The sequence below is a fragment of the Acanthochromis polyacanthus genome, chromosome 4, assembly GCF_021347895.1.
Source record: "Acanthochromis polyacanthus isolate Apoly-LR-REF ecotype Palm Island chromosome 4, KAUST_Apoly_ChrSc, whole genome shotgun sequence".
Classification (NCBI taxonomy): domain Eukaryota; kingdom Metazoa; phylum Chordata; class Actinopteri; family Pomacentridae; genus Acanthochromis; species Acanthochromis polyacanthus.
This window is the reverse complement of record NC_067116.1, coordinates 38,743,101-39,031,458: the sequence shown is the minus strand read 5'-3', so window position 1 is coordinate 39,031,458 and position 288,358 is coordinate 38,743,101. Positions and strand designations below refer to the sequence as shown.

At 41.5% G+C, this 288,358-nt stretch overlaps 4 protein-coding genes and 1 long non-coding RNA gene across 15 annotated transcripts; 2 read left to right on the top strand and 3 right to left on the bottom strand.

The window, feature by feature from the left end:
* Positions 1–10,551: 10,551 nt before the first annotated feature.
* rxfp3.2b (relaxin family peptide receptor 3.2b) lies at positions 10,552–13,542 on the bottom strand. The gene has a single exon (XM_022191480.2). The coding sequence runs from the start codon at positions 13,421–13,423 to the stop codon at positions 12,194–12,196; it is 1,230 nt and encodes a 409-aa protein (XP_022047172.1). The 5' UTR covers positions 13,424–13,542; the 3' UTR covers positions 10,552–12,193.
* Positions 13,543–24,851: 11,309 nt separating this feature from the next.
* On the bottom strand, positions 24,852–32,523 carry creb3l3a (cAMP responsive element binding protein 3-like 3a). 2 transcript variants are annotated; one of them, XM_022191491.2, is made up of 10 exons: positions 32,369–32,523; positions 31,863–31,979; positions 31,443–31,689; positions 30,723–30,856; positions 28,562–28,675; positions 28,374–28,480; positions 27,610–27,678; positions 27,328–27,412; positions 26,222–26,315; positions 24,852–25,613 (listed from the first exon to the last, which is right to left on the bottom strand). In XM_022191491.2, exons 1-10 carry the CDS (start codon positions 32,387–32,389, stop codon positions 25,297–25,299), a joined length of 1,305 nt encoding a protein of 434 aa, XP_022047183.1. In that variant the 5' UTR covers positions 32,390–32,523; the 3' UTR covers positions 24,852–25,296. The 2 variants fall into 2 exon arrangements, with proteins under 2 accessions (XP_022047183.1, XP_022047190.1); XM_022191498.2 differs by having other exon boundaries at positions 31,443–31,686.
* Positions 32,524–56,313: 23,790 nt separating this feature from the next.
* On the top strand, positions 56,314–244,913 carry celf5a (cugbp, Elav-like family member 5a). Of its 10 annotated transcripts, none has more exons than XM_022191567.2 (12): positions 56,314–56,789; positions 72,710–72,792; positions 160,013–160,061; positions 205,713–205,838; positions 208,813–208,892; positions 218,452–218,598; positions 226,936–227,080; positions 235,485–235,697; positions 235,974–236,066; positions 237,064–237,207; positions 239,812–239,975; positions 240,443–244,913. In XM_022191567.2, exons 1-11 carry the CDS (start codon positions 56,432–56,434, stop codon positions 239,937–239,939), a joined length of 1,566 nt encoding a protein of 521 aa, XP_022047259.1. In that variant the 5' UTR covers positions 56,314–56,431; the 3' UTR covers positions 239,940–239,975; positions 240,443–244,913. The 10 variants fall into 10 exon arrangements, with proteins under 10 accessions (XP_022047259.1, XP_022047276.1, XP_022047221.1 ...); XM_022191584.2 differs by having other exon boundaries at positions 56,315–56,789; positions 235,974–236,060; XM_022191529.2 differs by having other exon boundaries at positions 56,315–56,789; positions 226,936–227,101; positions 235,482–235,697.
* Positions 244,914–249,429: 4,516 nt separating this feature from the next.
* On the bottom strand, positions 249,430–256,670 carry rgmd (RGM domain family, member D). The gene is made up of 3 exons (XM_022191597.2): positions 256,453–256,670; positions 253,070–253,581; positions 249,430–251,143 (listed from the first exon to the last, which is right to left on the bottom strand). Exons 1-3 carry the CDS (start codon positions 256,544–256,546, stop codon positions 250,445–250,447), a joined length of 1,305 nt encoding a protein of 434 aa, XP_022047289.1. The 5' UTR covers positions 256,547–256,670; the 3' UTR covers positions 249,430–250,444.
* Positions 256,671–260,664: 3,994 nt separating this feature from the next.
* Positions 260,665–280,172, top strand: LOC127533595 (uncharacterized). Its single transcript, XR_007941357.1, has 3 exons — positions 260,665–260,745; positions 276,273–276,453; positions 280,103–280,172. It is a non-coding gene; the product is annotated as an uncharacterized LOC127533595 (long non-coding RNA).
* The last annotated feature ends 8,186 nt before the right edge of the window (positions 280,173–288,358 follow it).

The window sequence follows — 288,358 nt, the reverse complement described above, 5'->3', positions numbered from 1 at the left end:
CCACCCAGTATGCATCCAAGTGGGACAAACTATTTTGTCAAAACATTGTGCCTTAACCTTTGGCCTTCACAATCTGTTGTGCAAAATAATTCATTATCTGTCTGAGCACTTTTGCCAGCTCAGACATGTTTATACTTGCATTGGACACCATGGCATACCTGTATAGGGGATTATAGGCAGAAAACTAACTGCAAAATCAATCCAGATGTAATAGAACATCCAGGTATTTTTTGTCATACTACATTTTATGCTCTATGTGTTGGGACATGTTAATCTTTTTCTTGCATACTATATAGGATGGAAAGAAAGATATTTGAACTCACCCGAGGTTACATCCACAATAGTATGTTTTCATTCAAAAAAGAAGAATGATGGTTTCTCTTTTCCTACCAACAGGCCTGAAAATGTATATCATTTGACCATAGATGTAGCCTAGCCGCGCTAGACAACCCACGGCAACGAATTTAATTCTCTGCCAGGGTGGGTCTAGTTACCCTCCATAAGGCTCGAGGCTGGATGCTCCTAAAACTGGCCGGACGAATCACCATGAAGTGTAGAGTCAGAAGGCGGGCGTAACTAAGTGACGACAGAGGCGCGACGATTCTGACAGAAACAACCGGCGCACAATAAACAGTTATCTTTCGACTTGGCTTTGGCCACAGCCCTTAAAGATTTGAAGCTAAAATTCAACTTGAAAGGTAAACAAAGGACGGCACTGAAGTGTTTCATTATGGCAAATCCTTAATATACCAGTTGGCTCTGCTGGTTGGGAAGCTAATGGGACTTGGCCACAATCTGGCGCTCTAGGAACTCCGTCAGCCTATTCGTTGCGCTGATTGGTTGTATACCTAACCAATTGCTGCAGAGTGATTTGAAAGACAACCTTTAAGCCCGCCTCCCTCCCTGTCGAGCGTTCCTAGACCATTGTGTCTTAAGAGCTGGGTCTAGCGCGGCTAGGCTACCATAGATGTACACTGGGTGTAAACAGTGCTGTGCTTGGTTGTAAAATCATCTGATTACCTGGTCAGACCAAATCAGAAAACAAAAATGGGCATCTCTTCCATCATTTTCCAAAAGTCTCTGTTTCTTACATGTCAACACTGCAAAGTTTCTGAAAATCTTCACTCTGGAAGAAGTTTTCTGAAAGGTCCATTTTCAGTGACCTAAAACTGTGTTCACAGGTGATCAAAAGGCCAAATACACCGAGGAAGCTGCGTTTAGAAAGATGCCTGTGTACATGTAGACAAAGCCCAACAAGGTCGGAAAATAACCTTCAAATGCTCAATCTTTCACTAAACAAGTTGTACGAGACAACTCCACAGCACGTACACAAGGTAAGTGTGTGTGTGTTTGTGTATATTTTACCAACAGTCTAATAAATCTTTCTCAGCTGTACGGTAAACACATTATATATGAGAGGCAGCTGTGCTAGTCCTGCTCTCTGACCTCTGAATGAATTATTCTATTTACTGTAGTTACAAAAGTCATACACATTTACAAACGCAATCCCTGCTGTGTCAAGCTGATTCTCTTTCAGGTCCCTTGAAACTAAATCAGAGTGCTGCGTTAAATCATAGGACACAGCATTGTTAGAGGACCTGCGGGTGGTAGCAGTGACCCACGGTGCATGATGGTGATTGTAACGATGATGATGCAACACGGTGATAAATGTGCAGCAGCAGCGGCTCAGTACACTGGAATTTTTCTTTTAACAGTTTTTAGCTGTACATTTTTGGACAAATTACTGTTGCTTTTACAGATTTTTTTCATTAAAAAAAATCACAGATAATATTCAGCCAAATCACATAATGTATTAATTTATATGTTGAGTTGAAAAAACAGGTCAAAACTGTAAATAATATTCACATAAAAAAATGTGGAATTTTACAGATAGTACAGTGTTTTTTTAACAACATGTGTTCCCAACAGTGCACTGTTTTTCTGTATTCAGATTGACAAAAAACATTTTAAAAAGATATTTGCTTCTACTTTCAACATATTTACAGATTTTAAACATTACAGTATTTCTCCATTTGACATGTTTTTTCCAGCAGTCTTGCAGCTAGATTTTCAAGTTTTTTTTCCGTTTGTTTGTTTTTTTTATACAGGATTAAAAAAAAAACAGCATAACTGAGGTCTTTTTGGAAAGGTTAACTCAAGACATTTGAACCATGCAATCATACTGACTGCAAAACAAAAATAATATATTCATTTTATATATTATACTATCATAAAGTTTCTGTTTTTTTCCAAATTATATATCAATAATTTATTCATAGGGACAAAAAAAATGAGCTTGGCATGTATGCAGAAAGTAAAGCATTTTTTCATGCACCCTTGCTGTTAGATTTTATTCTTTTTATGTTTTTTTTTTTCCTACAGTATAACGGGGATCCATTTTTAAAAGGCTAACTCAAGACATTGGAACCATGTGATGATACCAATTGCAATCAAAGTGTAAAATGAAATATTTTGAATGGGAAGAATTAATGTGATTGTTATGCCTCCAAAATAACTCCTCTCACTGTATGCTTGTCCAGACAAGTTGCTCAAATCCACAACTGTCAGCCTCATGATGGTTCAAGAGGAAAACCCAGATTCCATTAAAATCAGTGGAATTAACCCTCTGACAGCCATGGATTCCTGTACAAATTCCATGAACACCATCAAATAGTGCTGAAGCTATGCTGCTAATGTGAATGTAAATATATACAGTAACTAATTATCTTCTTTAACATAATCATGTTCAACATCTATTAGGTATTTTTTCAACAACAAGGTGACAAAATGACAAGATGTCAGAATGTGTTTTTCATGCCTGACAACCATCCCTGCTGCAGGATCAGACTGATGTGAAGTCACTCCTCCTCCCTCCACAGCTTCGCCTGGTGTGTGTGATAATAATGAACCCAGACATGGGTGACAGTATCTGTCCTGCTTTGGTTTGGTGCATCTAAACCTATTTTTTGTGCACTGACCTCTGTTTCATTACATGGCAGCAGAGAACAGATAAAGTCGGAGTCGCTGGCTGGTTATTTAGAGATTCTATTGTTTCTCGAAATCATCATCCGCAGGGAAAGGTCAGAAATTGCAGTAGCTAATGTGACCGAGTTCACCGAGCAAGCAGGCAGGCAAGTTTATTTATACAACACCTCATTATAGAAGTAGTTTACAGAGAAAGGCAAAGAAAGCCATGTAAGGGAAAAACATACAAATTCAATAGAATAAAACTCAAGTAATTAAATGAGATAAACCAAAAACTGTAGATGCAAGTTTGTATCATAGAGGTATCCTTAATGTTTAAACAGATTTAGCCACTAGACAGGGGACTAAAGGCTCTTCTCCACCTGTCATTTCCCTCTAATTAGACATTTTCATGACCAATTAGAGGGAAAGCCTGGATAGCTAAATTCCTACACTACAAAGCTACAAAGCATCAGAAGAAAAAGCAAAACCAGCAACTATATTTCATTCTTTTCCTTACTTGGATGTGACATTTTGTTGCTGTATTGTCTCACTTTGGAAAGCTTTTATTATGTTTAACTCTATTTCGACACTTTTGCCTCCCTGGTATTTCTCGTTCTTTTTTTTTTTTTAAATAAAGAAAGCTATTTAAACAAAGTTGTTGTTGTTGTTGTTGATGATGATGTTGATGATTATGATAATACGAATACTACTGCTACTACTACTACTACTACTACAACTACTAAAAATAATAATAATAGTAAAAATAGTAAGAATAATCGCATTATATTAAATCAAAATTAGAGGCAAACACAAAAATATCAAGGGTTACAGTTTGTTCACTCTACAGAATCCTTTCTGTGACAAATTCTATAAAGTGCACAGAAATAATATAGACTAATTAACTGATTGAATGAAACGGTGGGAAAAAAAGAAACAAAATAATATCGTAAAAGCAGAGAAAAAAATTAATATATTCTAATAATAACATAAAACAATATGTAGAAATATCCAAAAAAAAAAAAAAAAAAGGAATTTAAACTAAGTGAACAAAAATTATCTCAACTTTAAGAAAAGTACTGGCAGTTTTAGGCTTTATGATAAAACTTAAATGAACTGTCTTCAGCTGTGGGGAAAATTTAAGTCCCAAGAAGAGCTGGTTCCAGCTGTGGGCACAATAATGACCCAACGCCATTTCACCGTGTCTAGTCTGAACTCTGGCCACCACTAACTGAAATTGTGAAAAGTCCCTGTAGTTTTGAAAGACCGAACATATTTTCTGATATGTGTTGGTCCCAGAACATTCAGAGATTTCTCAACAAGAAGTTAGGCCTGTAAATCCAATTCTACTTTCCAACAGAAACCAGTGCAGGGATCCAGGAAAAGGACTAATGTGTTCTTTCTTCTTGGTGTTTGTCAGCATTGCGGTGACAGAGTTTTGAATGAGTCACTAGAGGTATTGCTGGTAATTTCTTTTGTGAAACCAATGCAGGTGTGTAGAATTTTGTGACTGAACATGTGTGCTAAATTCAAAAGGCTTCAGCCTATGTCTGCTGGGATGGAAACGTCGGTCTGTCAGTCATCCGGTCCGTCACTTTGATTGAGACTATCTCACAGTACAGACATTTCTGGATGCATGACATCCCCTGTGATCCTCTTTCACCCCAGCACCACCAGCGTGTTGACATTTATATTTATAGTGAAATGTCTTGACATCTATTAGATGGGAGTGCCATGGAATTTTGCACAGGCCTTCACGGTATCCTGAAGATGAATTCTAATGACCTTTTTCTTTCCCAGACTTCCCCGCCTCTTGGAGTCAACATGAACTTGACATTTGTGGTTATAATTGAAATGCAAAAAAGTGTCAAAACACTCAGTGCACACATTTATGTCCCCTACGGGATAAATTACAGTAACTTTGGATATTCTCTTTCAACTATCCCATCATCAAATAAAAACTACTGCAAAATTAATGACAATGGTTGCAGCTACATCTGTATTTTCTGTTTAATAAGCAAATTTTAGTTTGCAATGACGCTCTATGAGGGTGATGATCAAAGCAAAGTTTCCAGCTGCTAAAAAGCCCCACAAAGACACTTGCATGGTTTTAAACTCTTGATCTTTTTCGAAGGCATAACTCCATTCTAAAGTTTACTCTGCATTTTGCCCTAAATGAACCTTTGCACCATTATTTTACGTCTATGGCAAAAGACTTGACAAGAAAATAAAGACAGACTTCTTGTTTTCCACTTTAAACACATGCACATGTTATACCACTAAAAAAAAGCATCACTGAGAACATCTTTTCTACTTACATATTGAGGTTGAACCTAAGACTTTCCGATGAACGTAACCTCCGCCTTACCTGGAACATTTTGTGATCTATTTTCAGGATGCTCACTGAGTGACACTATGACTCAACCCTCCCTCGTTAATCTGCTGGGATTTCAGGTTCAAAGAGCAGTTGCTTGACACTGACTTGTTTCCCCTGGGGGGCAATGAAAGACATCAGGATTTTTTGAATCTTATCTCTCCATGATGCCTGCAGTATATGAGCATCATGTAGCGGTGAAAAGCTACCAAGACGTTTGAGTGACTCAAACAAGCAGAGAGTTAGACAAGTCAAGAGAAAAGAGCAAAATTTACGGAGAGATATCATTTTGGAATTCCACTGATAAGATACAGTCATGTGAAAAAGCAAGTGGAAGTTGTTGGCTTTTTTAAAATATATTTGGACAGGCAAGTCTCCTTTTTTGAAACCCCGTCTATTAATAAATATAATGTACTCAAAATATGACACGCTGAATTGAATTTTTATGCTGGTCAGTCTCATAAATGTACATATCACAGACGAGCTTTGAATTCCTGTAAGTCTAGGAAGACGTATCTATCTGAAATAAATGTCAACTTCCCCAAGAACAGTTTGTTTGATGCAAAAACAAAGTCTCCAAGATCCTCAAAGTTTCTTCGCAGGATCTCCAGGTAACTCTAGCACCTGTTGATGCTGAGGCACATGCATACAATCAGAAAGAGATTCCACAAATATGACCCGAGGCATGCCAGGAGGAAGCTTTTTCTGTCAAAAACAAAAGAAAACAAAACAATCTTATAGCAAAACTATATGCCAGGGAACATATAAGAGGCATCTTGGAATTATGTGCTTCAGACAAAGATGGAATTATTCCACCAATGAAAATAAACATGTTTTAAGGAGATCAAAGGCTGCTTTTTATGTTCTATTCTTCAAAGGTTCAATTACAAGCAAGAAAACCCTTAAACATCTTGCAGTTGAGGGTATTTTGTTGTATGAGTGGTCCAAAATTTCAGCAAGCTGATGTCAGACACTGGTTTGCAAGTTATTTCTGCCGAAGGGCAATACTAACTTCTGAGGCCCTTTTTTTCATTGAAGAAATCATATTTTTGTTAAATAAATCATTTCAAAAGTTAATTTTCCACACGGCTGTGTTCAAGTACACCTCTTTTATCTCTAGACACTGTTTCAAAGAAGATCAAACGTTTGTGTGTCCAAATATGTCAACAAGTCATCAATTTCCATTTACTTACTTTTATACATGACTGTTCAAACAGGAGTCTATTTGCACTCATTCTCCAAAGGATATTCTTCAATCCCAAACTCTCTGTGGGGGCAGCAGCAGCAAAATGAGTAATCAAAGTTTGCCAAATGAAAATGGTTTAATTGTCCTTGTTTGTTTAAATCCCAGCCAGGCAATGCACACACTGGGCAAAGAGCCCCTTTGGCAGAAAAGCTGGCAGACTGAGAATTGAGAAATGTATAAGTGGAGCTATTCTAGCATAGCAGCAAACTGGGAGGAGAGTCAAAAAAGAATATTAACTCTGTGTTATCGCTTAGCACTCATGAGACCTCTTAATAGCCAGAGAGGTAAGCACATTCTGTTGCTTTGGGGCAATAAATTGAATCCAGTGATGGACTTGATGGTATGGCTGTGACTGTGCAAGTGGATATGACCAGAAGAAATGGGGCCACTCATAGATTAGTCGACTGAATAGAGATGTGTCTGAAATCCCAAATGTGGGAAATATATATTTAGGAAATGAAAGCGGCTTCCACAAAGAATAAGTTGCAGCTTTGAGTGACTGATTAGTTATGACCTGCAGGAAATGATTTCCTGGCTGGCATGTGATAGGAAGGTGAGAACATGCATTTATTAGGGGTGCAATTCTCATTTTAGAGCTCTTTCAGAAATAAATTACCCTAAATGAGTGATTAACATACAAACGGGCTATCACTTTGAATTAGTAGATAAGAAAAGTTTATTAAAAATGAGAGACAAAGAAAAAGGAAAGGATCAAAGAAAGAGAAATAGGAAGGGGTGTAATAAAGGTTTGTCCACGCACACACTGACTTTGATTAATTCTCAGAACTTCAACCAGTTTCTGGGGCCATTTTATGTCTCTGTCCAATTTTTCCTCACTTTGGGCTCAATTTCTGCTGCAATATAAAGTCCTGCACCATTACGGAAACAGAACAGTCATGGCTAGGAGCAGGGGGAACTCAGATTGTCCTTTGTTGAACATAAAACAGACATAATACCATACATCATGAAAAAGAAACACTTAAAGCCAAAGTCGAAGTTCCTGGCTCATGCAGTTCATGAAAACTGAAAAAACTCTGAGTCCCACATGTACAACATTTTAACAAGTATCCACAGGCGTTACCAATTTTGAGAAAAAAGATTGTTTTTCGACACTTTTTTATACTAAATACTACCACTTATTACTAACACTACCTGCACTTCAGCTGAGTATTGGTAAATTTGGTCAATTTTGAGTTTTGCTATTTTTTTTCTTAATTGACTAAAGCTTCTCAGTTGCATCAAGGAGTGCAGTTTTTGTTTAGTTTTTTATTAAATCTGGTTAGAGCAAATGGTAAATTTGTAACAAAATTTTAAATGAGACATGTTGGATAAATAGATTTTGATGAAATGTAATGATTTTATGCCTTAATTTGCCTTAATTTGGTGTTTGTTCCTGATGGAACTGCATCTCATGACGACCATCAAAAAAATGAAAATCAAATGGATTCTTTCTGTTTTTGCAGTTTGTATCTGTGACAGATGATGCCATGCTGGTCAGTGTGAAAAGACAGCATGCCTTTCAAACTCCTCAGCAGGTTTTGGGATTCAGAGAGTTAAAGGTGGGTGTAATCCCCATTTGCTGTCAGGGTTTTTCAGCATCCTCCTTGTGCTCTACTTTCTTACTGTGAACAAATGAGGACTTTATCTCCTGCATAAGTGACACCGCGGCTCTCTTCAGGAGCAGCCCAGTTTGTTGCTTTACACGTATTGATGGTAGGTAATCGATTTAGCTGTATAGGGTTTCTTTCACCTCAGGAGCTTTTGATGTAGATTATGTGGCATTAACACACTATGCGTCTCACCTTTATCTAACATCTCCTATCCATGGTGGAAAAAGTCGCTCTGGCTCTGTCGACTGTGCTTGTTTACCGCTAATGAGGGACAATTAAATATTCTAAAGATGTAGGTGTTGTTCGGCGATCATTAGGCCTCAGCGAAAGGTCAGCAACCTTCTACTACTACTTCCGGTCCTGAGGGGGAACGTAGATGGGTATTGATCAAACAGCATGACATGAATGGCATGATGATAGGTTTATTAGCTTCCTGTTCAAACTCAATAAACCGCTGGTGTAGAACTTCACTTTATGTGTTCAAGGTAGTACTTCGCCTTGTAAGCGAGTGAGAAAGAGATGAAAGACGGCAGAAAAAAAATACTTTGGAATACTGTATGACCTTTTTAAATATGCTTTGAACTCAGATGTGAGTGATTTTTCAGCAAGAAAATCCCTCAGTTCTAAGCATTATGTAATATAAAAGATGACCTCAGCAGCGATAAAAAATAAGAGCTCAAAGTCTATGAGTCAGCTAGTCCTCTATGACCTGCTACACAGACATCTTTATCCTTTCATTCTTAGAAAGGGTTAGAAGTTGTTTCATTTCCTGTTTGGTGTTGATTTGAACATTTATTTACTCAGAATGCAATGCCATCTCTGAATTACCTCTGGCTTGTTACAGGTCCAGTGATACATCCATCATCTAAGTCTGTCTATATACAGAACATGCTACCCAGGTTTATTAAACTAATATAAATCCAGCAAACCTTTATTTTATTGCCAAGCTGAGTTGCTGAGTGAAAATTGTCTTTGTGTACGTGGCTGCCCACACAAAACAAAAATAATGAGGCCTGGCAAAATATAGGTCAGATGCACTCAAAAGCAGCCCAAACTTACTCCACTTTCTGCCTCCAGCTACTGTCTGGGGATTAAAGATCTTTTAAAAATAATACATAAATGCCAGAGTTTTTCATCTACATGCCACTCGTTCATTATCATTTCCTGAACGTTGCATATTTGGTTTTCATTATTGGTCATTTGGCTGCTGGCCAGAAGGATTGCTGGTTTTAATGAGGCTAACCCTCAAACCATTCTCCATGGACTGCCAGGCAGGCTTTACAGGATACACATGCTAATAGTACAAATCTCCGTCATGCTGGTGTGGGCAATTACAAAAGTGAATTTCCAGAAAACAGTGGACCAAATGTACAAAGATAAGCCCCTGGTTTTGATATGAGTAGCTTTTCAGGACAAATGTTGTGAAGCATACAGATTTTAAAATGTTCTCATGTCAGGACAGAGGAATGGGTCTGACACAACGTCGTCTGAATGTGCTCTTTTATGCTATACTATAGCTCAAACAACACTGTTCAAGAAAAGCTCTGTTATCAGAATTCCTAGTAAGCACAGATAATTTATCTTTTTTTCCAGCTTTCTAGCATCTTAACTTGGCTTCAGTGCTGCATGTATGACAGCCTGTAAGATTTAGGTTGAACTGCACTATTACATTAAACATTCAATAAAGTTGGACTTTTTCGAGGTCTTTCCTGACTGAATGTGCTGACTCAAGGTTCCACAAGCCACTGACTCTGTTTTTGCTGAAAATTATTCTGTTCCCATCGTGCCAAGGTTAACCTACTGAGAGCTATGGAGCAAAAAATGAACCGGGGCCTCTGTTGAGCCCCCTTCTATCCCTCTTGGTGCATTGTGTATTTGCCAGGTTGCTTTCAAACACAGCAGAATACAAATACTGATATTTTGCCCAGAGCCCCGGAAACCAACACAACACTGGTTGGAATATTATCTGACTCGAGGTTTGATGTGTGTCACCCAGTTGACAGTGACCTCAACAAAAATGAATTCAGGAAAATGTGCCATGTCAGAACAATGTAAATTGAAATAAGAACAAAAGGTTCTAATGTAGGTTTTAACGTGTAAGTTTGAACATGGAGATGAGGTCATAAAGCAGAACCACTAATGCCCTTATATTTTAATGAACTGGCAGTATGCCCACACAAAGTAGCATTAAATCACATTACCATAAATTAAGTGGGGCCTTCTGGGGCCCTGGCTGTCTGGGTCAGATCTCATCAATCAAGCTTTCGTTTCCAGGATTTTATCACACTCCAATATAACATTTAATACTAAACATAACCTTTATGATGCACAAAAACATGTGAAAGGCAAGAGAACAATTCAAATCCACAGCGTAATATTTTATTTAGTATTGATGTTAAAATATTTGGAGTCGGCTTTACTGTACATCTTGTCAGAAGAGCTTTGCTGAAGAGTGAAAATCGGATTTTATCCCAGCTCATCAGATCGGATTAGGAAAGGCTTCTCCTTTATCTGATAGCAATTCCAGTTAACAGCACTTCTGTCAGCACCTTTGTTTACTGATTATTTCTGCAGCATGGTGCCGATGTTGTTAGCGACTGAAGAGCTGCTGCGCAAACACTGAATGAAAACATTAAATCTCATTAATAAAAGAACAGAGAAGTGGGTCTCTGCTGACTGATGCCTTCCCGCCTGCATAGGATTGTTTTACATCAACATTAGCGCCATTTTATTTTTCAGATTCTCTGCGCCTTTACTGCCTAATTTATCTCCCCATGTATGTGATCTGAATTCTAAAATGGATTGGCCCAATTATCCCACATAGTTGAAGCTGAGATTTCTTTTATTCTCAAGTTCATTTCATTTACAGCGAGTCAGTCAATATAATTGTCCATTAATACATCAAATCTTTCGAGAAAATATCATGATTATGGTCACAGTCACAGACACAAGAGTGACAACATATTCACAGAGGATCACATCTTTACATGTTACGTAGTTATGCGCTCCTGCAGAGTGACTGACAGAGTGAGGGAGATGCTGGTGCTGCCATGGATGGTCCGTCCATTGAGAAATGCCTTATTTTTATGAATGAATGGCCTGGTTTGAATGTGGTGCAAATTATATGGGAACTCTAAATTATTCATCATGTTGTCCAGGCTGTCATATCTGCAGCTACGAGTGTGTGTGTGCAGCTGTATACGGCGAGTGAAAGCAATAAAAGGGAGAAATAGTGAGCATACAACAGTCTGAGCTCACGTCTGAGTAGTGTAGGATTTGTTGCATGAGGGTAAAAATCTAACATGAATCTCCCCCCAGATCAGTATCCTTAAAGGTTTCCACAATCATAGCACTTATTTTACACTCATTACACTGAAGCCTTTGATACACTGGTTTACCTTCTACTTGTCTTCTGTACTTTCACAATTCAGGGAGAAACTGTTCCCCCAAGACGATGCACCAAACAACGATTCTTTACAACCCAGAAAAACAAACAGCACAGACACCTTTTCTCCATTTTTTAAGGCTTTCCACTATGTGCCCACAGACTTTTCGGTTACTCTTCTGTTGTCTTTTAGTGGCCTATGTTTATAAATTTGAATTTAATTTTCCCCATTTATATCTTACAGTATGAAAGAATGTACACATTGCACCAAAACCCTCCTCATTAGACATACTGTGTCTGAGTGATGCAACTATTTAAGTCTGATCTGTGATTAAGATCTACACAAGTTCATGACCAATAACCACAGAGCAAAACAGACAACCACTGCAACAATGAACAGATCTGCGACAGAGCAAATCTTGAAGAACACAGCAGGGGCACATCCCACTGTGCCAACTGTTACTATTATGTTGTTTTCAAAAGCCAGAAAGAAATGGAACTTCCTGTGTTGACAGGGTTGAAATAAATGCACCCTCACAGTAAACAACTCAGATAAACAGTACCATAGAGTAGTCTGCTCTATGAGTTAGTCATTTACTCCTTTGTCATCCCACTCAGACGTCCATTTGGACCAAAACCAGAACAGGTGGTGCCTCGGCCACTTTGGCCTTGCGACGTAGCAGATGGGTCAAACTCCTGAAGGACGGAGTGGCGTAGAGGAGAAGTTCCTTGAGGCCTGCACGAAATTCCCGGCGAATCAGGCAGTAGAGCACAGGGTTGAGGCAGCTGTTGGTGTGTGCCAAGCACACTGTCAGGGGGAAGGCATAGGCCTGCACGTTGTAGAAAGCCTTGCTGAAGGGCACGAGGTCAAACTTTATGAGTACTCCCCACAGCGTCAGGGCCTGATTGGGAAGCCAGCACAGAAAGAAGGACAGAACAACAATTGCAATTGATTTGGTGACTTTAGAGCGTCGTTTCTGCCGGCCTTGCTTCACTTCTGGACCTGCTGGACCTGCTATACCTGCGATGCGTCGACTCAGGATAAGGCGAAGCAGCAGCAGGTAGCAGACAGTGATTATTATCAGAGGAATGAGGAAGCCCAGCAGGACCTTTTGCAGTTGGTAGAGACCAAGCAGAAGCTGGGGATCCCAGCTGCCCGAATCTGGGAACCTCACCAGACAGAGCTCCTCATCTGACACCTGGGCGCTGGTGGAGTAGATGGCATGAGGCAAAGTGGCCAGCAGAGACACTGCCCAGATGCACAGGCTCGTCCACTTGGCCCTGGCGGCTGCTGCCCGCCGGCTGTGCATCTTCATCGCAGAGGAGATAGAGTAGTAACGTGCCACACTCATAGCTGTGAGGAAGAATACACTGGCGTACATGTTCATGGTTGTGACAGAGCTGACGATTTTGCACATCACTCGGCCAAACGGCCAGCGGAAGTCCAGAGCCGTGTCCACTGCCCAGAAAGGTAAAGTCAACACAAACTGTAGATCAGTGATAGCCAGTCCCATCACAAAGCAGTTAATGGACGACTGCTTCTGCCTGTAGCGTGAGTGCAGCAGATACAGAGCCAATGAGTTTCCTACCAGCCCCAGTGCACAGACTATAGAGTACACACATGCTATCATGACACGCACCACCACACTGGAGCCATCTCCTTGAAATTCCATGATAGACTCCCTGGTGAGGAGCTGCAGCCAGCAGTGCAGCGACAGGTTGCCGGTGGAGTTTCCGCTGCAGTTTCCACTGGTATCCTCCTGTAGTATCTGCTGCTCACATGGCTCTGGAGCCAGTGTTTGAACTCCAGTTTCATTCATGACAGGACTCTCTTTCTCACACATCAGCTCAGATTGTAAAGTTGGGCAGAAGAGAGAAAGACAAAAAACATGCAGATGGTATTTTCAGCATCCCTGTCGTATCTGTGTCAGGTTATATCCCACAGTGCTGCAGATGCCATCCTCTACCGTGATTATCCTCCTGTCAGAGCTCTAAGACAACTCGCAGCTCCCTGCGCGCCACGTCCGTTTATAGGCTCCACGTGAACGCGCAAGGCTCAGTCGCGCGGTCGACGCAGGATGATTGGAGCAGAGCGAATCCGTTCCCTGATAAGCGCAGCCACTTCAAAGTCTCCAGAATGTCCGTCAGGGGTGAAGCTTAATGTATTTGACACGACACCGCGACCTGCTTGTGCTCAGCCGGTTTCGGGGGGAAGCTTTGGGAACCGCGGAGACAAAAGATATGCGTAAAATCTAAGAAAAAAGTGCGGAGGGGAAATCTGGCTGTCAGCAGTGCTGCGTGTTCACATCTGTTGAGAAGGTGAAGGACAAGGATCAAGGACACAGCATTTAAATATGTATATCTACAAATATATTAAAAAATAGTCACACAAAAAATAGACTGTTTTTGTTATTTCCCATTTACAGATTTTTTTCTTTAATTTAAAAACAACAACATTAAAACCTGTAACCCTGTATAAATATTTTTTTAAATGCAAAAAGACAGCTAAAACACATTTGCAGATGTATCACTAATTCACAAATATTTCATTAATTTTTATTTGATAGACAGAACTTCAAATTCCAGTGTAATTCTGCAAAAAAAAGATACAAAAAGGAAGCATTGGCTCCTTAAGTTTACACTGATTACTTTGATAGATGAGAAGGCTTTTATAATTACATACGTTTTCACAACAATCTTGTTGATAAAAGGTGTTTTCATCACCTGTTATTATACGAGTATTTTCATTGTTTTATACGTGTAAATAGCTTTTTTTAAAGATGAAAAAGCACCCAAAGTATTTATGGTCATTAAAATATATTTGAATTATGGAAAATTTTACATTATATTCTTTCTTTTTATTTATCCATCTACATCTGCTTTTATTTTGTGAAATAAACCTGATTCACATAACTATTCAACAAAATCTAAATTCCCTGAGAGATTATTTTCTCAACACATAATCAAGTTGTTATATGCAGAACCATGAATATTGTTTTGCAGAAAGTCTCAGCACAAATCATAACAGGAAATAATCTTAAAAATATGATCCCCAGAGTGTTACTTACAGATAGCGAAACATTTAACTTAACTCTTGTATTCCTGACAGACTCAGTAGAAAAGAATAGTTTGCTTTGCATAATCTCCCGAGACAGCTTTCTGTGTCCATCCAGACTGTCATAATGTGCTTTCACTATCTCTCACTGCTGCCAACCTGTTGTGATCAAAAGGAACTTTTCTTCAGTCCTTGCTGGCTGATAGTTGGCATCGAGAGGGGAAATGTGTTGCACCACCTGTTGTACCTGCTGTCATCTTTCCAACACTGAAGTCCAGGCGGGCCTAAGGAGAACTGACCGTTTGAAGTAAAACCTAGTTGCCCAAAAACTACTGAAACGACAAATACGACTTGTGCATTACCTTCTAACTTTGTCCTTAAGTTTTATTTTCCTGTAAGACACGACAGAATGAAAAAAAAGAGACTGCAGACTTTTAATCCGTTGCGACCCACTTCTTGTCATCTTAACAAGTCTGAAACCTCCAAATGCACAGACACTGACAGCATGCCTGGTTTAATGTTCTAAGTGTTTAGGTCTGTAAAAGCTCCATAATAAGCACCTGTCATTTCACAGGGTTGCACTAACCACTTCTCATCTCCTTGTGTAATTATGCAAGTATGGAGGACACTTCAAAATAACTCTGTATATAAAATCTGAATAAAGTCATCAGTGGCTGCTTGAGGTGATGTAAAGTACTCTGATCTGCATAAATATTTAATTTCCCCCTAATTCAAGGTTATGCAGTGCAACCTTTCTTCCATTACCTCACATGGAACCCTCGGCCAGGCTCTAAAGAAGTTACTTCTGCAGACTTTGCACTTTGAAATATGAATGGACTTGTTTGGCCAGTCAGAATGAACTTTTCATATTGCTCCTGGTGCTGTTTGTATCCTGTACACAACTGCAACCACAAAGTCAGGAACTTCACAGGAGCACCAGTTGTGCTGACGGGGCGTATGACGTTGCCTCTCAAAGCATTGCAGTGTTGCATGTGACACGGGGAACTTGCGGGGTGAATCGATGATGTTTTGGTGCATCGGGAAGTTTTATCAGGTATGACTGAAGGTACAAGATCCGTGATAAAATCAAAATCCAGGCAATTCTAGACACAAAACCACATAAATTCTCAAAGAGAGTCATAAATTTCCAATTGAACAATGTTTGCTAATGTGGATACACCCACGGTTAAGAGGTGAATGAGGTGTCGAGTTTATCTGCGTCATGAGGTCCTCTATTGGGGATAGCATAGCATAGCATAGCATAGCATAGCATAGCATAGCATAGCATAGCATAGCATAATTGATGAGTTGCACCAAAATGTGGACCATGTGTAGCACTTGCAATGGAAATATGGTACTATAAGGAGGTCTAAGGGCGAGGCTAAGGAAAAGTTCGACTCTGGGAGCCGTGTGAGATTAATTAACACAAGACACAAATGATGGTACCGGTAATACATTAAAAATAATCAACAGAAAACACTTGAATGTATCAAGGCAAAACAATGATCAAAATAATAATGAAAAAAAACAAAACAATAACAGAAAATCAAACCTTCACAAGCCCTTCATTCAGTTCAAATCACAAGAAGCAGCTTCACTTTCAACAATATAAAGTGACTGTGCTTTGCTCAGCTGGAGCCGTTTTCAAAAAATAGTTTGAGTGTTTGCCAGAAGAAATCATGCAACTGTTCTAATACCTATATCTGACAGTTTAGTAAAGACAGCTACTGATGCTGTATTATTCTTTTGTCTGAGCATCGAAAGAAAGAGCTTAAACATGCTCTGTGGTAATCAACTGACATTTGCAAATGGCAAACAGGATTTCTTATGAAGAGAGAGATGTCTGATTTGCTCATCATGATGATAAAGTAGACAGACGTCACTAATGAATGTCCAAGGTCAAAAACCTTGGTACAAAACCACCTAAATGCCTGAAGAGTCATAGACAGGTGTGTCTAAGACACAATTACACAGTGCTGGCTAATGGGGACACTTCCACAGTGAACTGCTGAATGAGGTGTTGCAGTGTTTGCTTACCTGCCAAAATACCAGCATGACATACAGGTATGGCATTGAATTGCACCAAAATGTGGACTCTGGCTCTACTGAACTTGTATCTAGCTCGAGTGATATTCAAAAACAATGTTAGAGTGCTTGCAAGAATAATTGATATCACTGTACTGCTATCTTCAGCTGACAGTTCATCAATGGTAAATGGTCTGTATTTACAGTATATAGCACTTTTACTATACCTGAAACATACCCAAAGCGCTTTACATGATACATCACATTCACACACACTGATGGCAGAAGCTGCCATGCAAGGCGCTAACCACAACCCATCAGGAGCAATTAGGGGTTTGGTGTCTTGCTTAGGGACCTCGACATGAGCACGATGGGCCAAGGATCAAACCGGTAACCCTCCGGTTGCAAGACAGCCACTCTACCCACTGATCCATGCCGCCCACAATTGCAGTTGTTGATGACATCTTATTCTGTTGCCTGAGAGTTCGTAAAAGAAAGTGATAACACATGGCTTGTGATAATCTATTCACGACATGTGCCCGTGGTGATGTCTGATTTGCACATCTTTCTTGTAGAACAGATAGACATCACTGATGAAGGTTCAAAATCAGCAACACTTTGCACAAAACCACCTAAATTCCTGGAGAGAGTCATAGATTTAGTATCTGCAATTCTTGTTAGAATGAAGTGTTGAATAAGGTGTCGCACAGTTAGTTTGTGTCCTGGGTTGTGACCGTGACACTGATAGAACAATCAGGAATGGCACTGACTCGCACCAAATGTGGGTCATGGTTTTATTTTTGTGTCCAGCATGAGCAGTTTTCAACAACAATGTGATGGTACTTGCAAATATACACAATGCCAATGTACTGATATCTTCACCCAACAGTACAGTAAAGACAGCTGCTGATGCCGTCTTAGTCATCTGTCTTGGTGTCAGTAAAAAACATGCCACGTGGTAATTGACCACTTGTGCAAATGCCAAACTGGAATTTTTTCTAAAGATCTGATTTGCAGATCATTCCTGTAAAATAGGGAGACGTTGTTGATGAAGGAAGTCATCATCATCATCAGCTAAACTTTGTGTTGTGCTTGGACTGCAGCAGCGTCACAGTTAACTGTCCTATTTGTTGTGTCCCTCTTTTATTTACTGAAAGGATGCGAGTGTGAGGTGACAGTCAGATCCAACTGTTCATACAAATCTGACCGCAGTGAGCAAGCAAACATAAATGCTGCCAGAATGACAAACTCTTCTTCTCTTTATTACTAATGACGCCGGGGTGACCGCCGTCTTACTGACCCATGACAATGTCTCTGACTCTTCATTCATCCTGCTTGACAGAATCATTAAAACATGAAAGCGTGATTAGATGGATGTGTTTTGATTTCACTGTGTGTGGAATTCAGAACATCTCCTTGAGTGAATGAACAGGTTACTGTGCCTTCCCAATGGGGCAAACGGTAATACTTACTGAATACTGATGGCATGAATGTCTCATGTTTGGGCATATGGAAACTAGTTCACAAAGAGTCATGATCACCTTGAGAATCATTAGTAGTCCAGAATGGAGAAGGAACAAATTCAGATCATCATCTGTTAGGCTAATATTTGATGCAATATGTACTCTCATGCAATTTGGATGTGAGACATTAATTTACAACCACACACCTCAACATCCATCCATCTATTTTCTTCTGCTGATCCGGGTCGGTTTGAAGTGACAGCAGGTGAAGCAGGTCATTCAGGACGTCCATCTTCTCAGCAATGTTTTCCAGCTCCTCCAGGAGGATCCTGAGGCATTCCCAGGCCAGATGAGATATTTAATTCTTTTGGCAAGGCCTAGGTGTACCCTGAGGTCTCCTCTTAGATGTGCTTGGAAAACTTCCAAAGGAAGCTGCCCAGAAGGCATCCTAATCAGATGGCCGAACCAACTCAGTCTGCTCCTTTCAGCAGCTATTCTACACCTCAAAATGATTGCTTAAATGCATGCCTTTGAAAAGTCTAGTCCCAATTTCTCCCTAAAGGTTGGTTCTGTCATTCATTCAGAACATGCAAATTTACGTCTTATTTTATTTATTCTTAAAAATGTGAGTAAATCTGTTCAATATTTTAAATGAAAGAATCAGTTCTTATTGAAAAGAGTCCATTTTAGAACTGGGGTTGCCGTTTTTTGTTTTTTTTTGTTTTTTTTAGGTATCAATGGTCAAAAATCTCATATTAACCTTTCAGTATATGGTAATTCAAGTGGTCTAAGAGGAAGCTTCTGGCATCAGGCTTTACAAAATTTAATTGGAGATTTAAACCAATCACAAATCTTGTCACCCAGAGCCAAAGTAAGATAATATAAATAAGTCCACAATGGAGGAAAGATGTGGTAGTAGAGTTGGTTAGGTTGGAGAATTTTACGTGGGAGAGGCTTGAATTTGGAGTTAAACAACAAATCACTGATGTCTTTTAGCCTAATTAACATGTTCTCAGCTGATGGGATGAGCTTAATATACAAAAACTTTATTAATCCCAAAGAAATTCTTGCAGAAAGGGGAGCTGCAGAAGAAGGATGATATATTTTCCATTTCTGCCATGTTTTTTTTCTTGTCTTTTCCAGATTTCTGCCTCCTGCAGCTTTAAGCAGACCTGCCTTGAAGTCTCACCTTAGCGCTCTGATAAAAATACGCTGCTGTTATTTCTCTCTGTAGAGATTACACTGATACGTGTACTTGCAGTAGTGTTTGTAAAGACTGGAGCTTTTCTTTGGTTCTATTTTCATTACAGTTTGAGTCACTGTCTCTGGGGTGACACAGTGCCCGGTTAATAAAACCTCTATTTGTTTGCTTTGCGATTGTTTATGTGTAAGACTGTGATGACTCACCTTCATCAGCTTCCCCACACCTCCATCCAAAGGCACTTTTATTAGATTAGATGTGTTCTGACGGAACTGAAGTGCAGCCTGTTATTTCTAATGATTCTAACTGGAAAACTAATGTCCTCTCCCTCAGAATCTCATTCAGTTTCACCAACCAGTCAACATAATTCTCTTCCTAACAGTGGGAGCTAATAATATTGCCTATGACTGATTATCTCTATAACGCAGATTAAGAACGTACCATTCATACATTATGTTAAATTGCCAAGCATCTTAGTAAGTTAGCTGGATCCAAGGCTGATTTTTAACGCTCCCTCTCACAGTGAAATTTGTAGCACGGAGCTCTGATACGGTGATCAGAGGTGCAGTAAGAAGTTATTACAATGACTTCTAGACACCATCAGACTGTCTGTGCTTTCATCACATTCCTAAAGCAAGTAAATATGATTTATTTTGGCTGCAATCCATGCTCACACCCATACTGTCATGGGTAATTTCATCTTTTTCAGATGAATATGGGTAGAAACAGCTGCACCAACAGTTTGTAGAGAAATTTCCTTCCAACGTTACTGATGCTATTTCCAGCTCAATCACAGCTGCAACAGTTGTTTTATTATGTATTTGTCAATCACTTGTGTTTGGTTCATCCTTGGATGTGTGTCCTTGTCAAAAGTTAGACTGTCAATCTGTCAATTTAAAACTGAGAGTCTCTCTGGCCAAACCCAGCTGTTTACAGAGTGAACCAAATTTTTCTACAGAGCCCAAAAAATGAGACAGTACCGGATGGATGAATCCACACAGGCTGTTTGTTTGCAGTTGTCTCCCTCAAACTGAGATATATAACAATTAAGGTGTACACATCTAGTGTTTGCAGCTTCTCTGCAGGGACTTTGTGTTGGAACAAAGTGAATCTTGGCAAGCTGCTATGATGTGTATGAACACAGCAAAAGATTGTAGCAAACAGTCTTTGGCTGTTTTTTCATACATTAGATTTCATTCCATTGTATAACATTACATTAATTTGTTTGATAAGTAAGAAAGATCTTGTTTAATTACAGGCGTTTTCACAGCAACAAAGTTGAATAACCATGTTTTAATCAGTGTGTAATATCTATAAGAATCTATCAACTTATTATTATATATTATACGTAATTTTATTGTTTTTAATCCATGAAAATATCCTTAAATTAACATTAAACAACCCAAAAATATACACATATTCACAGAAAATTGTCTTTTAGTGCAGACACACACACACACACACACACACACACACATATATATATATATATATATATATATATATATATATATAGCCAAATAGTATATATGACTGTTATAACACTATTGTATTATGGATGTGAAAGCATCCAAATGTAAATTTCCATGATTATAGAATGTAATTGAAGTAATCTGACTTAAAACAAATTTACACCATACGGCCCTGTTGGCTGATCTTCCTTTGAACTGCATTTACGCTTCATCTGGTTCCATCTGTAATTCCTAATTTAATTACATTTTCCAACTCACCCAATTCATTAATACCAATTCCATACATGCAATAGCGTATGACTCATTTCCTATTTTTTAATTTTCTATTGAGCTACACGAATGTCAGAAGTCTGCGTATCCTATTAAGTTGTGTACAAATTTACTCTGATTCCCAAATTAGTGGCTCAGATCGAGTAATGTGTCCCTACAAAAAACAATGAACAGTTTTCACCACATTATGCTAATTGTATGTATTTAACCATTTAGTTTTAACATATGCAAAGAGACCATGATTAAAGGAACATGTATGTCAGGCCAATGCCACCGATAATTTCCTGTGCTAATGTGAGCTTTGGGTTGAGACGTTGCACACAGCTGATATTTGGAGAACTTGCAGTAAATATGGAAACGACTGGCTTTAAGAAACTGCAAAAAAAAAAACAATGTGGAGAAGATAAAATTAGGTTTTTCGGTAAGCTCAGCTAAAAGCAAAATCTGCTACATTTTGCATCTTATCTTGCCAGCATAATGACTTTTCTTACACCTCATTTGGTGTTAGAGATTAAACTGAGTACTGTGTGATTAGAGTTTAAGAGTTTTGTTTCACTGCCTAACCACTTACAGTGCCTAGCTGTTTGTTTTAGATGTCATTAATTTAGTCATTATCTATCTAAATGTACCAAAACCAGCTGATAATTTTGGACGGCCTTTTCTTGTACTCCTTTTTAAAGATCCTCCTCAGTGAAAAGTGCTCTGAAAATGCAGGAAAGCACGTTGCATGCAGACTATAAAACCAAGAAACAAAACAAAGCAAAAGAAATTAAACTTTAATTGTCCTGACAATTTTGTTTAGATGTGAAATATCGATCAAACTGTGGCCTCTTTAGCTTTGTTTTAAATTTGATTCTTTTCTCCCTGACATTGGAAAAGCAATTTTGCTAATAAGAAAGTTTAGAGGAGCTCTAGGAATCCTACTCCAAACACAATAAGTTTGTCCAGATCAGCATCCCACCTTGAAAGAAAAAAACCCATTTGTAGATTAAAAAAAAGAGGATGATGATGAGCAGTGTCTTTGATAGTCTTTCTTACATTATGTCAAACCAAAACTCAGTGGGGGCAGACGTATACAGACAAACCCACCATAGGGATCTGGTTAATCAAAGCAATGGTTAAGGTGCTGATTAGAGACACTGATGTTCAAGAGACTTTCACCCTGATTAAAGACGAAGGCAGGCAGAGTCAAATAAAAGACAAAAGGGGAAATAACAGCTGGAGATCAGACATAAAGGGACGCCGAGTCAGCTAGCTCACCGCTTTATGCTGACAAGTAGCATATTGAGGGTTTATAGGTTATCACCCCTTATCACCGTGGTTAAAATTAAGGCCCTGTTTGCTTTAAATAGGGAGTTTAGAGAATACAGTCAATTTTTTTGCAGATGATAAATGTCCGACAAGCCCAGAGCTAAGTCTGGCATTAATAAATTGATAGGTGGCAATTTGATGTTGAGGAAATCTGGTTTTATCCTTTCTCTTAATGAAAAAAACACAAACTTCTGCTTAAGGTTTGGGATTGCTTGGAACCAGACCAGTTAATTTCATGTGGCATGTGTCCACATTTGAAGGTCACAGGACAGAAATGCCAGCTGTCATAGCTGGAGGTCCATCCATCCATCCATTCTCTATACACCGCTTTATCCTCACTAGGGTTGCGGGGATAGCTGGAGGTAAGATTCTACAGTCATTCAAATATGGAGATAACGGCGTACAATTTCATACAGTTGTTCACCAAAAGTATTCATACTATTGCACTGCACTGCTCTGGTCCAGACTGGAATATCTCAGAAACTTAAATTACCATTAAATTCATATTTCCAGACTACAGGCATCCACCAATCAGTCACAACACTAAAATCATCTACATATTGGGTTGTTCCCCTTGTGTCATAAAAAACAGCTGTGAATCTTTGGAGATCTTCTGTGGTTTCTGGCAGCATGACATTGACAGCTGAAACTTTGGGTCCTGAGGGTTTTACGTTGGTGCCTCCATGGATCAGGATTGTTCCAGTGCATCTCATGGATCACATTATGGTCATCGTGGAAGTCTGGAGGTCAAGTGTGGCTCTTGGTGTCGTCTCCTTCAGCTTTTGTTGTGGTATGGCAGGGTGCATTATCCTGCTGGAGGAAGCAATAACGTGTTGGTAGAAATTACTCTCCCTCTCAACCCGCTGGCTAGCAGGCAGATGGGTCCTCCCATATGAAAAGCAGGGATTTGGTCAAGGTTGTTGCTAGAGGTACGGACCCGTACCCGTAGCCTGTGGACTACGGATACGGCACTTGCCATTTGCCAATCAGATACGCGAGATCTGGTCACATGACTCATGGTAGACGCTAGCAGTACGGACCCGTAGCATCGGTACTACAGGTACAGACCCTAAACCTGACCCTAACACTAACCCTAACCTTAACCTTTGCTTACCTTTCAACAGTTTGCAGTGGTTAGCAGCTTCTTGACTCGCGAGACTCGCGTACGGGTCCGTATCTGTCTGGCAAATGGAAAGTGCCGTACCTGTAGCCCACAGGCTACGGATATGGGTCCGTATCTGTAGACACTACCTTTGGTCAAGGTTTCTTCCCGTTAAAAGGGAGTTTTTTCTTGCCACTGTCACCTAAGGGCTTGCTCTAGGACAGGGGTGTCAAGATCCGTTCCTGGAGGGCCACTATCCTGCATGTTTTAGATGTTTCCCTCTTCCAACACACCTGATTCAAATGATCAGGCTCGTTATCAGGCTTCTGCTGAGCTTGATGATAAGCTGATCATTTGAATCAGGTGCGTTGGAAGAGGGAAACATCTAAAACATGCAGGATAGTGGCCCTCCAGGAACTGAGTTTGACACCCCTGCTCTAGGAGTTCAGGCATATGGGTTCTGTAAAGCGTCTTGAGACAATTTGACCTGTAATTGGCACTATATAAATAGAATTGAATTGGGTTGAATTGATATTTCACGTCACTTGAGCAAATTGCAGGAACTCCAGTCAATGATCAACTGACAGCAGATTTGACCAGCCACAGACGTCAACAACATGCCAGGAGCTTGTAAGATGAGTTCCAACTGAGCAAAAGCAGCGTGGAGGCTGCAAAATTTAGCATTTTGATAAGTTAAGAAATACGGATCTATTTTTAAAAATTTTAGCAAGTGTTTAAGGTGAAGAATGTTCTGTTCTGACCAAGCAAAAGAAGTGTTGCCATATCATTCTGTTTTGGATTAAATATGTTTTAATGTGAACTATGGTGGTTTGTTTTTGTCTTATAGAATGCTGTTCAGTTGAAAAAAATACCAGATATTTTGTACAGTTGATCCAAATAATGCCATCCCTGAGTCTCGATACCCACCATGAAGCTGGGTCTGGACGATCTCAGATAATGTCAGGTCAAAATGTCGGATGGAATTCTGGCTCAAATGGCAGAACACAGACATCCCATGACTGTGTGTTTGGCAGTGACAAGTCCCAGAGTGAATGATCGGTGTGGACACAAACCACAGCCCGCCTTCATGAGAAAATACATCAACATGTCAATTATTGAGTAAGAAGTCTGACTCATGAGATAAGAGGACATCTGTCCCACCTTTGGCCCAGTTTTCAGCGTCCCTCTCTGTGAAACACGTCCACTGCCATCAAACTACTGTACGAGCCCTCTGAGACTCGGCTTGCCAAGTCATTGGATCTTTCCGGGCAGAACTGTCACACGAGACGGTACACTGTGTGCTCTGAGCCGCTATTTATTTATTAAAGCTTGAAAACATCTTACAGAGAATGAATCCACGGATCACAGTGGGATCTTGTGTTGACATCTTTTTATTTGGAGGCACTTTCATCCATGAACAAATTTACCCTCTTCAGAGAAAACATGCTTTCAAATTCCTTTAACATTTCAGAAATTATCCATTTAGATCAAAACTGTACATACCATCGCAGCTGCATTTAGCCAGTTTTCGACTGTCTCTAATACAAATTTACTCTGGCAATTTATCAAAGCCAGAAGGCAAAGCACATACAGTCCATGATAACAGGCAACTGTAAGATTCAAATGGATATATTGATATAAAATAGCATCACAAATAAGGAAAACACATACAGACTAAACATGCATTAAAGGTAAAACAGGAATGATTAAAACTTAATTTCCCTGTTTGTGTAAACAAAATTCCCTGATATTTCCCAGCTCTACCATTAGAAGGAAGACAATTTGGGAAGTTTATATAGGCTACTTTATTTATTTCCCTTACATGCCATCAGCATTTGGTTGTAGGTGGGCAGAGCGGTGGGGATTCAGGGTCACAGTATCTATGTGACCGGTAATTGGATCTACATGGAAATGATCCATTCTGTCTTCCTGACTGCTGTTTAGAGACATGGACTCCACGGTGGACTGTTCTTGGTTCACTCCCACCTTTCCCATCAGTGCGGTGATATCTTCCAATCCTCGGTCTCCTGAGAAATGCCGGTGCAGAGGCTCCGATTCATCCTCGGTGGAGAACGGGGAGTCAGCGACGTGCAGCACACGGGAAGCCTGAATGTTCTGCAGGGACCGTGACTGGACTGTGGGAGAATAAGACACAGAGGAGGAAATAATAAGGGTTGAGCCTCTGTGGGAAGCTCTGTTTATTCCTGTGTTCTGTGTCTAAGCTGGAGTTATGATAAGCAACTGTGTGTCACACTTTCGAGTATTTCAAATTCGAGCCGAAAACATTAAAAACTTGCAGACTTTAGCAGTCAGAGAAAGTGCAGGATTGTTTGCCATTTGGAGGCAATCAGACCACTTATTGCAACAAATTACACCTTACTGCTGTGGAAATCCTAATCTTGCTTCAAAATTGAACATTTTTTGGGGGGGTTTGTGGTGATAAATTTGGTAATAAGGTAAAAATGAATTGTAATTTACGAGAAACTGTTGACAGACTGATAGCTTAAAAACCTAAATGATAAGACACAGCCCCTGTCCTCTGTGCACTGCCTCTAATCTTTAATGTTTTAAGTCGACAGCAAATCCTCAGACGGGCGGAGCCAGCTGTGAGGCTCGGCAGATGAGAACCTTTGCAGCAGCGGGTGAGACTGCCGTTCTAACAAGCTCCGCGGCTGTGACAGAGAGGTGCTGGATTAGTTGGCGGGCGGCTGCACAAGGCTGTTTGGTGCTGAAGGTTACTCACTTCTGACTGGACTGAAGTCTCCTTGGCTGACCTTGGTGTCAGAGAATGGCTTGAGGCTGGGCAACAGGATTAGGGAGAAGGACAGCAGAAGCACCTGAGAATGCCACAAAAAAAGAGAGTTAGATAAAATAGGTTTTCTGCTTTGTTGAACTATTAAATGGCCAGTGACATGAATGATATATATGTGAACTTGCGTCCAGGTTCAGACAGAAACAGTGATGATTTACTTTAATGATGTGTCTTGTGAAGCAAAGTATTCTACAACTCATATTTGTAGATTCAAAGTAAAGTTTTTACAGTTTTGCCTCAGGTTTTGCACTTTATTCCAAAGTGGTGATCAAGGACAGTGAATGGCTTCAGTTCAGACTGTGTACTTGTAATTTTGGTTTCTTATTTCCTTGCTGTCCAGTCCATTGTGCACATATCTAGATTTCTCAATGGCTAACCCAGCTGTAATAGTTGCTCGGCTTGTTTCAAATACGACTTTTTAAAAGGAAAGTCATATGAGAGTGTTTCTATGTTGTATCTTGTGAAGCAAAGTATTCTGCGACTCACATTTATACATTCAAAAATAAGTTTTTAAAGTTCCTCTGCACTCATTTTGCCTCAGGTTTATTCAAATATAGAGATCAAAGACAGCAAATGGCTTCAGGTCAGACTGTTTGCTTCTATTTATGGGTTTCTTTGCCTCTTGTACTGTCCTGTCCATTGTGTATGTCTCTAGATTAGCCTCTCTCAATGGTTTATCCAACTGTAATGGTTGTTTGACTTGTTGTGAGTATTCTGAGTGAGTATCAAAAGTATTCTGCGACTCCTATTTATAGATTAAAGCTCCATTTTTTTACGTTTCGTCTCCACTCATGTTGCCTCAGGTTTATTCCAATGTGGCGATCAAAGAGAGTAAATAGCTTCCTTTCACTTCTATTTATGGAAATTTTTCATTGCTCTTTGTGCTGTTTTGTCCACTGTGCACATATCTAGATTTCTCGATGGCTAATCCAGCTGTAATAGTAAATTGGCTTGTGATAAATGTAATCTTTTGAAATTAAACTCTTATCTGGGCTGTCTGTAGATCTGGCTGACAACCACACAGATAACTCCCGTACCAGTACACATGTGCCAGTCTGGGCCGGCTTGTTGGATGAATTCATGACCAGAGCCTGCAGCCTGCGCAGTTGTTCCATTAGAGACCTGTGTAGAGCAATGTGGGGAAAAGGAGAAACATAAAAAGAAAAAAGAAAGACAGAAATAATTGGATTAACAAGGGGTTGAGGGAAGAGAAATGTAAGAAAAATGCCTTAAGGCAGTTTCTGAGTAGGAGAAATGTCATAACAAACATCACCCAGAGATTACAGAGGAAGGAAAGTGTTGCTTTAAAAATCACTCACATGTTGCATTTCTCCAGCTGCGACACTTTTCTCTGCAGTTCCTGGTTGTGTGCACTGCAAGCAGTCATCCTAGAGGGGATTATGCACAAATATATATATATATAAAAGTTAGAATTATACTTATATTGAGACTACAAACCTGTCACCAAAGTCTTGTTCTATGCTTTTTAAACCAAATGAATGTAATTTGTTCCAGACGTTCCAGAGGAGTTTCAAAACTGCATCTCTCATTCAGGACCATGCAGGTGATTTTGCCTGTTTTAGGTCATTTCAAATTTTCAAATCTACTGTTTGTCTTAAATTATGTTTTCATTATTCCAGAATCTTTTCCAAACATGTCTCTGTTCATTATTATATTTGCCTGTAGCAATAGAAGACTGAGACTTTGACAGAAAATCTATAACAAAATACATAATCAAGCAAGTCTCAAGACAGTTTTTTCTTTGCTTTTCAAAATGCTTTTATTGTGAAAAAACATTTGCTACCATTTGGCATTTAACAAGACAGAGTGCCGATTGACACGGAGGAGAGACGGGAATGATAGATGGCAAAGGCCAGAATCAAATCACGGTGAGACAAGGTGACATTCATGCTCTGCTGAAATGGAATGACCGAGGGCCGCCTTCAGGATGCAACAGGAAAATAATCAAGCAATTGCTTCATGTCTTGGAAAAAGATTATCATGTAATTGGATTTATTGTTAACATACTTCATGCAAAAACACAGAATTTCCCCTGTTGCTCTTGTTTTAATTAGAACCTCACCTGTTCTCCAGACCATCGATGTATTCCTTCTTCTTCTTCCTGCTCTCCTGGGCCGACTGCTTGTTGCGAATCTTTCTGCGTATTTTCTTCAGAATCCGTTCTTCATACTGATGAACAGAAGAATTACTATCGTGAATCTCTGTGGTATAAACTCTAGGAGCAGATGTTTTTATTGTTTAGCAGTTTACCTTTGTGAGAGGTAGCTGGCTGGGAAGAGTGACCCCCTCCTTCGCTAAAAGCTTCTTCTCGTCTTCATTGAGAACCAACTCTTGAATTGACTTCTGGGAAGGCTGTGGGGGTTGCTGGTGAGATATGAATACTAATATTTAACACTTCACCACAGATGCTTGATTAAACTTCCTCTCCGACTCCCCTCTCACTCCTCTCTGTCTCTCCCTGGAGCATCATAGGAAGCAGGTAAATGACTATCAGTCCACCTTCGTCACTCTCATTTCATGGTTACCTCAAAGCAATTATGGTGTGAGAACCTAAGCTGCATTCTGTCACTCTCTCCTTCATCTTAAAGTTGGCTGAGAAGATGGGATCAATACCCGGAATGAGCTCAAATCCACTCCCCCGCATACACTCAAGCTTCAGAAGCTCCGGTATGTTATTCTGCTTGTGGTGATCCCAGCCTGATGGTAGAAATATTTTTCCTTGGGAACTAAATGGTAGTGAGAATATTTAATATGTTGGAGGAATGAACTTTCTCACCACAAAATGCAAGTTAGCAAGCCTATATAACTGCAAATTCTCCACACTTTGATGAGGTTATAATGTCAAAAAAACAAATGCCAAATTTTGGTACATATCAACTACATCAAAATAGGATCATTCCACTTCAGCTCACCAAATTTAAAAAAAAGTTCATGCCATGTCATATTTGTCAGATTTTTGTGCATGTCTACATTATTAAGTAAAACACATGTAAAATCTTTCACAGGTGACTTTTTGAACAAAAAAATATATGTAGATGGATGGGGTCATATTGATTTTTGCATCATTTTCTTCGTGAAAACATCTGAGAAGTGTCATAACTTGAGAAATAATACAGTCCTAAAATTCTGCAAACTCCATAGGCGTCAGTTTAGGGGGGGCCGGTGGGGACGTGTCCCCCCCACTTTTCGTCAGGGGTCATTTTGTCTCCAACACACTCAAATTCTTTCCATGTAAGCCATTGTAAACCCAGTTATTTTCAGCAGTATAGAAAATTCCGACGCTCCTGAACGCACCATCCGCACTCGGCTGATAGTTGCACGGACATGCAGCACACCTTCGTGAGGTTAAAAAAAAAAAAACGTGCAGATGCTAAATTTGTGCCCGTGCCAAGTGGAAGCTCCGACCAGAGGCGTGCAGGGGCAAAAATTTCGGCCCGAGAGAATTAGTACTATACCGGCCCACAGACCCCTCTACCCACATGTACCGATAGCTCAACAGGTTGAGCCTCTGCCTATGGTACGGTGATTGTGAGTTTGAGCCTGGCTTGTGGCATTTTGCCGCTGTTCTTCGACATTTTCTCAAAGTGCTGTGGTCTCCATCCCCCCCACTTTTAAAAATAAACTGACGCCCTTGGCAAACTCATTGACATGTACATGTGGCATGGTAATGGTACAACCCTGCTGTGATAGAACAAAACAAATCAATTATATGATGGTGTAAATTTTCCACCACGCTAAAAGTTTTAATTTTTACTGTAAGAGGCAGATTTTTTTTTTTCCTGTGATGGGCGGCAATGGGAGCTTTGAAAACATAGACCATGGTCCCAGTTAGAGGCATATTTTATGAGTAAAAATATAATTTTTTTTTTTTACAATTATGGCCAGTATTGGAGCATGCATTGAGCTGGTCTAATCGGTGGAAACACTCCAAAAGTGGTCCCAAATGGAGGGGTTATACAGTATTTTTCTTGGCTAAAAGAAAAGTAATGGTTTTCCAAATCATAATGCCTCAAATAATTTTATAAAAAGTGGTAATATTTAAAAAAGCAAACCTTGAAACTGTAAGACGGTCAGACACGGGGAATTTGGTGAAAAGTGACTTAAATCATTTATGTTTTCATCTCAAAAACAGCCCCAATTTGCTGCATGTTCAGCAAATCTTCTCCCACACAAAAGTTTTAAAAATAGAAATTTCATTTGCAATTCCAAAAGGCCTTGCCCCTTGGTGAATTTATGATTTCAGGGAGTGAAGTCATTCGCTTGTTTTCAGCAAAGTACACAGGCACAACTCCCTCATGCACACGAAAAGGCAAACAGCAGGAAACAAGCAGGCAGAGAGATACAAAAAAAAAACACCCATCAGACACCGCGGCAGCACCTTCCCTATCAAACACAACCAGGACACACTTACTGGCTCCGGTGTGCCAGATAGCAGCAGATCTTTGACAGTTAGCGGGAAGCCGGAGGACAGCTGTGGTCTGTGTACATCAGAAGGATATTGTGTAATCCTCGTCTTTCCTGTTGCGAAGCCGAGGTCCCAGCCGTCTGCACCCGCACAGACACAATGAAACACATTGAGCACATGCAAACAAGATCAATAACGCATGTGAGCGTCACTATTTGGATTCTGTGATAAAACCAACAACAAAAAAGACATTTGGAGCCTCAAAACTGTGCAAATACTAATCATTCCGATTGATCCTCAACATGTGTATTTTACCTTTTTTTTTTTAGCAGCAATAACACTAGCATCTTCCATATTTTGGATTCTTCTGTACACAGGCAAAAATAATGTAATCTCCTGTTTTATCCTCTGTTATGTTGGAATTCGTGAGCAGTATTTCAAATTCAAACCTTTTCCTTTGATCATTCCTTGAACAACCATGAATGGATACACTACTTATTATGATTTTATCTGAATGAAATGATGATTTTCAGACAAATGTGAATAGCTTCCTGTTTTGTAGCAGAATTCTTTAGGGTTTTGGACTCTTGGTGAAAAGAAATAGAACGTTTAATGATTCTATTTGGACTTTGGGGGGCTTGTGACCAGATGTTTTTTCACAATTTCATTGACCAAATAATCATAGATCAACAGCAAAACAAACAAACAAAAGAACCTGTGACTTACTGAGGTCAAGGGAGACATTGGCTTCCAGAGCTGCCTTGGTTGGGGGTTTGATGCCAAAGGACTGATTGTACCCAGGCGGGCTTTCAGGACGCCCAGGACTGTCCATCTGGTCTGAAGGAGGGTCCTCACTGATCCCACTGTCACTAGGAGACGGGGACCAGAGTGGCGAGGCTGACACAGACTCACTTCCACTCAGGAGGGCATTTAGAAAGTAATCATCTCCCTGTTGGTCCGCCTGCAGTATCTGCTGGGTGAAAAGCCCCACAAGCGCTATCATTATTCTGTCTTTAAGTGTCAGCTGATAACAAGGCAGCAGTCTTTGGAAAACATAGACCTACAGAGTACGTCAAGGAAGGAAAGAGTAGATGGGAAGCTTTTGCAGCACATGAAAGAGACATTATTAGAGACAATCTCACACACATTGGGGTCCTGGATTGGCCAAGAGTGATGGTTGCTATGGTGTCCGGTTTCCACATGACGGAGGATTCCTTCATTTTGATCAAACAGCCAGTCGAGCAGCTCAGTGCCATCACAGCCCTGAAATGGGATCATAGCATATAATGACAACAATCCGATACTTTACCGTACTTTGTCATATTTTCGAGAAGTACAAACAACATTACAACGAAGGTTTGGTACACTGCCACAGCTGGGGACTGGTGTTTTATTGCCACCATGATCCTCCCTGAACACAATGTACTGGACAATATGTTCAGATATTAATTTCAACTTTTCAACAAATAAATGATACTTTTTATTGCCATTCTAAAATAAGCACTTCATACTAATTTGGATTAAAGACCTACATGTAGGTTTCTAGTTTGTTCTAAAGCTTGAACTTTGCTCTGTGGGACTTTCCAGTTTTCTCTGTCACAATAACCTACATTTGACAAACTGCAATGCACTGACAATATTTAAACTTGTACCTGATCGTGGTAGTGCTCCATAACTTCCCTGCTTTGGTGTAAAATCAAAGAAGAGCCCAAAACGACAGAGAGCCAGCCAAAATCCAATTAACTTAGTCTCCCGTCCTGAAGAGTCTCCACTGTATCTCTCAGCTCTTCTTCTGGAGTCCAAAGTTTAAACTCCAACACAACACACCCAGCCGACCAGCTCTCTTTGCCCTCATTGGCTATGAGAAGAGTAACTTGATTGGTAGTCCAGAATATACAACTACCTAACTACACAACTCAGTCTAAATGGAGCCAGAGGACATGAAGTCATCGGTAAGATGCAAAACACCAGAAAGGTCAAAGTTTCCTTTCCTCTTATTTTTTTTGATAGCGAATTGACATAAGGATAGCTCTGACCTTTAGCATACATTCATTACACACTGAAAGTAAATAGCCCTTTTAAAAACAAGTCAACAGCACTAACCTTAAAGATATGACAAAATCAGAGTGTTTCTAACAATCTGCACTGTAATAAAAAGTGAATACTTTTAACAGTCTTCAGCCATAAATTGAATATATTTACATGTGAAATCATCACAGAACTAAAGTATTTATTCCCATGTATCTCCACATGATGTCAACATCAAATATCTTTTTTTATTACAAATTGTGAAATTTATTCTTTTACATTGTTTGACCATAAAATTACACTTTTAAAGTGTAGTTCAAGTAGCAACAGATATAATTATTTTAACAGATATATTCCATTACAAAAATTAATAAAGACCAATTAAATATATTAAGGACTGAAAAATGGTATATCAATTTTTAAATGTTAGTTTCCAGATTTTCTCAGTTTTAAAAAGAAAAAATAACGGAACAAACTATTAATTTGCAGGATAACTGTAAAAACTAACAACAAAACACTGGCAAAACTGTGCATAGTCTCTGTTAAAAATAATAATTAGTTCTTTCACAAGTTTTGACCATAAATTACACCATTTAACTGTATTTAAATTAGCTAAAAAAAGAGCAAATTTTACAGACATTTGCTGTTTTTTCACAGTTTACACATTACAGGAATCAATCATTTTTAACATGCTTTTTTCCACTGTTGCTTTACAGATTTTTTTTTTACAGTGTTACAATTTTGTTTAGTTATTGTGTGTTATATTTGTGTCTCAAATCAAATTGATGAATTAAAGCAAACTATTTGTGGATTGAAGGATTATTTCTTAAAGGAACTGGATTTGCATAGGTCTTTTATTTGTAGACTAATTGACAATAACAAACTGATTGAACACATTTTTTTATTCATAATTTAAAAAAAATAAGTTATCAGTCAGAAAATCAAAAATAAATGATTTCCCTGTGATAACAGACCAATGTATTCCACGTTTAAAACCATCTAGTTTTACACAAACCCTCTATAACAGACTGACATCCACCAAACCCAAATGATCAGCACAGTAATCATTGATCACAGTCACTTGTTTGTGGTTATAGCTCAAACGCACACAGTTTTGCAGTTGAAAGGTGATGGGCAGATGTTTAATCTACAGCATTTTTTGGCAAATTTCTTAGCTAATGTGTTGAGATTCTGCACAAATGAACAACTTCTAAAGTTTTCAGCTTTTTCAAGCCCTTTTCTCCAGCATTGACCACAACAGATGAAGAAAAGGTTGTTTCCCCAAAAGAGTGCACACTTATTGGATCTTGACACTGGGAATTTGACCAGGAGAACTTCTTGCATGTTGATGGCAGCAATGTTGAGGCAGTACGTAATGGTAGCGATAACTGTATAAGGGCTTCTATTTGGATGATATCTTGAGCATCGTGCCATTCAGAGTAGAGTAGATATTTGCTACCGCTTGTCGAGTCAGTAAATTATGCTTTTGCTTGTTTTTTGCTTTTAAATCCTCTGATTTAGAAATGGCACACAAACCAGTCCTTGTCAGCCATAGCCCCAAGTACATCTTCATTTTCAGAGCTGTTGCCGTCAAAACTCTGTTGTCTGATGAACGCTGCCAGGCTTTTTCATCATTTTCTCTTTGCTCATTCATTGGAACAGTAAGACGAGGATTGTTGTGTTGTCAGACTGGAAATAATAACACTGTCAACTTTTCTTTTCAGAGAGAAACATGAGAAACACTGGGCTTTTTATAATTTGTTTTTACATTTTTATACCACAACATTATTTAAAACAAATACCTGATTGCTTAAATGAATGGAATGGAACAATCAGAGTGGATACCATACAGCCCCGGGTCTCAAAGGAGGCTTAAAACCATGATTGCACTGCAAAGAAGTGGGTGAAAACATAATTACATGGAAGCAATTTGCATCTTCTATTATCTATGCGATTTGTTTAAGGGGTCTAATTATTTTTTCACCAAAATTCGGAGTGAACAACAACTACTTGAGTTAACAAAAAAGCCTGCACAAGAAATATCAAGATGACATAGATGGAGACCTCTATGAATTTTCATTGAGAGAACAGAATAACAATATCAGGAGCACAGAGAGACCTATGTTGGGCAACTTTGTGCTTGTTGATTTGTGTTAATGGGTTAATTCAGAGTTTGTTTGATGTGCAGTATTTATAATTTAGATCTTGAGGAGATGGTAGGCAGCCTTTGTTTAAACTTAGACAGATTTAAGTTTGTTGTTTCCTCCTTGATCCAATCCTTGTGCTAATAGCTAAGCTAAGTGGCTGCTGGCTTTTGCTATATATTTACTGCACAGACATAAAAGTGTCCCTGATCTTATCAACCAAAGCATGTTTGCCAAAAGGTCATACTATTCGATCAAATCCTAAAGCTTCCCACCAGTATGAAAACCTGCATCCGACCACAACAAGCAAGTTCTCTCGGGAAAGGCTTTGTTCCCTTCATCAAAATGTCATCCGTGTATCTTCTCCAAGTCACTGCCATGAAAAACGGTGGAGTGAGGTCGCTGCCAGTGACCATCATTTTATCACCTACAGACATCATGTATTGCAGTTGGAGATGCCATTAGGTTTGTAGGACTGGATAAGTGGTGGTGGAAGCACGAACAGATTCTTCAGCTGGTGTATAGTTTATTTACAGTAATCACCAGACAAGGCAGTTCAGGCTGGTTTTTGGTAATCCTGAGAGAAAAAAATATGCGGTGATGTTTGCTTTTATGTCTTTGTCCGCTTTGATAAAGACACAGTAGTGGTGCAATGCTATCAGATCTATTCAAATGTGCATATATAGCACGTTTAAAACATCCCGAGTTGACCAAATTGTTGTCCGTGTTATCAGACAGGCAGCAAAAAAAATATGTACGAAACATGAACACAGCATAAAATGAGCAAAATCAAATTTTAAGATAGAATACAATACCGAAATGGATAAAGCAGGAGAGATCAGCAGCTAAAATATTGAATATCAAATATTAGGACTGTTAGGAGCAGGCAAAGGACATTAAAACTTGTACATCTTGAGATTTTTCTTGAACATATCAGAGCAGGAGGAGGATTTGATTAAAAGAGGAAGGCTGTTCCAAGGCTGTGGAACCAACATCACCAACATGCCTCGATTGTAGGTCCTTTAACAGCAGCTGTTCTGAAGAGGCCTTGGGGTCGTGGAGGGAGCCAACCTGAGTGTAGCTTTATAATCAAATAGAAGAACTTCTGTATTTAATTGGTAGCCAGTATAGAGATGCAAGCACTAGAGTATCTTTTTTCTATTTTCCATTCACTCAGTTAGGATGTATTACATATTAACCATTTCTTTAAACAAAAATGATGTACTGCACTCTATAGTCTGTGTGAGACACCGAGGTGGAAGAAAATTTTAGAACCAGAGAAATCTACTGCAGAGAATCAGCCACAGATGACAATGTTTGCCCATCCAGATCTGATGCACTGATATGTGTTTAGGGCGAAATCTTTGCAACTTTAAAGCACGACATGATGACTCTAGTAGACCACCTGACTTAACTTTTACTCTACATATGTTGTTTGTAATTCTTATGATTTTATGTATTCATCCGTACGAAGTTTAAATGTGGGAAAATCCATATGATTGATGGACTTTGTGTATACATTCCCATATATTCAGTTCTGCAGCATTAGTATGGAATAGAAGACAACACAAGATGAATAAAACGGAGGGAGCATAGCAAACAGTTCTGTCGTACCTACTATAATTTAACAAAGCAACAAAAGACAGCTGAGGCTGACTTGGTGGAAGATGCAGCCAAAAAGGCTTTCATGGCATTTTAGGCAAGAGTGAGTATGCACATGAAGGCCTTTACGTAGAACACCATATCAGTGTCTTGAGATCTGATGGTATCATAAACTAGGAGTCACATGACAAGACACATGGTTAGGCAACTTCCCAGGACAAGTCTGTTACGTTTTCATAAATAAAGCATCACGTAATCATTATTGCTCCGCTATCTAATGGAAGGCAGTTCCAAAGGGCAAAAATTCCCCGGACTCTACAAGCTGCTTACGAAAACTTCAGCTCTGCGAAAACAGGTTCTCTAAAGAGAAACGTTCAACATGAAGAAAGTGTACAGTAGGAAACTCCTAAGGTCAAGGTCTGGTCGCAGTTTTATGTTAGTTTGAGCATCCTCAGAGTTTCATAGTGTTTCCTGTGCCACCAGGTTGTCTGGTTCTCCCCACTTATCTTTTTCTATGATCGTCTTCGACTCCCAGCTTTAGTGATTACTCCAGGTATTTATTACCTCAATCTGTGATAGACATGTCACCTTTGCAAATTGTAATGTGGAAATGTGACTGCTATTCTTGAAGTAAGACATTATACAATCCTCTACTGATGGCAAAATTATACAGATATATACTATACAGATAATCATGCTTCCCATTACGCTGCTGATCTCCAGATTTTTTCTTTAATGGCATGAAATCAGTATTTGTGGTTTCAATGCAGCATTTAACCCAAACTCAACAGAACACAAGAACAGCCTTGCAGAAGCACTTACACAGTGGTGGGCTCTTTGTCTTGATCAATGTTACATTAGATCAAAGCCATGCTATTATTGATGCATCTTACAATATGTGTAGTTTACAAGATGCACATTGCAGACAAGAAAACCAGATTTGCAAGGTCATTGTAAATAAAGAGTCATTGGATTTGTTCAAGGACAATATTCTCAATGCTTCTGCACAGATAAACTCAAGAACCACACAAATGACATGTGAAAACACAAAATAAAATGAAGTCTTTCAGCTAAATTCTGGTTAAATCTCTCCTCTTTGACTCAGTCCAGCATGGAAACAGCTGCTATCAAAAGCAATAAAATTTCATTTAACCTCCACCATATATTATTATGCCAATTCACAAAATAACCTTGCTTTTTTTCCCGTGTGCATCCCTCTTGTGTGGGTGAGAAGTGGTTGTTCGGGTGGGATTCAGAAATGTTCAGAGCACACTGTACCGCTGCGCAAATGTCTTCACCTGTGCCTCGAGAGACGTCGTCTTCAAACTAGAAGGTCAGCTGCCTGACAAGACTTTGAAATATTAATTTGAAGGTGTCTGGAGGGATGCAGTCAGGTATTTGACTTACTGATACAACAAGATCTACTTTTTTATTAATATACTGTATGTCAGACAATTTCATTCCTGCGGGATGTTTTTTAAAATCCAGGGATAGTTGCTGTCCTTGTGCAGTGCAGAGACCCTGCAGGGTGAATCAAAGCTTAACCTGCATAATGAATGAACTGCACAGTGCCTGTTGTTGATGAGCCAATATGACATTTGACAGAGCACTATTAATTTGCCATTTCAATGCTCTACTCTCTTGTGCTTTATACTCCAGAAATCTGAAATGAGGGTCAAAAGACAATGTATTCCTAATTGAAAGTTGGAGGAAAAAATATGCTAATGAGCCTCTGACAACAGCACCACACTGAGATTTACAGATGCTGAAGACCAAATGCCAGTCATTACAGTAAATGCCAGTCTGACAAGACCTGTCACTCAGCAAGACCTCCCAGGTGACACATGCAAATCAAACAAACAAAAAAAATCTCAGGAAACACTAAATTCCCATGGAAAAAACTAACTATCCAAAGACACTGTACTGTAATGACATGGAATATAATCCAGAAATGATATAACAGCTCAGTTGACAGATGTGACATTTGGTGGAGGTGTTAATACAATATCTTGTGCATACATGAATATTGTATTTAGTCTAGTACTCTTCTCAACATGGGCCTTTTTTTTTAAAGACATGATTTGCATAACATTGCTGGCTTCATCAGTCTAGCAAATTGGAGGAATTCTATCAGACATGGATCATTTTTGCATTAATGTTCGCCATGGGTTCATTAAGACATAACCACTTCGGGGACGAAGGAGAGTGAGCATACACGGGCAGTATTAGCATATCGACATTTTGTAAGGTGTATAATGCACAAGGCACAAGCTTTCTTGCTACAACAAGTATGAACGGGAATATGATCTGGGAGCATAAGTTTTCTCGAGATGATGCACAAAACATATTCTGCAAAATCTTGCACAGGGCTGTTGGTGGAACTGCCTGTAGTTGAGACTTGTGCTGTGTTGAAAGTGACACAAATGTTTCCAGGTCTGACCAAACAAGCTTGCATGTCTGAGAGGGGCTACTGGTACATGTTTAGCCTTGATTAGCCAGCCCATTCTGCAGATCACATTGGTGTGATTGCACCACACTATCTTTCTTCCACTATCATTGCTCTATGATGTTTGTATTTTGTTTTACTGAGCAGCCTTGATTACTAACTTTCATTTAGTTAGACCCTATTCATGCTCATGAGCACTCTAACATTGTTACGCTATGGTGCTTCCATATGTGTCCATTCCAACTACGAGTACCTGCAAGGCACAGAAGCCTCAGACATCACAATGCATCACATACAGTATTTCTTTCAACCATTAACAGTGATTGCGGCAAAACTAAGTCCCCTCAAAATTGTAAATAGTGTTGGGTGGGATTACTTTGGTGAGACATTAACACTAAAATGGACAATCCATCAAAAACTGCAGCATCCAAATCCTCTGTAACACTTGAGTGAAGTTATCAGTAGATGTTGCTTGGTTGAACCAAGTCAGATTGCCGTGGTGACTTTCACGGAAAAGTTTACGTGTTCAGTTGGCGTCACATTGATGGTAAGAAGTGCATGTCTGAAAGGGACTGCTGGTACAGGATGAATGTCTTCTGATGTTTTTATCTCCATTCACAGCCATTCAATTTAATTATCAGTGACTCACTTGTATATTCAGAGTTTTTTTTTTTAGGTCAGTGATGGTGGAAAATTTTGCTAAACAAGAGACGACAGAGGTGCTATTATACCATCAACTAAGCCTACAATGTACCACTCAAGATCTGACAGACACTTTTAGCATTTTAGACCAGCTGTGTGACAATATCCACATTTGCATTGTCTCCTGATGTCCACTTTGATTTAAACTGGAATTCAGGTCACTGCATGCATCCGCTCATTTTATGTTTACTCCTGCTTGCAATCTGCTTCAGACGAAAAAGCCCAAGGTCAGCTATCAAGTTGTTGCTAGCTAAAATAGTTACATTATTTTTATTTTCCACTGGTGACAATGGATACCTTGCTGGTTTTCATTTAAATCAACATGGCTACTCTATTATGTTATGTGTGCTGCACAGTGCAGGCAATTAAGGAAAAGGAGGAAGTCATACAACGGAATAAATTTTCGCCCATGCTTGAGGATTGGAGTGACAGCCCTGTTAACTTACTGTTGTGGATACTGTGTTTGGCAGTAGGAAGGGCGCATGATGTGAACTTTCACATTAACCTGTTCTCCTTCAGCCAATTAAATGCAAGCATGCCTAAATTGGTTGTCTTGGAGATGAAGACTTTGAGAGGACACATCAGAGTTGTCCAATATGACCTCACTTCCAAGATAATATGAAATATAGCTGCAAGCACAGATGAGTGGGGCAAGCATGTTCGCAGGGCAAGGACACTATTACAACTGATGTAAGCACTGATAGCAGTTTAAGTTCAACTGATAAAAGACTGGGTGATATGAGATCATGTCCGGTTTTGGTTGTTGCCTACTTTGGATGTGATGATATATCACACTGAGTTTATCTGCAAGCTGAGGGGGTTGCAGAGGAACAGGTATCTACAGGCGCATCTCGAAAAAATTTGACTATTGTGAAAAAGTTTGTTTTTAAAAAAATATAATTTAACCTAGAAAGGTAAACTTTCATATACTAGTATATCTCAAAAAATTAGAACATCGCGAGCAAGTTTTATATTTTCAATCAGTCATTTAAGAAAATAAAAGATATTCTAGACTAACTGCATGTGAAGGGAAATATTTCAAGCCTTTTTTGTTTTCACTTTGATGAAAATGGATTACACCTGATGAAAATCAGAAACCCACAATCTCAAACAATTAGAATATTTAATTTCCCATTGTAAATTATTATTCGAACAGTGTAAGTACCTCTTGGCCATATTCAGTAAATGCAACCACAATTGTGGGGATAACTGACTTGAAAATTGTTCAGAATACAATCATGGACACCCCCCACAAGAGACACAGAAGGTCACTGATGAAAAATTCTGACTGTTGACAGATCGATTGCATTGAAACATTAACTGGAAGTTGACTGGAAGGGAAAAGGTACACAAGCAGCAGGGATGATCGTAGCCTAAAGAAGATTGTCAAGAAAAGTCGATTGACCTGGGAAAGCTTCACAAGGACTGAGGCTGGTGTCATCAAGAGCCATCAAACACAGACTACAACTGTGGCATTCTTAATATCAAGCACTCCTGAGAAACACAAAGAACACTGAAAAATATAGATGAGCTGAAAAAGGCCAAACTAAGAATTAAGAGCATAATTGAACTGCTTTCAGAAATTGGACATTTCTGTATTGTAGTTCTCCGACTGACTATGTGACTGATCGCTGGAAATATTCTAATAATTTGAGAGTCTGACATCCATGAGCTATAAGCTATAAGTGGTTGCTGACAGTTTTGGGACTATTATCCAACTCAGCTTATGATATTTTTTTCTTCTACTTGTGTAATTTTTTTAATCACTTAAAGTTGTTCTATTTGATTCTGGATTAAAATGTATATCTTGACCGTTGCATATTTTTCCTTCATAAAGTTCTGGTTTTAACATTTTGTTTATTTGAACTGATTTATTACTGGCTCTTTTTTGGTTTTAATGGCTTGAGGCACAAATGGGAAGTCTGCTATCTTTCATTGTACTTGGCTTGAGGGCTTGAAATATTTCACTTTGCATGTAATGCATATAAAATATAATCTCTTTGAATTAAGGTACAACATTAATTAGAACTTTTCATGATGATCACATTTTTTGAGATGCACCTGTATGCTCTGTATTACTCTTAATGTTTTGCAATATTTACAGCCACTACAGGCTTTACAGAGTTTTTAATTAAAGGCAGTAAAGCAGCCATAAAAATCTGGTTGATATGAGAGGTTGCCAGGCCCCAATTTTGAAATCTCCTGTGATGTCACCTGATTAAAAAACATTTTTAGAAGGCCAACACACTGAATAGCACCAGGCGCAATGCATTTGTACTTACTGCAGCTCCCCCTAGTGGCCAAGTGTTCACTGAATGCTTCAAGTTAGCTGTTAATACACGAGGCTTGATCTGCAGATCATTTGAACCAGTTGTGAATTGTGAACATTTTTCAGTAAAATCCCATGTTGCATAAACATCAATCAGGTTGATCTAACAAGTTGACATGTCTCAGTCTTGGGATCTCCCACAGTATTAGCAGATATAAGAATTATTTATAAGAGGGTGGAAGAACTACAAAAACAATACATGAAAATCCAGCTTGAGGTCAAAGATAGGTTTGAAAAGTAAATACATTTATATCAGTGTGCTAGAGATGGTTAAAAAAAACACTATTGCATGCTGGCCTTCACCCTCTTCAGGGTGTGGAGACTAGAGAATCAGGCAGAGAAGCTATAGCTGCAATCATCACAGATGCACGGCACTGAATGCCTGCATCATTTGAGTCTCTGGCCTCTGAGGACATTACACAAACAATATAACAGTTCTAGGGGCTGTTGTATACCCAAATGGCGGAAGAAGAAAATGAAGCCACATAGTAAAAGGTACAAAGACAAAAGGTTGCTTTTATGCTGCTTTACTTCCTGACTTCCAATAGCCAAAAGATGAAATCGTTACAGAAGAATAAATAGGACACGTGACTTTCAGCACAGTTAGAGTATTGTTGAGCAGGTTCTACCTTTGTCTGCATTTCCTCTGGGTGCGTCGGTTTCCTCTCGCATGCAGAAGAGACGCAGGTCAAGCGAATCTGAAACACAAAATTACCCATGGGTGCGAATGCGAGTGTGAATGGCATTGTTATGTTCGCCTTGTGTGGTCAAAGTGTCCTGCTGTGTGCTAACGTGTGCTGCCATGTTCGCCATCCCCACCCCCGACCCCCATGACCCTGAGCAGGAAAACTGGGGAAAAAACACGACTGGATGGAGATAAGATCACTGACATCATTTCAAGCTTTATGTAAAGTTTCCAGAACATTACTAAAAGTGTGAATGTTGAAGGTTAACCCTGCTCAAAGGCATTCGTTTCTAGACACACTATGTAATATTAAATAGTAGAGTTTAGCATGTTTTTTAATCAGGATTTTTCAGAGAGACCAGAAATAATGGCTTGAGGATGCATTAAACTAACCCTAACCATATTTTGCATGATCCTTACTAAAGACTAATGCTACTCTAAATCTAATCCATTTTGCAGGCGGTGCAACCCCTGAACATCATAACTTGTAATATCAATTTCATGTAACACTTGTGCATGAAATGTCATCATTGATCTCATTCGCTGAGTGAAATACACGGCACTGCTAATCCATGAGTAATCCTTAATGTGCATCAATATAGCAAGCCCCTCTCTGGAAATACTGAATGTACTTTGAGTGAGTTTAGAAGTTAAAAATCCAGCTCAGTAGTGGCTGAGTGCGAGATCTGCTAACCTACTGTGAGAGCACAGTCAGTCCTTGTTTTGACCCATAGCAAACCAAACTAAATATCAAACTTTCATGAGCTTCTGTCAGAGTGGAGAACACTGCTTACTTATTCACAAGTGTTAAACCTAATTTTATTTACTCTGCAATTTTTCTTTTCATAATTCCAATTTGTGATTAAAAACACATTTTTTTCTGTGGGGGTTACAAGCTCAGAACTTCTCACATGCATTTACGCTCGGTTCAGCCTGTCGCTCAAAATAAAGGCATCAAAAATTCAGTGTCTTTTTATTTCATAGAGGTCATTTTTATTCATTATGTAGCATTCTTGATATCCCTTGCATATAAAGGAATGTCCATCTGTTTCTTGTGCCTCCTTTGAGGAAGCACAGGTAATTTCTTTCAATTATTTTCTTATTTTTTGCTACTTGGGATGCTTTGAAGAGTGCTTTAGTTGTACCTGTGCTTCAGAAAATGTTTGATGTTTGACCATAGATCAAGTTTTGTATAACTTCAAACATTTCATTTCTTTCCGAGGAGTCTCTGCTCTGATTCCTGTTCTTCCTTGGGTCTAGCCAGCAACATGAGGCAGAAATTTTGGTCTCTTGTCTTGCCTTCCATTTGATCATTCAATGTTTTTTTTTTCCCCTCATTTTTGCAATATGCATACTACCACACACATAAATCTTTTGGTTTGAGTTTTTGCTAGAGGTGACCTTTTATTACTTTTTATGTGACAGTGACTTGATATTCTTTCATGAGCACAATAATCCTTGCAAATGTGCTGTATTTTTTACTGTAATTCTTTTTCCAGTAATAGCTGAACTGCCTCATAATATGAACCGCCAAAGCTGCACAGAAATCCATCCCTTGCTAGCAGTATTTATTGCTATAAGAATACAGTTTAAAGTGAATGCAAGTTAGACACACACCAGAGCCACCCATGCACAGCGTCATACCAGTTTCTCCACCACTTATGAGAGACTTTTTTGAGAAGAGTGCCTTGTATGTGACAGGCAAAACTCTTGAAACATCCATCCATTCATAAATCCATTGGTTGTGTATCTCAGGCAGCAGTGAGTGAGAACTGAGGAACATCCTGTACATGTTTATAGTTCAACAAAAACCAACACAAAGACGAAAACAACTCCACCACCAACACAACCCCAAAAAACAAATCAACAACAAACTAGGTGATGATTCAATGTCTTTTTGAAAACCTGCACATGATTGTACAAGGTATTAGGTAATAGTATCAGTAATATTTATTATAGTTGAAATTCAAAGTTTCCCACAAATCAGACTGACTGTATGCATTCATACATACATTTTTGACAATGATCTCTATGGCTTTCATGGTAAATAATTGGAGTGCCTCGGCAAAACATTGCGGAATGTCTTGATATAAAAATAATAAATTTAGAGGAGTAAAGGTAAATTCATTTCGTATCGTATCAAATGACAAAACAATACTTGTACCAACAGAACTTTAAAAACAAAGTGAGAATAAGTTTGAAGCTATGTGTGAACTGGGTCACCTTTACGGAAGGATGAATGCCCTCGACACCTGCAGCACCAAACGTATCCCACTGTTCACAGCAGTGCGGGGTCACACAGGTTGGACAGTGAAATCGTACTGTTTCAAGGGTTACTGGCTGAAAATATAGATTTTGGAACTAAAAATCTTAATTGAATGTTTTTGCATCTTCTGCTCTCTTCATTTACAATGCTACCCAACAGCCAATTTCAAATTAAAGGTGAAGAGCATTTACTTATTTTAATTCAAGACAATTGAAGAACCAGCCAGAAGTTTACAGTGGTGAGCCACAATATTACTGTGTTCCAGATAATTATGCAAATGTCATTTTTCGTTATTGTGAAGAGCCTTTTTGCTTAATTTTACTAAATCTGCTTTTTTACTATTGCAAAGGCCTATTGTGAGTATTATTTGGTAGTTTAGAATATTTTTATTATTTAGAGGTGTAAATAATGACTGTTCCAGATAATTATGCAAGTCAAATAAAAATAAACAAAGTTCAGTTTTAAAAGTAAACAACACATTGATTTTATACCAAGTATATAACATGATAATCTTTATTTTTAAAACAATATTCAACAATGGTATAATAAAAAATAACAATTTTAAACAATATTTAATTGAAAATGTGTTTATCACATGTTGATATAACCGCCTTTCTTCTGCAATACTTTAACCGGTCTAGAATCAACTGAGCATGTGAGCTTTTTGATGGTTTTAGAGTCAGTGTTCTTGCTTGTGGTCAATATTGCTCACCAAAGACTGTCCTTAGAAGAAAACTAGTGGCCATTGGTGTACAACCCCTGTTTGAGAATTGCCCAAAGATTCTCTATTGGGTTTAGATCTGGTGAAGCAGGGGCCCATGTCATTAGGCGTTTGTCCTTGAAATTCTTCTTGGCCAGCCACTCTTTTGTGTACTTGGAGGCATGACTTGGCGCATTGTCCTGCACGAAGATGATGCTCTTCTTGTAACTGGCAGGCTTTGATTTGTACCATGGTATAAAATTTTGATCCAAGAACTTGGTGTAATTTTCCAAGTTCATTTTTACTCCTTCTTCTAGAAAAGAGTAAAAATGAACCAGCTGCCTAACATGATGTAGGTCCCGCTTGTGCTGCCAGAATAGCGCTAACCCATCTGGGCCTTTCTACTGGACCCTTTAGTGTCCTGTGGTGTCTGCACAGTTGCATTGGCAACAGATCCTTTGGGTGCTGTGGGTGTTGGGATGGGGTCTCTGTGAATCAGGATGCCTCCATTGCATCTCATGGATGTTCAATTGGACAGGGACGTGGGGACCTGGGTCAATGCCTTGAGCCTTTTGTCATCTTTTTCGAATTCTTTCTCAACAGTTTTTGCAGTTTGGTGCGGTTGCGTTGTCTTGCTGCGAATGGTAGATATCAAACTAACATCCACATGAATGCAAGGACCCAAAGAAAACGTCAAGGTGCATTTCTGTGAAAGTGGTGAAGTGAATTTATTTTACCCAGACATCAGCTACATGGAAGACATTTGAGAATATAATACTGATATTTGTTTTTTGCGCAGAGTGTTTTTGCTTCAGTTCACTTTAGTCTTTTCTTTGCTTTACTAAAAGAATTAACATGCAGCACTGATTCTCCAATACAAGTAAAGGTCCAGTACTGAAAATCATACTCTACTAAAAGCTTGTAAGATCCCAGTAAAAGCTACATTAACCTGTTGCGCTTCAGTGTTCCGCCCGCGGAACACTTTGAGATCTGCATAAGCATTTCCTTAAATGTCTGAAGCTGCAAACGCGATTATGCAAGCACTATACACCGATGGAAAGCTTAGATTCTCATGAATCCGCCGGTATAAACCACTTTCAGATGTGATTACCACAGCGGGTAATATAAGCACATTTATCCGACAAACAACGAATATCCATCCATCCGTTCTCTATACACGGCTTTAACGTACACAGCACGACTCACATTTCCGGGTTCATTATTACACACAGATGAAAATATTCCACAAAAAACGGCCATAATCCAACCTTGGACATCCAGACGACACAAGCCAGTAAATTATTTTGTCCAAAACATGTCTTGAAGTCGGTATATAATCCACGAATAGGTCGTTTTCGAGGAAATGTGCGTCCAATATTCCCTGTATTTCTCGTCATATTTTTATTTACAAATAAAATATTAGCGATTTTTTTGTACTGAAAATGGCTAGAATTGACTGCACCTTATAGGGCTATATCTCAAAATAAAAGTACCCACTACAGAATAATGGCCCCTTTGAGTGCTATATGATTATATATTACTAAACTGTTAAAGGAAATACCTTTTTTTTCTGATGTCCAAGTTAGACTTATTCAGTTGGGTAATCAAATCTAAAACAATGTAGTGCAGTTTAACACATCCATTTTCTATACACTTATCTATCCTGTGGAGGGTTGGGGTGTTTTAAAACAACTAAAAAAACACAATACAACAGTTTTTGAGTAAGAATATGTATAAAAAATGACATGGAATGGAAATTTTTAAGTGTCACTTAAAAGTAAATGTACTTAGTCATGTTCTACGAGATCTATAAAGCTGTGTTTTGTAATGCCACTGTAGTGAAATATGATATTCATCCAAGAATTAGTCTCAAATACACAGTTTTGAATGACTCTCAGATCCATCAGATGTTGACAAATTTGTGTGTGGACTGCTGTTGGGTATCTTCCACCAATGTCTCCTTGAGGCCGAACAGCTGCTCAGTGGCCCTCAAACAGCCTCATTTCAATTTGGTCAAACTCAGCACAGCCAAACACACTTTACAATTTCAAATGCTATCAAATACCAGCACCACTACCTATTTGAGCTCTTCTCCTACACACCTCATCCGGTAGATGTTTCCAAAATCAGCTGCATATGTGGTGCCAAAGTACAGAGATAACCAGCCAGCAAAGGAGGCCAAATATCCAGAGTGAACTACTAAGCCTCCTTCGTTTGTAGGCTGACACTTCCTGTATGAATTCTGTAGAGTTGGATTATTAACAAATGTGATATTTAAGACACAGCTTTAGGGGAACTGGCAACAATTTACCATAGGTTAGTCATTATGTAGACTTGGGTGTCCTTACATGACTGATTGGAGCAGAGAACAAATCACAATGGAGCAGGGCCTCCACCCAGTGGTTAGAAACTGTCAGTACAAATTAAAAGTTGTAGGAGTTACTGGTGTTTTCTAAGACACAGATGCTCCACAACATTAAAACCCACTGACCAAGGAAGTGAATAGCATCAATATCTCATTTTGACAAGATCCAAATTGAAATGGTTAATGTTAGGACACAGTAGCTCTATCACTGACTACATGCAAGCCTTTTGTTAAAAGGTCACCATTATCTACGCACTATTTTGTTTTGTTTTTTGTTTCCTGTATTTATAGCAATGGCTGATGAGAGAATTGCACTTCACCTCAAAGTTTAGTTTAGTTATTTGATTAAAAAACATTATATTAAGAAGAAATTAAGGTCTAAAAGTAATTACCTGTCAGAGTTTGCTCCTTGTGGAAGCCATCTTGTTCTGCTGCTCTTAGAAGAGCCACGCCTCAAAATCCCTTGTTTTATCTGATACATGAGTAGGTGGGGTCTCAGGTTTGATTGGACAATACTTTTGTGATGAAAGTCAAGGTAATTAAGGTAAATACTGAAAGAAGCTCAAATGTTGGGTCTTTTTAAGTGTTAAGTAATAATGACTGATTGGCCCTACTGTTGGAAGAATTTTTATTTAATTCTGCATTTGCTGTGAAATTTGTCAAGTCCACTCCAGAGCTCTGACCTGATTGGCCAGTTTGAACTGGGAAGACAGCCTCCACGTCCTATATGAGTACACAGGGGCAGGAAATGGGGACTTTTCTACTCTAAATACAGTTCATCTTCTCATTGTACCAACTGTTGTTCCTTTATTAGGAGCAATTGTTTGATTACATCCCATTTTTTACATTTGTAGGCTGCTTTATTTTGAAGACTATAGAATATATTACTTCCTGCTTTTCCAGTTCACTCTTGTCAGCAAAATATTTGTCCTCTTTATGCACCACTGTGCTACATCTCATGTTGCCTTGTAACAGACAACCAAGTCAGAACATCTCTAAAGCAGCAAGTCTTGTGGAATTTTCCTGGTGTACAGTGGCTGGTATAAAATAAAATTTCTCCAAATGAAGGACAACCGGTGAGCCAGCAACAGACTCCTAGACACCCTAAAGTTCACTTGTCATGGGGAGGAAGCAAAGACTGGCTCATGTGGTCTGATCTCACAGAAGAACTGCTGGAGCACAAATTACTGAAAACCTTAATGCTGGCTATGATAGCTTGCTGTGTGTGGAGCGGTTTGGTTGCAGACTGGTCAGAGTGCCCATGCTGACCACTTTCTACTACCTACAAAGTGTCAGATCTGGACCATGACACAATAGAAGAAGAAGAAAGAAGCCTGGTCTGATAAATTATGTTTCTTTTCAATCATGTGGACAGCTGGGGGTGTTTGCATTGTTTGTCTGGTTGTTTGCAGCAGGATGTATTATGGAAATAAAGCAAGCCAGTGGAGGTATTCTGATGCTTATAGCAATGTTCTGCTGAGAGGTTCTTAGATCGATCGTCTGGATGTTACTTGGACATGTAGCGCCGACCAAAAAAGTTGTTGCACATCGCGTGCAGGATGACAACAAACAGAACAGTGTGTACTGGAACAAGAAGTCCTATCCATGGGGGCCTGACGATGCATCTTCCACAACTTAAAGAATATCTTTGGACATCTCATGGAGTTAATGCATCAGGATGGATCAAAGATCTTTTTGGTGGAATGAAGGGGACCTACACAATACAACGTGGGTGATTTTGTTGTTGTCATTGCTATATGCTGTTGTGGTGTAGTGGAATGCATGTGCTCTAGCATGCAATGCCCATTTAATCCACATAATCTACTTTGCAACTTATTTTAAATCATGGTAATTTAAGCTGTCATCAGAAAATTTGCAAAGTCTTAATATCGCCTCTACTTTTCACAATTCTGGTAGAGATTTGTATTTATTTTTGAAGGACTTTGGGTTGTTATCAATCTCATATATCAACCAGGACACTTGCGTCAATATAGCAAGGATTCACTTGTTACTTTAGAGCATTTATTTAGTTTTTTCCAGCCATATACTTCTGTACCATAGGAAAAAAACATTTATCTGTGCACAAAATGGCCACAAGTGAGTCTAGGATTTAGAAAAGCTGCTGGAACATAATGTGGCCAATTGATATAATGATGTTTTTCAGGAGATAATTGTATTAATACTAAAACAGCAGCAGTCCAGACAATCTTAAAATTGAGGTAGCTCAGAGGCTACTCGCATCACAGCAGTGACTCAGATTAGCAGACAGGATTGCTCTGCAGGCGGACTATTTCTCCCCTTTACAACAAAACCACAATCGCGGTGGGCGACGGGATCCTTTCGCAGGCAATGTTTGGGTGATAAAATTAATCTTCAATATGTCAAAATTATTCCCAATGATTGGCTCTTCTCTTACCCTTCAAGTCGTATAATGCTCAGCAAGGGACCTTGAGCAGGAGAAAATTGTCTTCTTCACACCCTCTGTGGATAAAGCAGAACCAATTAAGCAGGAGGAAGCCGCACACTAGGTTTGGGTTTGTTTACAGCCAGAATGAGCTTGAACCAAATCAGCCGGCTGCCAGAAACCAACCAGAATCAAATAACATTTCAAGTCTGCGGGGACAATTAGGAATTTGAGCAACATCTTAATGTGTGATAGTTCCTTGGAGTTTCTGGGCTATATTTGGGTATATTTTGATAAAGAGAAAGTTTTATTTTTACAGCCCTCCGGTGCAGTTCAAATCTGACATTCTCTAAAAAAATAATAGTTTATTCCATAGAGGGTGAAGCAAGGTTGTTTAGCGGATGATTAATAAGACAGCTGAGCACAATTCAAAGAGGCAGTTCTGTTCCTTCTCTCTCATAATGACTACTCTTACGCCCAAACTGGAATTAAAAAAGGTGACTAGGTTGCTTGAATACTCACACAGCGCTTTAAAATTCAGCTCTGTCTGCTGATTATTCATACTCAACAAGAATATTGAATATATAGAATGTTCAGCAGTCACTGCTCTATTGTCATTTAGACCAGTGGAGCTTCAAATAGATAGAGTATCACTTAAATCTTTCTGCTAAGTAAACCATAGTGGGCAACATTTTTTCACTTATTTTAGTGTAATTTTAGTTTGTTTTCTCATCGTCTTCATAGCGACAATAGACCCAGCATCTTGCTGAAGTGTCTTTCCTCAGTGAAAGAAGCTTTGATCAACATCAAAGAGTTCTCCTCTACTTTTAGTCCAGGGACCTGAGGCCCGGAGAGGAAGGTGCTGCACCCCAACTCCACGGTTCAGGCCACTCTTATCACATCTCATCAGCCTGCCAAGTCACTGGTCCATAAAACTGTCTCCAGTGTGATACGCCATCATCACATCACACCCTAATTTCCTCAAACAACACCTTACAGTTGAACAAGCATGCTTTGCAATGCATAACCAGAGTGCAATGGTGAATTAGGCATCGGGGGACACCTCTAACTCTTACCGCCTATTAACCCACAGCTACACTCTGAGAAACTTTTCCACATTGCCAGCCCAAGCAGAGAAGAGCTTTTCCCTTAACAGCAAAGTGTTGCACATTTTATTATGTCAAGTTCCTAATTTACTCGCTGACTCCATTTCATACCAAGATGGCATATTGAATTTTAAATTGCGTGTTCATATGCGGCGCTGCATGCTTTTTGTGCATTGCTGTGTTTGCACAATAAGCAAGCGAGCTTCTTGATGTAGACAAAGAACAATGGTAGATAATTAGGAAGCTGTGCATGTGTGCGTCTGTTGGTTTCGTACTGTATGTCGACAAGAGCACACAGAATGCAAAATGACTCCCTGAGCTGCCTTCGTCTCCCTCTGGGCCTCACAGACTTCCCAAGCTGAACAAGATCGAGCCGGGCTGCCTCCTTCTCAGGGTCCAGACTGGTTAACAAGCAGCAGAATAAAACGGCAGCAAGTTAAATTGTATGTAACTTTTTAGTTCGCACTAATAGTGTGACCTTTATTGATTTCTTGTCTCTCCCCCTCAGCTTGGCGAAACACTAATGGCACTGGTCAATAAAAAAACCATGAAGTGGAAGTTCTCAATACCCCTCCCCCTGAGTTGACCACTTCCCTAAAAATAGCCACTCAACCACCCTCAGAGGCCGCTGAGCCCAGTGCCATGACAGCTCGCTGCTCTTATTCAATACGAGCTGCACTGCGTCCCTATTTGTTTCTTCAGCACAGATGTAAGCGGGCGAACATGCTGAGCCATCCGCCAAACACATCTACCCTCAATCCTGTCTCTGCCTGCTCCCATTCAGATGACCGGCCACGTTCAGTCAGCACCCCGTCTCTTCTGATCAATAGATTTATAACACGATGAACGGAGCATAAAATAACACTTTGATTTGGGAGCCTGAATCGAAAACAAACAGCAATTTCAGCAACTGTAACTTGCATGGCGTTCTGGGACCTACTGCTTCAAAGAATTACATTCACATTTCAATTGAGCAAGTTTGCAATGAAAAAGGCCTTGTGTCTGTGTAGCTACCACCCACTGTTTTATTGACCGGTAATGTCAATGTGTGCCCCTGCCTGCTCATGTCTTTCTCTACTGAACTTTTGCAAAAAGAAGTTGTTTTTTTTTTTTGTTTGTTTTTTTTTGAAGCAGAGTTACATAAAGTTGAAATGATCCTCACTTCCATCTCCTCTGGATGGCACATATCTTTTTTCCACCAAAACTTCTCTCCACCCTGAACTTTGTTGACCAATCTGTTTCTACTCCACACCGGGCACCTTTGGAAGTGAGACTTTGCTTGCTCTTCAGGTGTGCTGCTGAGCTCAGAACAACAGAGACAGCTGAAGGCAATTCGCTCACACAGCGATGCAGATATTCAGAAGTCAAAGTTCTGGGAGGGCACCCCTGTGGTGCTATTCCTCCACAGTAAGAGGAGTAGCAGCAGCCACCGGTATTGATTCACCTTGCAGCCTTGAGCCTGCTGTCACTGACAGTATATCACTTCATTTAATCCACTGTTAAATAGGCTGTAATTAGAAATCTGTCCTGCAGATGTGTTTTATTTAAAGGTTGGCTAAATTGCAAGTCCGCCTACACTGTTGGGCTTCAGGTTTTGTTTTTTTTTAAATTTGTCAGTGTTGTCCTTATTTCAGTATTTTATTTTCATGAAGGATTTTAATCTGAGTGCTATTGACAGTGTCTGCAAAGAGAAGGCAAATGATGCAAATAACCCCTCTCTTGGGGGATTAGCCTGCATGCTATTTGAAAAGTACTTACAGTAAGTCTCTTAATTGTGGTTAATGTCTGTTGGTCCCTTGACTCCAACTGATGACCGATAGACTTTTTTCCACAGCAGACATTTTGACTTGTCATAGCAGGAAAAGAACAGGTGAAGGAAAAAATGTCGATGATGTCTCAGCTCTATTGAGTTTACCAGTGAGTCAGACTGCACAAGGACCCTGAATTTAGCTCACCTAAATATAACGCAGTGATATATTTCATGACAGTAAATGTGGATTACAAACTCAAAAATCTGTATTTTTTAAGCAATAAAACTATTTTCAGTTCTTTAAGTTGATAAAATGCAAAAACCTGGACACTATTTCTATATTACTTGTGTATTTTCAAATTAAGAAAGGACATTATAACATTATTTTAATGTATTGTTATATGTTAATCTTGGCTGCAGGGGTTAACAATTATTAACTGAAGTTCTGAAGGTCTGAGAGAAATTATAAACTGAGGCAAATGTGGATGAAGCTGCTTCTATTTTGCCGTATAGACTAAATAAATGTAAACATATTTATCAAAAAATATCTGTTGGATGTTGTACTATAAATTAATGAATGTGCTGTGACTGTCAAATTGGCCTTCTTCTCAGTTTATATTTCTTTTCCTGAAAACTATTGAAGGATTGGTTCTATTTTTTTTGACGCCGTCTTTGTGAAACAATCACATGCCATTGCTCATTAAAATTGTACATGCAATGTACAATGAAAGCGCTGAAAGAGTTATTGATCTCAGTAATCATTCCTCCTCTCAGCACTGGCTGTCAAACGGCTCCTACTAGCACAAGTACATGGAGGACAAAAAAAGTCCACAGTCCTTATTCAGTGCAAAAATTTGGGAGTAGAGTCTAATACTAAAAGTCAAGAGCACAAATTTGCCAAATGCAATAAGAAATTCTTTTGGCTCTACCACACCATGCTTCATTGCCGAGCAGCTTTGTACATAGAAAAACATCAAATAGGGAATTTCACTTTAAAAGACTAACATTTGATATGTTGAAGCCTAAATGGAGCTGAGTTTAAAAATGCATTTTTATACATCTACCTTTTAAGTCTTGTTTAGTCATGAGCAATGATGAACGGTAACTGAAACAGACATGTTAGTTAATTTCCAGATGCACTTAAAGAAAACTAAACCCATCCTCTGCTTTTCTTATTGGAATAGTGGCCTGCATATCAGTAATTTCCTTCTTTTATAGTTCACTCACTGATATAAACCCCCACCCCCAAAACATTTAGATTTGTAGTTAGCATCCAAGGTTACTTTGACATACATGCCATTTTTAATTAGTTTTTTTTATCATTATGATTTGGATAATGATGGATAGTTGCAAAATGATTTGTGAATATGAACATTTTCTTAATTACTAGACTGAACTGAAACACAGTAAAGTGGAAACGCAATTGAAGCTTTTATTCCCCAGATTTCAGAAATCAATCTACAACATTTCTGCAGTTGTCAATTAAATTGTCTTCAACTTCTGAAATAACTTTACTGCACATTATCTTTTTTTCCTCAAGAACTCAAGCTCAGTTTGCACCTCAGGACCTGAATTATTGATTATAAGTAATTTGAACGAGTTTAGTGTGACCTACGTGTACATTACTGCCAATTCCTGTTTTCTTAAAATCAATTTTTAAAATTAATTTCAGTTGCAGTTCAGTTTTATTTATGTAGAGCCAGTTCATAATATAATTCATTTCAAGGCACTTCACGTAGTAAGTTAAAGACTTTACTGAACTTGATTACAGATGGAAACCAAACAAATCCTTTCGCAGTTCTCTTTAGTTACAGTGGGAAGTAAAAACTCCTCATTAACTGGAAGAAACTTTCAGCAGAACCAGGCACAGGGAGGGCAGAATCTGCTCCAACTAGTTTGGGGCAGGGTAAAGGAGAGTTGGTTCAGGACGGCACTTAGAAATCAGGTATAACCGAATTAAAAAAAAAAAAAACACCGAGGAGGCTGGTGTGGGAGGAAATAATAGATCAGAGATGTGTTGCTCTGGAGCTGAGTTGCAAAGATGACAAAACAAAAACTGTGGGAGAAAAAGATGCAACATCAGAGACATGCAGTGGTGGCCTATAAATGTATGGAGAGTAGAAAAAGCAGTGCATTATGGGAAATCTTCAATCAGACTTGGCCTTTAAAGTAGCATATTGTAAACTTCATCAAAAAGGAAAGGTTTTAAGCCCAATCCGAAATGGAGGACACTTATTGGAAGACATTATGACTTTTCAAAATAGGAAGTGTGCAGGATACTTAAAAAAAATCTAAATTGGTTGTTTCCATCTCCACAATTAGAATATTTATCATATTTGTAGTACTGTCATGCTGGCTTTGCTGATGCATTGGTTGGGTTGTTCTCCAGGATTGGTGCCACTGTTGGGTCTCAGGTTTGGTACGTACTACAGTCAGAAAAAACAACATGAATGACTTGGGTTGCTTGGATAGGGTTCTGCTTCAGCGTCTTAACTGCGGTGTTTGTGCTTTTGTGATGCAAAATTTAGGTCCTTTCTTCACAGGAGCACGTTGTCATGGCGGCTGTTGTCTTGGATGGGCTATACAGAGATGCTGCTTTCACTGTTTATCTGATTTGTCATTTGTGCTATTGTAAAGCACTTTGTAGCTTTGTTTTGGAAGCATGTTATAGAAATATTTTTTTACTTAAACACAGGAAAATCATCCACACAGTCCCTGAATGATTCACTGGTGCTTTTTAGATTTTGAGTACAAACCAGAATGTGTGCAGGGGAATATTTTCCGTTATGGTTCATTAAATTAAAGGGTTAGTTCTTCATCGACTGATGAAAAAAGTCTAGTTTGAAGACATTTTTTTTATATTGTGCAATTCTGTTACCCATAAGGTCTCTCTGGAGTTGAAGTGCTTCATAGATGCCACTGGGTGTCGCTCCAGAGTGTCTCATATCGCTCCTGTGCGTTTATTCCAACCAATATCACCCCCTCCTTCCTTTTTTTGCCTTACTATGTGTGCGTGTGCGTGTGTGTCTACGTGTGTGTGTGTTGTGTGTATGTGTGTGTGTGTTGTGTGTATCGGATAGAAAGTCAGCCTGGTTTCCAGCTGAGTGCTTGCTCTCTCACAGTGTGTGTGTGCGCGCGCGCGCGTGTGTGTGTGTTGTCATTATTATCCACTCTGCTCCCAGCTCAGAATGGCCAGATTCACTCAGACTGAAACAAGAAGGCAGCATCATCCACAGCAGCCCCAGCCCGCTCACTCCAGCCTGGTTTTCACCGGACCGGGGGCACCACCGAGCCAACAACCACTACTCCTTATCCCACATCAGCACCAGTACCCTCAGATCACATTCCCGAAACCCATGAACGGGTCAGAACCCATTTCAATTCATCCGGAGAGCGGCAACATGAAAGACCAAGATGCCATTAAGCTGTTTATCGGGCAGATACCGCGGAACTTGGAGGAAAAAGACCTGAAACCCCTGTTTGAACAGTTTGGGAAAATCCACGAACTGACAGTTCTCAAGGACCGATACACCGGCATGCACAAAGGTAATGTGTCGCTCCTCGAATGGCCGCGAGGCCCATATGAACCTTAATTATTGCTTATTACCTGCACCTATTCCACTGATTTGTGCCGAAATGCGTGTATGTGCCACTTTTATCCTCACATTTCGTCAGCTTTTGCCCAGGAATTGTCTGCCTAAACATTTTGTCTGTATCATCACTGCTTCATCCAACATTCATGTGGTTTGGAATTTTGTCCCAGTTGTGATTGTTGTGCTTAAAACTACAAGTTCCTCTCATTTTTTCATTTTTGGGACAAATTTTCTAAGCATTAATGTGAGAATTCTATATTTTAGATTCCCCTCCCAGACAGGGAGGTTTACACAAAGCTGTATGAGTGCTCTCAGTGTCAGCATTTGTTTTATTTTATTGCAATTGAGGAGTGTTTTCTTAACGCGCTCCTAAGTGGGGCAGAGGCGCTCGGAAAGGATGCATTTTTAAAGAGCCTTCCCCTGCCAGTCCCATCTTTTTGCGGAGGGGCGGCATCATTTATTCATCCATATGCTTTCTTTAACATCTCCCCCATGTGCGAATGGAGCGGGCTGGGCGCAAAATCTAACCCGATACGGTGGAATCAGTTCAATACTACAATGTCTCCAAAGGGCGCAAGAACTGTCACAAGATGACGGACGTCGCTGCCGCGCAGAGAGGAGCAGTGATGCTGCGCTGCTTAAATGGGAGGCTGAGGGAGAGGCAGGGGGCTGGAAATCCACTCAGCCGGCTTTATACGCGTGTTTATATGTACAGTGACAACTTCCATTTCCCATAATGAAGTTGGTTAGGAAGAATATACGGTGCGGAGATCACTGCCTGGGTGGGAAAACCATTTCACAATAGGTGCTACCCTCCCCCCCCCCCCCCCCACACACACACACACACACCACTCCCCCTTCCCACGTTGATCCACGCAATGCAGACGTCACCGTCATCATTATCATCGTCATCAATACCCATCAACACTTTTCAACCAACTTTAATTTAGTTGTTTGCACTCACAGAAAAACATTTTGTGCTGGTTGAAATAACAAAATGACACGAATGCTTTTATGATAATCATGACTGCATCATAATTATTAGTTCGACTGTGACTGTAATTTTAACACCCTACTCATGATCCAGTGGGAGAGCCACAAAGATTATGGCATATTTATTGCATTTGCAGAACATTTATGGCTTTTCATGCAATTTAATCTGTGTGCTTCTAAAGCTGCCCCATAGGACTCACAGACCCAAAACACTCACAGCAGCCGAGACTACCATTTTTGCAACAATACTGCTGCAGAAAGGCTCTTATTTTTCATAATTCTGCTTCCCCCCTCTGGGATTCTTCATCTTGCACTCCTGCAGAGCAGATGTTGATATGTGAAGGATGTTAGTGCAGGAGATAAGCCTTTTATTGCAGTGACATTTAGGAAAGACAAATGATAATGTATGACAGTAATGTAAATGCCATTTGCAAGCATTGCACACCGCGTTATGTCTTGTATGAAATCACCATCGAAAGATATTAATGTTGTTATTACTACAAAGGTTGCCACCACTAACATGCAGCACTGAGTCCCTGTTTTGATCACAAAATGCTTGAGAAGATTTAATACCGAATGTAGCTGCAGTTAGATTGAACTATCACAGCTCCTATTAGTCACATGTTTCATGCAGCTCCTGCAGCTGATGTTGTCAGCTTGTAGAAAAAGAAGACCTTTTTTTTTTCCTGCAGAGCACTCATTGGCCATTCATCGGTATGTAGTTTGTTTTTTGTGCGTGTGTGTGCATGCATGTGCTGAAATGTCATTGCCCTGTCTTGCATAATGATTGCAGTATCTGGCTCCTGAGTGATTGTCACCTCATCATGGTGTCAGAGAAAAGAGGCTCTTTGACATATAACACATGCAGAACATGTTTCCATTACACGCAACAACAAAAATACTGATCTTGGGTAGATGTGCATAAGATTCAAGTGACATACTTAACACCCAAAGCTGATTATTAGTTATGATTGTTCAATTAGTAAAGCAAATTAATTGCTTGTTTCTCACATTTGAAACGCTTTGCTCAGATTTTTTCTTCTTATTACACTAACTATCATCATTTTATTGCATCACTTCTCCCCTGGTGGTAAAGCAGAAAGAATTGGAATCAAATTTTTCTTTTTTTCTTTCTTTCTTTCTTTTTTTAAAAAAAATCTGTAATTGAGTTGTAGGCTTGCTTTCAGTGAGACTCTGTATGATCACCTCCCAGTTTGAAATGCAAAACATAAACTCAAAAGAAACTTGTAACAAAGAGAAATCCCTTTTTTAAATGGAAAAATAATCCTGTGAACTTTTACATCAATCATGAGTTTTGTGGGAATGTATTCAGTTTAATTAATAATTTTTAAAAAATCCAGAACATTACCTTGGTTGCATGAAGCTAGACAACGCCTTCTCTTTGATTTAAGTGAAAAGGATGAATTTTAAATGTTCTACTCAAAGTGAATATTTACCCTTAATCACTAATTTACAAACAACGAATTAATTTTAGATACTTCTGTCAAATTAAGTGACTTAGAATTGTAATGAAGTCTGGCTGCACAATTAACAATACATAAACTAATGTGGCAATGATCTCCGATGAGGTTATTTTATAGTTAATTGTGTTATTAAGCAGAAACGGATTATGACATTTGCATCCTGATGGAAATATTAGGACAGCATCCTCAAAGAGGCATATTCAGACTCGCAGAGACATTGATGGACACACACACACACACACACACACACACACACACACACACACACACACACACACACACACACACACACACACACGTACACACATGCTGTTTTCATTATACCAAGTGTTGTTCATTTGTAGTTGTAGCACTTATTGTGTCATTTTGATTTTCATTTCATCCACATTGTGCTCTGTGTGTTTATTATTTCCTCTTTTCTTATGCAACTATTTTTCCCCTTGGTAATCCATGAGGGAAAACATGGAATTAGTTTGTAAAGCATGATAATAATGCATGGCCATAATAACTTGACTCAAGAGGATTAGCAAATGTGCATTGTCTGAAGCAGCAGTCTCTTGGGTGATCAGCTGGTTGCCTCCCTAAACAGTGGCTGCCTCTGCCAATTAAAAATTCAGTCTAGTCTGCCTCTTCAAATGATTAATTCTGCCCACGCTGTCGATGGCCTGCCAATTATTGTCGCCCAATTGGTATTAATAGGTAGAGGATTTCCTGATGTTGAATTTATCACAGACTGTGAAAACTTCTCCCTTTGACTCTAATTAGCTTCTTCTTATAGCACATGCGGAACACACACTTTGACATTTACGTACATGCATATATGCAGAAAAAAATGCTCTTTTTTAGCTTGTCCTGCATGCTCTACATCTGTTATTTGTTTGTTCCCCCAATTTAGCTTTGAAAAGCATCAGTTTATAGACAGATTCTCTCCTCTGAGTGAGGTAACATGCACTCAAATCAGATGGAATGCGAATGTGTGATTCAGCAGAGCAGACAGACAAAATAATCCCTATGCTGCTCCAATCTGCCGGTCAAGGCAGTATCAATATTAAGCCCGTGTCTGGCATCATTGTGTTAATGCATTTATAAATGGAGATATTGCCGTAGACCCCAGCCAAGCAGAAGCACATTAAATCACAGAATAATCTAATGAAATATTTATTCAAGTTTTTATTTTCCCCCCTTCTCTTCAAGCCAGTCTGATGGATAAGGTTTCTCTGTGAGTTAAAGAGGAGAGAAGGAAGGAAACAGGAATAGTTGGAACATAAAGTATGCACCAAACCAAAAGGATATGGTGCTATGAGACTGCAGTTTTCCTTTATAAAGTTGTAGCTTAAAGAGAATGGCATTGATTAAACTAAGCTCTGGTTTTGTCGAAGCCTCTCCCTTTCTCTCATTCTACTGTTTGATATTATGGAAGTGTGAGTGCATCTACATGTCTCCATATTGTGCGTGCCTTATGGATAGTGTCAAAGATCACAGCACTGCTGTAGGACAGCATTACCCCTGAGAAAACAGATGGGATAAATTCACTTACAGACCCTAAACAGAGCTGTAGATGTGACAGGAATGGAACGTACACAACAGGCTGTGATAACGTTACAGATTTAATAGAGACGAGTGCAACTTGGGCCCTTTGACAGTATTGTATTTCTGCTAATGTAATTAAACAATTTCATAGAGGTTTTAGGAGGAAATAAATTCCATTCCATTTTGATTGTGTGAACACTGAGCCAAGAGGAAAAAATATAAACAATTCTCAGTCTCCTTGCAGTTTTGTGCAGTGATTTAATTTAACAAATCTAGAATAAAATCTTCTGTCAGGGCTAGTGAGCGAAGGCCACCGAGCCAAGCTAATGCAGTAACAACACTCGCCTCGCAATCTTTAAACGTCTGTAAATATTGTAATAAGCAACAGGGCTTTCCTCATAAAAGATGCAGCAGCTCAACTGGTACTGACAGGCGCTATGGGCCTTGACTTCAGGATGAGGAGTGCTACCTCCCCCTCTCCTCTGCTCTTTTTCTGTTGGTGTCCCAAGGAGATTGGCAATCTTAGATGCCGACAAGGCCGCACTCCGCTGGAGGTTAGTGTCCGCGCACCAGACTCACCTGCCTTTTAGTCTGTCTCCACTTCTTTCTCCCTTAATCCCTGCCCAACAGAGCCTTTCAGATGGATTGATTTCCTGCACCAATGCAACATTCATTATGGTTTGCAGTATATTATACTTCCAGTGTATTGGAAGTGCTGTTATTCCATGACCTTTGTGGAATACGTTTGCTCTTAATGGGCGCCTGGAGCTGGGGCAGATATGGAAAAGATGCACTTTGAGGTCTGAGGGAAAAGCAGGGAGCAACTTTATCAGAGAGATTCATTTATGAAACCCATAGTGTCTGTACATTTCATTAACTTTGAGCTTTGTGTTACATTGTGGGCTTTGTGTTGGAAGGCATGCTAGCAGCGGCGTACATGTGTAAAAAACACTTTATGTTTTTTGCATCTCAAATTTTTTTTTGGATGGTGACTCTTTTGATGTATTAATTCTAAAAAGAAATGTGCGAAACTTTAGTCGCTGCTTAGTGTGTTGACACTATTTTCACATTTTTAAAGGTAGATTTTTTGAGTTGCAATATTTTTAGCGTGTTGCAGGTCACATTTCTTCTTTGAAGGTAGAGTTGGCAGGAGTGTACCGCCTCCTTGTTCCTGCACAAAGGTCAGCTATTTCCTTAGTCTAAATAGAGGGATAGAAGCCTATCTATTTTGTATGGGTAGCTTAGCAGAGAGTGCCATTGCCTACAGAGCAGAGTGTACTCTTATGAGGGGGGTTATAAAGGCACAGAGGAAAAAAAAAAGGAGGGAGCGAGGCAGGAGGGGGTCGGCGGTTTCTGTTAGAATAGCATGAGCTCTTTAATGTTGTGTTTGAGCCTGGCTGGGCACAGATTCATTTTAGAAGGAAAATGAAATAACAAGGGAGAGGGGAGAGAGGAGATTTTAATGCAATGTTTTGTGATAATCCCTCTCCATTTTGGAATGGTTCAGGAGAACTCATGCGATAAAGCCTTGTACAAGCCTGGAAAATAATAAGTTATTTGTCTTGCCTTATAGTACTGTGCCCTTGGAGGGCTCGCTAACCCCCGTGTTTTGGCCAAAAAACAATCACAGATTAGTCAAGCTGTCACATCTCTCTGATTGCCAAACGGTTGAGCCTTTGATGTTGGTGTGAATGAACAATGCGTAAATGTTGTACATGTATCTGCCTGCGAGTGCACGCGAACGCAAAGCTTTTGCGGATATGACTTAGCACCGTCACCCAATCCCTCTCTGTCATGCAGCCCAATGTGACAGAGAGGGATTGGACGGGGACGATGGCACATGTATGCAGCCGGGTCCACGAGGCAAATTACAGACAGACACATGGCACAGAACAATGGATGTATGGACAGATGGATAAGTGGAGGGGGGAAAGATGAAGTGTTTGTCGGAGATGCAGAAACAAATGGTAGCTTTTATCCTCAGGCGCTGGGAGGGTAGAGTGATGGTTCAGCTTGGGACACGGAGGATCCCTCTGACAGCCTCAGTGCCATTTGGGCACCAGAGGGCGGGATGGATGGAGGGTGGAGGAGGTAGAGGGCAAGTCTGGCAGATAAAATAATCACCTGAAAGCTGTTGACATGAGAAAATCCCTCTTGTAACTTGTAATTTAAATACTACTGCTGCTGGTGCTAATAAAAACGCTTTCTACTGCCGGTCTTAGAGGTGATTCACTATTTTATTACTCATCGGATCAAAGCAGCAACAATAAAGCACCTATTAATTAATAACGAAATAGATTATGCTGAAAAGCTCAGTATCTTGACAACACAGCTAATAAATACAGTGGTAAGCAGCAATACAACTGTGCGTTCTACAGATATAAAGAGATCCCCAAAATGCAAGGAAGACACATTTTAGATTGGAGAAACGTCTATGAATGCTCAGGTCCGTGAGGGATGTGTGAAGATACATGCCGCTCAGCACAGTTATAAATAGAAATTCAGTGGTATTTCCGAAAATAGGTTAAGCTGCCATCGCTGCACTGCTGGCATGACATCACTGATTGCCTGCCAGCCTCCCCCAAAAGACTGCTCCCGTACTGTGCTCAAAAAGGAGGGAGAGAACGGGGGGAGAGAGACGGAGGCAGCATCTGTGGGGGCGACTGCATGGCCATGGTCCCCCCCACCCCGCCGCCCTCCACCCCCCAGATTCATTTCCACCGCCTCACCCCTCCTCTCCACCTCGCACCCCCGTCCTCCCATCGCTCAGCCTTCCCTTCCCCTCCTCGCTCCTTCCATCCATCTTTCACGGCGAAAGGAGCGACGCCGTAGCCAACAGTCTCTGTGCTTTATTGCCAGTGACACAAACTGGTCAGATGCTTTGTACCGGAGATGTATCGCATCCACATTTTTCTTTCTTTTTTTGTTCCCCTTTCTCTTTTCATATTTAGTGTGATACAAGCAAATTGTACGCCAGATAGTGCAGAAGCGAGAGATGAAAGACGGAATTTGTGTTTTCTTTTTTGATGATCAAATGCTAATTTGGTTGAATGAGCGCAGTGTATGGACTTTATGGGAGTTCCAACATGGCAGCCGATCTGTGGTTCACTGTTCAACGGTAGATCTGGCTTAATTAAAAAAGACTGCTTGGATTAATTAATGGCTGATGGGTTCTCATATCTGTTTTGTCAGCTCTTTGGGTTCGATTCAGAGCACTTTTTCTTTGCTGCTCTATCTGTCTATCTGTTTATCTGTCTATATGTCTGTCTGTCTGTCTGTCTTCTTGTCTGGTTTTTAGCAGATCTGTATTTCTGGAATCCTCAGGGCTGAATGTGGTTACTCGGAAATATACGTCAATTAACACCCCAGTGCCTGCTTGTTAGTCACACCATTAGTGTTAATTATTAGTCCTCTCCAGCTTCAGTGGTGACATAAGATAAATAAAGAAAGCGAGGACAAGAACACAAAATCAGATTTTTTTTTTTTAGAATGCCGGGTACAGCTTAAAAATATGGACTACAGCAGTTGGAGCGTGTGTTAAATCCAAAGAACAACTACAAGAAGCACAGGACTCATTGCAAGTTTGTTTATAGAGGCGTGTATAATTAGCATTCCCTCTTAAGGTTGCCTGTGTAGAGCAAGATACTAATGAAGAGTGAGTGAATGTGTATGTGTATGTGGTTGTACCAGGTAGTTTTTTTTTCCTCGTTCTCCTTACATCTCTTTCTTCCTCACCCTTCTTTCAATCAGTCCATCCGAGTAACCTCTGGGGGCCTTTGAAACGATGTCTTTAAAGGTAACTTTCAATTTGTAAAATCAAAGTGACTGAGAACCTGATCCATCTCCAAGTCTGCAGTCTGCTCGCAGCTGCCAGTCATCTCTGACTGTGGCTTTGCTATGATCAATCCATCTGTCTCAAAGGTTTAGACGCCTTTCACCTTTTCCGAAAGAGGACAGACGGTGCGAGGGATATTGCGTCGAATATGCCAATCAGAAACATTAAGTGAAGACTTCGCATCAGTGGAAACTTATGATAGACCGTGTGCAGAAAGAGGCGAATGACGTGAGCCAAGTGAATCCTGTTTGTTTGGAGTGCTTGAAGTTGTAGAGATACAGATTTTTTTGACTTTGAGTTGAGGTCGGGGGCTGTTGAGGGGGGGACTCAGAGAAACTTTCATTGATTTCCGTAAATCTGTTGGCCAGAGAAGGCTTGGCTCGGGGGAAGGAAAAGGAGGGACGACGGGCCGAGACTTGGCAGGTAAACTCTTGTTGCCCTCCCAGAAGTAACACGGCAGGAGGCAGTAAGTGTGAACCTACACATTATTTACAGCTCCGTGAAACTCAATCCATTAACAGTGTCAATTAGCCCTCTCATCAGGGATGCAGGGCACTAGATGTATTTATAGATTGTGGCCGTGGCTTTATTAGAGGGACGGAGTGCCCAGATGGTCCACAAAAGTCGAGGCTTACTTTAAAGGCCGCAGAATGGTGCTGTATCTTAAAATTCAACTTGAGCCACTGGTTCCAACGCTGAATCTGCTGCCAAACTGCATTATCGGGGGAACTTTATCAGACACTGTATTTACTGTTTTAAGCCTTCTAAATGCTGGCACGCCTACAGCATGTAGTCATATGTCAACATTTCAGAGAAATACTCTCTAAAGCTGGATTATATGTGAAGCACCACTTGTGCTCTGAGAGAACTGTTTAACCTCCGAGAATAGATTGTGAGTGTGAAGGTGTAAAAGTCTATCTCCCTGCGTTGCTATGATGGCTTATTTGCTCTTTGTATTGATCCTGAAGCATGTCCAAAGCCTTTCACAAGGAATTTATTGCATTTGTCACACTCATTAGGCATTGCACGCCACGCCATAGCACGTGCGGTATATACATTCTGTACGTACACACTCACACACCCTGGCAGTCCTTTGGGATGCGCTGCCTATGGATCTGTTTGACTGCTTCTCGGAGGCTAGTGTAGTCTATGTGAGTGAGTAGCAACAAATCAATGGCTGAGGTCTCCTACTCAGGGGTCAGCAAGGATACCAGGGAGGGTGTGGGGGACTGTTTCTTGCCCTCGTGATAGACACCGATGCTCCTCAGTGCTCCGACCGTGTTCATCCTCCCCCGGTTTATTGCTCAAGGTGACGGCATGATGGGAGGGGGGTAGTGAAAGGAGAAATGGAGGAGGATTTGGAGCTGGATGCGGCAGAGGTGAAGGGATGGAGTGATTGATGGAGGGAAGAATGTAGCCAGATTCAGCATCGGGAGATGTTAAGCGAGCACACTTGCTAGCTCCCTTTAAAGGTGACTGTCTGACTTAATTAAGGTTTACAGGTTACGCTAGGCTTATATTACACCATCATTACAAGCCCATTAGGCCCGGGCAGCGAAAATATTGTTGTCAGAACAATGACTGAGAGCATTTTGGGAAGTCCATGCCAACTCCAGCTGTTCTTTATTAAACTTCTCTCTCTCTGCCCTCCTTCACCCAGAGCATTAGCGTGATTTGTTTTACTGTGTGAGAAGATCGAGGATTTTTTTTTCTTCCAATAGGAGGCAGTGATTATACGAGTTAAAAGATTCTCTGAGACCAGACTGATTACCCCCCTCATAGTCAATCTGTGCCACTGAGCCTCCTGCCTCCCTGACTGGCAATGATTCAGGTCATAATCACGTTGTATCGCCGCTGATGATGTGTGTTTCAGCTTCCGACCCCTCTGAAAGGCTATCAGTTCCCCCGGAGCCCCACATGGCAGTAAATGAAGTAAGCAAGTAATCTACCCACAGTGATAGCATTTTCCAAAGAGTGCAAATGATGTGTGAGGAAGCAGGCGAGACCGGTGCCAGGACTGGCTCCGTTTCTGCTACCTTCACACTTTCTGGCCAAGGAAATGCCACAGTGAGAGCAAGTTCACACTTTTTCATTACACTGGGGCAGCTTGGCTCCTCTGGGGCAGGGAGATGGAGAAAAGGAGAGCAAGGAGGGTATGAAATGTGGGGTGAAAAGAGAAAAGGTTGTGGTTTAAACCAGCCCAGTCTCCCAGGAACTGCATTCATTTTTGACAATTTTGCAGCACAACGTCTATGCACAATGCTAATGTTCAAACAGGACGTTCATCTTGAGCTCTTGCAGCTTCCATTACAGTCTGCAGCAGTTATTTAACAATCAGTGGCAAAACAAATGCATCTCTTCATGTTCCTGCTGGGGATTATATAGATTATTGCCTTGTTAGCGCTATTATTACCTGCTGAGGTAGCTAGTTTGTCGTGAATATTATCGAAGAAAAATGTTAAATGGACACAAAGCATTCTGACAAAACCAAAGTGCAAGTAAAAGTCTGTTGCATTCCCGTCAAAACATGTAAGCATATCAGCAAATTCCCCAAACAAAAGAAGGAACCGTTGCTTTAATTTGTCATCCCTCTGTGGTCAAAAGGCTGTGCAGTGATTTTATAAACCTTCAGAGTTCAAAAGATCAAAACTGTCTTTAAAAACAGCACTCGGTTTTCTTAGTGCCTTGAGCTCAGAAATGGAAGCCACTAAGTCAAGATATTATTTTTTGCATTGGCAATGCATTTACTTTTGACCTGCTTCATCGTTAATTTTTTAGTTTTAATAATAATGATACCAGAGTTACTGGGTGGATTGGGTCAGACGTAGGAGTATTGGCATCACAGGCACATATTCACTCACTTTTCAGAGCTAAGTTAGGACAGCAATTGATGCTCGAGCATTCCTTCACCCATTCAGTGAGGCACTAGTTTGTGACATCATTGCAGGAAAAGGTTTAGCGGCTTTACCAGCCAGCTAAATTTACAGTAAAACTCTGGGCAATTGCAGACAGGGTTGCCAACTCTGTGAGATATATTTTTTGGTGCGTAGGTGGAGGATCTAGTGAGATTACTTCCAAATGCAGTGCTGATGCAAATTTCAACAGGCCTCACTGTGGACATATGGACTGTTTCTGCAGAAGAAAATGTTCTCATGAAGCAGACTGATAATTATATGGATTAGCTATTCAGCTCCACTGTAGCGAGCGTTCTGAAAAGCGGTGTCCAATTTTAGAGGCTTCTTTTAAAAGCTGTGAGCATCACAAATTTATCTACAAACCTACAAAACCTTGATGAGAAACAACAAAACACCAAATTATCTGGATGAATAGACTGTCAGAGGTTATTGAGAAACTGTAATTTTAACAAGCCATGGAGAGCTGAGGCTGTTGTATATTTGAGGGTAAAAAAGTTAATCTCCATGAAAACACAACACAACTAAATGGCGCTGTGAGAGGTTAGTAGTCCACTATTATATGACATACGGATTTCAAACCAGATTCACACCAAAACGGATTTCTTCTTTTGCCCATGCTCCAACTTTCCATCGTTTTTTTTTCTTTTATCAAACTCTGCTCAGTAGTTCTTCTGTAATTCTTTGGTAATGAAAACATAATGTCGGCTGAGGCTCCCCCTTTTTGACAGAGGCAATAATACCACAAATAATTAATATACATAACCTCAAATATGCTGCCTGAGGTGACAGAATCATTTTATTAGTTAAATTTTTGGTTTTCTCAATGCTGAAAGCCCTGCCTGTCAATGTGCAATAACTGTTTATTTAACTACAGTATGGCATGCTAAAATAAAATGTTATTGTTAGTATAAAATTATGATATTTGTCATTTTATTGAAATGATAGAGAGATTGTGCCCTAATAAAGCAAACAGTGCAAGGATTTAAACATGAAAAATCCCTGCAGCATTCAATCTTGACAGGACAAGGGGTTTTGTAGACTTCATGTGGTCTTCGACTTTTTCTGATCCCATTTTTGTTTGTCAGTGTCTCTAGGGTTAGGACAAGCTTTTATGTTAAGGAGGAACACTTATCGACAGGGAAACAGAACTGGACACAAGACTGACTGAAAAGCAGATGACTTGATGACTAAATGATGATAATTTTTTCTTTGTAGAGTGTCATCTTTGGCAGCAATGAATGCCAAATCTGGGGCAATGTTAATGCTGGTGTGCCACTCGTATAAATGCGAACAGAAAATTTGTCACTACGAAGATGCTCAAATCGATCCATATTGATTGTCTACTGTATGATAGCCAGAACTGTTACAAAAAAACTCCAAGCAAAGACTCTACAAGCAGCTTAAAGCAGTTAATAAAACTTCATTTTCACTTTTTATGGTTGGGCACCATTCAGTGCATTTGTCATTTCCGGCTAAGAGGGACAAAATGCATAATTTGTAATTTGTATTTTGTTCTACTGTTGAATATAATTATCCAGCAAAACATAATTTAGTTGTAACTCTAACATTAATGCGAGGATTACATGAATTTGAATTATGGTCAATTTATTTTTTCCACATCCCTGAGCGCAGACTAGTAACTGAACGCCGCACATGGCTCCGGTCACACTACAGTTGGGGCACGACTGTCGGTACAGACGGTTGCATTGCCCCTAATATCAAACACAGAAAAGGACAAGAGGCAATTTTACAGGATACGGATTAGGCTGTAGCATTGGATCAGTGAATAGCCTCTTCCTGAGGTGAAGTGAGTGCAGTGGGCCAACATAGCACAAGATATCTGGAGAATTTCGAGCTTCTCCCTGTGTCTGAGCTTGGTTCATGAAAACCTCTAGAAATCAAAGCACCGTCCAAGTCCTGCAGTCACTGTTTTACTTACAGCTCTCTAAATGTTGAAGGTGTGGATGGACACGAATCTCCTCATCTGTTCTCTCCTCAGAACAAACATATGTTTAATCAGCATTTGTTTTCCTTGCACGTGTGCAGTCGACATGCTTGTAGTTTGGAATGTCCTTTGGGGGAACACCTCGGTGACCCTCACAGATTTGGGTGGATGATGAAATTTACATTACATTTAATATGAATTGGCCTTTAGCCAATCAGGTGACAACAATTCCCAAGGAAAGGTACTGTGCATCCGATTACCTGGGGCTTCAAACTGAAATACTGTTTGAAGAGTGGCAGTTTGGTGAAAAACAGTATGTTGCTAAAGTAAGATTCCTCTTTGTTGCTAACTAAATGGCCTTTCTAAAAGCTCTTTGCATTGATGTCGAATAAATCAGTTGTTGGCAAGGGAGGCTATGCTCATTTTGGTCATATGAAGGTGTGAACTTCTTGTAAAAACATGAAAGGTTTGTGAGCCATGTCTTTTGATTCTGACTTACAAAGAAAAAGGTGACAGTCAAAATACCTTTTGCAACACTGTGTAGTTCCATAAACTTTATATTCTTTACACTCCAGGTGACAAGATCTGTGTATTTTGGAGTGACTTCAAAGCCTGTCCGGCACAAATAGGCCTGCTGGCACTTACAGAAAGCAGAGTACGAGGTGGCTCACAGACCCACAAACCCAGTGGACTCACACTAACACACACACACACACACACACACACACATACACCCCCACACACACACACGACTGCAAACGACAAATGAGCAGGAACGCACTTCTTACTTACTCCGTCTCCCATTCTCCCGCTGCCTCACTCACTCACTCGCTCTCTCTCCTCCATATCAGACTCTTTAATTACATGCCAATTCAAGGCAGCGGAGATGGAGAGACTTAGCCCATTTTTTTTCCCAGTACACAGTGCACACACTTAAAATATATCATTAAGAAATAGGAGACGTTGGGGATAAGAGGAAAGTTGGGAAAGGAGAGGAGAAAAGAGGGAAGGGTGGCAAAGAGGAATGGAGTTTCTTCTCTTTGGAGCTGAAATCAATGTGCGAGATAAAGCTGTTTTAGGCTTCTGTCAGACGATGCAGAGGATCATCTCTTCACAGTGGGAAGGCTTCCCCCATTGCTGTGTCAGCAGGCTCTGATTACAGTGGCTTTTTGTTGTGTTTCAAACAATTTCATCATGCTCCCCCCACTCACACTTTTGCACTTGGTATGCAATGCAGCACTGGCAATTTGTACGTGTTTGGATTCCAATTATGGAGTTGTTAAAGCTTTTTCGCCTGTGGCCTGCAAATTCTTATTAAGCCATACATTAAAGAGCACAGAATCACATTTAAATGGAGTTCATGTTTCTCTTTTGTTTGCCAGTGTTGTGGTTGTTATTAATTTATTCTCAATGCCCTATGCATTACACATTAACAAATAAATCGCATTTGTGATTGTAATGCAAAATACTTGTTTCTTATTCAGAGATAGGGCCAGCATTTGTCAAGTAAACCAACAATAAGCCCACAGAGAGCGAAAAAGAGAGAAAAACAACCACAAAAATGGAGCCATTCCCTCCTATTACCCTCACCCATTTAAGAACAAACAAACAAACAAGCCAAGAACGGCGATATTCTTCTGCCTTGCTATTTCTGTACAAGTTAGTGCAGAGGAGGGACTGTGAATCAGACAGCAGTGTGAGTGATTTACTTGCTGGTGGCCATTGGAAATCATTAGGTTAGGGGTGCTGGGACATGGGAGGCTGTGGGGAGGGCTGCTCCGTGACACCAGTGCTACAGTCAGCGACCTCAAAGGTCACGACCCTGGACAGACTCCATCACAATCTGTCTTTCACACACTGAAATGCAAAGGAAATGTAAACACAAGCTGCCTTAAACTAAAGGCGGAACTTCATTACATAGAACTCAGTGGGATTTAAACAACAGAGGTAAAATGTTGTAATGTATCTGCAGGTACAAGCGAATGTGGGGGACAGTTAATGCTCTGAACAGCAAAGCAAAACAGGTTCTCCCAAACAGTCAATGAAGGGCATTTTAACCCTTCTTTTCAATACAGTCCTGCAGAGGTTAGAGTGACACAGTCATAGTGCAAAGGTCAATGAAATGGCCAAAAATGAAACAAATACACTGTTTTATGTGTGCCCTGAGGCACCAAAGAACAAGATGGATGGCTAAAAGTGAGCTGGTATAAAACAAGAAAAACAGATTGGAATATTGTCCGTGTAAAGACACTTAATACATCACCACCCACTGAATACATTTGGCTGTTGAAATGAGATCCAAAAAATGCAGTGGCTGCTAATAAACCATCTTCAGAGTGGCAGAAATATGATGCATGCTAACCCATATGAACCTCATTAATAGAACACAAGCAAATCTATTTATTCAAATAGTCAGGGGGGAAATGATTGCTTCAATACTCCATCTGGTTTCTCTCCATCTCTACCTCTTCTCTCCTCTTCTCTTCTCTTCTTGTGCAGTGAATTTGACAGATGTCGTATATATGTTCATGACTCCCATTGGTCTTTGGCGGATGTGTGCAACTATGAGTCTAATGTTTAGGCATTCACCCAAAAGAATTTTCACATCACCCTTCTTCTCTGTCAGTATCTCCCTCCTTCCTCCATCCCAAGACTGATCTCATCCCTTCTTCTCTCCTTTTCTACGCCGCTCAGTGCTTCCCTGTTTCTTTTTGTCTCTGCCGCTGTCACAAGCATTCAGGATGAGGACACTGTCCAGGCTGCTGGGAGTTTTTGGACAGGACATGGCACTAGGGATGGGGGAGGCTGGACGAGCCTGGCGATTCATGCAAATAATCCTCTGCTCATCCCTTCAGTTTGTGTTGTGTCTTCGTTTGCCACACAGAAAATTGTCCACATGTAGCCCTGTGTCTTGGACGGTCGCCTGCTTTTAGTAGCTCGCTCAGTTTATTTAAAGAAATGTTTGCAGGGAGCAGCTCATGAGGCATTTCTGTACAGACCCTTAAGTGTTCAGTAATTGTCCAATTGTTTCAATTCATTTTCATTAATGTCTTTGTATTCTTGCATTTAATTTAATTCTCAATAATTTTTGTGCATTATTTATGCTATTATGCTAGTTCTAATGCTAATGTGATTCTAATCGGGTTTATATGTGCTGTGCCGCTGTTGCAGGTTGTGCGTTTCTCACCTACTGCGCCCGAGAGTCGGCCATCAAGGCCCAGAACGCCCTCCACGAACAGAAAACACTGCCAGGGGTAAGTGTCTGTCTCTCTCCCCTCGTCTCCTTGCTCTCCCTCTCTGTTCTCTCTATGGTGGTCAGCCATGCCATCTGCACCCGGCTGCACACCAGCCGGCATTCTCCCTGTATAGTCCCCGAGATGAAAAACACTTTGGAAGGCAATTCAATCAATAGCTCAGCCTTTTGAAGGCCCGGTTTCAACTTTTCCATGTGTCTGTTCTCGAGGAATGTGGCCAGCATTGATCAGGCCCACTCTGCCTCATACTTTTGAAGCAACACCATAGAACAGCGTAGAAGTACAGAGCGCTGCATTTCTGGAAAGCTGGGCAGAGAAAAGAAACATGTCAAACAGAGTGTAGATTTTAATTTAATTTGTGTTTATCGAGGTAGCGTTCGTCTGGACTGCATGTATCTGTATAATTTGTCTGGCATTTGTGCATTTGCATGAAAGCGGAATCTGTGCGAGATCCTGTTAGTGGTAAGACAATGACGGAGGGAAGGAGGGATGTGTAGAAGTGACTCCCCACAGAGGCAGCGTAGCTTAACATGTTCAGATCAAGCCTGCACCGGGGAGGGACATCAGTAAAGATCCATTCATCCGCTCTACCTCCCGCCTCTACCTCCCGCTCTACCTCCCCCCTCCACACAGACACCCCCAGCAGCCCCTCTGATGGAAGACAAAGAGCCTCAGAAACCCAGCCAAAAGGCACATGTTTCAGATTAAGCATGCAAATACATCTACCAACTTTGAACATTTTTTTTTCTTCCTAGTGCCTTCCTTGAAAAACAAGTTGTTTCGTTTTATCCTGCAAATTAGCCAAGCGTGAGGCTAGAGGGCATTATTCTGCTCTTTTTTTTACTTTGCATTTGAATAATAAGACAGAAGACAGTGAGAGAGAGAGAAAGAGAGAGAGAGGACAGAACTTCTCCCACATAATGCCAGAGGATGTGTTTCATGAGTGGTTATAACTGTGTTCAGCAATGTGTTGCAAAAACGGAAGATTTTGACTCCTTGTTGAGCTGGTCTTTGGTTTATTTGTTTTTTTTTTCCCAGTAAGGTTTTCCTCTCACGTCTCATAGTCATTAATAACATTTCCTCTTGCCAGCTTGGCAGGGCATCCATTAGGGGTTGACCTGCCATTGAGATTAAATACTTGTTTGTGGCTGAATGTATAAATGAGGGGCATGAGGGCACAGATATAGATGCTAACAAGTCTGATGCTCTCTCGTCTTGACTTGCTCCAAGAGAAGAGCAGATCTCCAAACCGACTGACCTCTGAAAGGTTTAACAGTCATCTGAATAGGGTGCTATATAAAACCGCAGTTAGTTTAAATGAAAAAAAAAAACACAGTGCACATGCACAGGAATTTTGCAAACACAGCCTTGCATGTTGCATTCTCACGCACGACTTGGGAAAGCTTCTCCCCTTTTTTCCTGCGTGCACAAGCTCACACGTGAAACTTGCCATGGTTTCACTTGTGAGAAATAAAAACCCTTTTCTTGTACCTTTCAGTCCTGCTTTAGCCCTCCTGCTGGCTTCCCCTTTACCCCGCCAGTCCCTGTCCACCCACATCCTCCTGTCTCCCTCTCTCTCCCCACTCCTGCCTCCCCCCTCTCTCCCACCTGCTCCACTGCTGCTGTCTCTTCCTGAGACAGAGCGTGTCATAGAAATGTAACAGGCAGACGCTGATGGGTGTCAGGCTGAGGTTGCTCTACTGTTCCCTTCCCTTCAACTCACTCACTCGCACACACGAACACCAGCGGTCCAAGGAAACGCAGGCTTTGTGTGCTGTAACGCTGCAGCGTCACATAGGTGCAAGGCTAACTTTGCAGCATGCAGGTTTCCCTAAACATCCCATACATGCAGCTTGCAACCACGCATGCTTGTTTTAGGAAGGATAATATTCAGTGATGTACCAAAAGAAACTACTTCCTGCATTTTGTATTTGTGCATTCGATTGCCCACACCCCTCCCATAGCTTCGCCTGTCCTCCCTCTTTGAGCCTTCCTCCTCTTAAATCTTTTGCGATATGACCCCTGTTGCTTCGCCGCTTGATGGTAAGTAGATCTGCCAGTTGTTTGTTTGCAAAATCCTGCTTGATATGCGGTTTGCCAGGGGCTACGGAGTAATTAATGTAAACTAGGAAATTCTCCAGGGATGGGTTATGAGTTATTTAACGTCTCATCCATATCTGTTATTTAAATGTCTGAGTATGAATTCATTGCCAAACTACCACAAATAAATAAATAAAATCCTGCTGTACTTTACTTGCTTGCAAATCACTAGAACTGTGTATTCAACTTGCACCACCCAACAAGCTTTTCAGAGCCTCATGCAGTGTCCACAAACAATAGCAGGCAGCCCCCCACATGTACACACACACACACACACACACACACACCATGACAGCATGGACACCAATCAGCATGCACACACTTGAATTTCATGAGATGGGCTGTTTTGTATCTTTTTGGGTAAGCCTCTAATTGGAGGGCCTGCGTACAAGCTCTGTGTCTGCTGTACTGCCCCTGGGCAAAGCACCGAATCTTTGACTTCTGCTTTATTTTTTTCCCGTTGAGAAGGGCAACAGAAAATGACTTCAAGATTTCAGTCCAGGTTGATTTGGCATCACCTGCAGTTTACCAGTGCTAACAGTGTTCTAGAGTTCAGTATTGACCATTAAGGACAGCAAACATGAGCAGGCAGCTTGGTGGAGGATAGCAAGGACTTGGCACACAAACAAACTGTGGAGGGTGAACAGATTAGTAGCAGGAGCTGCAGAAAAGTTGTTGAAATGTAAAGATCATAGTAAGGCATGTGTTTTTATTGTGTCAGTTATCGAGATAAAATTTAGTTTTGTCATTATTTGAAAATTTGGCATACTTTGGCTTACTGTGGTTGTTTTTATCGATTGCAATACACAATTGTTTGCTTCCTGTGCAAGAAAAGTTAATTATTCCACAACATAAAAAGTTAAAGTTAAAAGCTCCTTTTAAAAGCTTTAACTATCACATGTTCTGTTATACATACTGGTATACGTCGTCCAAACACTCTCAAAGCCAGTGTTATCAGGATGAAGCACCGGTGTTCTTGAATGTTATTATCCATGTCCCCCATGTTACACATTAGCTGCTGAAAGGAACAGTATGGCCTAATGGAAGTGTACTGGACTGGAATATAGATTCCTGCTGTGAAGTGTGATGGGAACCTTGGGGACACGAGTGCCTGACATAAGTTTGGCCACAGAATGGGAGAAGCTCTGACAGTTTACCAGGTGTGTGCCGCTTGGCTCTATTAGTCATGTGTGTTTGTGCGGTAAGCCGGCTTTGCATCGCAGCCAGCCCTATGTAGATACAGATAGCGACGTATAAAGGTGCGACGAAAAAACATGTGCACATGGCAGCTTGCCGTGACCACAGGCCGCCCACGACACTGAAGAAGGGAATATATTATTCGTGTGCTGTTTCGTTCTCGCTTGCAGCTGATGGAGATGCACTACATTTCATATTACATAACCACACAAGTGCTTGTTCTCTATGTGTGTGTGTGTGTGTGTGTGTGTGTGTTAACTTTAAGGCCCAAATATCAGCCTTCTTTTCTCATAACCAAGTAAAATATAAAGATCCCCCAATGGCCTGGACACTAAAATGTTTTCACGATGATCCCTTTATGACAGTTGAGGCCCACTGTGGCTCCTTCTGCAGCAGTTGGTGAGTGTGTGCTCGTGTCACAGCTCTCCACACAAGTCCGCAGGAGATTTACTCCACCCAGCTTAGCATCATGACAAAATCCTGCATCCTTCACACTATCCACCCACCCAGCAACCCGCCCATCCCCCTCCCTCTCTCCCTCACCCCCCCACACACCCACACTCTCCTCAAACTCTCCGTCCTCTCACTGCCACTCCTCAAATCCAGCAGATCCAAGAAATAATCTCAGTCACTGCAGCAAGTCTATTTGCTGTAGCGCAGAAAAACATGCCACCCTCCCCTCCCCGTTTTTTTTTTTTTTTTGTCATGCTAGCATTGTGTACAACAGTGATTGTCTTAGAGAGAGCATTGGTGGAAATGTGTTTGCTGCATGCATTTACTCCTAGTATCAGCACAGCTCGACCTAGGGGGAGTGTAAGCGGCTGGCAGTGATTCAGGAGGCAGGTTTATGGAAATAGCACCCGCATTAAAAACCCAATGAGAGCGGAGAGAAGATTATGCTCCGGCACACACATGTGGGCTCCTGCAATGTCAACACTCTAAGTAGATACCCTCCCTCTCGATTGCCTTCGTCTCCCTTGGTCTCCATTTCTGTCTTTCCTGCTCCCTCGCTGTTGCGCCGTGCCCTTTTACTGCATGCATACCTGCACTGTTGGTGTTCTGCGTGAGTGCACGTGGACGCCTATATTTTTCTATACATGTGTGTGCATTTATTTGTGTGTAATTGTGCTCAGCCAAGCCGAAATGTACGAGGAGCGAGGAGCAGAGCATGGCTGCGTTGTGACCGAGCTGTGTGCTGTGAAAATGAGGCTGGCGTGCCACGAAAACCATTCCTCGACATGCCGAACCCCATACAGCCTTACGCACACACACACAGGCTCAAAAATAACACAGTCACCTATATCTCTGGGTGCGTGCTATCCACCTGTTTATTATCTACAGCCAAACTTCCATGTGTGCTGGCCTGGCCGGTGCAAAAGCTGAATAATTCTATGCCGTGCTCCAGGAGGGTTGGCAGTGCATGAATGTAGTGTGCTGCTGTATGATTGTGTGTGTGTGTGTGTGTACTATGTGGCTGCATTGAGTGGGAGGCGGTGGGTGGAGGCGGGAGTGGAGTGGACCGGTCAGCATGACGCCAATCGGTGCTGGCAGGATTGGAGGCCTTGTAGTCAGGGAGAGGGGACTCGTTAGAATTTAGCCTTTGGGCACCAGAAATGTGTGTGTTGTTGTGTGCATGTGTGGGTGAGTTTTCAGGAAGATATGTAAGAGGAGTGGAAGTGGAAAAAGGCACTGTCAAGGTCTTCTTTACATTTTCTGTTAAGTATTCAGGAATAGGTATTGTGAATTCTTTTCAGCTTATAATGAAAAAGCTACGATGATGTATTGAGATGAGAATAATGAGGACTTTGGAGATGTTGGTGCTCGGAGGGTTTTGTGTCTGTGACCTGGACTGTCTCAAAACTTAAGTAAGCTCACAGTGATGAATAGAGGAAGCAAGTAGGTATAAGGAGAAATCTGCAGGTTGGAGGCTGCTGTGTATGTATGAGTGAACTCTTTTTAAGATGCATGCTTATTATGAATTGCACTGGCATGTGACAATATTGCTATACTGATGGTACTCATATGTGAGCGCAACAGGAGTAGTAGTTGTGATGGAGTGTGTCTCTTTGTGTGTGTGTATGTGTGCGTGTTTTAAAATGGCATATTGGAGTAATGTATGCACAGTAAAGAGCTGTTGCATAGAGTGCTCCTGTGGGAACTGAATCCCCACATCTTTTAAACATGCACACATGCACACATGCACATACACTGTCCATGCGCGCACAAGCAATATACACAACCATTACACAGGGGTGCTGGAAATGCACTAAAACACACAGGGTAACTGTCACAGTGTTGCTTGTTTTCCACCTTCCATCTGTCTTCTTCTTCCTTCTCATTGTTGCTCCTCTGGTACCCCTTTAGCGCACACACGCACGCACGCACGCACGCACGCACGCACGCACGCACAGACACACACACACACACACACACACACACACACACACACACACACACACACACACACACACACACACACACACACAAACAGACACTCACAGACATACAGACACACACATCTCTCCTTTGTTCTGCTCCTTTTTCTGTGTGGTAGATTAGCCACATATTTAGAGAAGCCTCCCTCTCCTCAGGGGATTGGCTTCCAAGGGTATTTTGAAGAAAAAAAAAGAGCAGGATCTGCACTCTGCACCTGCCTTTGGAGACTAAACAACACCCAGTGAAACACCAAAAATGTGTTTCATCATGAAATTGCATTCCAGTTCGTACACCATATACGACACTCATTTGCAGCGGGCTCCATTAAGTTTGGCTATAAGAAGTGCTGCTGTATGCTCTGAGTTTGTGGCCTTTAGGGATTAATTGTGTGAGAATGATGCACAGCAGTAAATGAGATGTAATGGTGTATTGACAGAACAAGAAATGTATTTTTATTGTTTTTAACTTTAGATTATGTTCTTGTATTGACAGTGAAACATTAATATTTGCTATTGTCATCGCATGTGAAGCAAATCACCCGCCAACGTTTGAGAAGTTTATGAGCATGGTTGTACTATATGTGAACCCCATGTTTGACATTTGTGCTGATGACATTACTACGCTAACCGAGCCCCCACTGCTAAGTGCACGTCTCACTAACCGATTCTTCGGGGGGAAGATGTCGCTTGAAATACCAAAATAATCCACTGCACACCCTGCCCATTAAGCCACTTCACAGTGAGAAGTGTGCTATTTTTTTCGGAGGTACAGGTTAGCAAAAAAGCTGAATTATTAATGTTTTTGATATTTTTAGCCTGTTTAACCTATTTCTGGTTGTGGCTGGAGACTGCTCGCCCGCCTGTCTGTGAGATGCAATCATGTGACACAGCTGTGATCTGGGTTATAGAGCTGGGTTTTGTGTGTAATGGGGGGAAACGGTGTGTGTGTCTAGGTAGTTTTCTTTCTTCTTTTTTTTGAATGCCACTGCTTCATTGCCAGAATAACATGTGCTAGTTTGGTCCATTTTTGTAGTTCAGATGATCTAATGTCAGTTTGGCATCGACTGCACCGGCGGGGCTGAACCCAGATGAGTCTGGTTTATTCCAGGCATGGCTGTGCGGGCCATCCAAGAGGCAAGGCCCAGATACTGAGTGACAATCCATCTGTGGGGTCCCTGTGCAAGCTTGTACAGGTGTGCCACTGCCCGCAGACACACGGAAAAAAAGAGTGAAAGTAAGCGGAGGGGTGTGCACATGGATGATAAACTACGGCCCTGAATAGAGGGGGTCAGGATATGTCTCTGTGTGTGAGTGTGTGTCCTTGCATGAGAGAGGGGAGGAGAAGAGGGGGGAGTAAAAATTAGCTTACAAAAACTGGATATCCAATAGACAAGGCGACAGTTAGGAGGCAACGGAAAGTGTGGCTGAGAACATGTCACTTTACTCAAATAATGAAGGGCACACTTAAAACGCATCACTCGATGTGGCTAATCGGAGCTGACATCTCACTGGCTGGACCTTGTGCCTTTGGGAGAGAGAGAGAGAGAGAAGGGGGATGAGTAAGAAGTGTTGAGAGATTAGAGGAGGATGAAGTGGACAGAATAGTTGAAATATTGAGAAAAGACGAGAGGAGGGGAAGGAGGCACAGGTCATGTTGACAGCCTTGAAGTCGTACCTTTCAGAGTTAAAAATTCATCCCCTTGCCTTGTGTGCCGTCCGTATGCACACACAGCATGCTAGTGTACGTCTGTGCTCGTCTGAAATGGCAACATGTAAGTGGTGGAACCAGAGAGAGCTCATTTGTAAGGCAGATCTGCCTTGCTTTGGTGTGGCGTCCACAGAGAGGGTAGGGGCTGCGCAGCACGACAGCCAGCATTTGTCAGCAAAAATCAGACTAATGAAATACAGTACACATGGCTGGAGGGCAAGGAGAGGAGTGTGACTGACAGGAGGAATGAGTGGAAATAGCCCGTGGCAGCCTCCATCACGGCATCAGCCAGCCAATCCCCCTTTTTTGTTTTGTTTTAAAGCCCTGGCCCCGTTCCCATCCCAGATAAGGGTAGCAGCGGCACGAGCATCGGGTGGAGGAGAGGGAACAGCGTGTTGAGGTCCCAGGGTAATGACACGGAATACAAGTGTATGGGGATGCTAGTGATGGCTCTGCTCATGTGAAGTGGGTATTTGCATTGCAGAGGAGGGCTTTCAGTAGAGCTCGCTCAGGAGCCAGTGTAGGCGATGCCGCTGCGGTGAAGCCTTCTGCCGTCTGCCCCACAGAATACCCGGACACTGGATATTAGCTGAGCTAGCACCGGCAAAATCAAGCACGTCGCGCACATTCAACATTTCTTTCCGTTAGGATTCGCAAGCATTTACAGAGCAGTATTTTATTTTCTTGTTGTTGTTTTTCCACTTTCATCAAACTTAGAGTTCACCTGACACTTTTTTAAGTGCTTCTGTTTTGTCCATCACGGGCAGGCTTAAAGCGTTTTCATATAGAAAATAACAATAAAGTAGCCGGGTATATAAATATATAGTTTTGTGCCAACAGCTATAGTCTGTGGCCACTAAACTATTTCAGTCTCCATTGCAATAAGAGGCAGCTTTTAATAATTCAGAGTAAAACAGTATACTTGATGTCTTCCAGGCAGCAAGCCTCACATTTAGGTGAAACACTAAAATTCCCTCTACACCCTCGCTCTCACCACAAGCCCCCAAAACCAGAGCAGGGCTGTATCAGATACCTGCGAAGGGCTTGTAGGGACACGCACATCATTGGGTTGCGTTATTGTTTGCAGAGTTTGTTTGGCACAGCGAGGAGTTTAGCATTTATGTGAGTATATGTGTGGCTGCGTGCGAGGGAAAGTGAGTGTTGCATGTCTTTTCACTCCTGTCAGGCCATGTGGTCCCTGCACAGCTGTCGCACACATACATGAGACACGTTTTAGAAGATGCAATTTAGCGTCATGCTGCTCTGCAGGTTCAGCCGCTGTGCACCTTTTAATGTGCTTCCTGCAAAGTTCTGGGGGGAAAGTATGCGAAAGGTAGAAAAGAGCGAAAAATGGAAAGAGGGAATAAAGGATGAAGACGTGTGGATCAGAAAGAGAGGGGGAAAGATGGGTCAAACAGAAGACAGGGACACTGTGAAATGGAATGAGTGGTAGGAGGAAAGATATTTGAATCACTGAGTTGTAAAGATTAAGGAATGAGATGGAGGGCGTGAGATAGAGGGGAATGGAGAGTGGGAGGTATTGATGGAGGGCCTCACCGCCTGATCAGGACTCCTGGTTTTAACCTGCACTGTATCAATCAGGGAGTAGAAAAAGGGAAAAAAAAAGAAAAGTGGCACAGCTGCGGTCCTTCTTTTGTTGAATCCCGTGGCGAAGTCCAAAGGCATCCCAGAGGCAATCATTAGGCTGACAGTGTGGCGCTCAGCAGCTGAATATGCGCTGTCGTTCTGATTTTTCATATTATAATGTATGGATTGGCTGAAAGAAAAAAGGGAAAAGAATGAGGAAAAAGCAGACAGGAGGAATCAAAATGAACAAAAGACTTAAGCACCAATGCAATCATGCAGCTTTGATCCCTCTGCATCCCACGGATAATCCATGTGATGGTCCACTGTTTGCTCTGTTTTGTCAATATATTAATATATGATAGTGGCAGCGCCTATAAACCTCTAACAGCAGTTCTCTCAGTAAAACACTGACTGGAAGCAGTGCACCTTATTCATGTGTCTCTATACTGTCACTGCACAGCGGATTTACTATCAAGTGCATTTTTTCACCAAGTAACTTTGGCAATTTAGGAAGCTGTCTGATACCACTGTATGTCTTGGCATACTGTATGCACTGTATGTAACTTATTTATACTGCTTGTGTGGTGTGGCGGTACACAGTGGCTGCTTTAGCATGCAGCAGCAGCACACACAGTAAGTCTTACATGTATGCTGTCATTTTGCAAGTATTCTGCATGAGCATTTTCCATCGATGCCAAGTGTCGGTTTGTTGATTTTATGAAGGATTTCCAAATTATGTCAAATGTGCAGCTACAAGGGCAAGAACTTTTCAGCAAAAGTAGCTTGAATAGCATTTAAGTGTCCATGTATCAGAAAATTTGTATTCTGAATGTACTGTAAATGAAATAAAAACATGAACACACAAACTTTCCAAGGACAACATTATAAAATTAGGTAAACATGTTTATAGTGAGTGGCTTTCACTTTTTTGTTGGTGAAAAAAAACTTAGCAGTAGTTGTAATAGTAGTAGTGTGAGCAAATGTCATCTGACTTAAATGCAGCCCAAAATTTTGCAATTTTAAGATTATTTCTGTGCTTGAAAAACATTTTGAAAGACAATCTTTTGGAAAATCCATCGTCTGACTGTGTGGCTCAAAATGGAAAAAATGCTGCATTGAAAATATGCACTTTCTATGATCATCAACTTGAATCTAAAGATAAATATATTTTATTGACTGGTCATCACTCCTCTTTTGGCAAAATAGCTTTGAGATGAATGCGTTTTTATTAGTGTAATCAAATGCGCTGCTGACAGGAGTGTAGTAGTAGTAGAAACACTAGAAGTAGTAGGAGTAGCAGTGTGATTAAATGTTGTCTGATTTGGTTCCAGCACAAAATATACAATTTTAAAATCATTACTGTGCCCCTCTGATTGGTTTTACACCTTCCTGTGCACAAAAAAATACAAAACTGTAGCTCTGACAATGCGTATAAAAGCTATTTGAAATTTCAGAATTTGGAAGCGTCATTTTTTGATTTAGTTTGCATTAATGGGGCAGTGCCAGGCTCAGTCATTACCTCCTGGGAAATAACAACCTCTTCAGTCTGATTGTTTGATTGTGCACAGCTGTTGCAGGTGATGAAGCTCCGTTTGAATGTGAACAGCAGCACTGTATTAGTTTCACCTGCACTTTTCCAGGTCCTGAACTTCTTGTAAGTTTATTTCAGCCTCATTTTTTAGGAAAACGCAAAATGCTTCTCTGCTGTTGTTCAACGACATTCAAAGTGTCTTTCTGAATCTTGTTGCGTATTTTAACAGTCACAGATGATGAACATGCGTGCAGGGATTGTGCTCATTGACTAACATGAAGATGCACATGTATCCGTGTTTCTGTGAGGAAGGGTGAAGCTGGCCCTCATCATCATCACACAACATCAGTAATGGGGCTCAGGCGAATGATTGCCATGGCAGCGTGGGTTGACACACTGCCTAAATGAGCGCACACACACCCACGCATGTTAATATGGACCGAGGGGAAGATGTGCACAAGCACAATCCATTAGGCGCAGAGGACGAGGCAGCACATTTATTTACAGAGTTTATTTTACCTGTTTTTTCTTGATTCATTATTTATGAATCTATCAATCTGTATGACACCACAGCAGCATATAGAGTTTGACTGGCTGCTTTCCCACCTATTATCCCATCTGCCAGCTTCTATGGCTCTGTCTGCCTATCTAGCCGTACAAGGCCTCTTCTTTGTCCATCAAAATATGTCTGCTATGCAAACTCTCTCCCCCTTTCCTCACTTTCTCTCTCTCTCTCTTTTGGCCTCTCATCTCTTTCTATGGTACATCTTTGTCAGACGAGTTCGTTTTATTCTTTGATCATTTATTCCGGCTCTAAAACAGTTTAAATTATGATGATGACTTGCAAATTTTCCTCCGATTAATTTGATGGGTTCAGCTTGTACCCACTTGCCTCATGGGCGTGCGTTTTCTGCAGTGTTATTAATATATTCCTGAAAGACTACTCTCTAGTGCCCCTCTTTCAAGATTGGGAAAACGGCACATCCTGATGTCCAGGCTGCTTCTTTTGTCTCTACTTCCCTGTTTTAGGCTCTGACCACTTCTGTATCACCATCTTAGCATTCACTTTCCCTGACCGTTGATAAGCTTGAAGGTAATTTCTAGGGAGTTTGATCTACTAGTGGCAGAGTAGAGCAAAGATTTGTCAATCAGCATGCCCACTGCTGAGAGCTCAGAAGGTTTGGGGTGGATAATGGGCTTCTTTACATTCCACTTGGATTACTTGCTGGTACCATGTTGATCTCTCCCGGATAACACTTTATTAGTGTTATTCATTGACATTTAGTTGAATAATATATAAGCTTGTCATTTGCTGTTGTCAGAATGATCAATTCCAAGGAAATTGCGATTAACACTGATACAAAAAAAAACATTTTTGATTTACATTTAGGAGTTTTGTCAAGGTTTTGTTTTGTTTAGCTGAATACTATTAAGCATAAACTGACTGCATCTGTATATACAATGTTGTGTCAAACTCAGGTAGAAAAAGTAAAGTTGGATTTATAAAAAATGCAGCAAAAAGTGTTTGTTTATCAATTAACTTTATACAAAGTGCAAGAAAAGGGAAAAAAATAGAATGTTTCGTCCACCAAAGAAAATCTTGCTCCACTGAAATCATACATACTCTGTAATTAATCAATCTGACGCGGGGGGGGAAAGAATCGGCAAATCTTTAGATTGACTAAATCACCCACAAAGCATTGAATGCACTCCACCTGCTTGTCTTATTAGCCTAAGATTGAATATATAAAATGAAAAAAGCCTGTGTTTGCAGCTTATTAAATCATTTTAATCTAGTTATTTCACACTGAAATGATAACAAGATAAGCAGAGCGGATCGTATTTATATTATTTCTAACGATATAACTAGGTCATCTCGTTATTCAAGCACAAGAACTATTGATGAATCTAATGCAGAAAGGTTAGCTGCTGTTTTTAGTTTCCATAGTAGCTGTTTGTGTGTGGTATGCAAACTATGGCTTGCAAAGCTTTTATTTGACCTTTTCTAAGTCTGTTTTTACCAAATGCATCCACACTGAGGACTACTTTGACATAGTGTCAATTAGTTTGGAGCAAACTTTGAGTAAACATTCAGTAAACATTAAATGAGTTAGACCTATAATCTGCATCAGGTTGCATGGTTCAAAAGTAGTCTGATCCTCCCGCTGCCAAAAATAATAGATTCATCCTGGAATGCTATTGATGTGGTGCTTTTGTCCTTGTGGAAGTAACGTAGGTGATTGTCTAACTACTAAGTTTCTTCAGATGAGACCAATGCACCAGCTGACCTCCTATGTCTTAGAATACAAGACGAGAAGACAAAACAATCCCGACAGTACAAAAAGGTTTGGAAAAGTGCAAAATGCATTCTGTGTGTGTTTCTGTATCCTTAAGGCCTAACATTCTGTTCTGGTGAAAAATGCTGTATATAAACAAAACTATGATTGCAAACATTTAAAAGCTCTGTGGGGAACTCTTAAGCAACTTTACACAGGATGAATGGGAAGTCATCAGCGGGGCAGTGAAAGTCTGTCATGTCCTCTGACACATCTAAAAGCACTTAGGCTGTGTCTGCTGAATGACCAGGATCTGATAATGCCAGATTTATTATAGTGTCGGTACATAGTGAGAGCCCTGTGGGTATAAGCTGGCCGGCTATAGCTGCACTGCCCGAGTATATTTCAGTTTGTGGCGAGGAGGAGAAAATAAAAGCCTTTTCTTTCTCTCTCTTTCGGTCTCCTTCACTCTTTCTCTCTCACACTTTCTCTTTCTGTCAACACTGCTATCCTTTGCAGCCCCCCCACCCCCCTCCTCCTCCTCCTCCTCTTATTGAGGGTGCTTGATAGTGGCCTGGCTGTAGCTTACAGAAATAGGACATACAGTAATAAAGGCAGAGGAGATGTCAGGTTATCTACGGATCAGCTTGGAGTGCAGCTAAAAAGAGAAAAGAAATTGCAAATATCAAAAATAAAAACCAACAATGGTCCAACTCGACCTATCAAAACACAGGTTCACTGAGCTGTAAATCCAGGCTCTTTTTTTTTTTTTTTTTTTGAGGCAGAAAGAGCTACTCCCCTCTTGTAATAAATGAGAACAATGACATATTGCTTGGGTGAATGTCTGAATGGAGCTATGACGGTTTGATGGCAGCTCAGATGCAGCAGCTGTACCAGACATATAGGTGTAGCGGATGCTGTTCGTACAAAATTACTGAATAAGATCAAAGAATCTGGAAGCGAAGGGACTACAGCAGAGTAAGCATAGCAAGTAACATGTTTTTTCAGGGTTTTTATTTATTTATTTATTTTCCCAGAGTGGCAGCACACACAGCTTGTAAGACAAATCCTTTCTAATAGGAAGCCTCTAGGGCGGCAGAGGAGAGAGGTCGATACACAGAGACACAGAGGGCTTTGAAGATGGCCTATCTCGCCGCTCTTCCAAACCGAAGAGAAAAAGGCGAGAGAGGGGCCCACGGGGGACGGAGCCGGGCTAAGTTTCTATTAACACTATCTACATAACACCTAAGATGTCCCTGCGTTTGATGTGACAGCGTCCAGATTAACTCACATTAGGACAAACAACAAAGCCTTCCCGTGCTGCATCCTCCCTCGTTGCCTGCAAGACAGGAAGAGACAGGATGTGTTTCAGACTGACTCCAGAAACAAGGGCGTGCGAAACTGCAATTCAAACATCTAAATAGAACTGCATTAATAGTTTTCATGCATTCCACATGCTGTCAGAACGTTTTAGCAGTCAAAGATGTGAACTCCTGAATGTATGTCTTTTTACTTTTAGAGGGAAATGATTGCTTTTTGAATGAGACAAGATTGCGCATTGTGGCTGCAGTCTTGCTCACACAAACCCTTCGTGAATGATGTACACAATAGTCATCACCGAAGGCGTAAACTGTTCCCTGAGATTTAAAGCGATGCAAACATTTAAATATCTCCCCCTCTGGTGGTTTCAAATTGTGCATTTTTTGACAGTAGGCAGACATTATTCGGAAGCCACAATTTAGAGCTATCACAGTGTTGTGAAACAAATTATGTGCTACCTGTGTCTTTGACATTCTAAGTGTCAGTGTTTGGTTTGACTAATGGATTTCTTCTGACAGAGAAGTGGATGGGTTCTCTTAGTGTCACCATGTGAATTGCAAACACAATGAACGAAATGGATGTCCCCGAAGCTTTTTAAGTGTCTGTTATTCTGTTGCTAGCGTCCTCACTGATGGATGGACAGAGGTTAATAGGAGTTTTTTTTGTTCGCCAGCGTGTTGTTGTGGCATCCCGCTCTGGCACATTTGGAGGCAAAAATCCCTCAAATGATCTTCTCAGAATAAGCATATAAATTAAATCTTATTGTGGAGTTGAACTGAACACATTTATGGCCATTAATGCAGTTTCTTTGGATAAAAGGATGAATTGGAATCTGTTCTTCAATGCAACACAAAATTACACAAAGATTCATGAGTATGTTGAGTATTCTGGCCAGAGAAGTCCTTCATTAATATTATTTATTGTAATTTGGTGGGATTATATTGAACAATGTGATTATACAGTCAAAAGTTTGGAGACATTTTCTCATTGAATTGAATGAGAAAGTGTGTCCAAACTTTTGACTGGTAATGTATAATATTATAATTTACAGATTCTGTTGTCCTAATTGATAATTCTAAGCAAAGTGCAATTAATGCTTATTGGAGTGTTTGTTGTTTGTTGTTTTTTTGCATTTGTGAAGAGTTTACTCAGATTTTTGTTTTGTTAGCTCAGTTATATATAGCATAGATTGGCGATATCTGTATCTATGATACGATATGATGAGACACTCTGACAAACCTCTTCACAAATACAAGAATTCCCATCCAGTTACAGATTTTGCAAGCATTAATTGCCAATTTTTTTTACATGCTTCTCTTGATGTTTCTTACACTATCCCCTTTACATTGTTTGCAACTGCCATTTGCATTGCATTAACAGCAAAGTGGATAGTGCAAACATTCTAGAAATATCAGCAGAAACATGAAATAGACAGCTATATTTAGCAAAGACTAGCTATATCTGTATATAGAGCACAACATGATAGGATACGATACTATGAACCTTTTTCAGCCTCACAGTGGGGAAATTCGCCTTGTAACAGCAACTAAGGAGATACTGCAAACATTAAAGAAATAGTAGTTGGAAAATTTAAAAAAATCTACATCAATGCTAGTTAAGATTGTTCAGATTCCAATGTTACACATTTCAATGGTATTGCACAAATATGTTCATGAGTAGAAATACCGATAGAGAAGTATAAATATTGCACAGATTTCTCTGTAAGTAGAATAATACTGATATTTCAAAGCTTCTTGAATATGTAGAATAATTGATATTGCATGGATGTGATGTGGTGCAAAACTTTAGCAAGAAAAGTGAAGTGATATTCAAAAACCAATACAATAAATGTTTTTTATTTGTTGTTTAGCTTAATAAAAAATGCAATAAACAGAAAAAAATATGTGAATGGAGCATCCTCGTACAATTTTTCAAGGTTCTTGGCAGGTAGGTTGTTCCAAACATGTTGGAGGACTTACCAAAGCTCGTCTTTGCTGCTCCTGTCTTTTCATATAACCACAGAAGATGCTAATGTTGCGTTCAGGGCTCTTGCGGGGACATATATTGCTCTTTATGACTCTGGCTATACGTTTGGGGCATTGTCCTTCTGTACAATGAATGTGTGATGATCAGATGCTTCCTGATTGCATGGTATGTGTGTGTGTGTATACATGCAAGCATACCGTATGTTTAAGTGCACAGCACTATCACAAAGGCAAACATAACAATGTGTGACTCGTATCTTTGGAGCTTTGTGTCTTTGGAGCCTGGAGAGTTAAACCTTAAGGCCCTTTCGCCCCCTGATGAAGAATCATTAGGTCAGTCTGAGTCAGATTAGCATCAGTGTCACCAATAGAATGCCTCTGACTGCTGAGCACAGTGTGGGGGTTATTTAGGACTGCCATGGGTTATGGGATGATGGCAGTTTAACTCTGCCGTGGAGTAACTGTGGAAATGGCTTCTCCCCTTGAGCCAAAATGGGCTCTAATGCATTGCCTCTTCCCTTTGATGTTGACTATAAATATGAATGGACTGGGGGCTGTGGTTATTATTGTATAGAAATCTTTTTTTGGACTTGTTTGTGAGTGTTTATGGAGAGGAACACTGACAGCGGGGGAACACAGAGCACCAGGAGATTTAAGTACATAGAACCGCACACATAAATTTCTTTGTACTCAACTTTAACAAAGCTATTAGAAAATTAATATGGGAGTGTGTTTCTCATTGTTCCTCTCAAAATATTAAGAGATAAATGTATCTCCACTAAACTAGGGTACGTGTTGTGGGAATGTGAGGACTGTAAGGAGAAGATGATGAGAGATATGGCTGTCTTAATATTGCAGAGCTGTGTTGAAGTAAAGCATCGCATCTTGAGCTTTCACCAGCCCACACGCTCCCACGTCAAGCCCATATATTTAGCAGGGGGAAAGCTTTTTTTCTTCTTCTTCTTCTTCTTCGTGCGCTGTGGTGCGAGAGGTGCACGGGGGTTCTGAAATGTTTGTCTTTGTTCTCCTGGCAGAGTTTTCTGTGTGTGGGCGTTCACAGTTTCTAGGAGCACCTCGGGAATGCATTTCAACAGATGGAGGTTTTAACTGGAGTGTTGGCTTCCAAAATCAGGGCTATATGCTTTTGTAGCCTCCTATTTTAATTTGTTTATTTGCTTGTTTGTTTGTTTGCCTATGCGTTGTTTTTCCAGCAGGATAATCACAGGGTGTGCAGACGGCAGTGTGGGGACAATTATGCTGTCATGTTGCTATATGTTTAAACTGCTAATCAAATATGCGTGACGTCTGGTTGGTGCTGTTTACATGTTGTAGCTGGTCAGGGACATTATGTTTTTTCGCTTATCGTATGACATAAATCGTGAATCTTTTACAACCTGAGCGTACTACTCCATAAGAAGATTACAGTAAGAGGGGTGGACTGTGCTGCCTGTGGTGCTGTCCGTGGTGCTGAACTGGCTCATACCATTTCTTCTAGTTGCAGGCTTGTCTGTTTCTCTTTAGTTTGAATTATGAATGTGTCCGATTCTCTATGATATGAACTTAACAGTTTTTTTTCTCCACCATCTGTCTGTTAGTAATAGCACAGAGAAAGACGGTGTGCAGTGGACCACAATTCACTCTGTGCCACCTGAATGAAATGTGCACGTGATGCGAGCTGGAGACCGTTTGCTGTGAAAAATGCACATTAAAGAAAATACTTTTTGCAAGGCAAAACAATTCTTACCACCTCAGGGCAAAACTGCAGCGTGTTATGACACCCATCTAGCAGACTGCTTTCCGTCTTTTGTCTAAAACACATTTCTTATTCGATTTGACAGCCTCAGAAAAGAGTAATTGCTTTTCTGACCTGTAATTTTAGCTCAGCCTTTGTATAAACCAAAATGCATACCTTTGATTTATGTCTTTTGTCATGCTGCCGAACCCCTTTGAATTACCTGAACCCATGTGGGCCTGGCTGTAGCGGCATTTCTCAGCCCTCTCTCTCTGAGCTGTTGACAGATTAAACATTCTCAGTCCACATTGTGTTTCTTTGTTTTTTAAAACTAACTATTGTGTGTTACAGTTATGGATCTATTATGTTATATATATAGTATTTTCTTTGTCCTTATCCCAGAAACATTTTATCCTGAATGTATTATCTCCGTGTCTCTTTCTGCCTCTAAGTCTTTCTCACCTTTCCTCTCACACTTTCTGTGTCTTCCTCTCTTCATATCTCTTCTCTACATGCTTCCATCTCTGTGTCTCAAAGCCATTTTTCTCCTCACTCAGCGGTGGTGGCACTCCTCTCGGGACCATTGGTGCTAGAGCGCCGCAGGGTTCCCTGGAGCCAAAACGTAGCCTACAAACACTCTGTCTAAGGCCAGACAGGACTCCTTTATATTAGTCCTGCTTAAATAAAGCACAGCCATCCGGTACCTGGTTTCCTGTATCAATGGGTGGCTGACAAAGGATCTGTTGTCAGTGTAGGCCAAGGTAGCAGTCTGTAGTTTAGCAATTTGTACAACAGTTTTTAAACCGGTGGTTGTAAAACTGTGTAACTGACAGCCCTGTGTCTGGCATGTCGTGTATAAAACGTGTAGCCCAGACAGTTTAGAACCAAACAAATAGGTCACTGTTATGGTAATGTGCTATAAATAGTTGTGTGTGTGTGTGGGTGTGGGTGTGCATGCAGGCTAGTGTGTTGCTGTGTGTTTTTGTGTGTGTGCCAGGGATGTTCCGTCTAATTTTAGGCTCTTGGGAGAAGAGAGCAGTGAGGAGATCAGGAGAGTGAAGGAGGAGTGAGCCCCAGCTCCACCAGCTAATGGTTTAGTGTTTTTAATAACTTGCTTGGGAGGTATCTCCTGCTGTAATATATCTCCTCAGCAGCAGATAGGCCTTCCATACATTACCAGACTGAGAGCATTATAAACAGCTGAACACAGCGTCGGCTTTCCAATAAACCGATATTATTAAAACGTCCACGTCTAATAAATAAAAAGGGGATTTAATTTTGCAGCACCTCTCTGTTTAGACTTATTCCAAGCTGGAATGATATGAGTATGGATGCAGCAGGAATAAAGTGGAATCTTGACAAGAATGAATACAAACAGTAAGGGTAATTTATTAATGCACTTTTCCTAACCTATTCTACCATCAGACTGGCACGCTCTTTGTGCATAATTTTTAAGAGAGGCTCATTAAAATCTAGATCTGCATAAATAGAGCAGATAAGGGGAAAAAAATAGATAAAAATGCATTCACTGGATTATGGATATGAAATAAATGTTTTGGTTTCCAATTAAGCTTATGCTTTATAATTAGCCAGTAGGATCCCGTGTTTTAATATTACTTTTTCTCTTCTTATTTCTTCACTCAAACCACTGCATTGCATGGTAAATTAAATCACTTTGCGCCCACTCATTCACGTGGAAAGCCCCTATTCTTGTACATTTTAATGCGGACAGACAGCTCTGTCCTTTACATTCTTGCCCGATTCCTGACAAATTGACCCCGAGTCCTCTGCAGCCAGCTGCTACATGCACAATCTCTGTGGTCACTACCTTTAGCAAGTTCACATTTTTCTAATACCACTAAAGACGGACTCCGAATGGATATGGATTCTGACTGAGGAGGGAATACATAATGCTGACACTGGTGATATACTGTATGATGATTCAATGCACAGTAATACAAAATCTTAGGATTCAATTGATTTTATTACTTATCTTATTAATATTCTGCCCTGTCAGCATCACATACTGCTTTGCTTGAGCGTTTTGATACTTGCTAAGCATTGCTCTGAGCTTCATCATCTCGTGCAGTGTCAGTGCTCATTCATGGCTCCATGCAGCACACTCACAACTCTACAGTGGGATCCTGCTCACGTAAAAGTAAAGCTGCGAGCGGACTCACTCGATGCACTCTCGCTGTAGAAAAGCCATCCCTCTCATGACCCGGCAGAGACAAACAGCCCGTACAGCGGTCATTTTTTACTCCCCCTTTGATATACCTGCTCAGTTGCCTTGAGAAGAAAGAGCACATTGTTTGTTTTGCTGAGGCCTCTTTCATTTCGCATGGGGAGAAAGAGATTATTAATATTGTCTTGCCATACATCTTATATACTGATAATGCAGGCATTGCTTGAAGATGAAAAGAAATAGTGCATTACTGTCGCCCTGACAGATGACACATGAAGCCCTCACTGGGTGCCTGCTTTGAATAGCCTTGATGCTATAGGGGGAAGCAAAGGCGTGGGGTAGAAAAAAAAAGAGAAAAATGGAGAAAGAAATGTGGGAGGAAGGATGGGTGAGGTGGCAGTAGAAGAGGAATTAGGTCTGATTAAATGAAGTGTATATAGCAGAAAACAAGAAAAGCAACAGAGTATAGGTGCGGATAATTCACAATATGTCTTATATCTATTAACAACGGACACAGAAAATGTGCTTTTTAACTTCTCCTACACAGAGATAAAAACATCAGTGCAGGAATTCATTTTTTTTCTTTTAGCAGCCCTAAATCTTGGAAACTAATTGAATGCACCGTGTTATTAAGATAATTGATACTGTAACAGCAAATGCTCATTTGTCTTGTTAGATCAAGACTCAGTTTGCAAACTGGGAGTTTCAAGAAGACTAGCATAAGTAAACAGGCTCCCTCATTTGAAAATTTTGAACATTGTGATCCAAATATTTGCAGCTGTTAAATATTTGATTACATCAGTTTGTATGTACAATAAACTAGAGGAAGAGGTTTTGCTTTAAAGGAAATTATCTGAATTCCTCTTTCATTTTGTCTTCATTTCTTAATATAATCTATTATGATAATGTTCTTTTTTCACTCTTTATCACATGCAACTGCAACTTTAAATTGCTTTTAGGTTGTTGTTTTCATTTCCATCCCTTTGTTTTGCTGGATTCATGCTTCATTTTTCTGTATCGTACCAATGCAAACTTGATATCAGTAATTAAAACACTGAGAGAGCATAAAATTTAATTCAACCTAAATGTAATTGCTTGGCTTTTTTTTTTTTTATAGCAGCATGGTCGTGCTTAATATGAAAAAATACAGAAGTAAAACATTAACATATGTTTTTTTTTCTTTTTAACTTTGTCTGTTTTCACTATATACGTTTGGAGACATTTTCTCATTCATTTGAATGAGAAAGCATGCCCAAACTTTTGACTGGTAGTGTATATGTTGCATTTTTTTCTTCTAAACAAACAAACAAACAAAAAAGGAAAGTGAAGTTTTTTTCCATAATAACGTTTTTATTGTTCAGATTTTGATGATATAATGCACAAAAAGGAAACATTTAGTGACAAAGGGCTGCCATTTGAAATCTTTGTTTGATATGTACAATGCTAACAATAAACAAGGCTTCCTTTGTAAATGCATTGTACCTCCTACAGTACCATCTGCCTTAAAATGGGCAGAATAGATTTAAGGCCAAATGTGTGGCTCACCGTGTGGTCTGTTTAATTACAAGGCAGAAATTCAGTCAGTGTTGGGATGCAAGTCTCAGTAGTTTACTTTTTGAAATATGTTGGTAAGCTCATCATATATCAAACATAACCAGTGTGTGTGTCCCCATGACAGCCCAAAAATATGTTGTAAGTTATCATCCTCCTCCATTTTTGTTTTGAGCTGCTTCTCTCTCGCTTTTCTGCTTTCACTCTCCAGCTGTCTCTCTCCATCTCTCTCCGGGCATGTGACCCAGCAGCAGACTTGTGGGAACTGTAGTGATGCTGTCAAGCTGAAAGCCTCCCCAGAGCCTCAGAAGGAAACAACTGAAGGAAACATTAGATCAACCCCCAAATGTCTACACAAACCCGTGTATTTGTCAGGCTGACCTGGATTTACTTAAAACAGCGCTCAGTCTTACCACAGAAAACTGTCACCACACAACACATTATTTTATGAGATATAGAGAAGCAGATGGGTTTGACATTGTTTCGGCGTAGCTGCGCTCTTCAGATGCAGCTGTGCCTCCTCGCGTATCTGCTCCAAGACCCTTGTCAAGGCTAGACATTGTTAAGAGCAAGAATAACTCGCAGCAACAAACAAGACTTTGCTGTTTAAAACGAAGGGGAGGTGCTACTTGAATTTAAAGTGGGAATAGGTGTCAGTCTCAATCATAAACAAGCAAAGTGCGTCCACACACAAAAACTATTGTGCACAGGCTTGCTCATATGCACTCAATCAGCCTTGCATTTCTGTTAGAAAACTTAAAAGAACAGTGAAACACACAAAAAAAGTGCAGCGGGGGAGAAAAAAAAATCCCTCCAATGCCCCCTCCTGTTCTCACTCTCTACCCTCGCTCACCCTGCACCCATAACACTCCCACTCCCAACCCCCCGCTTTTGCCTCAGTGGCAAACCAAGGTTTATTTCCCTGGTGGAAATATTGGACTGTCAGTCAGATCAATTGCCAGTGTCCAGGGCACTTCATGGTTCCTCTAATTATAATCCTGTGCAGCTGGCGCGGGCCCACGTAGCTGTGGGGCAGCCATTGTAATAGAGGCATCACTGGGCTATAGATGGATGGAGCGAAGCGTCGGCCAAAGCCTCGCAGTCATTGCTCGCGTTGGTGGAGAGGCTTTACTCCAGCAGTCAGAGCAGGGGCCAGGGTGTCTTATCTAGCTCCTCCATGCGGCTCGCTGTATGCTGGGGGAGAGCATTACCAATTCTCTACCCCTCTCTCTCTCTTTCTCTCTCTCTCTCTCTCTCTCTCTCTCTCCTTTCTTTCTTCACCCCTTACTTCTCACATCCTTATGAGAAGTCTAGGCACTTTGCCATGTTCGCACGCAGAGACAGAGGTGCTGTCTTCTGAGCAATACAGCGTCCTGGATGCCACCAAATTGTCGAGTGCACGAGTGAAACTTTGGATATTAGGATGCAAACGAGTTTGTCAATAGCTTCAACTCAATTTTATTTATCCTCATGAATATTCTCAAGTTGCATCAGTGGGAACCGGTTTCACTGAATAACCTCGAGTTGTGTGTTTATATATATCAAATATTACCACATATTTGCTCCCTCTAAAGATTGCATTGCACGGCCTCACTAGAGGAAGTGTGAATGCTATGTAGCTGTGCCCCCCTCCATCTCCTCACTGGCACTGTGCGATTCCCATCTCAACATGCCGAGAAAGGTGTGAGAGAGGAAAGGGTGAAAAAAGACCGAAAGGAAAGAAACAAAGAAACAAGGGGGGAAAAGGGAGTGAGTGTGACACGAGAGAGAGAGAGAGAGCAAGAGTGGAAGATGAACAAGAGGGAATGAAAATGAGTGCAGACAGCCAATAGGTGGGGGCGGATGGCGCGGGAGTGAAGCTTAGAGATGGTGGTGGTGGAGGGGAAGAGAAAGAGGCAATTGTAATACAAAATGACAGTAAAATGAAAGCATGTGCGAGAGCAACGCTGGCGTTCGAGTGTACAGTGGATGGGGAGCAAGTTAGACAGGGAGATATGAGACAAAAGAACAACAAAGCAGAAGAAATAAGGGATACCAGGAGCAAAAGCAGCATCAGAAAACACACAAGCTAACTGAGTTACATAAGCAGATGCTGATGCTGCTGCTGCTGCTGCTGCTGCTGCTGCTGCTAGGGAACTGTGGGAGCTTCTGCTGGATACAAGGACGGCTTTCTGTCACCAGAAGAGGGAGAGAAGAATGGAGAGAGGAGAGATAAGCAAGACATATAAAAAAAAAAAACTGACAGGGAAATTTGGAGAGAGATATAAAGAAATGTGGAGGGGAGAGTCAAGGGGTGGGAGGTGGCAGACTACAAGTTCCTGTGTGGCTGGATGGATGGAGGGAGTGCAGAGGAGTGTGTGCTGCTAAGTCTGAAAAAAAAAGTTCCTAAAAGCGAGTGGGTTGATGAGGGATTACACGGCTTAGAAAGAAAACCGGGAATGAGTGTGCACACTGTTATAATTGTGTAGTGCTTGTAGGCACGACGTTGTAAGTGTAACCTTGTGTGAAAGCAAACCACTCAAGACATGCTACACATTACTCCATTGTTTTATTAATAATTTAGACATCTTGTAATACTTTAAAGCAGTAAATGTCCACATGTGAAGCCTCTGATATGTACATAGAGTATCAGATGCATGCATGTGTGTGTGAGGCTATGCCTACTGTATACAAGCATGTGTGTACATTTGCTGCTGCTGCTGCTGCTGGTAAAGGGGAAGAGGGAGGGTATTTAAGCTGCATGGTCTGGCAAACCAAATAGACCATGAAAAGGAAAAATAACAAAATCTGACCCCCCCTCCTCCGTCTCCCCTCCATTCCCCACTCCCCAATTCCCAGCGGATCAGAGGCTGCAGCTCTAGCCCACTCTTCACTCCATTCCTTTGTGTTTCAAACCACTGACTCCCTTTGCTTCCCTTTATCTTTTATTTCGTTTCATATATTTTGGAGGGGAGGGATTCTAGCCTTGGTAATGTTTTCCTTCACTGCCTTCACTACCATTCTCCCTCCCTCCCTCCCTCCCTCCTTCTTTTCTTTTCTTTCTCCTCTCCTTCCCCGTCCCCTCACCCCACCTCCTCCATCTTGACTCTCGGTTTGTCAGAGGTGTGACAGGTGTGTCACGGCTCTCTCTATCACCCTTTCAACTTGTTGACCTTTGTCTCAGAAATTACTCCTTTCACAGTTCCCTCCTTGCCAGCGAGGATTGACAAGATTGCCTGGCAACAAAAGCTCCGGCTGATGCGCTCTGACCATGCCACCCCGTCAGCTGCCCCCGTCTCAACCTGCCACAGAGTTGAGACTGTGCGGGCATGTTTGTTCGTACTTAAGTTAGCTTTTTAGATTCCTCTGTTTTAATCGTCTTTCCAAGTAGAAGAAATCATCAGAAAGTTGGGATAAAAGTGACAAAAACACGACCGCAGAAACGGAGACATCATCACAAAGTAAAAGAAAATAAGATGATGAAGCAAAGTAGAAAAAAATAGAGAAAAGAGTGAGAAAAATGAGAAGTGTGAAAGAGAACTGAAGAGGGGGTGTTTGTGTGTGTGTGTGTCTCAGGAAAGATGCCTATAGAATTCTCAACCATTGTTTCTCCCAGTGTGAGTAGTGTATAATCACTCAGCCTTACCACAGTAATGACACCATCTGGGCCCGGGGAAGACGGCAGCTTCTCTCCAGCTGAAAAATGGATCGCATAGATCCAGGGCGATTAGAGCATCAGCTGTATGGGACCGACTCTCAGGATGAATTCTAGCAGCTAATAACTACAGTAGTTATTAGCGGGGAGTCGCTACCCACCACCACCACCACCACCAACAACAAAACGGTGATATTAGAATAACATCTTGAAAGCGCTTTATCTGTAATTTTTTTTGGAATATGCAACCATTTTTTTCATGTTGACACAGTTTATGTGTGGTGGAGGAGTGAGAGTGTGTTTACATATGTCTGAGGCGTGATTACCACACTCACATATTTCCCGTTAAAACCTGCAGCCGAGGCCTCTTCAGCCTGATTGGACATTGTTCGCCCTAATCCATCTACCTTTTAATTTACCAACAGCAATCTCACTTTAAGCCGAGACACATTGTTACCAGAAAATGGCTTCTAGTTCTCACAATCAAATCTGCTCAAATAAAGGGTCTGTGATGTTACTTCAGGCTGCGAGATTTGCACGTTCATTGTATTTGTATTACAGCATCCATTTTAGTTACTGAAATGACACATCTCATTTATACTTTGTTTTTACTTTTTTTCGAAGATGGTGTTGAAAAAAAGAGAGGAAAAACATGACAATGATGGCTCTCAATGACCTGTTGCCATGGCAACACTTCTCTATTGATCTAGCCAGCCCTCATCTCCTTTTACATTTGCCTTCACTCTCACTTCGCTCTCACTTTCCCCCCCTCTATCAGTCTCTCTTTAGTTACTCTCTCCATCCCGGGCCTCACTTGCTTTCCATCTGTCTGTCGTGTTCTGTCTTGGAGATTGATGCCTTGTGGGGTTATGCTAACCTTCACCTGGTTTGAGCATACATTCTGCTCTTCTGTTCCAATCTGTCAGATTAAATCCACCGCTACCTGCCTCATCCATAAACACATTTATTCAGAATTTAAATCCTAACCCCAGGCGATGATTCAATAAATACTTTGAAGTGCAACTGCATAACGTGATTGCATTATTAAATGTTCTCATGCCCAAATATAGACAAACTGCAGGCTAGGAACAAAAATGTACTTCATGCTCATTTCAGCTCATTTTAATTCATTCAGTAATCTATGCTGTATTTGCCCCCTGACACGCTGTTGATAACATGCCATGCACCCCCCCTTTATTTGTAGAACAGCTCTTGCATCAACTCGCATGCAATTTCACTTGGAGAACTATGAAATTAATAAGTTGTTTTAGGCTTTACAACTGCTGTTTACAACCCTGAAAGGTCTTCCAAGTCTTTTACCGTAGCATTAGTAGATGTCACAGTTCAAGATGAAATAAGGGGAACTTTCATCATTTAACATTTGCAATTAGAGATAATGCTATTTTTTTTAAAAAATATGTACTATCTGTAGTGTGGGATGATTACACCTGTACATCATTATTTTATGTATATATGTATATATTAACTCAGAAATCAAATTAGATCATGACTGAAGCATCTTCACTCATGTTCACCAATGTTACATTTGCTGTGAGTCGATTTAAAATCATGATGAAGACTAATTCATCCAAGTAGGGCTGAAAAGATTTGTCAAGAAACTCCTGTAGTAACAATCAAAGCTTTATTAATATACTAACTAGCTATATGTAAAAGAGAGAAAAAGATGTAAGAAGCGAAGAGAAGGAAAGAGTCTGGAGTTCGGGATCATTTCATGCTCCAGCGAATGAAAACTGTGCTATGTGGCTACTGTACAGCTGAGCAGGCCACATTATCACGTGAATACTTCACCATTACAGCAGAAAACATCCAGTGCATCCATTTAACCTAAATCAATACCATTGCTAGTTCAGATTAAGACAAGTAAAATGCTGAGTTAAGTACAGTAGCCTTCAGATTCTGTCAGATAATGACAGCTGAGCTGCATTAAGCCATGATCACAGTCCCATGTGGACTCACACATGGGCTGCTGTGGACACCATTGACGGTGGCTGTGGTTATTATTCTAGTTTGTAGATTCTGCTTCGATGCATACACGCATAATAATGTGGCATCTGTGTGTGCATGCTACTGCCCTTGTAGCGTAGTTGCTGCACAGACTTTTCACACAATCTTAAATTTTGGCTCACACATGAACATCTACAGAGGTGCCCATGTGGATTCTGGCGGACTTGAGCAGAAAACGTAATAATACAAATGCAAGGCATGCTTGGCTAACTAGCTATCTCCTAATACTAGATATTTTGTCGCAGAGGATGGATTCTAACGGATCTTTTAGCACCCTGTCATTCTCGCTGTCAAAACATGCTTCTTTATTTCCTCTATCGTTGCCCAAAGTGTTGCTATCTTGCCTGAACTCTGCATAGCGCTCACTTTAGGTATGTGGTATGCAAGTTAAGCAATAAGAAATATTTATTTCACAAAAAACAACTATTTGTTCATTTTAAAAGACCATTTCTATTTTCTGTTGTGCCTATTTACTATTGCTCCCTAATAAAGCAAAAGTATTTCTTACACGATTAGCCTTCCACCCAACTCAGCTGAAGTATGATCATTTATGTTACTGTATATCTGAGAGCACACACTTTTTTCAAGGCCGGTGTAATTGTGTTTTGTATTTCTTTTGCACAAATTAACCTTAATATTCAAATTCATCTCTATGCCCTGAGGGCTTCTCACTAACTCGAGAATTTATCAGTGTGTGTTTATTCAATTTTCCTATTCAAAAGACTTTTTTTCTTCTTCTTCTCCACTCTCAAATGAATAATTTTTACCAAACAATGAGAGCAGAATTGTGGAGAGTACAGCAGCAGAGGGACACACACACACATATATATGCACATGGTGCACATGAACATTTCCTACACGTCTCTGTGAATCATCACAGACAGTCATGCAGTACATGCAGCATTTTCCATCACCGCCCGCTGCAGTTTCCTCATCCCTTTCTTTTAGATGGGACCATGACTAATGCTAGGAAAATGGCAGGGAATATTTTGAGCAAGGAGCTTTTTTATGGTCCAAGGAAGAATACATTTAAAAGTGGAAAGTGCACAGGCTGCACACAGACTTCCTACACAATAGTACAGTTGTAATGCATGTGTGTGTGTGTGCATGTGTGTTGCGTGGGTGCATGTGCTTCTGTGGGTCCCTGGTAGGTGGCTGATACATCATATTGTGATCGGTAATGGACAACAAGCGTCAGGGCGATTTAATACAGCTGATGTTTTGCTTCATCACTCTGAAGCTGCTATACTAAATGTGCATGACTTATAGCCTCAAAGACCTTGCTTGCTATTAGGAATAATAATCAAACTCCCAAATTTGCCAAATGTATCTTGGGGAAAAAAAACTGAAAAAAAGTTCACCAACAGTGCGTTTACACATCATGGCCATGCTATACTTGCTGTAGTTGTATATTCACAGTTTTCCCATTCAGTGATGATCTTTATTAAAATAGTGGAGGTTCACATCTTATGGTTTATTACCAAACGAGATAAGAAAAATAAGGTAAGATAACCCTTTATTAATCACACAGCAACTGTGTTACAGCAGCTACTAGTGTTAACATTTCATAAATGTGGCATAAAAATACAAACAAACCAAGATATGTGCAAGTATTATTTCTAAAAATAGCACATTGGATTTTTTTTCTGGTGAATAGAAATACTGATAGTGTTATTATAATTAATAAATACCACTAAATGGTTTACAGAACTATTTCTTGGACTCCTGCAGCAATGTTTTCATACCTTCGATTTTCATTGTTGCCATTGAGAACATAAAAAACAATGCCTCAAGTCATGAGAATAAGACCCATATAGGAACAAATTATTTTAAGAAGTCTGTAGCTGTGAAATTTCTGTAGGTCCACCTCATGTCATCCCACGTTAGGCTTCTCTATCAGTCGGTCTTGACATGACTCGTTCAGAAGCTGTGAATGTGTCCACAGTCCTCTCTCTCCATCCCTGCCCGCTCCCCTCTCCCGCCTCCCTCTCTTCCCTCCCTGTCGGTCCTCCTTTCTTACCTGCGTGACTCCCCCGTTACTCTAACAGCCTGTCTGCCTGTTTCGTTCCCCCCCTGCCCGCCCGCCTGCCTGCCTGCACTCCTTGCCTTACTCCGTGGCTGCCTTCACAGTATGACAGCCCACTAATGAAAGCAAGATAAGCATGCCAAGCAAACTGTTCATTTCAAATTAAAAAAAAAAAAAAAAAAATCCCCCCCCACACATAAAAAAATACAAGTCGCCTCCCCCTCCTTCCCCCCATCCACCCCCACACCACCACCCTTATCATTGCTGTATTCCTCCCTCCTCTGCCTGTCCCTAGCTAGCCGGAGCAAATTTGATTGGGTCCGGATAGGGAGAGAATGGCAGCAGATAAGGCACCCGAAACTGTCGCCAAACGAGGCCTGATGCAGCAGAGGATAAGGGCCGAAACGCAATTATGCTGGCAGAATTCTCATATTAAACCCCAAACACCAGTATAACACCGCTGCCACCTCCGCTGCCATTCCTCCACCCCTCATCCCTCTATCCTTCCATCCCCACCTCACTGTGAATGACGAGTGTCTAATCTCTGTGGGTACAGATCTCTCTCTCAGGTCTTAACATGGCTGTAATCACTCCCCCCTCTCTCTCCCCCATCCTCCCCCCACCTCTCGTCCTCCCTCCCCAGTCAGATGGACTGTGGCTGATAACGGCGCCGCTGAAGAAACATTTTTTTTTTCCCCCTCTGTGGAATAGGCCAGCACTCCTGTCAGCTTGGAGATAGTTACAGCTGTTTTCCTCTTTCTTCCTTAATGCGTTTCACACTTACTCTGAGCATCTTTGAGACTGTAATGGGGGAATACATGTCACAGTTAACAGCCGCGCACACGATTTTGTGTCTTCCATTTCCGAGCCCACCAACAATATAGACCGCGGTGCCATATTCCATTTTTTTCCCCATTATATTCATACTCCTGCTACCTTCTGCCTTATTCATTAGAAAAGGCTTAAGGAATACTATGGAAATACTGGACAGTTGTTCCCCCAGTCACTTAGTCACGACCCTTTCAGGAGGCAGTTACTAGGGCTGAAACATTTTCTGCTAATGACAGAGGGGCATTCCCCTTTCCCAAAGCTCTCCGTCAAGGAAAATGGACTCTAATTATAATGGTGACTCGCCCTGACAGTCAATAGAAAGGTCTGCCATTATCCCAAACATGGCAATATCAATGTCAGAGAACAAATCCGTTTTAGTTGGTTTTTCTTTTGTAACATCGGGCAGTTTTCAAAGATTCTCGGAGAGCGAAAAGTAGTTGCTAATTAATAACACATCACGCTGGACTATAGAGGACACTGATGACATTATTATGCAGGAAGAGGAGGTCTTTAGTTGCGTCCGTGTGAATAGGGCTGATGATGGGGTGTTGAGGAGGGCTGGATTGGAGATGCGCAGGGGTTGCAGTTAGGATGAGGTGGCTGGTGGCGGGGGCGGGTGGGTGGGCCGGCCATCATGCAGTATTCTGCCGTTTCCTGTCCTCCAGCTGTGAGGGCCGCGGCTGCCACAGCACTATTAGGGGGTCCGGGTCACCGCCTGCCGAGTGCTCCATTGTCAGCTGCCCGCTTAACAGACAGAGAGGGGAGAGAGAGGTCCAGCCTCTATTGTGGCACGGTTGCAAAACAGCAGAGGAGACAGGAAAAAAAACACATCTGATGACTGTATAATTACACAGTGAATGCAGTCCCTCCCCCACCAGCATTTTCCCTTTTTTCTCCTATTCATTCCTTTTCTTCCCCCCCGTCTCTTTCTTTTTTTCTGCTAGAGTGTCTACTAATTAAGCGCTTCCATTAGGCAGCCTGTAATTGGTTTGAAAAGTAATGACAAGCAAGTTTATTTACAAGGTAATTAGAATAAAGGCAGGCTTTGTTCTGATAATAATCATTTACAACCGCAGTAAAGGGGAGAGGGAAAAAATCCAGAATCACTGTTATTTGACAGACAGTCAGTTCAGCACACTATATGTAGTTATCAATGTTTTATCCCATCTGTAAACACACTGCACTCTGCACATGGGCAGACCTCTTTTTTCATCTTGCTGCTGTTTTGTTCTGTGTGCAAATACAGGCCTTTCTTTGATAAATGGATGAGATTGAGCTAAATCAAAGAAGACATGCTGGGCAGCTTTCTTCATCTCTTCGCTCCCCGCCATCATTATGCTAAATGTACAGAGCTTGTCTGTCAGCTGAAAGCCGGAGACTCTGCTTAGTTGGTGTGATGGCTTGAAAGGAAGAGTCAGACATTGTGTTATTCCAACAATGTACAATTTTCCTCTCACTGCGGATTGGTAGGTGGATGCAACAGAGATGGCAGGCCGAGAGAGAGAGGGCTGACAGAGAAGGAGTGAGGGACTGGTAGAGTGAGAGGGACGGGGGTAATGCCCATACACTTGGACATGTCTGCCCTTCACTTTCCAGGCAACAGATGGAAACAGTGTATTAAGGCACCCAGGGGCAACCCTGGGCACCCTGGCATAGCCACGGCATGGCCAGGTTCAGGGGGAGCAGGTGGGCATCTGTTCCATGCCCTTAATCGCTTGCCGCACCCGCCATCCCTGTGGTGAGCTTGGCTTTTTGTGTCTGCGTGTGTGTGTGGATGTGAGGACGGATGTATTTATATCTGCGTATAGTATGCATGTCTTGGTGTGTCACCTCTCTGCTCCCTTCAGTCAGGGGCAATGGGGGGATTTACTCATTGGTTGCAGGCTGATTTCACAAGCGGAGGATTAGGAGCAGCAGTGCAGGAGCCTCACTGGTTACATCTATTTGTTTTCACCAACAAAGTTAAAAACATCTTTAACCCCAGACTGCTCACAGATATGGATTAAGATGTGCAACCATTCTCATGAGGACGGTTATGTCCATGTCCTTCTAATTCACTGTACGGTGAACAGGATAGTGCTGTTGATAATGGTGCGTGAACAAATGCATCTATGGGAATGGGTCCAAACTTTGGATTAAATTAAATGCAATCTAAACCTCTTTTGTTGGTGTGACACACAAGACATGAAGCTGCATGGGGGCCACAAATATCCAAGTGAAACAGCCCAGCACATGCCTGCAGACTTAATGTGGCCTTACATCTTGTTGCTACTCCTTCAGAGCTAAATGACTGCAGACAGCTACTGCTGTGTTAAAGCACCAGTGAAGATCTCGCTCTTCCTGTTGCCGTCTCTGTTTCTCTCCATAGTTTCTGTGGATAGCTTTTTAAATATCGAGCCGGGCTCTACAGCATACATAAACAGCCCTCAGTAAATATGATTGGCAGTCATGTTTCAAAGCCAGGCTAATTCCATTAAGCTATTGATCTCGCTCTGCTCAGCTTTGGCCCTGAACTGGCTATGAATACCTCTTTACTTTACCCTGGCCCTGGGCTCTAGCTCAGTTTCATGCTGCCCGTCCGTCTGCCCATCTAGCCACCATTCTTACAGCAGGAGAATAACTTTTCAGACGTCTCTCAACATGGTGCTAGTGCATCGTGGATAAACAAAGAGGAGCAGCTTGCACACTGCACAACAAAGCAGAGTTGCTGATAACTGGTTAGTGCAAAAATAGGTAGCAGGATATATGATCTTTTTCAGAGATTACAAACCACTAAATCAAATATTCATGCTTATAATATTCTGCTAATACTCTTGCTTTTCATGTGTTGTTGTGAAAGTCACTCGCTGTCCGTCTATCTTTGCTTTTTCTCTGTAGTTTGTGACTCATTTCTCACCATTGTTTTGTACACTATATACTTCTTCTGCCTTCTGGCTATATCTCAGTCTAAAATGATCTGTATGAAAAAGGTATATTACTAGCTCTCCCTGCCTGAGCAACACACTTTATTGCTGTCAAACCAAGCTTGAGATTTGGTAGGAATCGGGAGCAAAGGGGGGGAGACGAGAGGTGAGGTGAGGCGGGGAGGGAGAGAGATGATGGCTCAGGCTCGACTAGAGAGTTAGCTGTTGTTCCACTTGAGTTTTACTTTACTGAGCAAATCATTTGGTTGACTGGCGTGGTGTGCAACTCCCTTCTCTCACCCACCTTCCTTCTTCTTTCTCATCTCCTGTCCCACTCTGCCCTCTGCCGCTCTCCTTCAGATTGGGGGAGAAGAAGAAGAAGAAGGAGAGGGCGAGTGTATGATGGGAGGGGAGATGTGAGTGAATCCCGCTGGTCAGGAGTGGCGTTATAACTCGCCACAACTCCCAGATCACTGAGCAATGTGGCTGCAGATAGGGGGCAAATTTGTGGCGGCACCATCCGACTGAGGCGTTGCTGTTTATGTGTGAGTGGAAATTGTCCTACTTTACAGCCCACGAGGAGCTTAGGAAATTTTAAAAGTTACTCCCAGTAAGTTTTTCTCTGTTTCACGCATAGACCACACTTCATAAACATCAGCCCACACATGCACATACAGAAATATAAATGCAGCGTTATCTGTCTAATAGTGGAGTTTGTTGTCTTCGCCCCTAGGTACGCTCCGTAGCTGCTTCACAGCACCGCCTGACGTATTATGGACTGAGGAATGAAGTGCTACTTAGAAAAGCAAGACCGCATCCTGATCTTGTTTCTCCTCGGCGCACTTAACTACACAGAAAGACACACATACAAATACAGGGAACACACATTCAGTAGCTGAGCTCCGAGGAGTAACGAAGCAAACAATGAGTTTCCCCAGTGCATTGTGGCTCGGCTGCCCTGCTTTAAATGTGAGCCGAGTCATCAGCACTTAAACGCTTGATTGATGGCACAGAAGTGAGGATGATTGTGGGATATGCCAGCTCCAAATGACAAGCAATTACTCATTTTGTGTAATGAAAACCTTAACACCAATCATTGAAGCTTTACACCGTGCTAACGCTTTATGTAATATTATATGTTCCCTTCATCCACCCCCGCTCCCACCCCTTGCTGCCATCCCTCGGGTGCCGCGGCAGACGTTTACTAAATAACATAATTTGTAATGGCTGAAGTGATGGCACAACAGGCCTGCTAAGTGAGTGAGCAGAGGCAAGTGTTTTATGGCTGAGGGTTGTTTTTTTTATTATTATTTTTTTCTTTATTTTTATATTAAAGCAGATCTTGTGGAGGAGAGCCGAGAGTCCTGGCAGGTCTACTTACAGCAGTCTCGCAGACATCAGTGCCATTAGGCCCTCTGATTACCATTCTAAATATTTGCGCCGCTGTAGCCTAACACCATCATCCGTCCAGCAAGGTGTTGCTATGGCAACCCAGGCTTAATTATGTTTTTTTTTAATACGCGTGTTTGTGTTTGCATGCGTGCGCGTCGTCCTCGGCTTTACCGTGCGTATGAACGTGCCCGCTCACGTGCACACGTTCAGTCAGCATCTCTGTGGTGTGAGATAGTGAAAGTGCTGTCCTCCTTTCTCTCCTCTCCCTTTGCTCTGCCAAAACTACAATTACCCCTGCGCTCCTCTCCTCCACAAAATCACTGTAATTATCTGTAGCCTGCATGGGCACACTGGCTGGCAACAGGTGCCATGTGAATGCTAATCCCCTCCCCCTGGCCACATGCTATTCTTCTGCCTGGCCTCTGACAAACCAACTGTCACTGGCAGAAGGAAAGACACTCCAAAGCTGCACAGTCCTTCAGAGCTGCATGTGTGGACAATAATTAGGCTGCCCAGAAATGTTAAGTTGTGGGATGTCAAGTGTAGTTAAAATGTAGCGCTTCCTTTTCTTCCCTTCTTCCTTTTTTCTACTGCTGAGCATGTACAGTGCAGGCATATGTGTGAATTGTATCATGGCAGCCGCTTTCCCTCCTTATGGTAGCGTGTGCACATGGGCCTCGTCTGCATGCACAGACGCACGAGTGCAGAGACGTGCACGGATTTGACATCAATCCATGGCATTAAATGAAGTGTGAAAAACAGGTCAGAGAGGACTTCCTGTCTTTATAAACAGCCTAAATGCTATCCAGATGTTCCATGCCTCTCCTGTCCCCACGAAATCTGCTCACGTCAGCACTAAATGGCAAAATATAGCCTCTTTAAAGTGATATACACTAACCGAGGCAAGGACATCAGTACGTACTACCTCAGCTGCTGCACAGTGACTATGGTCTGGAGTAAAAATGTCAGCTCCTGTACCTGTATTTATAGTGCATTTCACTGTCTTTGCTTGAGTGCCATCCCAATGAAAATGAGCAATATCTCTTTATTTCTACTTTTGTCTGGCGGACTGAGATCAACTTTTCAAAAGTTGCTTTTTATAGACCTCACATGACATGACAGGGTCTCACAGGAGGATACACACCGAGGCCACTCAGTGTTACGTAAATATGGAATGAAGAAGGTGAGTGCGAGATGTGGAAGGAGGCTGAGAATAAGCCAGAATGCCCCAGGCGGCAATAGTACTCGCTTTTTAGGAAAGAGGAGGCTTTTCCACGGCGCAGGATGTATACAGAAACATACTGCAATTCACAAGCACGTACACAAGACAGTAGTACGTGGAGTCACTGTGGTGTAGTCTGAAGTGGCGGATCAGGTGTCCCCTGTGGTTGAGCGTATCCTGGCTATCTGAGACATCGTGTCCCGTCTGGCTCCTCTCTCACTCCGCTTGCAAATGCGTGGTAATGCCAGGACGAGGCATAAACATTTTGCTGGGCTTTTATTTTGAACGCAGTACATTAAGAGGAACAACACAACCGATGGGGACAGATCGGATCAATAAATGAATAAATGATGATGGCTCTTAACTTTCGAGGAACCCCCGAATACTCGTGCAACACCAAGCTTCCTCTTTGATGGGCATTTTCCCATTGGCTTGATTTTTCTATATCTAAAACAGAGACAGAAAAAAACAGGAATATCCATTACAACTGGCTTTCATCTCGCCTGTTCTGTAAACTCACCCATTACTCCGGCCACCATCCTCTTGACATGGAGGCCACGTTCAATGTTTAATGCTGTTTATTTTATATTCCTGCCTCATTTCCTTATATAAAAATTTATGATGACATTCTCTACCTTCCATAAAATATTCATAAATGTCATTACTAATAACTTTCATAGATCATCTAAATTGATCCATCTGTCTTCTTTTATCTACGCTGCCCAGCATGGATCCATTAGGTGGTAGTGAGAGACAAGCTAGTCGCGTGTTTGGTTACGTATGGACAAGAGAAAACAGATGTATTTGCCGTGCGCCTGTGTGTATTTGTGCGTCGACGGAACATGTGTGCATGTTCGGCATGAATGCTAGCACAGATGTAACTGTTGATCTGGGAGGTTTCATCGCTCCACGCTTCTTATTCAGGTATTTTTTTTAAATCCAAAAGTGTTATGCAGCATTTTAGCTCCGCTTTGTGCATTGCTGATCATCTGTATTTACTTCACACCACTGACAAATCACTTCGTTTCCTTCAAACGAAGTGAGGGGCAGTCCCAAGCTCTTGTTCTTGTGCTCTGATGAAGTTAAACTTGATCGCAGGCTTTTTATACATGACTCAGTCATCTTTCTTCCTAGCTAGGATGCTCTCTGGTATTAATAATTTGCATTTCAAGCTAATCCACTATAAATGAATGTTTGCCTTCTGTAGTAATACGTCCAGATGTGAATCGTCATCCATTGGTCTGACTTGATCTTTAATATATAATAGGATCCCTCTCTCAGCGCCTTGTGTTCCCTATGAAAATTTCAAATGTCTCATTAATCATTCACAGCCTAATTTCACCTACATGACATATGCATTACGCCATATCCAAAACGTATATATGACTAATTTTCCTAAAAGATAACACAAGTCATGAGGAGCCCTTTACCCATCGGTCTTTTTCGCTTTTCTCTCCACTTTTTCTTTCTCTCTTCACTCCCCATTTCTCATTTTTTAATCGCTCTGTCTTACTTTCTTCTTTATCTTACTTTCTTTCATAGTAATTCTCCCTTTTATTGCATTAAGTGCCACAACATTATTAAATTGCATTTATTTTATTGTCATCGTCGTACTCCTGTTTTGAAATTGGAGGCTTTGATTTGATAGATCACAGCATGGCTTCTTCTTTTCTTTTTGGTTTTCACTGATGTGCTCCACTCTGAATACACGAAGGATTCTTACTACATCACTCTTTATACCTAAAGTCTGCCTACATTAACTGAAATTTGTGACTTTTCTCCAGTTATTTCATGGTGCATAGTTTGCTTTAAGATTTATATTTCAAATCTCCATTTTTGCTTTACTTTGTAAATTTTTTTAAATTAGATTTTGTTTATTTGAATTATATTGTAATCATTTCCATTCACATGTCAGCCATTTTTAAATGTTTCGTGGCTTTTTCTTGACGTGGACAAGAGACAAAAGGTCACATTGTTCACCATCAGCATCCATGTTGGGGAGGACTTGAGTGAGCCTTATTGAAACGACAAGAATTTGTTGTATTGTTCTCCTCGTCTGTTCTCCTGGATTTGCTGGTTGTCTGTTTTAATGATAGGTCTGAGAATCCGAGTGTCCTTCTGTCTCCTGTCCGCCACCCTGACACAGAGATGAAAGATGAAATGGAGATTGTGACTGATGCAATTACGTTGCTGCTGATTGAAGGAGAGGCCAAATTATCACCGCCCTGATTGGGCTTTGTCTGGACTGAGAGCATGCCACGCTCTGATTAAAGTGTCGCAGAAAATGTGTGTGAGTGTGTGTCTGTGTCTACGCGTGCCTTGGACAGTACAAAGGCTTTGGATTGTAGAAAGGGAAAGGGGGAAAAAAAGTCACTTTGTCATCTTTGACCTTCCCACTTGAGAATCCTCCTTAACAAGAACAGAATCAATGCACAATCTAGTGAATCAAATTTAGTGTTATTGGGATGCATTGTGCTTCTTTGCAGGGTTTCTCTTTGCTTCTTTCTTGCCTTCCTGTCAAATACATTGCCTATATATACTCCTATACATATATATATATATGTATATATATATATATATATATATATATATATATATATATATATATATATCTTTAAATGTGTACATAGTAATGTCAATAATGCCTCATTTTTAACGTACCAACTCAGACATCCCCAGCCTTGTATTTCTTTATTCATTCATTTTCATCTCATTTTATGAGTTGCACACTGAATCTATGCTGCAGCTTCCTTTTTGTACCACTGGAGGCCTCCTTGTTTCCTCACTGTGTCTCCTCTTTTCTCCATCTATTTTCTTGTCTTGTAGTATAACCTCATGTTCTTTCCGTATATTTCTCTCGCTGTTTTTGTGCATGTTTTTCTCATGAATCCTTTTCTCTCTTCGCTTTACCCCCCTTTCCCTCTCTCTCTTTCTCTCTCTCTCTCTCTCTCTCTCTCTCTGGCCTTTCTCTCATCTCCTGCTCCACTCTTGCATCAGTCTTTTTCAAACAGCCTGTGTTCAGCTGAACCCCCAACTTCAAACATACATTTAAAAGAACCGAAACTATCTCATGTTTGAAAAAAAAAAAGCCCCTGAGTCTTATTTGCCCAGCACTGCCACACTCTCTCTGCCTCCCTCCCTGCCTCTCTCAATCCAGCCCTCCATCCGTCCCTCCCCATCCAAAATGTTGTTTGTTTATCATCATTGGAGCATTCTTGCTCCAGGTTGTTGCATCAGAATTAGCAGCCCGACTTGCGCCGCCGTGTGTGTGTGTTCGCGCGCGCATGCGGTGCTGTTGGTTCATTTCTGATTTCACAGGGAGCTAGTTCATCCCTGTGGCTGATCCCAGGAGCCAGGTGTTGGCTGTAGACTATTGCAGCCTCACAGCATGGCAACATGGATGTAACACACATAATATAACTCACCCCACCCTCTTTCTACACAGGACCAACTTGAAAGGCTTTACTCTGTCTCAGCAGGAGCCTGATCCCTCCTTCTATCCATCCTCTCTTCCATCTCTCCCCTCCCCTCCCCCTGCTCGCTCTGTCGTAGACTGTAATACACGGCCTTTAAATAATTACACATCGAAGTCCTCCAGAGCGGCCAAATGGGAAGCCAGGGCTCAGTGAAATTTAACCCCTTCACCTCGCAGCGGTTTATACCTTCTTAAAACAGGCCTCTGATAGGCAAAGCTCTGATCATCTTATGTGTGTGTCTCTGTGTCTGTTTGCCTGGGCTGTTTAAAACCAAGCCTGATGTAATCTGTGGGAAAAAACTGCTTTCTAGTGACAGATATCTGGCTGGAGATCCCCAGGATTTATCTGTAAAGGGGATCTGTCAACTGAGAGCTATCTGAGTGACAAGGTCTGAAAAAAGAGGATGATCCTTACTTTAGGCAGATCAGAGGTTACGTTTCTCTGTGGCTGGGTGTTGCTTGGGAAAAATTGCATAATTTCTAAAATTTACACCTTTATTTGGTGAAGGGGAGGTTTTTTCCCCACCGGCCTTACACAATGTTTACTGAGGTGTGTGAAAATGCTGACTGTTAGACTGGATCTAGTTGAAGATATATTATGAGAATAGTTACAGACCCATCTTTGTTTGTACAGCGTGAGGAGAAGAAAGTGCAGAAATGGAACAGAGGAAGTTACACATAATAACCTCTTTTTTTACTGCCAACAAGCAGCAAAGTAAGCAAACAAAACACTATATTCTTAAAAACTACGGCTTTGTGTGGAGGCATTTCAAAAAGTAGCATAAAAGTAACACTCGCCCACTAAACACTCCAAACTAAGATCATGTGAAACAGCTATATAAGGCAGAGGGCTACTGTACCACCACTAGTGGAACTCCACTTTTTCACCATCTCATCTGCCAAGTGTAGGTTGCCTTGGAGTTGGGTGTTGGGATTTGGCTTTGCCCCCGGCTCCCACTGATGTCTATACGTACGAAGAAGGTTGGTGGATGCAGCCGAGCTCACAGCTTGAGTCCTGTTAATGCAGATGGCTGCTTCTGCTGGCGTATGGTTGGGGTTTATGTGCAAAGCCAATGAATATTTATGTGTTTAAAGCACATTTGTGGTGGGAGGCTCCCGTGGATACGAGAACAAGACTTTGACTCAGAGCCTTAGTGAGTGTCAGGGGGCTGTAAGGGGCACTGGAGTGTGGCTTAGAGGGAGATGAGGATTCCTATTCACCTGACTTTATGGCTTAAAATGTCTTTGTCTTTATCACTGGTACTCGAACAGGGAATGTACAATGCATACAGTATATTTTACAAATGTGGACGGATTTAATTTTACTTATGATACAGGAGGAAACTGAAAATTGAACAGGAAAAGCTTTGGTCATAGTATTAGCAATGGAACATATTGTCATGTGTTGAAAAAGCATAATTCATGCATGGATTGATTAACTGTTGCAACTGGAAGGTAAACACATACATGTCTGTTGGGGTTTGGACTCGCTGTTCATTTAAAGTACGTAAAATAACTCTTTTAATAGATATGTCAGATTGCACACAAGATGTTTTTTTTAATCACAATGTGGTAAAACAGCAAAGGAAATGTTGAATTGATTTTCAGGGTGAAGTTTGCTAACTTTCACTGCAATGCTGTAATAATGTCTCAGCTCCCTTTGTACTTCCGTGTAGAGCATGTACTGTATACAGTACAAGGCCACCACTAATCAAATTCTCTCTCTTTTTTTTCTCCCCTATGCCATCGCCTCTGGTGCGTCTCCAACATCAGGTAAGAAATTGTTTTATCATTCCACCAATCAATAGTAATATGGCCCATAGCTAGCTACACAGCGGCGCCATCTACGCTCAGAGATTTAGATGTGTGCAAATGGCAGCGGTGATATTTTACTCCAGACACCAACAATATTATCAGAGCCCTTGTGGAGTAGCACAGTAAATCCACCTCTCGTTCTTTGTTTGGATCTTTTATCAAGACTGATACTTCCCGTGTAATGAAAGCTATTTGGCAAGAGCTGTCGCTGTGCGCCATTCTGGGAGGGAACTAAAGATGCTCTCGCTCATGGTGAAAACAGCTCAGTGCGAAGGCTCAGTGCTGCTTTTCTGCTGCTGCTGCCGTTGTGTGGTTGCCTCTCCTCAGTCCTCAGCCCTCCTGTGACAGCTCCCCCCGGTTTATGACAAATGGTGGGGCACTGAGCAGGCTAACAGGGAGGTAATGCCTGTTGGTTCATTAGTAGGCCAGGTCACTGTGGGCTCAGAACCAGACTTGCGCTGCTTTGCGCTCCTTGTTGCAGGGCTGATGGACAGATACTGGTCTTTTAATAATGCACAAACAAACACATGCATATACTTTTACCGATGGATGCACATATGTGTCAAAATCTGTGTTCATTTTTCACATCATCCCAACTTTATCATTTAATGGTTTGTGTCATTGATCAAGTCATGAAGGTTTTTCCAAATTAACCCTGACCTGTGACCCGTAACCTTGGCCTAGAAGAGATATAGAGCCTCTCTGGTGATTACCTGCCATTAGAGAGATGGTTATACCTCAAATTTCATCACTCTTCAGCCCAGATTTGTCATCGTAACACCTCTTATACTACAACTTGGCACGATTTCTCTCTATCCCTTCTGTTCTTCTTTTGCTCACACACCAAACTCTTTCTTCTTATCGTAGTCACTCACACACACTCTCTCTCCATCCTAACTAAGGGCTCTCAGAGGGCCACAGCCCAAACTGCTGGCCCTGTCTGTCTATTAATAAATGGCATTAACCACCTGGCCCTTCAGGGACTATTCATTTTAAAGATGAACTACCTTAAAGTACAACACAATGCCGTCTCATTTTTACTGCTTCCTCATTACTGCTCAGGGCGGCTCAAGACTCATCACTGACCCTCCTTCTCCGCCCCCTTATCTCACCACCCCCCTATCTTTTCATCCTTGCTTTAAACCACTCCTCTCCCTCGCTGTCCTCGCGAGCGGAAAAAGCGGCCGGAGCATCCTCGCCTAAATCAATAGCAGGACATGAAAAATGATTATGATCACAATGGTGAGAAAGTTGCCTTCTCTCTAGATGGATTTCTAATTTTGCTTAACTCCCATCAACTCAATGGTTTGGCCTTTGAATACTCCGAGTCCCAATTCCCAGCTCTGTAAATGCACTTACAGCGATTGTGATGATAAATCTGGGCACTCATGTTAAATGTTTTATACTTATATAATTACCATAATAATCAAGTTTATTGTGGAGTGGCATGCTATGCGTTACCATAGGCGTTTCATTCGTAGCAATTACCATTATAAACGTGCCACAGTGACTGTGAATCTGCACAATAGGCTGCCCAGGCCAATTTACTGTGATCCATGACAATGTGGTTCACCACTGGCCTGCTAAATCGTTTACGGCATAACATATAGAGCCTGCTCTTGGCTTTAATTACTCTCACTCTAAATAGGCCCCAATATCATGCTTACTTATCCCACAGTGGACAGCTAATATCATGATCAAAGACATTGCTACAGTTTTAAAAAAGGGGGGAAAATAAGTGATATCAGCATTTGATTGGCCTCTCTTTCTCATTTACTGTACAGTATTTTTAAAAGGTTTGTCTCCCTATTCGTTTTTTTTTGTTTTTGTAGAAGATGAATCACAATACTTGGAATCGTTGCACACGTCTTCCCTTGTGTCGGAATGTCAAAATATTTGTTCCGGGTTTGTTTTAGAACCCTGGCAAACGGGTGAAGGGAAGGTTTGAAGTTGTAGAGGAACAGCCTCATTATACTCACCAAGCCGCGCAGTTATTCTGTATGAAGTGCAGATAAAAGCGAAAGAAAAGCTGAGAGCAAGAAAAAATAAAGAACATGGGAGGAAAAAAAAGAATGCGGTGGAAAAAAAAAAGAAAATGAAGCTTGGAGGAAGAGAAGTGTGGAAAGAAAAGGAGGCTGGATCAAAAGGATAAGGGGGAGGAAGGAAGGAAGGAAAGTACCATGTGTTTCTTAAAAAAGAAGCAAAATACAAAGTGAAAGAGATCAAATTATAGCAAGAGATAGTGACTCCACCGGTATGACTAGTTTATCGGCTGAGCTTAATGGTTTAAAGTCTCTGCCTCTCACTCTTTCTCTCTGAAGTCCTAAAGACAATTTCAAATTAGTCCAAGCTGATATGGCTAATGTTAATTAAAAGCTGAATGCTTTAGCCCTTATTGTGTGCTTATGTTTGAAGCAACGGACCCTTTTTCTTTATCCTTTATTCATTCTCATTTAATATGGCCCCAACATATTTGCACATAGACAGAGTGGAACATACCAATTTTAATTTCATTGTATGTATTTAAGAATGGGATTTCAGTTCAGAAAGAGTTTGCGCTGTGGATCTCAGCCTTTGGCCTGTGAGCGATCGGTTCAATTCCAGCTATGACAGCAGTGTCCAAAGCAGGTTCTATGTTACAGATATTTTAATCCGTCATGTGCCTTACTATCAACTGCCTTCTGCCTTCTTTCCACATTTTTAGAGAAAATTGCTATTGATGAACATGCAGTGCTGTGAAATAATGTAACGTTAGGTCTTTTTGACACAAACCAAAACATATTGTGCATTTTTTATTTTACCCGAGAGCTTCAGATTTTTGTCAGCTGTTGGATTATATGCTAATCAATTACTGGTTGAAGTCAAAATACTTCTTTAAAATGCTTCTTAAATGTGATTTTTCTTCTTTTCTTTACTCTTTAATGACAGCAAACTGAATGTCTTGGATTTTGGGCAAAAAATATATATTTAAGGATAACATCTTTGACTTTGGGAAACACTGATGGGTATTTTTTTCATCATTTGATGATGTTTTATGGCCCAAACAACTAGTCGACTAGTAGTTTATCGAAAAAATAATATTCAGCAAATGGATGTGATTGCTATTTGCAGCCCTATTACATGCTCTGATATCTAATAGACACATATGATTTCATAGCATGTGTTTTTCAAGTTGAAGAATAATTTAATCATAAAGAAAAAGTAATCTATACATGTCTTTATACTGCCATGTGACCTCTTCAGCTCAAATGGCTCGGCAAGACTATAAGAGAACTTCAGAGACTTCAGTGGATGTACATTCAGTGGGATTTTCCATGTGTTTGAACAGCATAATTTGCTGTATTTTATCGCATATTCTTGCTTTGTCTGTATACTTTCTATGCATGTGTATGAGGGCTTTTTGCTGGTAAAGGACAGCCTTTTGCACACCTCTGGGTTACAGTCATTGCCCACTGCTCAGCACAATGAAAGCAATTGCCTAAACATTGCTTTGAAGACTATAGTTCAGAGGCAGCACATACTTCCAGCTCATGAGCGTAAATTCCCCCACCTCAAACACCCACGCACTCATGCTTTTACGCTGGAATTCATGCAAAGCAAGCATAAAGACAAGTCACACACAGACACTAATTCATAAAGTCCACACAAGTAGATAGACACAAAGAAACAGTGACGCACACACACTGACGCACACACACACACACAAACAGGCTTTCCCCAGGTAGGTGGTTTCAATCTAGACACAGTCCCGACATTCTTCAAAGACCAGGCTCCACTGGCTCCGTTTCATTCTTGTCTTGTCTGTCTGTTCCGGGAGACAGATGTACTGTACAGTTCTGTTGAACTACTGAGTCGAAGAAAATCACTCTGTTTTTGTACTGAGATGCGTCAATCACAGTCCCTCAATAAGCATCTGGCATCTTCTTGACTGCTTTTAATGGATAGAATAATTATGGTTGATATATTATATGATTTACTGTATTTTATATGTATATGTGTATATATATATATATATATATATATATATATAGTGCATATTGTATATATCTATATATACAGTGCAATATAGTGTTAACTGATTTTGACAAGAAATTATGCCGCTATGTTATTTTATGCTCATTTAATCCATTTTTCCAATTCAATTCAATTTATGTATGCCAATTCACAACATATGTCATGTCATACCACTTACTAAGGTGAACCCCTTACAAATTTTGTGCCTTTATCTTATGCAATGCTAGGCCATTCTATATCATGCCACTCCATGCCACCTCATGTCATGCTAGTTTTGGCTATCCTGTGCTATGCTAACTCACCAAACCATGTAACTCATGAGTCACAGAGCTACATACGCATAGTGAAACCAATGGCACAGGGACTGCTGCTAAAATGTTACAATTACATGTTGCCAGGTATGTCTGGCCACCTGAAAACTGTTTTTGAAGCTTCCCACTGTAGATAAGAGGGGATAATTTGACACCTCTAAAAGCTATTCCCGCACACCAGTATGACTATTACAACTATAGCTGCCTGTCTTGACATTCTATCATGTTCGTATACTCCTACATTGGATATGCAATCAAATCGCTCTCCTAGCCGATGAAATGGCATCCAGTTGACTCTCATATCCTGCACATGCATGATGTGAAGGTTCCTCGTTGCGAGTGTGTACGTGATGAGGGGGTTGTACCAACCCCTGGGATCTGGTCTGTGATGAAACATTCAAGAGGAGTTGCCAGAGGAGTGTATTCAACACAAGGCTGTAAAATGAAGCTCTGGAAAAGCAATCTCCACTCACAGAGACCTATTGCTTTCATTACCACTGAAGCTCTGTGCATCAAAGGCTGTATTTTACTAAGATAAATGCTATGCCACGATTCTTCAACAGTGGGAGGGTCTAAACGTTCATTTGCATACCTTACACATGCTCGCTGCGTACACAAAGTCCTGGATGAAAATATTACCGGGTTCTTTTTATTTCATTCTCGGCCTATCATACATTACAAAGTGCCGAGCTTGTACAGTATGCTCATCCCACACATATTAAATGAAGATAAATAGATTGCATTAATTGTACAGTATCTGTGCTAAAGTCACTGATTAATGCCAGTGTTTGCTGATTCAGACCTTGCCATGATTTATGAGCACTTTTACAGCTGATAATTTTCAGCATACACATTGGTCATTGTGACGCGCTGCACACTGAAATAATATTATATCTATTGGAGCGTGAGCGTTGTCTGCATGCGCATGTTCGACGCGCAAGGTAGTGAAGAGAGACTGAAGGTCCGTGCATGTGTGTTTGTTAGAGGTGAGTGAGGGAGCATTCAGCATTTGTTTAGCTAATCAGGCAAATGAGTGCCATAAAGCAAGCCAGAGGCAGGAGGGGAGCAGCGCAGAGGGAGCCCACTGAGTAAAGAGTGTCGCCCTCTGGGAATAGACACCCCACCCACGTCCCGTACATAACATTTCACCAATTAAACGTTGACTGATGCCCTGACTGATCAAGGTTACTGGGCCAAGGTGAAGCCCAATGAACAGTGTCACATTGCTTTATGGTTCCTGTCCCATAGGTCTCCCTCTGTACAGTGCACTAATACACCATGTACATTGAAACTGTCCTCACTAGAAAAGTGTCAACATTGTTTTGCCTAAAGCAGCCTGTACTTATGTTTTTTTTTTCTGGAAAGTGACCTCTTGTGGTTGGGGAGTGAGTGTAACTAAGCAAATATGTACCGGTATATGTTCTGTAGTACAAAGGAAGTAAATAACTTTGTTTAATGGTAGTGCTGTTAAAATTGGCTTGGAGAAGGTTGGAATGGATGGATGCTTTTACAAACCCAGATGTTAAACCTAAACTCATTAATTATGTTGGTCCTAGTCGGGTATAAGCCAGCCCACTGGCAGGCCATTACAGGTCGCTTTGTCCTTCTCTTCTGCTATCTGAGTTTTACCATTTTCTTCGCTGCAGAAAACAACAACAAAAACCTCCGGGCAGCAACCTACCACTCAGAAAATTCCACGTTTTGCCAAAGAGTTGGACTGTGCAATGAGGCAGCCATGCTAGTTTTTCAGTGTTCGTCTTCCAAAACAATTCCACCTGTCAGTATTTTTAGTGAAAACCAAATTTGCATCCTTTTCTTACTCTGCCCAAGATGACCGCGTTTGGTTTAAAGAAATAGAAACAAGCTGAAGCATTTTTTTTTAATTTTTTGGCTCCTATAGTAAAATGATAGTGTGGAGTAGTCGGACTATTCTGTTATACAAGCTAACGTTTGTCTAATTGCTTTGGCAAGATGTGCCACAGCATTGATTCACAGCATTTATAATTACAAAGATGTTGCATCTCTTTAGATCCATGTTAATGATTGATAAGTGTAACCACACTTCAGGTTTGTGGATAATGTCATGGAAATTAGCAATATGATTGAACTCAGGAAACACAAAGCACATCACTGGGTCACTTGCATATTTAATATTGTGTACAATATGGAGAATAACAGTTTCTGGCTGTAATCTAGAAGGAAAAGTACAGATGCAACATCTTTTATAGTAAACAGACAGTCAGAAATTTCTTGTCATTGGCCGATATATATAGATATAAATGGCACGCTGTTATCAGTTTTCATACCATGTAAGAATCGCTGAGTCCTTCTTTCCTAAACTGAAAACCTCTTTAGGATTATAAACATATTTCCTCTGGTTGGCCTCAAATCTTTACCTCTTGACCCTTTGGCAATTCAGTTATGCTGAGCTCCCAGAATGTTACTCTAACAGAAATAATTCCTCAACAACACACATACATGTACATGAAATGAACATATAAATAATAAATGATAACCTAAAAGCTCATAATTGATTTTACTTTCACAGCAACAGATCAGAAAAGGTTCATACGACTGTGACCCGTTCTGGCACTGATAAAAGAACCAATTTGGCGTTTAGGTGATGTCACTGGTATAGTTGCAAAGTGGGAGGAGCTATTTTGGTTTCCCTTGGTTCTCAAAGAAAAACCAAATAATTTTCTCTATGGACAATGTCAATTAAAGAAAGTCGTCAATTTATAAGTCGGGGAAACACATAGCTCATCCCATTCTCAACTGTGACAGAGTAAAGGTGAGCACCCTATATGCAGGAACTGTGATTGAGCTGTGTTTCTTCATCGGTCTTTCCATTTTGGAAGCGTGTATGTCTTTGTGTTTCTTCTTCTGTCTGACACACAGCAGACACACTGGATCCCAAAGGAGAAACGCAGGTTAATCAGACACGTTGCTCCGAGTTTCACAACCTGTCACCATCACCAGCATCCTCACGGCTCTCCTCACCCGCTGCTGTCCTCCATTCTGTGCCTCTTGGAGCCCAAGTTGCTCAGCAGTAATGGAGATAACTGCCGTGTAATAGACTTTTTTGTCGTATCCACTGGTGTCAAAGCAGCGTGGGTTCCCTCTGACATGGCTATTGATTCCTGATTGGGCCTGCTCACTAGAGAGGTTAGAGAGAGATGGAGGGGAGGTGGAGAGGGGGAGAGATGGAAGGCCAGCTTCAGGGCTAATGGGCCAGGAGGGGAAGGCTGAAGGGTAGGGCCAGGCCAGGGTAGGTCTTCAATAACAGTCCCTTGGAGCTACACCGTGCTTTAGGTAAATGACTCATTTCATTAAAATGATTTACAGGAAACCCCTTCCTCTGTCCGCCTGTCACCGCCTCACTTTTTAGCCATCTATTGCTCTCTCTTGTCCTCTCTCATGCCTTTTTATTTTCTCTTGTTCCCCCCTCCCAACCCGCCTCCCATCTCTCTCGCCGCCAGCCTATCAGAGAGAGGGTCATAACTCAGGTCAGCCCTATAAAAGCATCAGAATGGCAGCATCCGTGGCCTCCTGCATTATAGGGTCAGCCTGGACTTCATTACCACAATTAGACCGAGGTGCTGGTGGCCGGCTTAATGGGTGACTGCGCTACCCATTTGCTACTGTGTATTTCTTTTACCGCCAAATGATTGCAAACCACAAAATGCTGCAAGCCTCCATTAGACCGCCTGTTCTAAACCACTCTGTTTGTGCTGCCATGTTCACTGCCAAAAACTAGCACCAAAGAATGATTGCAGCAGAGTACACAAGAGCCAAATTGATATGTAACAGAATGTTGCTGCCGGAAAAGAGAAACAAGCTGAAAATTGCTGTCGTTTTTTTTTTTTTTTGGTGAAATGTGCATGTGTGTGTGTGGAGCAGGGAGAGATTTGGGTTTTGGTGGAAGTTTCAGAGACAATAGCCCTTGACTAAGTAAATAAATAAATAAATAAATAAATAAACACAGCTAAGCCTAATCTAATACTGTATGTGAAAGCCTGTCAGAGAGATGGTGGCGAGAGGAGGGGTGGCTCAGGGGGAGAACATTGTGCATGTGAAAGGCCATTGGAGGATTAGAGTGAAAGGCCAGACAGGGAGAGAGCGAGCGCAACATAATAAAGGCAGTGCAGCTGTTCAAAAGAGGACAAGAGGGGAAGACAAAACAGAAGGAAAGAGTGGGAGAGGGAGCCAGAGAAAGTGAGAGATATTGCGGGAAGACTGGAGACTGTATTTTTAGGAATTAAAGATTTATTGAGTGGTGAAAGAGCAGAGAGAGAGAGAGAGAGAGAGAGAGAGAGAGAGAGAGAGAGAGAGAGAGAGAGAGAGAGAGAGAGAGAGAGAGAGAGAGAGAGAGAGAGAGAGAGAGAGAGAGAGAGAGAGAGAGAGAGAGAGAGAGAGAGAGAGAGAGAGAGAGAGAGAGAGAGAGAGAGAGAGAGAGAGAGGATTGGAGAAAAGAATGGACATGCTCATTTCAAAAGGCCCAAGTGGAAGCAGTCCTGTCCTTGTCATTTTAATTTGAGGTTGGATGGCACGTCTCAATCTGGACGATGGAGAGAAAATGCACTCCCGGCCACCCCCAGCGTGGAGGCAGATATGTTTGCAAGGTTCCTTGTACCTGGTTTAAGGTCTGCAGGTAGAGTCAGAGGTTGACCTCCCTGCTGCTAGGATCCTTCATTAATTCATAGAGTAGCAGAGGACCCGGGTGCTTTCAGTGCACCAGGTGTGGCCTTGAACGATGCCTGTTAAAAAAAAAAAGACCTCATTTCCATTCTGGGGACTTAAAGCACTTAGGCTTGTTATGCCCAGGAGGGCAGTATGGTGCTGTATGGAGTAAAGCAAGCAAATCAGTGTGTGAACCGAGCCACTTTGACTCGCACTGCTTAAAATTGAACGGGAGCATGGATACTCTGGCCTCGCTCCGATGTGTTGCTGTGGTCTTTGTTGCTGACTAGCTGCGTGACTTTTAGGACTGGCTGTGTAACTGATTTGTTGCGTTCATCAGGCCGGTCTGGCGAGTCTGGCACAAAGAGCAGCCCCCTACTGACCCTCCCCACCCTCTCAAAGTGGCACCATTAATATGCACCAGCAGTATTTCCCCCCATCCTCTTTAGCACCTAATCAGACTTTATTCAGATTTGCACAGCTGTAGTTCATGTATTATGCAGCATTAATTGCTACTTCAGTAGTCATTAATAAAGAGTTGGCTGGCCTCTGAATAAGCGATGATGCAGGAGGATGATGAGGTGTGTGAGAGACAGAGGGCAGGGAACATAGCCTGTCATCTTCCACAATCTATGCCCTTCAAATAGTTATTTATTTCCTTATCATGTGCCATATTATGATGTCAACGAGGACAATGGCGTCAGACGTAGTTGAAGCAGTGGCAGCTTCAGAGCGCTGACTTTGAGTTTAAAAAGTTTTCGAGGTTTGCAGGGGGCCCTGAGTGCCCTCTGTTGAAAATTCTATTGAAATATTTGTTTGCACGGCTCAGTGGCATTTAATCTCCTGTTGTTCATCAGTTTCCGCTTGATTTATTTCTTCACCTTCGCCTATTTATTGAATTTAATTACACCTCAAATCCCAATGCAAACCTGCTGCTGTTAAGGGCTGAGAGAGGCGGGGATGGAAGGAGGAAAAGGGGAGGAGGAGGAGGAGGAGGAGGAAGGGGAGCGGTGTGGGGAATAAAGCTCAGACAAATCAAACAAATAACCTGCTCCTTCCAAAGACATACAATATGTGCCTTTTTATTTTGACAGCCTCACTTGTAGACAAACACACGCGCATAGACGCACACGCAAATTAGCCGTGGAGGTCAGTAAATCAGCCTGAGAACGTTCCAGTAAGACACACATCCTCGAAAATCCTGGCAAATGATCTGCAGTCTGTCTGTGGCCTCACCGACCGCATAAAATATTGGTCAGTTAATTAGGCAGTAATTGTGCAATGTGCTCTCCTTTTTATGTGCCATGCATTGGGCCATAAAGAGGCCAGTGTGAGGATGGCTGGGGGAGAGAGAGACGCCGAGTTGTGTGCAGTAGCATCAGCCTGTTTCAGGGCGACAGTTTGGCCAGAGGTCATATATATTTCTTTTTTGAAGGGACCCAACTCTCTGCTGTATTTCTCTGAGAAAACTAATGAAAGAGGTAGTCACCTTAACTGGCTGCGTGAATTTCACTCTCACTGCCATATCAGTCTAATATATAAGTCATAGTTTACTGTGTTACACTGATAGTGCCAATGTGCTGTTTCATGTAGAACATCAGATCTATAACCAGTGCAAAGAAATTTGCAAGTCAAGGCGGATCCAAGGTTTCCTTTTTTGTGTAATCTGTTTGAACTGACATGTTAGAGGAGCACCAAAGATGGAAGAGTTTTACTTTTAAAAATCTATAAAGAAAATAAAGAACCCGTGGTGAAACCGGCACCGACACAGAATTGAAGATTGAGGTATCATGTCGAGCAGGTCGTGTTCACCTCTAAACCTTCACTCTGCTTGACTTTGTGCTTGTAGAAGCACAAAACTTCCAGGCAAGATTCTTTGTACATATTTGCTGAATACAGCATAGAGTGAGACTGAGACGATGCAGCAGAGACTATACGGAGCAGGCTGCTGGATTAATTGTGCTCCATCCAACGGTGATTGAATGAGTGTGGACAAGGTCATCAGGTTCACATATTAGAGAGGGGACATGCATTATCGTCTCCATCTCAGGCATGTAAAGGAACTAGTTCAGTCATGTGTATGTGTGCTTGTACATGCTGCAGCTGAATTGAATTTACTATATAAATAGAGCATGCGCACTCTATACTCATATGACATCTCACTCTGTGTATTTATGTGTGAGTCTCTGTCTGCTTATGTATCCTGAGGTTAGTTTTATGTGTTGTGTCTGTGAGTGTGTTTGTGTATGTGTGTCTGTGTGTCTGAGCCAGAGGGCCTGTGGGTGTGTGTATGTATGTGTGTGTGCGTGTGTGTGAGTCAGTACTGTGTGCTGCTGTGCTGCAGGGCCAGCAGCACACAGCAGTGAGACAGAGATGTGACAGTGATGGCTCCTTAGCCCCGGGCCACAGCTGGGAGGCCTGAGACACACCCACGCTGCTGACCTTCACTGTCACCACTGCAGCAAACACACATGAACACACACACATACACACACACACACACACACACACACACACACACACACACACACACACACACACACACACACACACACACACACACACACACAGCAACATACACACCGCAGAGCCTCACATGTGTCCATGTTCTTGCAACCTTAGCAGAGAGTATGTATGTATGTATATAGAACAAATTACATGCAGTGAACACATGAGCGCATCACACACACACACACACACACACACACACACACACACACACACACACACACACACACACACACACACACACACACACACACACACCACACATACACATTCATCTCGTTTTCCACCTACACTTTCTGCTTGTTCTCCTCTGTTTTCCCCTTCTCTCAGTGAGTCAGAGCTTATCAGGCAGGGGCATAATGATTCACCACCAGTGTGAGTAAGCTGCTTTCTACATCCAGCTCTGTCTCTCAGACCAACTCCATATACTCATACTTCATTATCATCTATACTCACCCCCCTCACCCCCGACCATTTCATCTCACACCCGCACACTCCGTCTTTCTTCCAGTGCGCCTCACTCTGCCCTCAGTGGCATCCTGAGCCTCAGCTGTTGTTTTTACACTTTTTTTTTTACAAAGATATTTCCTCCTCTTTCATTGTCCCTTTTTTTTTTTACTTTTTTATACACTGCAAATGGCACCTGCTGCAGTTACCATGGTGGTGGTGGTGATGGTGAAGAATACGGTTTTTCGACTCCAGGATGCTGCACTTAGGTCTACATAAGGTTATAATGACTCTCCTTGGCCTCCTGGCTTCTCTATAAATATTTATGCCTGGACTAGTGAGCCTACAGGACATCATGTTCCGTGCGTGGTTCCTCTGTCAAATCAGTTGTCAGACTGAAGCATGATGTGCATAAGTATGCATCAGGCAGATGGGGAAAATTATAAATTTAGCTCGGACTGCTACAGCTTTGCACTTCTGAACCCAGAAGCTTCAAAATCTCACAGTTCCTGTCTACCTTCTGCCTGACCTGTTATCATTATTGTTGTTAATGGTGCCCATCGTATACCCTTCAACTTCACAGATATTTCCCCATTGTACTGCGTGAACTAGTGCAGCTGAAACAGAGATCAGAGGGAATCTTATTCTCACTATGAAGCCTTGATATGATAGTGGCACATGTAAAATTAATTGTACCGTGATTTACATTCAAAATTAGTCAATAGACTTGACACTGCGTTAAACCACACCTCAGTCAATAGTTAAGCCTGACTTTTTTCCTGCAATCCTCCAGAGTCCACTTGTTCCCTTCTGCCCATACTCCTGGTTGTGTATATAAATTCTAGCACATGATGCCAGAAAAGTTCTGTAGCCTATCCTCCACAGCGGTGAATCCTTTTTTGGTGTGCTGTGGTAGTGTCAGAGTATACTAAGAAGCATGCTAACAAGTGTTTTTTTATGGTTATTTAGTCTATTATGCACTGCAGGGAAATATCTTTGATGGTACACAGAAGAACAGAGGAGGATCGGCGATAATAGGGCACAGGAGAGGAGAACAGGTTTTAATGGGGCAGAAAGGAGGAGATTTGTTTGTTTGTGCATCGTAACCACAACAGTGGCATCAGTCCTCCTGCGCCTTCCTTGATCCGCTGTTACAAAACTAAATACACAAACATGGGAAATAAGCATATTTTTTTTCTCTTTTTTTAAATACGTGTGTTTCCAGATGCTTTGTGTGTATACATGTGGGAGCAAAACATCTGTTTTAAGAAAAGATGTATTATAGTGTCCTGCCAGATTTTACTTCCAGGTACGAAAAACGGTGTGAACTAACTGCATTGAAATAAATATTTAACATATGCTGTTCTTGAATATTCTTGAATCAAATGATAATCTTGATTGCACTGACCTTCCCTTTTTCAGGTTAGTGCTACTTATCTCAAGAGGGTCCTTGAAATAGATGAAACTGCAGTAAAAATACAAATTCATTACTGCAGTTCAGTGGAGGACTTTTCTTGTTCTGCGGAAAATAATCTGCAAAGGATTACTGGCAGATTACAGATAAATATTTCATACTGTATCAGTGTAAATTAAGTGCAGCAGAGAGTATTGCTCACACATGCTGCATTAATAATAATAATAATAATAATAATAATGGTTACATTTATATAGCGCTTTTCAAGACACCCAAAGCGCTTTACAATGAATCCATTATTATTCATTCGCTCACACATTCTCACTCAGGTGGTGGTAAGCTACATTTGTAGCCACAGCTGCCCTGGGGCAGACTGACAGAAGCGTGGCTGCCAATCCGCGCCTACGGCCCCTCCGACCACCACCAACACTCACACGCATTCATACACCAGTGTGAGAGCACTGGAGGCAAGGTGGGTTAAGTGTCTTGCCCAAGGACACAACAGCACATGACTAGGCGAGAGCGAGAATCGAACCGCCGACCCTTCGATCATTGGACGACCCGCTCTACATTGTATACATCTCTATTCCTGTGTGTTTTTGTAGCCTCGCATGCCATTTAAAAAAACAGATACATCCAGTTCAGTAAAGGAGACATAGGCTGTGTCCGAAATGGCATACTAACGTACTACTCATACTAAGTGTGACGTCAAAATAAGTATGTAGTGCGTTCACATTAGATAGTATGAAAAGATTGAGTACGTGACAAATACCCGGATGTATACTATTTCCAGAAAATTTTTAAGTATGCGCGGTGACCACACGAGTCATACTCAACCGCCCCATAATGCTTTGCGAGCTACCCACCGAAATGGAAGCCTCCGCAGGATCTGTGGCCGGACCAGGGCGATTTTTATTTTATTTTATGTGGTTAAGTAGTCATCCTAATCACCCCACAGATTTGAGAAATAGGCATTTTCTGACCAACGTTTTAAATTTGTCAGACGCCTCCAACGTGCTACTGAATGCTAGCAGCTAGTTGCAGCAGCTCGCTTTGCATACAGAACAAGTAGCAGCTACCTCCAGTAGCCTGCAGCTACAATTGAAACGATTCGCATAATCTGGCTAATAACTGCATGAGGAGTGCAGGCTTGAAATTGCCACATTAATTATGCGACTGTTTGTTAGCGTAAAATCGACCTGAAGCCGGCATTCAGCCGAGATATTTGATAGCCGTACTTCCGGTTTTTGTCGTCGGAGGTTTGAAATGCATTATGGGAAACGTAGTAGTATACTACAATGTGAACGGTTGGCATTCTAATCATACTTATAGTACGTAGTATACAGTATATACTCATTGAGTATGTAGTATGTTAGTATGCCATTTCGGACACAGCCATACACCCATTGCACTGCTGAGCAAGGCAACTGTCAGCCACATTTAAGCTGCAGGTTATGTACTGCATTAGCGTATAAATGCCGGTCGTGCTCGTGTGTAAATGCACGTGTGTGTTTACATATGTAGGCTTGTGCCATGTGCCCACACAATACATGCAACTGTCAGCACACTACGCCGCCGTACATCAGGCCCATGCAGCACCACTAGATCTTTCTATGACATCTGATTTACACAAGCTGTCAAGAGCCCTGTGGGGCTGTCTTCTCTTCCTGGAATAACCCACACCTCCCCTAGACAAAAAGGCACTGAAAAAGAGACCAACGGGTGGAGATGCATTGTGTGTGTGTGTGTGTGTGTGTGTGTGTGTGTGTGTGTGTGTGTGTGTGTGCGCGCGCGTGTGTGTGTGTGTTTGCATGGTGGAGGCAGAGCCTGGGGCAGAGTTCCTGCAACACTCATGATTTACACACACACCAAGCCAATGCTGAAGGAAGGAATTAGATAATTAGCGACTGAAATATCTGTGTGTATGTGTGTGTGTGTAAAAGACAGTCATGTTTATTTATGTGCAAGTGTGTGCGGAGATATATATGCATGCAGTAGGGGGCGTGGTGTGCACAGGCCTAAAGATGAATGCATGTGAAGTTTTGTCCATCTTCACTTTAGTGGTTGCAATGAGCTGAAAAGGTGAGCCCTCTGCCTTACTCCAGTTTTTACTCTGGTGGATTAGGGGCATGCTGTGTTTGGAGTAAAGCTTCAGCCATTCACAGAGCGCTGAGCAATGAGGGTGGGGGTGAGCTTGTTGTTTGTGTATCCTTGCTGTAAGGATAATGATGTGATGAATGGAGAGAGGGAGAGAGTGGGAGAAAAGAGAGAGAGATTTCAAGGCTAATGCCTGGGGGGATGTCAGACAAACCTGTATATGTGTAATAACCACGGAGGTTAAAATGCTACACCGGCACTAGAGATGGCTGCCAAATATTTTGACATCCACTCTACCTCCTCCGCACAGCTGCTGCTGAGGTTGAGGAAGAGAGGGATGATTTACAGCGGAGAGAGAGATGGATTAATGTGAGTGAGAGGAGGGAGAGACTAGAATGTGAAAGAGTGTGGGCAACAGAGGTGTTGATGTACAGTCAGTAAGAGAGATAGGGAAAGAAAGAAAGAAAGAAAGAAAGAGAAAGCTGCCTGTTTGCCTGCCTGCAATGCTCGCCTGTCTGTCTCCCTTGATTTCTTTCTCCCAGCGCTCTGTGCCTGAGGATGCGTCCATAGTGCTATTTGTTTCAAGGTTGTTCTAAATGTGACTGATGTGTACCGCTAGCGTGCTATTTGCTTTGCCTTCCTTCGTTGCGGCTGCATGCAAAAAGACTGTCATGCTGTATTAAATGTGGCAGAAAAACATGCAACTCAAGTGATGCAGATGGACGTTTCAAACAGGGCTTTCTCCAGCCTAACCTCATGCAGGGGGGACTCTTTAATGGCATATTCCGATTTTCCCATCCTTGTGAGCTGTTGAACACTGCTACAAAACTCAGTTATGGGCTGCAAGATAGGTCACTTGATGCACAGTGTTTATTACCAATTGAAATAGGAGGGAAATTACTTTGCAGCAGATAGGGCGCTTTGTTTGTGTGCGTGTGTGTGTGTGTGTGTGTGTTGCCTCCATAACCCCTCAGGGGCTGTATATATAGATTGTGTCTCTCATCTTCTTTTTATTCCAGTGTGTATGGATAAATAACTCCTGTTCCCTTTAGATTAGCCGTGACCTTTCCACCCCTTCTATATGCACCTAGCAGGCCCTTACAACTCTTACCCCATGATTGCATTGTGAATCCTTCACAGTAACAAATGTCAACTTCATTGATTGGCCATCTTCGCCCAAAATAACAGACATCTAAAATAAGAGGGGGGCCGTGGCCATCGGGGTCCCCGGGCTGTGCTGAGAACGTATGTCGTGAGAGATTGCAGAGAAAATAGAAAACCTTACTCATTAACTTCAAGTCCACAGCCCCAAGATTTCATGGATTAATCAATGCTAACCTACTTTATCAAAGACACTTATCTTCCACATACAGAAATCTATGCATGTCCCTGGCCAAGAGGTCGATAGCAGGAAATATTTCACATTGCCCACCCTTTTTCCATCACTAATTCCCCCTTCTTTCTCCTTCTCTCTCCCCCCTTCTCTCTGTCTTCTTCTGTCACTACATCTGTGTCTCTTCTTTTGCCTAAATGTCCTTGGGATTGGAGCGTGCGTGGAGAAGGGAGACCCATATCAGATAACTTATTGGTTCATTTTGCCCATCTCTTTCCAATAATGTGTAACATTACCAGTGTTATTAGATAGGAGATTAATGGTGCTTGGCCCTGCTCCTCCTCTTCAGGATGGGACATAGAGGAGAAAAGATAAAGGAGAGCGGGAGAAAAGAGGGAGGGAGAGAGGTGAACGGGGAAGGAGAGAGGGGGGAATGAGAATGAGTGAATCCTCTTTGACTCTGGAGGCCTTAATGTCTGACTTAGCCCTGTAGTTAGAGGGTCATTTTGCGGAGCTGACTGACAGACAGCGGGGCCCTGAACTTCTCTGTCTGTTCCCACTTCCCCACCCCCACCCCTCCATCCCCTCCTTCACCTCCACTCTCCTCCCCTCCCTCCCGATCTATCTCTCCATCTTCCTGAGTACTACCGTTCAGCAGCCTTTGATCCTCCTCCTTCACATCAATCAATGCAGACAGCAGAGAGAAGAGAAAGAGAGGGGAGAAGGATGACTTGTCTTCCAGTGCTTCAGGTGCTGTCTCTGCCATGTCAGTCTGATGCTCTGTTTATTTATGCACTTATTTATGTATTTATTAGCTCGCACTGCTCCCCTTCTGTGCTCTCGTTTTTTTCCCCCTTCACTCCTTCTGATGCCCGAATTGGCAGCAGGCTGTCACGTTATTTGTTTTTACCACGGTCATAAACTCTGCTGATGTTAACCAAACTAAATAGGGGGGCCTCCTTATCTCTACTGCCTTTTAAATCTGAGTGGATTTTCCAGCTCCTTTTATATATGCCCACTTTATATCTTTCCTCTTCCCTCCTCCCCCCTTCTCCCCTTTCTCTCCCTGATCCCCTCTCTGCTCCCACTCTCTGTTGTATGGAGTAATAACTTGCTCATTATTGGATGTAAGAAATATCTACTAAGAGATTATGCCAGATATAAAAAGCTCACAGGTGATGGGAGTCAGAACCTCTCTGCATCCCTAATGAAGCTTGGGGATTGCAAAGTCCGCTCTGCAGAGACCCGGCATCTTCCAGCAGCCCTGCACTGAGGCCTAACTCAGCTTAGCGAGAGACAACTCGGCCCAGCTCCGACCAGCTCAGCTCGGCCCAGCTCGGCTCAGTTCAGCTCTGCTTGACCTTGGTGTGTGGAATTAATGCGTTTACTGCAAGCTCATCTGCTCTTGTCTGTCAGTCATTAGGGCTTGGGAGGTTTGTTGTGCCTCTGTGTTGCTGTATTCCTCCCCGTGCTCCTCTGGTTTCCCCTCATCTGCTGACCTCCACTGCTTGGTTCAGGAGGATGAACTGCACACCTCTCTGGAGCTCTGTCAACTGAACGCAGCGCACTTCTAGCCTTGCTTTTAGTCCACCATGGTGCCTGCCAAGAGCTGAGAAAAGTCTGCCAGTCAGATCCAAATGCATCTCTCTGTTCCAGGTTTCCGGCTGGCTGTAGTCCCTAGTCAATATTAATATATATTGCATTAAGCATTTAATAAGCTTTTGTCCACACTGTGGGCGTAGCTTGTGTTTGAACATTTCGAGCGCTTAATTTCCCTCATTTTGGTGCATTATTATGTTCAGATTTGTACCCTTTCTGCATGTTTATTGTGGAAATTACTTATGTAAGGGGAAAAAAATAAACTTTTTCAGGTGACAATTGAAAATATAAGGGAATAGGATCTACATTGCTTTTAAGTAATGCATAAATCCCTGGACTTCAAAAGCTCATACGTATATTAGCAAGATTTTTTCATTCCAAACATATCACACACACAGCATCTCAAATGTCTTTTAGGACCCGACAGAAAGCAAGAATACAGCAGAGTAAAACAGAAACAACTCTTCTAAAAGTAAACTTGAAAAACAATACCTAGTGCCTCACAACTGGCTTACTAGGTTTTGGGGACTTTTTGAGAAAAAAAAATGTCCTAATTTTGGACCTCCTCCTCCTCCTGCTTTTCCCTTTTGGCTCCTCTATGATTATCAGCCTGCCTACGTGCAAATTCATATTCATATTTTGGGAGTAAAAAGAGACCCAGTGCTGAGGAAACAGACCCCCCACTGTTGGAGGCGATGTTACTATCTATGAGTAATGTTACAGTGGTTATAGTGGGAGCTGTATCCCATTGTGTCCCCTCCCTGTAATCTAACCCATGTCCACACTTAAGGCTGTATAAATGCATATATTAATATATGGACGCAGCAAAAACAATTACTAGGGCTTCACGTCAGTCTGTGGATCAGTAAAAAGTAGAAACAAAGCATAAACCTGAACATATAAGAAAAAATAATAAATTACTAAGCCGGTGTGCTACTTTATTGAGACGGCGGATTCCCCTGAGTTGCAAATGTTGCAAACTGATGAAAGTTGCCGCGAAGTCGAGTGACAATGAGGAAGAGAAGGAAGGGGGGAGCAGGACTGGAGACAAGCAACATCTTTGCCCACCACAGGAACAGTGAAGGGCAAATGTTTGAATCATTTAAAACTCCAGAGACAGGGATCTGTTACAGTGGCCAATGGCAATAGGGTCTGTCTGTTGGAGCGTATGGCACACCTTGGGCAATCATTCCTCCCTTTTTCCATCCTTCCATCACTTCACCTCTCCTCTGCTGACACTAAATTGCCACGGAACGGGGAGAAAAAAATAGAGAAAAGTAGGTGGCAAGATGAAGTTGAGAAAAGTAAAGTAAGTAAGGTGTGGTTTCAAACTATTATTCAAATAGTTGTCCTCTGTTGCAAGAGGTTAAAATGCCACAAACACACACCCAAACTCGTTCGCGCAACTACACCGAGTAAGATTTGTTCTTTTTTTAGCCATCTGACAGCCTTTATTTGGTGTTTGTTACCCTCTTGGACCTGTGGGGACTATTAAATGTCACTCCACTTTAAGTGAAGAAGAAAGACAACTTCACCTAACTTTGGAACAACGTTAAAGGTCAGGCATCGCTGCGGTGACAACTACCACTTCCAAACACGCATATATACTCACTGATTGCGCAGAAAAACAAACATGCCTGACCCTCTCGCTCTTCTTTTGTCTCTCCATCCTCTACAATGCAACTCCCTGCTTTGTTTTTTTGGGTCTTTCTAAAGATTTCTTCTGTTTTCTCTCACGTGGGTAAAGGTTTCAGGGGCCTTTCTTAAAAGGTTTCACTTGGGATATCAGATATGGACTGTGATGTTTTTATTAAAAGAGTGAGAGAGGAGCAGCTTCTGGAAGAGGAGGCATTCGCAGGACACACAGTCACAACCACTCTTGCTCTCGAGCTGATGAGAATTAATGCACTGTCTAATATTCAATGAATGTGTGTACCTGCGCGCCTGTGCTAATAGACATCTTTTATGTGAGGACACTGTGTATTTGTTATGTGTTTTCCTGTATTTGGCTGCGCGCGCGTGTGTGTGTGTGTGTGTGTGTGTTTGCACTGGGAACATCTACTTTTCAGTCACAGCACGACAATTTATTGCAATTTATTTGCCTGGCCCTGAAGTCTTCATTACGCAGTCACAAAGCACACAGAGGCAGGGCTGCAAGGTCGCCATCCGGCAAGCCAAATGGAGATGCGGCCCTCAATTTAGCAACTCTTGGGGGAACACCGCAGACACGTACCCATCCACCAATACAAACATGAACATATAGACACATATCATGCTGCCTTCTGCATAATTCTTATGCCGACACTCTCAGTTAGCTCCGAGTTTCTGTGCTGCAAAATAGCAATCAAGCGCAAAGCCGAATCAAAAATCGAAATGACACCAAAAATCTCACATCAACTGTGCGTTTAACAATGAATAAATGATGAAGAATGAGTTTTCCAGTTGATCTGCCTGTCACTGGAAGCTGCACTGGTGGCAAAATGATGCTTCAATTTGGTGAAAATGAACCTGATTTCATATTCTTCCATGCTTATCGTCATAACTATTCATGCTAGGGATATCATTTCCGAGTGTATTTGATCACTTCACTACAAACACTCCTCCCAGACGGCTTTGTTGTATCTTTCTTTGCCCATTAAGCTGTTCATTAAAGAACGGCCTTGTCTGGGCCTACAGGGTGTGTGTGTGTGTGTGTGTGTGTGTGTGTGTGTGTCTGTGTGTGTGTGCAGGTGCTTTGTTCTGTCTACAGTACAGTATGTGTGTGTTTTGGGGGGTGGGATGCTCGCAAGTGCATGTTTGTGTGCGTGTATATTGGTATGCGTGTGTGTGTAAGGCATCACATTTACTGTATGTTTGCATACTCGTCCCATTATCCACGCTTTGTGACACCATGAGTGGGGATGCAGATTTGCTTCTGTCAAGGTTAATAAATGAAGAAATCAAGGTGAGTGTGTCTCAATCCAGACACGAGGACACCGAGGGAGGGTGGGGGGGGTTCAGACACCCAGCTGGTACCTCTGAAATTTTAATTAGGCCCTCTCTTTATTTCCCCCTCCACAGCCAGACATTGTGGTTGAGCATCCAGACAATCAGTGGAACTATTTTCTCCCTGAATATAACCTAAGCCGGTGATGGGATGCTGGGGAGCAGTGGGATTGAGTTTAAAGGGAGCCTCGTTTCTCCTATACCTTTGTTTTTACCACCCATCTCCCCCTCGCTCGGTCTCTATCCTCTTTGAGGCACACATGGTTTATTGTGTTAATAATTCCAGTGTGTGGCATCATTATAGAGTATGTGGAGTGTGCCGAGAACACAACTGTATTCAGTGTTAATGGAAACATGCACATTCTCACAGAAGGGTGCACACATTGGCTGTTGAAAGTGGAAACGTGTAATAAGTAATAATCACATGGAACAGTAAAAAGTGTATTCACTCATGTTCCATGCATGTATTTTGATAACATTTTAGTTTCTGTCTGGCTGCAAGAAAGCTGTTTGCACTAGGGATAGACCCATTATTGTGACAGATATTAAGCATTTTTCTGATAATTCGATATCAGTAATTTATTGACCCATTGTCCTCTCTCTGTATGTAGTCACTCTGTAATCTCAGAAATGTCTCCAAAGTACAGACTTCAAAAACTTAATAAAAAACACAAGCTGTTGCCACAAACCAGGAAATAGGCTAACTTATAGTGGCTAATGCTATAACAGCTAAGTTAGAAGGCAGCCACAGATGATCCTGAAACAGAGATGGGAAAATAATACTTAATAGTACTTCACGATATGGACCTTAGTAGACAATAAAAGTGAAAGTGAAGAACAGCAGATGTAATTGCAGTAGACAAACAGATCAATCTCAGTCGAGAGCATCCTAAATGAATCACTCCTATATCTATTTTACATCTTCAGTCATAGCAACCCTTAAAAAATGAAGAAGCCTCGTTATCAGTGACAGGTTCCTGCTATCATGTGCTGTTAAAACAGTACATTTAATGGTAGTTACTGAAAATGAGAATCAGCTCTTAACTGACTTGCCTGGTAAATAAAAATACGAGAAATCTATATCAGGTCCAAATATCAATTATCAGCCTTTCCTGATTACCAATAATTGGCATTGGTATCGAGCCCTAAAACACAGTCAATTCCTAGTTTGCACATAAGTAATTCCTTTGTTTTCTTTTTCTTGTTTTTCTTTTTCTTTGTTTTTTTTTTACTATTTTAGCCTTCTTCAGCTCTCCAGTCTTGAAAGCTCTAAAATGATTCACTTCGTGTGATATGATTGGAATAAGAACGGTCAGGTTATTGTGGAGTGCGTACCGTCACTGGGGCCTTTTCTTGGAAATGAAACTTTAATGTAATTAAGCTGTTCTTTACTTTTCTTGGATGCCCTCCACGCACAGTTGCTTCATCCACAGTCCAGTTTAAGAGCAACTGCTGTGCCGCTTTGCAATTCAGCCATCAACACAAAGGCATCCAAATAGTGATAATTGCACCAATGGACCGTGGCAGTGTGTGCTTTTCAAAATACAGAGTACACATTTACAGGCATACAGAGTTGCACATTTTAGGTGCTAGCATCTCGTGTGTGTACAAGTGTGCGTCCAAACAAATCAAATTTATTAGCTGCTGTTCCAGTGCGATGTGATTTTATTGCCTTGGCAGTTGGGAAGGGTTTGGAGAGAACTAACAGAGAGGAAACTGTGAGAATAGTAATGCAGAGTTTGTGTTTGTATGTGTGTGTCTGTCCATAACACTACTGGAGATGTTTTTTTTTTTAGATATTTTCACTATAACTGCAGAATGGTACTTTATTGGTTGGCCCACTGCTGTGAGTAAAGTGGTACATCCTCCCAACAGAAACCCTGAAAACTCTTTCTGTCCTTATTGGGTGACTGCACACACACACACACACACACACACACCCACACACACACACACACACACACACGGGTGGTACAACGTACATCTGGCACAGACAGATAAAGTTTTTGAAAGTTGCCTTTGAAACATCTTTCTATGGGATTATCCTCACACTTTGAACAGATCTTGGTTCACACTTTGGGGCATGTTAAGATCTCTAACTTTAAAGGGACACGAAGCAGAAGAAACAAATTTATTAAAAAGGTATTTCATTTTCACAACAGAGATATAAGACTCTCCTCTATCTTCTCCGTACCCCAAACGTATAGCAGATGGGACTATTTGAGCGCATGAATTATTTACTCAACTTTAATCCAAAACAGTTGAGGCCAGAGAACCAAATTAGATTTTCCCACATATTTTATCTTTCAAGACTAGACATAAATAAAAAAAGACGCACCCGAGATGAAAGATAACTTAAAGATTTTTGTAATGAAATCAATGCATCATCAAAGGCGTCTCTTTCATGAATTAGTTATGACAAATAAACATGACTCACAGGCTTTGCAAAAAAATAAAAGCAGTGCAGCAATAAATATATAAAAGCTCACTTTAACGTGTCCAGGACTGTCAGTTAGAAGGCAAATAAGAAATTTTTGAGGTTTTGGGAAAAGAGGGAGTCTCTATGTGTGGCTGGTGAGATACAGTTAAAAGAAGCTTAGCTCCTGTTTTTACATGTAGGCAAAAAAGAGCAATAGTACCAGCCCTGTCTGTCATAATCATTTGAAAATAAGAATTATGCCTCTTTCAAAAACATGCTGCCTTGCATCGTGTGTCTCTCTGTTTGGAAATAGATTTCTCTCTGTATTATTTCTGAGCATCAGTGCAAAGCCTGGGAAGGTATCCTTTGTGCTTTTATTCTGAGGGACTGACACCAAAAACCTGCAGATACCCACTGATGAAAGCTGAAAACTTTCCTCCCATTGAACATCACTGTAAGAAAATCCCTGCCTGAAGTTGCACTGTCAACATTTGGCCAATTATCTGTAAGAAAAAGGTAAAATAAAATAAAATAAATAAATCTGGCAGCACGCGATGGAGTGTAGGAGAATGATCTCCTGAGAGAAACATGATTGAGAAACTGATTTACAGTACATGCCCTACTTCAACCTTAAGCTTTAGCTGCTAGAACTGTAACCTTTTTCTAAAATGCATTTACTTGAATTGAGCTGCTTGTTAACCTTTTAATATTTAGAACCGGTGAGGATGGTTTGTCCTCTTTGTGGTGTTATCATCATAAACCAATTTGTGGTAGAAGAGATTGCACTGGAATTGCCTTAGGAGTTGATAATACGCTGCCAGTAGGGGGTTTATAACATAGTTATTTTTTTTAAGGATGGATTCCTTTAACAGCAACAACAATGAAAGGAAAAAGAAGAAAGTAAAAAAGATTTAGGATTTACCTGCCAAGTGTTTTCAGCTGCTCCCTGTATATTAATCTCATTAGAGGAGTTCTATAGGAAGTGGGCAAGGCACACTCCATTATTTATGGAAGTGTAATTATCTATGGTGTCACAAGCAGGCAGGAATTTACAGGACCCCGGTTCTGCATCAGCACAATGGCTAGCTAGGTAATGAAGCGAACACACCTCCAGGCCGTACAATACACTATCTGATCTGCTCCATTGTTTTCTAGTGTTGCTTTTTGCTACACTGTTCTCCAGTGAAATACCGAGTTTAAGTAGTAGATGTGCATATAAACAGCTGTAAAGGAAATATGTGAAGAGTAAAATACAATAATAAAGCTCACAATACAAAAATCTTAATGAAAAGATTGGTACTTTATGGAGACTCCGCTTTTCTCATAGCAATTATTTGATTAATCAGTGGGGTGAATGACCTAAAATGAATGACAACTAACTTTGATAATGAATAAATTGTTTGATTATCAAGCAGAAGCTCTTTAAATGTGTGAATTTAGTTTGATTTCATCTTTTGCTCTGCTAAATTGTGCCGAACATTGCCTTAAAGTAAATGATTAGTCAAAAATTTCTCATAGATCGACAGATAATGAAAATAATTATTACTTGTAGTCCTGCAGTTCTGCTGCTGATGGCAGACAAGACAATTTGCAAATGAAATTAGTATGTATTTGTCACAGTTTTGCCACCCCAAAATTCAGTCGATGCTGAAAAAGTTTTTTCACATGTTGGCATTACAACTGATTAAACATCCAATCTATAAAACATACTTTCAGCACAGCGTATCATGAATTATGTACATCTAACTAATGAGAATTTCACTTTTTTTCTTGATTTTACAAAGCTGTTGCTGTTGGATATACAAATACATACAAGATATTCTTTAAAATGTGTGCTCTCACTGCATCTTCTATTGAACTAGGGGCAGAAAAAGTTTATTTATTAACACAGAAACAGAAGGATGGTTGAGATGTATTTTTAGTATATGTGCATATTACTGTGATGTTGTTGTACGCAGAAAGAAAGAGACAAATAAAGAACGAGAGAGAGAAAACGGCGAGCTAAAAGAAGGCAGAAGCAGAGGCAAGAGTCAGCCAGACTGGTGAGTTTTCCCTCTCCGACCCAGCGTTTGACTGTGTATACAGACTTAGTAGCAGCCTCTACAGCAGCTGCTGCAGCAACGATGGGGTCATTTACATATAAATGAAAGTTGCCGATCACACGCTGCTGACCCCATTTATTTCAGCGGACAGACAGACGGGCAGGCAAGGCAAGCGCCAGCGAGTTGCCGAATTACTCCAAATTACCGCATTTCCATCTCCACATCAGGCTTGTCAGGCCTGCAACCATCGTCCCAGCAGTTTTTTTTTTTTCCCCACTCCCCCTCTCTCCTCCTCTTCCTCCTCCACGCACCCACCACCAGGTCTGGAGTGACTCTAATTGGCAGCGGTGAATTTAAAGGACCTGTCAGTGGCTGAGGCTGTCACCACCCAGGACAGCACAGCAAAAGAAACAACATAGCCAGCGTATCACAGAGCGCCACAGCACAGCACGGATACAACACAGTCAGGTTAGCATAGCACACAAACAGCACAGCAAACTTTTGCACATCACAGTGTGGGAATAACACAGCTCAGCATAGCACAGTGCAGCTACTGCATAAGCAGCGACCCAGCTCATCAGGAGGCACATATTTATGTTGGCTATAGCATCCTGTACCGTGCTCATGCTCACCTGTCACCTCATTCTTTGCATTTTTCTGGCTTTTTTTCCCCATTGTTTCCTTATCTGTTATTTAACCCCCACATTCTGCTTCTCCCTTCTTGCTCAATCATGCTCTCCTCCGGTATTACATCCTCACGCCATTACTTTGCGTGAGCATCTGGATATCCTATCCCGAACCATATGCCGTTCCACCTTCTTCATCTCAGTCCGTCCACATGCAACCCCTCACATGTTCACACACACACATGCACCCAAGCCCTAAGTACCACGGTACTCTAGGTCTCAAGGTTTTACAAGACAGATTAATGCTACAGGCCTGCATGAACTTAATGTGACAGCTGTGTCCTTTTCCAGGCAACAGCCCACTCCTCCACACACACACATCCACGAGGTATCTCTACACAGAAGACACTCCTATTTGCTTCTGTTCTGAAAAGGAGAGTGATGAACCCTCCTAGAGGAAGGGAGCAAAGCTAGTGCTTGTAGTGGCATTATTTAGCTGGTAAAGCAGCCTCTCTTCCTACTTATTTGTCTCTTTCCTGTCTCATTCTTGGCTAACCAAGCACGCAGCCTTATTAGTTCATTAAAAGGAGTCTGCCGCTGCTGCCTGACTTTGGTATAAGCAAAGGGAAAGGGAAAGAACGGAGGAAAAGAAAAGGGAAGAGAGTCAAAACACCACTCTCTAATTACTCAAGATTGATGCATCCACTGAACATCCTGGTAATCAGTGTTGTTTTTATTTGTTTAATGGTAGGACAGGGATCACAGGCAGGCTGACCCTCTGTGATCATTAACAGAATTAATGCAGGCAGAAGCACACGCAATTCCTCTCTGCTTGCCTGGTCTGGAAACAAGTGTCAGTGTGTTGGTTTGTGAATGCATATGTCTGTGTGTGTGCTTTCATTTACCTCTGGATTTGTTTACCTCACTGATAGCTGCTATTAGCCGACCGTCCATGTCCATATGGAGTGACATTGTTATGGATGTGACCCCTGCAGCGTGGAGCTCATGCACTTGCTGTGTGCACCGTGTGACCATAAATAGGTGATTTTTACAGGGCTGCTGTCTGTCTTTGTGCTTGTTAAGGGTAACAAAAGTACAAATTCACAACCACACAGCTCCGTTGCCGGGTTACTTTTAGTTAGAGTGAGTCTGTACCACTTAGTGGGGAGCGCTTTCTGTTTCGAAAAGCCCCAAAGTCTATAGCGGGAGGTTGGAGGGCAGGTGGAAGCTTGGAGCTGAAGTAGGCTGCATTTTTTATTTCTTTTTTGGCATAACTGGACAAAAAAAATCATACATTTTTTTTAGTATATAGTAATTCAGGTGGTTTGAGAGGAACTTAGACTTCTGTACTTTCTACTGGCTCTGTTTTCAGACTTAAGAAAAAAAAATCTCGCCCATGACAAGAGATTTCAGCCAATCCCAGGGCTTTGTGCTGATTAGCTGGGAAAGTACAAATAAGTTCATGGCGAGGACAGTGTGTGATGATGCAATGGGTAAAACAAAAGACTTGAAATCCTTGATGAAGCTACAAATGAATGATGACTTTAGCTTGACTGTTTAGCTTGACCCCAGATACTGGGGTTTGCACTTCATGTGGGACCATTATTCTTAGAATTAAGCTTTATTTTCACTTGATATTACTGTGGCTTATTGCCATTGCTTGGTTAGATTCATGCACCAAAAGTTCTTGGCTCAATTTAGGAAAACAGAATGGGTTGGGTTAAATTTGACTTTTTCACAACCCGCTGTTTAAGTTTCTCCTGCACTTTCTGGGTTACCAGGGTGATGAGTACTACCTCATCTCATGTAATATAATAAATGGAAAAGATATGTTAATTAGAAACATATTTGTAGTTTGTCCTGAAATAGGTTTTCCTCCAGATGTAATTAAGAGTGCAGTTCAGTTTAATGGGAATATGATTTTTAGGGAAAAGACTGATTGACCTTATACAGCCCACTCTTTTCTCTTTTGTTCCATTTCTGTTGTTGATTTCCACTTCTGGCCTCTGTAGTTTGCTCTTTTAAACTCAACTGAAAAGTCTTCATCACAGCCTACAAATAATTTGTCAAAGCTTGAAAAACATCCACTTTCATCAGAACCTGATTTGACCACATCCAGTGTTAACTGTGGTGTTAACTAACTTGCAGCTAGCTCAGTCAGCTAACTGTGTGTCATAGCAATATTAATATAGTGTTGATTTTTTTGTTGGCAGAAAGTTAATTGGCAAAGATGCTTAAGGATACTCAAAGATGATGTTCTTTTTTTAAAAAATTGACTTTTTTGGACAAACTGTAATGCTGTTAAACTACATCCGACTCTTCTGTTGCATAATCCAGTCAGGTTGTATCATGTACTATGTTGGTGTTTTCCAGTTTTTCTGCTTTGCAGTGTCCCTGTGCATCTGTTGAAATAGATGTTAGCCCGACTTTCTCATAAATGGCAGTGAAAGCATTAATTTCTGTGGCTCGATGACACTGAAGTAGCATATGGATTCTGGTGAAGTCATGGAAAAGTGGAGGGCAAAGTGTAATGGAGGCAGCCACTTGAGAAGACGGTATTCTAATTTCATGGTAATTAATTAATGTACAGTAGCTGTTTGCTGGGGATCTCCAAGCTGCCCCCGGGGGCTGACATGCTATGTAACTGGCAAATGTCATGACTCCCACTGACAGGAAGAAGAGGTTGAGCCTAGATGGGTCAATGAGTAATTAAAGTTGGTATGGAAAATAGCCTGAGAGTTAGCTGTTGATACAGTGTGTGCATCTTTATATTATATGCCTGACAGTAATGGCTGTCACACTATGGACCCATTAGAGTTTGATGATATGTAACATTTTCTGACTGTCTGCTGTCACTCCAAGAACTGCGCTTGCCTATACATCCACAAATGTATGCAGCACTATTTAAAGTCCATTGGTGTCAGATGAATGTCTCCTGTGGTTGCCTGCCACAACATCAACACTGACCGCCATATATTGATTTTCTATTTTATAACTATTTAAAATGAGTCACATTTTATCATATTGAAGAGGTGCAGTTCTACAATTCTGTTTCTCACAGGCATGTTGGCTTTTTCTTGCAGAACAGAATCGGCCTGCAGTTAAAGGGGAACTTCGGTTTTTTTCAACCTGGGGTCTGTTTCCATATGTCATTTCAGACATGTGAGTGATGGAGAAATGAATTTTCAACATAGCTCCAGTATTTAGCTAGGCAGGCAGCTTCACAGCTCAGCGATCGCCAAGTAATGTGGAGGTTTTCGTTCACTACTCATCTCTAATATGTTGTGGGACACTCGTTGAGACCATCCAAGCCGGTCAGTGTAGGAAAAAAGCACGTTAGGGCGGACTTTGACGCGGGGGGGCAAGTTGCCCCATACTTTTCGCTAGCTGAGCTGCTTGCTAGCTGAGCTGCTTGCTAGCTGAGCTGCTAAGCTGCCTGCCTGGCTAAATACTGGAGCTATGTCGAAAATTCATTTCTCCATCACTCACATGTATGAAAAGACATATGAAAACAGACCCCAGGTTGAAAAAAACCCGAAGTTCCCCTTTAAGAAATGGTTACCATCATTAACACCTTTGCACACATTTGTTCAAAAGTGATGCGTTCAAATTAACTCTGATAAATGAGTCCATCTGTTTTTAACACAACGCTGTCAATGTCTGAGACTCAGCTCTTCCATTAAGTCATTATAAGCATGTGAGGAGCTGTGCTACCTTTTCAGATCTGTGGCAGGGAGACCACTGGTTTTAGACAAAGGACCTTTGCATTTGCCTAACTTATTGCTGCTAATTAGTTTTTGCTGTTCGGACCAAGTCTGCAGCAGTGATAAGAGTCAGAGACACTGTTATATTGTTACATGAACCAGGCCTTTATTTTCATTTCTGGGGCAACGAACATGGTGCACAACATTTGGATAACTGTTATACCCAAATTTGGGCCACTTTACGGCTGATGACAGTAACCCAATCACCTCCGTTGGCATACATTTCATAGTGACTGTGACTACATGCTGCTGACTTCCCACAGACATGCAACTCCAACTGACAGTTTCTATTAGTTCATGCTTTGGATTGCACTCTGCACGTTAATTATTAACTGAGTTGAATGCTAAAGGTGCCAAATCATTAAATGAGCAAAATATAATTGTCAAAAATTGCTCAAATTAGCAGCCAGCACCCCAATATATTCCTCTAGTCGCCAAACCAGGGCGCAGATTGGACCAAAACAGAAGATGAGATATTTAGCTGCAGCCCTGGTGCAAAGTTTCTAAAATTTGTGAGTGAAGCTGCAAAAGTTTTTGTGTGGGTGTTGAAGAGAGAATCCAGTAAAAGACAAGCTGCAGAAAGGGCTCTAAAATCCTATGCTATATATGCCGGGTATGTGTGCCATGGAGTAGAACATCGAGAGAGAGTAAAAGTGGGAGTAAAATATGCAAAGGTCTAAGCTCTCTCTTCATCTTCATCAGGAGCTCTTAAGACTCACTGAGACATGTTTCCTCTGGTGACCAAGATTTCCCCTGCACTCATTGCTCACTCATATATCTGTGCGTGTATGTGTGTATATAGGTGTTTATAGTGGCTTAACAGCCACTGCAGCTTGTCTGTAAGTGGAACACATGCAATGATTTGTGCTATGAATCATGGGTTTCACCGCTCTACGCTGCGGTGGGATGTCTGGGATGTTAATGAAGGCCTAAAAATGCAACTGTATCTTTGAACTGAGAGGGAGAAGAAGAAGCAAATTTAAAAAATGCAAAAGGAGACGAGCCAAGAGCTTGAAGCTAGTTTAAGAGGGAGACAGAGACTGCAAGGGACCAAAGAGTTTGCAGGGAGGTTAAGGAAGTTAAAGAAAGTTGCAGTAGCTTCGCCTTTTGTGCAGCATCATAATGTATAATGAGTTGTTACTTTGAACTGAAATGTGAGTAATCTTCTGCATGTAAACACGATAAACTCAGACTTCAGACACAACATCTTCAAAACTTACAATTTCCCGAGACTGGCTTTCTTTCATTTTCTCATGTGTACATCGATGCACACCCACGGACACACATGCATGGCAGAGGACAGTGAAACTTGGAAACCTTAAAGGCATTTTAAACCACGGCTGTCCTACTGTCCTACCTCAGGCTAACCTCCAGCAGCCCTGGCGATGTAGTGTCAGCAATGACATTGGGATTCTATTAGCAGGTTGTGCGAGGCGCTGGCCCCCTGCCCTGTGGTGAGACCTACCATTGATCTGTCATGGGAGATGGCTGCTCCCTGCTCCTCGCTCCCATAGGGCTCAATTTGAACCTTTCCAAAAACCAGGACTGAACCCTCTGCTTGAAATCTACCTGGGGAATGGAGAGAGAGAGAGTAGAGCCGGGAGCTCAAGGTCAGGCATGACATCGGTGTGCAGATAAAGACGACTGGGTATGGTCGACACCAACCATAATGGTCAGTGAAAAGTGAGGTTATTTGTTATCGATTCCCAATGAGGGAAATCACCGGGTCTATATAATGCTGTTTATGGCTGAGCAAGGGCTGTGTGTGTGTGCGCCAGGCGGTCGATGTGAGACTGGGAGAATCTTCTGAAGGACAGAGAACAGAAATGAAAGTCTTTCTCTCTTTCCTCCCCGCCTCTCTCCATCCTTCTATTTTCAATGAGTGCATAGTGATCTGTTTTCCCAGCCAGCCTCATTTGTATTTTTACTGAATTACCCCGGATGCGCAACCTGAACCCACTTAAGCATGTCACTTAGCGTTTGTTGAAGTTAGCCGAGACACGGCCCTCATCAGGTTTCAATGAGGGAGGCTGTGGCTAAGTGGCCACTTGTCATGTTTATTTATTTCATTTTTCCAGATTCCCACATGATGCCTATGTTTGCTGTCTGAGCTGTTTAAAAAGATATGAAAGACCCGAGGGAGAGTCAGGGGCAAGTGATGGATATATAAGTCCGATGCGGTGTCATCTTTTTTTTCTGTTGTGTTTCATAGACTTGTGTGTTTAACTTTTGTACGTTGAGTTTGAGGTTGTTAAAATAGAGGTGCGTTCTCTTTAAGTGTAGATAGAGGTTAAATACGCAGGAGTGGAGGTATTTGAATAATCTTGAATAAAATTGTGTTTACATATAGTCATGGAGTCTTTTAATCCTTTTTGACTTACACAGTATGAAGCGACGCTAAGGAACACAGGGGTATATGTGAATTAACAGTATGAAAGTACAAACAGAACAGAATATTGAAATTGCCCCCACGGGCGATTCTCGGCTGTGCTGTGGCAGCGAGACACTTCCTGGTGCTGCTCCATTTTATATGTATGAAAATCTCTCACGAATCCATGATATACATTATAGATGAGGGCTCCCGTTCTGCACTCCAGTCACTGGAGCAGAATTTTCCATGATATGCACCCCCACCAACGCCGCCCATACTGCCGCCCACTCCTCTCCTTTCTTTCCTCTCATCCCTCTCTCCATTCACTTCTCCTTCCATATGCCCTCCCATTGGAGCGTCGTTTCATCCCTCACCAGCTCCCTTTCATCCCTCTCCAACCCTTTGGTCTCTTATCATTTCATCCTTCCATAAGTCAAACCTTACATCTTTACTTCCACTCATCCTCCCTTCCTTCTTTTCACTTATTCCACCCCTCCGCCCCTCCCCCCCGACATACCGTGGAATGAGCAAGTGAGCGAGGAAACATGTGACCTGAGAGGTGGGAGCCTGCTGGGCCTCCCCCCGCAGTGCCACCATACGTTGATTTGTCTCCTCCGGTTCCATATTGATTTTGTTTTAAACAAGGTAAAAATACAAGAAGAATGAGGTGCCGGAGGTGACATGAAATAAAAAAAAAAAAGAGGAAAGGAGAGGGAAAAGGGAGTGAGGTGGGAGGAAACAAAGAGAAGAAAAAAAGAGGAAAAGTGCCTCTATGTATCAAATCTATGAGTTGGGTCCCAGGTGGTTCCAGGGGAATTATCAGGAGGTTACTGTACAGAAGGTGAAGTCAAAAAGAAGGGGAGTGACTGAGCAGCGATGGAGAGAGAGAGAGTGAGATCCTTTATTTAAAAATCACTATTTTTTATTCCCCACCCTTTACTTTGTGCTAGCTAAATGAGTTCTGGGGCTGGCTATGTGGCAAACGCATCTCATTCTACGTCATGGTACAGTTCCTGCCTTAAAATGATTCTCTGCTTAGTTCAATTTAAGTTGTGTGCAGAATAATCGATCCCCCCATTAATTCTACTTAGCTGAGCTTCACAGTACAAGCCTGGGCTTGACTGGTCCACCAAGGCCAGCGCTGCTGAATGGCTGACCTTTACACGGCTCGGACTGCCATTGATTTTCAGCAGGACTTATTTCATGAACTGGGGGTTGGGACAGGGCATCCAGATGAAGATGAACTATGAGGCAAAATCACTTTCTTTGGCTCTTTCCATTTTCTGTTCACTCTTCTCGCTTATTTCTCTCTTTGGCTCTGTCCTCTTTACTTTGCAATAAGCACTGTACACCGTACTGGCGGCGGAGGTCTGTGGGTGGTGTAGTCTAAGAGCAAATAAAGTGTCCCCTGTGTGACCCCCCCTTGAGCTAAGAGCCCCCCCATGTCCTGTTAGTGAAGTCTTAGTGTATGTATGTGTGCACATGCTTTATATTCATGTGTAAGCGTCTTTGTGTGTGTTTTTTTCCCCTTCCTTGCTTGAGTGTATGTAGGTTACATCCTTAAGTGCAATGGGACTGCCCTCTGACTGACATGGCCCCTTAGTATTTGCAGTTAGGGAATAATGCAAAGCAGAGAGTGCGAACCAGCCATTAGAGCTCCCAGGACTGCCCTCAGAAGAAGAAGAGCTGAGAAACATCTTGACCTCGTGGAAGACACAAACATCCACCTCACAACTGAAGGGAGAGAGAAAACAAAGGACAGAATGCACCTCAAATCCCAAATGTAATTTCAGTGGGATTTAAGATCCTAGCCTGTGAAAAACGCTAAGTCATCAAGTTGTAATTGTTAGACGAATGTGCTGAAATGTACATCATTAAAGTGGAAAAATTGATTTTAAAAAAATACAAACCAAAACAGGGAGGAGCAGGAGTGTAGGAGGCCTCTGAGTGTCATTTCGGTGGAGTTCATACAGAGTGCACAGAATGTCTCCCTCCTTCACTCCCTCCCTCTGTCTCCTTCTCTCTGCCTCTCCCTCTCCCTCTCTACTTAGCCTGCATTAGCTGTATATCAGTGACTGTTGACTGTAAAAACATCTTTAAATTTAATACCTGCTCATGAATACATGCACGCATACAAATGTCCCTGGACGGTGGAAAGCGTGAGGAGCATGTGAGGTCACGGGCTGTCAAGAATGCTGCTGCAGAGAAAAGAAGAAAAATAAAAGGAGGAGGAGGACGCATTATGAGTTTTGTAGCGGGTGGGATGGTGAGTTGGATAGGTGAGCAGCATTTCGATTGCACCTCGAGGTAGGGCATTATAACGGGATAACTGGATCTCCCACTGTTGATTAGCTTGGGAGCTCACTTCACCTCAACAGATGTCTCCGGGACCTGATCTGAAGCAGAACTGTGCATAAAAAAATGTTTTTCTCATCTGAGAGAGAACCAAGAACAGTCAGAACTAGACAAGAGGATTACCAGAACAGATCCAGCACACTGTCAACACTAGCATCACCCTGAGAACACAGGCAGCCTCCAGTTTGAACCCCTCTTTTGCTTGTGTTTCTTTTTCTTTATCTGCAGGCTTTTAGCACAGTCGCTACATACTAGTATATTAGCCAGGCAATGCTATATGTTGTTGTTTTCAGAACAAGTCAGACTAATTTGGATTGGAGTTGTCTTATGCAAGCTTTAGGACTGATTCTTTGTTTTAATTTTAGTTAGCTTGAGCTTCAACACAGGGTAAATATCTGTATTTGGATGAGTATAGAAATGTGTTCTATTAGCATAAGAACCATGCATAATGAGAATGAAAAATGCCAAGAATTGTGTCTTGACAGTCCAACTTGCAAAAACACAAATGAGTAATGGATTTTTTTTATTTATTGAAGAGATAATGTGACTCCAAGATTTGGGACTACAGTTATCATAATGCTCAAAAAATTGTATGATGAGCTGCAGATTCAGTGAGTTCAGTGAGCTTTCTGCGATACTTTTATGTAAATTTTGCAGTTTCCTTTCAAGATGCAACAATAACTACTAGCAGTTCCAGTTTGCAATCACTGTACAGCCAGTTGCAACAATTAAAATATTTTGATACTGAGGCAACTTAAAAATTGTATAATTACGATTTTCAGGCAAATTTGAGTTTGAGGGAATGTCTTTTTGACTATGTGATGAGTTTCAAGGGTCAAAAAAAGAGAGTCAGGTTTGGACCCATTAGCAGTTTTAGTCCTCAGTCAGTTGTAAGAGCTTCGCAGCATTTTTCTGTAAGTGTAGCTGATATAAAGACTTACATATTCCTCTACTCTTTATGCTATAAGACATAATTCTCTCCTCTTCTGTCCAAAATCCTATATCACTCTGCAGCACAAGTACACTCTACAGCACCTAAATCTTCAAACTTTTCCAACCATGCCTCTTTCTGAGACCACATACAGTACTTGACAAACCTCCTTTTGCTCCCTCTGCACTCATTTTTTTCAAAAGCAAATTTAGACACAAACACATTCAGAACATTGCCCCGAACCACATTCACTCACCCGCTCCAAACCTTACCAATGAAATAAGCCACACAAGGCCTTGGGAGGCAGCGAGGAGTGGGAGTTGGCAAAGACACTTCCAATGTGTTTTCCGCTCCAGTGCTTCTTGTTCTCACTTCGTCAGAGTGTGTTTGCTGCAGATTTGGAGAAATGGCGAGAGGTCAGGCCGTTGTGCTGCTTGTCTGGCCCTCAGGTTCTGCGCGGTTCAAGGTTGAACCAGACACAGTGAAAAGGGGTTTTTGTGTTTATTTAGCAAACAATTTCACTGTGTTGCAGCGTCAGACTTGAGAGGAGGAGGAGGAGGAGATGAGAGAGGCTAGAAGACAGGCCTGTCCCTTTTGTGTAGTGCTGAATGCGCTTATAGACAAGCGGGGATTTTCTCCAAGTGTCAGGATGAAACATAAGCAGGCTTTACAGCCAAGGGCTGGAGTGGTGGGAGAGTGATGGAACCAGGAGAAGTCGCAGGTGACAGAATGCTGTGTGCGTGTGTGTGTTTGTGTCTGTGTGTGCGTATGTGTGCGTGCGTGTGCCTGCGTGCGTGTATGAGACATGGGGTATTGATATGCTGGGAATGAAGCTTTGAGCAGATGGACAGAGCAGGCTGGTCCTATGTCGATCCTGTGAGTTCTGGCTCCTTCTCACAATCCCCCCTTTGATGGACACACACACAGACACACACACACATACATGCACACACACACACACACACACACACACACACACACGCATGTACCAGGCAACTGTGCCGAGTACAGATTTATCCAATTTGATAATAGTCCTATAGGATAACAAATGGTCGATCATTCTAACATTAATAAACAGTATGTCAGACTGATCTGTAGCTGTGGCAGATGTGGCTGGTTAATGAGACCGAAAAAGTCCTCCAGTGGCATATCAGAGCAGACAGCAGGATTTTTGGCGGGAGGGCATGTCGACTGAACGAATATGTAGAGTGAAATGGAGAAATGGAGCTAAAGGAGACAGCTCACTATTATTTTTGTAATAATGCTGTTAGCTGAGGGAAGTATTGTTATACTCTCTACTTTTCTGACACAGGTTTTTCTCTCTTTCAGCCTCCATTTTTTTTGTCTGTCTCTCTGTTTCTGGCACCGCTCACACCTTCCTCCAAACCAAAGCCAACGTGCTTGGCTGTGTCCCTATCTCGCTCCCTCCTTCCATCTATCTCTATCCTTCTCTGGCTTCTCCTGCTGCTGCTCCTCCTATGAGCGGTGGCACAAGAAGTGGAAGGAAAAAAATGCAAGTGCCGGTGAATTTCTAATAGGCAATCATAGTGCTCAGGACAAGGATTCCTACTGGAGGTCTAGGGACCATTAAAGAAACGTCAACTCGGCATAGGTATGCCAAGAATTATGAGTCAGTGGGCAGGCAACACTTCTTGGCTCCTGCTGGTCAGGGCAGCAGGCCGTAATCTGTCACAATCCTGGAGTTGCTGTGACAGCAGCAGGAGCATTCTGGGCTCAACACAGAGGGTAAAAGAAACATGCAGCTAAGGGTGTCTGTGTATCTGAGTGTGTCCATGTAGAAGTCTGTCGACTGAGTGCACATAGGGGCAGCAGAATGAGTGGAAAATGCACCAAAATCGGCAATGTGAACACCTCATGACTCAATTTAAGTCACATTGACATGCGCCGTAAATTGATTCCATTAGACAAATTGTCTGTTGATCGCAACGTACCCCTGTAATGTACCTGAAAGTACAACAATGAATCACTCTAATCCAAAGTACAAACAACTAATCACTGTGCTTGCATCATTTCTGTCGGTTTAATCAAAACCGGGGAAATCAGGTCTGCATTGTTCCAATCAGCAGTTTTAAGCAATTTTATTAATCATGCATATCCAATTTAACTCGGATATAGAACCAAATGTTGAAGAAGGTGCTGTTGAGGAAGAGATATGTAAAAAAAAGAGGTTGGGCATATTTCAGCTTCAGAAATATGACGCTGAACAGAACAAAATGAAATACTGTCTAGTTGTAGTACGTACTTAGATATGCTGCTTAAAAACAACAGGTCATACAATATGATGAGTGCATTAACAGCAGAAAACTACACATTTGGCCATCAACAGAATATAAAAAAAAAGAATTATAAGAAAGTTATGTGAATGTTGAGCTGTACCTAAAAATATGTCATTTCATTTATTGTTATCGAGTATTATTTTTTATCCTGGTTTGGATATCAGATCATATCGCCGAGCCTCAAGTGCATGCGCAGTTGCATGAGCGCAACGCTGCATGTGATGTTGTACATCACTACCTCCGTTGATGGTCAGGCAGGACATAATCTTCAAAGCAAATATCAAAGCGGTAGTCAGATAGGAAACACGGCGTTAGTGTGCGAGGGCACCTTTAAGCATTAAAGCCTCACACGACTCCAGATCTGTAATTCTGTCACGGAACATATCCTCTTGCCATTTCCTCACTTCCTGCTCTCCCCGGACCCTCGCTGCCTGGGATTGGCGTGATGCTGCCCTTCTGAAGCCACTGGGTTGGGCCTGTCGTCATGATCTTATCTTTCTAAGGACAGTTCCTCAAAATGAACTGAAGAGCGTAAACCACATGAAACAGAGAGCAGAATAAGAAAGAGAGAGAGTGTGTGTGTGTGTGTGTGGGAGAGATGTGAGCCCACCAAAAGCTTAAGCCTCCAGTGTGCTGTGCAGATAAGATTCATTAGATAGGTCGGTAAATGCAAGAGAGAGGCAAAGCGAGGCAGACACACAGAGAGAGAGAGAGAGAGAGATTGAGCTTGCTGCTGCTCCAGCATTTGTTGACACAGATTTACAATGAGTCTCCCACTGCTTCACGCATTACAGTAACACGCCATGTCAATAGCTCTCTGGGCTTGAAAAGCAGCCATGCCAAAGATGTCTGGGAGTGATGCCCTTCCCCTGATAACCAAAGTGTGGCTCATAAGTCAGGAAGTGGAAGGGAAAGGAGGGATATGAGGCAGAATTTTTTTTCTCTCCTTTTCATTCTCTTTTTTCTTATTAATAAATCTCCTCCCACTCTCCTCTCTCAATCTCCACATCTTCCTCAGCTATCTTTTCATTAGTTTTCCCTTTTCTGTTACTTTTCTGAGATCCCTCTCCTCCGCCTTTCTTTCCGTCTCTTACTTCCCTCTCCTTCTGTTTCTCTTTATCTCTTGGACGCCCCGCTACAGGCTCAGTAGGACAGGATTTGGGCATTAGCTCAATCCCCCTATCTACTCCCCCTCATGATTGCACACTGTTTCTATCACCCACTTACCCTAGTCCACTGCACAAGTCTTGTAGGACTCAGAGTCTCTTATACAAATAGTGGTAGACAGCTTATACTCCACAAGACAGGAGGACATAATCAAGCCGACAGACAAGCATGGCACGGGAGCGAATGACAGAGTCTGTGCAAAAGGTTTGGATAGCGATAAGCAAAGTCAGAGGTGGACAGAGAGTTTTTTTTTTTTTTTTTTGCTTGGCATTTTGAGTTAACCAGGCTCTGTACAGAAGTAATAAAGAGTTTGATGAGAACCAACACACTCATGCTATACAAGTCTGTCTGTCTGCTGAGTCATGGGGGCTCCACAAATGAGGTGGTTTTGATGTGTGACATTCACCTTCATGAAATCTTGATGAGAGCTGAGTTCTGCTGTCTGTGTAATGAGGGCTGTAGCAGTCAGACAGCTGGCCAACCACTCCAGCTAGTAAAGCCATGATAATAGAGAGGGTTGGAAAGGCTTTTGGAAAAGCATTCGGTAGATGGACTTCAGGCTGTTTCTGGGAGGCAGTTAGTGTTTTGGGGGAAGAGATAAACAGGAACTTGGATGCTACAAGACAACAGAAGGTCTAATGGTCTTAATCAGAGATGTTGTAGTGGTGCTAGTCGTAATGGTACTACAGATCACACACGTTTGCGAGTTAGCTGCGGCTTCATTGCTAATTGGTGTATTACAAGAAGCATTCAATGTAACAGATGGACATCAACATTTTTTGTTCCAAAAAGAGCTATTCAGCCTTTATAAAAAGTAACACTCATACCAAATAACTGCAAAGCAAGAAAGTGAATTGCACTTTGTGAACAAGAATGTGCATTTTTTTTTTCTGTTTGAATGACAAAACTCACCTTTACGGAATGCATCTTCTACAGATTAAACACTGCACTCAAGAAAAATCATCAGACAGGAGATGCTTTTTTTTATTATTATTCACAATGAATATAGCATTTAGGAGTCGAACTTTTCATACTTACAAATCTGATAGTGAGTGGCTGAAGTCTGCAGGTGTCTGTCAGTCCATGTCAGTGCCTCCAGCTCTAAATCCTGTTGGTTCTGATAGGAATCCCAAAGCTTATAGTGGCTTCCATCTCCTCAGCACTGACTGATGCTTCTTATCAGGACCACCACACTGCTGCCGCCAGCACATTTTCACATATGGGTAAATTATAAATCACTTGCAGGAAGCATTCTCCCACATGCATTCGAGCACATGCATGAACATCCTCACATAGACTCAGTAGATTTCTACACCGACTGTGCACCTGCAGCATGAGCCCATCTGGCGTAGTTCATTCAAAAGTTCAGTAATTACTCAGAAATGCATATGCACATACCGACAGTTACATGAATGCGTTATGTGAATCAAAGCATGTGTAACTGAACCTAACTGCAGATAAGATTATATCATATCAAGAAACGCACAATGAGTTATTTTATAGTATAGCCAGTGTATTCCTGAATATGGTTATGGTAATGGGAGTAAAGCATTGTTTGGGAGTCGTGCAAATGATTACAAACAGTTCTGATAATTGATTAGCCATTAGCATAGTTTATCAACACAGATAAACATTTGATGATTTGATTTTCATTGTCTCAAATCTGAATATCTGTGGATAAATCAGAACAAATATGCACTTTAGGTGTGATTTGTGTGACAAAAACATGACCATTCTTCCGCATCTTAAATACCCCACATGTAATATGCCATGTAAAAAATGAACTTTTTCTCTACAGAAGTGCGCTACTGACACATGAATTACATTGTTTGTTGTTCTAATGAAGAACTAGATGCTAACCCCGAAGACGTGTTGGTAGAAAGCCTCTAAAGCTGTCAAAAAATGCTGTCGTTTTTGCAGAAAAAATGCATCATGATGATATAATTCACTGCAATACCACACCGTAACACCATCACGCATCCATGTAAAAATCATGAGATGTTTTTTCATCTCCAGTTAATTTGGAACATTAAGAAACAGTTCATTACCGAGCTTGAGTGAGCCTTTTGAATGTAATTTTCCATTTGTAATTTTTATTGTTAATGAACAATTATTGTGATTGCAACAAAGCCCTTCATAACTGTAAATCACCCCCCCTCCCTCTTTCTCTCTCTGTCTCTCTCTGTTTCTACTCCACTCCGTCTCCCTCCTACTGTATACAGTACAGATTTATTAGCAGAAGCTGGGGCCCCCGGACAGTCACCACTCAGCACTCCCTCAGATCAATAATTGGAAATATTAATTATATCAGCTGAGATGGCCCAGTCAGAAGGGGGCTGTTTATGCTCCTGTTACTGAGCAGCGCAGCAATATGAGCTTTGATGGCCCACTAATGCGTATTAATGATCCCAGGACAAACATTACTCTATATTAAACCTGAATGAAAGCCAGCAGACATCACACATATTGTATGGCTATTAGAGTTATTTTATTGCAGCACTGTAAGTAAGTGCAGTTGCATAACTGTTTTTAAAGGACTTCTACTGAGGAATGAGCTTCTTATGTGAGATTTACTGCATTTTTGTTTCTACTTACTGCATTTTCCCGTGGTGAAGGCTCCTCTTTTTCTTTTTTTTTTTTGAATAATATGAAAGTTAAAGACAAGCAAAGTTTCAGGCTTGGAACTGCACCAGGTCTTTGAAAGCATTATTATTGCCTTGCCACTGGCCCTCTCTGGGGTGTCAGCGTGAGTCTGGGACTCTCTACTGCTCAATCCCGCTAAACTCTACTAGTCATGAACTCATTACTGTCTGAGATAGTGCCAACAGTAGACTCTAAATCCTCCACACAACTAACAGACCAAGTCCTGACTAAACTTCCTTCACTTGCTCGGTGTAATTTGAAATCAGACAGTGGAATGTCTTTTGTGGATGGAGCCCAGAGCCTTTGGTGCGCCTTGTAGCTTAGTCTGTAATAACAGTAGGAGTTTAAACGGAAAGAGAAGCAGCTCGGGCAAACTTTGCCAGGATTCCGAAGTGTGATAAAGTCGGAAACAAGTGAAGTCATGTGTTGAGGTAAAACTGGTCTAATTTCAGTGTATCGGTTTGCAGTTTAAGAAAAAGAGGCTGACAATCAATCTTGAAGATTGATGAACAGAAGCAAAGCAGTTCTGCATGTATATTCCAGGCCTATTGCACACTACATTATGTACTGCAGGCCCCAGGGTTTCTATCTGACCCCTCATAAAAAACAGCAGCATACTAGTGCTAAGAGCTTTAATTCTACTGACTGCGGGCTTAGCTGGGCAAATGAGGCGGCTCAATAAAAGCATATGGAGCTATAGATTTGTCAAAGCCCTCAGAGCAGCTCGTCTTGTGGAAACGGGAAATAGAGAAAAGACCAGCCTTGTTCTGGCAAAACAAAAAAAATGCAGTTTTCTGCTAAAGGAGGGAGATAAAGAATAGCAGATAATTTGAAGGTCGCGAAGCCACTGAGTCGCTCTGAGTCATCAGGGGAGCTTGTTTATTTCAGTCAAACACATTCAGTTCACTTTCATGTCTACCTAGTTATAGTCTTTGAGATTCAAAAGAACCTAATGCAAGCGCTGTATTTGTCAGAATGTCACTAATGTCCTCTGAAATTGTGTTTCTTTCAGGCGGTATACAGTATTTTACAGCCTGTCAGATGTCTAAAACAAGTGTTTTAAATGCATGACCCTGCAATTTTCCTTATTATTCTTGGCTTTTGGATTCCTGTCTTGATTTATCTTTTCATTTTTGCTTCTCTTTTTATTTTTAACTTGGATCTTAAAGGTCTGCAAGTTTGCTTATGTGCTATGTTGACATAAGAAAATTGGAAAATTTCTGAGAGACACAAACTTTCTTTGAAATTTTGACAGTATGTTATGTTTCTCTCATAGATCCTGTAATACAGATAATACTGAACAGTGTCAGAAAGAATCACTACATATAAAGAAGATGAATGAAAAACTAAATATCACATTGGGGTTGCGAAACCCACAGCTTCCCTAATCTAAATGAAGACAATGTTTAATTATATTAAAACCAGGAATTCACTTCTAGAAAATCAAGGCATTTAATTTACATACACATCCTCAGGTAGATAAATTTGGCTAGGAAACGAACTATCAGGACGACCTATTTAGAGTTTCTCTTCCAATATCTCCTCGTGTTCAGCCTCATTTTCATCATTTGGCAAATTTATAATTAATGTCCTGCAAAATGCAAACAGTACATTTTAGTAGAGGGTGCCACGGAGTAGGCAGGTGGTTAATTTCTAGTGTAAATACACAGTGTTTGTATAGTGCAGATGTTCTGCTTTTTTTTTCCTTTTTGCAGTGCGGTGTGTGTTTGAAAAGTGAAAGGCAGGAAGGTGGAGTCGGACCAGTAGAAATGCCACTCAGCACAGAGACAATCTTATCTAAGAGTCGCAGGCATCTTTTGCTTTCGCACTCACTGTATCTTTTCCTGCCCTCTTTTCTCCATCTCCTGTCTTTTTCTACAGTCCTTCATTTCTTCTCATCCTTCTTTTCCGTCCCAGCTCACCTCCCCCACTTAAACCTGCATTTTACTTATTAACAGATAAATGAAAAACTTGAGAGAATCAGTTACAATTTCACTTGGCTTTTTGTTGGTATGTGTCAAGAAGCTGCAAGCTCCAGCTCTTAATGGACATAGTGAAAAGATGCCCTACTGTAATTAATGAATGGTTTCCTTGGCAACATTAGCACTAAGCAAATTTAACTTACAGTTACTCTGTTTATGCATGTGTGAACATGCATATGGTACAAGTGTACTAAGTGCATCTAATTTCTGCAGGAATTACATGATTTTCTATATGTGTTCAAGGGAAATTTAACAAACTGAGAGCCATCAGCGGTGACTGTTCAGGACCATAATGCATTGCTCTCGGGCAAATAAATAGACCATTAAGCTGGCATGTTGGAGGCTGAACAGTAACTAGCTTTAGAGAGAGCTGCCTCCCACACACTGGCACCCTGTGGAGACGGCTGAGATCATAGCATGGTGGAGGAGCCACAGCCACAGATTTGGCCTTCTCCACCATGCATTTGAACAAAAACCAACTGGCAGCATCGGAGCATCTTTTGTCCGTTTGACGTGTCAGAGGCAAATTCAAAGATTTCCTGTGTTGCAGTGAAGGAGCAGAAGGTTGTAAAGTTATCTGTCAATTTGTCTCGCGGATGTGGCCCCCCCCCCCACCATTCGGAGGTGTTTCTGTCTCAGAGGTTGCACTTTGAACATGTGTGCGATAGTATTGCGGTTGATTCTGTAATCTATCCGTACATGCTGTGGAGCGCTGCGCCCTGTGGCTTGGCATTAGCATACTGTAGGGTTACTTTGCTCGTGTTTTACAAGGAAGAGAAAAGCACTTGTAGACGGGGAGGGAGAAGGATGAGGAGTCTCCCAAGGAACAAGGAGCTGAAACCTCAACCTTCACAAGCATAACATCCTCCCTGTTTTCCCACATAGACTTAGCTGCTGCTAGTTATTATTTACGATGGGTAAATTTATGGAATAATTTCAGCTAAGGAAGGTTACTCAGTTCCTCAAGGTGAAAATGGATACATTTAGCACTTAATGAATCGGGCCTGGGCCTCTCCCCCATATATCAGCATGTTATTAAGACATTTTAAAATCCCATTATGGTGTTTCTCCTTGAACATGTCATGCTTTTATTGGACTGCCCTGTCTTTAAATCTGACCTTTTCAGGCCTACTCTGGAATTGAACAGAAAAGAAAGACATATGATGGGATGACGGTTCAAAATATACATATGTAGCTGTAAAAATATCAGTGCTGGGTGGTTTTCAGTGTTGCACAGTGATGGCAATAACAAATAAAACAATAAAAAAGATATATTGAAATAGCAGAAATAGCAGCTATAAGTAGTTTACTGTAAATGGATGTGTGTGGCAAGAAGTTACTTTTGTGTTCCGTCTTGTTGCAATTTCGGGCCACTTTTGGACCCAACTTTATTAAAATGTGGGTTTTTGTTTTTGTCAGATCTATTTATTTTGGACTGAGTCATTGGAGGGTGGGGTGCTGGCATCAGATCCGTGCACATAGATCATCTTATAAGCTTTATGCTCTGCTAGACTGCATAAATGCATCTTATATATGTGTGTCTGTGGGTAGGTGTCTAAACCCCATGTGAGTAGGAGGCATATATTCAATTAAAAAAAGCTGTAGCTGCTACATATTGTAAATCACAGCGACATCTTTCAAACTTCTCCTGCACACAAATCGGGGCCAGAGTCTGGCGAAATTGTTCGGCTCGAACAGCAATAATGAAACAAAGAGGGAGGTAAAATTGGGGAAGGAGGAGAGCGTGACACAGAGACTGTGATGACAGAGGCATCTAATCCAGGCAATGCCATTCTTATCAGGGTCCAGTGGATTAGAGTGAGCCTCCTAACCAGAGAATCCTTCCCAGCCAGACACTCTCCACAGCCCAAGGGCCCGGATCAATAGGCCCGCATTGATCTCTCTCCTCCTGTGGCTGGATTCACTTTTATTAGGACTGCCTTGGCCTTCTCTGACTTAGACACACACATGCAGCCCTTCAAGCTCTCCAACGCAGCTGCAATGAAAAAAAGAAAAACAAATGCACACTCGCACACATCCTATTCTATGTGTGAATAAGAGCTTAGGTTGTTTTGTTTACACTGAATAACAGGCACCAGAAACACTACAGTGTCAAGTCAACTTAGCTGCATGATGGTGTTTTGGTTCCCCCTCCAGCCAAGGCACTTTGATCAGTATCACAGAGCAGCTATTAGTATGTGAGAGAGGGCCTTGACACCTCTGCTTTGTGGCCTCTTGTTGTAGCAGCGACAGCCCGAGTCGCCAGCGCTAACCTCTCTGTTGCTCTTTCTCTTTTTCCCCGCAGATGACTCGCCCCATCCAGGTGAAACCGGCTGACAGCGAGAGTCGTGGAGGTAGTTGTCTTCTTTTCTTCATCATTTATTCATGTCCCTCTTTTCATCTGCCTTATCTAGGCTAATTCTTTTCATTCTTCCCCTCTGATCTCATCTGTTCCACTGCTCTCAATGCAATATTTCTTCAGCCAACGCTCCATTTTTTTCTCTCTGTCTTATCCCACTTCTTTTTCCTGCTGATGTTGAGCTCCACAAACAAAGTTTAACTAATGTGACTAAACGTATATGCGCACATCATGCACGAGGAGATTTCATGTCATCTTGATTCAACTGCTTTATTTTGCTGTTTGTGTTCTCATTGGTTCAAATCCTCTGGGTTTGTGGATTAATCTGTCACAGTCTCATCCTCCCTGTGCTTTTTGTACTGGGTATAATTGATTACACAATATGTTATTGAAGGGATGTGGGGCCTTGATGGGCTTTTCCTGCTGCCCATCTTTCTTTTCTTGTTCCCTGTTCCAACTACATTATTATTACACTGTAAATTAGATAGTGATTAGGCTCAATACTGGAACTGTAGCCACAGAAAGGGCCAGTTAAAGCCCACACTGCTTGATGTGTGCATTTGAAACACAGAGACTAAATGGTATAGAGGCAGGGGAAAATGGAGCAGGAGCATGTACAGCTTGCCAAACAATCAATAAATTTGCAGGGTTCTTGCCAAGATCCTCATTACTTGGCCTTAATTCTGTCGTCTTTGATCTCTCCCGTTTTTGGAGGCTTTCATTTACTCGCTGCCTATCTGCATATATGTTAATGGGATGAGGAGGCATCCCTCAAGTCAGCGGCGAAGACAATGAACCTTGCTGGGTTTTTTTTTTTCTGCATCTCATGTGTCACCCCATAACAAAGCAAATGCTTTTTTGTTATTTTAAAAGGAGAGATGCTGTTTTCAGTGAGTCCTTCTCATCCCGGTGCAAAGAGAGATATTTGGAAGTGAAAAACAGGCAGGGAAAATGCAAAAGTGTTGCCAAATGCATACAGCTGCCGTGCAGCACTTCTGAGGCTTTACCTAAAAACCTCTGCCTGTTTTGGGTGAATTAGGATGGCTGGCCACTTGGCCGCCTGTCAGATGCACACAATCTTCAAAGGACAGCATAACCCCTTGAGATGAATGGAGGAAAGGCCAATAAAGATCACTGTCAGTCCCCCATGTTTTCTTTCTTTCTTTCTTTCTTTCTTTCTTTCTTTCTTTCTTTCTTTCTTTCTTTCTTTCTCCACTCTTCCTCCAGTTCTCTCTCATCCTCCTGCCTTCTCTAAACCATTCATTCAGAGCTTTAGAGGAGTGGTGAGACAAGCAAAAGGGTCTTGTGCTGTCAAGATTGATGTCCCCTATAGCTCCATTGATTTTGCCATTGTGGTGCTGTGTGTCCACATTAACAATGACACTCAGCTGTCTCTTTACTTGGTTGTGAGTGGCCGGTTTTAAAGCTCCCAGGGCACTTTGGTCAGTATGGGGTCCTCTTATTGGCCATCCGTGGGGACCCCACAGAGGAACAAATGAGTGTTGGAACAGACCTGAGAGTTGCACATCATCTTAAATGAACAGGTCAGAGTGCCGCCACAGGGGCAATCAAACACAAGCGTGACTTTAACGGGTTAGAAGGTAGAAGTGAAAGGAGGGAGACGGGGAAATGTGCGAAGGGGGAATGGATGGATTGTCATTTTTTTTTAAACTCCTGTTCTCATTCTGCCTCTAATCTGCTGGCCTGAATTCCTTCTTTAATAATCATTGGCAAAGATAATTTAGGTTTTCATATCTGACTCTGTCTTTAGCTGCTCTTGCTGCGGATGCGTCTCTGTGTCCTACTTTTTACAAGCTTTAGCATCTTATTTGCTGTAAATCTTATTTGCCCTGTAATTACTGCTATATTTAACTGTCAAAACTGCCTAGATTAAATTTTTGTGATTCTGATCCTCATTTGCCTTGTCTGCCATTGTTGCCAGAATCCAGATCAATAACTTTCAGGACTTATAATTCATGGTGTGGCGTATGGGAGCTGGAAGAATGGATGCAAAAAGTATTAATTAGCCTCTCAGTGCAGTGAGAGGGAGGGACGCCGGGGACAAACCCAGCCTGGCCTGCTCTCTCAGGGGCCACAGTGCTAGTCCGATAGTGGGCACATATTCCTCAGTGCACGCAGCCACGCTACAGTCATACTAATTAGTCCCTTAATCTCATTACGGAGAGGACAGTTCAGATCACCTGCGCCAGGTTGCCATCCATTAGGGAAAGACCTGTTACTGTGGTTTTATGCCTGCTGGACCTCGACTCCTCCAGGAGGAACTCTCTGCTGTTATTAAGACCAGACGGGCCCAGACGAGACCAGAGTTCCACCCCTGGTTATTTTTGCAACAGGGAAGACAGTAGAACATATTCCTCAAACTCTGCTAAATATTTCATAACTCATGGACATCTTGGAACAGTTTTCCGAAGCTCTTCCTTGCATTCGCTTTGTTGAACATTAAGAACAAACTGATAAAAAAAAAACTGCTACAGTATATTCAGCCTCTAGGTAATCCATACCAGGAAACTACCTTGCCTATAGAAATTAAAGGGAAATATATACGGTAGAGTAAATCCATCCAAACACTCTGTCAGCCCCCGCTGCCGCCTAACAAAGACACACTGTGAAATGAATATTAATGGCCAATCACCTACCTAATCTAGCAGAACAGCAGCCGTTACACATTGAGCCACCAGCACTGCGAATGTCTCCGTCACCGATGACGCAGGGATGTTTCTGTTGGGGAGACGTTTAAAGAGGCACAGCGAGGAGGCAGCAGGGACCTGTCTCTCTCATTTTCTCCTCACAGTTCTCTGATATGAAATAGATTGATTTTCCATCACACATGGCACTGATGACTGGCACTGACTGCTGCTGATATTTCATTTTTGAAGGGCTGTTCGGCGTCTCCTTAGAGAGCTTGGCGTCCTTACACGGGATAAATCAGCTTTAACCACTTTGATTTCATCCTAAATCTTTTACCAACACCACCTCCTGTAATACCCGACCCGTGTTGTTTCTGTTTTTTTGTTGTTGTTGTTGACTGTCATTTCATTTGATCTTCTCTCGTGGATCATGTTTTTTAATTCGCCTTTTGTGTGCAGATTTTTCGTGTTCCTTTGTGACTCTTCTCATTTCCCCAGCTTAACCCATTGTTAAAGTTTGCAGCTCAGAGAGATTGTCCAGAAAGCAGAGAGAGGAGCAGGCTAGCTGTCAGCTGGGGCTCTGTTGGTGTTGCAGCAGGGCCTGCCTGGCACAGCTCGAGCTACAGCCCACTGAGGAGGCCTGGATTAGAAACAGGCTCTGGCATTTTCAAGGCAGGCCTGCCGCCCACGCACACACCCACACAGAGAGGACAAACAGGCATACATACCCATACGGCTCTGATACATACGAGCTTTCTCCCTGTGAACACACACACACACACACACACACACACACACACACACACACACACACACACACACACACACACACACACACACACACACACACACACACACACACACACACAGTGGGAAGTTGGATGTACGTGATAATGGGAACACGTGTGCACACAAAGGGACATGCCCAGCATAGGTTACATATTTACACGCACACGGTGTGCACATATGCTAAATGGCACGGGTCAATTTTCTTTTCATGAGCCTTGTTTTGTGTTGTGGGCCCAGCAGCCGTGTTGCTTTGTGTTTGTATGTTTACTCCAACTGAAGGACAATGAAAAGGTTTGCTCCAGATCACTGAGATGTGACGGAACAAAGAAAGAGAGAGAGAGAGAGAAAGGTAGAACAAGAACAAGAGGCAATAAGTTAAATGGAGAGCGAGGACAAGAAAAAAAAAAGAAAGATTTGGAATCTAGATTGAGAGAGCAGGGCTACATGCACCGTTGCTGTTCTGTGCTCAGTTTTTGATGATGAATTTATGTGGCGTAAAAGACAACAGAGGGATCCATGTATTAAACATCACTGGTGTTTTATTGTGTGTGTATATGTGTTGCTACAGATACGAGCTCCCCATGTCAGAGCAGCTCAGTAATGAACCAAGCAGGAAGGCCTCTAAGCTCTACTGATCCCCTTTAGAAAAGGCGAGGAGGAATGGAGGAGAGAGGGGTAGTTAGAGAGGAGAGGAATGAGGGGGGGAGAGAGAAAACAAATGGCGAGACTAGAGAGGTGAAAGGAGGGAATTTGTTCCGAGACGCTGAAAGTGGGAGAGAGAGAGAGAAAAAGAGAGAACGAGTGCAAAATAAACAGAGAGAACTGTGGATAAAGTCGGCGAGAGGGAGGGCGAAGCAAAAAGCTGAACAGTATATCTTCTCCCTTTGGAGAGAAGAAAACTATAGATTACTGGTCACAATGTGCTTGGCTGGGCATAAACGGAGAGATCTTGAAATAGTAGGGAGCATGTTCGGAGGTTGTGGGGATCAGGGTGAGCTAATCCAATAGTAAGGCCAGCTCTGGGTCACACATTCAGAGCTCACACTCCTTGTCCAAATCCCCTCTGGTGCTCTTACACAAACAATACTGATACACAGGCCTTTGCTCACCAAGAGTTCAGTCAGCTAACTCCACCGAGCCAGCCTTGGGATGTTCAGGTCACTCTACCTGTAAGCTCTTACATTTACCCTCACATCAGCACAAACTGGTTTTGAAGAGGAGGAGGAGGAGGAAGAAGAGGTGGGGGGGGGGAATTAGGTTTATGGATGGCAGAGAAGGGAGAGGAAGCAGCAGACAAACAGAGAGAGAGAGGGGGGGGGGGAGAGAGAGATGATGAAATCATTTCTATAGGGATGCACGCTGCTCCTGAGGGGTCAGATTGTGCTGAGGCTGTAGGAGTTATGCAGAGTCAGTGGAAGAAGTAGATCACAACAATTCACTAATACACTGCGTAGGTGGAGATCAATTAGCCTTATCTAACAAACTACTAATGATAATACCAATGCAAAAAGTTGCTGAGGAGGCAAAGAGCAACAAGAGAGCGCAGAGTGATGATGTAACGGATTTGACTGGTTGAAAGACGCAGCATTTCTGTCTCATACTTTTTTCCCCCGAAATAAATGCATTATTACGGCAACTTCTGTGGTATATTCACAGATAGAAGCAGCAGCAACTCATGGAAAGTAGACAAAATAACACGCACAAGCTACAAAATTGAACCCCGAAAGCTTCACGAAGGTGGTATTTACTGTTGTGCTTGCTGGATTGTACAAGTGTCTCAGTTATTGCTACCCTCTGTACCTATAAATATGCACATACATAAATTCAGCCAAACACACATTCTCCCTCCCCCCCACTCTTTTAAGGAAAAAAAAAAGCACACACATCCCCTCCGCTCCGTCCCTTTGCTCGTTGCAATGGTCTCGTAGCGTAGGCGGATCAGCAAAGGTTACTGTTGAACACAGAAAGGAAAGGTCAGAAATCATGTTTAGTTTTCCTGGGGCCGGGAGGTAATTCCAGCCAGCAGATTGTGTTCAGACGAGCAAGCAGGCAGGGCAGGCCAGTGGTGGAGATGCTCATGCAGAAGGAAGCGAGGCGGGGATGGGGACAAGGTTATCCAGTCAGCCACTGCCTCTCAGCCCCTTCGCTGTCACCCTTAATAACACCCTCTCCCTTATCACAGCAACAATCACCTTGAGAAACAAACTTGTCTTCTTTGAGAGAGGGACGGAGATGGGGAAGAGACGGCCCTCGTATGCATGTGGGATGCCGTTCTCATTACAGCCGCTCCACCTCTTTGGGGACAGACAGACTGCAGATCAATTCAGTGCTCAATTCTCTGCACTTTATAATTCATTCGCCAGCTTTTTCCACTCTCTTTTGTCCCTTTCTTGTTCTCTTGCCTTTTCTCTTGCTGCCCTTTGAACACAGCAAAGCATGTAGATGATGCGCGGCCGTTTAATGTGTAAACACAGAAATGCTGTAATTTTATCTCACTAAAACAGAAATCAAGTGGAATATTATCAATGTCACATGGGCTACATGTTTGTTTTTCATCACTTTAACCACCACTTCACTTTAGATTAGTCAAAAATGTTTTGATAGAAGAATATTATGCATCATTTGTTATGTGAGTTCCGCTTAAATGTTAAATGTGATTCTTGCTTATGCAGTTTGTACAGTTTATAATACAAGTCTTTAAGCTATCAAAGGAGATATACTGAAATATTGACAGTTGGAAATGCATTACTTGTTAGTTTATTAACTGTAAACATTTCTCTGCTTATTCCATGTCTACTTGCCAGTTCAGTTTTAGTGGATGCTTTACAAATTCCCAGCAAAAATCTCACATGGCTGTTACACTCTTGACAGTATATTAACACTGCGAGCTAGATTAACAAGCCTTGCAATGCAGACTTAATTAGATATACACATGGATAGAAACCGATAAGAAAACTGACCTTTTATAAGGGTTTGCTGCATTTAGATCTTATTTTGTGAGCTTTTTCATTTTATTGGCAATTTCATTTCCATTCGCCTGAAACAGCTTGCATGCAAAAGCAGCTTCAATGCCAGTTACTTCACTTTTTTTAACTTTGATTTTGTAAATGGAAGATTCCTGCTGATTGTAAATTCAAATTTCAATTAAACAAGTGGTGCTACAGAAATTCATAATAATCGTGCACTTGTTTCTTGTGCAGATTGCTTTAATTAACAAAATTATTTAAGCCCCCGCGAGAAGCTGCGGCTGTGACCTTCTAGCGCGACATCTCCTAGTGTATGTACCCACCGTGTAAGCAGATAATAGCGATGCCAAGCCCATACCTGCGGCTGATGAAGTAGTGTGTGCATTTTGTGTGTGAAAGTGTGTGCACGCTCTCAGCGGACTTGGTGCTCTGTGATTGCAGTGGAGCTGGAGGAGGCCAGGCGAGGACTCTGATTGGAGGACAGAGTCTTTGCAACCTTTGCCAAATCACTGCAATCACCCGTTTGCTTCTTCTCTGTGCTTTAATGACACCACTTCATAAGGAACCGGGCTCATCAAGCAACCCACACACACACACACACACACACACACACACACACACACACACACACACACACACTCACCTACACATCCACATGCACATATACACAGCGAGGTCAGGCTCGGCAGATCGGGCGGGGCACGCCAGGCCTCAGAACAGGGAGAGGAGGTCCACCAGCAGATGGGAGGAGATTAAAGCAGACTGGAGATGCATGCACACGGGCAGATTTTTAGACACACATAATAAATGTAACAGCAACACATCCGCGATTCAAGCTCCAGTGCCCTCTTTAGGTTGAGTTGGTGCAGAAGTGCACGAGTTTGCGTCGAAGCTAACAAGAGAGCAGCACATTTTTCTGCTTATAGTCGAAGATTAGTGAGAGGTTTGATCATTTTTTAGGCCAACAATGGATTCGAGATTTTGCCTTCCTCTCTTTGCTGTCTGGCCTCTTCCCAGCCCTGAATTATCTGCCCCAGTTTTGCGAGACCTTTTGCTCCCTACACTCCATGTGGAAAGAAAATGTCCTGTTTATTCACTGAGAGAGGCCAAAGAATATTAGGAGCTTTGGTGAGCAGAGAACAACTGACAAGAGAGAAACAATGTTTGTGCATGAGCAAAACGAGCATCGACGCATTTGAAGATACACAAACGCTGTATGCAGACTCTCGTAAATAGACTCAAGAGCACAAACCGTAATGTAGTTTACAGCTGTGGAGATACGTGATTGTGTAAGTTGTGACAGTGTTTGCACATTTTGGGTAGATTGAGTGTGAAGATGTTCACATTTCTCTCTCAGATGTGTTGTCGCTTTTTCGCCGGTCATTCTTACATGACAGTGACCTTGGATCTCTCTTGACTGGGGGCACTGAGAGAGAAAGAGTGACATAGAAAATGGGCGAGCGCAAGAGAAAGAATGGCGAGGCAGAAAAAGTGATGACAAAGAAAGAGACAGGAAACAAGAAAACAAGAGCTTTTTCCACCTCAGGATATGGAAAGAAAATGCCTTCCCAGTCAGTATTAAAGCAAACTCAAAATATATGCAGTCCTGTCACTCTAATTGTACATCACTTCTATTTCACTCTGAAAATGTTAGAGGAGCTCTTTTGTTTGGGAAAATTGAATCCAGCAATATGCCACTTGCAGATAAATGAAAATGTCAGCGCGTATATTTGAATATTTTTTTTAATATAAAATCAAAATTTTACACATGAGGTACATGTGTGATGACGGTAATGGATTTTTGGAAGACATTAAGGCCCCGAACATATAACGACAAAGACACAAGACGCAGGCGCTTAAAAAACAATCAGCAGTAAAGTTAGATCTGTATTCATTACAGTACCTGTAACTCAGCTAGCTTTCTCATGTCTGTCCCTCCAATCGCTCCTTTTCCTCTATCTCTCCATCTCAGTATATTAACTCCATTAGCCTCTCATATCACCCTCTGTCTCTCTTACTGTCAGTCACTTCGCTTAAATCACTGCGCCATGCTACCACTGGACTGGAAAGGACACCTGCTCCAACCAAACGATTCAGACACAGATATGGAAGCAGTGGATTAAAGAGAGATTAGCGCTCCAGCAGGTCAAAAAAAATACACTTTTTCGTGGAATATGCATGAAAATCGTCAATGTTTTCTTGTTCTTACATTGTCTGTGACTTTAAGCTGTGGCTGTTAGAAAAGCAATGACAACAGACAAGGACACAGGACATGGGGATGAGGAGGACTAGCATGGGATGACGCACCTGTGATGCACCATTAGGGAATGCCAACGTTGGTTCAGTGGGCACCGTAAAGAGGCTTTTAAATTAGGCCCCGGCCACGTCTCACCTGCCTTTCCCGTCTCACCTGCTGAAACGACAAATAGCACTGCGAGCGTGCACGCACTGTGACACACAGTCCCATGATTACCCACCCGCCCACTCTCCATCCACCCCTCTTTCCACCCATCTGCCAGTCAAACGAGTGCAGAGGTAATGGAGAGAGAAGCAGTCATTCTGGGGCTGTAAAACTGCAGCAGCCGAAAAGATGATTGGGGTAACCTTTGCTTTGGTGCATGAAGGAAGAAGGTGGTTTAACATTATTCATAAGTATCTGTGCATGTGTGTGTGTTTGTGCACATTCCTCACTGCTCCATTTTTACAACGCTGCCACCTGAAGCATTGATGTGGTCACGCTCTGCCCTTGTTGTGGTTAATGGTAACTCATCATATCAGATTCTATTTGATCCTTTTTAAATATATATATATACAAAAAACTGACTGTATTCCTTTTTCTGACTAGATCCCTTAGATATTTTTGACTATCCCCTAATGTGTGCTTTGTTTTCCTTTTCCCCCCTTTATTCCTCTTCCTTACTCTGTTGATCCCCCCCCCCCCCCCCGGCTCTGTCTTGTTGATGAGTCTATCAGGCGAACTGGCATTGTCAAGGATGACTGGCGAATGGGACTCGGTACAAAGAAGTTCTTATGCATAGCCCTTCAGTTCTCTGGAGCTCGTGGCCAGGTCCAAACAAAAGGCCATCCTGATTGCCTCTTTGCAATAAAATGAAGAGGGTCCCTGCCAAAGAATACAAAGGGAGCCGAGGTTGCACTGGGGAATAAGTAGAGAGACGAACAAGCCTTAATGTGACTGCTGTACCTTTGGCTGCGGGATCTCTGACCTGGCACTTGAACCAATTTTATAGAAAGTGAACTTCAAAGAGTGTTTTGACAGCGGAGGGAGTTATTGGGCGAAGATCTGAGGGCCGAACTGTCTTTTCATTCTAGAATAGCCACTGAGTCGGACTTAGACTAATGACGGAGGTGGAGTGGTGTTGTGATAAGGTAGAGATCCCCATCTGGAACAGATGTTATTTGCTGTAGAATGACAACAGCTGATAGAGATTCACAGATATGTGCTTTTTCATTATTTTATTGGACATCTTCATCCTCACGTGCTCGCCATCCCTTACAGCAATAAACTTGTCACAAAAACCAAAACATGACACATCCTTGCTTGAAATATAAATAAGCCCATTCGTTACCTATTGATTTTCCTACCATTAGGGAAGGGGAATGGCTCGGCTGTTGTTGATGTGGAAGATATTGTGGGTCAATATTGTGTGCTCTTAAAAGCCACAGGAGAGTTTCAAGAAATTCAGCCGGGGCCTCGGAAAAGAGGCCAGTCTACAACTCTAATATTAAGAAAATGTCTGGACTAGTTCAGGGACATCTGCCTGGCATTAATGTTATCAGGGAATCGGGGAGCAGTGCAGGCACAATGTGCTTCAGGGAAAGGTACAGCCCTGGACAGCTGCCTGCCTGGACTGCTGGCACACATCAGCCTAATATGCTGGATTGGAAACAGGGATTGATTCCTGAATGTTAAAGTGAAACCTTGAAGCACTGCTGTGACCATCTTACTTTGACGGTTTGAGAGAGGCAGGAAGGAAAGGAGGGAGGGAGACGGAGGGGACTCTCGCAAGGTTTTTGGCATCCTAATCTGAAAGGGTCTCTTAATCTATGGCAGCTCAGTTTAACAAGAGCAGCAGGGGAAGCAGCCAATGACAAGAGGAACATGTTAAATCTGGGCGCGAGACAGGAGGATGGCATCTTTTGCCCGCATGGTGAGAGTGATGATGGCTTGTACAGCATATCAAGAGACGCTCCCTTTTTCTCAGGTCAAGAGGGAAGAGGCGGTGGGGGGACCGGAGGTTGTGATGCTGAGGGACGCCAAAGGCTCCGGCTCGCTGGCTGTCAGCCCCTTCGGATAGTTGCCGCACTCTTTCCTACTACCTACCTTCCTCCGTCCCTCCTGCCTCCTGTTATTTTAGGAATCTATTCTTGGCCTGCCAGCATGTACAATCTGAATTATTTATCTGCAGAAATGGGATCCCTGCACGACAGTGAAATAGGGTTTTATTTGTACCATTTGATTTCATTAGAATAAACAAAGTGACCCCTGCAGCCGGTCACTGATATTATTACCAACTTTATCTCGACTATGATTTTATCAGTATTTCTTTTGTCTAAACTAATGAATCAGAAGAAGTAAGCTAAATTCTCACATTACATATATAATGCATACCAGAATAGTGCAGTTCACGGGTTTTTATTTACTGAAATGATGTACATAAATATCAAAAATGATCCTTATTTTCTATTCCTTTGGTTGAATTTAACCTTCTTGTAGTCACACTACATATTACAGTGTGTGCGTGTGTGCGCGTGTGTGTGTGTGTGTGTGTGTTTGGTTCTGCAGCAGCCCACTTATTAATGCCCTTTCTGTCTTTATTGCACATGATGGGGGCAAATTGCCTATTTCCATTCTTATCACACGAGGCCACAAACGGAACATAAAAAAGCTGAAAACAGTCAAGAGAGAGCTCCATCTCAGTGCGAAATGAATGTGACCTACAACTGCAGAGAAGCAATGTACAGCAACAGCACAGAGGAAACAAAGGCTTCTGTCAGTGCGTCTGTGAAATCCTTTCTGAGCTCGTGTGTGCATGTCAAGCCGCCTTGCCTTCTATCTGGATGACATTAATGAAAGGTGAAAGAGGGAATAATCAAAGATCACAATATTTTACCCTTGATACAGATGCATATTCGTACGTTGCTGGCAGGAGAGATCTTCTCACCCGTTCAGCTCGGCTCTGATCTGACATTAGGATTCAATCCAACATTTCTCTCTCCAGCTCACTCGTCTCGCTTTCTCTGTCATTCCCTCGGTGCCTCATACTCCCCCCTACCCTCACCCACCCACCCACCTCCGTCCACTCAGCCTGACTGCTGCTAAAGGGTAAATGTTGCTCAGGGGAAGTGCGCTACCTCTACCACGAGGTCCTGGGGCCCCACCATGTGACCTGGACCTCCCAACATCTTGCTCTTGCTCTTCTTCTCCTCTTTGCCTTTTTCTCCACAACACATCTCTTTATCTCCGTCCACCTCCGTGACCTCATCCAGAGAAACTGATGGAACAGCCCTCGGAGAGCGAATGGCTTCTCCGCCAAACATGGCTCGGTTCAAAAGTTCGCCCATTTTGTAAAATAACACTGTTGACAAGGCAAAGTAGCAACGTGTCCTTTTTCTATACGCCAAAAATACATCTGAGTTATGTAACCGAATGCAGCTGCAAATATTGACCAAGTGGCATTTATAGTTGCACAGAATCATGATGGTAGCAGAACATCAGGGTCATTACATTTATTTTGCAGACATCAAAATACAACAAAGCACTTTTTTACAGCCCAAAACTTTAACTTGTGTCAGGAGGATTTATAACTTCTGCATACTATAATATAGCACGGCAGCATTTGTAATAATACAGAGTATAAACAGAGCAGCAGGATATAATACAAAGATGCCATGCAACGTATGATCTCGTTTTAATGTTGTGACAAAAGGTTTAATGCAAATTATATTCATAAAATGAAATATTTACAAGGGGCCATGGTTTGAAATGCAGGTTAGAGATTGACTTGCATTGCATTTGATGCCTGGTTTATAACTAATGCTGCATTCATATTGCTGCTCTATTTCTGTATTTTGCATGTTGTCTCCTATGGATGCTTTCCTATTAGGATAATTGTGAATGGAAGCCGAACAGGTTAAGTTGGTGTGTGTAGACAACAGAAGGTATTCCTTGGACCATGTCTGACTTAGGGCTTACGCTGCATGTGTTGTTCTGTGTGTGTGTGTGTGTGTGTGTGTGTGTGTGTGTGTGTGTGTGTGTGTGTGTGTGTGTGTGTGTGTGTGTGTGTGTGTGTGTGTGTGTGTCTGTGTGTGTGTGTGTGTGTGTGTGTGTGTGTGTGTGTGTGTGTGTGTGTGTGTGTGTGTGTGTGTGTGTCTAGCTGTGTAGGGCTGAATGGCACCTTTCAGAGTGGGGTGAGACCATGTGGTCCACACTGACTGCTTTGGAGGGAGGCAGGAGGGCCCAGCTGGTTCAGAGAGAAGAGCTCTCCGACTAGCCAAGGCAGTCTCACAGCCTGCCAACCAACCTGACACACACACCACACACTCACACACACACACACTCACACCAACACATACACGAGCAGAAACACGATCGCATTGTGCATGGTTAGAAGAAGATTTCACACAGTAAAAAAAAAAAAATGCTGAGAATCGCACACTACTCTCCATGCAATTAAAAAGATTTATTTTACCGCCAGTGTGGTTTGGCTATGACTTCTGCAAGGTGCCGTTTGTCAGTGTGTCTCGGCTGAGCCTGTGCACGGGTATAAACACAACACACAAAGAAGTGTGAGGAACACATTCGGGCCTCCTGTTTACATGGGGACAGTGCTGCGTGCACCCACAGAGCTTACTGAGATTCAATCATTTCGGCTGACCTGCAGCCAGGATTTGGTGAAAATAGCTGCCTACCTCCAACAAAATTGTCCAATATCCTTGAATGCAACGTGCAGGGAAAAAAAATCTTTATTTGTTGGCAGCCAGGTGCTGGCCCTGCAAATTATACATGACCACGGGTCCTATTGATTCTCTCTTGTTTTTCTCTGTCTGATAACACATTGTTAGAGGAAAGTTGGTTCAGTGAACTCTCACAAATTGTTTTGTAAACACAGAGGGGAAAAAAAGAGCAGTCCAGAAGCTGTCACGTGCAAATAAAATGAATTTTCTGGGCCCTGTAAATTCTATATTTCACCCTGATGCAATTTGTTGGGCGGCTACGGTCTTAAAAAAGTGCCACAGAAAAACCTCAGGTATTTCTTCAGCATTAAATCAAAGAGTATAATTAGATGTACGTTTTGTTACTTTCTGTGGCATGACAGAGCTATTCCCATTTTACTGTATTTTCCCACAGCTGCTACAAAACATTTGCAATAACGGTAATGCTGATTGCTACTTCAACAGCTTTGACAGAGAACAATGGTTCCTGAAACAATACATATTTTAAATTTATTTCTCCTGGGTTGTAGCAGCTCTATTTATTCTGACCTCCATCCTGCCATACGGTCCACTGGCTCTCTAGTGAAATCTGAAGTGTATCTCTAAATGGTGTGCAAGTGCTGCAAGACTTGCACAAATTAGCTGTGGTAAAGTATATGTATGCCGTCGATGGAGGGAAGGCTCACTGGAGGCACTGTGCTGCTTATCTGAACAGTAGGAACGTGGACGGAATGATTAGGTCGTCTAACCATAGGCGTCCACACCCTCTAGCCTGGCCATTTTCACTACTTTTCTATAAAGCACTTTCTCCCTCTCTCTCTCTCTCTCTCTCTCTCTGCAAATAGTCTAAAGGGTAAGCTTAACCAGGGGCTATGTGTGAGTGGATGGAAGACAAGAAACAAGAGCTCTAAAAGGAATTTGTCATTTTAAACAAATTGGTTTGGAGAGAATCAAACCGAGCTTTTTACCCCATTTGGTCCAAACTGTCAGAATGGACAGAAAAGGAAAACAAAAAGCCCCGACCCAAAGTCAAAGTGTTACCTGTAAAAAAAACACACACACACACACACGCACAAAAAAAAACAAACCCTGTAAACCTGTGAGAGGACCAAACAGCATGTGGTCCCCAGTTTCTCCATTAGAGAGCTAGCTTGGCATTCGGAGGGAGTAATTGGCTGGATGGGGTTTCAGCAGGCTTAGCCACCCTGCTGGCACAACAAGGCTGTCTGTCCCCATCCCTGAGTTGCTGCTCTGCTTGGCAGGAGCGTAGCCAGCTCAACTACTGCCATGTTCCCTTCAAAGCCCGTGGAGAAGCCGTGGATGGCAGCAGCTGTTGTCCCAGGGGAGCCGGAGGAATTCAGGGCCTCTGGTCATTAGTGGGAACCAGTGTGCTGGGACAAACTTAAGTCTTAGACAGCTGGGAGACCTCTATCAGCAGTCCTCCCTTCGTTCCTCCATCCCTGCCAAGAAGGATCATGTATTCTCGACCTCCTCGGCTCGCGCAGAAGATTAAGAAAAGGACTTGGCCCCATGTGGCAAGTGTGGAATGACTCAGGGAAAACAGTTTCTTTCGGAGAAGTGTGTAGTTTTCGCAGCAAGCGCTTTTTTGGGTGTGTTTTTTAAGAAACCGTGAAATGGAAGGGAGGTGGGGTTGGATGGTTTCAATTTAATTAATAATGAAGCAAAATCAGAAGGAAGTGAACTGTGGAAGAGGACAGTGTAGTGCCTGTTTCATCCGTTGGAGCATTTTGAAAAAGGTTCAGATGGATGTTTGCTTAGTCAGGAAGTTTTCACAGTTTTTATAGGCAGTTGTTTGAAGTGGGAAAGAAAATTTAGACATTGTTCACATATTAGTTCCACCATGTTTTGTATTTTATTCTGGTTGCCCTTGAGAAGCAGGAAAAAACCTGCTTGTAAACCTCTTCACAATGAGGACTACAATGTATCACTCCATTTTTTTCACCTTTTTGTACATGTGATGTGATACAGCTCCTACTTATTGCAAATATAACCTTGGTGCAGCTGAAGTGGAAGTCATGCACATGTGTGACTAACATCTACCATGTTTTAGTGTCCGTGCAGGTAGAATATTTTTATGAGTGGATTCTTTGCAAAACAACACAAACAAGTAGAAATGTGCATAAATTGTGTGGTGCTGGTGAGGCTTAATAAATTGTGTCTGTGTAGCATCTTGGTGTAAATCAGACATTTGTTGTTATTCTTTCTATTTTTTAGTAATCCTGTTTGTGTGAATGCATGTGTATGTGCGCATGCAATTGCGGTCATGTTGTGATGCCATCTGACTTATGAGTCACTGACATTTGGTGTGTGCTGCGACATAAGTCTCTGCTGTGTTGAGTGGAGGGAGCGTGCCCATGTCTGTATGATACAGTACGTGAACATCTGGAGAGGATTGACCCCCATGTAGGTCTGGACCACTGTCAGCGCTCATCATGATATGTTGTCTCTGCTTTTTATTCGTCCTCTGTGTCTGTCTTCAGGTTTTATCAGTCTTTTGTGGATTAGGTGGACAGTGGGCAGAAAAGGGAATGACCAAGAGTATATTAGAGGTGTGGTAAATAACATAGGTTTTCAAATTAAAATAAATTAGGCTTTAAAAGATAGGTACATGCTAATTAACAATCTTTTAGATTAAACAATTCAAAATTTTTTCATGAGGAAATGAGACACAAAAGACAATTTTTGAGGATAATAAATCCTCTTCAAATATTTCAAAATTAGATGAAAAAATCAAAAAGAAACTGATAATAAAATCTGCTGTCAGGATGACAATAGATGCTAAAACCATAGTTCTACAGTCTTCTTGAGTCTCGTGTACTTTTGACTCTGAGGTAACTTTTCCTCTACAAACAGTTTAAACTGAGGTCAAGTTGACCTCAGGTCAGCTACAGCGCAGATACAAAGTGGATCGAGCTGCAGGAGCAGTTTTTGAAGTTTCTGTGGATGTTTTGATATCTTCTTTGCACTATGAATCATTAAAGCAGTTGACTGTACTGTATTATAGAGGCTCAGAAGCATGCCGATGTTCAAACATTGCTCCACGATGTTCCTCCTCCAGGATAATAATGTCTCATATTGCTAGACAAGTTCAAAAGTGGTGCTGTGATTGTTGTTGAAAAACAACTTTATCTTAATCCCAGAATGTACAGTATGTGCTTGCTTATTTTAGTGCCACAATTTTTTTTGTCAACAAGTGTCACCATAACTAGACAAAGAGTCATAAGGCAAATCAAGTAAAAAGCGCTGATTTCTATGGATAATGCTTAATGTATGTAATTTAACATCTGAAGTGTGATACTTCTGAAGCATTAACGGCACTAGTCTGTATGTAATAAACTGCTCCATGCAACTCTGCGTACATGCCCAAGAGAGAACATTTACTTTTTTTCTCCCTGCATTTTTCCTCTGTTGGCTTTGCATGCATTGTTAAATGGGACTGATGGAAGCACCCTGGCCATTACTCACTGCATTGCCTGGCTAATTTCTGTGCTCTTACAAGTACAAAGATGTCAAGCCGGAGCAGCAGGCTTACCTTGGCTTCCCCTGAGACCATTAATCCTTTGGCTGGTGTCGTCCCCGCCTGCACCGGCTCACCTGGTTCACAGCGCTGCCAGCAAACTGCTGTTCCCAGCCCTTTTCCCCGTTCTATCTATTTATTTTGGTTCCGAGTCAGCTCCCATCACCAACAAAATCTGACTGCTGTGGAGGAGCTAAATAACTCTTTAGGCGTATAGACTTGCTCCTTAGAGGTGGAATTGGAGAATTTGTGGGACACTTTTTGTCATCTGTGTGCGCTTGTGTGCACTTCTGTGTATGTGTGCATCTCAGAAAAAGGAGGATAGTGTGAAGGAAGCATAAAAGCTATCAATAAAAGAGAATAAAAGTCTGTCACTATGACCTTCATGCAATCCTGTTCTTTCAATCATATTCAAATGTTAAAAACACATTTTACTGTGGCGCTGACGCTCTTTTCCCCCAGCTTCATTACAGCGTATTGGTTTGAGAAATAAGTTATTTTTTTCTCAAGCAGACATCCCACCTTGTAACAGAATCCAATTATGTTATGCATGTGATCTGAGACAGATAAGTCAAGAGTGGTAATGGAAAAAAATTAAAGAATGAAAAGACTGAGGTGTTAGATCAAGGATTGGGTAAAATTCACTAGGTGGATATCGATATTTTACTGTACACCCACGTTTAGGGGGTAATTTGGTAGGTTTGCAACCCCACTAAAATTCCCCACGTTGATCTCTGAATATTATATTGAGCACAGACCTTCAGTTAAAAGTTCTTACTTGGTGGATAACATCATACAGGTAGATTTGCCTGTTGTCTGTATTATTCCATATTTGATAGATGAAAACCAAAATAAATCAATCCCAGGCATAGAAATCCATCCTTAAATGCACAATTTATCCAAGGTTTTTTTTTTTCCTCCCTTGGATGCATTTTATTCTCTCCAGAACATTTTACCTTTTACATGTAGTATTTTGGGTTTTCTGTAGAAGCTAAGCTCACTGTGGATAATATTTCCCTGCATTCATGGATCGTTTAGGTAGGTGGAGGATTATCACATGTATTCAGTTGATTTATCAAGCATAAACAGTACCTGTACATGTGTTTATTCATTAGCAAACAACAGCAGAAAACACCCAGTCAGTATCTGTACTGAGCAATTTATCCTGGAGCCCTTTGTTTCCTGTAGCGTTATCATCACAACCAGGCTTTGGTGTTTTTTTGACATACTCTGCCTGTTGTTGTGCTGCTATAAAAGATCAGCAACAGTGTTTAAGTGTAACTAAAGCAGCTTTGTGCAGAGACTAATTTTTCTGCATTTTATATATCAAAGTGCATTTATGTAAATGACAGATTGTGACAGAAAAATGTTTGGAGTATCAGATCTCCTCAGTTGCTGTCTTAGAAAAAAGCTCATTCATCTTTGCTCCAGACATCTTTATTGATCGTCCTGTTTTTTTCTATGATGGATCTTTTATACCGTTCTCGTTATTTTTGGTTTCAGGTAAATTTCAGATCAGTTACTAAACTTCCTAAGCACCAACTACACTGCCACTCTCAGTATATTTGGTCTTTAAGATAACTTTTCTACACAAAAATAATATTTTGAAAAATGTTACACACATTTTCCATAATGCACAATGTTTGCATGTCATCTGACATAATGCAAAGAGGAGCAATATCCCCAGATTTCACAGTTTTTAACTTTTAATACAAGTTTAATGTAGTTCACCATGAATCTCAAGAAGTATACTCCAAGAATTGATTCAGTCACTGCTCAGATGATTTCATGTCATGCAGAAGTTATAGAAAAAAAATTGTTTAAGTCCAGACCCGATATTACACTTATGATTTACTCAGCTCCGTGCTGCAGTGTTTCCATTGCTCGGCTATCTTTCCTCTTTCTATCAATTTTCTGCCTTCCTCTCGGTCCCCCGTATCTTTTTCTTAACAATTTCTTCTACTATTTCGTGATGGAAGAACACATCTTTATCCAGCAGTGAGTCGTGGGAAATGAGGGGGGTGGGTGGTGATATGGAGGGTGGAAGGAGAACAAGGAAGCTGGACTGTAGATTACCTTTGCAATTTCAAGAGAGAACTCGGCTTATAATGATCCGGGATGTTCCCGGGAAAGGTCAGCTGAAATTGCAACAAGCGTAATTAGTAGCTTATCAATAATGCATCCAAGGGTTCAGTTGGTGTGGAGTCTCTGTCAGCATGTGTGTGAGTGTATGTGCAGGTGTGTGTGTGTGTGTGTGTGTGTGTGTGTGTGTCTGTGTGTGTCTGTGTGTGTCTGTGTGTGTGTGTGTGTGTGTGTGTGTGTGTGTGTGTGTGTGTGTGTGTGTGTGTGTGTGTGTGTGTGTGTGTGTGTGAGGGAGAGCGCATGCATGGCTGGGTAGGTGTGTGTGCGTATGTACATACACAGCTGTGTGTACTGAGGGGTGACCAACGAGAGTTCCTCTCCTGACATTCATTAACATAAAAAACACCTATATGCCACTCAGGGGAGCTGCTATGAGCATTAACATGCAGGTAGCCACTAGCAAACACTGCCCTACAATAGTGTGGACATAACTGGTGGCACTACTGATGGAAAACTTCAAGAGACACATCGATCACTAAGTCAATTACTATTGATCACAGTGTCAAAATTAAGGGCCATAAGGGGAGAAGAATATGAGATAAGGGTATATTTTGCATGAAACATGCAGAAAATATTGGAGTATTATGCAAAATTGGTATCAGCTTTCATGCAATCACCAGCTAATTATCTAGTAGTGGAATACATTCCCTCAAGCACCGTCTAAGTCCAAGTCTGTAACATTGGCTACTGTTGAATGTCAAGTCCTCACTTAAAGGAGCTACATTATACTTTTTCTTACTTCTGAAACTTCCAGGAGATGCATAAAAAGGAGCTGCAGTGCTGCACAGCTCAAAGGTGAAGATGAATACTGATAATGCCACCTATTCTGTGAATGATACAGGAGACTTGTCATGTTTTTATTTTTATAATTTTACACTGAATGTCAATCCCTCAGGTTTAAGATGACACGAGTCCAGGTTGTAGCTCCAGTAAATAAACTCATTCAACATCTAACTTCACAGATTTCATTTCACAGGATTGCATCAGAGACATGATCAAAAAAAGATGCTCACCATGCCTGTTAAAGTTCTTGATCAACACTATTTCCATTTTCTTCCATCATGTTGCACACAAGGACTGATAATGTAGCCTGTAACTTCTGCTCAGCGCATCATTGAATGATTTCAGTCAGAGCAAATAACTGAAATATTAAGCTAGAAAGAGGAAACTTCAGAATCTTGCATAATTCATTAGGAATGTTCTCAGTCAGACCCTTACTCACTGATAAGGAGATCAGGACTGAGGTAGATATTACCTCGCCCACAGAAACCCTTTCCTTACCTCCTCGAGCAGGTGAAGTACGCAAGCTCTTAAGATCATTGTGAGGAGGTCGAAGGAAGAGAGAAACCTGATGTGCATGTCGGCTCGAGTGGACCTCTGGGAGTTTGTTTGTGCGCGCGCTTCGGTGTGTGTTTGCAGAAATGTGTGTGATGTAATGATCCCAGGTTTCTTTGGCCCCTGCCTGTTGATAAGTTGGTGCAGAACACATGAACAGGGGAAACGGGAAGCAAGCGAGATGAATGTGATTGGATTGCCGGCCGAGTGCAGCCTCTCCCATCTGTCTCAGAGTCTGCCATCCCATCTCACAGGCGGCGGGAGGTAATTGGGTTCATTGTTCTCACCACAGGATCCCCCGGATTGAAAGCTTCATTATCTGGATAACCATGAATGTAAATGAACCACATGTATGCAGTAGGGTAATGGGAAAGAATAGATCACTGCTTGCCACAACCACAACACACAGCACATCTCCAAACACATGCAATGCTCATGTGTTTTTTTCGCCCTACAATCACATGTAAAAATACCTACACATGTGCAAAAGTGTTTACAGTGCCCCCCCCCCCCCCCCCAAACCCCTCCAACAACCTCCCCCGCCCTCTCGGCTTTGGAGCTGTAGTTTCAGCTTCCTAAAAGCCTTGTTGTGTTTCTCTTTGTGTCTTTCTGCGAATAAAAGGATTTGTCTTCACACGAAACAAGAGAAGTGTTCTCACCACTGACGTATTTGGCCTCCGCAATCTGGTAGCCATGAATTAAACTTTCATGGCTGCCGCTAACACAATGTATGTGACAATACTGTGATGAGCTGCTAACCACAGTTTTTTCTCTAAGCATATTTGCATGAGTGGATGGCAGGTTTCTTTTCACTGCTGGAGCTTCTACTGTACCGTGAATAGCAAGAGGGAGCCTGAAGAGCAACAATGAGCATTATGTGCTTTGAATTATTCATGCAAAACCAATGTACAACAGAAACCCGGGCACATCTCTCTCTCTCTAATTAGGCAGAGTTTGTGGGTGAATGTTGGGGTTAGCCTTTGGACAGTTGTGTCACACTTGATGACGATGTACTGCGAGCTCCGAGATGCCTCCGGTGTTTGCTAGCAGCAGCCAGGGAAGGGGTTAAAACATCTGCCTTCTGAAAATAAACAGGAGCTCACAGTTGGGCCTAACCGCTCTCAGATCCTCTGGCAAATCCATCAATTAGTTGCAGATGTGATCTGCATGTGAGATTACTGCATTTTGAGCATGTCGGGAAAGCAGCCTAATCTGGTCTCTGATGGGTGCTCCCGTTTTCAATTTGCTTTCCAGGAACATCCTGGGATCTGGTCAGAACCTGGGATGTAAGCCTAAAGAGGGAAATGCACTGATATCCATAAACGAATAATCACTATATCCCTTTAGATTCGTGCTCTCTCGTTAAATATTCAGGGTTGAACCTTGCGTATGTCTTCACAGCAGTAACTCCCCAAATCATCAAACTAAAGCATCCAAGTTCCTCGATGAGATCCGATGTGTTTTGCGGGTTATGTACAGATTGGAAGCAGGACGCAGGAGAGGAGGGGAGTGTGGAGCAAAGTGCTGTCCTTACCGACTGTGCCATGCTGTGCCTTTGAGTCTGTTGTAGGGCCCTGTCAGATTGTGTTTACTTTTCTGAAGGACGTTTCACCTCTGGAAGCCTGGGAATGAATGGCGAACTCATTTCTCCAGCAGAGAGTAGTCAATCACTCCACATTTATTCTCCTCCCTTGCAGTGACCTCTCCCCGGCCAGGCGAACAATGGCACCCTCGAAAACTGCAGATGAGTGCGACTCAAAGCAAGGCCTTAAACGCCGGGCACGTCGATACTGCTGGAAAACAGAAATCAGTGAAATCCGAGAGGAAAAAAACATCGTTTTGCACGGAGACAAGCGAGGCATTTTTCCTCTTTGTGAGCGTGCAATAGCTGCGGTATGCTTACGACGTTGCTGAAAGTATTCAGTGCTGTGGGTGCATTTGTTTGTGCATCAGCATATAGAGCAGATGAGCGCTGCTTCATCTAAAAGAGGTTTGAAGCTTAGCATGGCTGCATAGTTAATGTCATGACTTGGGTCTGGCAGATGGCAGAAACAGTTAGGGATCTCATTAGATCAACCAAGCGTCTATGCCTCGTTGCAAAACCTTTCATTAAAGTTCTATTGCTGGAATACCACTGTCTCACAATATTGGTCAAAGTCAAGAGAGGGTAGAGCAAAGTGTTGAAATTTTTGCAATCTGTGTGAAGCCAAGAGAGTAAAGCGATACATGTGTCTAATCAGAAAGAGACAGAAAACACAGTGCATGTGTGTGGTATACAGAAGTGTGTATATGTCTTAACCGGGGTCTTTATATCTATGTGTATTCATTTATCTGTGCGTAGTGCCTGTGTGGGAGTGATGAGTGATGCATCCTTGCTGAGCATAGCAAACAGGATTGTAATGGTCACAGAGCACATTTTGTACCATTTGCCTTGTAATTAACTGGAATTTGTTCAGCACAAATGCACTGCAAGCGTGGGAAACTAAAAAAAAAAAAAAAAAAAAGAGTCTTCTGCTAGTGCAAATTATTGACAGTTGGTGAAGGAGGCAGATTTTTCCTTTTTTTATTCTTTTAAAGGGAAGGATTCAAAGTGCCTTCATGTTAACCGTTATTTTATTTGTATTATCTTTAATGACACAGAGGCTAAATGGACCATAGAGAGAACTGATTAGCAGCACCCTGCAGCTTGGCAGCCTCGAGTCAATATGGATGTTTTATAGGTTTTAAAGGACATTTAAAATGAATTTTCATATACGGTTTAAGGCATGCGGCTAATCACAGCGAGAAGCCTTCTTTTGAAAGATGCACTTGGAGGCATCAGAATTGCTGGCTGACAGCAGTCATTACACAGAAGAAGGGGCATCGCTGTAGACCGGGATGATCTTAGACAAAGCAATAGCCTCGGCAGACTGAAACAACTCCCTTTAAAGGCACATTTTTACCACCAAGTGAAGATACCATTATCTTTAATGTTGATTGATGCTATTTGAAAGAGATAGGGAAGAGAGAGTTTCTGACATTCAGTTCTCGGCCTGTTTTTCTGCTCTTTCCAGTGGTTCTAGTCATTCTAGTGTAGTGGCTGAGCTGCATCCAGCAATTTAGTAGGATTCTCTGTACATGTAGTTATGGAGTTTAATCATTCTTTTCACTAACCAGTGGAGCCAGAACAGAAAATGCAAACACTGGAATTAAAAAAAAAAGATGCTCTTAGTAAAAATTCAGCAGCATCAGGTGGTAAAATCCTTGTCGTGGACAATCTCCTACGCTATCTGGGTGTTTATCTCCTCACAAGATGATCACTGGCCAAAATAACGTCTAAATGCTCTGAAACTTGTAGCACATTACAGCGTAGCACCATCAAATGCTCAACTGGGAGTTTGATCTTTCAAAGGCGAGAAGCAGAGCATACTCTGGATGCCTTTGCCCTGCCAGACTTGGACTTGGAGTTTAGCTGTTGTGAGCATTACTGATCAACACCTTAGGAAAGCAATCAGCAGCTATTATGCACAGTGATTTTGTCCCTCTTACCTCTGATAGGGGGAGCGTGGAGGCCCATGCCCACAGCTCTTTGGTAGATGGTGCTTTGCTGGGATCTGTGGAACAGAAAAACCAAGCTATTTACAGTGAATACAGCAGCCTCAGAAGTAGCTTCTAGCCTCGGGGTGCAAAATACTTGAAAATAAGCTCCTGGTCTCTTTGATGTGCGTGTGTGTGTCTGTGTGTGTGTGTGCGCACCAAATCTAAAGGCATTTCAAGTAGTGCTGCCTTTGAGCCAAGGACAAGTCTAAATTGTCTCTTGGAGCGGAAGATGGGCGAGGTGGGGACGAGGGTTAAGTAAAAATCAAGAAATATAATATTTTTTCTGATGGTTGCATTACCATAATGTACACTTCACACGCTTGCTGACAGGCGTAATCCCAGTGGTGTTTTTTAAGATGGCTATCAAGGATATCTGGAGCACCAGAGGTTTATTGTTCATCCACTGATGAGTGAAGACAATAGTCTTGGGAGGCTCTTCTGATGAGAAGATGACTTTTTATATAGGGGAGACATAACGCCTCCGTGCAGCACTCGGTCCCGTTTAACAGCTCTAATATGATGGAAGAAAACTGTTCTGGAGCAAAGTAAGTGAGCGGTTTATAACATCATGCCCCTTCGCAGCTATTTCATTTTGTACTGCTGCTGCATTAAAGGCCCTGCTCTGCATGACAATCTGCTGTTGTTGTCGGTGCTCAACAGTTATTTGTCACAGCAGATAAGACATCGAGCAGCCCAAACACTGATTGCATGTCTCAGAGCTTGGAAATTACCAACCAAAGCGGCATAACACACTCAAGTACAAAGTTGGGGAAGATAAAAAGATACATGCAAGAGATTAAATTACCATAAATGGAGGAATGACATCCAGAATATCAGTGGACAGCTGAAGTTATGGATCCAAAAATACGATGAAAGGAGAAAGAGAATTTAGGACTTATCCACACCAGAACAGATCAGACGTCAAACGGAGTCAGATAGCCACTCTGCATGGTTCCAGGTTAAGCTATGGCTAGTAAAGAAGGAAAAAAGGTGATGGCATACTGTAGAAAAAGCTTTCCGCAATTTCTTACAGTCTGTAGACATGGTAGGACGATTGCCGCACACTGCAGAGAATCCCAGGAGGTCTGAATGGCACACAACATCTGAAAAGACCTCAATTTTGAAATAGGATGGTTACTAAACTGCTGTAACCACGGCTTTTCAGGTTTCCTTGTGCCTCAGAAAAAGGGAGATGAAAAATAACATTTCACAATCTCTGGACCTTGAAAGCTTTCTTTTTCTCCAACAGGAAAAGGAAAAGAAAATTTTCAGACTTTCACGCTTGAACAGTTATTTGGCCTCTTTTTTTTTCTGGCCAGTCAGTCACCTTCCTCCATTTTCTCTCAGACACAAGCAAAGGTCCCTCTCTCGATTGTGAACAGAAGTGTTGGTTGAAAGGCGTGTTAGGAGACAAGTTTAGAAGAACAATATTCCCTATTTTTTGGACAAGAGCGTAAGAGCCCTGTAGCACATGGTAGAGAGAACGGTCTAGACCTTTGTAGATTTACACGGTCAGGTCACAGTTCATACATAATACTGGGACCGTTTTCTTTCATCTGGGGTCAACTTAAATTTGTGGCGGGCACAATGTGCTCCATAAAATGTTCTCTAACCACTTACCATTCTACCTCTGCTTCTCCACATTTCATCCATATGCTCATGAGTTCTTCATATATATATATATATATATATATATATATATATATATATATATATATATATATATATATAAATGCACTACTTCTGCTGTATTTGTATTTCCCAAACTGTGTTGCACTCACAGTTGCTAGTTAATATGCAAAACCTGTGCTGTACAGTATGTAGCGATGTGTGTCGGAGGCTGCATATTACAATCTAGAAAATGGAAAAACGGAAGAGATCCTGGGAAATTTCATTCAGCTAGCACTCAATGTTACATTTACTTACCTGTTGTACATTAATTACAAGCAGTCAGTTATCAATATATTTGCAGATCATTAATTCTCTGTTGATTATTCGATCAATCAGCTGATTATTTCCCCTCTCTCATGTGTAGTGCCTTGATGTTCCGCCACTTCAGGTGGATTTTGCGCTGTCAAATCAAAGCTTGTACTCTTGTATGTCAAAGACAACAAACCAATCCTGTAACTAAGTAGTTTACAGTTTTTTATGCCTTTTTCTTGACATAAAGCCTCTCAATACAAGCAGTAACTCTCTAAGATGTGTCCAGCATGAATTTTTCCACAAACATTTGTGCGACGGTAATTATGAGATAATAAAAAGCCTTCAACCTGAACATTTGTTTATTACATGGGATTTGTAATAATATATCCTACATTAATCCGATATGTCACATGTACACATACCGTAGACTGTCACTGTCTCTGCTTAAACAGATTCCAACACTTTTAGAGGGGAGTCTTATGAAAGAACATCCATCCATTCTCTATACACCGCTTATCCTCACTAGGGTCGTGGGGGGGCTGGAGCCTATGAGTCTTATGAAAGAACATGAAATTGATAAATTAATTAGACTCACTCATTGCACCTATTTAAATGTGTCACATGCTACATGTGATATGGGAATAAATACAGATGTGTAGGTGTAAAAATGTTTGTGTTTGTAGAGAATATACATGGACACACGTGCTCCTAGTGTAGGTGAAGACAAAGGACTGTAAGCCTACCTGAGGACTGCTTTTAGTCTTCAAGGATGGCTCTTCTCGCCTCATGGTTGGCAGAGTGCCACAAATAATAAACATAAAATACATTTTATAGCATTAATTTTACACAAGATCATCTAATATAATTTGTAAAAACATAAGATTACCTAAATAATAATGATGAAAATAATAAAACCAAAAAATAGTAATAAATAAATTTATTTGCACATTCATTTTGTTTTGAAGTCACTAATTGTTTATAATTTAGAAATACATTGAGGTTGTGGAACACAAGTTGAATTTTGTTTTTTAAAAATCTGAAATTTTCATTTTATGGACACTTAAAACTTTTAGGGTTTTACCTGTTTTTGCATTAAACATGCAAATTCATTGTAGATTTTTTATTTTATTTTATTATTGTTTTATTTGGAATTAAAAAATAATTGAAAAAATGTGGAAAATAATAATCTGATTTTTCTTTAACAGGTTACATATAAAACATTTTTGTGTAAATACATTGGACAAGCTGTGAAGAATTCTTTCCAAATGCAAATAAAAACCTGTCAAATGCTACAAAAAGTGGGAGAGCGAAATAAATTAATGCTGAAGCAACACAGTATTAGTTTTTCTGACACACTGTAAAGCCTGTCATCTTATTCTGACTTGTGCAGTAGTGTAGCTGAAGGTCCGCTCTCTTGTTTGAGACACCAGATGTGATGCTCTGTCGGTCTCAGAGGGTGAAGCTTCCATCACTGGCTGCCATGGAGACGCTACTTATTCTCTCCTCTAGTTTCCCTATTATCCCTGCGTCTTTGATGTCTATAGAGGGAAGTTGGGACTGTAATTCTGTTCCGGATTTCTTGTCTAAGCCTCCTATGTTGAATAGAGGCACCTGAATTAATCCCAGGTAACACCTCTGATCAAGGATTTAATTTAGACCTGGAAAAGGTGTTCGCACCGTGATCCTGCAGGCCACATTGTTGTGTTGACAACACCAGTGATGGATGATTTTTGTCTTCGGCAGAGGGAAAGGTAGACATCTCTCACTTTGCTCCTTTTGCACAGAACGTGTGAAAAAAAGAAACAGAAATTACAGTCTGTTCTCTTTGTTGACATTTGTGCAAATTCCCTGTGTTGCTGCAGTCTTCTGCTGAAACACTTGAGGTTAATTAGTTTTTTTTGGCCTCATCCAGAGAAAATATGTATATTTATGTGCCTGGTTTTCTTGTCTTTCTTGTGAGGGAAAAGAAACCGTTTCAAATCTGTACCAGACTAGACAGAAGTAGACTTTTAAAAGCTGTGATATACTTACGCCATTGCTGTAAGACTCGGTAACTCGGAGGAAAGTGCATATGTCTGGGTTAGTGCCTACTTCTGCAGACAGCAAAAGTGCCAGTATTTTACTCCTGAGTGATTTATTTTACACTGAGTGATCTTCCAAAACAAAGACGGTCTTTGGGTTTTTCCAGGGAAAAAAAAGAGAAAAAAAAGGAGGCTATTGCCATCCCTCAGTTCAGAATGTTTTACTCCCAGCTGCATTGATTTCTCTTGTAACTGCAGGTCAGTGAGAGGAAATTGAATTGGAAATTGTAGAAACACTCTATTATTTCATTTTCTGGCATTTGTATTTCCTCCCCACCTCCTCCTCCTCCTCCTCTTCCTCCTCCTCAGTATTTTCAGAAGCAAGAAATGAAACTAGAGGGAGGGGCAGTTACTGTGAAGACAGTTAAATGACTGCTCTGACTTTGGCTCCTCTAATAACACTGTTCTCCAATGCAAAAGGTTACGTTCACCCCTGTGGTTTTAGACCACATTAGTTTACATTTATGAAAGCCCTTTCTCCTCTTCGCTGCTATCTGCCCTCCCTCAGCGCACATGGGGGTGAGCGGCGCTTTTACAAGGAGAACATTGGGTCAGATTTTGTTGGCTTGGTCACTGCGATATTTTACCTCTGGGGAAGGAGGTGAGGAATTAGAGCGGCAGCGAGGTGAGCGAAGGTAGTTTTTGGGGGGAGTCTGGAATATAAAGAGGCAGACAGGGTCGGCATAACACAGTAAAGTCAATGTTCTGTTAATTTCACACAAGCTTTGAGTTCTAACTGGGCCGGTTTTGTGGCGGCGAAGAGCAGTTCTTCTCAGTGACGCTCAGTGAAACCAACCCATGTAGCTTTACTTTAAGATCCATTTCCATTTGCCTTTAAAGGCTCCGAGGAAAGTGTCTGCGCTGAAGGGACCGGGGAAACACACTTATCACAATTTCCCTCTCTGGAATTGAAAGTAAAGACATTTATTGAAATAGAAGAGGTGAAAATCCTCCATTGTGAATCAACAGCAATCTACAATTTGAAAATTTTAAATCTGAATTATTCAGTATTGTAGTTTTAACCTCTTGATGTTACTACACATTTAGTTTTAGCTGCGCATGCCCACCACATATGCTAATAGGATGACGAAGCATTAATTAAAAAAATAAAATTAATTAAAATCAGTGGGTGCATTACAATAATATGCTTTAGTTTTATGGTCCCATTGTTCTTAATGTCACAATGCCATGTCATTTGATTACCTTCAACATGATCATGCTCAATTTAATTAAATTTTATTTATATAGCGCAAATTCACAGCATGTGTCAGAACAGAGAACCCAACAATCCAAAGTTGGCATTCATATGTGCAGAAGTTGTTATTAAATGTGCCTTTACTCATGCAAGTTCACGTCTTGTAAGAGGTTCACTGGTTTGAATTCAGTTCCTTTTTACTGAACGTTTAGTTTTACTTGTGTATGTTCACTGCATCAGCTAATAGGGCTAGCACAAATGCTAAAGTACAACATGTGCATGTGAACACGCTATTTTCACCGAAGATATTTTACATGTAACAGTAGAAACGTGGCTGCACAGTGTGGTAGTGGTTAGCACTTTCGCCTCGCAACAAGAAGATCCTCAGTTCAAATCCCGTCCTGGGCCTGGGATCTTTCTGCTTGGAGTTTGCATGTTCTCCCTGTGCATGTGTGGGTTTTCTCCGGGTACTCCGGCTTCCTCCCACAGTCCAAAAATATGCTGAGGTTAATTGGTTATTCTAAATTGCCCGTAGGTGTGAATGTGAGTGTGATTGTTTGTCTGTATATGTAGCCCTGCGACAGACTGGCGACCTGTCCAGGGTGTCCCCTGCCTTCGCCCAAGTCAGCTGGGATAGGCTCCAGCACCCCCCATGACCCTAGTGAGGATAAAGCGGTGTATAGAGAATGGATGGATAGACAGTAGAAACAGCACAAAGAATTGGTAAAACATAAATTTAATTCAAATTTTTGAATAAGGTGCTTCAGTTTTAGGGTCCTAGTTTTGTGCTTAGTGTCACATTGTCATTGCCTTTAAACAGAATAAACCTCTTGTCAGTGCAGGTGGTAGCATCTGTGGTTTTCAGTCAAAGTTTCTGCTAAACTACCAGCAGAATGTCTGCATTTTCAAGGAAGAAAAGATTACTTTTTTGTCCACCATTGTACACATCAAGGAAGTAGCATCAAGTAGGTAAAAGTAATGTGATAATTGGTTAAAGAACAGCTCTATGGATTACAGATAACAAAGCCAGCTGTATGCCAAGTCTGTACTGAAAAATGTACAGTATAGTTTTATATTGTATAAATACATTTTTAAAAATCATACATAGAGATTCTTATTTTATAAAACATTTTAGAAGACAATTCTTCAAACTGAGTATGAAAAGAATTCTGTCCTTGCTTCGGCGAGACATTCTGAATGTATTCATATCATTATGTTTGTCCTTCCCAGATGAATTGTGTTTTCCAAAAAAAAAGTGTTTCTGGGAACGTGCAGGTTTAAAAGGCCTATTTTTTGTCCAGTAAGAGTGTGTTTACAATATATCCTTGAATAAAATTGGCACATTGTCTCTCCCTCTTCCCCATGGGCTGCAGGATTAACCAGAAAAAGCACTTTATAAATTAATTATGGGGAACAGAGAAATGCTTGTTCAGTGCTGAATAAACTGAAAATAATGTTTTTTTCATAGTCTTTGGACCCAGATATTTACAACACAGTAGATTTTTAAAAACTGCCGGGGAAAATGCAATACGATTATTGGAATTATTGGAACCACATTGTATTGCTGTTAACAAATCCATCAAGGAAAGTCACTTTAAGTTCTGTGGTTTATTCAAAATCAACTATACATATGGATTCTAAATGGAGAGTCATGGCTTTTGTGAAGTGTACTGTACATATCTGTTCACTGGTTGTCTCTGACAGTGTTTCGACCAGGGTTTCACTGTTTGTCCATTTATATCATGGTGAGCTGAACCCGGTATCGTAGCAACAGTAACTATGGGAATAGAAACCTGTGGAGAGGTCAATGCGATGGCCTCCACTTGGCCTCTTTGAACAAAGGCTCGCACACTGATTCTTCTAATTCACAACATCTATAACCACCTCCGCCACACGACACCCGCCTCCACAAACAAACACAAAACAATTTAATCCCGTCGTCTTTTCATTTACTTTTGAAAGCATTTGCAGAGAGACGAAAAACATTTATTTTATGTTGTCCTACATTGAATTTAGTACATGAAGTTGCATTTCTCGTACCAGTTCCACGTGTATTTTCTTCATTTTCTACTTTTCAGGCACATCTCTATTACTGCTTGTCTGTCTCCTTTACCTGTCTTTCCCTGTGTTTGCATTTTAATGCCAGCTTCAGTCCTCGAGGGGCGGACTCTCCAGGGACCCTTAATTGACAAGTGTGTACAATAACTAATCAGCGGCAAAGCAACTGCCCTTTAAAATGATGAATTAACTAAACTAATTTCAGATAATCCTTCAATACACCGGCCCACACTGACAGTGGCAAATGATATTTGAAATGCACACATCCCTCATCGCTGACTTCTGACTGTCAAACCTCCCGGTAAAGGTGGCGTGGCTGATAAACTGCTGATGGAGCACTGAGAAGATTAAAACTACATTCAGCATGATTGTGTGCCGTCTGACATGCATTGCCCAACATCCTGCACTAAAAACATGCACAGTGACATTACCTTAAGCATATACCGCAATTACTAGCACGCATATGTGCAGAAATTGTAATGAGATGTGTCTCTCCTCATGCAAAGTTCACGTCTTATAAGAGGTTTACCAAATTAAATTCATTTTCTGTGTTGACACCTAACCCCCCCCCCCCATAAAGCTTCATAATGTGTTCTGTCAACATGGTCGTCTCCAGCAGATTAACATTGTCAGACAGCTGTAGAGTGAAAAAGGACTACATGCTGTTTTCATAGCAGTAGAAGAAACTCCTGACGGATCGACCTGACGTCAGCCATTAGTGTGTGCAGCGTAAACCGGGGGAAAAAAATACAAATACCGCAAATACGTACGTTATGATGTCTACCTGCACACTAGTTTCAAAAAGTACTGCCAGATGAGATGGTTCGAGTTCCTAAAATTAATTGAGTTGTTCTGCAGGTGTCTAATTGCCGGTGTTTCTCTATCCTTACATCACCTCTACAGTGTGATTAAGAAGTCCTGTGAAGTTGTGTGGGAGAATGGAGCAGAATAGGGCTTCTTTGATTATAACCAGCACCGGACTGGGGATTGACAACCTACAAGGTTTCGCAATCAACTAAACTGAAAAATGTGTTGCAGGAGCATTTTAAGAATTTATTACATGTTGCACTGCTTTGAAGCGGCGTATTTATGATTTCTTTTTGCTTATGTTTCCTCGTGATTGCAGTAGTGGTCTTCTTGGAGAGAAATGTCTTTGCACGTGTTGTTTTTCATACATTTTATTCCCCCCATAGAAAGTCTTCAACAACACATACAGATCTTTGTTTAGTGTCGTTTGCTGCATGGGTGAAGCTGTATGGAAGGAAAATTTAGCCAAGCAAGCTAACGTATCTGTGGAGAAAGGTAATTAGCAGCTGCAGTGCTTTTCCATTCCCTTTGCGGCGCTGCACTGTGAACCAGGAAGACAACAACAACAATATTTACCAAAGTGTTTGGGGATATTTTCCCACTTGTGCTTAGTTTAAAAATGTCTTTCATCTAAAACTGTAGCCGTTTATCACTGAAGCGGGGTGTTTTTTGTACAGTTTGCATGAATGTCCCTTTTCTGTTCTGTATCTGTCATGTGTTTAGAGGTGTGTGGTCAGTAGTCGGGGAAGCAGCACTGTCAGGAAAGACAACTGGATAAAGATCCACAGGAGCTTCCTGGCAGACAGCTGTGTACAGGGAGCCACTGTCCCCCTCACCCCTCCATGCATTTTTCATCACACACTCCCCCAGTTTCTTTTTTTTTTTTTTAATACTATTTAGCTTTTCCCTCCCCTCTAAACTTCCATGTGGTGCGTGCTGACATGGCATTTCTCAGCCTTGCACACAAAGCCCTCTGGTGCTCAGTGTACTAGAGTTGGAGAGCGTCTGTGTTTGTGTGCCAGCGAGTGTTTGTGTGTTTGCCATGTGCTCATGCGTGCATACATGTGAATATTCGGGACGTTATGCTCACTCACTTCTCTTCCTTCCCCCTCTTTTTCTCCTCACACTCTCGCAACAAACTGTATGCGATCCCACAGTCCCATCGGCTAGAGAGAGGAAGAGAGAAAAAAATCGATCGAGAGAGAGAGAGAGAGAGAGAGTTCTTACGGAAAGTCCATTTAGTCAGTTGGCAGCTCCCAAACTCACAAAATAGTTGAGACTGCCTGCATAGGAAAGGATCATCTTAAATTATTCTGAGCTGAAATTTAAATTTCATTTTGTTTTGGCCCTAAGCAACGGGCAAAACTGCCTGGGCGAGATCAGTAAAGGTCAGGGGGAATTAAAATGCTTACTGTAAGGTTTGTCAGTGAGGGAGAGAGAGAAGGGGGGAGTTAAGAAGAGATAGAGGGTTAGCGGAAAAGGCCATCTGCCTGATAGTTTAGTCTAAGCTGGTGGGAAGAAAAAAAAAGTAGTTTCGCAGTCTAACGCTACTCGCTTGACAGGTCCAAATTTTGCCTCATATCAATCACATTCCAAGGTATAGAAAGCGATTAGAGATTCCACTTCTTGCGGAAAAACTAAGACAGCCTTACAGTTCAGTGGTTCGAGAGAGAGAGGAGGTATATATTTCTGTGCATGCCAAGACACTCCATGATGTGCTATGACAATAAACAAATCCAATAAATCTGATGCCTGAAGTAAAACATGGAGGCAACAATCTAACTGACATCCGATGAAGAATTCCACCATCCTTCTCGATGATTTGTTCAATATATAGACATTTATTCCATTAGATATCAAGCAGAATATCCTGGAAATGAAAACAAATGGGCTGTCAAGTAGACTGAGAATGAGGAGGAGGACAGAGAGACGGATGTTCCACCAATGACGTAGAAACCCAGCCTTCCAAAAAAATTCTGTTTCTATTTAACAGATTTTTATATAACTATATAACTGCAGTGCATTCCTATATTTCAAGGTAAACATATTTTTTGCCGTGCTATGTTTGTCCGTGACGTATCTGAGACATGTTTAAAATCGCCATGCTTTGCTTTAAGGAACTCATTTTCAGTCAAGCAGCATCAACAAAAATATTTAAAACACATGTGAGGGGGGGCTCCAGAAAATGGCACAGAAGCTTCAAACATGTTGTGTCGTATTTTGTTCAAAACCACACTGTTAAAAATGAATTTATTGTTATTTATAGTATTTAACATGTATAATTGGCTTCAATACTCTGCACTGGTGTTAAATACTGCTACTGTAATCAACATTAACTTTACATTATCTTTAATTGCAGCTACGTGTAAATTGCAGCAGTTTCCTCTTTGAAAATGGTAAATGGTCTGCCTTAGTGGAAATACTTTACACTTTCTCCCATTCAGCCATTTACAAAGACACTCACACAACCACAGCTGGCAAATGTACAACCACGGTGAATTGTAGACATTGACCATAAATAACAGCGTGTCTTCATATTTATGATCCAGAACCGAGATCTACCCACTGTGTGTAACATTTAAAAAATGCATAAACCACTAAAACACCAAAAGCAAAGTCAGCGATGCATGATAAAGTGTTGTCTTGTAGTGTATTTAATAAGCCAGGAAAAAATGATGTAATTCGATGGAAACAAGTAGCAAATGGCCACTCTCCAGGCATCCGTGTAAAGTTAACAATAATATTCTAAGCCTCCTAAATTCAAGTTGCTGGTCTAAACAGCACTTTGTGAACAAAATGTCTTGTTTAATACCCACCACCACTTTTCACAATAGCCTACTAATGCTCTTTCCTGTTTTTTGCTCCCAAAACAGCATCAAATTTCATAGCATTTAACTTTATCTTGGAGAAACACACTGCTGTTAGAATTTGGCTGTATTTTTACAGATTTTTTTTTTGTTACAATGCATAATAGATTCCTAACCAAACAACAATTAGCTTGCTAATATCTCACAGCGGTAGTTCGGTCCTGTGTGGCTCAGTCGTAAAGAACACGTATTTGCTCTCTTAACACTAGAATTTGGGGTTTGGTCACTGCTGTGAGCATGCATCTTCAGAACTCATTTCATTCCCAACCACTCAGTGCTCTTGTACCAGAAGTCCCCTATTTAAAATAACGCATTCATTCACAACAATATCTGAGTTTTTGTATGTGTGTACTTACTTGCTAGAAAAATGATGATTTCTTCTACTAATTCTAAATCTTAGTTTATTTTTTGAAAGGGTTATAAAAAGGGAGAAAAAAGCTTAACACCTGTTTATAATTTTCTTGTTTATAAAGCCCAATATCAAGTGAGATTCCTTTATCTAATTTACATTTTATTTTGTTCAATTTATTAAAATTATGATAGATAGATAGATAGATAGATAGATAGATAGATAGATAGATAGATAGATAGATAGATAGATAGATAGATAGATAGATAGATAGATAGATGTTAATGTGCATAATGAACATTTAAAATGTATTGTACTACTAGCCTACAATACTACAACATCTCAACATGACTTACTATTAAAGATAAATACAATAAGCTTTCTGGCTTACAGTACAATCTGTTTTAGGCTGCAAGACACCAGCTATGACATACAGTCCACTTGCAATTCATACTCACGCCCAGACATCTATCAAACTGTAAAGTGTGTTGTGTTGATGTGGCATTTGCTAAGTCTGCCTATATGTGTACTTTAGCTTTAGCAGGTACGTGTTGAAAGCACTGAGCCGGTTGGCTGAATTGTTTGACATTTCATACAAATCTGTATGAATCACATGTGTGTGTAATGCCTGTGTGTCTCTGTTGTGAGTCTGTGTAATATGCTGGCATGTGTTCAGAGGTTTGGTCAGATCTTAGACATCTTAAGTAGGCGCTAGTGAGGCGTTTGACACCTCATCCAAATGCACACACATGCACAAGCCTCTTATGAACATGAGTCTGCACACGTCTTTCTCCATTCAGAGTTAAATCGCCCACCCCCTCCCAAAACAACAACAACAAAATGCACAACTCACGCCACTAAGTGCTTATTTTAGCAATGTCAGTGAGCCATCTCCATATTGCACAATAGTGTACAATTCAGCCTTCCTACAGCATTCACAGCGAAGCCAATCTGGTTGTTGATGGTGGAGTAATGGTTTGCACAACAAACCTGAAATGCATTTATTCAAGCGGTGCAGTGAAAATAAAAATGGAATAGGAAAGCAAGTACGCTGTTATATTGTCAAAGGTAGCATAGCATTTTTCTCTCCAGTGAATTATTATTATTAGAAAATGTGCTACAAAAGGACAAAATAAAAGTCTGCTTCCAGGACATGTGATGTTGCTTCATCCAGTAGTCATAATGATGATGGCTACACATCTTATGATATTGGTGCTGCTGGCAAACTTGCAATGTTTTCTTCTCATGTTGTTGAGAAGAAAAGACAATACCAGCGCTACTTTTTTCAGAGTTTCATGTCAGGAACATGAATACAACCTATGTACTGTTCAAAAGAAAGATACCTTCATTTCTTTTCCTCTTATATACATGGAAACCATTGCAGCAGTTCATTAGTGCAGTAGTGCCGGCTTCTGTGAAAATACAAGATGATGTGATTATTCAGACAAGCAGGGATAAAAAATTGAGAACAGAGGCTAAAAGGAGCCTCATACACATGCTTGCCTTAGGCCCCCAAAACACTATGGTTGTCCCAGATTATGAAATGCTTTCAGTAAAATCACATCCTCTAAAAAGGTGCTGATTGACCTTCTAGCCTAATTAAAGTGCACCATCACCAATAGAGAGCAGATAAGACAGCTTGGCTGTCAGTGTGACTGACAGGGTTAGGCTCTCCCCCTGCAGTCACATCAGCACTACAGAGGCCGTGCATACAAAAAGCACACGACGGAGGAAAAGCTCTAAGTTTAGCATCTTGCCTCCTATCAAGAATCAGCTTCCACTAATAATATGAAAATGGTAAAATATAAAAGTACACCAGCGACATGCTTTAGGGCTTATGCATTTATTTATATATTTGTGACTTTACCTCATACATCATTTCCCTCTGCATCTCCTAACTGTTAACACTGCATTTTTTTTCAGAGTAAAGAAAATGCTCCTCACTGAACTGGAGTTTACGCAAACTGAATCTGCCAGCTGATGCTGTAAATGTATAGAGCAAATCTGAATCCACTTTCTTCAAGGTCTCTGTAGGTCTTAGTCCGGTGAGTGCACCCTATATTCCCCCACAGCTCTCACCCTTGTGGGAAAGCTGACATGCAGGGTGGCCTGTAAGCCTCTTTTGTCCATGTGCAGCAGAGTCATCTGCCAGCTCAGTTGCTCGTGCAGACAAAGCTTCAGAGAGATAGCCCATATTCTGGTACAGCCTCACTCTGTCTTGAGCAGGACTTTGGCATGGCCTTTTACTCTCTATTTCCTCAGCCACATCCCATTCATTTCTCTCTCTCTTTCTCTCTCTCTCTGCACTCATGCACCTTTTTTCTCATCATTTCTTTTCGCTTCTCTCTTCATTTGCCATTTTCAAATTGAGAGGCATATTGTAAACTCTAGGTGTCATTTATTTTTTCCATTTCTTATGTGTCTGACTGTCAGACTTCCTATTGTCTTTTCTTGGATGGAGCTTCTTATTCCTGTACGGGTTTATATTTTATTATAAATATTGCAGGTGAGGAGGTGAGAGGATATTGATATAGGATATCACAGGGGCAGGATATCACATGGGGCTCAGTTTGGCTCGGTTCATAATGAAGTTTGTTGTCTCTTGCCGTAGTCCATTTTGTCCTTCCATATGAGAAAAAGGTAATTACTTGAGAACAACCATGAAGGCTAATGAGTTACCATGAAGGTAACTCATTAGACATCCAAGATAATCACAAGGTAATATGAGAGAAGGAAGAGAGATGGAGATTCTGAGGCAGAGGTACAGGGCCAAAAAATATGGGGGAGCAGGAGGGGGAAAAAGAAAAAAAAAAGTCTGAGAGATAATATTAGAAAAGCTGAGAGCAACTGTAAGGAGGAGGAAGGAAAGAGAGAGAAACTGCAAGTAGGAGATGGGAGGTGGGGGTTGGTTGAGGGGGCTGGCCAAGGGGGTGTGTCCAATGTTACCCTCATGAATCAGTGTCAGTGGAGCGATGAGAAAATAATTAAGAAACAGGCTAGCGCTGTGTTAAATACTGCCAAAGGTAAAAGGCCCATTCTAGTGTGTAGAAACACAATCTGGACGGGAAAGAAGAATGGCAATAAATGGGATAGAGGAAAATGTGGGAGAGAAAAATCCATAACATAACGGATGCCAAAATGCCCTTCAGATGGCATTATGAAGGGAGACAATATAAATAGCGCTGCCATATTGTAAATGTTTATATACAGTAGCTACGTATGCACGTTGCACAGCACTTTCAGGATTTATGACCGCAGCCGTAATGCACTGAAGTCGACACAAAGCTGTGAGTAATATTTCACATTTGTTATCATATTGAGTGTAAATTTGCTGAGACGTATATGGTGAAGATGAAATATTTTGAGCAATTTCTCCCTCTCTTCTTCTCCTCTCAGCGGCTGTGTTCTGAGGTGGGAGTGTAAGCTGTCAACTGGGCGCTGAGCTAACTGTAACTGTACAGAAAAGCTGGCTGGAGCACACAAAACAACCAATGCGCGCCAACAGTTATACTTACACACCTCAGAGAGTTTACATGAAGCATTTAGAGGAGGGAGAATGAAGTCAGAGGCCTGTAATTGTATGTTCAAGGCTTCCAGCAGGGCCAAGATGCAGCTGAAATCCCCCAGCCAGCAGCAACCGAACAGAGCAGCCATTAGATCGTACTGATGCATAAAATCTGTTCTTTGGAGAATATTGAGTGACATACAGGAGGTCCTGCTTGTGCTGTATGCACACTTTGTGCGTTTATATGTGGGTACAAACATGTGTGTGCACGTGGCTGAGCACATACAGATGTGTGGGTGAGTCTTTTATGTGTCATATATAATATCCATCATCGTTTCTGCCAGCGGCACAGAATGAATTCATGATCACTGGTCTCCAAATCCCCTCTGAGATGGAATCGACTCAGTTGGTGTGCGTGGAGGACATGTGTATGGTTGGAATGCAGAAGCTTGCTGCCTTTGAGGCTGCTGTTTAGTAACACATTACAGTTTGATCTTAAGCTCTTTGGCCTGATTAACACGCTATAGGGCTTGTGATGCAACAGTTACCAACCACAACCTCCCACTCACTGCAGAGTGATTTTGTTTGTAGAGCATGTTTTGCATTTTGATACCATATATTTATTTGTATACCGTACGCCATCAAATGCACATGCTATGTATGTTCCTGCATGTGTGCATGTTGATATTGTTGATATAGTTGTTTGTATTTGCAAGCTGCCACATTTTTTCTTAGATAGGCTTTATGCGTGTTTCCATCATTTTATGGATGCCTCTTGTGCTATTTCCCACATGTCTGCTGTATGTATATATATATATATATATATATATATATATGCAACTTTGTGTCTGTGTGTTTATGTGTACTTACATGTATGTGAAGGCAGTGAGGTGGAATCCATCCCAAAGGAGTTCTTACTGAGAGATGCACTGTTTCTGCAGCATTACTATCACGGCCTTGCATGCACGGCTGTGTGGCATTTTTACTGATGGTTTTTATGGGCTGCAGCTGAGCTGCCAATGAGCAGCCTTGACACCAAAATGATGAAACTATGACATGAAATCAAGCTAGTGTCACCATAGGTGCCGCTACAGTTGAAGAAGCAGGTCTCTGTAGCTACTTTTAAAGGGGGACATGTCAAAATTGAAATATAGACTGAATATGTGGATAACATGGCTGTGAGCTTTATGGGCGACCAGGGCGAGCATCTCAATGAAATATAGTATGTTTAACATTCATATATAATTAAATTGTCAGTCATTTCTATTTTTCATTCTTTATTCACTCATATATGTTTCAATAGAAGTGTGGAAATTGCACATCAGGGAGCACTGGGTTTGATGGCTTTTTTGGTGGGAACTACATTATTGTTTCCTTTGCGGTGCTGTTTCCAAGCAACATCTCTGAAGTTGTGAGGGAAACAGCGCTAATAAGCTACCTCATTAGGGCGGGTGCATGGTAGGCCGTACAGTTTGTGCTGTCAACTCAGTGGGTTAGCATGCAAACTTCAAAAGACAGCTGCAGATACAATGCATACACACAGGAGTGCTAATTTACTTTAGGAATTGGTAAACAAACTATTCCATCAACCCACATTTCTTTCTTAGCTGAAGGTATGCTGGCGAAACCTACTAACTGGGTTGTGTCTGAAGTGGCTCCAGCGTTATGACAAAATATGTGGCCATCCTCTCTGGTGATAATGCAGCACATAAAAGGCTCATTATTCAGGAGTTAATTTGGCAGGGTTTTCTCACCCTACGGCAGTGCCAAACCTCAGACTCCCTCCCTCGTCGGTCTCTGCCACTCCTATTGCTGATCCTTACCTCACATAGGATGCCCTCAGCACACCTGTACACAGCAGGCCGCATGTGCTCCTATGTGCTGCACATGCACACATCCATACACACCATCTCATTAATGCGAACACAACCCTAGTTAGATCCCTATATGTAGTAAATTGGATTAAATTCCACCGGCTAAGCACTGTGATCTCTTAGAGTTAATTAATTTCATTCCGTTCTGTCTGTTTTTTTTATGCTTGAACACATGCTGACACTGTTATTGTGTGGCATCCTGCTCATTGGAGAAGTATAATAGGCTTGTGAAGGAGGGAGAGGAAGCCTCAATGTTTGGTATTCCTGCTACAAAGTGATTTTGATTCTTTCTCTCTTTGGACAAGAACGTATGCTACAGTAGCTAGCTCTAATACGGTGGATCCTTCCCCTCCACAGCCTTCTCTGCAGCCCTTATCTTCCCTTCCAAATGAGAAAACCTGGATGGCTTCTCAGGGCCCCTGTTTCTGCCTGGATGCTATCTCATTTGGTTTTAATATATTTATCCATTCATTATTGTTCCCTTTTATCAGCCAGCTAATATTGTTCATAATTTGTCCTTATCTGCAAGCCTGACAGTCAAATTTACACTCCGGCTCAGCAGACAGATGGAGAAATGACCCTTTCCAACCCCTCCTTCCCTAACTCCTCTCCTCCCTTCATTCATCTCCTCTTCTCCAAACTCCAATGAAACATGACTGACAGCCGGCTGTATAAGTAGTTGTCATAGCAACCTTCCCATCCTTCTGACAAGTACTCTTTCTCTATAGCACACGCTCTCCCTCTGTCACAATATCTCCCTCCATCCCCGCTCCCTTGCTTTTCGCGATGATTGAAAAAGAGACAGACGGCAAAGGGAAATTTGAAAACCAGAGAGCACCTAAAGCAGTTGGTATGCTTTCCTTCCACCCTTCACCCCCCATTCCCATCCCTCCCCGTCTCAGTTTCCTTCGCTTTCCACATCCTCCCCACCATTGACAATGATTTACCAACTCCAATGGTGTAGCTCTTTCATCCATCCTGGCTTATCAAGGACTGCAGGACTGTATGCACAGCAACTTACAGTACGAGCACATCGTTTTCTCTCTCTCCCACACATTCACTCCTCCCCACTCTCTCTGCTCATTCTTTCTCCACGTCTCTGCTTCCCCTGACTCTCAATTTTTTTCTCTTTCTCTTGTTGCTCCAAAAAACCTCCCATTCTGCCCCATTGCTATTCAATAAGTCTCAGTTCACTGTCAAAATCCTCAGCAGTCTGCGGTATAATCACTGAGCATACTGTAATAAGTCTCCAGTATGTAGTGGACTGTGCTGCAGATGGTGTATGTGTGAGATCCATCAATTTTGCAGTGGAAATAAATACAAAAGAAGGTGTTGTGCACATGCATAAAGAAGGAATTACTGAGCCATTGTTTGTCCTGGGTGTGCTGCATTGGTCAGACTCCAGCGTGAAGAATTGAGATATGAAATGTTACCTATTTTAAGCAAATCGCTTTAGCGCAGCGACTCCGAGGGCCAACACACTTACACTGAAAAGCTTATATTGATTAGAAAGGCTTCAAATGGACCCAGAATTCTTCAATATGTATAACCAGGGAGCATACTGCCAATTCATTATTCTGGAGTTTAATTTCCAATGCATTTATTCCAAACAAGCATCTGTTTAGTAACCCAGAGTAAATTAAACATGATGGGGGGGTAAATTTCAGGACACCAGTTGTGTGTCACAATGAAGTTGCGTACAGTACACTGCCAGTGAGTTGTAAATGTGTCTTATTGCCAGCGTGCAGCACAGTGAACTTTCTGGTGGTTATTGGCCCTCTAAATAGTTTAAGTAGCAATAATTCATCTTAAATATTATAGAGTGGAGTCATGCTAATTTTGGATAATATTCCTGTGGGCTAGACTGCATTATGATGTAAACAAAAGAAAAAGATATTTTATTGTCTTATTTTGTATTAGCCTGTACAGTAGAGACCATTTTCTGTGAGAAGAACCTGCAGCGCAAGGATGAGGCATACAGAAAATCTGACTTAACACCTTTCCAAATTTTGGAATGTTTCAGTGTTGTTTGTGACTGAAAGTGCAACAACAACAACAAAATATAAGTTTATATTGGAGACATTCTTCACGCAATGACTTTAGCTAAATGATATAGTTCAAGGCAACATGCTATGAGGAAGAGATTATAATCTATGCAGCGATAGTCAAAAATGTAACTGTGATTAAATTAGACGCCAACTAATGCTGGACTTTTGGAGGTTTCTGTTAGCGGTTACTGTACAGTTAAATATATAACAATACAGAATAAATTGAAAATCAGTTTAAAATGACAATTGATGATAATGATAATAATGATAATTTTTTTTACTTTTTGCATAATTTTAGATGAGTATTATATATATATGTATATGCAGCTTTACATTGCAGAAACCAGACGAAGCAGGATTATATGTGGTGTGTTGCAGCTCATAGTGCTGCAGTGGTCACTAAGCCAGCAATTAGCAGCAGTTGCAGCAGCTTAGCAATTAGCAGCAAAACGGATCAAAAAAGGAAGGCTGCGAGGGTTGTGGTTGGTGGATTGTAGTTAGCGGTATTCATTTGGTTAAGGTGATGAAGAAAAGCGGATATTCTGTAGTTACAAGATAGCTAACAGCGGGCTATGCACTGTGTGTATCCTATGTGTGTGGTCATGGTGGGAGAGCTGCCGTCTCTAATCCGCCTAGTTTCTGCATGCATTTTTTTTCTCTCTCCCTCCCTTTGTCCCTCCTTCACTCCTTGTTTTCCTCCCCTGTCAAATATGTGTAAATGACTGTAGGTGTTTTGCACTCTGTTTGTGTCTGTTTGCACACTGCCTGTTCTGCAGTGTTGTAGATAAATGAGATAATGTTTCTATTGGCGATGAACACAAGACCTGAATTCCCAAGGGAGCATTTGAGTTGAGAGCAGCCGGAGCAGAATCCTAGACGGTGGAACAGATCTCCTAGATGATCTGTTTTCATGCATTGTTAGCTTGTTCTCAAAGCACATTTACGTTCCAGAACATGCACTCCATCTCTGCCTCAGCCGCCGATGACGAACACCTTCTAAATGCTGTACAAAATAAATTTTATATAATGTCACACCTTTTCCTACATTGCGGTGGCTTCCTGCACATGCCCCAGATTAGTACCTCTCTCATACATAGGACCGACTCTAGTGTGTGAGGCTTTTGTGTTGCTCCCTGTGAGCCAATATTACGCAGGTATGTGATATATAGTGGCCAATGATTCTTTTATACTTGAAGTCCTATAAATATTATTCCATTCAGCTGGAGGTGACTTGCCAGCTAGAAATCTTTATGCTGAAGGATGGATGCAGAGTCGTATTTTAAGATGTGCCACATGTAAGCTGTTAACTGTGTGATCGTAGGAGTGCAGCTCATATGAAACTGAGAAAGGTCATGCATTAATTCCGTACTTGTCAGACCCCTATTACCTGCATGAAGAGGGAAGTTACAGCTAAAGTAAGAACAGGAAGGTTTCTGTGTGTGCCTCTTTGGCTGTACACTGTATACAGGACTGTATGCAAGATGTGGTCCAGCGGCATTCAGGGAAATTTGTGCCCAACCCCCAACTTTGACTCATCTCCCCGATCCAACCTCAGAATTTATATTCTCCCTCCAGCAAAAGGAAGGACCATCTTGGCCTTTCATTTTCCAGTTCAGGGCTTTTCCTTTTTTTTTTTGCAGATAAATGCTCTCCAATCCACCCTGACAGATGTCACATTGCATCACTTCCATTTTGATACATAGCCTCTGATCCTGCCACTTGCAATAAGGAGCCAGCACCAGGGACGCCCCTCCCTAGACAACGCTCTGACACGAGTGATTATTTTAAAGGTGCATCATTGGTAGTGCTGAGTGCTGAAACCCTAGCTGGGTGCCATGTCCACATACACTCTTCGGCTGTGCCCACTGCAGGAATGTGGGTATCGGCTTGTGTCTGGATCAGGAAACGACAACAACACGACACACTCGGTAGCCGTCACAGGTCACCCTGACGCTGGGCAATACCTCTGGCAGCGATTTTGTGCTGCTCTCAACCTCTTCGCAGCAGCGGCTGCTAGTCCTGTCTCTCACTCAGTCTCCCCACTGTGACTTCACAGGTCAGAGTTGGAGAAACAATCTCTACAAAGGGAAGTTTTTAGTGCTTCTGCTGCCAGCAGAGACGCACTGCACTGTAGCATTAATCATACAAGGCCAGAGTACATCAGTAAACACAGTGTGTCAGGTCAAGGTAAAGATCAGATCCCACAGCATTTAACAGGACTCAATAGCATACTGGCTATCTATTGAAAAGTCAGCGTTATTCATGGCATGTCTCCCAGCCTTCGTTGCTCGCTGGAGAGACAAGCCATTGTTCACTGAAGAGCACGCTGAAATATTTCTCCAGCTACACAAAAAACACTGGATCAGCAGCAATTAGTAGAGTAAGAGAGAGATAAAGAGAGGAAGGGAAGGGAGGGAGGCGATTGAAAAAGAATGTGGGGGGGAAAATGTAGAATCAGCGAGAGAAAAAGGAAAAGCAGAAAAGAGAGAGGGAAGAGATGGATGAATACAGGGGGAGGAGAGAGTGAGAGAACTTCCAGCCAGTACAGTTTGGTGTGTAGGAGGCTGGAGCTGCCTGGAGCCCCTCGTGCTTTTAAAGGACCAAAGACTCGCTCATTGTCTTGGGTCTCTGTGGCTGAGTGTGTGTGCATGTGAGAAACCTCTTCATTAGTCTACACTTTCTCTTCTTTCCTCTACTTTCGCCCTGACCACTGACTTACCCCCAGAAGCTACAGAATATGTGCTCATATGGGACCAAACCCACTTAAACTGGAGATTTAAAATGATCAGTGCTGGAAAAGAGAGAATACAATGTGACTGGAGCCCAGCTTGTACGAAATACACTAGACGCCTACTGTACTCTGTGAAAAAGAGACCAACAGTCGCCACGTATCACTGCTGTTTCTTCTCAAACCGGTTTCATAATTGAGGGCAAAGTTATAATGTCGCCTTTTGTTTCTTTTCTTGTCTGTTGTTTTTGTTCCAGAAGACAGGAAGTTGTTTGTGGGGATGCTGAACAAACAACAGACCGAGGAGGATGTTTACCGTCTCTTCGAACCCTACGGAGTCATCGAGGAGTGCACGGTCCTAAGAGGTCCTGACGGAAACAGCAAAGGTGGGAACCAGGATACAGTTGTCAGTGTTATTTAGGTCGCTGACAGAGAAGTGGCAGCGTGTCTGAGTGTCATAAGCATCAGATATAGGTCAAGTAGCACATTAATTACACCCATTTGAACTGTATGCTGTTTGATGTGCTAGACAGCTACTGGCAGTGACAAAAAAAATGCACCGACTTAAATATCCCTTAAGTCATGGAATAGCCAAGTATTTTTTAATGGATATTGTTATTTTAGAAACATTGAACTCTCCAATAGTCTTAAAATCTTATAATTTGTTGTATAATAAAGTATATATATTTTTGTGGTTGTTGCTTTTACATGAGGCAGGAATGTTTTTGGGTAAATATAGGGATGGTGTTTGATAAAATCCAAAAGCCAGAATAAAAAAAAATCTGCATTTACATGTTAGCCGCCAGCAAACCAGCACACCCTCTGTTATCAGCAGCTGTAATCCCATCAGATACAGCAATGATTTGCAAGTTTAAAATGCTGACTATGCCATTGCAAACTGTTTCTCAGCATATATTTCATTTATTTTAAAAAGAGAGAAAGATATGCTCCATGTTTCCATTCCTTCACTGTCCTCGTTATTTTTGCAGTAGTTATCGGAAGCATTTTTTTTTTTTTTTTTTTTTACCTGTGGATGTACTGTTGGCCCTTTACTGTAACTCAGGCAGGTACTGTAGTGTTGATACCTTGCAGGCCTCTTTAAGATAGCCAAAACTTTTTGGAGACGTCAATTCCCCCTGACATGCAGCAAAGAGCAAAGGGACTGGTGGTTTTTCATGTCTCTAAAGCCTATTTCCCAGCCAGCACTTATGGAAATTGTTGTGGAATTATATCTAAGGGGGTTTGAAGCCAGAGCGTTCTGACTGCAGTGGTTTGGAGGAGGAGAAGGGAAAGATGGATGTCAAAACAATTCTGGAGTCCCCACTGTGAGGAAGGGGATAGCCAAGGGAAGCTGTGCTCTTCTTTGTGGCTCTGTAATGTTTGTGCTCCATCTGAGTCTGGGCTAAAACACTCAAAACACTTTGCTCCAAAGACTACTATCATATTCATCTTCTGTCTGCTAATGGGTGTCTGTAGTGGTTGGTGGTGTTTCATTGATATTTTTTAGTATTATTTTAAATAAGATATGCCGAAATACAAGGCATTGCTGTCAATTGTTGCAAAATCTGTAGCCATCACAGAATCCTATTTGTACAGAATTATGTGCAAGACTGTAATTACTGGAAATCTGAATGTGTATGCACCCTAGTTGGTGCACAATAGTTTAATAGTTAAAAAAACAAAAAAGAAACTCTTTGGTTTATTTAAAGAGGTTCATGCAATGATGTAAGAGTACACAAAAATCTAGAAAAGCATCCAAAAAGCAGCAGAATTTGTTAAGAAACCCCTTATACAACAGCTCAGACTACCACAAGCACATGCACATGATTACAACGTGCAAAAGTAGTCAAGCTAAAAGTTAGCATTTATTGAACATTTGGCTTCAAACAGGATTTAAACGCAGCTCTACTGAATGAAAGTCTAGCCCACAACATCCAGCTCCCTCTGTGGAGAGTATTACCTCAGCTGATCTGTGTAAAAGCCTGGTGATTGGCTAGAAAATCGAGCCCATGATAGAAGACTTTAAATCCTGAAAATGGAGCCAAAAGGAGGTGCAGGAGTCCTGTTCCCTACTTCCTACCACTTGAATTACAACATGCCGAAAGATTACTGCTGAGTTTTTGCCCAGTGACGCCAGAAAAATCCTGCCTACCCCAGCTTTAAATGGCTGATTACAGTGGTATATACTTTGTACTGCTGTAGCAAAGTCCTTGTACAGGTCATCACGAGCTCGAGCTCTTTTCTATCCATATCTCAATAGGTGGCAGTGGTTTGACAGCTGAATGGGCATCTTGATCGGCTGGTGTCCACAGGGGTAAGCCCATTAACAGAGGAAGAATGGCAGGGCGGCTGGGTCAAGCAGGATAAGTGATAAGAAGAATAAAGTATGAGAGATTAAATAATAAAAAGGAAACTTAAAATGAAATGAAATTAGGTGAAATAGGGTATAATTATAAGAGGACATGGTGGCTCGTGGATAGTCGTGCTTCTTCACTGCAACAGACCCTCGCGGTGTAAAGACTCGGGTGTTGTCTTTGTTCACTTTGGTTTCTTATGCCCTCTTCAATTTCGATAAACTCACTCCAGAGACGCACAAGAGCAGCGGACTGGGCACCATTATCGCACATGCATCATTGAGAAAGTGCGTTAATTTGTTTGGTAATAGATGGTCATGCGTCCCAGAGGTCTCTTCCTCCCACGCCATACATCCAGGAATACATCTGGATAAAAACAGTAAAGGGATATAGTGTAATTAATATTTTCAGGCAGTTATTGTTACTGCTTATGTAATCAAATTTGGGAGTAGACCATCGCGGTTAATTTTAGAAGACACAGGGAAAACGTATTAGTGAAAATTATATCTGCATATTGAACAATAGTGCTATAGCCCTTCCAGTATTCCTTAAATACATCACAACAAACAGTGTTGGTTCTGTGTCTTCTGGCATTTGATCCAATACTCGCAAAGTATCGATTCGAACTTCTCGTTGAGGGAACAATGAAGTGTGCCGAGTTCTCAAAGGGGTTTCTGTTTAAGTTTAGCCACTTTAGCTAGTATTTAATATGCACAGACAGGCATGTGGTGCTAAATAGCATGCTTTTCTGCTTCATCAGTGCAATCTTTAGCCTGCAGCTTCTCCCTGCTTCTCTGCCTGCCTAATGCCTGGAGTGGAGCAGCCTGCTGTGTAGTGAAAGCCTCTCGCTGCACAGTGATTTCTGTGGTGTCAGATGCAATTCAACATCTTTTATTAATATATCGTAGCCTTTTAAATACTCACTCGATTGAATACTTGTATGCATATGCATATTCATATTTATATGTGTGTGTGTGTTTTCCTGTGTGTTGTGCATCTCTTCCAGGTTGCGCCTTCGTTAAGTTCTCCACACATACTGAGGCTCAGTCTGCAATCAGTGCCCTCCACGGCAGCCAGACCATGCCAGTGAGTACAGCTTTCTCCCTTAAGTACAAAATCGCAGAAGCACACACACAACATGCAGCTTTCATAGCACGCACAACTACAACACAACAGTTAGGTGCAATCTTTTGATTTGGAGCTACAAACTCTTCAACTTACCGTAACTTCAAGGTTCTAATCGACTCACAGGAAGTACAACCATCCTCATAAATATCCCGGCTTTAAAAACAGATACAACCAGAAATAGCCTTGTGTCTCTTTAATTAACATGGTTCCTTTAAAAAAAAATTCTAATCTAATTTCCACATAAAACTGTTTAGAGTGATAATTGAATTTTGGGTGAGTCATCAATCAGTAGTTCTGCTTGCATAATCAGTGAATATAACTCCGGAGTGAGATTACATTTGCTCGTTATGTAAGCACACTGTGTCCTCTGAATTCTCTCTGCATTGGATTTACTACGAGCACAAAAAGCTGTACTGCTCATTTGTATGTGTCTCGGGTTTAGGCATGGTACCTGTATACCTGATGGTGTCAAAATAAAAGCTACTTACTCTGCACTCCAAACCTGAATAGAGTTATTCTCCATGACATTCGACGAGCGGACCGAGAGTCACGTCTTGTATTATACAGTAGCCTGAAGTATACTCCTGCTTTTATCCTCGTTTTTGTTTTCGGGAACTCTCGTCTCGGAGAGGCAGGGACCCTGAACTCTCTCCCACCCGATCACACAGCTGTTGTGTTTCACTGTATGATTTCATTATTAATGGTTGCCAATGTGTGGCTCAAGAGAGGAAAGCAGAGACAACCACTTCAAGCCAGCTGTGCCATTTTGGCGCAACCTCAGAGTCAATCTAAGTGCAAATGACTGCGGGTCATGAGGAAAGACTTTGGATGTCCATTCTCCATAGATACCCTCCTCCTGTGTTGCTCCATCCCCCTATCTCTGCTAGCTCTCTGCCCTCGCTCGTCTCTCTTTGGCAGCCTCTTGGGATATTAGGCAATAGACTTGTTTACTCCACCTTTCACCACATTGGCTGCTGAATTATTCATCTAACTATAAGCAGGGTGCCGAAGGGAGGGGAGGAAGACTTGGGGAGAGAAAGGGAGAGTGAGAGACAGAGGGAAGAGGGGAGCAGTGGGAGAAAGAGTGAATGGACAGGATTTATACCTCCTGCTCTGGTAAATTGATTATAGAAATCTGATCAGCATCTCATATCCTGTGGCTGCGGGAGGAGAGGGCACAGTGTGCCTGCCTCGCCGAGATTAGCGGACCACCGGTGGACTATTATGCCTCAGCAGGACAGTGCTATTCAGAGCAAAGTGTCCATCAGTGTAGCAAAGATCCTGGAAAAGAAAAACCCATCGACCATACATCCTGTGTGTTGATGGGAGTTCATTTTGATTGCAGTTGATCCACAGCGGAGAGAACAGTCATGTACAAGCATGTCGATTGAATGGATAAAGAAAGAATCTTTCATCTAGCACACTTTGGGGTGGATTTAAAAAATGAATATATAAATAAAGAAGAAGCCATTTACAGCTGTAATACATCCTGAGCTTGTAAAGGCTATCCGTTGTCTGGCAATTGCCTCAATCCAGTTCTCTGGATGAAATAAAAAATGTTCTAATGAACTAAGACAAACTGAACCAGCAGATAAACGTGTGTGTGTGCATTTTTGTTGCCTCAACAAGGCTTTAGCTGATGGGCAGAGTCAAAGATGTGACAATAAAATTTAACTCAGCCAAAAGCAGCAGCGGCTGAGGTGTTGAAATGCACCGAATGTTAAAACTGAGACTAACTACGGTGGTCTGATAGATCTACTGCCAGTTCCCCCCAAAGCATGAACACTGGCTTCTTAGAGTTTAAGAGTCCATGTGTGTGCATACATAGGCATCTACAAACAAAAGCACTTTGCGGGCAGCACATTTACATGAAGCACGCACACTCGTTCCATATTGCTCCGCTCGCTGCTTCACTGACACATGCTCGTACAGCCATGGACCAGGGTCAAAGGCTCCCTGACTGATCTTATTTTCCAGCACAGAGGACTCGGGCTGAATACATTTGTGTTATTCATGTAAAGGGGAAGTGTGTTTATTCCGTGTAAGCTGGAAAGGGGAGAAAAAATCTGCAAGTGTGCGCATGTAGGATCAGTGATGGTCAGTGCATGTATAGATGTGCAGGACTACAGATACCTCCAGCAGCTACAATATAATGGATGAACAATTTTAAAAAAATTCTAAAGTAATTTTGAGTTTGCCAATTCATCTTTTTCCAGTTAATATGTCCTGCTGTAATTATACATAACATATAATTTTCATGAGTGCATTTTATTTTGAAAAGCCAGTATGTTTCACAGACCCTGATCAGCACCTTTTAATATCTGTGAGCTTTTACTTTGAAAGTGTAGTCCAGTATCGATCACCTGTGAATCACTGGCTGCTTAAAGCCTTGTGACGCATTTAGACTTTGAATGAAGTTTTTACAGGTTTCCAAAGATGGCTGACTGACTTTTCATTTATTTCAATGGGGATTTATAACAGATTTTTTTTTTGCCAATTTCATAAAAAAGTATACGACAAATCGCTAACAAAAGATCACACCATTCCTGATTGAGCCAAAGGTTTTGATGTATAATTTATATGGGTTTTTCTCAAACCTGTGGGATGAGTTAGGTGCCAAAAATCATGTTGGAAGAATCTATAACAAGAATAAGCCTGAGGAATAGTAATAAGTGTGCTTCAGTACTTACACTCAGTAACACAGTCCAAGAATTGCACCACATCTCCATCACACCGCAACCCATCGTATTTCAAGCAGAAACACATCCATGCGCTCCACCTTCAGCTTACACACACAGACACTGCCACAGTTCAGGTTATGAGTGGCTCAATTAAACATTTAAACATGAGAGCTGTAGAGCAAATTGCTGGGATTCAGCAGGGCCATGTAGGAAGTAAGTCCCGGGACAGAATTACGCCGAGAAGACGACGGAGGGGGTCAGGCCCGTAGAGTCAGAGAGCTGATTTTTTTTTTTCACTGCCGAGTTTGAGGCAGTTTCAGCTGACACAGGGACCGAGATAGAAACACTGGAGCAAGATGATGGGAGGATAAGCACACAACAAAGGCAAAGCAAATGAGGTAAAGCTTGCTCAGAAGAGAGAGCTGGATGATTACGAGTGAAGAGGAGAAAAAGATGGTGAGAAAACCGTCTAAATGTGATTCCAGCTTGCTGAATGTTCTCTGTTACTTCAGACGGAGAACACATGCATGTAAGTGCCATGAGTGCTGGGATCTGATCCTCAGTAAGGCGCATCGTTTTCCATGAGGATGAATAATAGGAAAATATAAAAGATACAGGAGTACATGAATACAGGTGTAAGTCAGAAAAGGCAATAATAATCATATTCGATAAGATGTCAGTTCACAATTATGCTGTCTCATTAAACAAGTTCCATTTCTATTATATTTTTAGTTTGGGTCCATCATTTCTTTCAGTAATATTTCTATGCAGGCAATTTACATCCTAATGACCCAACAGATCACGGTCATCCATTATTTTTGTAGCCAAGCTCGAAGAGGATTTGTATTTATGCATCTGTGGCTAGTTCAGAATACTGCAACGACCAGTAATGCCTTATTAGAACAGTAACCATTGAGCAGCAGCATGCAAATGGCTCAAATTGAGGCGCTATATGCTGTGGCATGTAATTGCATATGGAGCATCTCTATAGTGGAGAGACAATGAGTAACTTCTAATCTTCCAATTCTGAATGAGACTCAGGAAAATTAGTCTCTCCGTGGCCTCGAAACAAACTAATGGTGTCCAGATGAGCAGCACAGGCCATACACTTGTGTCCTTGAAGAAACAATGATTTTTAAATAAATAACTTGAATATAAAATAGCTTTTTAATCTACTGTAAGCAGTGAGAGACTGGAGTAGGGTGCTATATGTCATGGAGGAATGTGTACATTCGGTGGCAATACGTTCCAATTAAAAGATGCAGTATTTGTGCTGAAAAAACATGTCTGTTCTCTTTATAATGTCACAAATAGCTTTTCTCAGGCACAGCATTAAACCCACCTTCCTAATACTGTGTAGATCATACAGCTCCGACCTGTTGAGGTATGAGCTCCCCAACACTCTGAAGGTGTCCTGTAGCATAAACACCAAGACATTAGCAGCAGACCCTTTAAGTCCTGGAAGCTGTCGCCTCCCTGGATCACGCTTGTTTTTCCCACACATCCCACAGTTGCTCAATATTGCTTTGAGATCTGGGGAATCTGGAGGCCAAGTCAACTCCTTGAACTCCTTCTTATGGTGCTCAAATCATTCCTGAACTAATTTTTTCAGTGTGGCAGAGCCCATTATACTGCAGAGAGAGGTCACTGCCATCAGAGAACAGGATTGCCTTGAAGGGGTGTACATGGTCTGTTTAGGTGTTTAGGTAGGTGGTAAATGTCAGAGTGACAGCCACATGAATGTCACGATGCTAGATTTCCCAGCAGAGCATTGCCCAGAGCATCATACTGTCTCCACTGGTTTGCCTTCTTCTTACAGTGCATCCTGCTGGCTTCTCTTCACCAAGTAAAAGATGCACGTGTACCTGGTTGTCCACATGATGTAAAAGAAAACAGGATTCATCAAACCAGGTCACTATTGCTCCGTAGTCCATCTTTGACCCTCACATGCTCATGGTATGTTCTTTGGCAGTGAACATGGTTTGCATGGGCTGTCCTGACATTTTCTGCAGCTACACAACTCCTTGGACATCTTCTGTTACAACCATCTTCAAGGTTTTCTGCAATTTGTGCAACAGTAGCTCTTCTGTTGCCTTGGGGCCCATGTTTCCGTGTCTGGTTCAACGTTGTCTTCCTTGGGTAACTTTTGGTTTGGTCCTACACTACAGACTAGGATCACTCCACAGGACCTGCTGCTTTGGAGATGCTCTGCTCAGTTTGGTCCTTGTCGAAGTCCCTCAGATCCTCATTTTTCCAGCTTCTGACACTTAAACCATAAGAACTGACTGCTCCCTTGCTGCCTGATCTATCCCACCGAATGACAGGTGTCGTTTTACCGAAATAATCAATGTCATTCACTTCATCTGTCGGTGGTTTTAATGCTGTGACTGATCGGTATAAGCATTCCACTTTTCCAAATTTCAAGTTGACTCAAGTTAAAATGTTGTTTTCAGACCCCTTTAGAATGTAGAAATATATGCTGCATTAACTGGAGGTCTTTTGAGTTGAAACGATGAGTTGAATGAATAAACTGAAAGAGTTCAGTCAAGTCATTAAACTGGCTTTAATGACACAAAACCTACAAGTTAGCAGACTCTCCAGCATGCATTCTCTGAGAGGGAAAACTCTCCAGAGATCCATTCATAGAGAAAACTTGATGTGCATCTTTAATATATGATAAATTAAGCCTCAGTTGTGTCTTTACATAATAATGAAAACAGTTCTAACAATGGCAACTCATGTTTTTTTTAAGGCCGCAGGGAGCTCGCGTTTCAAAGTTAAACAAATTTAAAGTGATTCAGAGAGTTGTAAGGATGATGAAATAACATTTATCAGAAAGAGAGCAAGTGTGTTTGTGCAAGCACTTTAAGGGATGAATCATAGCAATACTGACCCACAAAGGTGAGAAAACCATTAAGTCTTCATCATGAGAAACATGACAGCTACAGTCACATGAAAACTTAAGAAAATTGTTGGGTTTGTTGACATATTTGGACAAGCAGACATTTGTTTATCTTTGAAAGTGCACCTAATCATAAAGCTGACATACTCAAATAAATAACACAATAAATCAATGTTTCATTTTGTTGGCATTTTTAGAACATAAAGAAATAAAACAACAGGGTCTGGTATTCTCTGTGCTGCTGAAGTGTGTGGTGTCATCATGCTAAGATCTACAGAGCTCTCCAAGGCCTTCAGTAAATGGTTGTGGATGTCTGTTAGTTTGGCAAGGGATATGAAATGATCTCCAAATTATTTATAGGAAAATCGGCTACAAGTGGCACAGATTATTCAGGACTGGACACATTCAGCAAATTTAGCCCAAGAGCAGATTGATTGATGCCTGATGAAAAATCTCCCAAAGCCCCAAAATGTCATTACAAAGTCTGCAGGTAACTTGTGCTTCTCTTGATGTAGTTTGCCACAAAACAAAGCTTTTGCTGTCCTAAAAGAACATTAGAGCAAAACTAAAGATCATCAATTAACATATTTACAACAAGCAGACCATTTGGAATAATGTGCTCTTGACATTCAAATCAGAGATAGAGTTACTTGGCCACAGTTACAGTCAATGCATTTTAAAGAAAGCTTTACAAGTGAAGAACCTCATACCAACTGTGAAGCACAGTGATGGAAATGTTCTCGTTTTGGGGTTGCTTCACTGCCTCAGAGACTGGGAAGCTTGCAGTCATTGATTCAGCTATGAATTCTGGATCATATCAAAGAGCGCTTAAAGATGATGTTAAGCCATCAGAAAGCTGAAGTTGAACCAGAAGTTGACCTTTTGACAGGATTATGATTCTAAACATTAGTTGCAAATCCAAGAAAAAAAAAAGACAGCACAGATTAAAATCCCATTGAGGGGATCTAAAATGGGCAGGACATGCAAGAAAACCTTTAAACCTCTTGCAGCTGAAGGAATTTTGCATTCAAAAATAGTAAAAACTTTCTGTAATCTGATGTCAGAGAGTATAAGACCCTCTGCACAGTGCATACAGGAAGTTATTTCTGCTACAGGCACTGTTTTAAAAGGGATCAAATGTTTGCATGTCTTAATATGTCTACAAACCAGTGGCCTTACTTTTCCACATGACTGAAAATCCCCAGACAGGACACAGGACGAGCCTTTCTTCTCACTTTCTTGCTCTACTGCAAGCAGGCATATGTTTAAAGTTAAGGAGATGTGAAACCTACAGCTAGGTGTGAAGCTGTATCTCCTCTATCCACATGAAGGTGAGCAGCTTGGACGGACACCAACACAACCCTCCTTGGCAATGAGAAGGAGCCATAAAGAAGCAGACTTTCCTTTTGGTTCTACATCTATGTAGTGCCTTTTTATCCTCCCTGTTTAACTCCCCTTCCTTCAGTGGCTCCCTAGGCAGCCGGGAGCCGCCCGGCAGGGGGATTCTGCTCACACTTGGCAGCTTAAAAATTTAATGAGACTTTCACTTCACACTTCATCCTCCTCTCTTTACAGCAATGGAGATTCTGCGTGCTGATATTCTGACAGGCCTAAATGGGAAAACCTCTGAGATAAACAAATGTGGCAATGGATGCTTAGCCGACAAGCCATAAGATTTAGGTCTCCTAAGGAGAACCAGTGGGAGGGCACATCTCATTGTATAGACCTTCTTGAAAAAAAGTGTTGCACAGAGCGGGACATACATGCAAGCGTATGAAACTGAATGGCACAAGATTCTTATATAACCACACAGGTCAATTCACAATTGTTTCTACTATTCAAGCAGGCAAGTCTAGTTGTAGTTGAAAAAAAAAGATGAAGTTCCAACTTAATCTCTTCAGATTATAGAGCTCACCTTTCCCCAAAAACTAGAGAAACAGAACAGGAACATGCAGCTCTCATTACCAAACACAGTGGACCTTTAATAGCTTTTTTTTAAACAGTGAACTGAAGTTAAAATATTCAGTATGTACCAGCACACCTCCTCTGTATTCTGGTCCTGCACAGCCTCGTCCTGCACTCTCCCAAAGTTAAACCTCATAATAAGGTTAATGATGCAGATAGTTAAAAGCTGGACAGACACAACTGTGTCAAAGCTAACCTTGAAGTGACTCGCGATCGAGAAACAGCAATTATGTCTTTATATTGTGTTGTTCTGTCTCTTGTTTCTGCTGTATTTGTTGAAGAATAATACACGGCTCTCGATAAATACAAAAAGTGTTCCAGTGCGGCAGGATGACACATACAAACAATTCAACCCACCAGGTAGCGGCCAACCGTCAAGACAATTAGTTAGCTGGCCAGCCTGCCACTCAGTCAGTCACTCAACTAACTAGATAATCAGTCATTTAGTCAGGCAGCCAACTACCCAGCTGGACATTCACCTACAGTCTCTCAAGCCTGTGATTTAACCAGCAGAGAGAGTCTGGAGGACAGGGCTAGGGGGATATTGAGAAAAGTGGGGAGGAAGGGAACGGAGGAGCATAAAATCCATAAGCTACAATTGAAAGGTCCAGTGGCTGTCTTTGAACATTTTTTGCTGTCTTCGGATATCTTTATTAGCAGAAAGCTGCACCGAAATGCACAGAAAAGAAAACTCTAATGAATCATGCTATAATAATACTAATAATAATGATCTGTTATTACAGATGGCATTTATAGCCAACATAACTCACACTCATGGATCCAAACACAGAAATATCCGTCTAAAAACCCCCACCTCCGCCCCAACCTTCAATCCACCAGTCACCACCGTTATTGACAATCTCGCATCAATTTCAGGGGGCCTCTTATCGTGACTGACACACAACCTTTCTACACTGTCAGATCAGAGTAATATTTCGGCCTTTTATGTGGATCGATTGGCCAGTTTGGGGGCGCAGAGGGGAGGAGAGGCGGAGCACACAAAAGGTCAACTGTAGCGCTAAATCATTTGAAGATTCTTAATGAAGGGTGTGTGGCAGACACACCTGCTGGTTTCATTATTGGGTTGCAAAAAGATGTAATAGGCTTGATAAAGGGATGGAAAGCCAGAGCCACTGAAAAGCATAGGAGGTTGGGGGAAAAAACATGGACAGAATGAGAGAAATTGCCTTAAAAAAGGAACGTTTTCTTTGAAGAACACTTTCACCAAGGTCAGAAGAAACCGCTTCCCATCATAGCTCTTATTTCAAATCACCGTGCATTGCGGATCTTTTAACCTCCACTATGGAAAGCAGTTCTGAGGTCACATATATGTGCTGCAGAAAAAAGGGGAAAAGCCAGGAGGAAAATATAAACTATTTATGTTATACACAATGAGGCTGCTTTGCCCCCAGTGACTTTGTATATATACTACACTGATTGACAGAACGGAGGCTTTCTGTCTGCGCGTCTGCCTACAGAGCCGCTTGCTCAATAAGTAGAGTATTTTTATTCTTCACATAGCTCTGATAGTTTCATGTTTATGTATGCCAGCCACAAAATAAGGAGGAACGATTCCCTGCAAAAATACAAATGTGCAATGATCTCGCATCCACCGCCACACACACACCAACAGAAAAGAAAAAAAAACTGACATGCAATTAGAGGAGCTCGCTAGGTATTGATGTTAACAGCAGTTGTTGTTGTTGCTAATGAACATGGCAGACTAAGAAATCAGAAATATTAACCTATGCCATTCTTAATGCATTTGTATTGGGCTTTTTCAAGGCGTTTTGCTACCAGTTGTCTCTAAATATGTAGTTAATCATTAAGTTCATACATACACAAACACGGTGTGCATCTGCTGACTGACTGATTGGGTGTTTTTTGCAAGAAGTGCTTGCAAGAAAAGCAAATTTAAGCATCTGCACTGTCTTATGACGAAGCTTTTGTGTTCCTTTTACCCCCTCAGGGCGCCTCTTCCAGCTTGGTGGTCAAGTTTGCCGACACAGACAAGGAGCGCACCATCAGACGTATGCAGCAGATGGTCGGGCAGTTTGGCATCTTTAACCCAGCCATCGCCCTTCCCTTCAGCACCTACAGCTCTTACGCACATGCGGTGAGTTGGGAAAGGCATACGAAGCACGCAAAGCGGAATTTAAATGGACACACCATTAAGCTCATATTCCATTCATGCACATACCTAATGGGCTTTTACATAAACTATGTAGAGACACATTTACAAATTTAATTGCAAAGTGGGTTTTTTTTAAACATCTTCCGGCCTTGATTGTACACCATTTTTATGCACACGAGGACAACTGCTAACACCATTATTGTTTTAACACTTTCTATTCGGCTTTGAAGACTACATTTTATGCATGCAGAGTAGATTGACATATTCCGTACGTGCATGGAAATTGACGAAGACAAATTTTGGGTTGCATGCAGGCATCTAAAGAGATCTGCACAGACTTTGGCCAATGACAAAATTGACATATAATATAATATAATATAATATAATATAATATAATATAATATAATATAATATAATATAATATAATATAATATAATAAATTTCACTTGTGTTTGAAAGTTGTGGCTCAAAGTGATAAAGCTCTAGGGAATTACCACCCAGCTCTGTGGTTCCCTTCATCCAGGGACAATGAGATTTAAGTACTAAACACAACAAACAAACTCTGCCAGTTTTAATCTGGATTATTGTATTTTTTCTCAAAATGTACCAACATAAACGACAAAATCGGAATACTTGGAAAAGTCACATAAAAACAGGATGCGTGTTGGTTTTTCCAAGCAGCTGAAGCAAATTACAGTGCCCCCTGGTTTGCTGGTTTGCCCTGGTTAGTTTGACCTGTAATTCATGTTAGCTTGATCAGTATATTACTGAAATCAGTCCCACTGATGCGTCACAATTCTCATCACACATGGGAAAAGTTTTTTCTTTTACCTTGGCTCTAATAAACTCCATATAAATGTGTTGGTCATTCTGCCTTAATTCACCAAATATTTAAAAAAAAAGTCACACTTGACAATCTCTTTTTTTTCCTATACATACATGTGTTATTAAGTAAAACACCAGGGAATATTGCTACCAACTTTCCCATCACAATGTTTATATATGATTTTTGAATCACTGAGTTTTAAAAACTGATTATTATTTTAGCCCAATAAGAACATTGCATAACTCTTTCAGTTGGGACTAGTATAGGAGCGGTTTTCATCTATCATACCTGCTCAATGCATGCTCAGGTATTGGCTCTAAATGCAAAATAAATAAATAAAAAACTTAACTCAAAAAGTGTGCCTCTGACTAGAACCACTCTACATTGTTAAAACTTCCATTGGTGCCAATCAGAAACTTTGACCAATTTTGCACCATTATATAACTGGTTTGTATTATTCTATGGAAGCAGGATGATGCAGTTTAAGACCATGTGTACATATCAATGAGCCTGCAAAATTTCTGGACCCTAGCTGCTTTTATTTAATGAAGTTCTGGCACTTCTATCCAGTGCTCCGCAGATTGAAATTGAAGAAGATCGACATGACCCCACCTTATTTACGCTCAAAAACTAATGTTACCTGCAACCCCAGATTGTACACATGGTCAGCTCCATCAATATTCTGCATTTAATAATCAATATGAAAATGTAGATCAGCCTTCGGGGATGAACTGACATGGTTTTTCCAAGACCGATACCGACGCCGACTGTTGGTGGAATGGCCAGTGACCGATATTTGGGACCAATATACATTAAATGTAATGTTTTAACAGCATGTGAAAACAGGAAACCTGTCATTGATAACCAGGGTTCCTCATTAATAAAGGTGACTAAAACTGAATCTGTAAAATAGAAATAGAAGTAATTAAATGAGTACGCTCTCCTCTGCTTATGTGTGACGACTGAGATTGTTCTTCTATTTTCTTAATCTTTCACTGTTCTATCAATGTTATTGTCCACTAAGATCTGGATCCTACAACATTATTAATTATTCTTTTCCAGACTGTTTCGGAGTGATCTGTGGCTGCCTTTTACCTTAGTTGCTGACCGTTGTCATAGTTTTATTCAATGTGAGAGGAGCTAATTTCCTGGCTTGTGGTTGAGACCACACAGTGATGACAGAGAGAGGAAGCTGCTTCAGACCTGAAGTAGAGCATTTACTTCATCAACAATTGGTCAATAATCTACAAATATGATAATTGGTAAAATTACTGCCATGCTAGTCATGCAGACCAGTACTCAGTCTATCCCTGGTTAGATGTGAGATATTCAGTGAATTGAGGCAGGATCACCCATGTATATATTTCAACACAGGATTTATCACACTGAAATCTGTGATGCCAGTGCACACCGAAACTTTTTGCCTCCACTTTTTTTTTTTGCTCGGCAGGTGAAATATTGTAGTTGAAAATGATCTTGGCGAACTATCATCACCGCCATCAACTTACTGCTTTCAGCTTTTCTCCTCTTAAACAGCGCTGCCATTCCATTACACCCAGGCTTTCTCCCACTCTCAGCACGCAGGCACATTTAGTTAGCTTGTACCCTCCAACCCCTTCATCAGCTTCCCTCTGCCCTCCTGCCGCCGCCCACCCAGCCTCCCCCTCCTCCAGGGCATGGCACCACACACACAGACACACACAGACGCGCACACACACACACACCCACACACACACACACTGTAGACCCTCGGCTCTTTGATGAGTTCAGACAGCCTATGCAGCCCCTCTCTCTCCCCCTTCTATCACACCACTTCTCTACCCTTCCCCTTCTCCCTCCCACTGTCCTTCCCTCTGGGCCCATGAGATGCTTCAGGGGCCACAGTTGACTCAGAATATTCCACGGGCAACTTATCTACACACAAACTTTCTTCTTCCCTGCTGAGGCCAAACACACACACACACACACACACACACGCATGCACACATATGGTTACACACACTTGAAAATGAATTTAAGAAAAAGAATTTCCATCCAGCTCTGAGATAAAAACCTGGGCCTCTGTCACAACGCGCTGCATAAATACACATAAACATCTGCAGAGAATTCATTTACAGAGAAGGAGGAACACAAATTCATCCTTTCCCTGCACTTATTTGGATGTAGAAGTTATATATTTCTTTTCCTGCCGTCTCTAAATGCCAGGATTAATTGTTGATGTTAGCCAGGTCTTGGGGGCTTATCCATTTCCCTCATTTTCATATCACAGCCATGGGACCCACTGTGAAATGTGCAAATTGACCATCTCAGAGTAATTGTGAGGCCATCTCTTGTGCTCTCTCCAGTAAAACTCCCACCTTCATTACCATTCATGAAATGCAGCCCTTTCCCAGGAAATGTGGAGAAATGCAAATGTTTAAGGGGTGGTGGAGGCAGTGGCGGTCTGCGGGGAGACCATTGTGCCCCGCTCAGGTTGGCCCTGACTCTTATTTACTGTGGCAGAGACCCGTGTCGGCTCATACAGACGCACACAAGAGTGTACACGCTCACGCACACTGCACAGCAAATGCTCTTTCTCTCCCTCTCTCCTCCCTCCATCTCTCTCTCTCTCTCTCTCTCTCTCTCTCTCTCTTTCTCTCTCTCACTCATGCACACATATAATATGACAAAGAGCAGGATGATGCGAGGAAATTGAGTTCCGAGTGAAAGTAACAAGGGCACGGGGGATACTTCAGCATTAGAGAGAATCAATTACCATTAAATCTAAAGGAGAAATTGCACGTATGTGGTTTCTCGACACAAAGATTATACAGCATGAATGATGTTAGTGAAGGTGAAATTCTCCTTGTATTAGTATTATGAATCGCAGGGACTGTGGATGCCATGCACCTGCGTTTAATGAATTCACCAAAAATACAGAAAATCAGCCGAGAAACTTCCAGGCGAGGCAACCTTGGAGATAAACTTGGCCCAACTTTTTGATAAAGTAATGAGAGCACAAGAGGCAGTGGTGGATTATCAGCGAGGCTCTTGTCTTCATATCTTGCTTAAGACTTATTTAATGAATCTAAATGCCGGTTTTGGTCTCGTAATAATGTGGAATATTAGTTATCTTTAGTGTAGGTGTCCAGCTTGTGCAGCGGTTCTGATTGCATTAGGTGCTCGCTACGTACACATGCTGTGCAGCCTTGATTCCCCCCTGTAGCCACCAGGAATGTGCTGAAGTGATACGACAAATGTTTCTTTGCTGCAAGATAAACTACACATATTCCCCCAAGACGCAAAAACCTGCAGTGACAGAAAAAGGACTTTATCTCTAAAGACACACTACATGTTCGCCTACTCTCCATATACACTGGCCAAGAGAAGAGGAGGTGGCACAGTATAGAATACAGACGTGGGGAGAGATGGTATATATAGCTATAACCAGCGAATACAGTAAATGGTAAATTCAAAGAGCTACCTCTCCACTACAGCAGTGGATAGGATTATAGAGTTGAGCTGACAGCCAGTAAATTGGATTTTAGTCAAACCAGGAGAAGGAGGGGGCTCTGAACACAAATTGGAGGGGTACAACACTGACAACATATGCCAAAAATGAGAAATGTGCCATTTTCACGATAGACACAGACACTGGTGTGCTCTGACAGGAGACATCCTATTTGCAAAAAGGTGATTTCATAAAAACACAAGCCAAAGGGAAGCGAGAGCACGAGATTCCATGTTTCAGTCCTCGTGTTATTGGTGAGTGATAATAGTTCTCCCATGAATTGCCGAATGCGAGTAATAAATCCAGCTTTTATTACCTTTTGTATTTTCCTTTCGAGACGCCGACAACATATTTGTGCAGTTAGATTCGATTCAAGTCACTTTTCCTCCCTCGTCTCCTAAAGTGGCGTCTCTTTTGTGGTGGCCAGCCATTTTAGCTTCCCTTCTGTCTCTTTTAGGTGGAGGGCTCACACGCTGTGTCACAGAACAAGAGAGAAGTTTCACATTTAAAGCCACCTTCAGCACCGTGGCCCCTCTCGCCTCCCCTCCACCCCACCCCAACCCTAAAAGATGCATTAGACCGAGCGTGAGATAGATAAATGAGAGGAGAGAAAATGGTTTAACTTGGTGCTAATAGTGACAGTGTGTGGGTGGGAGAGGGAGGATGATGGCTGTAAACTCACATTAGGAAACATCTCCCCCTGTTGGAGGGACTCACGTTCAAACGCTTGCAACGCGGCACACATGAGAAATGATGGGAACAGATTACTGCATCGTTTGGCTGTACTGTAAACTGCCCACACAAAGCAGCAGCAGCAGCAGCGTGCGCCTGACCTGATTTCACTGCATTATACTTGCGAGGACCAGCGTTCAACATGTCTAGACACACATGCACACACAGAAAGATGAAAAAACCTATTAGAATCTTTCTGTTGGAAACACAGCCTGCAACGGCGGTGGTAACAAATGAGGCCCTTGAGCTTCGGTCTTCAGTCCTCAGTCTTTTAGTTCACCTCATTGACCCCTTCTCCCCCCTCTCTCATTTTTTCAACCTTTTCCTTACCCGCTCTCTCTCCCTCCATCACAGGCTGGTTGGGCTATAAGGGGTCACATGTGACAGTGCTGAGAGTCAGCGAGTCACAGAGCAGCGCTACAGAGATAATTGCCATGTGATAAAGAGGTGATTGCCTGCTGGCACCAGGGGAGAGTAATGCCATCAGGTTGCAATAAAAAAGCAGATGTCTGACACTAAATGAATGCTGCTGGAAGCCCGGGCAACTTTCTTTTGCTCCCTTTCATCTCGTGCACTTCTCTTTTGTCCCCCCTTGTTTCTGTCTGCCTTTTTCTTCTTCCGTCTTCCAAGAGGGAAGGAAAAAAAGGGAGAAAGGGGTTGTGTCTGTGATGATGAAGACTCAGTTGTGCTCATTCTCCGCTAGAGACATTTGCTATCTACTGGGGTAGTGCATAAATAAAGGAACGGGAATGGCTTTTGAATATAATGCCTTTGAAATTTTGAAAAAGAAGAAAAAGGCATATACATATGAAAAGTAAAATGGGATGACTTTGAATATCTCTGTCAACATAACCACTCTGCTTTTTTGCTCTTTATTTTATTTTATTTTTTTTATCAAAGCCCAGTTGTATTAACCGCCACATTCCAACGTAATTACATGCTTGAGTTTCCAATTTGCTGGATTTTAATTTGGAACGAAGCATCAATGAATACCAGAGTTGTTATCCATGACAATCTGACGGATGGCATTAAGGATTGCATTATCTAAGACATTTGTTGGGGGGGGGAGGATAGTTTTCTGGACACGCTAGTATTTACTCCCACTCCGTTATTGTTCCATCCAGGCCTGCAGTTTGTATAAGGTCACAAGGCTCACAACGAATAGGCTCCAGGCGTTTTAGAATCAGCCCAAAGTCCCCGGTTCTGTGAAAGCAGACCCCGAAATAAGACAAAGGAAATAGTGAGTGGTGTGACAGTGTATTTATTCTGTAATACCAGCCCAGTCAGACCCTTCATCCAGGAGTCCAACCTCATTCACATCCTAATAGGGGAGCAGTCGCAGCGTTGCCAAAAGCACGGGAGCCCCACAACCTCTAGACCTCTTTGTTTGTTTCTGTGCCACTGCTTTTGTTTAGTTTCTTGTTCCGTTTCCATCCATAGCTCCCCCCGTTAAAGGCTCAATTCATCTTATTTGGAAAGGAATGGATGATCCCCATTTGTCACGTTGATAAAATTATGCAAATGACAAAAGGCGTTAACAGATAGCGGTGGCAAGGCATGTGGCTAATGGATGAGACGCCAGCGCCGGGGCCCTCTGCAGCAGGACAGCCTGCTTTCAGGTTACCTGACAGGGGCACTGAGGGAAAATAATTGGCTTTTCCCTTGCAAGGGTCCACATGCAAATCCAGGCAGAGTGGCATTCTATACCGCCACTGTCTCACAATGTCGCCATTAGCATTAGCGCCACTGGCAGAGGAGTTTGATTTCTGCTTATACGAGTCAGTCTCGGGGCCAGAACCATCAGCAGCTCTCCTGACACATACAAGCTATGCAGTATTAAACAGATGCAGAGACGGAGGGCAAAAGGTTGGTCCAGCTGTGTTTGTATTCCTTTACCACACAGGTCTGCATGCCTGATGGGCAGCTACATAAGGCCCCGCAAGAGATTATTGATTCCCTAGATAAACCCACCGGTTCGCAAGCAGCAAAAGCCATTGTACAATGATGGATTTTCTTCTGAATTAAGCATTCAGCGTGTGGTTTGCACAGGGAGAATTTAAGCTGAGTGCGGAAGCTCAAATAGTCTCTATCACTCTTCATGCATGTTGTGTGGATGGGTGTGTGTGCGAGTGTGTCTTTGTGTGCGAGCGCTGTTCAGAGCAGCGGTGCATGTGAGCATGTCCTATGCATATGAATAAACACTCTGTGGGCTGCATTTGATGGAAAATAGTTCCAGCTCTCACTTCCTCACTTCATGCTAAGTAGAAATGCAGAGTGAATGAAAGGCTATTGATTTGATCTCTTTGTAGGATTGTCCAGTGGGTGAAAATCGACTGCCATTTACTGACTAACATACTGTATTACTAACATGGTCTGGAATGAGAGTGTGAAGCTACGCCTGCTTTCAAAATATTGTTTTTAATGACTCAGGGTTTGGATTCAGCAACATCTCACAACAGAGTGAAGTCCTACTTACCAGAGAAGGTGTTGTTTGCCAAAAAATGTGTGTCTAAAACAACTTTTCAGGGGGAAAAAACATGAAACTGTGGTCATTTAATGATGTTCTAATCCCAAGTGCATTCTGTCTGCAAAATGCCTTCTAAAAAAAAACATCCTCAGAGACGGCTAGTGGTTTCCGACTGAATTATAAAACAAAGCAAATTTTAAACTCGCATGAATGTCAGGCTACAAGCAGCAATCATCACAAATACATCAGAAAAATTAGAGATGAGTCCGGGGAAAAACAGATGAGAGTGTGGGAGACTGTCGGTGGCATTTCTATACAGCCCAAACCGAGTATTGTGAAGTTTGACAATTGGAAGGGGAAAAAAAGCATTGCAACTCTGCAAACTTTGCCTGTTCCCTGAGCACGGAGATAATGTGCACATGTCAATGCCTTGATTTGTATGAGCCCAACAGACAGCTATTAAATCGTTTCTGCAGCTGGTGACAGGCTTCCTGCTGGGAGGATAGACAGATTCGCTAAACATAGGTTGACAAGCTTCTTTTTTCTTCTCTTTCTTTTATTCCGCTCTACTTTCTCTGTACTTCCCATGCACTATCCATCCATCAACCTCAACATACATCCCTCCCTCTGTGGAACCCTTGCTATGTTTCCCTCATGCTCCCCTTCTCCCGTCTTTGTCTGGCTCCCAACTATATTTTTCATTACCGTCTGTCCTCCCCTCACCTCTCCTCTCCTCTCTCTCACCCGCTTCCTCCCTCCGACCATCCTTTCCTCCACCCATCTCTCCGTGTCCCTCTTCTTTAGCTCATGCAGCAGCAGGCAGCCATAATGGCAGCAAGCCACGGAGGTTACCTCACGCCCAGCGTGGCTTTCCCCGCCACGCAGATCCACCAGATGGGGGCGCTCAACATCAACAGCCTCCCACCCACTCCCATGACCCCGGTGTCGGGTGAGTTTCATCAAGCCCTGGGTGAGCACTCAGTTTCATTCCCTTTCCTGTTATGCGTGTGTGTGTGTGTGTATGTGTGTGTGTGTGCGTGTCTGTCTATCTGTCTTTGCACCATGCCAGTGGGGTCAACTTGTGTTTGGATAATATGTGTCTGCTTATTGGTGTGCAAGTTTTCGTGTGTGTGTGCGTGTTTGTGTGCAAAGTGAGAATAAAAAACTAGAGCTGCAGCATGGCCAAAAGAAAGAGTTCCTGCTTACTGGTAATCCAAAATTATTCCTCTGGAGAGAAAGAGAGAGTAAGATGAAAAAAAAATACATTCGGCGGGATTTGCATGTTTATGTTGTTTGTGAATACTGAGAATATTTGGGGTTACTGTAGTAGCAGCAGCAGAATAAGGAATATCAATAAGTAAGTTTACAGATAAGGCGCTAATTTCCCCATAGTATTTTGACCTTGTGCTTTGAAGCACTCGCGCATGATCTGCATGCAGTAGGTTTTGTTTTCCATAACAAACACCTCCTATGCAGATACATTACAGAGGAAAGGGAAGGACTTTGAAAAACCTACCCGCTGCATAACATTTGCTTATTCAGCAGCGCTTCATTTTTCCTTGAGACAGAGGAAACTTCAAGATTCTCAACTCACCAAAAAGCTCGAGCCAAAATAAATAATACAGTATCCGAGTCTTTGTTGTGCTCCGCTCACCTGCTTTGTCAACACAGCAGTATTGAGTTTTAAAGGTGATGTCTTTGGTAACTTTAAACCAGTAGGTGTGTGGGAGCCAACCACCATCCGCGTTCACAAATGTTTCGGAGAATTTCTGCTCAGTTGAATTAAGATATACAAGGATAAATGGAATCAGATGCTTATGAACCCTTTTATCAAGCCACCTAAACCAAACAAATGCACGAAAAGGTGAAATAAAGGAACATGCCTTGTGCTTTATGTGTACACGGTATCATTTCCAACATCAGGCAATACATCTGGAGAGGAGACCCATTTGTCAAATATTCACCGTGATGTTTTCAGTGCAAAGTGTGCACTTTTGGGCGGGCATAATCAATCTGAGACAGTGATTAAAAGTGGAGCTCGGTCTTGCTGAGAAGCTCTTATTTTGATGCGTATAGCACTGACAGGATTGCAATTCAGATCTTTGTGTTCAGCATGCATACCTGTATTTTGCAACACAATAGTGCTGATGAAAGTGTAACTGATGCAACTGTACGGCAAGGAGCTCGGTGTGTGTGTATGTGGGTGTTAGGGGGCGTGTTTGTGTGAGAGGGCTTTGTCCTCCAGTCTGATTGCATTGTTTGTGCTGTTTGTGTATCTCTTTTGAACTGGAATCTCTGGAAAGCAAAATCATTGCCCGGCTCCGAAGGAAATATTGCTGATTTTGTTTTTGTTAGATATCTGTAAAAACAAAAGTTACTGCTTCTGTGTAGAGTAATTTCATTTGGTGATTCTAGGAGCTAACAATTTTGGATTATAGAGAAAGAATAAATATGTTTATGATGTTGTACAGACAGAGAGAAAGAGAGAAAAGTGCCTGTGAGTCTGAATGTGAAGTGCAGCCATTTATCTCCTGTCAGACATGCTTCTATAAGTTCCCATTGACTGATTACCTTTTATTATTGCATGTAATACGGCATTAATCCTCAAGCGAAAGCATGGTTTTCACAAAGTTTCAAGGACTATCATAAATTTTGAAATGTTTTATTTCCCCTTTCTTCATTCATTAATTCGACTGTGGCTGCCAGCAGCTGCAGGAGCGGTAGTTGGAGCTGTGCTGCTTTGGTACACACAGCTACATTCTCTTTTTTCACACTTGTGGCTATGACTTATTTAGAGTTCATTGAAGGAATACATAACGTTACTGGCAAGGCTGTCTGTATAAGTAGGCCAAGAGACTCTGACACTACTAAGAGACTGTAGGATGTCTGCCACGAGTCAGTGGAATAATTCATTGTAATATCAGAATCTGTTTTTAGGGTCTGGGAGCAGAGTGCTTCTGTGCTTCGACAGAGGTTTAATTTATGCATTTTAGTTGCCTCATCAACCAAATTAGTGCTCAAAACAAATCTATAAATCCTGACATTTGGCAGCTGTGCACAAAAGTATAAAAGGCAGAAAGGTTAATGTCCCTTTTCTTTCCAAAATGAGAGCTATTCCGTATTGACAGTCACACTACCAGCTTTCTCGATTACACGTGAATTAACATAACGTTCAGATAATGGCTTTAATAGATGAAAAACCTTTCTGATCTCGGGGTAAATGAGTATAACCTCTGCAACATGAGAAAAAAAACCTTGTTTGACAGCAGGCCGAAGTACAAAGAGGCTCAGAGGTTAAGGGTGTTACTCCGAAAACAATGAGACATCCATTTGATCAACAGATGCAAAGCATTTAAGCTTGATGGTGCATAAGCCGTTTGCCAGATGGTTCAGCTGATTAGAGCATGTATCCTTACAATGATGCATGATGATGCTTTTTGAAAATAATGTTCACCAGGTGCCGCTCCGAGTGCCGCGGAAGAAATAAAAGTTAAGGAAAACAAGGGAGAGAGAGGAAGAGCGGGAGAAGAGCGAGAGAGATAAAGAGGGTGAGGGAGGGGAGGGAGATGTGGATCCCGCTGGGTATATGGGGTGAGGAACACGCAGTGTCAAGGATGCTTTGTTAGGATGTGAGAAGTGTGTAATCAAAGTCGCTCTAATGTTCTGTTGCATGGCGTTGCTCCGTGCTGAAGACGTACATGCACAAGTGCATATTACACAAAATATAGTGCAGATGCTCCACAGCCAGAGACAACCCACTTACAGCCAGTGCTGAATGTGCCACAACATCCCTGCTGGATTCAAACACGGTTACAGCGCCGATGCAGAACACTTCCATGGTGACAAACACCAGGAAACTAATGAGCTGTTTGACATCGTGATCTTTCTTAATGCCACCTGTCCTCCTCGGCTCCCGTTACATGTCACACAGACGTTATTTTCAAGGGCTAATTCTGATACAAACAGATGCTAAGGGCAGGACAGGAAGGGTAAGAAGTTTATTTGCAACAAAATATCATCCCAAAGACTCACTTCGAGGGTGACACATCACATTGAAGTCATTTGGAACGCGGCGTTATAGCCTGTTCAGAGCCAGATGAAACACCTGGAGAGATGAACACCTGTGCATCCAAACTAATGATTTCTTCAGGACATTTCTACTTCCAAAAGTACTTTTTGATTAATATGCTCTTCAAGGGAAAAACTTGGAAGCACATCCAGTTGCACAGAGGTCCAGTGTCCCTCAAATCCAAACGATCCCCCATTTCAGTTTAAACCCATTGCATCAGACTCGCGACAAATCCCAGAAGCAGAAGTAAGTACCTCAGTGACAGCCAAAGGTTTCCCTTTTCCCTTTACCTGATATGTGCTTTCAGAGCCGCAGCTCCAACCAGGACCAGATCTGATCTGTGTGAGTAAAACTGAGGTTTGCACAAGCAGTGGAGCTTCACAAGCTGCCCAGCTGGCCTGCTCAGGGATCTGAAAGCCAGGCGCATTGCTATGGTCAGTGCACTGCATGCATATTAGCCTCAGAAGTGGAGCAGACAGCACTGGAGGCTCAGTAATGTGGAAAGTTGCAGTATTTAGTACTAATGGTTGATGATTCAAGTTATACTCTCGGTCTACTGTCAGCCGATAATAAATCACAACCGCCTCGGAATAATTGTTTCCATAAAACAGAGTAACTTAAGAATGTGGGTCACATTTTAATACATTCAGAAGTTCAAATCTTATCTGGCTGCTCACATGGCTCACTGCAGTGTGACAGGAAATAGACTGCGTGGTCTGGAAGTGTCTGTGTACGCTGTTATCTGTCCAACACATTACTTTTGGAGCCTATTATTATTTGAATAGCAGTTTGGAGGAAGCATCAGAGCAAGAAGGAGAGTTCAGTCTCATTTAACCATAAAATGTTCCCTAAAAAATAAAGACTTTTTTGACAGCTTTACCACAATTTTCTAATACTTTACAGATTTTCCATGTTTTGGTAAAGCACAGATAATACCTAGTGAAGTTAGAGAAAGAAGTATTAATCTCACCAAGAATAAAAAAAGATTGACCAAAAGTGTAAATAACATCCATGTCAATAATCAGTATTTTTACAAGTATTAATTAATATTTTAACTTAAATTATTTTAAAAAAGACAGCATTTTTACTGTGTTTAAATCAGCAAAAAATATTACTATGTTATAGGCATTTTCCATGAACTGAAAGGAAAAAAATGATTTTCATTTCTGAAAAATAGCAGTTAATTTGATTAATTATAATTTTGCATTATAGATGTCTTTCTAATTATGCTTCTCATGGATATCTAGTAAAATTACAGAAAAAGTTTTTTTTACATGTTAATGTCACAAAAATCTATACTTTTATAAATGGTGATACATTTTGTATTTTACAACATTTGGCCATAAAATTGCACTATTTTCTACTGTATTCAAATCAGCAACAAAAAAAACATTATTTTACAGATGTTTGCTGTGAATAGAAAATAAAATATGTACAAATATGTATACTAAGCATTGCATTTTTTTGGAATTTTTCCTGTTATGCTAAAGGATTAACATCAATCCTCCTGATTAACCTTCAAAATAATAATTAAAATAATAGTAAAATCCCGGAAATGTTTTTTTTACATGTTTACGGTTAAAGAAAAGAATAAATACATAAATAAAAAAAAAAAGTCAAAATAAAATCAGCAACAGATTGTAATTTGATTTTTTATATAGTGTGACAGTAAAATTACACAGTTTTGCAGGATTTAAATCAGAAAAAAATAACTATTTCACATATTATATTCACAACTTTTTACTGTTCTGTTTTTTCTTCTGGTGCCCTCTGCCAGATTTTCAAGGTTTCATTTTTTTTGTTTTGTTTTGTTTTTTTGCAGGATTTTATTTTTTACAGTCTAGGCAAGTAGTGTAGTGGCCAGCATGTGGTGGTGGGATCATTTCAGTGGTTTATAAGGCTTCTTTTCTGTCAGTTGTCAAGCAGGATAAAAGTGAGTACTGTTGGTGAAACCCACTCCAGCACACTGTGTTCCTTTACAGACTGTGACTTGAATCCTCGTGTTCAGTTCTCCTCAAAGCCTCCGGTTTCTCCCCTGTCATGGTGGAGATGTTGATTAGGTGATTCAGCAAATGCTAGACGCTGCTCAGCCATTAAAGTGCAGATCGAGCTTTGATGGAATCCCTTTTCCTGAAGCACATCGTGGACTTTTTTTTTATTTATTTGCTTCCCCCCTGGTAGTTATTTAGTCATTTGTTCAGGCTCACTTCCACTTAAGCCGGAGATGTTGTTACATGGCTGCGCAGAGTTGTGTCATCACCCTACAAGTGCAATCTCACAACCATTAACAAGATCATCAGCAGCGATGGAGGAAAATTTGACAAATTAACGCGCTAATGCCACCATGCAGAAAATCCCCCAAATTACAGAATAAATGCAGGTGGAGTGCACATCATTGATCTTTGTTGTAATGGCTACAAGTGCTGTATTTAATGTGCTTAAGGGGAGATGCTTTATAAATCCAAGAAGCAGCTGTACATGATATTATTGATAAAAAAGTCCATTATCTACCCACATAAAAAAATATGTATTTATTACATGCATTTATATTTACTAGATGCACATTCATTTGGAAGCGCTTTCATTTAATGTCACAATTGATTTCTTTAGATGTGTTTACTTATCCAAAGGGCACCATTCAAAGTCACATGGCTGTTTTTTCTTGGCCTTTGAAAACGCTGCACTTCCCATAGCCAGATTTATTATTCACACCAGACAAACATTTTCTCTTTGACTCTAAATGCATCACATTTTAAATCAGTTAGATGAAAGCATCTGTTTTGAGTGCTTATTACTTGCTCCAGCAAAAGACAGTCCTTGTGCTGGTAATGACTGCACTCTCCAGTATGGGTATAGCATTCCTCGTTGATTCGAATGTATAATTAGCATAATAAATACTTCTGTCGCATGTGAAGACTTCTTTCACGAGGCAATCATCGCAAGGAGCAAATCAACAGTTTCCCCTCTCCTAAGACGAGGCCTGCACGAATACGAATGTAATTTTTATGCTGTCATAACATACATATATGGACGTGACATATACATATACATATACATATGGTTTAACAGTGCAGGTTTCTTCTGTGCAGTAATGAAGTGCAGAATATTGATAGTTAAGGGGTCGGCTGTGTAGCATATGTAATCTGCCATCCCGTAGCTTTGTATTCAGCCATGGCAGAGTGGGGAACAACATGTCATTATTACAAGCCGATGCACGCCGCACACCCTGACAGCCACATGTATATCTGCGCTCTAGTGTGTGCATTGTAAACAGGCTATGAATACAATTCTCCGCAATGCAAGAACTATATGTCCACTGAGGTATAAAATGAAAATGTCTTGTTATTTTCTAGTTCAGGATAGTAGGAAATACTTCCCCCCCCCCATTTCAACCGAGGGGGAAACATTTCCAGGGTTCCGCTCATGTTGTGGCAGTGAGGATAAAGGTGATGACTGGGCCACATAAATGGCTTTCCCATCTAATCATTGTTTTAGTGGTGTTATTGTCTTTTTCTTATATCCCCATTCTGGGTCTCAATTCATGAGCAGCCAAGCCACTGCAGCGTTTTCTGACCATTCGGTTGAGTTTAGTTATTGCGCAGAAATGTTTCCTCGCTCTTTATTACACTTATGATTCTTTTGCCGATTCCCTGCTGTGACATTTCGGACTCCAATCTGTTACTTGTGTTTTGTTTTTTTTCCACGACTGAAGGCTGACCCTTACGTAATTGCATGTAAGAGGTCCACATTATCGCCTACTACCACTACTGCTGCTTCCTACTACGGCTACAACCGCTGCACATACGTAGACTCCCACAGCAGTGCTAAGCCTTGGAAAATGAATTTGCCTGATGATGGAGAGGATGCATTATCTGGTGGTACAGTAGAGTGCGTGTGGCCTGAGCAGACTAGCTGTCTCTAGCCCTCAGCATAGGAGCGGCAGTCTCCTGGGTCCTGGTAGGAGAATGGGCTGAAGCTGCAGTCTAATTCATCACAGCTCCGCAGGAAACAAGCAATCGTGGGGAGGCTTCATAAAAAAAAAAAAAAAAAAAGGAAAACCAGTGCAAAAGACACAACGGCTCTCACCGGACCGGGGCAATTCCCCTGGTCACTGTAGTTGCCTGTCGGACTGTCTGCCTCCTCATGGCTTAAATGCTGAGACAAGGAGGGAAGAAGGAGAGGACAGAGAAGGAGAGGAAATGAAAGAGGAAAAGATGCATCATATGTGGAGAATAAGAAAAGCCGTCCCATATGTTTAGGTGGATGTGATGTAGAGCATATTTAGTTCCGCATTAGCATAAATCTCAGCGTATGTTATGAGCAAACTGGATGCGCTTGTTTACCCGATCTGAACCAACCACTCACGGGGGGGTTCCTTATTGAGGTACCAGATTGTTGGGGATATGGCATGCTGAAGGGTTTCCGTGACAACCTGGGCTTTCCATCCAATCAGGGTGAGGGCTTCCAGATTGAGAGGTGGTCCTCAGGGGAGCTGTACTTCAGCGAGCTTGGATGCTTTGCCACGGAGAAGCCCTTTTAGAGAGACCATCACAAAGTGAGATTCTGCTCAGAATGGGTACTTTGACTTCCCAGGCATAATTGGAAGCACTTTCTAAAGGAGGGCCCTTTTAAAATGCATTGAATGAAAGAGAACAGGGAGCATCCAATTTCGATTCCACTCATGAACCTTTCTGCAGCTGCCTTTCAGGCATGTACCATATATGTTATGACCCACCCATTTGTCAAGCTGCCAACTGTTGTTCTTTTATCTTGTGTTTTTATTATTATTTTTTTATGATGTATAAAAGTGAGAGGCGTCTTTGTGTATTTGCTACCTGCTCGTTCAAGCAAATCTCCCTCTGTAATCTCCTTTTCTATCTAGTCCAGATCTTTCTCTTTTTTTATATTTTCTCAGAAGTTGCATAGCGGTTTCATCATCTTGAGCAGTAGGAGCCAGCAGGGTATCGCACAAACACTACAGACAGGCTCATTTTTCACAGGTTGACTTCCCCAGCTATCCTGCAGGATGTGTCACGACAAACGCCAGATATGTGACAGACTCACGTCGCACCCGTGTCCTTGCATTAGAAAGAAGATGCAGTGTAGCTCGTGGTCGCCCGCTTTGTGTGTTTAATGTCTGTGTGTTGGTGTATGTGCTGCTGCTTTTCTCTGCACACAATAACAACAGCATGTGTTTGTGAGTACAACTTTGTAGTATCAGATAGAGGCATTCAGAGTGATCCGGTAACAGTGATTTTGTGTTTTTATCTTACCCCCCCAGCAGGCCTCAGTTCTCCACCAGCCAACATCACCACCTCCGCCGTGCCCAGCATCGTCACGCCCATCGTCAACGGATTCACCGGCATCCCCCATCAGCCCAACGGACACCCCGCCGTGGAGACCGTGTACACCAACGGCCTGCCGCCCTACTCCACCCAGAGCCCCACCGCTGCTGACACCCTCCAGCAAGCCTTCACCGGTGTACAGCAATACACAGGTGAGAGACGATGTGGGGGAAGGAAGAGGGAAACCTTGTTTACCGTTCCCCATTCCTGGGTTTTTTTTTTACTCCCGGTCGTAAATGCTAAATGAGTTGAAGCCACGAGACAATTACTGCGGGGTATTTACCGTGAGACTGCATTCAGATAGTGTACAACACGGCATCGCAGGGCCTTTGATTACACGTGTTATGCTTGTGTGATCGACCTTAAGCATCCTTGACACCGTTCTCTGTGGGACCCTCCTCTTTCCTTTCCTTCCCCCCTGTCTGCAGCGATCTACCCAGCCACCACGCTGACTCCCATTGGCCAAACACTGCCCCAACCACCCCAGGTCATCCAGCAGCAGCAGCAGAGAGAAGGTGAGGGTGAGAGAACATTATTACTTTCTGCACTTCACACTATCCCAGCCTCTGTAATGGACATAAAGCATGAGAGACCCATATTACTTCTTTTACACACCTCATTCTGTGTAATACATACATAAAAACAGAACAAATGCACACATCTTATTCTGTGTAATGGCTGAATAGAGCAGAATGACTGGGAGTAGGAAACGGATGATAGGACAATGTTAATGCAGCTATATGTGTGTTAAATCTTGAAACTGGGTTATAAATTATCAACACAGGCCTGTGTTTTTTTTCTTGAGAAATAATTAAAGCTTATGTAATGAGATCCCTAGATGTCAGAATAGTGGCGCTGCAACCTAGATGGACAAAATTAATGAAAATGTGGAAAGTACTGTTGTGAGAAAACTGGGGCAGCTTATCTGATATTCAGAGTAACTTGCAATGGGATGATTTCCATTCACACCTACCGTGTTTTCACAAAATGTTTTCAAGTTGCATAATTTGCAGCTAAGTAGTATTTAGCAGCAATTTAAGAACTATCAGACAAGAAGTATGAAAGCAGGATTAAAGGTCATATTTAGGCAGTAAAACCCTCAGTTTTGCACATCATTTAAGTGGAAGAATCAAGTTATTTTAATTGATTTTTGATCTGAAGCACGTGCAAAAGAAAATTGCAACATTTTTTCACATGAGATGAGGAGCAAATCGAAGAAAAACAGAGCACAAAAATCATTATTATCATATTACTTATTGTGTTACCGTATAACCACTGTTTGGCTTTTTGGCTTATAGATAAAAGGAAAGCAAGTTCAAGTTATGAGCATTTTCAGATTCTTCCTGTTCAAAAATGGGATGTTTCCTTGCTAATGTGTCCCAGACGTCCAAAGCAGCTCTTCTTCATTTCTCTTATTATATAAATTAGTCAAATGTAAGATTGTATAGATGAAAAGGACAAATTCACACCTGTGTCTGCTTCCGTCAAACACTCTTTGCCTCTCTTTTATTCGTCCAGGTCCGGAGGGTTGTAACCTGTTCATCTACCACCTGCCACAGGAGTTTGGAGACAATGAACTCATGCAGATGTTTTTGCCCTTTGGTACCGTCATCTCCTCGAAGGTCTTCATGGACCGAGCAACCAACCAGAGCAAGTGCTTTGGTGAGCTGTCCGCTGCTGCCTCCCACTCACACACAGACTCCTACTGTAATATAATAATATATTATGCAATGATGTGCGAGTTTGACCTTTTCTGTACATTTTTACTGAGTCTTTTTTTTAAAAAAAAGAAACATTCAAAGGTTGTTTTAGGTTGCTTTTGTTGTTGTTTTTTCATGATGATTATATTAGTTTGGGTGCTTGTTGGCATTTGCTCAAAGATGCATTACTTGCAGGTCTGCATGCAGATGGTCTGGACAGGAATTTCCAATATGTAAACAAGAGGGAGAAAAACAAATGTAATATAATAGTTGTTTTTTTAAGAAATACATCCAAAGTAAATGTCCAGCAGTGTACTCTTGCACAAAGCAACATTTTTTCCCTTTTTTTTGCAGTGTGAGCTCTTATATTTTTTTCAGAATTTTCAGACATTTGTGGGTGTTGTGCAAAAACTCACAGCTTAGGTGTGAAGTTCCGTAGTGCAAGTTTTCACAAAAAAAAAAAAACGCAAGTTTTATTTATTATTTTTCAAACCACTTACTCGTGCGTGCATGAAATACCAATTTCCTCAAATGCTCCGATGACATTTGACGGCACACAGACACAGAGGCCTGAATGATTTTCACCACTGACAGGCTGACCTGAATTTGCATCTTGATGACTGTTGGGTTTTGGTGTCAGCGCTGTTGCGAGGAAAAAAAATATGCGCTGAGTACATTGTAGCCAAACTAGCCATGATGCAGGTCGATCAGACCCCATGTCCTTGTTTCTGTTTGGCAGCCATGTGACCTGGAAACCTTGCAGTGCTGCATCAGCATCCTCATCACCGTTCTGTAACCCCAATATCTGTCAATACCTGCGCTGCTGAGGCTGATTCACACACCTCTGCGCCTCCTGTCCCATTTAGCTCCGTCAGCCTGCACACACACAGCAAGTAGCCCTGGGGCTTATAAAAACTTTGAGGAGGCAGGCGGTAATGGTTGAGGGGAAAGGAAGGCAAAGGACAATTATGGATCAGCATTTGTTTTCACTTCGAGGAACCACAGAACCTTGGGCAAAATTGATCAGCAGCCCCGTCTCCCTGAGGGGATTTAATAACATATAAATTCATGAAAGAAGAGCTATTTGCAGTATTGACTTATACACTATGCATTTACAACATAATGTTAGGCCTGGGGAAGGAGGGAGCACACTGGTGTAATTAATCTGGAGAGGAGAAAGAGGGGATAAACTTAGATTGATGAGGTGCAAAAGACAAGGAAACAGGGAGAAAGAGAGAAAGCACATGTGTAATCAGTGACAGGACCGAGCAGAGGGCTTAGAGGGCTCTAAGCCGGCATCTCTTCCCCATCTCATCTCAGCTCCCATCCTAAATGTGTTAACCTGATGTTGGTTTACGAGGTCACCTCCTTTCCCCATTCGCTCCCTGCCTCCCTCCTCGCTGCCCAGCTTTTTTGCCATAATGGGCCAAACCCAAGCCAAGCAGGCCAGGCAGACTCAGTCCCAGGTGGCTGTGGACGTGGAGAGGCTCCTGCTGTTTTTCATGGGTCATCAACTGTTCCTAATGACACCACAGACACAGGGGAGCGCATCAAGCGGAGACACACTCCGCTGCAGTTTCTGGTCACTGAATTCTCAAGGCTTTATTTTTACACATGATGGAAACAGGATGTTCAGCATTGGTTTGAGGAGGGATTTATCTTGTGGGGGAAACGCACCGAGGGTGGTTGTTGTGTCTGCGTGAGACTTGTCTCTTAATGATGAGCTCATGTTTTCATCAAGCTACATTATGCAGCGGCTCGTTCAGTTTCTTATTTTGTATTTTCCGCTGACGCCAGAAACCAAAGATGATGTTTTTAGATTCAAGCCAGTAATCAATCAGCCATTAAACTTTGATGCAGATCACGACTGCTTTGTGTTGTTTACGTGTCATATTTACAGAAGGCACCTGCATGCAGTAAAACATGCAGCTTTTGTCAATATTCATGCCTGAGCTCATGATGCAATGCTTCCACTTCTAGTTAACTAGGATCACTGTATTGCTTTACTACACCATCCAAAACCAGCACTTGCATTCTTTGTATCCTGCAAAATTGTGGTCATGTTCCTCTGGATATCACAACTCTTCCAGACTAAAACAGTCAACCAGGAGACAACACGGGGAAAATGATGTCATATGACAGTAATAGCATCAAAGTTGATGCATTTGGTTTCCAATCAAGTCTGTTTTTTTTACAACAAGTAGCATCTGGTCGAATATCCAGGTATAAAACACCATTTCGGGCATGTTAAACTGAAAAAAACGTCTTCTTTCTTTAAAAATCAGCTTCATAGCCTACTCTGACAGGCACTGAGCAGGTGATCAGCAGCCTTTCCTGCCTCAACAACGCCATCTAGACTTGTTAAAGTGACAGACAGGACATGATGATTAAGCCAGGAGAGTACGTTGAGATATTTATTTACGCTGCATGATTAACCTTCTGGCTGAGTAATTTGCAATAAATAGCATCTCTTAAAATAAATACCTTAATTCTCACCTTAAAGCTCGTTCGGGTGCTCATACGTAGCGTATAATTCTCCTCATCAACTCGTTCTTTTCACTCGCAGGTTTCGTGAGTTTCGACAACCCTGCTAGTGCACAGGCAGCTATTCAAGCCATGAATGGCTTTCAGATCGGGATGAAGAGGTTGAAAGTCCAGCTAAAGAGACCGAAGGATGCCAGCCGCCCTTACTGACACAGCCTACCTTCAGTATTCATTGCAGCAGCACAGGTGAGCCCAAAAAACAAGTGCAGTCATTTGTTCAACGCTTAGATTTTCACCGTCGTTCCTGCTTAAGAGCTAACTCAAGTATACAAACTATTCTCTTACTTCTGAGGACGGTCTGAACTGAAGAGCTTCTAGATTTTTATGCAGTTGAAAGCTAAATATCAGATTCACTCTATGTTCGGTGGATGTAGAGCTCAAACCTCCTGCAGAAATATAGAAATTCTAAGAGGTTGATTTCATATGCGGCACAGCAGGCATATTAATTATGGGAAAATCTGTCGTCATTGTGATTGACAAAGATTGATTGGTGCGCCAGTGTGGGTTAGCTCTCTCCAGACCATTACACTGATATAATAGAGCCATATTGAACTATCCAAAGTGTAAAGAAAATGGATCTTTGGATTGACAGTTTAATGAGCAGTGAGATTTGAAATTGCCTTCTTTTTTCCCCCCTTCTTTCTACTCTCCAGGTTTTAGAGGACACGTGAAGATATCTCGGAGGAGTTAAACTTTTTTTTCCTTTGAAAGCAAAATATGTTTTAAAAAAAATCAACACGTAAGGAATTTTTTGAAGACATATCAGCATTTACTTATGAAGATATAGGTTATGGCAGAACAAGAAGATGCGAAATAAAGAAAGAAAGAAGGAGGAGGAGGAGGAGAAGACGCTTCACCGGGAGACGTAACAGTAACAGATGGCACAGTGCAAAGAAAGACGAAGACGAAGACGAAGAAGAAGAAAAAAAAACTGAAAAAAGATGTGATGAGACTGAACAACAGAACTTTTTTCTTGTTGAGACTTGAATTGTTAATTAAGCAACAAACTAACAAACAAAAAAGCAGCAACAACAAATAGATTTCTATATACATATTATATACACATATATATATAAGGAAAGAGGCGCTTGTGGCTTTTACTGTACTGGACAAATGAGGGTTAAAACTTGAAGATCAAAAAAAACAGTGGAAAAAAGAAGCTATTCTACACGTCCACTGACAGACTTTCTTTCTCTTTCCCTCTTTCTCTTATTCTCTCACCGTCTCTCTCAGCAAGCGCAGAACTATGACTCTTGGAGGTCACTGAGGTTTCCATTAGCAACAGTAGAACTGCAAATCTTTCACCCCTAAGGGACCAAAGGACCAAACATTTTTATTGTTCTGAACAGTAATATATAGTATTAATGATACTAATACTACAAACTACTACTAATAATATTACAAGTTAAACTTAAGAAGAAATACTAGCTTCAGGTTGAAAAAAAAGAGCAAAGGGTTTTTGATTTCTTTTCCTTTTACATTTATAGCTACTGGGTTTGAGAATATTAAAACAAAACAGAAAAATGTATAAAAAAAAATAAAGCTATACTATTTTAGTGGCGTAGATTATATGGGTTAGATGTTGTTCCGGGCATGTTCAGATATGTTTCTTTTGCCGCTCATTACTTCATTGCTGCATTTCATCTCGGAGGTGTGATCTGTCTGTGTTATTGTGTCAGAAGGAGGAGAAAAAACAGTTCCATAGTGCCAAAAGTGACACGATAGCACCTTCTCGGAGCAAACGTCAAACAACTACAGTGTGTTTTTAGCCAAGTACCGCTGTCCTCCATTTCAATTCCATAATTGATCGCCAGTCATTCCATGTCATCATTAAAGCCTTTGATAGTACAGATAATCTGACCATAAAGCACTGTGGTAAAAGTGCCACCCGGCTGAGCTGGAGACGCAGCAGTAAAAACAGCACAGCATCTGTAACTGCTTAATAAAATATACAAATGAGCCTGACAGCAGTTGTAAAAATTTCCATCGGTGTGTCACAGTGGTCCCTGCCGGGTCGTGGCCTCTCCCACTGCCAAGCTCCTCCAGCTGCTCTCAGCAGGCGAGAGCTGACTCCCCTTCTTCCTCCCCCCCGTCTCTCTCTCTATTTCCTCACCTCCAAGTGCCAGCATATCTCTCTCTTAATAGGGACCATCAGTTCACAGGGGCCCCAAAGCTAACCCACAGCATAATTAGGGTAATGATAATATTGATCAGATGGGGAGCAGCGCCGGAGGGCAAGAGATGCACAATCAATTACACATTGGCATTTTGAATGAATTGACTGAGTGACAGAGTTCATTTTTCACTCAGCGGTTGGATCTTTTCTCACTTATGCTGTCATTCATAGACTCCCAAATCTGTGGAAGGCTCCTGGAGTCACTTAAATTGACAAAATTATGGCAAAGAAACTTCAGAAGGTTCATGTGGCTGCCACAAGATCTGTATATAGTGTTTAGAGTAGATTGTGCAAGTTCTTCAGTGAAGAGCAGCTGTATATATATTTTTTCTGAAGGGTATAATAGCACAGTAAGAGCTTGTACACAGTGAGAAGCAGCCTGGCATTACCAACCTTAGGAGGTCAAATTAAGAGCAAAATGATCCATCAATTAGACAGCAGCAGGCCTGTAAGTGTAGCTGCTACAGCTGCTGCTGCTTCAACAAGACGACAGCTTACCATTAGCGCCGGTCACACATGGCTCCTGTGCCGTGTGGTCACGACACATCACGCCACTTAAGATGCGACTAATGAACTAAACTGGTGTCATCTGTAGTGATGTTTTTACAAAGAGACACAATCAGTGCATCCGAGATGAAATCATATTTTTCTTCATGCTTTTTTTTTTGTTTTACGGAATCACCTTTTTAATTTTTTTTTTTTACCATTTCTAATTGTGTTTAATGAGATTATTTTTTCTTCAAAATGCCATTCATTGACTCAGTTTGCCCTCTAAAGCATCTTTCCCCTCAGGACTCTGTGAGACCTCAGCGCTCTGATCATCGCTGTGAACTTTAGACACATCAGTGCTTCAGACATCGAATCGCAATGCTGCCCCATCCCCAGAAGCAGAATCTTCAGCTAGCATGACTACTCAGCCTCTGTAGTCTGGTACAACAAATGTTTCCTCCACAATGACTCTACAGATCCTGAAGACTGATACGCTTTCATTTAACGTTCCTTTGGCTCAGTCGTTCTTTTTTTATTTTGCGTGATTGCTGGTTCTCCGGATCAGTATTATTAGAAATGAGGTGCATAATGTTCAATAGAGTAGGTCTAAATGTTACCCTCTTTCACTGTATGTTGTTCTGTTGTCAGCAGCATTCAGATGCTGTGAGAAGAAATGTTTCAAAATGCCTTTTCTCATCATGAATTGCCAAATTATGCAAGCATATCCACTGCATTTCCTCATCAGACTTTAAACGTGTGCCAGAATTCCTTAGAAATCCAGTCGTATAAATTTCAAGAGTAAAATATATCATTTTGTGATATAGTATAACATTGTAGGAAGAGGGTCAGTTTGGGCTGTAAAGATATACAATATAAATTTCAAGTGAAAAGGTTAGATTTCTTATATATTCGCCAGAAGACAGCTTCTTTCCCCTGGCGAGTTACTGTTGGATTTCTCTCTGCTGTCAGGACCGAGCAGCTTTAGGAAGCTGCGATATATGCCCTCCTTTCCCCAGGCCATGGAGGGCCTTATAAACCCAGTCAAAAAATCCTTTCTTATGGGATTTCTACCAGGGGGACGTTTTTCTTCCTTTTTTTTCTTAATTATTAAAATCAAATTAAATTTGGCCTTCACAACAGCTTGGGTAATGCGAATTAAAGATGCCAGCTGTGGCTGAAATGTAATGAGTTTGAAAGTTCATTTTATTCTCCCCTTCCCCACCAGAAAAATAAATCAAAAATACAATAAGAAATTTGATCAATTGCAATTAGGACAGTGAAGCTTTATGGAAGGAGACGGTCTGATTGAGTTTGCAGTTGTATATGTGGTGCATAAGCCTATACCTACATATCTATGATAAGATTTAGAGAAAAAACGGTGATGAAATGGTAAAAGAATTAACCGAATTGTTTGTGATTTCCTGAAAAGGAAGGAAATGGCAGTAATGGACCCTGTTGTGTTGTAATTAAGCTGCGTGTGGTTGAGCTAAAGTCAGTCTTTTACATTGTTTTCACTCTTACATCCATTTTTATCTTTTTTTTTTATGTTTCTCATGCTACCATGGTGCCCTTTCAATCTCTGAGCATGCTCAATGGGGGGCCGGGAGGGTTAAAGATTATGATTATGGTACTACTCGTATTAACAATATGATTCTTTAACTATGGTTTGAATGCTAAGGATAGTAGCTTATTATAAATATGAAATCTGTATATTATGGAAAATCAGCACAGGACCTTTCTTTGGGTACGTATAGGTTTTAGGGGTTTGAAAACGGGGGCAGGGGTTTAGGGGAGGGGGGGAGTTTTTTTTTCGCTTTATAAAGATGTTAAACTTTCTGGTTTCTCAGCACAAAAAGCATACAAAAACATAGAAACAGCAGTACGGAGTCTGTGAGTAGACTTTACCGAACATACAGGGCGCAAAAAGAGGAATCTCAGTACTATTCCTTAAAACTGGAGGAGAAAATGCTGTTTACAGGTAGTATTGTTTTTCCTTTGTCTTTTCTTTTTTTTTTCTTTTTAAAAAGGAGAGCGCCACCTGTTTTTGTGGCCGCGTCAGTACAGCATGGATTAACTGACAGGGAAAGCAGTATCTTTTTATATATATATATGGAAAAAAAAAAGAAAAAACAAACTATGTGTTCTGTATTAGCCTGAGAAACCAAACATTTTTTCCCCCTGTTGAAAATTTCTTAATACTTGCTGCTTAGATTACTTCATATTAATGATTGATGATTTAATAATTTTATAATTATCAGGTCAAGTATGTTAACTTGATGTTTATTTATTTACCTATTTATTTCATTTTATTTATTTATTTATTATTTCGCCAACTTTTTTTTTCTTCTTTACTTCCTGGTTATGGTAAGATAAAGATATGTATCAAAAAGAAATGCTTATTGGGGCTTTTCTCTCTTTCTCTCCTTTTTTCCAATTTTACAATAAAAATTCAAACTGGGTGTTTTTTTTTTCTTTTTGTTTCTGTTGCATGGCAGTGCTGAACCACAGGGCAAAGAGAGGGGGAGATGTTGCACAAGGAATGACTCTCCATGGCCTGGAAAGTTTGCAGAATTTAAACGTCTTCATCTCTTCCAGTGAGCCTGACACTGACACTATGCTGCCTGATGAAGCTGTGATAATTGTGTAATAGCCCCCTTTTAAGGATAGCAGCGTTGCATCCTTTTCAGCCCTTTATTTTTCACGTTCTGTGGTGCAAACATTAGACATCAGGCAATTTTCTGCAGCTCTCTCCTACACCAGGAGCGAATCCACTGTGGGATTCATCATGAAAAGCTCTGGTGGTGAAAACGCAGCCATTTAATACTCATATGGAAACTCAGTGGTGCAGCATATATAGGATGATTTTGATTATCTGTCAGCGCGGAGACTGAAGGCTTTAGCAGTTAGCAGGTCACCTGATGCTGCTCTGCTGCAGGGAGACTGGAACTGAAAAGGACATATGATGGGAGCAGAATACAAAAATAAAGCTGCACATAAAAAGCATCATTTCTGCAGGCATTTCTCAGTCGGGACGTGTCACAGAGAGGCTGCAGGAGAAAGACAGGGGAACAAATAACATTACCATTCTGACAAGCAGAAAGCAATAAGTTGGTTTAAGGAAGGCATTGAGTTATCAGTCAAGTTTACAAAACTGTTGCACAGCTTTGATGCCGGTAGCTGAATCTGATGCAACATCTGTCGACAGCAGAGTTGCCTCTCCACATATATCTTGTAATCACCATCTTCATACATCAGGAGTCACTGGAACAAAGGAAGCCGTGCAGCTGAGATGCTATATTTTTGAAGAGCAGCGACAGATATGAAACAAAAAAAAGAAGAAGAAATGGGAGGGACAAAAAAAGTAGAGCCACTGGCTCATGAAATAAATTGTCCCAATTACAATAAAGTGTGGCTCTTGGTCAGTGTGCACGGCAGGCAGTTCATCTTTATTACAATCAGTTAATGAAAATCAATCCCCCTCCTGATAAACTCTTATCTCCACGGCCTTTGCGCACCCCTCGTGCCGGGAGATAATAAATTAGGGTAATATTGCCTTTGATGAGGGAGTGAATTGCAAATTATTGTAACTTTCCAAGATTTATGATGCAGATGCTTAATTTCCGAGCTGGGTTTTTCAGGGCGTCAGGGTGCCGGGGGGCCATTTGTTAAAAGTTTGGTGACATAGGCTCGTTAATAAAAATACACACTCAGACAACCAGGTGTTCTCAGCTGTTCTCTACTGTTACAGTAGCGGAGAAAGAAAAAAAAAACACTGCTGAAGCTGCAGGAAGCTTGTAGAGGATTTTTTCCTCTCAGATTTTCCACCTATAACAGATAACAGAGAATACATACGAAGAGGCAGAAGCCCAGGAGATGCAATGTGTTTACCAAAGTAGGACTGCCAATCATAGCAACCCCCACCCCCCACCACAACCCCTCCCCATCTCTATCACACAAGCCAGGAGTGTATGATTTGATATGTAGGTCAATACCCATTCTGCAGTGAGCCAGTGGGTGAGATATGTCTAGTTGCTCGCTGTCATTCTGATTATTGAGGAGACACAGAAAGATTGAGTTGGTCAGGTATGAGAGAGCCTGCCGTACGAGATAGCTGTATAATCGCTGGGACCCAAAGAAGCCACAACCACACACATTCACGCACGCACACACACACAAAAAGAGTAACTTCTCACTCTTTGTTCTGCAGCAGTGACCCGAGTAACAGGGTGCAATGTACGTGTACGTCGCATGTCTTCTAGCCGGCGCAACAATCAGACTTGTGAGTGCATCATTAAGCAAAACACCCCGGCGACAGAAGGTTAGGGTTACGAGTCATCAGCGACTGCAGGAATGATGCAAGGTGATGGTTTAAGGAGCAAGCACGAGCTCACAAGAGCGTCCGAATGAGTTTACGGACCAACATCTTCTGTGTCATTTAGCATCAAGAAAGACTCCAAGATGTTTCCTGTGCAACAATCATCCTCTAAAATACCTGTTAAGGATGTTTCCTTTCTTGCTAAACTAGGAAGAAACTTGCATCCGAGGCCTGCAGTCACCTCGCATACTTACCTTACATATCAATATCCAAGTAATTCTGAGCCACCTAATGCTCCAAACACTTGATCATCTCACGATACAGAAATGTCTCCTCATCAAGGCCACCTCATTTATGTCTAAGGAACATCCCGCATTAAGACAGCCATCAATCTATCCATTATCAATCAAGGAGAGGACTCACACACCACTATCTATTTATCTTGCCAAGTGCTCTATTAATATCAAATTAATTTCCCCATTGAGAGTATCAATCACTCAAGCAGTTTTTTTCTCAACTCATTAGCTTGGTAATTGTCCTTGTTTACGGGGGAAAGTCAAGACAGGATGGCTCAAAGAGGGTGGACAAGCAATCCGTACAGGCTTGAGCGCTTTCCTGCAAACCTTCATCCTCTAAAGTCTCCCATGAAGAGTTGACTTATTCTTCCTTTTCATTTGATTTCATTTGATTTTCACTGTCAGTCGGCATGAAAAATAAAGGAGATTCCAGATTTTAAATGTTCACAAGTTGTCAAGAAGCTCACCACCTTTCAGGAGACTCTCACATCGGGTGATTATATAAGGTAGTCTGGCTGACAGTGCTGTCAGGTGGCTGTATCTCGACAGACGACATAAATCACAAAAAACCAGACTCGAAGCTTTTTAGCCTTGTTCAAGATGATAAAATGGAAGGGCGCACAAACAGTGTGAATGTCATCATCTGAGTTTACAACTAGGCTGAAGTCGTACGTTGAAGAAAAGATAGATGAAAGACTGTACATCGAGGAAGTGTTCATATCCTTCATTAAAGATAAAAATACGAATACAAGCATTCCTAGATAGGTGAAAATGTGCCTACAGTAGCCTAAAGTACGTGTTCTGCAGTAAAATATCCCCTTGTGGCTGCTACATATAGAGTATGATTTAAATGCTAGTTGTAATACATCACTGTTCAAACTGCATTTTACTGTTGGAGATTTTGAGCTACTTTTCATTATTTTTGAGATATTTGGTGGTCGGATTCCACCAAAAAGTCACAAAGTAAGTAGATTTTCACTAAAAAAAATCTAAACTGTGATACTATCGCAGATGAAGCTGACAAAAATTTAAAGATACATCATCAAATAATTCTTTAAAACTGTGGGGAAAAAAGGATCATACATAGATAGATAGATAGATAGATAGATAGATAGATAGATAGATAGATAGATAGATAGATAGATAGATAGATAGATAGATAGATAGATAGATAGATGCATTTTCTTGAGAAAATATGTATAGGTACAAGTGGAACCACAGGTTAATGGTTTAAGATGTTTATTATCTGAAAAGCTTGTCATACTTTTAATATTGTCAAATCTGAATCTCAAGTAACTTCATCTGTATGACTCATATAGGAGTAAAAAGCACTATAATGGACAGGCTCAAAAAGGAAGTACCAGTTGATGAAAGATGTGCAATAGTTGAGTAACTGTGCAGATTTTTGTGAGTTTTCACTTCCAATCCACTGTAACCTCACTCCTTTTCTCCATCTTTCTCTTCCTTCCTCCTAATATTCAAACTACAGGAATGAAGTCACCCAAAAAAGACCAGAAGATGCTTCACATGTGAAAGCGTAAAAAATGATGACACGTTTCATCGACCGTCGTGCAGCTGACTGTCGCGTTGGCTCTGGCTGAAGAAATGGGACGGGGGGAGATTAAGTGTGATTGCACGTGTGATGAAACACGCTGTCACTCAGAAGAATATTTGGATCCGGTTACCTTTAACTCGGTTCAAGATATAAATTACATCTGCTGATTATAGAGCATTAATTCTTAATGTCTCCAGAAGGAGTGAGCCCGAGATTTTGTAATTGCATTTTTAATGGCAATAAAAAAAATAACTGATCACAGCCCTCTCTCTCTAATCAGAGCACTCATTGTTCATATACAGTGCAAATATCAGCATTGTGTGCTGTTGTTGTTGACTCTAACCTGGTGTTAACCACAGACTAAATCCTATTTGGAGCCATGCAGCGCTCTGGCAGACAAAAGCAAAGCCAGCAGCCAGCTCAGCACTCAGAGGTAACATTTACACAGGGGACTGAGAACATACTGTGGATCCCTACAGCTACACAGCCAGCTTGTCAGAACTGTCTTTGAGTCTGTCAGGCCTTATGGACTGAGGACACCACCAGGACACAACGGGCACTGCACAAACGCTTGAAAAATGCTGCTACTGTACAACAAATGCATTCATTCGGGAAATCTGTCATGTTTTGCATCCCGTCTTGGCCCAGATACTGTAAATGTGTCTCCATGTTAATTCTGCATAAAGAGTTTACTCCCCTTGGTTTGACAGACAACCTCTTTACACAAGTACTCAACATATGTGACAAAAAAAGAAATCTCCATCTTCAAACATGCAAGAAATATACAAAAAGGAGAAGGTAAACAGATCTTAGTCTGGAGTGTCCAACACTTTAATACAGAAAAATACAGATACAGCACAACACATATTAGTTTACTTTTCTTACAATGACTCGAAAATAACCTACTAAACACAACAAATGTAAAACATATTACAGTTAAAACATCTATACAGGCAAATGTACACAATATAAAACACATATATACACTCTTTTAATATATTATTATATAAAGATTTGTGTTTTTTTTTTTTCTTTTTACCTTTAAAACGGGAAGCCAAAACAGCTTGAAGAGGGAGTGTTTCACAGAGAAAAAAAAGAGAACTGAGAGAATGGTCGAGACACATCATACGTTGTGGATAGGTAGTTTTTACATACAGTTGTTGGATCCTGTGTATTTAGCGTGCCAATTTCTGAAACAACAGGTGAAAACAGATAAAGAAACGACGTTTAAATACACAAAATGTTGCTGTTAAAACCGTTAAGTGCTACTGATATTACTGGATTATACAGGATCTAGAAGCCACATTGGTCTGCATAACAAAACCAGCTTACATACTGTATGGAGTGATATTAAACTTCATACGCGGTGGAGTGTTCAGAGGTTGTGCACTTGAAATATTTACAAAAAAAACCCTCATTGTGTGTTGCTACTTTGAGGTCAGCATATATAACTATGAAACGAAAATACTGCTGTAAACCAATTTATAGTGACCAAGTGTAAATAACATGTCAGACTGGACCCCAAAATCCTATGATTTCATGTACTTTTCTTCAAATGATGTGATGCATGTATGAATCCACAGGAAAAAAAAATGCAAAAAGTGGGAAAATTGTTTCTGGAGTGTGAAATCCTTCAAATGACAAAAACAGAAAAAGATCACGACATTCACAAATTCAAAAAAACAAAACAAATATATACGTCTGAGCTCTAGCCACTCTTTCCTCAAGCTGGTAATGCTTCCGTGTTCTGTTTGTGTCCATGTTCCTCTGGTTTGTTTTTTTTTCTTAAATCATTCCTATTCACTTATTTTTTTTATTTATTTTTTACAAAAGCAGCACAATGAGGAGTAGGAGTGAGAGCAGGGAGCTGTTGGCTGCTGTTGCTGCTAGCGTCTGCGACACTCCTCGATTGTAAACACGAGGAGTCCTTGGGGAATTCTGCTTCAGTTTACTGGGCGGCAGCGCCTTTAAATCCTCCAGAGCGCCATACGCTGCCATGGAGAACTCAGGGTCTCCTGTGGTCAGCAAGTCAAACACACAGGACTGAAAGTAAACGTCCTCCACCTGCAGAGTCTCTCTACATTTGGCCGTGGCCCTCTCCACAGTGTAGACCTGGTGAGGAGGCCTCAGAGGGCCCAGCTCTGTGTTGGTGCCCTGCAGACGGGGCTGCTGGCTCTGGCGGCCCAGCGTGTGCTCTTTGATGAGCTCGTTTCGCGGGCAGCCGTGTAGGCACAGCTGCAGCCCGCCATTGTCCTCTGAAAAGTCCAGGGTGTCTTCCGGCATGCGGATGGCAAAGGTCAGGTAGCTGCCCACCCGGCGGATGATGATGGAGGTGCCGATGTACCGGGCCTGTATCTTCACCTGCCGGCCCACTCCGGAGCCGCCTCGCTCAGCGATGGTCAGGCTTCCGCTCTCACCGCCGCTGCGAGTCCCGTCCTGAAAGGCCAGCGGCAGATCCTCGGTGGTGGCCTGGTACACCTTCTGATCCGTACAGCCGTGGTAGGACTTGAAAATCACTGTGATCTGAAACAAGGGGAGAAAAATAAAAATCAGTCAGTAAATAAATGAGTGAGTAAATTAGCAACCAACTAAATCACTGGCTAAGTCACATTATTCCTTACAGACATATATAGAGAGAGAGTTTTTTTTTTAAAGATTCTCAAGGTTTTTTCGACTAAGTAATACCAGCTAAATCCACAAGGTGGCAGCAAGAAACCAAGTGTTTTAAAGTCAGTGTAGGGTGTTGATGCCCCACACTGGTCTTTTTTCCCCAAAGAGAGACACTGATTTTCTCTCTGATGCAATCTTTAGACAATTAATTCATAACATCATCATCATCACGAAAAAAAATTAATCTATGAAAGGACCACACAACGCTCACCGGGACCGTTATCAACACAGCAGGTTATCACTCAAATAAACGTCAATGAAGGTCTTTATGTGATCTCCACCATCACCTATCTTTTCCAGAGTTAAATAAATAACTGATGCTTATCTAACTCCCCCAGTTGTTGCTGGATGTCGAAACAAACAGCACTGTTTCATAACAGCATACAGTCTCTGCTTCTGCTCTACAGGCACTGCTGGTGTTTGCTCAGTGACTGACTGTGATCTGTATTCCAGCTGAGCTTTGAAAAATTGGGGCCTAACCTCTGTTTCTTCAAAGTATCTTGACAAAGCGGTGGCTGTGGTTACGTTTACACTTACGGGCTTTACTGTATTTGATGGATGATTTCCTGTCTTAAGTCTGGCAGCTGAAAACAACTCCAAAAGCATGATGAGGGCATGCGGGTGCTGGCACAGATATATCCACACTACAGGTTTGCATCAGGCTGCACGGCCAGAACACAACGCAAAAGTTTGTTCTGAAATCCCTGATGCAATATTACATAGTTTGTTGTTTTACATTTGGGTTTGCTTTGAAAAAGGAGAATTAAACTTGGTAACTTTAGGAAAGTCAGTGACATATCTTGGCACCAAGAAACTATGAAAAAAACTCAAGTTGAGCAAAACAATTCATATTACAAAAGCAGCTTGATTAACTGAATTTAATCGACACAAGCTGTGTATGTGACATTCAGCACCACAGACAGATAGACAAAAGTTCTGATAAAGGTTTCAACAATTTAAAAAATAAACAAAATCGGACCAGAAATAACCTGCCTACTTCATTAACAGAATCAAGAAATCCTTGCTGCTGGCCAATTATTCTCTTATTTTTCCAAATTATTCCATATTTACACAAAAAGCGCCCAGTTAATTATTTGACCAGAGGGGTGAAAAAACATTCCAGATCGTGGCGGTGGAGGAAAATGTTTGAGTGAGCGTTAATCACTACCATATGACCACCCATGTGTTAAAGGTAGAGCGCTCAAGCATGTCTGTGATTCAACACCACTGACGGACTCCCCTCCTCTCTCTTTTCCCCTCATAGATCTGAAGGAGCTCCAAGACATGAGGAATGCTGGAGACTCCAGAGGCACCGTGGAATGACGATTAACTTCACATGTTTGATACTTTACGGCAATACTTGGGCTCACAAGCTAGTACTTTAAAAAAAAACATCGGTATCAGTTTAAAATTTACTATAATGCAAACATTTATATCTGATATGGACATAGGTGGCTGCAGAGGGGAAGGTTTCCACTGGTAATGTGTTAAAAACAATGACCAGGTGTGCACAGATGCTTACTGCATCATATGCTCTCAAACAATGGGTCCAAATTTGTGATAAATATAAATGGTGAGGGTTATTTTAGTTGACTTCTGCTTTAATCTAAAGAAGTTGTGAGCAGATTCACCTTCTCCTGTACTAAAATTAAGGATTATTTGAAAAGAAGGTAACTTTGAAGGTAACTTAAAACATAAACAAAGAGTAAATAAGGATATTTCTTCATTTTAAGGGGTCCCAAGCAATAAAACATCCAGCTGCTCTAAATTCATTCTTACCTTGCTGGTTGCCGTGGCGCTGGAGCCCAGGACAACGGGCACATTGGTCACCTGCACCGACAGGAAGCGGTTATCAATCAGAGGCCACGCCCCTTCCACTTTGCAGGTCTGAAACTCGTCTCGGAAAGTCCGTAGGTGTGGGTCTCCGAATAATCCACAGTGGGCGTATTTCTTCTGCTGACCGGCCGAGCCCGACACGAGGACCCGATTCTCGTAGTTGCAGAGCTCGGACACGGCTGGCCGAGACGTGCTGGGGACCTTGGCGGAGGAGGTGGGCCCGTCACTGGAGCAGTTATGCTGAGAGAATAACTCCTTAATGCGAAAGACGGCCGAGTGGTAGACGAGGTCGCCCCTGCAGCTGCGCGCCTGCCGCCGGGTGCACAGGGCATAGGCCCTCAGGGCGATGCAGTAGTCCACATCCAGAGCCACGTCCTCCTGCAGACCACTAGAGGGTGAGGTAGAAGCCACGTACTCCGCATTACAGCGCTGGATTCGACACTGCTGGCAGTGAGCTGCAAAACAAAAAACATCATCAAAATTTGTGCCACAGCATAAACAAATGTCACAGGCAATTCAATCATCAGTAACATCCCTTTCTGCTAAAAAATGATCCTGAACAGTTCTACCAATATGTGCAAATAATACCCCTAATAGGAACCTTCATATCCTTCTGACATTTACAGATACATTACCTCAGCTCAGTGCATGAGGCAGCAGAGTCAAAAGTTTTCCACTATCAAGTTTAGCTCAATCAAGAGAGCCATTAAAACTCAAATGCGTGAGCTCACGAGGCCCTGATCCCACACTGTGCTCCAGAGTCAGTCAAAACTTATTTCCCCCAACTAGCCCTCACAGAAATAGCGCAGACTCACTGTAGGAGGAAACCAACCTGTGTTAATTTGCCTGAGGGTGTTGAATGTGGTTTGGCTGTTTCTGAGGCCATTGAAGTCCATTAAGCTACACTACATGGCACGGCAGGGCTTGGCGTATGGGGGCAGCTACCTTCAGGAGCATCACAAGAAGAATATCGCAAAGACTCAGCAACTGAGGGACCAAACTGGAAGCTGGAAGATGGAAGGGGCCGCGAAGCACAGCATGTGATATTTAGGTGGTGCAGCCTAAACTCTCAGGTTCCTGTTAAATTATGACTCACATGTGGGATATTTATTATCAAGGAAAACAAAGAGCTACAACTACCACTGTGAGAAGCAAAAAGCGTGGACATTCATCAAGTTCATTTCAGTTTTCATGCTACTTTTGGGTGGGATTTCTTATATACTGACTCCTGCTGTAAGGTGGATATATTTCCATTTCGGATCAAGATCAGGCACAATCTCCAAAGCATACATCACTTTTACTGCAAGACTGGGATCAATTGCAACAGACTGCTCCTCTATTGCAACAGAATAATCTTCTGTTTACTCCAAGGCTTCATCTAATCTCCCAACAGCCTGGACAAAGACGACTAGATAAGCATGAAGATTTCACACCAGTACAAAAGAATATTTTACACAATTCCTTCCCTTCCATGTAAGTCTGAAGCACTGAGCGAGCAGGACAAGTGATTAATACATCTAGCAGTCGCTGCACTTCAACATAAGCCCTGATACATCTGAGATGGAGTGTGAGAGGTCAAGCTAGAGGCATCCTTCATCTGAATTCAAACAGGCCTTCCCCGTTTTGCTACGATTGACACTTCTTGACAATCCTCTCCTGCACAGCCATCAACAACCATGCATTTCCCCAAAGGGTCTTTATGTTCCTACACTTAGGAAGCTACTAGCACGTGGGAAACACGAGAAGAGAACAGGAAAAAGCAAAATGACCACACAAACAGTATTAGTATTTGCAGACTAGCAGATTTGGGTTAGATACAGAGATAAAGACACTGTGTTGGATCTTGTCTATAGATTTGAGAGTTCAATACTCAATTTCACCAACAGAGGTACTCAGGTTCAGTTCAAAACAGGGCTGAAAGTACTTTTAATGCTAATAAATTAAATTAATAAAAGATATAGTGGCTTATTACAAATATGATTGTGTCATTTGAATACTCAAACTTGAAGTTAAACTGAAATATACAAAGTTTTAAGCACAACTGGACACAAGTGTATTCCAACAAACTATTAGATATAAGAAATAGTCTTGACTGTACCCACATTCTAAGAGGATTTCAACAATTGTATTTGTGTATTTCATGCATAACACTAGTACCAAAGTACCAAAACAATATTTAAAAAGTATTGTAAATCATCTTGACATCATTTTACAATAGTTTAATTCTCCTTTTGAAATAGGATTCAGTAATAAATGTTTGTCATCTTTAAGTTTAGAAGTAATATATGCCTTATAACTTCTTAAAAAGTACTTTTATTTAGCATTTTAAAGTTAAACTTCATCGATATCAAACTAATAATCATCAGTATATTATTGATGCTGATAGTGACACATGATGTCTGGTGAATTTCGCACATAAACACATAGTTTTCACTGATCCCCCAACAAAGTTAACAGCAAAACTCAATAGCAAAAGTCTGTATGAGCATAAAATTGAGTTAGGAAAAGCCGTACGGTATGATAGCAGAAAGTTTTTGTATAAACCACAGCATGTTTCTGAGTTTGGTGGAGGTTTCTGCGACCAACACGTTAAGAGGCCAAAAAGTTGGACCCCCATGCATGGTAGCTAACAAAGTTAATAAATGAAGCATGAATAGGTGAAATACCATCGTCCTCTCCGCTTCAACAACAACTAAAACAGCCGAGAGTGGACTTAAAAGTTACAGCCGTGTGTTAAGTACTACTAGCGGACGTTTGGAGTCCACGTTGTGGTATTTTCTGGTTTTAAAAACACACAAAGCTCCGTGGTTTTCTCGTCGGGTTGACTGCGGGTGTTGGACGCAAGTTTGCTAGTCGAGCTATGCTAACTGGAAGCTAATCCGTTACTTCGGGGAAACTTCGCCGCTCAACTATGAGTAAACTTGTCGACATGTAGTTTTAAAAAATGAGCAATTGAGAGGTGTCTAGTTTGGAGAAGTTGTCTAGATGGAGGAAAATGTGAAGTTTGGTGAAAAAAAGTGGTTCGTGAAGTCAGTTAACTCGTGCTGCTCGGCTAGCTGGCAGCAACACTTTGTCCCCGCAGCGGACTTTAAAACAACAGCGACTTTTTTCTGCTTCTTTTACCACCAAAACGACAACCAGCGAGCAGTTAGAGGATTTAAATAAGGCAAGCATCACACTTTATTCACACCACACCGCTATAAAGTTTACTTTTCTGTCTCCCGACCTCCATTCCGCAGCTTTTTCTGCACGCAGCAGCGGAGTGGGGGAGCTCGGATTGCGGGGTTGAAAACGGGCAAACTGGGAAAAAACAAATCGTCTCTTACCTGGTCGAAACAGCAGCGAAAGTAAAACCATGGTCAACGTTACACAGTCCCAAAGCTGCCGCTTAGCCGTGATGTGAGGTCCGCTTCTCCCCATACCAATCCATTCAGTTAGAATGGAGTTCCTCGACTGCTTCTCATCGACGCTGCGGCTGCGGGAAAAATCAGACAAAAATTCGTCTTCCCTTCCCAAAGCGCTGTCATTCAAAAAGGGGCCCCTGTCTTCAGGGCGGCTCTGAGGGAGGAGATTGGAGCCGAGCCGGGGCCCAGAGGTGATGGTTGGCCAATGAAAGACTAATTACTCACTAACCACTTGATATTTACATGTAGTGGCAATTACTAAAGGGGCGAGGACAGTGGAAAAGCGGCTTCATTAGCAGTGAAATTATAATTGGCCTGATTATAATCGGAGAATAGCAGCCTGTTGTGGTTGTAATAGTATAATAACTGTATATTAAGTGCACATATACAACATATGCATGCTCAGATTGCAATTTAAGGGGCATTTCGTGTTGCAGAAATGCACATTCTCTCATGCAAAGCTAGAATTCTGCAAAATTAGATTAGATTCATTGTCACTGCACAGAGTACAAGTGCATTGTTTTGATTACATGTGCAGCATATCAGTTTAATGTGCTACACCGTCAATGCAACATGCAATATTTCATTATTAGTTCACTTTTAAGGTGCAATAGTCTATTTTTCACATGCAAGATCTAATTATCATGTCTGATATTACTTAATACCTTAGTGGCATTGCCAGCACTTTGTACCTTTGTACTCTTCTATTCTAGGCTGATTTTAGCTCACTTATTGTCTTTCAGCAATGTATCATACTTATATGTTCTTATATTTTCTTTTTTAAAGAATAGAATAAATTGGAATGCAGTAGTATAGAATCAAATTTCTTGTAGAACAGAATTTCTTAATTGTCATTGCAATTGCATCAAAATTAGTCATTTTTTCAGGCACTGCATTCCTTACGCTATGTCATTTTGTTTATTTTCTGAGCAATATTTGTCACACCTTTAAGATTAATAAAGTTTTATCTTATCTCTTACTAACACGATGAAATGCAGTTTAGCATCTAATAGGAGTACAAAAGCAGCAGTAAAATGCATTATAGACAGTATGTTACAGTATGAACAGACAAACGCACTAATCTATGAATTTATAGATGTGGATACAGTATAAAATAGACAATATAAATGTCAAAGTAGGCAATACTGAGGGGCAAATGTCCTGTTTGACTCCTCCTCCTTTAGGAACACATGTTTCTGTGTTTTTAGCATCAAGCAGGACTTTGTCACCTGTTGTTTTCTCACTCTAGACCTAAATAAAGTGGTTTTGAGTTTACCCAATATGGTAAAAATAGAGCTTGGCACTTATTGTGAAGTCCTAACTGGTATTATTGATGCATTAATGAGTGTAGACTGTAGATAAACTTTCATTTTTCTCTTGCTTATGTTTTACCTGCCAAAAACATGGATATTGTGTGCAGGGATTGTTTTGTCCCTTACCAAAATTCTGAGAAAATACTTGATTATTTTTCTCTCAGTAAATCTCACTGCGCCATTAATCTTTCCATTACATTCTCAACTTGTATGTTACTCTTTTTTCCCCTTTGTGGCCAACTTTCCATCTCTCTCACTCCTTCAATGACACTCTGTCTTTCATTTGCACAGCTGCTGCGAGGCCGGACCATCTGCAAGGCACATAGACTCACCACATTTCAGCCTTTTTGCGTCTGCCGGTTGTTGTGCCATGCAGATAAAGCATTTTAATGCAGCAACCAGTTTACTGGCGAAAATATTAGTGTTAAGAATATCAGCGCTTTGTGCGATTTCTGCAATTAAATTCAAAGTTAGAGCTTTTGTTTTGTGGGCAGCTGGAACATTTGGCTTGTAGCTGTGTCTCTCCCTCATCGCTTCACCCCTCCTGACTTTATGAGAGAGAAGTGAACCCAGACAGTTACTGGATCACTGGTTTTTCTATACACATGCAGGCTCCTCCAGCTATACAATTGTGTGATTCAGGTGGCCTGTCAGTCTTGTGAAAGGTCTTCACAGGCCCATGTTGGTGTGTGGTTGATATATACATATATATATATATATAGTAAAGAAGGGGGGCAAACGAAGACAGCTCAACCCAAGTGGAACGTTTGGATTGTTCTGAGCTGCCAGAAGGGCCTCTGTCACACTGGATCCACTGTGCAGAGCTTATCCCCCAGAGGGATCTACCTTACTCTGTTTGTACAGCTAATTTTGGAGGTTTGGCTCGTTGATCTACTTTATGACTGCACTTTATGGTCACATGTTAAATCCACTAACCCCTCCTCCTCCAAACAGGTTGCACTTTTCCTCACGACAGCTCAAAAACAGAGCAGAGATCTGTTGATTTGCGCCCAGTTTGTCTCACCTGTTGCAATCTTCAGGAGCGAGAGATGACATTTCCTGGGGGAGAGAACACACTGCTTAAGAATCAATACATGTGCATGCTGAATTTGCGCTTTATCAAGATAAAAGACAACAAAACCCAAAGCTATAGCTGTATCTAATAAGCTGCTGTCTACTATATGATCTGAGGTTCCACACTGTGGAGCTGATGACCACTGAAGCAAACAGTTAATTGATCCAGGTGGACGGTGAGGATGAATTCGGGAGATGAAAGAAACTCCGCCTGTCAGGCTTGATGGGTGGAGAAAGACCTCTTTCTTCCTTTCTTTCCTTATGAGCGGATTGCATTGCATGACCCAGCACATATGTATAGAACTCTAAACAAGGTGGAAAGAATTTGTGGACAACAAGACCAGGTTAGAAAAAAAAGGCCAGTGTATTTTTCTTCCTCATAGTAGGAGACTTGTTCTGCTTCAATTGAAAAAAAAAAGAAGTCTAAAGACATTTTTTCAGGCACTTCAGGGGAAAAAAAGAGGATCGAGTTTGGGGCGAAATGTCTGAAGCAAACACATAATTCTACATTGTAAAAACACAATGACAGAAAGGAGTGAAGCGAAAGAGAGTGGGAAAGAAAGAAAGAATGGGAGAAAAGGGGGAAGGGAGGAAGAAGGGGGAGAAAAAATCGAGGGAGTGAGGGATTGGGTTTCCTCTGACAGTGTGTCTGGGCAGCTCCACATGTTCCTCATTAAGCTCCTCACACTGTGGGACCAGCTCCACACCAGGATGCTTGTTTTTGTTACTAGGCCCAACGTGCTGTGGTCTGGTGGAAGCCCAAAAAACAGACTCAGTTTGGGACCATCTTCTCCGCCTGCTGTCCTCAAACCAAACTGTACCGACCGCACATATCTACAGCTCAACGTTGTAAACATACGCTACATAAAGCATAAAGCATAATGCACTTTTATTAATTGTACAAGCCTCAACTATCTGGTCACTTTGGTTATTAACACATACTGCAAACCTTAAACAATTTTCCGGAAATGGCATGTTTACAAAACAATAATCATTTTCAAAAGCCCAGTCGCAGGAAATTGACAATGTTTCATGCTCCTGGTTTTTGTTTAATTTCATGCCCATGTAGATTTGTCAACCGAGACGTGTATCATGTTTCTTCTGGACGCTGATAACATCAGAGATTGGAATCAGAAGTAGCACACGCGCCCTCTGTAGCCTCCGCGAGCACCACGCGGCTGCAATGTAAAAGACACACTTATTGAATTTTAAACAGGAACTCGAGCAAATTGAATGTTTTTCCCTTTTCGTGGAGGGCCCCTGTCTGAAATGAAGTGCCCTATAGCACAGCTGGGACACATGCAGAAAAAGCAAGTGTGTCTGGTTCGGGCCTCTCGCTGTGAGAGGGGATCTGTTATCTGTGCAGCGATAAGGGAAGCTGTGGTGTGAGTGCATATGGGGCAGAGCTGATAGCATCTCAGCTCAAGGATCCCACTTACGGCGCTCTGATTGATAGCTGACAGCACGCACTGGGGGGGCTTCTGGAATGTTTTTGTAGGTACCCCTCAGTAGGTATCCATGCGAGCATCTGTTTACTGCGCTCCTTTGTATCTTCGTCTCTGAGCAAACAGAAATGGTCACACATGCATGTCATCTGTGGTGAGAGCGCGCTAGCCAGGGCTCTGCAGTGCCTGAAGTCTGAGCATGTGAAGCCACAAAAAAAGACCAATTTATATGAACTAATTTGAGGTTCTATCTGTCTGATTCTGCTAATTTCTTTCTTCTTTGTTGCTTTCTTTCACCACACAGAGCCAACCTCCTGTTTCTACCGAGCAAATGTTGACACAGCATCAAGCCCCACGCTCCTGAATAGACAGTCAACTGACAGGTAACCCTAGCTGAGGGGTCACAGGGTCGCCCCGGCCTGATGAGGGATGATGGGTAAAATAAATGGAGAGCAGCACACAGAGAGACTTCAGATGTCCTCAGCCTAAAGGGAGAGAGTTCAGGGCCATTTGACCTCTGACCTTAGCCGATATGTTTGTGTATGTTATTAGGATCCAACCGCTCCCCAGTCTTGGATACTCTGATATTTTCCTCTTTTTTCCCCTCCCAAGTTTCTTTTTAAAATGCAGCTTCCGTGTATAACTTCATCAAGCAGCCCATGAAGCTTATTCCAGTGCTCTGTTTGAACATGCCTCGTCTTTCTCTTTTCACAATGACGCTCTCCCACTTCTGGCTACCTCCTGAGCTATGATGCATTCATGAACAGGGCAAAAATTGTAATGACAACTCTGCTCTGAGAAATCTAAATGCTCACATGCCGCTGCACACACCAGCTCAAGTATTAATACACAATGTTTCTTGACTCTCAGTTTGTTTGTAGGTGAGTATTAATGTTTATGTAGTGCTGAAAATGTATTTATATGCTTTTAAAGTGACCAAAAAGACCCCAAGAAACCTAGAAAAACTCTATTTTTGTCTCCTTTTTATAACAGACTTTATCCTTGTACTTTTGATGGGCACTTTTCACTGATAAATAACTAGAAAGTCAATCTTGTGCATGTTTTGGAAAAGCTTTTTGTTGGATTTCATTCCCATAGACCTATTTTTGGCAAACTATGACATGCTAGATATCATGTCAATAATATTTTGCTTAGGTTTTAAAATTCCTTTTCAAGTCTTTCGCTTCAATGTTGAGTGTTTTTAAAGCTGGTTAAGGTTTTGTCCGCCATGTGCTTTCAACCCCTTTGGCCCTCCACATCTGAAGCTTAATCTGCATTTAAGATAAAGCCCTCTGTTAGCCTGCAACAGTTGGTATTGTTTCTGCCCTCACCTTCCCCCCACTCTCCCAAGGCAACTGTCCTGCACCAGGAATAGATGAATAGACAATAACTGGCAGAGAGTGTAAATTTAGCCATCCTGATCCACCAAAATCTTTAGCCAAGGAGGAATTTAGAGGCTTTTTTTCCCTCCTGCTTGAGGTGGTAGGGAATGAAAGGTGGAGGAACGTGGCAAGGCTGAACGAGTTTGATTGACTCATTTCTGCAGCACAGTTGTGTTAGGTGGGGAGAAGTTCGTGTGAAGTGCTGGGAAATTGATACGGCTGTTTTCCTCCCCTTTGCTTTTCAGCAGATGTTTCTCAGATTTACATTAAGTCTGTTGATGAGCCGGTTCTTATACGTTTATATCGGATCATGCAAATCGGAGACGTAACCAAAAATCGCCTGCTATTCTGTTACACTTCTGAAGATATTAGTTTTGCTTCTGTGTTAAGTTTTGAATGGCACTTTAAGTCATAAAACGCTAATTTGTCTTGATTAGCATCTTCAGGTGTGTGATTCTGAGGGTGAGTCATGCCGGAGAGGAGGAAAAAAAAAGCAACTTACCTTGGATCAGTGTGTTTGTGGTGTACGGCTGTATTGTGAATTGGCTCCGACAGGAGTTTGAACTGGCAGACGCCGTTAACCCTGGTTCCCCCTACAACTTCAGCTGGCCAACTAAGAACTCGGGGCAGCTACAGGGACAGATAGCCATTGGAATCAAAGCACATGACAACAGCTGTCTGTTTCAAGAATCGGCACTTTGATTAGAGCGGGATGGTAGTGAGCGATGTGGCCTAATTCCTACATATCTGGGTAGGGCACTTCTGAGAAAGGGGGAAAAAAAATAGTGAAAGCATTGAATGGAAAAAAGATTGAAGCACAATCACATGCCGGTGAACACTCGCAAACACACCCACAGCAGTGATATTACACTTATACCAGCTACATTCAGAGGTATTCATAGGCTTTGAAACCATGTGTCAGACTTGGAAAGATTCCCATATTCTCCAAAGTCCATCAAACACACAGACAGAGGGATGCGAGTGCAGCCGAGCATTGGCCCCAGTGTAAGCTGAGCATATGTGCGACGTGAATGAAACGTCTGTCTCTTATTGTAGCCAATCCTCATCCAGCCCAACCCCTACAATATCTGTTTCTCTCTTTTTACACCATTTCTTTATGTGTTTTGGCTCTATTTCCGTTGCTCAAACACCCAAGACGCTGCTGTTTATGCTTGGTAACAATCACCAAAAACACAACGGAGCCACAGCTTTACCTACATGTAACTCTTTTATGTGGCGTCACAGCTGAAGCATGATATGAGCAGAATTCACAAACATGAGGGATCATGCCCTGTAATGTGTGTTTGGTTATCAGTTGGCTGCTGCAAACAGGCCGAGGAGATGTGAATGTGATTAACCTTGCCAGACTGACTCAGCGTGCTTGCTTTGGGATATAAGCACGCGTTCCTTGTGATTTATAGATGTGGAGTAGTCAGCCACAAGGCCTCGGGCTGAGGGAGACAGAGGGAGTGAGCAAAACAACAGTGCCTAATTCAAGTCTGACAAATATTCAGCAGGAAATCCATACAGACTGCTCCATCAAACCTTTCAGACCCCCTGGTTCTTCCACAGTTGTAAATCGCAACTTGTAAACTCACAAATTCCACATTAACAAAGCCGAAAGACGAAAAGAACATTGTCTGCTTTAGTTTACTTTGTGTAGTAATACACCATGCTGTTCCTGCTTCGCCCAGACAGCATAGAAAATGCATCTTTGCAAGTTCCCTGGGAAATGTGCCTCGGAGCAGATGTGAATTTCCAATAAAAGTGATTCTTAATCCTGCATGCATTTTTCAAAGTTGTGAAATTGCAAAATACCTCATAGTCTGCATATTCTTCCTCCGCTGTCCCTTTCTCTCCCTCCCAGAGCCTGCTCTGTCCAAGCTTTTTAGTCGAGCAGCTGTTCGCGCAGACAGCTGCGTTGGCCATTCATTGTAGGCCGAGAGGCAATTAAAAAATCAAACCAATGTTGTGTTTTAGTTGATCCATTGCTATTTCTGCATGTAATCCCCTCTCTCATGTCTCCTCTCTGTTTTGTGCACACACACACACGCACATAGCAGTTTTTTCTCAGGCGTATGAACACACATGCTCACGAACAGCCCCATCAAGACTGTCAGTGACCGATGACGTGAGATGGAGATTTGCTTTTCTTTTCTTTTCTTTTTTTCATACCCCCAAAGACAAAAGCTCCAAATTGCGGTGACATGGCACTGTTGGATTTGAGGCATTATTGAGGCCAGAGCCGAGAGGAGCCATGTAATCTCCAAGACTTACTGCTCCACAGATTTTTTCCATATCTTCTTCAGTGGAGGTATGCGGCCACACAAAGTCTGCCCGGCGTCACAGTGGCATTCGCTGGAGGTTTAAATCCAGCCTTGTGCCACGAGCGCCGACGCATTCTTATATGTCCATGCACACGTAAACACACGCATTCATCCACGAGCTTGTATGCCCAGTTGTGCTTCTGTCTTCCAAACATACGCACATAATGCTCGCTGTCCAGGCTTCCAGTTGTTCCGTCCTCTCACGGCACACAGCAGGTGTGTGGTAGAGCCGACCGGGGTGGAGAATCTGGGTGATCTGCAGCCCTCACAACAGCTTTTCTATTGTTTCAAATGTGTGTGCCCTCTTGGAATTGATTTTGGAAAATGTAATGGGATTAAGCCTTTGGCCGTGCACTTTGGCTTCTAACATAGCACCAGCACATGGTCATTTATGGAATATGATTTATTTAGAGTTGCCATGCGTGACAGATTTATATTCTGAAGGTGGTTCATTATTCGATTAGCTTTTTTTGTGCTATTTTACATGAATAATTCCTCCCCTCATATATTCCTATGCTCATCACCCAACACTGTGCCAAGCTGGTTTAAAGGTACAAGTCCTCAGTGACAAGCAGAGCAATGACTTTGGGTGAAAGGACAAGCTCTTTTAGCACGACATACAACAAATCAAATGCAGCCTCAGGCTTTCAGTGTACTGTAGGTTAAGCAGAGGCGGAGGATGGACAAGAACTTAGAAACTCTGAATCAGATCTCAGGCTGCACTAGTAAAAAAGTAAAAAAGATAAATGTCAGCAAGTATTTGTAAAACAATGATATTTATTTATACTGTAAAAATACCGCAAAAAGCAGATTACCATTTGTTAAAGGGACTTGAGATTGAAACTGCTATTTACCTTTTTTTAAAAAAAATTTGTAGTAATATATATATATTTTTCAAATAATGGCAAATATCTGTGAACTAATGTTTAGGATTTTGTTGGCTGATAAAAATAGCATAATTTTATGGCCAAATGTCTTGACACAGTTAGAAAATTCATGCTTTTTTCTGTGTTTTTACTAGTTATTGTCTGTAAATTGAAAAAGAAACACTAAAATATGTAATGTCACAGTAAATTGTTCAAAAAAATTGTTCAAAAACTTATTTTTTACAGTGTGTGATGCAGAAGAGCAGCTTCCTATGTCAGAAAATGATACATGCAAGCTTGATTTCCTGAAGAAATCCTATAGCGCGGATTAACAAAGCTATTGTTAGGGTTTGAATGGTTAAAATCTATGGCAAAGAGAAAGAAAATCACTATGATAACTTTCAGAAACTTTGCAGAGAAGAGAAGTTTTATTGCAACTGTGCAATGTGAAATGCTGAACAAGCAAACTGTTCTTCTCCTCTCGACAAGAAAACATCCCTGAAGCTGCCAGCTTTTATATCTGCAACACATTCTGAGCAGAAAAAGATCAGATTTTATTTGCACAACTTTATGGAAACTTACTGAGATTGTCATCCGTACATGGTTTAAATTAATTTTGTTTGAAGAAAACTATCAAACTTTGAGTTGAAACCTCTTGTTTTATATCTTCATCTGAACCAAATGATGCTCCAACATAAACTCCAATCAGCAGATTCCATCCTCCAACAAACTCACTTCCTTATTTTCTCTTTACCTTCCACAATACATAGAAATATGATACAAATTTAGCCTCCTGTTTGTTAATCCTGCACCGTTGCTGTCTCTCTGTGTATTATTCTTGGCGGATGCAGCGACTTGGTCAGTGCAGAGGATAATTGCCTCTTCGTCAAACAGATGATCCACATGATTTATTTGTAATGGATGGTGCACAGACAGACCATTATGTACACAGAACAGCAGGCTTTAACCAGCTGTGGATGCCGCACTCGGCGAATGGGTTCGAAAAAGCACAAATCCTATGTTCTGGGAAGGCGGGATGTATGGATCATATGGTATGGTGATTTCTGACTTCCTCTGGAGTCTTGTCTAATGATTGCTGGGGATAAAGGGGGCCATCATCTTTCCTGCACCCCCTCCCAGCCTCTCCACATGCACAAGTACTTCCTGACTTGCCACATGTGTGCCGCAGAATCCAGATTTCACTCTTTCTTCTCCGAGTGAAAAGCTGTCAATCACAGTTTTACGGGCTGGGATGGATTTTCCTAATGTTGTTTTAAATATTTAGAGAGAGGAAGAAATATTACACATTTTGTGGGGCTTGGTTTCAAATCAACCTGCACTTTCTCCTCCTTCTCCTCCTCATTCTGGTCTTTCTCCTTGTCTTTGCAGCTCTTCTTTTCTCCTCGCCCTGCTCCTCTTCTTCTTCTTCCTCCATGCTCCAGACAGAAGCATTACAGAGTAATAGCAGGCAGCTATAGGAGCGCTTTCGTAATTGCCTGGGCTCATGCGCTGTGGAAAAGCCAGGGCAGGGGCCAGCGGCATCAAAGCCTGACTGATCATTCCTCAGCCTCCCCTCTCGGCTAGGGGGTGGTGGTGGTGGTGAGGGGTGTAGGAACACAAATACAGATGGACAAACAAACCAGGGGAAGTCAAAACTGAAGCAGATGTGGCGATAGCAATGGATGCCGTGGACAGGCGGACGAACCGAACCTTCAGATTGGCTTCTTCTCCTTCCCCAACACCTGCTAATATTTAACAAAACAACGACACCAGCAGAAGAGGTGAAAAAATATCAAGAGAAGCAAAAAGAAAAAAGTGATGCTGAGGTGACATCATGGATTATTAAGGTGGGGGTGGGGTCTAATAAAGGCCTGGTTTGGCCTTAGTCGGTAGAAAGGGCAGGAAACTGAGGCAGAAGCAATTTGAGAAGCTGAGGCCTCAGTCTGCAGCTGTGCACTCAGTTTTCTTCTCCCAGCTCCACAGCTGCAGCACTGACAATGCTGCAAGTATTTACCCATGACCTCTCCTCTACTTCACAATCCAGTGCATGTTTATTTGGCACATATGTTAGAAAAGAGTGCACATAAAAATTTAAACTCAAGCTTGTTTCTCAAAATCGGGTAGGGAGGAATGATGTTTTATTGGAACTGAATAATGAAAAAACTAAGATAACGTATGCCAAATATCATCTCAAGCCTATTTTTAGTTGCACTCGGCATCGTTTTCCAGAGCACTTTGAGTCAGTGGAGCAGCTTACTTCTTATTCATGTCATGTGTTTTTCCGTGGAGACGTTCCTAACGCGAGTGGCGCTAACATGGAAAACACGCAGTCATCACAGCAGATGTTGTCCAGAGTGCAGAGATTAGAAAAGACTACAATAAAGCAACGAGGTGAGGATTTATAAGATGCTGTTGGATACTGCTGCTGCACACACACACACACACACACACAAACAAAAGATCTCTGCAGAGTGTGATGATCCATTTTTGAACTGCTAATCATTGCGTGTGTGTATATGTGTGGAGGCATGTGTAGCTGCATTGTGCCAGATAATTTATCTTCTGCCATTTTTTTATTGGCTGCTGTTTAAAGTTTGCCAGATTGCAAGCAGCTTCCCTCCACCTCCCCTCCTTTGAAAATATGTGCCGCTCGCAGCGTCACAGTGCTGCATTCATCTTTGCAGACGCCTCAATTACAACCCACTGATACCCTTAAAGTCGGGAGAGGTGCTCAGGAATGCTCTGGTGGGACAACTGCCAAGCATCACTGCACCATCAGTGCCCCACAGAGAGGAAGGCAGAGAAGTTTGGGTTGTTGGGTTGGGGGAGTGGTGATCATCAGCGTGTTTGCAGGGGCCAAACCAGAAGAGAGGACGATAATAGAGTGGGAATAATATGTGGCACCACTCTGAGAGCTGAAGCCCTCTGCCACGGCACTTTTTGTTGCCAGATCACAACCAGATGTGCCAAGTGTGTCCAAACAGGAATGACTGTGTGAAGGCAATTTTCAGCAATTTGTCAGATTTTCAGAGCAGCTCCCCCCTTGCCAACATCCCCCATCCCTCCACCGACACGTCTCCCGAAAGACAAATACAAACGTCGGAGGAGCGCGACAATCATTTCGCACAAGCTCCCACGAATACACAACTTTGCCTCCAGCGCAGTCCTGATGAGAGATATACAGTAGAGCAGTCTGAACGCACAGGGGCAAGACAAGGCCTGCAGTATTGACAAATAACCACCCACCTAACTTCCATGCATCAACATTACTGAATCTACCGATCAAATGGTGCATTTATTTACTTTTTGCTTGTAGAGTCAAAAAAAATTCCCTGACAACATTCGCAAACCCTAAATCCATCATCCTTACTCATTCCTGGATAACCAAAAACAAAAGAGAGAGATAAATAGAAGGGAAAAGAAGGTTGTTAATCTGTCTCGAGACACCACATGAATTACAGATTCACTCTCAAGGTTATGCAACCGGATTAAACTTCGATCTTGTCCCTCCTTCTTCCTACCTTTAGTTCTACCCTGGAAATGCCTCTCACAGGAAATTGAGGGCAGTGTCTTGTCTTTACAGCAGCCATGAGATGTGTCCGCTCAAAGGGACATGGATGGTTGAGCGCTTGAGATGAACTTCCATCTTCATCTACAACAACCTACACAAGCAGCAATATCCAAGGCCTGTGATCACATGAACCCAGCTGTTACCCCCTGCATGGGTCATTCTGCCTCAATTCACCGAACGCCTGATCGTCTTCAGTTTGACAGAGTTTCTTCTAAAGTAGCTAATATTGATTGTATTGACGATGTGTGCAATCCGGAGTCATTAGTTTTTGAGTTCAAAATTCTAAACTAGCGATGGAGTCGTGAATTCTTAGATTGTTTTCTTCACGCCAATCTGTGGAGTCATGTTTAAAGTGCCATAACTTCATAAATGATGTAGCTAGGGTCCTGATATTTTGCAGACTTATCGATATGTACATTGGGTCTTCAATGGTACAACCCTGCTTTGGTACAATAATACGAACCAGTTACGTGTTGGTGCAAATTTAGTTGAAAATGTCAATGTTTCTGCCTACTCTGATATTCCACCAACCATAAAAACCTTTATTTTTCATCCTAAAAGGCAGTTTTATTCCTCCTGTAATTGGACCAAATGGATCTTTACTAATGTAGAGCATTGTGCCAGTTAATCATACTTTATTAGCACAAAATTACTGAAGTTTTGCATTTATAGCGAATATTAGGACAATCATTCAGCAGGTATGTTGGGTGTGTAATGGGATAAACGTGAACATTTTTTTAACCAAAGTTGCACCATCATACAACTGCTTTACATTGTTCTGTTAAAGCAGAGTTGTGCCATTGAAAATCCTACGCACATATCAATGAGACTGCAAAATTTCATGACTCCAGCTTCATAATTTCTGAAGTTATGGCACTTAAAACATTGCTGCACAGGTTGGCATTAAAACAAATACTGATAATTGCAGTATCAATGATGTTTATCTGATAAAGTATGACTGACTGGCACCGTACTCTACAGTTAAAAGCTCCTACTGGTGCCAATCACAGGGGGAAAAATCAGCCTCTCTGGGTGAAAATTAAAGGTTTTGTGGTTGGGTGAATATCAGAGTACAATAGAACAGAACACAATAGATATTTAACAACAATGAAAGACAGTTTAGCAGTTCTCTGGATTCGAGCATAGAGTAGTAGACCGAAACCAGAATTTGCACTGTTTGTAACTGTTTTTTTGTATTGTTCTGTCAAAGCAGGGCTGTACCATTGAAAACAATATGCATATATCAGTGAGACAGCAAAATTTCAGAACTCCAGCTGCATTATTTATGACAGTATGGTACTTACAATGTTGCTCAACAGATTGGTGCAAAGAAAACAAAAATGATGCAAAAATCGACACGCCCCACCTTCTTTAAGAGCTTTTTTACTCAGAAACACCTGTGACCAAAAATGTTACATATGTTCTACTTAATAAAATATGAATATGCATAAGATTTGCACACGGGAAAAAAAATCTGACGAACATGAGATGGTCAGGCGTGAACTTTAAAATTTGGTGAACTGAGGTGGAATGACCCACCTCTGGTGCTGCTTTGTTGTTTTGCCCCATTTAACATCATCTGAAGATGTGATTTTTGCTACTCTTGCATGTGATCTGGTAGCAGTAGTAAAGAGGTTTGGCGTGATGTGACTCACAACTAAATTTGAAGCCTAGTTGCAAACAAACCAGGAGCATCAGGTCAGGTGCTGATTCTGTTTAGCGCCACAACACATGACACTCTTTGGATGCTAATAGGCAAAGCACGTGGAGGTGGTTGGAAGCTGTGACACATGGGAATTCATGGCTGTTTTGTTATGGAGTTAAGTTTGCTGCCCTTTTTTTTTTTTTTTTCAAATGAATCCCACCCACCTAGCTGCAGCATTTCTGCCTTCTTTCCTTGAGTCACACGTTTTGGAAGGCAACAAGTCTGCGTCCTGGGACCAATGAAAGGGACAATTGTGGGAGGGTTTGCATAACGTTTCTGTCAGTCATGTGTCTTGTTACTCCCTGAGAGAGCTCAAATTCACTGCTAATGCCTGTTTTAATTTGTTGCCTCATTGCTCTGGAATCCAGGATAAATTGCCGCCGTTGTTCATCTTGCTTACAAAACGGTGTAGTCCTGTTTGGAAATTTAGCGAATGTCCTCCGTATTTATTCAAGGTTTGTTGTTCTGGCTTGCATAACAGAGAGAATTCTGCCCATGGTTAAGGAAAAAGGAATGTCAAATTAAACCGCTCCATATTTAAGGATAATTGCATTTGCAATATACTGCTTGCATTGTGCTCCACCTCTTGGAAATATGTCTCTTTGTAATTAAATCAATGTAGAAATTTACTGTTTTGGTGTTGCACCAGCAGAATAAAAAGTAAGTGAAATTCAAGCATATGACTTTCGATCAAACTGAAAGAAAAGATCTGTCGGCGGTGAAGACTGTCATAACCCAGAAATCCAGTCAGCTCCAGCCAGTAAAACTGTAAAGTTGCGGGTTTTCCCTCCTCGGGGTGTGTGTCTAGCATTACAGCTGAAAGATGGACAGCAGCATTGGAGTTTCCTTGCAGGAATCTGTGTGGGTGTGAGAATGGCTGCACATGAGCATACAGTACTATACACTTTTTTTTTTCTTAGAGGTGCTTTCCCCCCCTTTTTCTTTTTCATGTTTCGAGGGTCTGTGTGTGTGTGTGTGCGGTCGTGTAAGGCTGGCACACATAAGTTGATCCAACTTATGTGTGGTGTCTGCATATGTTTGCATGTTTATACTATTGTGTCATGAGGGAATAATTTCTTCTTCTCTTTGGTTTTGAATGACAAGCTCAGTGACTTTGTGCTGGCATGTGTGCAGACCAGATGCAAGTAGAAGATGTTTTAAAAAAAAAACAGCCTGAATGTGTGTGTGTGTGTACAGTCTGCATCATTTCTAACCAGTAGATTATGTGAGTGTTTATGTCTGGTTGTAGGTATGTATTATATATGCACAAACATGCCCTGTGTGTGTGCTGCTGCTGTGCATTTACACGTCCTTTGTCAATTACGTTGGCATGCTCTGCATGCACTCATACATATGCAGTCTGATGGCATGCTTGTGTGATAAAGTATGGTCAGGGAATGTGCATTAGCTGTGTGTGTTTGTGCATACAGAGCCTTAGCAGCTGCTGAACACCACCTGTGGCCCTCCCCACCCCTCAGGCCTGTTGTGACTCCAAATAGTCCCTCTGGGCTCACAGGGCTTCAGGCTGTGAATGTCAGAGATGGTGACGCAAAAGGCAGAACTCGACCAGACTCGATGGATCCATGTGTTATGTCTGCCCCATAAGCCTTTCTTGTGTTCTTCTTGTTCGTCCTCTAATGCCAAAGAAATTCATTAGTACATGATCGGAGCTGTGTTTGCTCTCCTCTGTCTTCACCTCTTTCCACTCCCCTTTTTGCCAGATTTGTAGGTTTGTTTCTTCCTTTGGCAGCCTGGCTGACAGATGTCCATCAGCTCCACCGTTTGATCCCACCCCAAACACAGCTCCAGGCCCCACAGCGAGACAAGAAACTGGCAATAAATGCACTATGAAACACACAGCATTCTGGGCTGTCAAGATGTTTAAAGAAACACTTTTTTTTCTTTTCTAACTATAATTATGATTATCTAAATAATAAACTAGATACTGTAATCCTTCTCTCAACAATTTGAAGATGTTTATTGCCACAGTTCGTTCCACATGAGTTCTAATTATTCTTTTTTCTTTGGATTGGATTGACTTTTTCAAACTACAGGGACTTTCTTAGAATAAATACATCTAATAATAATGACACACATCAATTTTCTGTCATAATAGTGAAAAATCCACAGCAAAGTTATCATTCCTTACCTCCCCTAAACTCAATTTCCAGCCAAGCAGCAGATAGTTACAGTCCAGAACTTTTAGGTTTGTTACAGAAGAAGAAAAATCCTCCAGCTGCATACTGGAATGTTAAAGTGAATTACAAACACTTTCCTCTCAGGAGAAACAATCTTGTTTGTCTTCCTTATCTTTGCTTTCTGCCACAATAGCTTGCACTGTCTCCTTTTGGTAAACAGATGAGAATAAGAGCACCCTGATAAGCAATGTAGTTAAATACTTAAAATTCAGTGTGTGTTAGTAAATCATCCATTAGCAGGACTATCAATGGTGATTTAATGGGAGATAAAATAAAAAAATAACAGCTGATGTCTCATTTTACACTCAGAATTCGATCATAAAAATGATTTGTCAATAAATATAAATAACTAAAATAGCAATAACAGTTAATGACCTTTCTTTATTTTGAACATGTACTTTTCTCTTTTACTCTTCTTACTAACTGCTAGCCTGACAGAACACATTCCCATTTTACATTAGCATCTGTCATTTTTCCATTGCTGCAGTGGCAGACAGGTTTGGAGAGTGTATGTGTTAGTAATTTGGAAAGTCAGTTGCGGGGGTTACCGGTGTCATATCCCACAATGCACTGCTGAATTCCTTTAACATGTGGTGAGCCAGGAAAGGGGTGGTTGACCTCTGCCTTCCCATGAGCCCCTCGGGAACAGCTTTGTGAGGTTGCTCAAGAAATCCAGGATCACTGCACAAACTGCTGCGCTAGCTGTGACTGGAATTGTAATCACCTTATTCTCCTTCTTCGCCTCCAAACTGATCGCTCACTGCTCCTTCTTCTTTTTCCTTTCTTTCATTTTCCACAATACAGTTTCTTATTTGTGCCTCCTTTTTTGCCTCTCTCTCTCTCATTCTGTCTCATGTCTGTTTTAGTCTTCTTAGAATTCAGACTCTGCACATGCAATCCATTATGGAAGGTAGAAAAAAGGGAGAAAGTTCAGGAAGCTGAGGGTGAAATGTGTTCCTCTACTTTCCCCTGTTTCCTGTATGAACACATCTCTGCTTTCTGTGGCTTCCTAAAGTGTGACTGTACAGATGAGATGTGATGTTGCTCTCATAGATTTCGGAAAACCACACTGTAGAAAAACAAACCTCCAATACGAATATGCCTAAATCTTGCACTTTGCGGAACAAATTATCAAATTTGCTTGGACAGGAATGAGTATCCAGGAGTTGCAACCTTATTTTAACAGTGATAGAAAGTACATTTACTCAAGTGCTGCACTTAGGTAAAAATTTGAAACAATCATTTTGGATTTTCTGAATGCAGTACTGTGTTATGTTCACTGTAAAAAAAAAAAAATCTGCTAAAAAAAGGCTAAAAGTCTGGTAGCAACAGAGCCAGAAAAAGCATGCTAAAAAAGTGAAATTCTGCAATGTTGATTAAATGTAAAAGTAACAGCTAATAATTCTAAAATGATGCTATTCTTTACCTGTTTTAAATACAGTAAAATTGTGTAATTTTACTGTCAAACATTGTGAAAGAATAAATTACTATTTGTACAAATAGTGATTTTTTTTTTTACTTACAGTTTTGGCTTGTTTTGTGTCTACTTTTTTTTCAGTTAACATGTAATTTAATATTTTTTTCCTTTTTACCATTTTCAATTCCTAATATAAACATAATTTGTCATTGAAATATTGGCAAATGTCTGGCAAATAATGATTTTTTTAAAGTAAAAAAATCATTTTATATTTAAACATTGTAAAATAATAAATGACTATTTGTGAAAATACACATTTCTGACGGGGCTTTACGTACAGTTTCACTTTTTATTACAGTCATCATGTGAAATAAATCTTTTGTGATTTTATTAGATATTATCCCTAATGTAACAAAACGGGGAAATTCTGTGAAATAACAGTTAAAAGATGATTTATCATTTCACAATCCTTAATATACACAGCTTTTCTTTCAAATAATGGCAAATATCTGGAATACAGTGATTTTTTTTCAGATTAAAATACAGAAAAAAAATAGTGTAATTAAATGGTCAAACATTGTAAAAAATGGAAGACCATTTATGGGAATATTTATGATGTAGACATTGTGTACAGCTTTGAGCTTTTTAAGAAATCGTTAGCAGGTAAATTATTACTTTTTTCTGTGATTTTATCCATTATTATCTGTAATTTAACAAAACAGGAAAATCTGTAAATTACCCTCAAATACAGTTTAAAAATAAATATTTTTTATAGTGCATAAGAGGAAAAGGCTGTGCTTTAGCAGCTCCTGCTTCTACTGAAAGCTATAACTATGAATTAGTGGCAATTTATGATCTTTAGCATATAAAATATATGTTCATATGTTTATAAAAATGATGCACTGTTACAGAGTAAATCAACTAATAATATATAAACGACATGATTCATATGAACTCTACTTTAAAAAGCCAGAGGTTAGTTTGTTAGTGTGACTGAATTACAATATGTTGTAATGTTGCAGCTGTATTGACAACTGGTTTTGACATCTCTCTTACAGAAAGCATCTTTAGCCTAGAATTAAACTAAAACATAAAACCAACACAGACCATTCAGCTGTGTAACGATTACTTTTACTTTTGATACTTTTGCAGAATACTCAAGTATCAAAAGTATTTCAGCCATGCTACCAGCATGAATGTGTAGGCTGAAATGCTGTTCTTAAGGTCAGTGAGATCACCTCATTGGTCTGCACTGTAGCATCTCCTCAGCTATTAGCAGATTGTTGTGACATTTTTCATTCATGGTCCCAAGACGCTAGATCCCCTGAATTTTCCTTGAAGCGCCACCATGCAGTTCTTGCCCATTTGGCTTTTAAACTGCCAAAGTGATGGCATTTATCAACCTCAGCTGACATTTTTTAGTGTTAATGCTAATTAGGACATGTTAGCATGCTAAAATGTCAAAGATGTTGAACATGGTGAACATTACAATGATGAAGCCACAACATTAAAACCACAGACAAGTAAAATGAATGACAATGATTATGTTGTTATAATGTCATTTCCCTCCACCACCACCACCACCATCTCTAGTGTCTATACTCCAAAGATTCAGAGCTGTTTTAGCACCACAAGGTGGATTAACACAATATGAAGCCGGTAGTGGCTAAATGCATTGTTGGGATGTTACCATTGCTACTGTGACCATGTTAGCATGAAAGTCGTATGGTATTAACTTAAGTTTCATAACTATTCTGTCAGTAATACCTGTAAAAGTTCATTGTAATACTTGTGGCACCATATTTCTATCACCTACTGTAAACGGACAAAGACATCGCACACACACTGTCAATCCTATCTTACCAATAACAGGTCAGGAATGGGTTGAGGAACTTGACAAAGAGACCAAGGTGATGACTCAGCTTCCCAGTTTCCCAGATTCCAATCTGATTTAGCATCTGCACAATGAGCTGGAAGAAGCAGGATCCAAAGAACATCCACAGAACCAAAAATATCTGCTATGAACATCCCAGTGACAGATATCCCAGAAGCACTGAAGGTTTTGAACTGTTCTAGAAACACGAGAGGGCCCTACACGGTGGTTTTAATGCTGTGGCTGACGGTTGTATCTTTGCTTAGCATCAGGATGTTACCGTTGCCATTGTGATCATGTTAGCACGAAAGTTGTATGGCATTAACTTAAATTTCATGTATATTCTATCATCAATTACCTGAAAAGTTCAGTGCAATTCATCCGTCCTGCCTTCATATTTGTATCACCTTGACAGATAAAGACACGAGTTGTGTTCACAGAAATGCTGGTATTAATGTGGATTTGCTTTTCACATCTACCATCCATCCTATTACAACAGTAACAGGTCAGGAATAGGTTGAGGAACTTGAAAAAGAGATGAAGGTGTTGACACAGCTTCCCAATTTCCTAGATCCCAATCTGATTGAACATCTTCAGAATCTGCTGGACCAAACCCAAGCCGAGGAGGCTCCCGTCTGCAATCCATAGAACCCAAAATGTCTCCGACCAACGACCCACTGACGGACACCCTAAGACACTCCAGAGGTTCTTAACTGTTTTGGCAGCATCAAGGAGAGCCTACACAATATCAGGTAGGTGGTTTTAATATTGTGGCTCAGTAGTGTAAATCTGCTTAGCATAAGGACCTTAGCACCAGTGACAGTATAACCATGTGAGCACGAAAGTTGTATGGTATTAACTGACATTTTATAATTAATACCTGAAAAAGTTCATTGTAATTCTAGTGGCCTTCCTATTTGCATCGCCTAGACAGATAGACATCAACTGTGCCTACGGAAAACTCAAGTATCGACAGAGAACAAAGTAGTTATCGCAAACCTACATCATAAACCGCATTTACTCCACACCACCATAAACAGGACTCTGGTCGTGACAACACTTGCAATTATGCATCAGGTGCATTAATCAAAACCAGCGGATCCCTAATTAGTGGCACAGTTTTTATCAAAGAGAACCAGTAACGGACTGAAAGGTCTCCGAGATGTCACTGAGCGCTTGGGGCATAAGGAGGCTAGAAAGGGACTTCGGGTCGGGGTCACGACAGGCATGCATTCTGATGGCTTTATTGTGGCAGTGAAAAGGAGGGCTGTGTTTTGGGGATGAGCATCGGCTCAGCTCTTGGAGGCGATGCAACTAGTGGTGCAAAAGAGATGAGAGAATGGGAAGTAGACAGCTGTGCAAGGGTGAATAGGAGGTCCCTTTGTGACCTGCCAGCAAAAATCTGTGACCAATTATCTGTGTCTGATTCTCTAAGGGGAATTCTCGAACACTTTGGGTGGGTGTATAAGAGGCAATGCATTGTGGGAGACAGAGAGAAAGCTGGGTTGCACTGGTAGTAATGTTTGAGGGGGTGAGGTGGTGCATTTGTCAGTTGTGTTTTTCAGCAAACAGCAACTTTTCAGAAGAGTTTCAGTAAATATATAGCATTTCAAAGTGTGTTTTAGCGTTCTAATGAGTAAAAATCGCACACTGCAGTAATAAAATAAAGATGTTGCATTAAAGTTACAGTCAAAGGCACAGTAGAAATGTTACTTAGCATCTCCTGTGTGTCTATTTTAAGCACAGGAAAATAACAATTTGTCCCGCAATTGCTGAAATACGCCTGCTTGTGCCTCCCCCCGGCCCACGGAGAGAGCTTCCTATTTGTGCGGTTAGATTTCCAGCTATGTGAAAAGTGTGTCCTACAGAGAGAAGGGGAAAGTGGTTGAGAGAAGGGAAGTTGGGCCCATGGATGGCTTGTAAGCCATGTGTTAGACATTAAAGAGCTAATTACAGTTTTAAAAGCCCTGTGTTTACCGCTGAGAAAAGCCTTGTTAGGTATATTTTACTGTCTCCCCTGAAATTATTCATCCTTGACAAGCTCAATTGACATTATCATAATTACAAATGTGATTGCTGCTTAATCGCTCCAGTCGCTGTTTCGCTATTTTAAGTGTCTGCAGCGGAAGTCAATAATTCTTAACTGCTCCTCATTGACCATTCATCAGAAAGCAGGATGCCGGATACGGGATAGTTGTCTTCTTCTAATGGCATGCTTGAAGGGAAAACTAACAGTAAGTTAACACAGGTACCTGTATTGATGCCATTCATCATTTCTTGTTGACAGGAATCAACGCAGTCAGCGAATAAGAGGCTGCTTCTCTTGCTGTTGTTGCCTTTAGAGTTAAAATGTGAAACAGCGCTGCAGTGTGTTTGCAGGAAAAAGGATAAAGGCATGTAGTGAACTCTGCCCCAGCCGGGTGTATTATTGCATAGGTATAGGATAACTGTGCTGCCGCTGACCCCGCCGCCACCTCTCCCCTCCGATCCCACATGGTTGCCAATAGCGATGACTCCGGTTGATCTTCACCTGTCAAAGCAAAGCTCTGACTAAAGACTTGCAGCTTGAGCAGGGGTAGGAAAGCAAGAGGAGAAGAACAAACAAACCAACAAGTGCCTTTGCGTGTGAATTATGTGGGATTCCTTTCGCTGAAAAGGGTCGAAAGTAGTAGCAAGACTTTACAAAAGATCAAATGTTAGAACAGGGTTTGTACAATATAAAAATACCAGTATCTGAAACTAATTTGGGAGCAGGAAATTGGAGGACTAATACCTGATAATCAGGTCCACATCCGTTATTTAGTTCACTTCTTTTCTATGTGTGCTAGGCATGGTTTATTGGAGGATATGGTCCTTTTTATTTGAATACTCCACATTTATAATAGGTGAAGGCAGTCATCTGCCAATCATACCTACATATTTTGGTCTTTTCCAAATTTGACAGGCTTCTGGTACCAACTTTTAACACACTAGGGACCATCGTTGGCACAAGACTTGACCCCAAACCTCTCACAGCTCTATTTAGAGGTTGTCCAGAAGAAATCTCTGACTTTTTTCTGACGAAGCAACATTTTTTGGCATCCACAACCCTCTTACCAGGGCATCTAATTCTATTAGAAGCTTCTCCTACATCATATAATGCTAAAAGAGATTCTAAATGACAATAAATATGAGAAAAATAGCACTTCAGTTAAAGATTTAAGTCCTGGAAGCACTTCATTAGATATCTGACTAAAGCTACAATTCAGCCAAAAGATGTCCAGTCACCTCAATAATACCCATATGAATTCCTGTATTAGCTTGAACAGTATCAGCCCTCTTCAGATTATAATCTTTAACATTTGAGTCCAGGCTGACTTCACAGATGAGTTTTAGTGCAACTCGGTCAGCTGCGACTTTGTCAGAAACAACAGACGAGCAATCTGTTTATAGTGCGGTCAAATGAATTTACTGTGTTAATATAAAAAAAAAATTGCCAGTGTAGTTTTTCCCAAAACTAGCAGGACACAGCTAAGCCCTGTAGTGGAGTTGGAGGTGGGTGGCACAGTTGTGCAGCTGGGTGGGGGTTTTCTGCATGTTGTCCCTGTGCCTGCATGAGTTTTCTCTGGCATGCATGGTATTGGTGATTCTAAATTGGCCGTAGGTGTGAGCATGCACGGTTGTGTGTCTCTTTGTCTTGGCTCTGCGATGGAATGTCCAGGCTCTCTCGACCAGTGTCAGCTGGCTTCAGCCCTCTAAAGGATAATGTAGGTAGAGCTAACGGATGCATGGAGCTGGAGGTGCAGCTAACTGTGGCTACGTTCAACCACTCCCTTGCAAACAATACCCTGAATTTGTTTCTGAAAAATACTACCAAAGGACAATGTTATGGTAGCACTAACCATAGTGGTGAATGCATGTATTTTCTGTGACTCTTCACAGTAAAAACCACCCATGTTTGAATCATTTCAGCGTTCACAGTAGCAGCAGCAGGAAATGTTTGTTTTGCATTAACAGTAACTTAATACAGCTGATGTGGCCACATGGCAAGTGAACAGTAAACACCGAGGCTATCAATGAGTTGACATTAATGGGCAGATCACATGAAGGAATTGTTTCCTGTGACTAAAAAGGCCATTTGAATCAATTAGAGAAATTACCTCCAACACAAGCAACAAATGACTGGTTATATATAGAAATAATTGCTTAATCTAAATAGAATCAAAACAGGAAAACACAAAGTAAACAGTAAATTGTTGTCATGTGAATTAGATTCAAACTCACTCTTTCAGTGTCTTCAGCAGTTTGAAAAGAAGCCAAATGTGACAAGACCTAATCAATCAATCGGCAGGCAGCAGGAGGTTGGCATTGTTTTGCATTTCTTCAGTTTGTTTCTTCCTGGGATTTTTCTTCCCTTGACAGGAGGTGCCGCAAGCATACCAGCAGTTGAAAGAGGAGCCACATTCTTTCAGCACAGATCCCTCCATCCCTCCTTTGTTCAAGGTTTGTGTTTGTTTGAGGGGCTTTCCTCACCTTGAACTCTTTTTTCTGTAGATAACTAGACTCAACCTACTTCAGACAGGGTGAGGTTTAACAACTGGCTGCTCGTCTGCATTTTCTGGAAACAAATACTTGAGATTTGATTCATATTATCTGAAAAAAAGTCTCTGTTCCAGATGAGTGGCAGGAGTCACTTGTTTGAATTCGTTTACGGCAATGTGGTCACATTCTGTTGTCATAATGTCAGGCCAGTGTTAGCATGTGGGCTATTTTATTGGCTTTTCACAATTACCCGTGTCATGTGGTTTCTGTCGGAGTGAAAGTACAATGAAAACTTTCCATGTTTATGGGAGGAACAATTCTCAGGAACCTTGATTGAAGTTGTCTGACTTGAAGAGAGAAGCCTCCTAATAAAAAGCCACTAAATCCTCGGTTCTGCTTGACTGGCGTCCGACCCCCTTAACTCTAGGAAAGATGGGAGTCAAACATTCCATTCAGTGCACCCTCCTTGGCAATCTTTTTAGAATTAAAAGACAAATTTGGCTCCAGATCCTTTCCCTGTGAGTTCTGTTTGTCTTGCAATCAGGGTTAAGAAAATAGCCTTGTGTCTTCACCCCTTGCCGGGGTCAGGGGAGGGTGGAGGCTGCAAGTGGGAGGAGGTGCATTCATCCACAGGTCATTGTTACAGTAGAATGCAGCATGGGGACGTTCACAATGGGGCTGTAGGGTGAACAGACTCTCTTCTACAGTGAGAGATCTACAGAATTCCTTTTTCTGCTACAAAGCTGTGGGGGTGAATGTGGAAATTGAGGCTACCTGTTGCATGAAACAGCTCAGACATTATGCATGCTGCCGGCCCGCCACCCTCAGGGGAAGGAGAGTGCAGGCTGCTGATGGAGAATTGGCCGTGGAGTCTAAAAGCACATCTGGTACATGTTGTGTGGACTTTTTTCTTAAGAGTGCAGATGGTCTTGAATTCCTATATGTATGTATATATATATATATATATATATATATATATATATATATATATATATATATGTGTGTGTGTGTGTGTGTGTGTGTCTGTGTGTGTCTGTGTGTGTCTGTGTGAAAAATCTCTACATTCTACAAAAAAAATGGAACCTTGGGGAATTTTGAATTTCCCTTTTGGGGATTTGTATTTCTGCTTCAGTCCTTAGAAACTTTTTAAGCTGCATGGAAAAGGAACAGAGATACAGCTGCTGAGCCTCGACTATTGAATAAAAAAAACTGTAGAAGTAACAGAACTACATTGAGCAGTTGTTCTCTACAGAGGTTATGTAATGAGACACAAACAGGTGATGTATGAGTGGGCAGGAGCTGCAAGCTGTGGCCTGGCTTTTGTTGACATTGGCCATGTTCTTCAGGGTAAGGCAGCAGAACGGATCCGAGCACAGGCCTCTCATCCACTCCTCAGTTCTTCACATTCTCTCTGGTCACTCTGCACAGTTCTCTACGCTTCCTATTCACATGGCCAATACGACAAATTTGAAACAAACTACTACTGATGACACACAACAAACTATCAAGAGCTCACAATTAGGTTTTGTGTGAGAAATTGAAAGAGGCAGAGTCTAGAACAAACAAACAGATCTGCTTGCATCTCTGTTAGCTCTATAACACATGGACCTTTTGCTGGCAGTGACTGGTGTCTGTTGACTCACCAAAGTGCACCTCGCCAGCTATTCATACCTTCCTCCCACTCTCATTTTATTTCTCCAGAAAGTCTGTCAGGTAGCCAGCTAGCCAGGCTATCATCCAGCCGACACACCAGATGGGAAACTCAAGAGTAAAAACTTCAGATAAATCTCTGCAACTTCTCCTCTGAGTGAAACAGTTGTCTGGAACTATTGTTTAATCCAGCGTAAATGGATTTTTAAAAAAATTCTAGAACAAACAATGATCTCTCTTGGTCTACCATGATCACTGATGACGTCTGTTGGAGCTCTGCTTTTTGGTGGGCTCGAGTGCAGCTGTTGAAACCAGTCTTTGAAGCACACACCTGGGGCAGAGGAGCTGATCCTTAGCCTTTCCTCAAAAATGGTGCCAGCCACTTTTTGACCACTTCTCTGCCAGCAATTTCCTGTCTTGTGTGGTTCTCCAGATCCTGCACCGTAATACCACAGTGCTTAAAACAGTCTAAGATGGAGTAATTCTAACTCTTTTGAAGGCTCAAATGAGTATCTCAGTCATGTCAAGATCAGGTGAGGATAGAAAACATCTTTGATAAAGGACAGAAATTAGGTCTTTTGAAGGTTGTTGCTGTTTTTTGATTACATTGACATAGTTTATAATCACAATACTAATAATCAGTATCTGTTAAATAAAAATCATGTTTATTGCACTTTGGCTCAGATATGGGAAAGTTTCACATCGAAGCAAAATCACGCATTATCTAAGTGACTTAATTTGAGGTTAAACTGAACCTAAAATGACCGCATTTATCCCCCACAGTAAAATAACTTGCACACACAGCTATGGTAGGGTGCAGTAAGTCGAACCAGGAAGTCAGTGTGTAAACTGATGGATGTTTACAGCTGATAGTTTGGGTAATAATTTTACAGTTGGTTTGTTCTTTCTCTTAAATACTGTAAACTGTATACCTCTAACCCCAACCTGCACATAGCTTGACACTAAACACTGTCCCTGGACACTGTCTCCATGTATCCCATCAATACAGGATGCAGAAACGAATTCTTTTAAACTCTAAACCTTTGCTCAAACTTAAGTCGAGCGACTATTGTGACTAGCTCATGGAAAAAACAAAGTACTGTGCTGCTCCAGAGTGGACAGACCCATCCACAGTCCTCTTCTTTCAGGGGTTAAGGCCATGAAGATGCCCATGATAATGACAGTCATGTAGACAAGAGGTTTTTAAATCTGTTCCCTTGGAGAACCATTGAAGAGCAAAGATGGGCTCTCCCCTATTGCTCTGGGCGCAGACCGAAGCCCCTGTCTGGAATGCAATCTGCCTGCCATCTGCAGGCCTCCATGGCTCTGTTTGATATTCAAACAAACACCTGTCAAAAGTCCATGTCTCATCTCACACAGCTCTTGGAAATTGGCAAAAATCTCAACTTCTTCCTTGCACCAAAAACAGAGGGGAAGAGGGGGCAAATGTGGGTTTTTATTCCAACCATCTGTGCATGTGTTAAATATAGATTTTTATGGAGGGCTCAAAGGACTAGTTCTACTTTCCACTAAAATGTCAAAGAATAATAGGCCATTCAAGGTGCTGCATTCAGTGAGGTGTTTGCACGATAAATTATTTCAAATTCAATTTGTTTTTTTTTTCGCCCTAACATCGGCTTGCGCTGCTGACTGAACTGTGGCTGTACAGTCATGGCGCAATGACACCAAGGAGTTTGGAGGATGTTCTCAGATGGAAGAATAGCCTTTGTACAAAATCTATCCATGTCTCCCTTATACTCCTCCTGCTCCCTGCTGTTTTCCACTTCTCTCCCTCTTCCCTTCTCTCTTTCCCCCCTCACTCATATAGAGATGAAGGGTTTGCTGTAGGATGACAGGCCCTGCTTTGGCAGCGATCCAGGCCACACATCTGCCTGACTGCTGTTCCCCTTTTTCTTTCCCCCAACAGCCCCCAACAGTATTGGTTCAGTTGTCAGCCCATTTCAGGGTCTGTCTCAAGGTCTGCAGATGTGTTTCTCAGAGCAGCAATGATGGACTCTTGCAGAGATCTCTAGTGTGAGTGACTAATGGCGCGGAGACATCTCTGAAGGCATTGAAGAATGGATTTATCCAGTGTCATTTATCACACTGCCTGTCAGTGCCAATATAAATGCCTGATGGAAAGCACACATTCACCTTTGAGGGGAACTGACTCAGTCACTCCACAAAAGAACGAAGAGAAAAATCCGCAGTGAATCACAAGATAAAGCGCAACATTTGGGAGGGAAAGATTTGTGCTCTTTTTCAAGCTGAAAATAAATTTACAATGCAGTAACACAATCCTGTGAAATTTTGAAATCTAGCAAGTTCAAGGAGAGTATGGAGAATACTTAGTTTTATGCAAAGTCATAAATGAATTCAGGCAAGAATGTACCAGTTTGAGGCCAGCTGGTTTTTCCATGACGCCGACTTTGGCCAATACAGACCATCTGTGGAGGCTGTAGAATTTTAGGTCTCCTTATGATTTCTCTTGAAAGGGTTTTATGGTGTTTTTTTTTTTGCATCTGCTGTCAGTAACATTTCAAAAGCAGCACATTAAATTTATCATGAAAACAACGGCACATAAAACAACATCCATTATTCATCCATCCTGAGTCAAGAATGAATGCATTCCAACTCTGAATTTACCTGTGAGCTGAAAAATTCTGAAGTTCACTGCATGTTCTCGGCACTCAGTCCGAGTTTATGCATGTATGAATCTGTGCCCCTCGTGCCCTGATGCCACAGAGCAAACTTTTTGCTTTTTGTGAGAGGAATTATAAAGTGTTGCAAGACTAATCCAAAGAATACCGAAACAGAAAAAGGGCACAGCTGAGTGCATTTTTGGGACAATAAACCAAGCAGCGAGTTTTATGTAAAGATGTTTTAACGGGTGAGGGGGAGAGAGACCAGGGAGAGAGGGAGAGAAAGGTAAAAAGGAACAAGGAACTGACAATTAGGGACAACTAATCACCGAGTGTGTAGCCAAGCGCATCCCCCCACGCTGGTGCCAGCGCTTGCACTGTGCTTGAACCTGTGCTGAATGCCAACGGCAGATAATTATAAACCCGCAGGGCAGGCCTCCTCTGTGCAGAGGGAGGAATGGAGCCTCAGCCAAGCCTGAACTCCTGACCTTCTTCACACACCAAGCGTCTGTTGTGGGCTTCGGGAGGTGCAAGATGGGTCACAGCAAGCCGTGAGGCAACTGGGAGAGAATGAGAGGGAGAGGGAGAGAGAGGGGAGAGGTGGTTGAGGGTTAGGAGACGAAAGGGGGGTTGGATGGGTGAGGGACACGGAGCAGAGAGGGTGAGGTGGGGGATGGAGGCTGCTCAGTGGAGGGTAACTTTTTTGTTGGCATTCTTTGGTGGGAGCCTCCAGCCAATCACAGCGGAGAAGAAACCACTTGACAAATCAGAGTGAAACCCACAGTAGGAGAAATCCCTTTTGTTATGCCTGTTTGGTTATCTCCTCTCTCTTTATCAACATTCATTAGGTGGGGAAATGTAGTCTGTTCAACTCCTTTTGTATATAAAGAAAAGCCTTTGTGTGAGCCAGATCATCTTTTAAGTTCTCTCAACTTATCATTCCATTGTCACACATTATCAGCAGTTAATTATTTAAATCTGTAATCCTGAACAGTTTTAAAGTCCTGATCCTGCTTAAGCAAGGCATTGAGTTTACAAAGTGTTGTCAGAATATTTTAATTCTCGTGTTGGACAAGTTACTTGAAAAAATGAACTTATTTACACATTACAGATGACTATTTTCAAGCATAATTACAGTGTTATTACATTTTACAAATGAATAACATTACTTGTTGGTTTTATTACTCATTCAGGCTTCGTCGAAGATTTTAGAAACACATATTCAACAAGCAGACAGTCTGCAGTTTGGAGGTATTTACTGAGCAATGACAGCTTGTTTAATGTCAGCCACAGTAGTTGAATGAAGCGCCAACTCTCAGCCTCCACCTGTGAAGTAAACCAGACGACTGCCGAATGCTGTATTACCACTGGCTAATGACAGAGAGCTAGATATAAAAAATTCAACCGTTGTATAACCAGAAAAGTACATGGAACATTAGCAGGGGTTGTAATATTGGAAATAATGGCAGACTGTGCAGAAAACTGCTCATTCTTTAAGGGCCAAACTGGCTGCAGTACAGGTGTTATGCAAATGTGTTACATGATGACGAGGATAAGTAGCGGAAGAAAAGTCAAGGTGTCAAATGAGGCGTTTTTGGCAGATTTTATGGGTGAGAATAACTCTCTTTGCTGTGGACTTTGGGTTTTGTTAGTGTGCAGAGCTTTTACAGGCACAAAAATGCTATAACACATTTATGGTACGTGTCCGTAGGATCAAAGATTCAACACTTCCCATTCACTCTATGTAAGCAGCTATTCTTGCATTCTAGTAGCAGTGTCATGTGTTTTGAGCAGGCATCATGCTGCCTGCTCCTCATTTGAATAAAGTTGAGGTCTGGGCTTTTTCATTGAGTTTGCTTTTGCATCCAACCAAACAACCAGCCAACCAACCAAAGAATCTAACCAACCAAAGAATCTAACCGACCGACCGACCGACCTACCTCCCTCAAGTGTTTACAGAAACACATTTCGGTGAGCTGTTCAATAATAAAAGAAAAATTCACGGCCATGTTGATGTGGTTTAAAATCCAGAATCAGGCAACCTCAGAGTGCAACATTTGTCCACTCAGGTATGGCCAATGTCTGTGTGGCTGCAGGAGGTTGAAGAGTAGCTGTCAGTCATCTGTTGTGACACTGCCGAGTTGCACACCCATGAAGGGTCAACTGCTGAAACCCGACATGATCCCTTGTGTTTTAAAACGCCCCTGTAGACACGTACAGTAAAGGAGAGGGTAAATCCCACAAGGCATAGCATGGTCCCTTTAATTAAGATTTGCGTGAAGAGTAAGTGTACACTATGGTATCATAAAATCACAAAAATATGTGTCACGTCATCACTGTCAGTCAATCATAACATGTATCTGCTTCCAAGTCACAGAGTTGCTTTGAATTAAGTTACTGAGATCAGCTGCATACGATCCAGACAATTCTGCAGCTGATTCCAAGTGAAGGGAGTAATGTAGTTAAATGCATTTCCAATTCAGTACAGCCTCTAGAAACAGATGATGCGACAATATATAGATAAAACTTAATACAATACATCTGGAGTAACCAGGAGACGCATGTCTATTCTTTAGGTATCACTAGAATGATTAGTAATGCAATTTTGCAATTTTAACTCTTACAATACTTGCTGCTGAAAAATGCAATGATATTACTCTAATGCATTACAAACGCAATGCATCTTTGCTCAAAGCTGATTATTTGTTTGCATAACATTTCAACTTCTGTTGTCAGCATGTACCTTATGATGAATAACAGATACCATGTAAAAACAGGTCACAAATTACAGGAAAAATCAACATAAATTATCTTACAAAACAGCTTCAGTGCACCTTGGCATTAACTCCCCATATCTCTAGATCTCTATTAAAGGAATAAACACCATTCTTCTAAAAGATTTTTCCTCATTTGGTATTTTGTTGTTGGTGGTGAAGAGTGCTGCTGGCCAAAAATCTCCCACTGGTGTTCAGTTGGGTTGAGATCAGGTGAAGGCCATTGTATAGAAATGTTTCAGCACAGGATAATGAGGTGACCGCACAGACCACCTTTGCATTGATTTGCAGTGACCCAAATCATTCCAGCAAAATAGCCCATATAGCAAAACCGAGCCAGCAGATCCCCTCACTGTAGTGTAAAGGGTTAATTTCTTTTTGCCTTTAATTTTACCCGTCTGCATGCCATGCTTTGTATTAGCAAAAACATCCCGTTTTAATGTTTTTTCCTATTTTTCCTCAAGTATGAAAGAATCTGAGTGAAAATAAGACAGCAGTTAAATTAGGGTCACTGTGGTCCCGAAGTACTCTGGATTTAAAAATGGACAAAACACTTTATGACCAAAGTCCCAATGTTCATTTTCCCGTCTCCTCTGTCAAGTCAGACATGTCGGCAGACCACCTCGGCTCATCTGGCCTCCTGCTCTCATCATGAAGATCTCTCTCGCTTTGCACTTTGCCAATTTCCCATGATTGAATGTAATTGGGACCAGATAACCCCCTTCTCTCTCTTGCTGCCTCTCTCCTCAGCGCTCTTTGATCACTTCTGACCTGGCTCCGGCTCAACTCTGACACACTGGCAACCATTTCTTGGGTGGTTTGTGATTGCTCGCAGACAGACAGCGAGATATATTGAGTATTGACGTGTGAGCCTCCAAATCCAACTTCGCTGCAGTGACTATTACAACGTCGTTCTCTGGCAGCCTCACAGAAAATACATGCATGTGTGCAGTCGAACAGAGTGAAATGCTTGCGCGGTGTTGTTTATGCATGTGTGTGTGTGTGCATTTCATGAGTGATTGTCTGGAGAGAACAGAACAAGATGTGCACAAAGATTCCCAAATTTGATT

Coding starts and splice junctions, on each gene's coding strand:
- rxfp3.2b (XM_022191480.2), bottom strand. CDS start 13,423: ATGTGTGAGAAAGAGAGTCCTGTCATGAATGAAACTGGAGTTCAAACA.
- creb3l3a (XM_022191491.2), bottom strand. CDS start 32,389: ATGGAGCACTACCACGATCAG. Junction 31,690..31,862: donor GGCCAATCCAGGACCCCAAT/GTGTGTGAGATT, acceptor CTTTTCACCCAG/CAGATACTGCAGGCGGACCA. Junction 27,679..28,373: donor ATCGATGGTCTGGAGAACAG/GTGAGGTTCTAA, acceptor AATCCCCTCTAG/GATGACTGCTTGCAGTGCAC.
- celf5a (XM_022191512.2), top strand. CDS start 56,432: ATGGCCAGATTCACTCAGACTGAAACAAGAAGGCAGCATCATCCACAG. Junction 227,102..235,481: donor TGAGTTTCATCAAGCCCTGG/GTGAGCACTCAG, acceptor TTACCCCCCCAG/CAGGCCTCAGTTCTCCACCA. Junction 237,208..239,811: donor CAACCAGAGCAAGTGCTTTG/GTGAGCTGTCCG, acceptor TTTCACTCGCAG/GTTTCGTGAGTTTCGACAAC.
- rgmd (XM_022191597.2), bottom strand. CDS start 256,546: ATGGGGAGAAGCGGACCTCACATCACGGCTAAGCGGCAGCTTTGGGAC. Junction 253,582..256,452: donor TTCGCTGCTGTTTCGACCAG/GTAAGAGACGAT, acceptor TTTGTTTTGCAG/CTCACTGCCAGCAGTGTCGA. Junction 251,144..253,069: donor GCGCCACGGCAACCAGCAAG/GTAAGAATGAAT, acceptor CCCTTGTTTCAG/ATCACAGTGATTTTCAAGTC.